Source organism: Ovis canadensis, chromosome 3 (genome assembly GCF_042477335.2).
Source record: "Ovis canadensis isolate MfBH-ARS-UI-01 breed Bighorn chromosome 3, ARS-UI_OviCan_v2, whole genome shotgun sequence".
NCBI classification, from domain to species: domain Eukaryota; kingdom Metazoa; phylum Chordata; class Mammalia; order Artiodactyla; family Bovidae; genus Ovis; species Ovis canadensis.
The window spans coordinates 91,800,969-92,089,326 of NC_091247.1; the positions used below are offsets into that span (position 1 = coordinate 91,800,969).

The 288,358-nt window shown below is 38.9% G+C and overlaps 5 protein-coding genes, 3 long non-coding RNA genes and 1 pseudogene across 17 annotated transcripts in view; 5 read left to right on the plus strand and 4 right to left on the minus strand.

Moving 5' to 3' along the window:
• Nucleotides 1–12,597: 12,597 nt before the first annotated feature.
• On the plus strand, nt 12,598–59,705 carry NLRC4 (NLR family CARD domain containing 4). The gene is made up of 9 exons (XM_069583617.1): nt 12,598–12,865; nt 23,795–23,920; nt 25,775–26,035; nt 26,934–28,928; nt 39,882–39,974; nt 40,123–40,293; nt 42,904–42,996; nt 43,636–43,803; nt 59,213–59,705. Coding segments are annotated over exons 2-9 (3,075 nt in total). The 5' UTR covers nt 12,598–12,865; nt 23,795–23,919; the 3' UTR covers nt 59,506–59,705.
• LOC138437063 (uncharacterized) lies at nt 22,178–46,383 on the minus strand. Of its 2 annotated transcripts, XR_011255750.1 has the most exons (5): nt 44,607–46,383; nt 42,859–42,959; nt 26,920–28,677; nt 26,334–26,433; nt 22,178–23,068 (listed from the first exon to the last, which is right to left on the minus strand). It is a non-coding gene; the product is annotated as an uncharacterized lncRNA (long non-coding RNA). The 2 variants fall into 2 exon arrangements; XR_011255749.1 differs by lacking the exon at nt 44,607–46,383 and having other exon boundaries at nt 42,859–43,763.
• A 3,239-nt stretch (nt 59,706–62,944) lies between the features above and the next one.
• On the minus strand, nt 62,945–108,687 carry SLC30A6 (solute carrier family 30 member 6). 3 transcript variants are annotated; one of them, XM_069583619.1, is made up of 14 exons: nt 108,607–108,687; nt 104,342–104,428; nt 99,159–99,243; nt 98,133–98,175; nt 96,614–96,679; nt 90,973–91,053; nt 90,472–90,507; nt 89,676–89,770; nt 87,423–87,471; nt 86,987–87,106; nt 84,520–84,622; nt 83,549–83,596; nt 82,327–82,395; nt 62,945–66,436 (listed from the first exon to the last, which is right to left on the minus strand). In XM_069583619.1, exons 1-14 carry the CDS (start codon nt 108,607–108,609, stop codon nt 65,936–65,938), a joined length of 1,386 nt encoding a protein of 461 aa, XP_069439720.1. In that variant the 5' UTR covers nt 108,610–108,687; the 3' UTR covers nt 62,945–65,935. The 3 variants fall into 3 exon arrangements, with proteins under 3 accessions (XP_069439720.1, XP_069439719.1, XP_069439721.1); XM_069583618.1 differs by having other exon boundaries at nt 90,472–90,502; nt 108,607–108,669; XM_069583620.1 differs by lacking the exons at nt 89,676–89,770; nt 90,472–90,507; nt 90,973–91,053; ... (3 more) ...; nt 104,342–104,428; nt 108,607–108,687 and adding an exon at nt 89,052–89,103.
• Nucleotides 108,688–123,177: 14,490 nt separating this feature from the next.
• On the minus strand, nt 123,178–173,405 carry SPAST (spastin). Of its 3 annotated transcripts, none has more exons than XR_011255751.1 (17): nt 172,488–173,283; nt 157,802–157,888; nt 156,020–156,103; nt 149,515–149,610; nt 146,467–146,654; nt 145,333–145,466; nt 144,958–145,051; nt 139,692–139,766; nt 138,662–138,733; nt 136,911–136,986; nt 136,533–136,624; nt 136,308–136,387; nt 133,937–134,340; nt 133,062–133,141; nt 130,428–130,498; nt 128,981–129,021; nt 123,178–123,464 (listed from the first exon to the last, which is right to left on the minus strand). XR_011255751.1 is itself a non-coding variant. In XM_069583622.1 (17 exons), exons 1-17 carry the CDS (start codon nt 172,894–172,896, stop codon nt 123,342–123,344), a joined length of 1,842 nt encoding a protein of 613 aa, XP_069439723.1. In that variant the 5' UTR covers nt 172,897–173,405; the 3' UTR covers nt 123,178–123,341. The 3 variants fall into 3 exon arrangements, 2 of the variants coding, with proteins under 2 accessions (XP_069439723.1, XP_069439722.1); XM_069583622.1 differs by having other exon boundaries at nt 134,298–134,340; nt 157,802–157,885; nt 172,488–173,405; XM_069583621.1 differs by having other exon boundaries at nt 134,298–134,340.
• Nucleotides 173,406–176,176: 2,771 nt separating this feature from the next.
• Nucleotides 176,177–177,824, plus strand: LOC138437066 (uncharacterized). Its single transcript, XR_011255752.1, has 2 exons — nt 176,177–176,725; nt 177,524–177,824. It is a non-coding gene; the product is annotated as an uncharacterized lncRNA (long non-coding RNA).
• An 11,244-nt stretch (nt 177,825–189,068) lies between these two features.
• DPY30 (dpy-30 histone methyltransferase complex regulatory subunit) lies at nt 189,069–204,835 on the plus strand. 2 transcript variants are annotated; one of them, XM_069583625.1, is made up of 5 exons: nt 189,069–191,010; nt 191,110–191,181; nt 191,267–191,314; nt 202,353–202,495; nt 204,490–204,835. In XM_069583625.1, the coding sequence occupies exons 2-5, from the start codon at nt 191,146–191,148 to the stop codon at nt 204,560–204,562; spliced, it is 300 nt and encodes a 99-aa protein (XP_069439726.1). In that variant the 5' UTR covers nt 189,069–191,010; nt 191,110–191,145; the 3' UTR covers nt 204,563–204,835. The 2 variants fall into 2 exon arrangements, with proteins under 2 accessions (XP_069439726.1, XP_069439724.1); XM_069583623.1 differs by having other exon boundaries at nt 190,769–190,871.
• LOC138435173 (transmembrane protein 33 pseudogene) lies at nt 198,375–199,103 on the minus strand (annotated as a pseudogene).
• A 289-nt stretch (nt 204,836–205,124) lies between the features above and the next one.
• Nucleotides 205,125–211,122, plus strand: LOC138437069 (uncharacterized). The gene is made up of 3 exons (XR_011255754.1): nt 205,125–205,316; nt 205,451–205,655; nt 210,025–211,122. It is a non-coding gene; the product is annotated as an uncharacterized lncRNA (long non-coding RNA).
• A 2,662-nt stretch (nt 211,123–213,784) lies between these two features.
• Nucleotides 213,785–288,358, plus strand: part of MEMO1 (mediator of cell motility 1) — a 111,328-nt gene continuing 36,754 nt past the window's right edge. The window contains exons 1-6 of one of the 4 annotated variants that reach the window (XM_069583627.1): nt 213,785–213,831; nt 214,602–214,679; nt 263,178–263,259; nt 274,996–275,064; nt 281,945–282,057; nt 284,314–284,425. In XM_069583627.1, coding sequence (XP_069439728.1) covers nt 214,619–214,679; nt 263,178–263,259; nt 274,996–275,064; nt 281,945–282,057; nt 284,314–284,425 — 437 coding nt within the window. In that variant the 5' untranslated portion in view covers nt 213,785–213,831; nt 214,602–214,618. Of the gene's footprint in view, nt 213,903–214,601; nt 214,680–263,177; nt 263,260–274,995; nt 275,065–281,944; nt 282,058–284,313; nt 284,426–288,358 lie in introns of all 4 variants that reach the window. The other 3 variants (XM_069583626.1, XR_011255753.1, XM_069583628.1) reach the window with 3 other exon arrangements.

The following is a 288,358-nucleotide window of genomic DNA, read 5'->3' on the forward strand; positions in this document are numbered from 1 at the left end:
CATAATGATAAAACAGCACCATGATAGACAAACTTATAGCTGTACTTCTGTATTAATACATATTTATGAATGTTTCCTTAGGCTATATTTTTAAAAAGAATAACTCAGATCAAAGAGTATGAATGTCTGAGGTTTTAAAATCCATATTTGTAAACTGTCTTCCAAGAGATAGTAACAAATTATACCTCCATTGACACAGTATAAGACTTTCCCTTCCCTCATCCTTGTTATTAATACTGGACATAATTATTTTTAAAAACATGCCAATTTGCTGGATATAGCATTTTTTGGTTTCAATTGTCTTTCTTTTTTTGACCACACCACACAGCATGAGGGATTTTAGGTCTAACCAAGGATTAAACCTATGCCCCCTGCAGTGTAAGTGTGGAGTCTTAAGCACTGGACCACCAAGGAAGTCCTGAAACTATCATCTTAATGATTTCAATTAAATTATGATACTTCAGGTTGATTGGAAATTAGAATCTAAAGAGTGGGTCGAAGAGACACTTTAGATGTGAATGGAAGGGAATGTTTTCTATTTGGAACTAATACCAGTGAGAAAAGAATGTAATACAACAGACTGTAGCATAAAGGCAAATAAATCCAAAGTGCAGTGAACTTGCTCGGTCATGTCTGACTCTTTGCGACCGCATGGACTATAGCCTACCAGGATCCTCTGTCCATTGGATTTTCCAGGCAAAAGTACTAGAGTGGGTTGAACCCAGGTTTCCTGCATTGTAGGCAGATGCTTTACCGTCTGAGCCACCAGACCTCAGTCAATTGTTATATTTATAACCTAGGAAGCATATGTTTATCCACTTGAATGGACAATAATCCAGAAAAAATGAATTGAAAGTTTTCAAGATTCATTTAAGCATGTTTGGAGCCAGTACGTACCACTGTTAACTCATTTTTATCTTGGTAAATGACACTTTCATTCACTGAAGCCAGAAACTTGAATGTCATTATTGACTCCTCCCTTTCACTCACCCCTCAGGTCCCATCCGGTCTTGCTTGTTCTACATCTCAAATAGAGCTTGGAAGAAATTCTGTTCATCTTCACTACTGCCACTCTTATTCAAGTTACTGTTATCTCTCACATGGAAATCTGTGAACACGTCTTAACTGGTTTTACAATGCAGCAGCTAAAGTGATCTTTTTAAACAAGAACACCATCATGCCTCTCTCAGTGTAGAACCTTTTCATGGATTCCCCATGTATTAAGGACACAATCCAAGCTCTTTTACCTTCTCCTGCATACCTCACTAGTCTCATCTCTGTACTCTCCCACTTGCAGTCAATCACCCTGGACTTTTTTCAATTCTCCGTGCTTGCTCTTCTCTCTCCGGAAAGTTCTTCCTTGGCATTTTCAGGGCTGCTTCCATCCATTCTTGAGAACTCAGCTTAAATATCACCTTCCTAGGTTCCTTGACTGCCATATTAGTCCCAATGATAGTACCCTGGCTATTTCTAGAACTTATCACAAATATGTCATTATGCTATTTATCTGCTCATTTAAATAATTTATTTATTTGTCTGGTCTTTGTTGTGGCATATGAACTCTTAGTTGTGGCTTGTGGGACCTTGTTCCCTGACCAGGGATTGAACTCAGGCCCCCTGCATTGGGAGATCAAATCTTAGCCACTGAACCACCACCAGGGAGGTCCTTGTTCATTTATTTTTTAAGAGGGCGAATAAATGAAAGTGTAAATGAATGAAAAAACCAATTTAGATACCACTGTTCATCCATAGGATGGCTATAACAAAAAAGACAATAGCAAGTGTTGACGAAGATGTAGAGGAATTAGAACCATCGTTAACACCACTCTCATTATTTAAAGAAAATAGTGCCACTACTTTGGAAAACAGTCCGTCAATTTCTCAAATGGTTAAACATAGATGTACTGTATGATTTAGCAGTTTTACTCCTAGGTATATACCCAAGAGAAATGGAAACTTATGTCCACACAAAAACTTGTTCACAAACATTTATAGCACCATTATGCATAATAGCCAAAAGTGGAAATAGTCTAACTGTTTATCAGTTGATGAATGGATGAACTGGTATATCCATACAATGGAATATTATTTGGTAATAAAAAGTAATGAGTTAATGCTACAACATAGATGAATCTTGAAAATACTAAGAGGAAGAAAGCAGTCACGAAAGAGTGCGTATTACGATTCCATTTATGCGAAATATCCAGAATAAGGAAGTCTTTAGAGACAGAAAGTAGGGCTAAGGCTAGAGGGTATAGGGGTTAGGGATGACAGCTAAAGAGCACAGGTTTTCCTTCTGGTGTAATGAAAATGTTCTAAAATTGACTGTATGTGTGTTGCATAAATGGGTATACAACATTAAGAGTTACTAAAAGCTACTGAATTGTACGCTTTAAATAAGCAAAGTGCAAAGTATTTGAATTATAGCTCAATAAAAGCAGTGTAAAAAGATAAGTGAGTGACCTTGTGCAGAAAATGACTAATATCCAATCTGTAGTTTATTTGTGTGTGGTGTTAGTTGCTCAATCATGTTCAACTCTTTTGCAACCCCACAGACTGTAGCCCGCCAGGCTCCTCTATCCATGAAATTCTCTGAGCAAGAATACTAGTAGAGTGGGTTGCCATTCCCTTCTCTAGGGTATCTTCCTGACAAGGGATCGAACCCAGGTCTCCTGCATTGTGGGTGGATTCTTTACCATCTGAGCCACCAGGGAAGCCCGGTTTATTTTTAGCAGTTACTAAAAGACTGAACTTCAGTTTTAATATATTTCTGTTTAAATCTTATTCTGCCACTTGTTGGTTATATGACACTGGGGAAGTTACTCCTCTGTAAATTGAGGATGATAACCATGTCATAGGTGAGGGGTAAATGACATAACCTGTATAAAACAATTAGTGGAGTGGTTGGCACTTAGTAAACACTCAATATGTGTCATGGTAAAAAATATTCAGCAAACTAGGAACAAAAGGGTAGCTCCTCATTCTGATAAAGGACATATGCGGTAGACAGAATAATGCCCCCTCAAAAAATCAGACATGACTTAGCGCCCAAACAACCACCAACAACAAAGATGTCCACATTCTAATACCCACAGCCTGTGAACACATTATGTCATGTGGCAAAGGAAAATTGAGATTGCAGATGGAATCTTTGCCATCTTGTAGTAACAAACTTAAATGTGACAGAAAAACACAAAACATGAAAGAAACAAATGGTGAATTGAACTTCATAAAAAGTTAAAAAGGTTGAAGATTTTGTTAAGTCAATGAAAAAACACACCACAAACTGGGAGAAAATATTCACAATCCATATATCTGACAAATGATTTGCCTCTAGAATAATTAAAAAATTGTTACAGCTCGTCATTGAAAACATGGACAAAAGATTTGAACAGATGTTTTACCAAAGAAGATATTCTTTTGATCAATAAGCATATTAAAAGTACCCAACATTGTTAATCACAATGGAAATGTAAACTATAACCACAATGAGATGCTACTGCAGGCTCATTAGACAGCTACATTGAAAAAGACTGATATGGGACTTCCCTGGTGGTCCAGCGGTTAAGAATTTGCCTTCCAATGCAGGAGACACAGGTTTAATCCCTGGCTGGGGAATTCTTAACAAGATCCTACACACTGCAAGGCAACAAAGCCCGCATGCCCTAGAGAGCGTGCGTCGAAATTAGAGAAGGCTGCACGCTGCTGTGAAATTAGAGAAGCCTGAGCGCTGCTGTGAAGATTCTGTATGCCACAACTAATAACCACACAGCCAAAGAAAAGTACATATTTTTTAGAAAGAAAAAGACTGATAATACTAAGCACTGGAGAGGATGTGTATGTGGAACTCTCATACACAAAACCAAACTTCAGCAGTTACTAACAAAGTTGAAAACATATAGTTAACATGGGATCCATGAATTCTAAGTACTTACCTAAAGAACACCTATGTCTATGCAAAGATTTCTAGGAAATGTTCATAGCAGATTTTCTAAATTAATTTATTTTTTGAAGGATAATTGCTTTATAGAATTTGTTGTTTTCTGTCAAACATCAACATGAATTAGCCATGGGTGAACCTCCCTCCCATCTCCCTCCCCATCCCACCCCTCTACGTTAATACAGAGCCCCTGTTTGAGCTTCCTGAGCCATACAGCAAATTCCCATTGGCATCTGTTTTACATATGGTAATATAAGTTCCCATGTTACTCTCTCCATACATCTCATCCTCTCCTCCCTCCTCTGCCTCCCGTGTCCATAAGTCTGTTCTCTATGTTTGTTTCTCCACTGCTGCCTTGCAAATGAATTCATTGGTACCACCTTTCTAGATTCTATATATATGTGTAAGTATATGATATTTTTCTTTCTTTTTCTGACTTACTTCACTGTATAATAGGCTGTAGGTTCATCCACCTCATTAGAACTGACTCAAATGCTTTCCTTTTTATGGCTCAGTAACATTTGATTGTATTCCATAGCAGATTTACTCATAACAACCTAAAACTGGAAGCAACCCAAATGTCCATCAATAGATTAGTAGATAAATGGATAAACTGTGATATAGCCATACAATGGGGTAGTACTCAGCATAAGAAGGAATGATCTACTGATACGCATAAGGATATGGATGAATACCAAAGCCTTATGCTCAGTGATTGAAAACAGGCACAAAAATGTATATGCTTTATGATTCCATTCATATGAAATTCTAAATAAGAGAAATTATGATCTATAGTGACAAAAAGCAGATTGGTGATTATCTAGGACCAAAGCTACAAAGAGGCTGGAGGTAAATTTTAGTGATAAAAAGGTTCTCTGTTGTGTTCATGGTGGTGTTTATCAAAACTCATCAGCTGAACAACTTTAAATGGGCACAATTTCATGTATGTAAACTGTAAATCAATACAGTTGATTTGTAAAAAAGAGGCTATATTGCACAGGGAACTCTATTCAACATCTCATAATAACCTATAGTGAAAAATAATCATATACATATATGTATAAATAAATCATCTTGCTGTACACCTAAAACCAATGCTGCTGCTGCTACTGCTGCTAAGTCGCTTCAGTTGTGTCCGACTCTGTGCAACCCCATAGACGGCAGCCCACCAGGCTCCCCTGTCCCTGGGATTCTCCAGGCAAGAACACTGGAGTGGGTTGCCACTTTCTTCTCCAATGCACGAAAGTGAAAAGTGAAAGTGAAGACACTCAGTCGTGTCCAACTCTTAGCGACCCCATGGACTGCAGCCTACCAGGCTCCTCTGTCCATGGGACCAATTCAATGCTGTAAATCAACTGTACTTCAATAAAAAAAAAAAACATAAAGAAAGAGGCAAAGGACTTGAACAGACAATTCATAAAATAAGGACTCAGAATTGTCAGCAAAAATGAAAAGAACTCGACTAATAATCTAAAGAAAAGCATAATCAAGTAATAGTGAGGTACCATTATATATATATATATATTTTTAAGAATGAAAAGGCCAGATTTATTATTCTGAAATATTGCTTTCTAATTAAAGACTAGAAGAATGCGTATTTTTAGGAATCCTAGATTTTCTGGAATCTTCACTTAGAAATATTCCCTGGATTTTTTGTACAATACACACAGCAAAGGTACCATTTTATATTAATCAGATTAGCAAAGATTAAGTGAATGATAATGCAATGCCCAATGTTATGGGTTTTGAATGGTTCATCTCTCAATAGTTACATAGATATATCTTTTCTAAAAAAAATTTGACAAATTGATATTTACATTCATATGTATGAATGTATAATGTATCATTCATATTCATTCATATGATATATCATATATATCATACATTCATATCATAAGTATGATTTTATTGCACCCAGACTCTTGAATCTCCCCATACATAGTGAAGTGCTAAAACTCATTAATTTGAGCTATCTGATTTTTCTCTTGACAAATTTTATTTTAAAATCTTTAAAAAGTGTATTTTCTTTGACACCAAATTTCTGTTTTTTAGAATTTGTTCTGGGAATTCCCTGGAGGATCAGTGATTAGAACTTGGCACTTTCATTGCTAGGGTCTGGGTTCAATCCCTGGTTGGGGAACTAAGATCCCACAAGCCATGCAGTGCATCCAAAAAAGAAAAAAGAATTTATTTTAAAAAATGTGCACATTGAGGACATTTATTAAAGATTAAAAACTGGACACAATTTAAATGTCCCGGAGAATGGGTAAGGAAATTGTGGGACATTCATTTAATAAAATGATACACTGAGTCATCTTGAGTTATTTCATGATATGGAGGAAAATCTCAAAATTCTTTATGAAGTGAAAAAAATTTGTTTGTAAAACAATCTACCATGATCCCAATTTGCATATGGTCCTAATATTATATAGACACAAAGATATAAGAAAATATAACTGAAAGGATAACATCTCAAAGTGTCAAGTGATTATTATTGTGAGTGAGGTCTGCATTTTTCTATATTAAGCTTTTCTATGTTTTCCAAATTTTCTGAAATTAATATGTATTATTTTTTAATTTAAAAATATTTTATAAGGATAAAAGTTTACTTTCAAACAGTAAAAAATATATCTCATTCAGTGCTTGCTGTATTTTCTTCATTGAACCAAAGGTAATAATCTCATTAATTACATACAAAAATGCTTTTGCAGAATCAGTTTTTTGAAAACAGAAAACAATATGTTCACTTTTCAAATATAAATAGCCTAATCTAGGACCACCCTCAATAAAGTCTGATGGATGAATTATTTTAGATACTAACCAGTTAACCCTGCTCATTTTTTCCTCTCAAGAACTTTCTCAGCGGTCCTGAGTCCATTGACCCAGAAATCTAGAGCATCTGTGGTTGGGAGGGGGAAAGCCCCTCCCATCCAGCTTCTGGAGGCTTTCCTATAGCATTCAGGAAGTCTGAAGTTCTCAGCCTTCCATGAGGAAATGAGAGAAGCAGCGAGAGAGCCAGTGTATCAGGCAGGGGTGGAAAACATGCATTCAAAGGCTGAGATGTAAACTGCTGACTTGGAGCAATAGGAGGAAAGAACCACACTTTAGCAGTCTCCTGGCATCAGGCAACCAGACAGAATGCACATCAGGAAATGCAATTTAAACACCCAAAAGCCAAGCACCATACTCAAGGTGAGCGCATCAGCAGCATGCTCCATCAGAGGAAATGAGTGGAGGAGAGGACTCTGATCCTCTTTACTGCTGTTGGAGGCAGAACTTAGAATAACGCCCAGGAAGGAGAGAGAGAGGAAAAAATACCAACAGGAGTTTTAAGTTGGAATATGACTAAATTATAGATCTGGATAGGTTGAGGGTTCATTGAACTGGAGAAACTTATCTCAAAATGAATAGATTAGAAGTCTACCACCAACTGAAATGGAGGCTGTATCAGAGCAGCAGCTTGATTTATACAGAAACAAAGTTTGCATATGTTCACACCTGAATTTGTTAACTGTGAGATTCATCACTAAATCAAACAAAGGAAGGTAGAGTCATCATAGACTCGTTTCAAAATATTTCCATTGTAAAAATGGACTGAGTGGTTAGGGCTGTGCTTTACCTAAAGGAATTATTCTATGACTAAGGGTGGGCTATCAATTAAGCCTTGGCCCAACTGTCTTCTGTACACTCTTGCTTCAATTTTTAAGTCACCTGTAGTGGAAAAGTAATTGCAAATTGTTTATGGGACACTGATCATGTGTATTTACCCAGATGTCCTGCTTCCCGTACCCTTACCACTCTAACTCACAGAATCATAAATTAGATAGAGATCAGAACTAACTCAACTTCCCACATAAAGCAGATGCTAACCTCCTAGAGAACTGATGCCAAGTAGTTGCCAAGACAGTACTTTACATGACAAATACAACAGAACCCACTGCAGCGAGTTTAAGCAGAAAAGGAATTTCTTGAAGATATCAGATGACTAACAGAATCTTTAGGAGGGTGCAGAGAACCAGGCCTGGGAGGCTGTGTAGGCAAGAACAGGTAATTTCAGTGCTGGGTCGCCTGGAAACCCTACTGTCTCTACCTCTGGACTCAGGCTCTACAGGACAGAGCTGGAGCAACTGCGCCACTGCTTTCACAAGAGGGATGTCTCTATGCTGTTTCACCAGGATGGCTTTGACACTGTAACCCCTTGGCGCTCCAACTGTAGTCTTATGCTGGCTTCCCATCAGCAGAACCCTGAGGGTAGGTATGTACTCGCTGACTTCAAGGAACGCTGTGAACAAGGATTTCTGCAGACATTTGGAGACAGTGTAGGAAGGTGAGGATGGGATGAGTTGAGAGGATAGCATTGAAACATATACATTACCATATGTAAAAGAGATAGCCAGTGGGAGTTTGATGTATGACTCAAGGAACCCAAAGCCGCTGCTCCATAACAGCCTAGAGGGGTGAGAAGGTGAGGGAGGTGGGAAGGGGGTCCAAGAGGGAGGGGACATATGTACACCTAATGTCAATTCTTATTGATCTATGGCAAAAACCATCACAATATTGTACAGTAATTATCCTCTAATTAAGATAAATAAATACATTTTTAAGGACTTCCTTGGTGGTCCAGGGTTTGGGAGTCTGCCTGCCAATGCAGGAGACATGAGTTCAATCCCCGGTCTGGGAAAATCCCACAGGCCACAGAGCAACTAAGCCCGTGTGCCGCAGCTACTGGGCTTGCGTTCTAGAGCCAGTGTTCATCAAGAGAAGCCGCTGCAGTGAGAAGCCCCGCTCACTGCAACTAGAGAAGACCTGCGTGCAGCAGCGAAGACCCAGCACAACCATAAATAAATACATACACAGAATAGGGAGAATATTCAAAGAAAGAAAAAACTATTTCATAAATATATATATGTATATATATATATATTTTTGTTTTTTTAAGAAAAAAGGGTTTCTGGCTTCTGCTTTGTGAAAGTGAATGTCACTCAGTCATGTCTGACTCTTTGTGGCCCCATATACAGTCCATGGAATTCTCCAGGTCAGAACACTGGAGTGGGTAAACTTTCCCTCCTCCATGGGATCTTCCCAACCCAGGGATCAAACCCAGGTCTCCAGCATTGCAGGCAGATTCTTTACCAGCTGAGCCACCAGGGAAGGATTTAGGAATATGGATTTCATAATTTGGGAAGGGTATTTTAAAATTCAAGGAGAGTAAAAGGTAATCACCAATTACCCTAAAGAAGTACATTACCCTAAAGAAGTATCTTTGGGCTTCTTGGCATTTTGAATGAGATTCTGATTCCTTGTTAACAGCACTTATTTGTTATAAACATCTGAGACCTGCTCCCTCTTCCCTAGGCCACGTCCTGATGCCATGCCTGCCTGCGGGCATCTGAACACAACTATCATACCTCCTTACGGTATTTTTTTCTTCTTGCCAAATATCTCCAGCTATTTCAAATGTTAATTTTAGGGGAGGATTTCAGCTGCCTTGAAAACCAACAATCTGTCCTCCCTCATTTAGTTTCTCTCACTAACTGCTAAGTCACTTCAGTTGTGTCCGACTCTGTGCGACCCCATAGACGACAGCCCACCAGGCTCCCCCGTCCCTGGGATTCTCCAGGCAAGAACACTGGAGTGGGTTGCCATTTCCTTCTCCATCTCCCACTAAAGCCTCTCTTATATTAGTGTATCTGAATTATTAGGCCAATTGTAAGGAGTAAGGATGGGGAATTATAGATTTTTAAAAAATATTTAATGTATATATATAAAACAGAGAATAATAGACACAATGTACCCCTACTTCCTAAAGGAGTTAGTCAAGAAGTTTTGATTCTCCTTTTTAAGGCATACAAGGAAGTTCCCAAACATGAATTGGCCCAGTAACTTCCCCTCACACTGACTTTCTGGGCAAGAAGACTAGCAAAATTCTAGAACAATTAGAATTATGAATTGCAGGCCCCCAGGGAGAAAAGTATTGTGACTTTTCTTTTCCTTTTCCATTATATTGAGAGTAAAAGGCATGAGTATCTATAAATGTTTAAAGTCACAGAATAGCACGCAGGTGGAATTTTCAGATACAGTAGCTCAGATGATGTTCAAAAAATCCTGAAGCAAGCTGGCTAGCCACCATTTTACTGCTAAGAAGCAAGATGAAACCCACACTTGAAATTAGGTCTTAGCTCCAGAACCCTGGGCATTTCCATTTTGCCACACTCCCCGGAAGAGTAAAGGTTGGGAAGAGACTGGGAAGAAAAGTAAAAGGGGAAGGGACATAGCTCTTGGAACTTATTCAGGATGTCAAAATTTCTAGTATATTATCCATTCTAAAACTGAGCTTCCCAGGTGGCACAATGGCAAATAATTTACCTGCCAGTGTAGGAGATGCAAGAGATGAGGGTTTGATCTCTGGGCTGGGAAGATCCCCTGGAATAGGAAATGGCAACCCACTCCAGTATCCTTGCCTGGAAAATTCCATGGACAGAGGAGGCTGGCATGCTACAGTCCCTGGAGTCACAAAGAGTCGAACACTACTGAGTGAGCACAACAGAGCAGCCATTCTAAATATATTGAAAACACCTGACTGCAAATCTGTTTGCAAAGGAAAGTGATGAGGCCATATAGAGGATGTGCTTGAATGAAGGTGGTTTTGCTCATTTTGCTCATTTTATCATGATACACTACAGCATCAGTCTCCTATAGCTGCTGTAACAAAATACCACATGCTAGGTGGCTCAAAACAACAGAAATTTACTCTCTCACACTCTGGAGGCCAGATGTCCCAAATTGGCATCACTGGGCTGATACAAAGTTGTCAGCAGGACCACACTCCCTCCAGAGGCTCTAGAGGAAAATTCATTTTTTTGCCTCCTCTAGCTTCAGGTCGGAGAAGGCGATGGCCCCCCACTCCAGTACTCTTGCCTGGAAAATCCCATGGATGGAGGAGCCTGGAAGGCAGCAGTCCATGGGGTCACTAAGAGTCAGACACGACTGAGCGACTTCACTTTCATTTTTCACTTTCATGCATTGGAGAAGGCAATGGCAACCCACTCCAGTGTTCTTGGCTGGAGAATCCCAGGGACGGGGGAGCCTGGTGGAGTGCCGTCTATGGGGTCGCATAGAGTCGGACACGACTGAAGCGACTTAGCAGCAGCAGCAGCAGCAGCAGCTTCAGGTGGCTGCCAGCATTCCTTGGCTCACAGCCGGTCCAATCGCTGTCTCCATAGTCACACTGTCTTTTCCTTTTCTGTCTGTTTTGAATCTCCTTCTGCCTCTCTTTTATGTGGACACTTTTTTATTGCGTTTAATGCTTACGCAGATAATCCAGGGTTATCCCCCCATCTCAGGAGCCTTAACCATACCTACAAAGATACAACATTTACAGATTCCAGGGATTAAGACTTGATACATTAATATTTGGATGGCCCACTACAATCACATTTCCACATTCCCTCTTTCTATTCTGTTTTACACCATTTGTTATTATAAAAGTAATAGGTGTCTGTTAAAGAAAATCAGAATATATGGATAAAAGAAGGAAATTTAAAATTATCCCCGAGAGATAAGTACTGTTAATATTGTTGGTGCTTATCTTTATAGTTTTTCTCTGTGAACATACATTTACATATGGATTTCATTAAAAGTTCAAAAATCCAGGCTGATAGCACAGCCCCTGGTCTCACTTCAGAGAAACCCTTCTCACAAGTTGGGAAACACTGTTGTTAATCCCATAGAAAATCAAGAATGTTGAATTTATTTAGGGTAAAACTTCAATATCCCTCTATATCAGATAAGTTAATGTCAGAAAGCTCTTTTTGAAATAAGTTTTGTAACATAAAAAGTTCCTGATTGCGCCAAGGTAGGGGAAACAGTATGCAAGAACGGCATTCTAAAGACAGCTGCTGGGGAAGTTTCCCTATTCCTGAAGCCTGGGGTAAACCTCCTCCCTGGAGCTTGTGGCTACAAGCTCTAAATGTGTATGTACAAGTGGGAGCCAGTGGCTCTTCAAAGTCAGGAGGATGCCCTGAATACCATCATGGGGTGGATCAACAGTGGTGGTCCATTTGCTCTGTGTTAATCTTGCTCAGGACTCTGGTGACAAAGAGTATGCATTTGCTAAAGTCCCCTGGAATCCGAGGGTTTCTCAGGTGGCGCTGGTGGTAAAGAAGCCACCTGCCAATGCAGGAGACATAAGAGACACGGGCTCGATCCCTGGGTCAGGAAGATCCCCTGGAGGTGGGCATAGAAACCCACTCCAGTATTCTTGCCTGGAGAATCCTATGGACAGAGGAGCCTGGCAGGCTGCAGTCCATGGGGGTCACACAGAGTTGGACACAACCGAAGCGACTTAGCACACATGCACTCTGGGACCCAAGATATAGATGATAAGGATGACTTTGGCTGTGGTAGCAATAAACTTTAATTAACTAAATCAGCTCATTTCATTTCTCTTGCTTTCTGTCCTGGTTAACAATAAAAACTAATGTACATTAAATGTTCAAAGCACATTGTTTTCATTTTAAGCTATAGAATAATAAACTAACAGCAACAGGACTCACATTTTGTGAATAAACAGGGAAAAAATGAGTAATCCTTTCCTGATGTGAATTTCCAGCTTTGCATCTTTTACACTCATTTCACTTGTACTTACGCTCATCTTCTCTTTTTGAACTGGAAGTTCATACTGTGTCCAAACCATCCTTATTATGCTTTGAAGAAAAAGAGGAACTTGTCGGTATTTGCCCTTCTCTTACAATCCCCTGCTGGAAATGGAGACACTTCAGACCTACAAGAATACTGGATTTTGTGATGAAACAGAAAGCAAACAAAAAGAAATTTTCTTTTCATTTTTAGCCACACGACGAGAAACTTTTATTTCATAAGTGTCTTTTGATCCATCAAGAAGAGGGCAACCGGATGCTCAGCCAGGTACTGTGGGGACAGAGAATGGGGTATTAAGTGGGTTTTGGAACCAAATATTGACATTTGGATTTACATTCATTTAAAATTTGGTTTTGGTGGGTATGAAGCCTTAACTCTAAAGAGGGCAATGTTGCATGACTGGTTGGATTTGCAAGCCGGGAGACTTTAGGAGTCATGAGTCTGGTCTGCTGGGATTTCATCCAGTTTTTCAAAACTGAGGTTTAAACTAACGTTAAGTCAGAGGGGTGCGTTTGTGTTTACTGTGAGACAAAGTGAGGGGAAGGACTTTGAAAATACTTTGGGTCATGAGATTTCTGTTAGAGTTGCAAAAGTTCAGAGCTGAAAAGCCGTGGGGGCACTGCTCAGTCCATGCACTCCCCTGAATTAGGAGAAGGCTGCAATCTAGACAGAGAAGTGAAGGATGCTTAGAGGACCCCTGTTATTGATAGGGTCTTTACAGACTTTATCTCAGTCAATCCTTATGACACTGGAGGAGAGAGGTGGAAAATGCAGAGAGACATCAAGTGACTTGCTGCAGATTATGCAATGATTGTCTAAAGATGGGATAGGACCCCATTTTCTGCCACTGTTCCCTTAACAGTTCAGTGACCTTCTATAATACTAATTGTGTTAGCCTGCTCTGGCTGCCATAACCAAATACCACAGACCGGGTGACTTAAACAGAAAGTTACTTTCTCACAATCCTGGAGGCCGGAAGTCCAAGGTAGACAGAATGCCAGCAGGTCTGGCTTCTAAGGCTGCTCTCTTAACTTGCGGATGGCTTCCTTCTCCCTGTGTCCTCCCATGATCTCTCCTTGGGGCATGCATCTCTCAGGTCTCTCTTTGTGTGTCCAAATCTACTCTTCTTATAAGGACACCAGGAAGATTAGAGCTTCAACATATGGATTTCAGGGAGTGGGGTGAACACAATTAAGCCTGTAGCATTAACAGTAACAATAATCTATGAGATTGCTGGAGTCTAATGGAGATCTAAGTACATTCTAGACTACAGCCTTTTTACTCGAAAGGGAGAAAGATAATACCCACTGATCATCTCTGTCCCCGCTGCTTTTCTGTTTAATCTTCTTGATTTGTTAATGACTATGCTGGGTCTTCGTGGCTGCCTGGGCTTTTCCCTGTTTGCGGTGCATGGGGGCTACTCTCCGGCTGTGCTCCGCTGGCTTCTCATTGCTAAGGCTGCTCTTGCTGCAGAGCGCAGGCTCTACGGCTCTCAGGCTTCAGCAGCTGAAGCACACGGGCTCCGGAGCTGCGGCTCCCAGGCTCTGGAGCACAGGCTCAGTAGTTGTGGCTTAGCTGCTCTACGGCATGTGGAATCTTCCTGGATCAGGGATCGAACCCATGTCTCCTGTATTAGCAGGCAGTTTTCAATTCACTGTACCACCAGGGAAGTCCTAACAGCTGTTTTCTAATTTTATCCATAGACTGTAGAATGCTCCATAGACATGAGTTTTATGGGTCCTGATGAAACTCAGTTCTCTAAGGAACTCATGTAACCATTCTGAAGAAAATATCTATTTTTAGAATTAGTCTAAATATTATTTTCCAAAGCACAAATATAGGAAAAAGGACTTCTTCTATGTAATTCACTTATTCTCTGGACATTTTGCTTCAGGTTGAGGGCTGGGGGTTCAGAGCCATAGTCAGGGCCCAAGGGAGCCAGCTGGTTGCAGTCTTGTTCTTTATGCCAGTAGGTAACAGAGTGGATGACCTGAGCTTTGGACTATAGGCAGCATTTATTCTTGAGAGAAATAAGTAACAGGTCAATAGTCTGACTAGGTTTTCTAATCTAGTCACAGACTTCTCTGTGGGTAGGAAGACTCTCCAGTACCCAAACTGAATATGAATTTTTAACATCTTTAAAATCAGCTGAGATTCCTGCCTGATGATCCACGTAAAGTTTTAATCACTTTTGCGGACAAGGTGACTAGATGGCTAACTTTGGGTCCAGTTTATTCTGTTTATATGTGAATATAAAGAACTTTTTGGCTCCTTCCTCTATCTTCTTCCTCTTTTTTCTGTTCTCACTTAAACTCTGACTCATTCAGCGGAAGTCTGACCTATCAAGGGCCGTGTAGGAAGGGAAGGAAGAAACTCTAGCAGCTGTTATCCTTTCTGTGTACCAGTCACTATCCCTTGATTGAGGATTCCCAGCCTGTTGGTGCTAGAGCTGGAATTTACCTCAATCCAGGCATCAAAATACAAAGTAGGCCCTTGCTCACACTCAGGAGTTGTCCCAATCCTTGTTTTCAGGCTCCTTTCCCCATAGTTCTTACCCTGTGCAGTTTCCTCTGCCTAGAAATAGCCTTTCCCCTTTATAGCCTGGTAACTTTGGTTTCATTTAAGAATATTCAAAACTTACCCCCTCCAGGCAGAATTAAATATTCCTCCATGAAAGCCCTGCTGCTGCTGCTGCTGCTGCTGCTGCTAAGTCGCTTCAGTCATGTCTGATTCTGTGCAACCCCATAGATGGCAGCCTACCAGGCTCCGCCATCCCTGGGATTCTCCAGGCAAGAACACTGGAATGGGTTGCCATTTCCTGCTCCAATGCGTGAAAGTGAAAAGTGAAAGCAAATTCGCTCAGTCTTGTCTGACTCTTTGCGACCCCATGGACTGCAGCCTACCAGGTTCCTCCATCCATGGGATTTTCCAGGCAAGAGTACTGAAGTGGGTTGCCATTGCCTTCTCTGATGGAAGCCCTACTGACCTTCAAACTCTTATTGACTTCAGTTCACAATAAGTAAGACATCACTACCCAGTGCCAGGATATATAAATAACTGAAATAAAACTTTGATGAAAAAATATAGAATAGTTACAGCATTCTGATAGTTTAAATTTTATTTCACTTTTTAAATTATATTAATCGTAATACACTTCAGTTGATATCAGTTCAGTACAGTCACTCAGTAGTGTCCGACTCTTTGCGACCCCATGAACCCCAGCATGCCAGGCCTCCCTATCCATCACCAACTCCCAGAGTCTGCCCAAACCCATGTCCATTGAGTCAGTGATGCCATCCAACCATCTCATCCTCTGTCTTCCCCTTATCCTCCCACCTTCAATCTTTCCCAGCATCAGGGTCTTTTCAAAAGAGTCAGCTCTTCACATTAGGTGGCCAAAGTGTTGGAGTTTCAGGTTCAACATCAGTCCTTCCAATGAATATTCAGGACTAATTTCCTTTAGGATGGACTGGTTGGATCTCCTTGCAGTCCAAGGGACTCTCAAGTCTTCTCCAACACCATAGTTCAAAAGCAGCAGTTCTTTGGCGCTCAGCCTTCTTCACAGTCCAACTCTCACAACCATACATGACTACTGGAAAAACCATAGCCTTGACTAGACGGACCTTTGTTGGCAAAGTAATGGCTCTGCTTTTTAATATGCTATCTAGGTTGGTCATAACTTTTCAAGGAGCAAGCATCTTTTAATTTCATGGCTGCAGTCACCATCTGTAGTGATTTTGGAGCCCAAGAATATAAAGTCTCCTACTGTATCCACTGTTTCCCCATCTATTTGCCATGAAGTGATGGGACCGGATGCCATGATCTTAGTTTTCTAACTTTCTTAGTTGAGCTTTAAGCCAACTTTTTCACTCTCCTCTTTCACTTTCATCAAGAGGCCTTTTTTAGTTCTTCTTCACTTTCTGCCATAAGGGTGGTGTCATCTGCACATCTGAGGTTATTGATATTTCTCCCGGCAATCTTGATTCCAGCTTGTGCTTCTTCCAGCCCAGCGTTTCTCATGATGTACTCTGCATATAAGTTAAATAAGCAGGGTGACAATATACAGCCTTGACGTACTCCTTTTCCTATTTGGAACCAGTCTGTTGTTCCATGTTCAGTTCTAATTGTTGCTTCCTGACCTGCATATAGGTTTCTCAATAGGCAGGTCAGGTGGTCTGATATTACCATCTCTTTAATAATTTTCCACAGTTTGTTGTGATCCATACGGTCAAAGGCTTAGACATAGTAAATAAAGCAGAAATAGATGTTTTTCTGGAACTCTCTTGCTTTTTCGATGATCCAATGGATGTGGCAGTTTGATCTCTGGTTCCTCTGCCTTTTCTAAAACCAGCTTGAACATCTGGAAGTTCACGGTTCACATATTGCTAAAGCCTGGCTTGGAGAATTTTGAGCATTTCTTTGCTAGCATGTGAGATGAGTGCAATTGTGCAGTAGTTTGAGCATTCTTTGGCATTGCCTTTCTTTGGGTTTGGAATGAAAACTGACCTTTTCCAGTCCTGTGGCCACTGCTGAGATTTCCAAATTTGCCGGCATACTGAGTGCAGCACTTTCATAGCATCATCTTTCAGGATTTGAAATAGTTCAACTGCAATTCCATCACCTCCACTAGCTTTTCTCCTAGTGATGCTTCCTAAGGCCCACTTGACTTCACATTCCAAGATGTCTGGCTCTAGGTGAGTGATCCCACCATCATGATTATCTGGGTCATGAAGACCTTTTTTGTATAGTTCTTCTGTGTATTCTTGCCACCGCTTCTTAATATCTTCTGCTTCTGTTAGGTTCATACCATTCCTGTCCTTTATTGAGCCCATCTTTTCATGAAATGTTCCCTTGGTATCTCTAATTTTCTTGAAGAGATCTCTAGTCTTTCCCATTCTGTTCTTTTCCTCTATCGCTTTGAATTGATCACTGAGGAAGGCTTTCTTATCTCTTTGCTATTCTTTGGAACTTTCCATTCAAATAGGTATATCTTTCCTTTTCTCCTTTGCTTTTTTTTCTCCTTTGCTTTTTTCCTTTTCTCCTTTGCTTTTTTTTCTCCTTTGCTTTTTGCTTTTCACAGCTATTTGTAAGGTCTCCTCAGACAACCATTTTGCCTTTTTGCATTCCTTTTTCTTGGTTATGGGTTGATCCCTGTCTCCTGAACAATGTCACAAACTTCCATCCATAGTTCATCAGGCACTCTATCAGATGTAGTCCCTTAAATCTATTTCTTACTTCCACCATATAATCATAAGCGATTTGGTTGAGGTCATACCTGAATGGTCTAGTGGTTTTCCCTACTTTCTTCAATTTAAGTCTGAATTTGGCAATAAGGAGTTCATGATCTGAGCCACAGTCAGCTCCCAGTCTCATTTCTGCTGACTGTATAGAGCTTCTCCATCTCTGGCTGCAAAGAATATAATCAATCTGATTTCAGTGTTGACCATCTGGTGATGTCCATGTGTAGAGTCTTCTCTTGTGCTGTTGGAAGAGGGTGTTTGCTCTGATCAGTGCAGTCTCTTGGCAGTATTCTATTTGCCTTTGCCCTGCTTCATTCTGTACGCCAAGGCCAAATTTGCCTGTTACTCCAGGTGTTTCTTAACTTCCTACTTTTGCATTCCAGTCCCCTATAATGAAAAGGACACCTTTTTGGGTGTTAGTTCTAGAAGGTCTTGTAGGTCTTCATAGAACCGTTCAACTTCAGCTTCTTCAGCATTACTGATCAGGGCATCAACTGGATTACCATGATATTGAATGGTTTGCCTTGGGAACGAACAGAGATCATTCTCTCATTTTTGAGACTGCATCCCAGTACTGCATTTCAGACTCTTTTGTTGACCATGATGGCTATTCCATTTCTTCTAAGGGATTCCTGCCCACAGTAGTAAATATAATGGCCATCTGAGTTAAATTCACCCATTCCTGTCCATTTAAGTTCACTGATTCCTAAAATGTCGATGTTCACTCTTACCATCTCCTGTTTGACCACTTCCAATTTGCCTTGATTCATGGACCTAACATTCCAGGTTCCTGTGCAATATTGCTCTTTACAGTTGGGACCTTGCTTCTATCACCAGTCATATCGACAACTGGGTGTTGTTTTTGCTTTGGCTCCATCTCTTCATTCTTTCTGGAGTTATTTCTCCACTGATCTCCAGTAGCATGTTGGGCACCTACCAACCTGGAGAATTCATCTTTCTGTGTCCTATCTTTTTGCCTTTTCATACTGTTCATGGGGTTCTTAAGGCAAGAATACTGAAGTGGTTGCCATTCCCTTCTCCAGTGGACCATGTTTTGTCAGAACTCTCCACCATGACCCATCCTTCTTGGGTGGTCCTACATGGCATGGCTCATAGTTTTATTGAGTTAGACAAGGCTGTGGTCCATGTGATTAGATTGGTTAGTTTTCTGTGATTGTGGTTTTCAATCTGTCTGCCTGCCCTCAGTTGATATCATGACCTGCTAATGAGTTCAGCAGTTTGAAAAGTTGTCTTCAAGGAGACTCTCTCATCCTTTGACAGCTTTTCTTGCTTCTCTTGTCTCTGAAAGCCTCAGATGCTTGGCAGCTCACACAGATGCTCTGGGGTCCAGGTCTTTGGTGTCCCATACATTAGCCATCTAAGAAGTTCCATTTTAATCTCATTTATTTGTCCAGTGATGAAAAGTTTGGCCCTACAAGCATGACAATTTGTATCTTAGCTGGGTGTTCTTCACATATTTGACATTTAAACTAATCATTTCAGACACCTCCTTCCTTTATATAATTTAATTTTTAATAATAGTCATATGACAGGATTAATGATAGTAATGGCAAAAAGGAAACTCAGTGACAATTTTTTTTTAATTTAATGTGGCAAAATACATGTAACATGATATCTACCATCTTAACCATTTTTAAAAAATAGACACTGGGTTTTATTTTATTTATTTTTTGGCCACGCCATATGGATTGCAGGGTCTTAGTTCCTGGAACCAATGCCTCTGCAGTGGAAGCAGAGTCTTGACCACTAGACCGTCAGGGAGCTGCCCTATCTTGGCCACTTTTAAGTGTACAGTTCAGTAGCAGTTATGTATATTCACACTGTGGTAGAATCTCCAGAACTTTTGCATATTGAAAAATTGAAATTGTCTCCATTAAGCAAGAATGCCCCATTTCCACCCTCCCAACATCTCCTAGTGACCACCATTCTACTTCCTGTTTCTATGAATGTTTTGGCTACTCTAGACATTTCATGTGAGTTAAAGCACATAGTATTCATTTTTTATGACTAATTTATTTCAGTTAACACCATGTCCTCAAATTTCAGCAATACTGTAGCTTATGACAGTAGCTTCCTTCCTTTCCTCGGGACAAGGTAATCTCTAAATCCATCCATGTTGCTGCAAATAGCATAATTTCATTCTTTTTTATGTCTGAGTAATATTCCATTGTATATATATACAACTTCTCCATCTATTCCTCTGCTGATGGACATTTAGTTTGCTTAAACCTAGAATATTATTCAGCCATAAAGAAGAATGAAATGATGTCATTGGAAGCAATATGAGTGGATCTAGAGATTATCAGAGTAAGTGAAATAAGTTAGACAGAGAAAGACAAATATCATAAGATACCACCCATATGTGGAATCTACTTTTTAAAAAGAGATACAAATGAACTTATTTACAAAACAGAAACAGACTTACAGATAATGACAACAAACATGGTTACCAAAAGGGAAATGTTGGGATAGCTACTGCTGCTGCTAAGTCGTCCAGTCATGTCCTACTCTGTGTGACCCCATAGACAGCAGCCCATCAGGCTCCCCCGTCCCTGGGATTCTCAAGGCAAGAACACTGGAGTGGGTTGCCATTTCCTTCTCCAATGCATGAAAGTGAAAAGTGAAAGTGAATTCGCTCAGTCGTGTCCGACTCTTTAGCGACCCCATGGACTGTAGCCCACCAGGCTCCTCTATCCACAGGATTTTCCAAGCAAGAGTACTAGAGTGGGGTGCCATTGCCTTAGCAGGGAGGGACAAATCAGGAGCTTGAGATGAACATACACACCAGTGATCTTCCCAACCCAGGAATCAAACCCAGGTCTCAGGCCGATTCTTTACTGTCCGAACCAGGGAAATCCCAAACATTCACGCACTACCATATGTAAGATAGATAACCTACCGCATAGCACAGGAGAGTCTACTCAATATTCTATGATAACGTGTATGAGAAAAGAATCTAAAAAAGAATGAATATGTGTATATGTATAACTGAATCACTTAGCTGTAGACCTGAAACTAACATTGAAAATGAACTATACTCCAATAAAATTACAATATTTAAAAATAAATGAAATATGATTCCAAGGTTTCAGGCATCAGTCCCAGTGTTCTGTGTCTTGCATAGCCCTTTCTGCCCTGAGAAATAGAAATTATATAACTTGTTTTCTACTATGCAGACTAGGGAGGATTCACAAGTCTGGTCTGGTGAACTTCCAGGAAATAAATTTTAAGTGTTTATATAAAGCTTATTCACACTTTCTTGATCTAGAAGTTACACAGGAAACAGCAGAGAACTGAAATAAACCAGGCTCTGAAGAGAGGGAACTCTAAGTGTAGGCAGAAGGGTTGAACTGTGACACCCTGTAGCATCTGCAACTTGGAAAACAGGAGGTTTGATTTTAGGACTTAGGTGATTTAGAAGGTGCATCACTATTATTGTTCACCATCATTTCCTGTTTCTCTGTTCTGATTGCTTTTGCTATGTAATAAACTGCCCTAACTTGTCACGGTAAAAATAAAACAAAATAAAATAAATATGGGAATGCAAACAATTCTCAAAAAGAAAAAAATTGAAGAATTTACACTACCTGATTTCAAGACTTACTGTAAGGATACAGTAATCAAGAAAGTGTGATATTGGCACAAGGACAGACATAAATAAGTGGAACAGAAGAGAGTTCAAAAATAGATTCACAAATTCAATGGGTAAAAGATATTCTTCTTAACCAATCATGATGGAAACATTGTATATCCCTATGGGAAAAAAGTGAAACTCAACTCCTTATCTCACATCATAACCAAGAAAATTATCTCACAATGGATCAATGGGGATTTCCCTGGTGGTCTAGCAGTTAAGAGTCTGTCTGCCAGTGTACGGGACACAGGTTCAATCCCTGGTCCAGGAAATAAAATCATACATGCTGTGGAGCAACGAAGCCCAGGCACCACAGCTGCTGAGCCCACAAGCTCTGGAGCCCATGTGCCACAGTAAGAGAGGCCACTGCTCCAAGAGGCCCATGGATCACAGCTAGAGAAAAGCCTCCACTTGCTAAAACAAGGCAAAGCCTAGGAGCAACAGTGAAGACCCAGTGCAGCCAAAAATAAGCAGACAAATAAATGAATGGGACCCAAATAAAATCTAAACTTACAAAACCTCTAGAAGAAAGTAGGTGAAAATCTTTGTAGCTCAGGATGAGAGTGGTTTTGTTGATAGGACACAAAAAGCATGAATCAGAAAAGAAATAATTAGTAAGTTGGGCTTCATAAAAATAAAAATGTTTTGCTCTTCAAAAGATGCAGAAGAATAAAAGGCAAACCATTGTACTAATCATATTTTTATTTTCCATATTTTATGGAAGTAGAAACATATGTTTATAAAAATACTTGTCCATGAATGTTCATAGAAGCTTCATTCATGACAGCCAAAAACTGGAAACAAACCAAATGTCTATCAACAGAACTAATAGGTAAATGGATCTTTTCCAACAGTGAAATACAGCTCAGCAATTTAAAAAGGACTGAACTATCAACACCTGCAAACAATAAGGCAAAATTTAACAGCACCATAGTAAGTGAAAGGAGCCAGACACAAGAGTAACACTACATTTGTCCATTTACATGAACTTCTAGAACGGGCAGGGGGTTCCCAGGTGGCTCAGTGGTAAAAGAATCTGCCTGCCCATGCAGGAGACTCAGGAGACATGGGTTCCAACCTTGGGTTGGGAAGATCCCCTGGAGGAGGAAATGGCCACCCATTCTAGTATTCTTGCCTGGAAAATCCTACAGACAGAGGATATCGGTGGGCTACAGTCCATAGGGTCGCAAAGAGTTGGACACAACTGAGCACACATGTTGCCCTAATGGTCCAGCAGCAAGCGATGAGAAGGAAGACAGACACAAAATCTGGTGCAACGGGTCAAGGGACCTGCAGCCTCTATTGGACTGAGGTGCAGAGTCCACTCTGAGTCCAGGTTTTATTCCTAATTGCAGACTACAAGACTTTCTTTGATCTTATCTTTCTCACGACACTACACTGACATAGTCCAGATCTCCTTGCTTCACCCCTTCTCAGCTAGTCTTGGGAACAATAAGCAAGTGTGTAGGCGGCGTTCATGCCTGACGCTGACCCAGTGTCCAAGGTCCATGCTTTCACGATCCCAGTCATACTCCCTTCTGAGTCTGGTCTTGGGGTTTGTAACAGGCGATTATTCTAAGAAAAACATGTAAGATAATCATTAACACAGTTTCTTAACATATGCTGTTTTTCCAGGTGCTATTTCTGTGAAATTTCTCAAGGCTGTGAAAGTACATTATTAGGAATTCCCACTACACACACACACACACACACACACACACACACACGTGCTAGAACAGGCAAAAGCAATTTATAGTTAAAGAAATCAGATCAGTGGTTGCTTTGATGGGGACTATAAAGAGGCACAAGGGAACTTTCTGCACTGATGGGAATTTTCTAAATCTTGATGGGTAAAATTAACTTCGGTGTGTACATTTGTGAAAGTTCCTTGTATTTTATTGCATGTGAAGTACACGTCAATGAGACTGATTTTTAAAATGAGGCAGTTTGGGGACGCCCCTGGTGATCCAGTGGTTAAGACTTTGCCTTCCAGTGCAGGGAGTGTGGGCTCAATCCCTGGTCAGGGAGCTAAGACCCCATATGCCTCCTGGCCAAAGAACCAAAACATAAAACAGGAACAATGTTGTAACAAACTCAGTGAAGACTACAAAAATGGTCCACATCAAAAATCTTTTAAAAAAAATGAAGCAGTTTAATATTTAACTGGTACAGAAAGGTCTCAAAAACTTCAGTAAATAAACAAAACAGATGTCAAACATTACGTAATCTGTGTTCTTCTTGGTGTGGAAAAAAAAAGGGAAAGTGACAATGGTTGCTTCCTGATAGCTTCTGTCTTGTTAGTTTTACAGAATGAGGAGCCATTTTACAGAAAGAAGAGGATAATATTGGAGTCACATTTGATTTCTCCATTTGGAAATAATATTGTCTTTTAGATACAAAAAGCTGGGAAGTTTTTATTCAGAAAAAGTAAGTATACTAGAAATCAAATCTGCCTGATTACATAGTATGCTTTCATATATGGGTGGTATTGAATAGAAAAATCAATTTATGCCTTCCTTCGATCAGTTATATATGGAATTCCCATCATATATTCTTTTGTGATTTGAAGAATTCAGTTATAAATACGGTGGCCTGGGATAAACGGCAGAACCACAGATAAGCCACAAAGAGTGATGGTTTTAAAATATTGGTCCCCTGCCATCACCTGCGCGATCATTGTGTAGATCTAAGTGGCAACCAAAACGTAACTCTTTCCACCTTGATGACCATGTCTAGAGTATGCTGTCCAATGCAGTTAGCAGCAAGTAGCCATGTGTGTCTATTTAAGATGTGAATTTAAATAAACAAAAATTAAATAAAATTTAAAATTCAGTCACACTGTCACACAAGCCATACTTCAACTGCTCAGTAGCCACATATGACTAATGGCTCCACTGCTAGACAGTACGAATATAGAACATGTGTACCATCTCAGAAAACATGGTGACATTCCAGCTGAGGTTAGCAGTAGGGATCAGCGACAGAGACAAGGGGGACCTTGGATGGGACTCTGGAGGTCTGAGCACCTGATGATGCAGTTCAGATCAAAGAGGCCGTGGGGTCTTTGGGAGCAGATATCCACTTGGATTTGTCAAGAAAGATTTGAAAAGCAGGAGCAGCCTAGCCCGGGAGAAAAGTAATGCAGACAAATGTCTAAGAGTACGACACCAGAGAGACATTTCTCAGAGCTGGCAGAGACTGCCTCGGAGAGTTAGATCTTGGCAAGTCAGACATGAGACAGCTTTTCCAGGGAACCTCACCATGGGAGATGAGAGTTTTGCAGTGATACTCTTCAGAAAACACCAAATTTCACCTCAGATAAAATGTGCTACTCCTTTGAGTGGTGGCAACAGAATAATGGCTAACAATAGTAGCTAACATTTATTGAGCTATTACTTTCTATGAAATACTACACATGAATTCTCACTACAACTTCATAAGTAACTTCTCAACTCCATTGTACAGATAAGGAACCAATGGTATACTGGAGCTGGTTCTTACTGTTTTATGAGACCTGATTGGTAAATGTTTATGCTTTATGCTAGCCAGCTGACATACATTGTTAGCTTGAAATTGGCCACAGTGGAAATATAATGTGCACATTGGTATGTGCTATGAATTTGGGCCTTTTCCCTCAGAGAGGCAATGTTTTCAATGGTTGGCAGTGCAGCACTGAAACAGGCTCAGAGAGGCTTAGCAACTTGGCAAGGCTTCCCTGTTGGCTCAGATGGTAAAGAATCTGTCTGCCAATGCAGGAAACCTGGGTTTGATCCCTGGGTTGGGAAGATTCCCTGGAGAAGGAAATGGCAACCCACTCCAGTATTCTTGCCTGGAGAATTCCATGAACAGAGGAGCCTGGAGGGCTACTGTCCATGAGGTCACAAAGAGTCAGACTTGACTGAGCAACTAACACTTTCACTTTTTCAAGGTTACACAGATGGTGGCAACTGGCAGATTGTATGCCAGTCTCCTTGTTTGAAAGCCCAACATCTCGCCCCTCTGACCTTACTCTTGTACAGTGAGGACAAGATTACTCACTTTACTTTGTTATCAGAGAATAAAACATCTTGTTCACCAAGGACTCTGATGTTAGGAATGAAGGGCTTTACAGAGCTCTGCTTGAAGGCCTGGAATTCAAGCATTCGGTATTCCCATAATTCAAGATAGGTCCAAAGGAGGTGGTGGTGGGGGACGAATGAACCTAATGCTCTGGCAACATGATGCTAGTATATATATTTTGTACAAATGAATAAATATGTATATTTCCCCTCACTTTCTCAGTGAACTTCATAAAGGAGAACAGTCAAGTTCTCATTCGAAGGATGGGAATGACTGTGATAAAGCAAATTTTGGATGAGCTATTTGTATGGAATGTCATGAATTACGAAGAAGTAAGTGTCATTCTTGGCGAGAGGTTTGAGCAGGACGCTGCAAGAGGGATCATTCACATGATTTTGAAGAAGGGTTCAGAAGCCTGTAACCTCTTTCTTAAATCCCTTGAAAAGTGGAACTATCCTCTGTTTCAGGAATTGCATGGACTAAGTAAGTATCAGTTTGCTTTTATATGTTCTACAAAGAGAATAAACCACGAAGAAGATCCATAATCCTCATGACAGAGCCTCTGCTCTCCTCCCTTTTCATATTCCTGGGCTGTGAGCTTTGGTCACATTCAGGAAAAGCTCAGACACTCTCAGGAAAGAGAAAAACACTCCCACTAGATTACTTGATGGTGAAGCCAAATAAGAAACTCCGAGGTCAGGGAATAAATGATTTAGCATAGTCTGACTTCAGAATCAAATTGGATAATGAAGGTACTTAAGTAGTCAAAGCAGGGACTCACCTGGCAGTTCAGTGGTTAAGACTCCACACTGCACTGCAGGGGGCACAGGTTCAGTCCCTGGTCAGGGAACTAAGATCCGTCATGCCAAGTGCCCACACCCCTAAAAAAGAGAAGTCAGTGCAGTTTTCAACATTCCTCAATCTGACGAGGACCATCTTTGGACAAGCGGCCCCGTGACTACCTACTCTGATCCAAGCTCCACTCTAAAGAGAGCCTGACTGACTAAAGAAGCATGATTCTGCTTTTCATGAAATATTAATCAAGGTTAACTCTTGATTTGCTGAGTGTCACCAGACCATCATTCTAAGCCATTTCCCCACTAGTCTCATGTACATTCCTTATACCAAACACTGGCTCCTCTCCTTTCCAATCAGCTGCTACAAAGTTTGGTGTTGGAAATGAAGAAACAGAAGGGGAATGGGGGTAAAGGCCAACACAGAAAAGCAGGAGTAAATATCTGGAACCCTTTCTGCCATTCCAGAACTGGGGAAGGAAATTAAAGTCAGATTCTCAGCACCACCCCTTCCTTCCTCCTCCTGAACGCTAAGTTCTGGGGACACACAGAACTGGGTCCTTTTTAACTCACCTCTTCTCTAACAGGTCTTTTTCATCAGATGTCAGAAGACGACTTAGATGATTTGGCTCAGGAATTAAAGTACTTCTATGAGAGCCTATCTTTTCTCAACTTCTATCCCCTGGGTGAAGATATTGACATCATGTTTAATTTGAAAAGCACCTTCACAGAACCAGTGCTATGGAAGAAGGACCAACACCATCACCGCCTGGAACAGCTGACCCTGAGTGGCCTGCTGGACACTCTTCAGAGCCCCTGCATCATTGAAGGGGAATCAGGCAAAGGGAAGTCCACTCTGCTGCAGCGAATCGCCATGCTCTGGGCCTCCGGAGAGTGCCAGGCTCTCGCCAAGTTCAAATTAGTCTTCTTTCTTCGTCTGAGCAGGGCCCAGGGTGGACTCTTCAAAACCCTGTCTGACCAACTCCTGGATATACCTGATGTGATCAGTAAGCAGACTTTCATGGCCACGCTGCTGAAGTTACGGCAGAGGGTTCTTTTTCTCCTTGATGGCTACAATGAATTCAAGGCCCAGAACTGCCCAGAAATTGAAGCCCTGATAAAGGAAAACCACCGCTTCAAGAATATGGTTATCGTCACCACCACCACGGAGAGCCTGAGGCACATCCGGCAGTTTGGGGCACTGATTGCCGAGGTGGGGGATATGACTGAGAGCAGTGCCCAGGCTCTCATTCAGGAGGTGCTGAGAAAGGAGTTCGCTGAAGGCTTGTTGCTCCAAATTCAGAAATCCAGGTGTCTGAGGAATCTAATGAAGACCCCTCTCTTTGTGGTCATCACTTGTGCAATTCAGATGGGGAAAAGTGAGTTCCACTCTCACACACAAACCACGCTGTTCTGTGCCTTCTATGATCTGCTAATAAATAAAAACAGGCACAAACGTAAAGGGCTGGCTCCTAGTGAAGTCACTCAGAGCTTGGACCACTGTGGAGACCTAGCTCTGGAGGGTGTGTTCTCCCGCAGGTTTGATTTCGAACCAGATGACTTGTCCAATGTGAACGAGGATGTCCTGCTGACAACAGGACTCCTCTGTAAATACACAGCGCAACGGTTCAAGCCAAAGTATAAGTTCTTTCATCAGTCATTCCAGGAGTACACAGCAGGACGCAGACTCAGCAGTTTACTGACATCTGGAGAACCAGCAGAGGTGACCAAGGGGAATGGTCACCTGCAGAAAATGGTTTCCATTTCAGACATTACATCCAAGTACAGCAACTTGCTTCTGTACACGTGCGGCTCATCTGCTGAAGCCACCCGGAGTGTTCTGAGACACTTGTCATCAGTGTATGAACATGGCAGTCTCTTGGGACTTTCTGTCACCAAGAGGCCTCTCTGGAGGCAGGAATCTATGCAAAATATGAAAAGCACCACTGTGCAAGAAATTCAGAAAGCCATAAACATCAATTCCTTTCCAGAGTGTGGAATCAACTTATTCCATGAGAGTATATCCACGTCTAGCCTGAGCAATGAATTTGAAGCTTTCTTTCGTGGTAAAAGCTTATATATCAACTCAGAGAATATCCCTGACTACTTATTTGACTTCTTTGAAGACTTGCCTAACTGTGCAAGTGCTCTGGACTTCGTTAAACTGGACTTCTATGGGGGGACTGTGGCTTCGTGGGACAAGACCACAGAAGACATAGGCAGGACCCAGGATCAAGAGTTCTCAGGAACCTACATTCCCAGCAGGGCTGTGTCTTTGTTCTTCAACGGGAAGCAGGAGTTTAAGACCTTGGAAGTCACACTCCGGGATTTCTGCAAGTTGAGTAAGAAAGATGTCAAATATCTGGAGAAAATATTCAGTTCAGCTACAAGCCTCAGGTTGCACATTAAGAGATGTGTCGGAATGGCTGGAAGCCTCAGTTCAGTCCTCAGCACCTGTACGAAAATTCATTCCCTCATAGTGGAAGCCAGTCCCCTCACCCTCGAAGACGAGCAGCATATCACATCTGTGACAAACCTGCAGACCTTGGGTGTTCATGACCTACAGATTCAACAGTTGCCAGGTATCGTGAACACCAGCAGTTTAAGCTATAATCCAACCTGGTTATTTACTGCAGAAATATTAGCTATCATTTGTTTTGCCTGAAATTTTCCAATAGTTTCTACCAGGAGTTAGGACCTAGAAGGGAAGTGGGAGGGCTTGGGAGAGAGTTCCTTGCTGGGGGAAGTCTGTCATGTTGGGAGGCCCTAGGGTGGATTCCCAGAACTGAAGCCCTATAGTCTGACTGCATAGCTATGTGGTAGTGTGTATGGTGGTGTGTGAGTGTGTGTGTATGTAGGTGTGTGTGTGCATGTGTATGTGTACAGTAGGTTAAGCTTGTTTTCTGTGAACCCTCCATCTTGTCAGCATCTCTGTCTCAACCCAACACTCACTGCTTTCCTACCAAGTAGCACCTGTCCTTCTTTGAAGTCTGGGAGGAAAACCACCCATTAATTGATCGCCTGCAGAAGCTGCTGGCCAGTCATGTCACTAGACTCTTAACTAGGACATTGCAGCACACACCCAGTCCCACCTCTACCTCAAGCATCATTCATTCTGAAAGAAAATTTGGGGAACAGGTTTTGTCTAACATGAAGAAATTAGAGACAACAGACACAATACATATGGGGTAAATCTTTCTGGGTAAAGGGGAGTTTTCACCAAATTCAAAATAACACTAAGGGTGAGGGTCACCTGTGTAGACCAGCCGCATCTGTCTAGATCCCTCCTGTTAACCAGAGCAGGGGCTGCTGAGTTCTGTGTAGTTATGGGTCGACAGGAGCCTTGCTTTATGAGACTGTAATCTGAGATTGGTTTTCATCCGCAAATGAGTTCCCTTTTGGTTCTGCCTCACTTGTCACCATGTAGGGGATAAGCTTTCCAACCTTCTACTCAATGCAAGAATCCCTTCTATCAGGTTCTGGATAGTTACTCAGACTATTAAACTACCTTCTGTGCTAGCAGGCTTACCGTCTCCTCTTGATGGCAATTCTTTTGTGCCAATTTGGCAAACTGGTCACTTACAGGCTGAATTTGATCTACATATTATTAAAAATTTCTTTTTTCCTGTTGGCCAATATTTTGTTCTTAATATCTTAAATTTATTTTTTGAGTAAGGTATTCACATGGTCCAAATTATAAAACAATCTATAATGAAAAGTCTCCTTCCTTTCCCTCTCCCCTCACAATGATTCTTTTCCTTGAAGGAGCTGTCACCATTTTGAAGTTGGGAGATGTCATATGAAAATACAGGTCTCATTGCTCTTGAAAATTACAGACTTGACAACTGCACTTGGTAACAGCTGGCTAGAGCTTCATGATCTGACCCTATGCTCTTTGGACAAGACACATAATCTTCAGTAAGACACAGAGGTCACCTGTTCTACTTCTTGTAATAACATCATCTCTCTCACCCTCTCTGACATTTGAGTTTATAATCAGCATTTATTTTTTCTTACAGCTAGGATCTAGTCACTACTGAAGGGCATGTAGGTTATTTTCAGCTTGGGCAATTATAAGTAAAGCTACTATAAACATTATTATGCAAACTTGTATGTAAAAATAAGTTTTCAATTCACTTGGGTAAATATTTAGTGCTGGAACTGCTGAACCATGTGACAAGTGCTTGTTTAACTTTTGAAGAAACTTCCCAGCTATCTTCTACTGTGTACCTTTTACATTCTCAGTAGCAATACATGAGAATTTCAGTTGTTCTGCATTCTCACTAGCACTTAGTAGTCTTCCTATTTGTCTCTTTTTTTCATTTTATAACAATAATAATAAAGGAAACAACAATACCAAGTGCTGGTGAGGATATGGAGAAACTAGAACTCTATGCATCATGTTATCTCATCAGAGTTGGCTGATAAAAGTTGAAAATTTTTCATGTACTTATTTGCCAACTTAGTGAAATGTCTGTTCAAGTTTTTCCCCATTCTTAATTGGGTTAATTTGTTTTCTTAGTGTTGAATTTTAAGTGTTTTTTTTAATACATTCTGGATACAAGTCTTTTGTCAGATAAGTGATTTGAAAATATTTTCTCCCAATCTGTAGTCTTTTCATTCTTTAACAGTGTCTTTCATAGGACAAAAGTTTTATTGCCGTCCACTTTTTCTCTTTGTGAATCACGCTTTCAGTGTCATGTCTAAGAACTCTTTGCAAAAAATCAACATGATTTTTTCCATATTTTCTTTTGAAATTTTACGTTTTATGTTTAGATCTGTGACGCACTCTGAGTTAATATTTGTGTAAAGTGTTAAGTTTAGATCAAAGTTCATTTTTCTTCCCTATGGATATCCAGTTATTCTGTTTATTGAAATGACAATTCTTTCATGTTTGAATAACCTTTTTATCCTTGCCCAAATTATTTGGCTATAGTTGTATGGGTGTAATTCTGAATACTATTTTCCATTGATCTTTCATTTGCCAATACCCATGCCTATTTCTTGTCAATACTCCACTGTCTTAATAACTTTTGCTTTATAGTAAGTCATAAAATTGTGTAGTATTATTTCTCCAAATTACTTTTCCTTTTTCTAAAAAATTACAAAATATTCCAGTTCCTTTGTTCTTCCATATAAATTTTAGAATCACTTTTTTTTTTGGCTAGGGCTCATAGCCTGTGGGATCTTAGTTCCTCAACCAGGGACTGAATCTGAGCCCTCGGTAGTGAAAACATAGAGTTCTAACTACTAGACTTGCAGTGAATTCCGAAGAATCACATTTATATTGCCAAAAATTCTCCCTGAGATCTTGGTTGGAATTACATTGATCTATAGACTAATTTTGGAGAAGGCAATGGCAACCCACTCCAGTACTCTTGCCTGGAAAACCCCATGGATGGAGGAGCCTGGTAGGCTGCAGTCCATGGGGTCACTAAGAGTCGGACATGACTGAGCGACTTCACTTTCACTTTTCACTTTCATGCGTTGGAGAAGGAAAGGGCAAGCCACTCCAGCCTAGAGAATCCTGGGGATGGCAGAGCCTGGTGGGCTGCCATCTCTGGGGTCACACAGAGTCTGACATGACTGAAGCATTTAGCAGCAGCAGCATAGACTAATTTGGGGTTCTCCCAAATTAGTGGGGCAAGTGGTAAAGAACATGCCTATCAATGCAGGAGACGTGAGACACTGGTTCGATCCTTGGGTCCAGAAGACCCCCTGGAGGAAGGCATGGAGCCCACTTTAGTCTTCTTACCTGGAGAATTCCATGGACAGAGGAGCTTGGAGGGCTACAGTCCATAGCTTCATGAAGAGTCAGATATGACTGAAGTCACTTGGCACATACACACATAGACTAATTTAGAGAGAAGGGTCTTCCCTGGTGGCTCAGAGGTTAAAGCGTCTGCCTCCAATGTGGGAGACCTGGGTTTGATCCTTGGGTCAGGAAGATCCCCTGGAGAAGGAAATGGTAACCCACTCTAGTATTCTTGCCTGGAGAATCCCATGGACGGAGAAGCCTGGTAGGCTACATACAGTCCATGGGGTCGCAAAAAGTCGGACAAGACTGAGCGACTTCACTCTTCACTATTAACATAATTTTTATGTTGAATATTTCAACCTATGACCATGGTTTCTCTTTCCATTTATTTAGATTTTTCTTAAATTTTTTTTCATTATTTTGAATTTTTCATCATGTTGATCCTGTATATGTTTTATTAGATTTATACTTTTACATTCTTTTGGAGCTATTGTACATGGTATTTAAAAAAATCTGGTTAATGGGATTTCCCTGGTGGTCCAGTGGCTAAGACTCCTTGCTCCCAATGCAGTTGGGCCTAGTTCCAGGTCTAGTTCCAGGTCATGGAACTAGATCCTAAGTGCCACAACTAGGAGTCTGCAGGCTGCAATGAAGATCAAGATCCCTTGTGCTGCAACTAAGACCAGGTGAAGCCAAATATAAATAAATATTTAATATTTTTTTAAAAATCTGGTTACCAATTATTTATTGCTACTACAGAAATTCAGTTCAGTTCAGTCACTCAGTCGTGTTCGACTATTTGTAACCCCATGGACTGTAGTACCCCAGGCTTCCCTGTCCAACACCAACTCCCAGAGCCTGCTCAAACTCATGTCCATTGAGTCAGTGATGCCATTCAACCATCTCATCCTCTATCATCCCCTTCTCCTCCTACTTTCAATCTTTTCCAGCATCAGCGTCTTTTCAAATGAGTCAGTTCTTCACATCAGGTGGCCAAGGTATGGAAGCTTCTGTTTCAGCATCAGTCCTTCCAATGAATATTCAGGACTAATTTCCTTTAGGACAGACTGGTTTGATCTCCTTGCAGTCCAAGGGACTTTCAAGAGGCTTATCCAACACCACAGTTCAAAAGCATCAATTCTTCAGTGCTCAGCTTTCTTTATAGTCCAGCTCTCAAATCCATACATGACTACTGGAAAAACCATAGCTTTGACTAGATGGACCCTTGTTGGCAAAGTAATGTCTCTGCTTTTTAATATGCTGTCTAGGTTGGTCATAGCTTTTCTTCCAAGGAGCAAGCACATTTTAATTTCATGGCTACAGTCACCATCGGCAGTGATTTTGGACCCCCCAAAAATAAAGTCTGTCACTGTTTCCACTGTTTCCCCATCCATTTGCCATGAAGTGATGGGACTGAATGCCATGATCTTAGTTTTCTGAATGTTGAATTTTAAGCCAACACTTTCACTCTCCTCTTTCACTTTCATTAAGAGGCTCTTTAGTTCTTCGCTTTCTGCCATAAGACTGGTATCATCTGCATATCTGAGGTTATTTCTCCTGGCACCTTGATTCCAGCTTGTGCTTCATCCGGCATTGTGCATGATGTACTCTGCATATAGGTTAAATAAACAGGGTGACAGTATACAGCCTTGACATACTCCTTTCCCAGTTTGGAACTAGTCTGTTGTTCCATGTCCAGTTCCAACTATTGCTTCTTGATCTGCATACAGATTTCTCAGGAGGCAGGTAAGGTGGCCTGGTGTTCCCATCTCTCTCAGAATTTTTCCGTTTGTTGTGATTCACACAGCTAAAGGCTTTGACATAGTTAATAAAACAGAAGTAGATGTTTTTCAGGAACTCTCTTGCTTTTTCGATGATCCAATGGATGTTGGTGGTTTGATCTCTGGTTCCTCTGCCTTTTCTAAATCTACTTGAACATCTGGAAGTTCACGGTTCACATTCTGCTGAAGCCTGGCTTGGAGAATTTTGAGCATTACTTTGCCAAGCGTGTGAGATGATGACAATTGTGTGGTAGTTTGAGCATTCTTTGGCATTGCCTTTAAACTGACCTTTTCCAGTCCTGTGGCCACTGCTGAGTTTTCCAAATTTGCTAGCATGTTGAGTGCAGCACTTTCACAGCATCATCTTTAAGGATTTGAAATAGCTCCACTGGAATTTCATCACCTCTACTAGCTTTGTTCCTAGTGATACTTCCTAAGGCCCACTTGACTTTGCATTCCAGGATGTCTGGCTCTAGGTGAGTGATTACACCATTGTGATTATCTGGGTCATGAAGATCTTTTTTTGTATAGTTCTTCTATGTAATGTTGCCACTGCTTCTTAATATCTTCTGCTTCTGTTAGGTCCATACCATTTCTGTCCTTTATCGTGCCCATCTTTGCATGAAATGGTCTCCTTGGTATCTCTAATTTTCTTAAAGAGATCTCTACTCTTTCCCATTCAGTTGTTTTCCTCTGTTTCTTTGCATTGATCGCTGAGGATGGCTGTCTTATCTCTCCTTACTATTCCTTGAAACTCTCCATTCAAATGGGTATCTCTTTCCTTTTCTACTTTGCCTTTAGCTTCTCTTCTTTTCTCAACTATTTGTAAGGCCTCCGCAGACAACCATTTTGCCTTTTTTCATTTCTTTTTCTTGGGGATGGTCTTGATCACTGCCTCCTGTACAATGCCATGAACCTCTATCCATAGTTCTTCAGGCACTCTATCAGGTATAATCCCTTGAATCTATTTGTTACTTCCATTGTATAATCATAAGGGATTTGATTGAGGTCATACCTGAATGGTCTAGCGGTTTTCCCTACTTTCTTCAATTTCAGTCTGAATTTGGCAATAAGGAGTTCATGATCTGAGCCACAGTCAGCTCCCAGTCTCATTTCTGCTGACTGTATAGAGCTTCTCCATCTTTGGCTGCAAAGAATATAATCAATCTGATTTTGGTATTGACCATCTGTTGATGTCCACGTGTAGAGTCTTCTCTTGTGTTGTTAGAAGAAGGTGATTGCTATGACCAGTGCATTCTCTTTGCAAAACTCTGTTAGCCTTTGCCTGGCTTCATTTTGTACTCCAAGGCCAAATTTGCCTGTTATTTCAGGTATCTCTTGACTTCCTACTTTTGCATTCCAGTTCCCTAAAATGAAAAGGACATCTTTTTGGGTGTTAGTTCTAGAAGGTCTTGCAGGTCTTCATAGAACCACAACTTCAGCTTCTTCAGCATTACTGGTTGAAACATAGACTTGGATCACTGTGATATTGAATGGCTTGCTTTGGAAACGAACAGAAATCATTCTGTCGTTTTTGAGACTGCACCCAAGAACTACATTTTAGACTCTTGTTGTCTATGAGGGCTACTCCATTTCTTCTAAGGGATTCTTGCCCACAGTTGTAGATATAATGGTCATCTGAGTTAAATTTGCCCATTCCAGTCCATTTCAGTTCACTGATTCGTAAAATATCGATGTTCACTCTTGCCATCTCCTGTTTGACACTTCCAATTTACCCTGATTCATGGACTTAACATTCTAGGTTCCTATGCAATATTGCTTTTTACAGTATCGGACTTTACTTCCATCACAGTCACATCCACTACTAGGCGTTGTTTTTGCTTTGGCTTTGTCTCTTCATTCTTCTGGAGTTATTTCTCCACTCCTCAAGTAGCATATTGGGTACCTACTGACCTGTGGAGTTCATCTTTCAGTGTCCTATCTTTTTGCCTTTTCATGCTGTTCATGGGGTTCTCAAGGTAAGAGTACTGAAGTGGCTTGCCATTCCCTTCTCCAGTGGACCATGTTTTGTCAGAACTCTCCACCATGACCCATCCATATTGGTTGGCCCTGTACAGCATGGCTCATAGTTTCATTGAGTTAGACAATCGGAAGGCAATGGCAATCCACTCCAGTACTCTTCCCTGGAAAATCCCATGGATGGAGGAGCCTGGAAGGCTGCAGTCCATAGGGTCGCTGAGGGTCGGACACGACTGAGCGACTTCACTTTCACTTTTCACTTTCATGCATTGGAGAAGAAAATGGCAACCCACTCCAGTGTTTTTGCCTGGAGAATCCCAGGGACGGGGGAGCCTGGTGGGCTGCCATCTGTGGGGTCACATAGAGTTGGACACGACTGCAGCAACTTAGCAGTAGCAGTAGTAGTGGTCCGTGGGATCAGTTTGATTAGTTTTCTGTGATTTTGGTTTTCATTCTGTCTGCTTTTTGACAGATGAGGATAAGAGGCTTATGGAAGTTTTCTGATGGGAGAGACTGACTGTGGGGGAAACTGGGTTTTGTTATGGTAGGCGGGACCATGCTCAGTAAATCTTTAATCCAATTTTCTGTTGATGGGCAGGGCTGTGTTTCCTCCCTGTTGTTTGACCTGAGACCAAACTATGCTGGAGGTAATGAAGATAATGAGGAGCTCCTTCAAAGTTCCCATGCTGGCACTGCCACAGTGCCTCCTACCCTGCAGCAGAAATACAATTGATTTTTGTGTGTGTTGATATTGTACTCTGTATCTATGATAAACTTATTTCATGCCCCCTCCAAAAAGAATATTTTTATTTCTTCCATTCCGATTTGTATACTTTTTATTTCATTGTCTTGCCTTATTGCATCGATATGACTTACAGTACACAGTGTTGAACAGAAGAGATGAGAGTGAACATCCTCCCTTGTTTCTAATCTTAGGGAGAAAGCATTCAGACTTTCACTATTAAGTATGACATTCATTAATTGCCATTTTTTGTTTTGTTTTGTTTTTTTTTAAGATGCCTTTTGTCAGGTTGAGGACATTTCCTTCTATTCCTAGGTGGCTGAAAGTTTTTCTCATTATATAGTTATTAAATCATAACAAATATTTTTGCTGTGTCAATTTATATGATCACTTCATTTTTCTTCTCTAGACTGTTGATATAGTGAATGGATTGATTTTCAAATATCAAAACAATCCTGCATTCCTGTATGAAGCTCACTTGGTGGTAGTATAATATTCTTTTTATGCATGACTGAACTCCTTGGTAATATTTTGTTGAGAATTTTGGCTTCTATGTTCATGAGTGATACTGCTTCAAAGTTTTCTTTTGTTTTATTTTCTTTGTCTGAGTTTCACATTGGTTAATGGTTCGGTTCAGTTCAGCTCAATTCATTCGCTCAGTCGTGTCCGACTCTTTGCGACCCCATGAATTGCAGCACGCCAGGCCTCCCTGTTCATCACCATCTCCCGGAGTTCACTCAGACTCACGTCCATCGAGTCAGTGATGCCATCCAGCCATCTCATCCTCTGTCGTCCCCTTCTCCTCCTGCCCCCAATCCCTCCCAGCATCAGAGTCTTTTCCAGTGAGTCAAGTTTTTGCATGAGGTGGCCAAAGTACTGGAGTTTCAGCTTTAGCATCATTCCTTCCAAAGAAATCCCAGGGCTGATATCCTTCAGAATGGACTGGTTGGATCTCCTTGCAGTCCAAGGGACTCTCAAGAGTCTTCTCCAGCACCACAGTTCAAAAGCATCAATTCTTCAGTGCTCAGCCTTCTTCACAGTCCAACTCTCACATCCATACATGACCACTGGAAAAACCATAGACTTGACTAGATGGACCTTAGTCGGCAAAGTAACGTCTCTGCTTTTGAATATGCTATCCAGGTTGGTCATGACTTTTCTTCCAAGGAGTAAGTGTCTTTTAATTTCATGGCTGCAATCACCATCGGCAGTGATTTTGGAGCCCCCCAAAATAAAGTCTGACACTGTTTCCACTGTTTCCCCATCTATTTCCCATGAAGTGATGGGACCGTATGCCATGATCTTCGTTTTCTGAATGTTGAGCTTTAAGCCAACTTTTTCACTCTCCTCTTTACTTTCATCAAGAGGCTTTTGAGTTCCTCTGCACTTTCTGCCATAAGGGTGGTGTCATCTGCGTATCTGAGGTGATTGATATTTCTCCTGGCAATCTTGATTCCAGCTTGTGTTTCTTCCAGTCCAGCGTTTCTCATGATGTACTCTGCATATAAGTTAAATAAGCAGGGTGACAATATACAGCCTTGACATACTCCTTTTCCTATTTGGAACCAGTCTGTTGTTCCATGTCCAGTTCTAACTGTTGCTTCCTGACCTGCATACAGATTTCTCAAGAGGCAGGTCAGGTGGTCTGGTATTCCCATCTCTTGAAGAATTTTCCACAGTTCATTGTGATCCACACAGTCAAAGGCTTTGGCATAGTCAAGAAAGCAGAAATAGATGATTTTCTGGAACTCTCTTGCTTTTTCCATGATCCAGTGGATGTTGACAATTTGATCTCTGGTTCCTCTGCCTTTTCTAAAACCAGCTTGAACATCAGGAAGTTCATGGTTCATGTATTGCTGAAGCCTGGCTTGGAGAATTTTGAGCATTACTTTACTAGCATGTGAGATGAGTGCAATTGTGTGGTAGTTTGAGCATTCTTTGGCATTGCCTTTCTTTGGGATTGGAATGAAAACTGACCTTTTCCAGTCCTGTGGCCACTGCTGAGTTTTCCATATTTTCTGCTTCATAAAATGAGTTGGGAAGTGTTGCCTGTGTTTCTGTTTCCTGATAGTTATTGTGTAGAATTGATGTTATTTCTTCTTTGAATGTTTGGTAGAATTTTCAAGTTAAATTATCTGTGCTTGAAGCTTTCTTTTTTGAGAAAATTTTAAACTATAAATTCAATGTCCTTAGTTACATAGGACTATTTAGGTTATTTATGTAATGTTGGATAAATTTTAGTAGCTTGGGGCTTTCAAGAAATTGTGTAGTTTTCAGTGCAAGTTTGATCTATGAAGCAGGGTACTCAAAGTCGGTGCTCTGGGATGAGGTGGGGAAGGAGGTAAGAGGCAGGTTCAGGACAGGAAGACACATGTGCACCCATGGGTGATTCATATTGATGTATGACAATAATCACCTCAATATTGTAAAGAAATTATCCTCCAATTAAAATAAATTAAGTAATTAAAAAAAGAAATTGTGTAGTTTTATCTGTAAAAATCCTATGGACGGAGGAGCCTGATGGGCTACAGTCCATGAGGTCACAAGAGTCAGACACAACTGAGTGACTAAAACACACACATCTGTGTTGTCAAATTTATGCATATTTTTCTCTATTCTTTTAACATCTGTGATTTCTGTATTGTTATCTTCCTTTTCATTTCTGATATTTGTAATTTGTTTTTCTTCATTTTTTATTTATCAGTCTTGCTAGAAATTTATCAAATTTATTGATCTTTTCATGGATACAGCTTTTAGTTTCCATTGATTTTCCCCTATTGTTTATCTGTTTGCAATTTTTTATCAATTTCTGCCCTTTATTATTGCATTGCTTCTTCTTCTATTGGGTTTATGTTGCTCTTCTCTGTCTAGTTTCTTAAGTAAGCTTAGGTTTCTGATTGGAAAGTTTTCCTTATTTCCAATATAAGTATTCAGTGCTCTAAACCTCCCTTTAAGCAACTGTTAACCTGTGATTTTGATATATTTTAGTTTTTAAAAATATTTTTTCAAAATATTATCCAATTTTCCTTGAGACTTATTTGATGCTTGTATAGAAGTGTGTTGTTTAATTTCCACCTGTTTGGAGATTTCCCAATTACCTTTCCAGTGTAATTCCATTATATTGGGAAGACATGCTTCCATCTCTGACCAAAAATTATATATTTGTGTTTCAATTTCATGAACATTTCTTGCCGATGGTAGAACAAAATTCTTTTGATTGGTCCTGGAAATCTAGTAAATGACAGCTGAACACCAATCCCTTTTCTTTTGGCAGGTGGTCTGACTGACAGTTTAGGTAATTTGAAGAATCTTACGAAGCTCATACTGGATAACATTAAGATGAATGAGGAAGATGCTTTAAAACTAGGTCAGATTTTTGTTTTCTCTAATATTTTTATTAATATAAGTTTAATAATAAGAACAGTTAAGACTCTGACACTGACTGTGTTTATACAATGCAAGAAGGCCTTTATGTCCTTGGTGTCCTAATGCATTTCTTTTCCATTGGTTTGCAGCTGAAGGTCTGACGAATCTGAAAAAGATGTGCTTACTTCATTTGACCCACTTGTCTGATATAGGGGAAGGAATGGATTACATAGTCAAGACTCTATCAGCTGAACCCTGTGACCTTAAAGAAATTCAATTAGTCTCCTGCTGCCTGTCAGGAAATGCTGTGAAAACCCTAGGTAACTGCTGCCTACATTAACTGAATGAAAACAGTAAAAAAACATGCGATATGTTTATAGTAGGGCATGCTACATCTCTCAAATGGAAATTTAGTCTTTAGAGAAATTGGAAAAGATAATAAAGACTTCTAGGTAATACCTAACCTATTTTTATGATCTTCTCTGTGATTGGAATGAAAATTTATTATGGATGAATAATAGTAGAGAATTTTGAGATAATTGAAGATGTCATTTTAAGATAGGGTAAGTGAAAGTGAAAGTCACTCAGTTGTGTCCTACTCTTCGAGACCCCATGAACTATATAGTCCATGGAATTCTCCAGGCCAGAATACTGGAGTGGGTAGCTGTTCCCTTCTCCAGGGGATCTTCCCAACCCAGGGATCGAACCCAGGTCTCCCATACTGCGGGTGAATTCTTTATCAGCTGAGCCATCAGGGAAGCCCAAGAGAGGGTAAAGAGGAAGAAAATAAGAAATGAGTGATTGAAACTTGGCACATTCTGTTATATAATAACTGCTTAATAAAATTTTGATTAAATTGATAAATAAGTGATTGAGAAGCAGAGAGAGAAGGATCTTCTTAAATGTTCTCTGTCCTAATTCTTACCTATTGCCTTGTTAAGATGGAGGTAATATGCATCAATATAAGAGCTGAGTCTTGAGTTCCTAAAGGGTATATATACCAAGTATGGAGAAACTTTTGCATATTTCTGGATAAGCTAGATATGGTCAATTTAGATTTTTTTTTCAATTTAGGATTTTGGGGGAAAGATGGTCTAGCCCTTTAAAAAACAGAATAAACAAGTGCTAAGAATCTGTAAACTTTCCTAAGAAAATTATGTATATGCCAGTGTAAACCAAAAGTTAGAGATACCTAGGGATTAAAAAAGGCCAGACAAACAATGAGAAGCATAAGAATGATGAGCACACTCCTTTACTTCTTCACTTGCCCTGGGGAGAGACAGGTTTAGAACTGAAAATACCAGCTGTACCCCTTTTAAGAGGAGCTCTGCAGGTTTAAAAAAATTATTTATAAGTGCTTCTCTTGTTGAGGAGCACAGGCTCCAGGGAACACAGGCTTCAGTAGTTGTAGCTCCAAGGCCCTAGCACAGGCTCAGTAGCTGTGGTGCACAGGCTTAGTAGTTCTGTGGCATGTGGACTCAACCTGGACCAGGGATGGAATCCATGTTTCTTGCATGGGCAGGCAGATTCTTTACCACTGAGCCACCAGGGAAGTCCCACGCTTTGTATTTGAAACCAAATCACAGAAGATGCTTTACTCTAAGAAAAGGGTTCATATGATTGATTAAAAACAATAATAGCTAATATTATAACAAGAGTATGTATTCATTAAAAAACTGACTAATTTCTAAAGGGGATATTTCCAATCAGTCTTGATAGGAAAAACTTCAACTAAACAACCATGACAAATATCTGAAAATGAAGAAAAGAATTAAGCAGTTCTTCACTAGAATGATAGTGTCAGGAGAGTGTAATTTCGTCTGTTCTGTCTTGCTGTAACAAAGATTTGAAACGGTGGACCAGTGTTACAGCTCAGAGTTTTATTCAGCAAACAAAGGATAGTACACCCTCGAGGTGTGAAGGCGGGCTGACCGCAATGGAGAGGCCCCACCTGGCTTGACTCCCTCTTTTTTACGGTTTTGTCTCCTACCCTCTGAGCCTGCCATATGCAAACTAGGGCTAGCCAGGAAGGCAGAGTGTTTGCTCCACCTGAGGTTCTCACTCCAGTCCTCCAAATTTTCCTTTGTTCCTTTTTCACAGGCTTTCCCCTTTCTTTGTCTTTTAGTCACTGCCATTTTGGACTCCTTTTATTGTAACTGCCTAACAATGGCATTTATGATTAATGTTTACATGTAATATGGTTTCCCAAAATTTTAACCTCAATATATTTGTATTTTTGTTATTAAAATACATCCCTTATAGATAGCATGGAGTTGGGTCTTGCTTTAAAAAAGAAAATCTAGTTTTATTCATCTTTGTCTTTAATTGGAATGTTTAATCCAGTTAATATAATTATTTATATGAATAGATTTCCAGCTGCCATTTTGCTATTTGTTTTCTGTTTTTTCATCTGTCTTTTTTTAATTTCTAAGTTTTTATTATTAGCATCACAACTATGACATTAACAAAATTATCTAAACTGAGTACACAAAGAACAGCTCATCTTATCTGGTTTTTATTCCTTTGTTTCTCCTGCACGATAGGGTATTTAGGATTATAAGCAACCTCAAGAGTTTATCCATTTCAACTTCCTCATTCTAAATATGAAGCTGGTGAAGCCTAGAAAAGCAGAGTGACTTTACTAAAATAACATAAAAACTATCTTCCAGGCTGCATTAGGCTTATGGTGAATTTAAGTTTTTAGTCAGAACTTAGGACCAGGAAATATATGTGCATCAATCATAGCTGTGGCAACTGGGGGTTAAATCTTTCCAGAGACTTTTTTGGAATAATTATATTAATCAAGTAAAATAATGTTTTATATGCTACCAACAAAGAAAACAAGGACTCAGAATTCTTCTAAGGATATTTTTAAATGCACTTACAGTTCCCTGAAAGTCTTGTTTTGGATTGAAATTTCTTTTTTCCAGCTCAGAATCTTCATAACTTGGCCAAACTGAGCATTCTTGATTTATCTGAAAATCATCTGGAAAAGGATGGAAAAGAAGCTCTTCAGCAACTAAGTAAGAATGACAATTTAGCCAAAACCAAATACTCAAAAGGTCAGAAAAGCAGTTTCTTTTATCCACATATGCCTTACTAGATGGACCTCAGTGAAATGAAGGTCATTACATAAGTCAATGTAGCCCTTATTTAAACTACTCTTGAAGAATATGGGCCAATGGTTTTTGAGTTATTAGTTTTCCCATATCATTGCACCTGAGATTCCCACTTGCTTGCCTCCTTCCAGGGAGCTAGTGTCTGAGAGTGACATTCAAGGCAAATTTGCTTAAGAAGTTAGTGATAAGATTTTTAAGCTGTGATAACAATTCTGTGATTATGTTAAAATAAAACAACCTGGTACCTACTGTCTGAGATTTGTTTCAAAATAATATAGAAGGGAAGGAATTTGATGACAATGAAGCAAGATTATCCATGATTTGGTTTTTTGTTGAAAGTTGGCATATTAGTACATATAGTTTTATATATTTTTGTATATTTTTGAACACTTCCCATAAAAATATTAACCAAAAAACAAGTAGATTCTTATTGCGCACTGAGCAGGCTTCAGAGATAATAATCATTCCTTTTCTCACATCCCTTCATCCTTTATCAATTCTGAGATGGATCCAATTTCTGAAACTGCTCCCTGGTTCTTCAAGTTGATAGGCTGCACATCTTAGAACAGCTAACCGTTCTGATGCTGCCCTGGTGTGGTGATGTACGAGTCAGTCTGGCCAGACTGTTGGAGCAACTGAAGAAGGTCCCACAGCTCGTCAAGCTTGGGCTGAAAAACTGGAGACTCACAGATGCAGAGATTAGAATTCTAGGTAGGTATACATACAGCGCTAAGAGAAAGGAAGTTAGCCCTCACAAAGGTCTTCAGTTGGCTTGTTCTATTTAGTTAGTTAGCTAGCATCTGATTTGCTTATTTATTTGACTCCTCTTTTTTATACAAACATATTGAAAGAGTGTTCACATATGTTAAAGAGTAAAATGATCGAAGACAACTGACCTGTCTTCAAGCATTTTACCTGAAGTGCTTAAAGGAAAAACATTCACATTATCTGATAAGGTGTATTATGTTAGGAATTGCTCTTCCTGGCCTTAACTATCTGAAATTCAGCAAGGCCCCTCCAATCTTGGGAAATATGTTTAAGCCACTTGTTGGGTATTCAAAACAAGTAAGGAAAAGAAAGAAAGAATGTGTTAGTCGTTCAGTCGTGTCCAATTCTTTGTGACCCCATGGACTGTAACCCCAGTCTTCTCTGTCCATGGAATTCTCTAGGTGAGAATACCAGAGTGAATAGCCATTGCCTTCTCCAGGGGATCTTTCCAACCCAAGGACTGAACCCGCATCTCTTATGTCTTCTGCATTGCAGGCAGATTCTTTACCATCTGAGCCATCAGGGAAGCCCAAGTGCAATTTTAATGTAAATGGGATCATGGAATACATTTAAGAAGTTGCAAAATAACCCAGGAACAAAAAAAGATAAATAGATGACTGAAGACACAACAGCCTCAGGCAGCTGAAGTGTCCCCACGCTCTCTGTATTAGTTATCATGTCTGTGTAAGATGACTCCAAAATTTGTGGCTTACACAAACTACAGAACCAACAACTATAAACATTACCTCGCATTCCTGTGGGTCAGGAATTTGGAAGCAGCTTAGCTGGGTGGTTCTGGCTTTGTGTCATGGGATTACAGTACAGATTTGCCTGGGGCTGCTGGAAACCTGCTTCCAAGGTGGCTCCTCACTGGGTTGGCAGGTTCGTGCTGGCTGTTGGATGGGGCACTAGTTTCTCATCCCTGGACCTCTCCATACACTGCTTGCATGTCCTCAGAACATGGCAGCTCACTCTCTCCAGAGCAAGAGATCCAAAAGAGAAATCAGTTAGATGTTGCAATATCCTTTATGACCTAGCCTGGGAAGATCATTCTGGGGTCATCTCTGCTGTGTCCTGTGGTTACTCATGTCAGCCCATCCCAGTGTGGGAGGGGACAACACAAAAGAGTGGACACTAGGAGGTGAGGATCATTGGAGCCAACTTGAAGGCTGACTACATTACCTAAGGCCAAGAATTGGTAAAAACAGCCTTGACTGCCTTCATCTCCCTCCCAGATTGTCTAGAAAGTATTTGTAGGATACACATCATAAAACTTACCATTTTAACCATTTTAAAATCTACAGTTTTGTGGAATTCACGTTCTTAAGCAACCACCATCACCATCCATCTCTAGAACTTTTTCATTTTTCCTGGCTGAAACTCTGTACTCATTAAAGACTAACTCCCTCTTTTAAAAATTTCTCCTAGAGATGTGTGTGTCTTTAATTCCTTAGGCTGCCCAAAGGGTCTGCAATTCTTAGTGGTGCTGAGATTCTGGGTCTTTCCTTCCCTTAATTCTTTTATTTATTTTTGCTTGCACTGGGTCTCTGCTGCTGTGCTTGGCCTTTGGGGCTGCTCTTGGGTGCAGTGCCTGGGTTTCTGATCGTGGTGGCTTCTCTTGTTGTGGGACACAGGGTCTAGGGCACAGACGCTTCAGTAGTTGCGGCTTGCAGGCTTAGTTGCTCTGCAGCATGTGGGATCTTCCTGGATCAGGGACGGAACTGTGTGCTCTGCGTTGGTAGGCAGATTCTTAACCCCTGGGCCACCAGGGAAGTCCTCTCCTTCCTTTCATTTCTAACTCCACTTCCATCTCCTCTACCTGCTCCCTTCACCATCAAATCATATCATCCTGGGTGTCATTCTTTCAGGACCTTCTGCTATTCTGGGTGATCTTGGAAGCAGGTGGGGTTTCTGTGACAGGCTAATTAGCTAATAAAATAATCCTTCTCAGGTAACCTCATACCTAAAGCAAGTTGGAAAGGATATGTCTTTTCAAGGAGGCTGTTGGGAAGTGTGTAGAATTAGAATTACAGGTGAGGGAAGGCATTTTTACATAGAGACTCTATCATCTTTCAAATCTGTAAGTAGGTAGTGGCTTAACTTGCCCACTTCCGAGGCTGACTACTGAGACCAGAGGAGGAGATGCTGTGGTGGGTTCATTAAGAACTAAGCTAAGGGAGTAATTTGCCATTTCACTTTAATAGCCTAGTGCCTAACAGCGTCCATATGTAAATGAGAAATATAAATATAACAGAAGACAGCTGACTCTTGGGAATTTACCTGTAATGATGTACCCCGATGCAAGTGAAAAAATGACAAAATGAAGAACTAATTTATTCTCAAAGTGTTTTTAAAAAGAATTTGTGGAATTACCATTATATACCTAATAAAACATAACTATTATCCCTGTTTTATAAACAGAGACATGGAACCTCCTTGGCAGTCCAGTGGTTAGGACTCTTCACTTCCTCTGCAGGGGCCGCCAGTTCCATTCCTGGTCAGGGAACTAAGACACCTCATGCCATGCAGCAAGGCCAAAAAAAATGTTTTTAAAAAGAAGCAGAGGCATAAGAAAGTTGTTAGACCAAAGCAGGGAGAGGGCTAGAGACAGAAGAGTTGATGAAAGGAGCGAGAGCGTGCAGGTGCTGGCGTGACTCCTCTCCAGCCATTTCCTCCACCCCCCAAAGGTATAAGGGCTTCCCAGGTGGCTCAGTGGCAAAGAATCCGCCTGCCAATAAAGGACACCCAGGTTTGATCCCTGGATCGGGAAGACCCCCCTGGAGTAGGAAATGGCAACCCACTCCAGATTCTTGCCTGGAAAATCCCATGACAGAGGAGCCTGGTGGGCTACAGTCCTTGAGATCGCAAAGAGTCAGACACAACTAAGTGTGCACACGCATGCAGCTAGAGGTATAAAAAGCAGTCTGCTTGGATGTGAGGCACTAGCTGAAGAGTGAGAGCCAAGCATTCTCTGCCTTTGGTCTCTAGCCAGGTGAAGAGACTGCTGTCTGTCAGTCCCCTCTAGAGGCTCCATCATTATGAAGTGGTTAAGTGAATTAGTTTTAGAGTCAGACAGACCTACCCATCCCTTCCACTTGATAGATGTATGGTCTGCAGCAACTTCAAGCTGCTGAACCTCAGTTTGCTCATCTGTCAAATGGGGATAATTACAATGCCTACCATATGAGAGGTTATTATACTAATCCATAATTGAGCTAATGAATAGTAAGAAGTTCAATACTGACTCGTTGTATATGCTCAATAAATGGTACTGTGATCATTATTTTCTGTCAGGTTCAAGGGGAACCAGATGCTAGGGTCATCTTCCTTCAAAAAAGAACTTCTTCAGGCTGCTCACTTTTGATGTATAAGATCCTTCACAATAGAGCCCCAATCCACATTCCTCTCCACCTTCATCTTCTGCATGCCTCCCCACCTGTGAGGCTTCATCCTCATGAACCTCTTGCTAGTCCTCCAAAATGCCTTTGTATATGCATTCCATCTAGGAAGTCCTTCACCTCCTCTACAGTCCTTTAAGACCTAGCTGATGTATCTCTTTTTTGGTGAAATAGTCTCCTTTTTTAAGAAAAATTATTTATTTTTAATTGGACAATAATTGCCTTATAATGTTGTGTTGGTTTCTGCCGTATATCAACATAAATCAGCCATAGGTATACATATGTCCCTTCCTTCTTGAGCCTCCTTCCTACTCCATCTCACCCGTCTAGGTTGTTAGAGAGCACTAGGATCAGTTTCCTGTGCTACTAGCAGCTTCCCACTAGCTACTCTTGGTGAAATAGTCTCCTTATGCTCTCTCTTCTGCACCCCTAAAAGTAACCTAGATGGTTGTTTTAAGCCTCTTGTCCAGAGTCTTTCAAATTTTTTTGCCTATGACCCACATTTTAAAAGTATATTTTATCTTGTTATCCAATGCACACATACACATACATTTTTATAGTATTTACATATACTTTAAAATCTTCTTAAAATCACTAAAAAAATGTGGTACATCTATGCAATGGAATATTAGCCATAAAAAAGCATGAAATGCCATTTGTAGAAACAGGGATGGACTTAGAGATGATCATGTGAAGTGAAGGAAGTCAGACAAGGAAATATTATATGACATCACTTATAAGTGGAATCTATAAAATGATGCAAATACTTATTTACAGACTCTTGGACATAAAAAAAATCTTATGATTACCAAAGAAAACAGCAGGATTGGGGGCAGGTGGAGAATTAAATTGAAGTTTTGGATTCACATATGCACACTACTATATATAAAATAGAGGGGCAACAGGACCTACTGCACAACACAGGGAACTTTCAATATCTTACAATAACCTATAATGGAAAAGAATCTGAACAGGAAAAATATATATACAGAACTAAATCACTTTGGTGTACACCTGAAACTAACATATTATAAATTAACTATCAGATCAGTTCAGTTCAGTCGCTCAGTCGTGTCCGACTCTTTGCGACCCCATGAATTGCAGTATGCCAGGCCTCCCTGTTCATCACCTGGAGTTCACCCAGACTCACGCCCTTCGAGTCCGTGATGCCATCCAGCCATCTCATCCTCGGTCGTCCCCTTCTCCTCCTGCCCCCAATCCCTCCCAGCATCAGAGTCTTTTCCAATGAGTCAAGTCTTCGCATGAAGTGGCCAAAGTACTGGAGCTTCAGCTTTAGCATCATTCCTTCCAAAGAAATCCCAGGGCTGATCTCCTTCAGAGTGGACTGGTTGGATCTCCTTGCAGTCCCAAGGGACTCTCAAGAGTCTTCTCCAACACCACAGTTCAAAAGCATCAATTCTTCAGTGCTCAGCCTTCTTCACAGTCCAACTCTCACATCCATACATGACCACAGGGAAAACCATAGCCTTGACTAGACAGACCTTAGTCGGCAAAGTAATGTCTCTGCTTTTGAATATGCTATCTAGGTTGATCATAACTTTTCTTCCAAGGAGTAAGCATCTTTTAATTTCATGGCTGCAGTCACCATCGGCAGTGATTTTGGAGCCCCCAAAAATAAAGTCTGACACTGTTTCCACTGTTTCCCCATCTATTTGCCATGAAGTGATGGGACCAGATGCCATGATCTTCGTTTTCTGAATGTTGAGCTTTAAGCCAACTTTTTCACTCTCCTCTTTCACTTTCATCAAGAGGCTTTTGAGTTCCTCTGCACTTTCTGCCATAAGGGTGGTGTCATCTGCATATCTGAGGTGATTGATATTTCTCCTGGCAATCTTGATTCCAGCTTGTGTTTCTTCCAGTCCAGCGTTTCTCATGATGTACTCTGCATATAAGTTAAATAAGCAGGGTGACAATATACAGCCTTGACGTACTCCTTTTCCTATTTGGAACCAGTCTGTTGTTCCATGTCCAGTTCTAACTGTTGCTTCCTGACCTGCATACAGATTTCTCAAGAGGCAGGTCAGGTGGTCTGGTATTCCCATCTCTTGAAGAATTTTCCACAGTTCATTGTGATCCACACAGTCAAAGGCTTTGGCATAGTCAATAAATGAAGTAGGGCAAAGACTAATAGAGTTTTGCCAAGAAAATGCACTGGTCATAGCAAACACCCTCTTCCAACAACACAAGAGAAAAATTAACTATACTTCAATTTAAAAAATGATTTAAAAAACTGCTCTAATCCATAAGCTAGTTCCAGGGCTTCTGTTCCCGTGGTCCCTTCTGGCTCTGCATTTCTGTCTTTGTGTGACTCTGGATCTGTGTCAACTTACCCCTTTCCCTATTCTCCAAGTTACTCAGATGGGGAGAATCCACTTATCCTTAACATCTACAAGAAGGTCCCAGTATAATTACAGATGTAGCAGATTCACTGAATGCTTCTAAGTATTTGTAAATGTGGGCTTACATGATAGCTCTGAATAGCACTGAAGTTTAATATTGGCTCTTCCCCTTTCTCAAATAGATGCAAGAACATTTCTGCCAATTCAGGCTCCAGTTGCCTGTCAACTGCCCTGTCCTATTTCACCACCATCTCTTACAATCCCTGAAAAAAAAATCCTTCTATGTTGTTATGAAGAGTAACTCAATTACATCTAGCCCCCAATACCAAACTCAGTTCAGGACCTTCCTTCACATTGTTCAGTCGCTAAGTCGCGTCCAGTCTTTTACCACACCATGGACTATAGCCTGCCAGGCTCCTCTGTCCCTGGGATTTCCCAGGCAAGAATACTGGAGAGGGTTGCTAGTTTCTTCTCCAGGGGATCTTCCTGACCCAGGGATTGAACCCGGGTCTCCTGCATTGACAGGAGGATTCCTTGCCACTGAGCCACCAGGGAAGCCCTTCCTTCACATAGCCACACTAATGTGCTCTATGAATAACAGGCTTCACATTCAGGCTTCTCCTCTTCCCCTCCACTGCTGGGCTCGATTAACAGCAGAGAGAAGAATAGATTTATTTCCTCCATAATATGAATCATGTTCAAAGGCAGAAGAAGCCAAAATCAGGGTTCATTTTAGTTTTGTTTTTTAATTGATGTGTAACATACCCACAGAAAAGTGTACAAATCCTAAGTAGATAGTACAATGAATTTTCATAAGGTTCATATACCCGTGTGACTAGTACCCAGATCAAGATGTGGAAGATTTAAAAAAAAAAGAAAGAAACAAAAGATTCTCAGTTTTGTAGCTCCCTTCTCCCAGCTTCCTGACTTCTATCTAACATCATAGATTAGTCTTGGCTGCTTTTTAATTTTACATAAATGGAATCATACACTGTATATTCTTTTGAGTTTTCTTTGGTTCAATATCATGTGTGTTAAATTCATCCATATTATTATGTGTAGGCAAGATTCATTCATCCTCATTGCTGTAAAATCTATTGTGTGAACATACTTCAACTGGTTTTTTTCCATTCTACTGTTAATATTTGAGTAATTTGATCTTTTGAATACTATAAATAGTGCTGCTCTGAACATCCTTGTGTACATCTTTTGGTGAACATATGGGCACATTTCTGCTGGGTGTCTACATAGGAGTGGGTTTGGTCTACAGGTAAAGCATATGTTAAGCTTTGGGCTTTGCTGGTGGCTCAAATGGTAGAGTCTGCTTGCAATGTAGGAGACCCGGGTTTGATCCCTGGGTTGGGAAGATCCCCTGGAGAAGAAAATGGCTACCTACTCCAGTATTCTTGCCTGGAGAGTACCATGGACAGAGGAACCTGGTGGGCTACAGTTCATGGGGTCACAAAGTGTTGGATGCAACTGACTTTCACTTTTCATATGTTCAGCTTTAATATGCATGTCAGTCTTCCAATGTACTTATATTCAATTCAGGTTTTAAAAACCTGTGGTTTTCATTATTACACACAGATAGCCATTTATTTTTGTTAGAGCACTTACCATTTGAACTTAGAGAATGTATTCATATATCTATCTGCCCCACTTAACTGTGAGATCTTAGAGAACAGGGCTCAGGCCATTAGACTTGGTGTTGAGTGTATATCCCACACTCAATAACTATGTTGTATAAAAGAACAAAAGAACTTATAGCACCTCCACTATTTGCCATGAGATATAGGCTAGCTTGGGTTCTTAGAAAACTCATTATAGTAAATGCTATTTTCTTATACATATAAAATCATACCCAAATTCTGAAATACATTTGTATGATTTCACAAACTCTTTATGATATCTGAACCAACCAGTTCTTCAAACCTCTAGCATAGGTTTCTTGACTCTGGTCCATAGTACTTCTCCTGGCTTAGAGCCGGCTTTGGGATTCCCATCCCTATTTAGCGATGGTATATGTGATGGATGAGACACAATATGTCTTGAGATGGGATAATAAAATTCAGGCTAGTAATAAGAGATGGGGAGTCTAATGAAATATAAGCTCCATAGGAAGAAGCAGGGAGGAAATATGCCATAGGAAGTGTTTAATGAAATAGGTGGTAGATAAGATGTGCTGGAGACATAAGGTGTATTTTCAGAAAAGTGCCTCTTTGCCAGCGGTTTTAGATACCTCCTGGTCCTAACTGAAACCTGGCTCTCCCCTACAGCTCTCTTAATCAATCACTTTTATTCTCTTGATCTTTATGCCTCTCAGGGTCCAAAAGGCAAGGTCAATTTCTCCTTGATTTTCACTATCCTTCCAGTCCACTCCTCCAACCTCATGAAGGATCCCTACTTCCATGTGGCTTAGGCCATTTAACTGAACTATGGCTTGTCCTTATTGCTATGAATTCTGAATTTACTGCCATCTTTTCTTATGCACTGAAGCCTTTGACAACTGTCTTACAGAATTCCTCACCCTCTAATTTTGGTCATCAACTGAGAAGACTTTACTTCTTATGTGAAACTACTCAGGCAACACTCAGGAACCTCCTCTTTGGTCCTTCCCTTCTATTATCCTTCACTCATCTGTGAGGATGGAATTATCAGATTATGATAACTCCACCTAAAACTGTTCTACAAGATATTAAATTTAGACGATTCATTCTCAAACAGCCTTCTAAGTTTCCATCTTAGTTACATAGTGACTCATCACCAGTTCATTTCATTTGGACATCCAGTCCATTGAGCCCACTACCACTTTCCTAATAAATAGCTCCTGTTTATTTTGACTTTTCTTCCCACCTAGTTTAAATTCCATCCTTCATCCTGCAAACGTTCTTGTCAAAATAGCTGAAACCCTTGTGGCCCACAGTATGACAAGTCAATTTAGGCAAAGACATTTAGTGATGGCCTGTGTGTATGATAGATGCAAAAGTGAAATGAAGAAAGTGTAATGAGAGATGGAATTTCTAAATAACGACTACTTAATGAGATGCAGGGAGAAAATGAGAGTGGAGGTGAGGTGTGAAATTAGATACAGTGGTTAGGGTGTATTTCCTGGCAAAACTGAAAGCCTGGATTGTCCTCAATTTCCACTTGTTCTGTACCTACACTCAGACCACTGGGAAAAATCACACAATTTGGCAGATAGGTACACTTCAGGTTTATAGTGACAAATTTCAATGAAAATACTTAGAGAAAATGGTAAGAAAGCATTATATATAGAAATATAGCATGCAGCAAGAGCAGGGCTTGATAAAATGCTTGTAGTCTTAAATACTTATATTAGAAGAGAAGAAAGCCTGAAAATTATTGTTTCTAATTTAAGAAGCCAGAAAAGAGTAAACTCAAGATAATAAACATAAGAATATAAATCAATGAAATAGAAGACAAAAATAAGTTTAAAGAAAGATTGGTAAAGCTTAAAACAGTTTTTTTAAAGAGTAACAAATGAATAGAGATTAAAAATTAAGCAAAATTGATCAAGAAAAAGCAGAGCAACATAAATAATTTCATTAACCAAAGTGGAGACCTAGGCACATGAATGTTTGTAGCGGCTTTATTCATATCACATATCTGATAAAGGACTACTATCTAGAATACATAAAGAACTCCTACAACTCATTGATCAAAAGACAACTTGATAGAGTTTAGAGAAGACAAAGAATCTAAATAGGCATTTCTCCAAAGAAGATATATAAATGGCTAATAAACATCAGAAAAAATGCTCAGTATCATTAGCCATCAGGGACATGAAAACCAAAGCCACAGTGAAATGCCTCTTACCATCCACTAGGATGGTTAAATAAAAAACGGACAGGTAATAAAAAGTGTTGACAAGGACATAGAAAAAGTGGAGCCCTCCTATGCTGGTGGTTGGACTGTTTCTTACTTAGGAAAACATTCTGGCACCTCTTCAAAAGGTTAAACATAGAGTTACCAATTCCACCCTGAGGAATCCAAGAGAAATGAAAATATGTGTCCATACGAAAGCATGCATAACAATGTTCATCGCGTATTTTATAATCCCAAAGTGGAAACAACCCAAGTGTCCATCACTGCTAAATGTATACACACAATGTGATGTATCTACAAAATAGAGTGTTATTCAGCTGTTAAAAGGAATGAAGTGTTAGAACACACTGTAACATGGATGAACCTTGAAAATACCACACTAAGTGAAAGAAGCCAGTCACAGAAGACCATATATAGTATGATTACATTTATATGAAATGTCCAAAATGGGCAAATCCATAGTGACGAAAAGTGGATTAATGGTTGCCAATGTTGGGGGGTGGGGTGAGAATGACTGCTAATGCTGTGGAGTTCAGTTTTGGGGGTGATGAAGATGTCCTGGAATTAGATAATGGTACCACTTTGTGGATATACTAAAACCCACTATGTTGTTGCTGTTTAGTTGCCCAGTCATGTCTCTTTTGAGACCCCAATCCCATAGATTGGGATTTTTCAAGCAATAAGACTGGAATGGCTTGCCATTTCCTTTTTCCAGGGGATCGTCACAACCCAGGAACTGAACCTGAGTCTCCTGCCCGCATCTCCTGCGTTGCAGGTGGATTCTTTACTGCTGAGCCCATGGGGAAGCCCAAAACCCATTATAGTTATACTTTAAAAGGTTGAATTTTATGGTATGTATATTATATATATAGAAGACCCTAAAGGTATATCCTAAGCAACTGTATTTACACAGTACTTGTCAAAACTGTATTTTAAAAAATACAAAAGAATGACAAACTCTAAATCAGAAGAGTAGTTTCCGTGGGTCAGCGGGGATAGATGTGTACAACAGGAGGATACCACATAATAGATCCAAGTTTTTATCCATGTTCTATTCTCAGATTAAGTGATAGATTCATGAGTGAGTAGGTGAAATTAGTGATCTATCCAATTCTGAATAAACAATAAACACAACCTGTCAACATTTCCTGACAATCTTGCTGTGCCTCTGTATGCAGCTTTCTCTATATAAACAAATGTAAACTTTATTCTCCGTAATCCATGTCTTTCTCTATTTCACAATGAATGTGATTTCCTCCCCCGTCCCCTCCTTTTCTTATTACATTATAGTGGGTCTATCCCCTTTTAAGGGCAGTCTCTTTGCTCTAGCCTTGATTGAGATCCCATCCCTGCCCTCATCCCTGTTCAAGATCATTTCACCAATTATACCCTTCTTTACTCTTTCCTGGTGGCTCAGAGTTTAAAGCGTCTGCCTGCAGTGCAGGAGACCTCGGTTCGATCCCTGGGTCGGGAAGATCCCCTGGAGAAGGAAATGGCAACCCACTCCAGTATTCTTGCCTGGAGAATACCATGGATGGAGGAGCCTGGTGGGCTACAGTCCATGGGGTTGCAAAGAGTTGGACACGACTGAGCAACTTCACTTTCACTTTACTCTTTCCTGTCAGTTCTTAAAGGTACTCAAATCTCTCTCATTTTATATAGAACTCTTCCTGACTCCTATCTTCCCCCTACGACTATCATCCTCTCCCTCCTTCCCTTCAAGGCAAAAATTTATGTACCCTCAACACATCTCCACTATCTGACCATCCTCTGCTTCCTTCTTATTCCAGCTGACGCTACACACTTGCATATGACTCAACGGATATTTCCCCAAAGTGTTTGACTTACCTATGTTAGAGCTGACACTGAGGACTCTCTCCTTTTCAAAGTGTTCTCTTGACTTCCATGCTGCCTCGGTTACTTCTCAGTCTCCTTTTCCATGGCAGTTCCTCCATACAGATGTTAAATGCTCCCAATCTTCCTTAGAACCTGGTCCTAGGTTCTCCGCTCTTCTTCCTTAGAGAGTACACTTCATCTTAAAGCTTTAATTGTCATGTTTAAATTTTGACCTCCGCGATTTTGTTTCTCCCTGATCAGCAGTCTGGGACTATTGAGTAGGAATCATTGTGAGCTCAGGGATCTACTGCACCTGTTCTCACTTACTTTTTTAGATGACATAGTTTGATTTATATGTTTGAGGCTAAACTCACAATCTAGCATGTTCTCAAAAAGACAGGCATCACATCTGAACTCCATTATCCAATTTTTTTCCTCAAAAAAAAAACCCACCACCACTGACTATACTTATGTTCTAGCTCAGTGGTAAGTTCTGGGCCAAATCATTCTGCCACATGGATCCTCAGAATTTTCCAAGTGCTCTGTTTTGCTTTCTACTTGTAATTTTTTTTAAATAGCATCTTATCTTTATTGTTAGACACAGTAGCTTTTGGGGGTCTCTGAAAAAAACTAAATTTATGAAGTCTGTTTTTCCTGTTCCCTATGTTGCCTCATTTCTTGGGAGCTTTTTGTTCGACTTTTTGTCTGTCTTTAGTTCCTTGTTGGAGGCTGTTCTCAACTGTCTGGTATTCCTGAACTCTTCTCTTCACATTTTAGAGTGAGGCACAAGTTGGTAGGAAGCTCCCTGCACCTGAGGGAGGGGCTTAGGTTCACCCTGGGTGGTCAGGAAAGAAAAATAGCTTTTCCTGTGTAGGGCCTTTCCTTGGAGGCAATTCAATTTTCCCTGAGAAGGATCCTTCTTTCTCCTGGAGTATATAAGCCCAGTTGCCACTCTTCTGCAAATGAAGTGGGGCTAGAAGATCTATTGCCTTTGTGTGTTCCCAAGGCACCTGGACCCACCACAGCACCTATATTCCATCTAGTTACTTCGTTATGTATGTTTTCACACTACAGGTAAGCCCAAGGAGACAGAGCCCATATGTCCTTTTATGTTATCCCCAGCACTGAGCAACTTCACTTTCATGCATTGGAGAAGGAAATGGCAACCCACCCCAGTGTTCTTGCCTGGAGAATCCCAGGGACAGAGGGAGCCTGGTGGGCTGCCTTCTATGGGGTAGCAGAGTCAGACATGACTGACGTGACTTAGCAGCAGCAGCACCCAGCACTATCCAGGGTACATGGTAGGCACTCAAAACTTTTTGTTGAATGAGTAAGTGGGAAGAGCTCTGGCTCAGGGGGACTACAGGGTGGTCTCTGCCACACTAGAGCTTTGTTTAAGTTGTAGGAACCCTTCAAGGATCAGAATCCTATCCAGAGAATCTGAGATTCTGCCTGGAATTAGGATCAAGCCACTTGCATTCTCCACAAGCCACATACAGCCTACAGAGCTAAATGTCACTGATTCCTCTTCTCTCAGTAGTCTGCTCCTCGTGACGACAAAAACACCAGATCGAATGAACAAAATGTGTACCCTTGTGGATTACACTGCTTGTTCTTGGTGCGTGTGCTTGTGCACATTCTGGTAATTATCCCCAAATCTCTCTAACTGATACCATTCTTTAAGCCTGGCAAGTAGCCTGTATAAATAGCTTACCCTTTGAGGGTGGGATGGGCTTGAAATTCTTCTTCCTTAAAGTTCCTTTCAGGTGCTGCAATCTGTTCTGGTAATTGAGGAGAAATGAAGTTGCTTTTTTGTGGGGGAAGGAGCTTTATATGCAGACATGGCAACCAGTATTTTGACTGAACACATACTTTGCTGGGAAGAACCTGGGAATGAGGCAGAAACAGAAAGGACTTGAGAAAGAGGTTTAAGAAGAGAAGGGAGAAACCTATGAGGAAGAAAGAAGGGCTCATTATGGGAAGGAGGAAAAAGGAGGAATGAGGCCCTATGTATGATTGAGGCTGGGCACAGGCTAAGCTGGTCTAAGGAGACCCAGCCACACCTTGGCTTACAGAGCAGAGCTATATTCCCCTCTCCTATAACACTCAGGACTGTGCAGTCCAGGCAGGTGGAGTGGCTTTGCTCTGTGCAGTCTTTCAGACAGAAACCTACGTGTTCTTTACTCCTCTGTTTCTTAGGGTGTTACCTTTGACTTCATGGTAATGGCTAGGATATTTACCTTTCCATTGTAGGAGTACTTTTTTAAAAATTTTTTAAACATTTATCTATTTATGGTTGTGCTAGGTCTTTGTTGCTACACAGGCTTTTCTCCAATTGTGAAGAGCAGGGTCTATTCTCTAGTTGCAGTAAGCATGCTTCTTCTTGCAGTGGCTTCTCTTGTTGCAGAGCAGACTATAGGGTGCATGGACTCAGTATTTGTAGCTGGCAGGCTCTTGAACACAGGCTTAACAATGGTGGCGTAAGGGCTTAGCTGCTGTGAGGCATGTGGGATCTGCCTGGACCAGGGATTGAAACCCTGTCTCCTGCATTGGCAGGTGGATTCTGATCCACTGAGCCACCAGGGTAGCCCTGTTCAGTTCAGTCACTCAGTTCTGTCCGACTCTTTGCAACCCCATGGAATGCAGCATGCCAGGTCTGCCTCTCCATTACCAACTCCTGGAGTTTACTCATGTCCATTGAGTCAGTGATGCCATCCAACCATCTCATCCTGTCATCTTCTCCTCCCACCTTCCATCTTTCCCAGCACCAGGGTCTTATCAAATGAGTCAGTTCTTCACATCAGGTGGCCAAAGTATTGGAGTTTCAGCTTCAGCATCAGTCCTTCCAATGAATATTCAGGACTGATTTCCTTTAAGATAGACTGGTTGGATCTCCTTGCAGTCCAAGGGACTCTCAAGACTCTTCTCCAACACCACAGTTCAAAAGCATCAATTCTTCGGCACTCAGCTTTCTTTATAGTCCTAACTCTCACATCCATGCATGACTACTGAAAAACCATGGCTTTGACTAGACGGACCTTTGTTGGCAAAATAGTATCTCTGCTTTTTAATATGCTGTCTAGGTTTGTCATAACTTTGCAAGGAGCAAGCGTCTTTTAATTTCATGGCTGCAATCACCATCTGTACTGATTTTGGGCCCCCCAAAATAGTCTCTCACTGTTTCCACTGTTTCCCCATCTATTTGCCGTGAAATGATGGGACCTGATGCCATGGTCTCAATTTTCTGAATGTGGAGTTTTCAGCCAACTTTTTCACTCTCCTCTTTCACTTTCATCAAGAGGCTCTTTAGTTCTTCTTTGCTTTCTGCCATAAGGATGGGGCCGTAAGGATGGTGCCGTAAGGGCAGTCCCTGGAGGAGGTACTTTAGAGTGCCCCATTCTATAAGGAAATTCCTGAAGAGTTTAAAGAGGGTTAAAAATAACAACCCCAAAACTCTTTATCTTGAGATACTGAAGGAGTTTACTTACTCAAGTTTAGTTTGGAACATTTCACACCCAAAGAAACAATCGTTAGGTAGTGTATGCTTCTCCAGAAGAGGAAATGACCTAATGTTGCCAAAGTCTGACTCCAGTTTTCAAAACAGGTACTGAATTGTATCTCCCACATCTCAATTTTTACACAATCTTCCATTACTTGGAAAAGTCAGGAAAAGAGAAAAAGTATGTAAGTCATTTATCTTGATTTGTTATAATTCCTATTTATCAGATTCCCTTACACTTTAGGAAAAATATAATTTGTAAATATAATGAACCAGGTTTATAATCACTTTTCTAACTACACGGAGAATTTCTTTCTTAAGCGAAGCACTGGTCCAAATATAGCCATTTCTCTTAAAACAAAACAAAACAAAACAAAACCATTTTTCCAGTTAATAGATTTGTTTTTATTCAGGTGTATTTTTTGAAGAGAATCCTCTGGAAAACTTCCAGCAGTTGGATTTGGCGGGAAATTGTGTAAGCAGTGATGGATGGCTTGCCTTCATGAGTGGATTTGAGAATCTTAAGCAACTGGTGTTTTTTGACTTCAGTACGAAAGCACTCTTACCTGATGCATCATTAGTCAGGAAACTTAGCCATGTGTTATCCAAACTAACTTTTCTGCAAGAGGTTCAGCTTGTTGGGTGGCAACTTGATGACGATGATGTCAGTGTTCTTAAAGGTGCTTTTCAACTAGTAATTGCTTAAATAAAGGGTACCCTAAGCCTCTGAATGCTCTGGGGACTCCATTACTTTCAGCCTGGTGATTTAAAAATCTCTGCTCAAAAGAACTGCCCCAGGTGCCCTGCATACTTATAAGAAATGTATGCTTACCGTTTTAAGTTACTGAGATGTTTGGATTGTTTCTTTAAATTGCATGATTGCAATAAAGGCCTGGCTAATAAAAATATGCTAACTTTGCTCATATACTTCAAGAGTCTGAAAGTAAACAGCAATCCACTATATATCTAAAAATTATCCTTCTCAACAGTGTCTGCCTAACGCACCCTTTCTAAACGTTTTCTTCTTTTACGAATGTAAGGATGATGTGGGGCATCATCACCTTCTTAGCTGGCCTCTTCCATGGAAATCAACTTTCTTAATTTCATCACTCAAATAAAAAGGAGACAGAAAAGAGGAGGATGCTAGGAAAATGAGGCCAAAGAGGAGGAAGTGGGAGGGAGTTTAACTTGATGACATGTATAAACAAGTGAATTTAACACAGATGACCATTTTATCTACTACTGTGGGCAAGAATCCCTTAGAAGAAATGGAGTAGCCATCACAGTCAAGAGTCTGAAATGTAGTACTTGGATGCAATCTCAAAAATGACAGAATGATCTCTGTTCATTCCCAAGGCAAACCATTCCATATCACAGTAATGCAAGTCTATGCTCCGACCAGTAATGCTGAAGAAGCTGAAGCTGAACGGTTCTATGGAGACCTACAAGACATTCTAGAACTAACACCCCAAAAGATGTCCGTTCCATTATAGGGGACTGGAATGCAACAGTAGGAAGTCAAAAAACGCCTAGAGTAACAGGCAAATTTGGCCTTGGAGTACGGAATGAAGCAGGGCAAAGGCTAATAGAGTTTTGTGAAAAGAACGCACTGCTCATAGCAAACACCCTCTTCCAACAACACAAGAGAAGACTCTACACATGGACATCACCAGATGGTCAACACAGAAATCAGACTGATTATATTCTTTGCAGCCAAAGATGGAGAAGCTCTATACAATCAGCAAAAACAAGACCGGGAGCTGACCGTGGCTCAATTCATGAACTCCTTATTGTCAAATTCAGACTTATATTGAAGAAAGTAGGGAAAACCACTAGACCATTCAGGTATGACCTAAATCAAATTCCTTACGATTATACAGTGGGAGTGACAACTAGATTCAAGGGATTATATCTGATAGACTGAGTGCCTGAAAAACTATGGATGGAGGTTGGTGACACAGTACAGGAGGCAGTGATTAAGACCAAGAAAAAGAAATGCAAAAAGGCAAAATGCTTATCTGAGGAGGTCTTACAAATAGCTGAGAAAAGAAGCTAAAGGCAAAGGGGAAAAGGAAAGATATACCTATTTGAATGGAGAGTCCCAAAGAATAATAGCAAGGAGAGATAAGAAAACCTTCCTCAGTGATCAATGCAAAGAAACAGAGGAAAACAACAGAATGGGAAAGACTAGATAACTCTTCAAGAAAACTAGAGATACCAAGGGAACACTTCATGCAAAGATGGGCACAATAAAGGACAGAAATGGTATGGACCTAACAGAAGCAGAAGATATTAAGAAGCCGTGGCAAAAATACACAGAACTGTACAAAAAGATCTTCACAACCCAGATAATCATGATGGGGTGATCACCTAGAGCCAGACATCTGGAACACAAAGTCAAGTGGGTCTTAGGAAACATCACAATGAACAAAGCTAGTGGAGGTAATGGAATTCCAGTTGAGCTATTTCAACTCCTAAAAGGTGATGCTGTGAAAGTGCTGCACTCAATATGCCAGCAAATTTGGAAATCTCAGCAGTGGCCACAGGACTGGAAAAGGTCAGTTTTCATTCCAATCCCAAAGAAAGGCAATGCCAAAGAATGCTCAAACTACAGCACAACTGCACTCATTTCACACACTAGCAAAGTAATGCTCAAATTTCTCAAAGCCAGGCTTCAACAGTATGTGAACCATGAACTTCCAGATGTTCAAGCTGTATTTAGAAAAGGCAGAGGAACCAGAGATCAAATTGCCAACATCCACTGGATCTTAAAAAAAGTAAGAGAGGTCCAGAAAAACATCTATTTCTGCATACTATGCCAAAGCTTTTGATTATGTGGCTCACAACCGTGGAAAATTCTTAAAGAGATGGGAATACCAGACCACCTTACCTGCTTCCTGAGAAATCTGTATGCAGGTCAAGAAGCAACAGTTAGAACAACTGGACATGGAACAACAGACTGGTTCAAAATCAGGAAACGTACTGCTTCCAGTACGTCAAGGCTGTATTTTGTCACCCTGCTTATTTAACTTATATGCAGAGTAAGAGGACATCATGAGAAATGTTGGACTGGATGAAGCACAAGCTGGAAGCAAGATTGCCAGGAGAAAGATCAATAACCTCAGATACGCAGATGACACCACACTTATGGCAGAAAGCAAAGAAGAACTAAAGAGCCTCTTGATGAAAGTGAAAGAGGAGAGTGAAAAAGTTGGCTGAAAACTCAACATTCAGAAAATTGAGACCATGGCATCAGGTCCCATCATTTCACGGCAAATAGATGGGGAAACAATGGAAACAGTGAGAGACTATTTTGGGGGGTCCAAAATCAGTACAGATGGTGATTGCAGCCATGAAATTAAAAGACGCTTGCTCCTTGCAAAGTTATGACAAACCTAGACAGCATATTAAAAAGCAGAGATACTATTTTGCCAACAGAAGTCCGTCTAGTCAAAGCCATGGTTTTTCCAGTGGTCATGTACGGATGTGAGAGTTGGACTATAAAGAAAGCTGAGCGCTGAAGAATTGATGCCTTTGAACTGTGGTGTTGGAGAAGAGTCTTGAGAGTCCCTTGGATGCAAGGAGATCCAACCAGTCCATCCTAAAGGAAATCAGTCCTGAATATTCATTGGAAGGACTGATGCTGAAGCTGAAACTCCAATATTTTGGCCACCTGATGTTAAGAGCTGACTCATTGGAAAAGACCCTGATGCTGGAAAAGATTGAAGGTGGGAGAAGACAGAGGATAAGATGGGTGGATGGCATCACTGACTCAATGGACACGAGTTTGAGTAAACTCTGGGAGTTGGTGATGGACAGGGAGACATGGCGTGCTGCAGTCCATGGGGTCACAAAGAGTCGGACTTGACTGAGCGACTGAACTGAACTGATAAATAGGTCTGGTGTCTGGTCACTTCTACCAGCTACTTGAAGGGGATTCCTGTTTATCCTTGTATTCTCTTCATTCTCATGAATAGCAGGTCACCAAAATTTATATACTATATGCACATTTAGTTAGTACAGTGCATGGCATATACTAAACTCCTGACAAGCATTTGCTGAATATGAGATAAAGTTACCAATAAATAGCTATTGAAACAAACAGGCCAAAATTATTTAAAAGCAGAAAGAAAAGTCCACGTATGTTCTTTATTCAAATAGTTTAATTCAAACAATTTGGAATGTAAAAGTATTTTCTTGTATAAAAAGCAGATCAGGCTCCCCTGCCCCATAATCAGCCATCTTTAGTTAAGCAAAAAATTGGCAGTTTATGAGTAGCTCAATCAGATGCTTGAATGAGTAGCTAAACCAGTTGCTGATACATGTATGCTATTCCATCTGTGACTTCAGAGATTAAAGAAGAAAAAATGGATCCCATTCTTTAGTACCCTGTGAAAGGTAAGAGTACCCTGTCCTAATCTTTTCCCCAACAGCTCCCAAAATAATCCTTCCTCACAAAGAAAGAAGTCTAAGAAAAATCTGTTTAAGCTAAACAGATTTAAGTCAAGGCAACTCTGAAATACACAAAAACCAAATGTCAGCCTGTAGTTTACTCTCTGTTCTCATGGCACCTCAAATTAATGGCTTGGGTGTTGGCGTAGGTAACATTTGGCCTGTATGTTGAGGTAGTCACTAAAAAGAAATTCTGGGTACAATATTCTACTTCACAAGTGGATATATTTTCTGCAAATTTAGTAATACAGTTTTAGAGGGGACAGTTTACAGATCAACTACTTCATTTCCCACCCTAACTTTACAGATGAGAAATCTCAGAGGAGTTAAATGACTTACCCATGGTTATAAAACTACTCAAACAGTGGCAGTATCAGGACTGGAATCCAAATCTCTTGTCTTACAGCCCAGTGTTTTCCTCCATTATAAAACAGTAATTTCTCAAACAAGATTAATCACACTCTGTGGAACTTGCTCTTAATCACAAACCATGGGTCAAGCTTTTAACTCAAACTTGCTTCTTGGTCTAGCTTCATGTAACTCCGTGGCAAGATTTACCAGTTAGGCTACTAAATCTAGGCTTATGTTGGCCAAGTTTCTTATTTTCATATCCAGAACCTATTCGAAGGTTGGCAAATAAGACTTCTTTATATAATAATGTCTGGAGCAATGCCACCTGCAGTAGTTGGCATTATCAAATTTCGGCAAGTAGAGCCAACCCTTCAAGAACCCATATGCAACTTCTCAAGTAGTGTAGTCGGGTATCAAAGCACCTTTGGAAGGACAACAGAACAGATGTAACTCTGAATGAGTGTTGAGGAAACAGGCATTTAACCTTGCACAGAACTGTGTTTAGTACCCGGGCACTTTAAAAATCCCCTGGAGACGGAGAAGACATGCATAGCGTGGCAGCACATACCTCTTAATCATCATTCAGTACAAGGCAGTTCTTCAGATTTCACACATGACCCAAATTCACATTTAGATGAGATCAATGGAGGAAAAATCACCCTGTAATAGTAGACCAATAATAGGTATAGAAATAGTTGGAGGACGAAAGACAAATGTCAAGGAACAGGTTGCCTTATCACATTTACGTTTCATTTTCCCCAGCAGTCAAGGTGGCTTGGGCTCTATTTCTTCAGCAGGTCAAATGGCTGAACAGGGCTGCAAACGTCAAAGACAATGACCAACTCCTCATCAAGCAAAAGTTACTTGGGACATGGTCACTTATTCTCACAGTGTAACTACAATTCTACTTGACAGAGATGGCTTCTTAGATGTTTATTACTCCACTGTAAAGAAACAGGAATTTGGGAGGGTTGCTTATATTTAAAAGAGGATGAGTTGACTGAAGAAAGTTGCAAATTTAAAAAACAAAAACAAACACTTCTCTAGATAGTTGCTGATGGCTGGAAATGTCACAAATCTCCAGGAGTACTGGATTCTAGAAAAGCTGAATCCATTCTCAAAACCCATTTTTAAAACCTAAGTATAAAATGCATGATAAAACAAGAAAAAAAAAGTCATAGGTAATTTGTGACTGTTGCTTGTTATACTTTTTATAAGTAATACTGGCCATGTTGGGAAGTCCTTAACATTTGTATTTTGGAAAATAATTTAAAAATAAAATAATCTACATGATTCTCATACTTATAAATGTTAACAATTCACTATTTTCAATAAAGCAGAACAAAATAAGTTAGAAACTGCCTACTACTGCAGATCTAACCAACACTACATTCTATAAACCTAAGGTGCACTAGGTTTTGGCAAAATTATATAATTTAAATTCAAATTGTTCATGCAACTTTGAAAAAAGGATAAAAAAGTACTACATTGTATGGAATTCCACATATTTTGGTAATATATGTTATATTTTGTTAATAAAATGAAAAATTAAAGTCAACCAATAAAAAGGTTACAAAAAGGATAAAAATCTATCATTATGTCAGTATTTAATTAAATGTAAGACTGAAAACTGGAATTCCTTCACTGCATATCACTTAAGGATAGGATGTTTATTTAACCAAAATAAGACATTGTGAGATTGATGGGTCACTTACAAATGTATTGAAGTTTTTTAATGAGAAAAACTATTAAAAAACTGATAATTAAAAATTTTTAACTGTGCCAGATAGTAAAATATGTTTCAAAATTTCTGATAAAAATGTTTGCCTTTACTTTGCATACCACAGGAGGACCTCAAAGAAAAATGTAGCAATTAAGTTTGGAAAATCTATAAAAGAGACTTTTACTTTTAGAATAGACGTTTTTCCCCTTTCCTAAAATGTGTACTCAAGAAGCATGTTTATAAATTTCACTGCAGAAAGCATTATATTTTTAATAATGTGACAAATCTACTCCATTAAGTGGTTCTCTTATAAAGGTAATGCTATATCACACTGCAATCAACTACAAAACCAAAGATGGCAAAATTCAAATTTAGAGAACACGCTTTCTAAAGGAAGCCTATTTAAAGTCTATAACATTTAAAAGGTTCTCACTGCCCCAAATATGTTTTACAAAAATATAGTTTCATTGGTTTCATGAAATGTGAACAAGCCTACTACTCTCTAACATTTAGAGTAAATGATTGAACAGTCAATGCAAAGTGGATTACTAAATCAACTGAAACTCAAGGAGTCAATATTCCTCATAAAAATAAATTAAATTATAGTACATCATGGTCTTGGTTGTCCAATTCTACTGTTAGTTCCATATCTACTTGGGATATTTGTAAAACCAGTCCTGAATCCTTGGGTTGCTCCAATGCCTGGAACTCCAAGTCCTTGATTAAGCACGCTGCTATAAGGTGCGTGTCCATGATTAAGACCCAAACCATAAGGTCTTGTTTGCGTATTTAGAAGAATAACTGGGCTCACATTTTTTCCAGGGGTGTTAAATGAAAATTCTGGAGGTGGACTACTAGGTTTAGTTGGAGTTGATGTGACAGGGTTTGAATCATCAGTACCCTTCAGAGGAGGCATTGGGATTACGTGATGATCTGTAAAGTTTAGGACATTGGCTGCAACAGGCCCAGAGAGTAAGGCAGGCCTGATCCAATCATCCTTGAAAATCTGAACAGTCAGAGTAGATACAAGTGTGTACAGCCTGTTGGTCACATGAGCAAGAACCATTTGTTCATTGGCATCTCGTCGAATTCTCACGTGAACTGATCCAGCCTAAAAGGGACAAAATCATAAGAAAAAGACTGCTTACAATTATACTACTGAAAATTCCATTAGAAAGAAACATTTTATTGATATTCCTTAAAAACTACCTTAGTAGTAATTGTTGATGTAAAGAGTTAATAAAATGATTAATGACTCTAAATAAAATAACATTAAAATATTAAAAAAAGAAAGAAATCCATGTAGAAGGATGGCAGGTATACAGCAACAGAAGGCAGAACACAAATGAAGTATATGGAAAAATGCACTGAAAAGGCAGAGAAGGTAGCTATTAATTCCAGTTGAGGAAGACGTTAAAAGAAGATGGCATCTGATCTAGGGCTGGGGATTAAATTAAATCTCAAAAGGCAGAGACAGGCATTCTAAGCTGGGGCAATAGTATGTGAAAACATGGCATGTTTGGGCAAGAATAAGCAACATTACTATATAAAAGAAGCACAGTATTTCAGGAGGCAGAAAAAGAATGAAACAGAAAAGACAGGAAGAAAAGGAGGAGGAAAAGAGGAAGCAAATCAGTAAAGGAAGAATGTAAAGAAGAAAGTAAGTTTAGGTAATAAAGTTAAACAGAAAGGCTAGCTGTGGGGTTCTAAAAATCATGAATAAGGAGTTTTAGTTGCAGCAATCCAACAGAAGTAAGATAATCAGAGTTCAGAAAAATTACAGTTATGGATAACTGCTAATTATTTAGGAACTGACTAGGTTAGGAATGGAGAGGCCAAGATAGGACAGATATAGTGGGACTACAGATTTCATGATATTCCAGGGGTTAGAAGTGGGAGACTTCGATTTTCAACTGGATATAATAATGAATGAGGGAGATGAACTTTTCAAAACACAATCTCCGGGTTTCTAGCCTAGGTTACCAGGAGGATAGAGAGCCCAGGCATTAGAATGATGGTCAGAAGTATGTATACTAACTTGATAAAATGGTCATTATACATCTTGTTTTCAAAAGATAATAAAATAGTAGATACAATAATGATATTTTGATTAAAACAAACAAAAATATCAAGAATGGTATCATATGATCATCTCAATAGATGCAGAAAAAGCACTTGACAAAATTAAACATCCATTCATGATAAAAACTCTTGACAGAGTTGGTACAGAGGGAACATACACCAACACAATAAAGGCCATTTATGACAAACATGAGGGCTTCCCAGGTGGTTCAACGGTAAAGAATCCACCTGCCACTGCAGGAGACACAGGAGATATGGTCCACAAGGTCCCCTGTAGAAGGAAACAGCCACTCACTCCAATATTTTTGCCTGGGAAATTCCATGAACAGGGGAGCCTGGTGAGCTATAGTTCTCAGGGCTGTAAAGAGTCTGACATGACTGAGTGACTGAGTATGCACACATGCATGACAAACACACAATTAACATCATACTCAATGATGAAAAGCTAAAAGCTTTTCCTTTAGGATCAGGAACAAGACGAGGATGTCCACTCTTGCCACTTGTATTTAACATAGTACTGTAAGTTCTAGCCACAGCAATCAGAGGAGAATAAGAATAAGAGGCATCCAAAATGGAAGAGAAGAAGTAAAATCATTACTGTTTGCAGAAGACATATATATTATATATATATAATAATATAAGACATATATATAATATATATATTATAATATAATATATATATATAAAATCCGAAAGAGTACACAAAAAACTATTAGAACTAATAAATGAATTCAAAGTTTCATGATATGAAGTACAGAGAAATCTGTTGCATTTCTATATACTAAAATGAACCATCAAAAAGAAAAATCAAGAAAATCGTATTTAGAATTGAATCAAAAAGAGTAAGATATCTAGGAATAAATTTAACCAAGAAGGTAAAAGACACATACTCTGAAACTACAAAACTGATGAAAGAAACTAAAGATGATACTAATAAATGGAAAGATAGCTTGTGTTCATGGACTGGATGAATTAATATTGCTAAAATGTCCACACTACCCAAAGCACATTCAGCTATGACATTTTTCACAGAACTAAAACAAATAATCCCATATTTCATGTGGAACCACAGAAGACCCCCAAATAGCCAAAGCAATCTTGAGAAAGAACAAAGGTATTATGCCCCCTAACTTCAAACTGTTAGGTAGCTAGAATAGGAAAAAGGAGTCCAAAATAGCAGTGGCCAAAAAACAAGAAAGGAAAAAGCCCCCAAAAATAGAACAAAGGAAGGTCCAGGGTCAGGAGTGAGAACCTCAGGTGAAACAAACAGCCCTCCTGGCTAGCCCAATTTAAATAGGGCAGGCTCAGGAGGAGGAGAAAAAAACATAAAAAGAGGAGCCAAAATTGAGCCCCTCTCTTCTTCTGGGTTAGCCCACCCTCACACCTCAAGGATGTGTTTTCCTTTGCTTGCCAAATAAAACTGAGCTGTAACCAAGCTGTAACACTGGTCTGCCATTTAAACTGAGCTGTAACTGAGCTGAAACACTGGTCCGCCACTTGAAATTTTTGCTGTGTTGAGACAGAATCGAGGACATTATATACTCCCCCAACATATCTGGCTCCGCGACTTGGATTTAACTTGGCTGAAACAATCTTGGCTCGGCCCCCGCAAGGCGGAGGCCAAGCACAGCAGAAGCCCAACTTGGTGAAAACTCACATGATGGAAGCTGAACATGAAGAAAACCCAGTGCAGTGGCAGTGACAAGAAGCCTAACGTGCTGGAAACCAGGACAGCAAAAACAAACTTGACAGAAAGCTCATGCAGCTCAGTCTGATTTCAGAGGACCTCCGATTAAGGGAGGAGGTCTTTGCTCCGATGGCTGGAAGGACATATGGCTAACAAAATCTAAATTCCTTTACAATCTCTAATTTCTTGTTTCCTAAAACGCCCTGAATGGCAGTGGGTGCAACTGAGGGACTCTGGTAGGGGCTAGTCCCCAGTGTGTCCCGAAGGCTCTACTATCTTTTGCACCTTAGTAGCTGTTGCCTAAGTGGGTGGGGAATTCTTCTGTCCTTAAACCTTTTTTGTGCCAAGGATCAGGCCAATGAAAACTGTGAACACAGGTCAGGTATTTAGCAGATTTTCCAGCAGGTTATGAAGGGGATTCCTCGGGATGTTTTTCCCACTGCTTTTTCCTCCTGTCCTTCAGCACCTCTCTCCATCTATGCCACTGCTTACGAAGTACTGGGCAGGTCATCATCTTTCCATTTCTGAAAGTTGTGTTTGAAACTGTTTACCTAAGATTGGGACTCAAAACCCACATGGCAGGGATTCTGTGCTATATTAGTCACTCAGTCATATACAACTGGGACTTAAGCACAGCCAAAACCCAGGGTGCCTGGTTTCAGGACCTAATGAAGCTCAGGGTCTTGATGTCTCATTGCAAAAAATTCAGTGAGAGACACAGCAATAGGTAAGAGACAGATTTGTTCAGATGCAGAGAGATGCACAGTCCAGAGTGTGTGATTTCTTATGGTGAAGAGGGAGGATCATTCTAACAACTGGAGAACCACCCACTCCTTGGCCTTTTGATAGTGCCTTGGAACTGTCCTGGTGCCTCTGGGTGTGTCATTAAGCTTGCAGATTGAGAATCAAGTTAAATTTGACTTGTCTTGGACCCATTTAATTTTAATCGGTTTATTTTATGCTCTTGGGCTACGTCATTCTCTCAAAAGTTGTACCTTGCCCCCTTCAATCCTGTTTCATGCTCTTTTCCTGAGCCCTGTCTGCGCCCACAATGTTGCCTCTACTATCTTCTGGAGAGACAACCAGAAAATAGCTGGCCTTTGGGAGTGAAATACTATATAATATCCAATCCCTCTAGATAGTCAGGCCTTCATCTTCCATATTTTCTACAAAATGTGCAACAACAGCAGCTCTCAGTGAACCTGCTAGGGCAGGTGACAGGCACACAGTGCCTGCTAGAAGTCCATCTGTTGGTGGTATCCCTTCAAGGGCAATTGGGCTTCCAGGGACAATGTTTGCCACTTTCGGAGTTAGCCCTGCAGGCCATTTGGCCCAAATCGTTATCACCCTTGTCCTAAGTTACAAACATAGCCCCAGACCAAATCTACACTCTACTTTTATGGAAAATCTAGTCTATTGCCTCATCAATTTGTTCTTAAACCACTTACTAACTCCTACAGCCAGGACTCTGCACCCTTTTAGGCAACGTAACTCGACCCCACTTATATTAAAATACTCTTGATGAACAATGGACGGAGGTTTGTGACACTGTATAGGAGATAGGAATCAAGACCATGCCCAAGAAAAAGAAATGCAAAAAAGGAAAATGGCTATCTGAGGAGGCCTTACAAATAACTGCGAAAAGAAGAGAAGCAAAAAGCAAAGGAGAAAAGGAAAGATATGAATTTGAATGCAGAGTTCCAAAGAATAGCAAGGAGAGATAAGGGAGCCTTCCTCAGCGATCAATGCAAAGAATTAGAGGAAAATAACAGAATGGGAAAGACTAGAGATCTCTTCAAGAAAATTAGAGATACCATGGGAACATTTCATATCAAGATGCTCTGATAAAGGACAGAAATGGTATGGACCATTTCTGGTCCAGACAGAAATGGTATGGACCATTAATATCTTCTGCTTCTAACAGAAGCAGAAGATATTAAGAAGAGGTGGCAAGAATACACAGAAGAACTGTACAAAAAGGATCTTCACGACCCAGATAATCAAGATGGTGTGATCACTCATCTAGAGCCAGATATCCTGGAATATGAAGTCAAGTGGGCCTTAGGAAGCATCACTATGAACAAAGCTAGTAGAGGTGATGGAATTCCAGTAGAGCTATTTCAAATCCTGAAAGATGATGCTGTGAAAGTGTTGCACTCAATATGTCAACAAATTTGGAAAACTCAGCAGTGGCCACAGGACTGGAAAAGGTCAGTCTTCATTCCAATCCCAGAAAAAGGCAATGCCAAAGAATGCGCAAACTACCGCACAACTGCACTTATCTCACACGCTAGGAAAGTAATGCTCAAAATTCTCCAAGCCAGGCTTCAGCAATACGTGAACTGTGAACGTCCAGATGTTCAAGCTGGATTTAGAAAAGGCAGAGGAACCAGAGATCAAATGGCCAACATCTGCTGGATCATCGAAAAAGCAAGAGAGTTCCAGAAAATCATCTATTTCTGCTTTATTGACTATGACAAAGCCTTTGTGTGGATCACAATAAACTGTGGAAAATTCTTAAAGAGATGGGAATACCAGATCACCTGATCTGCCTCTTGAGAAACCCGTATGCAGATCAGGAAGCAACAGTTAGAACTGGACATGGAACAACAGACTGGTTCCAAATAGGAAAAAGAGTACATCAAGGCTGTATATTGTCACCCTGCTTATTTAACTTATATGCAGAGTACATCATGAGAAAGGCTGGGCTGGAGGAAGCACAAGCTAGAATCAAGATTGCCAGGAGAAATATCAATAACCTCAGATATGCAGATGACACCACCCTTATGGCAGAAAGCAAAGAAGAACTAAAGAGCCTCCTGATGAAAGTGAAAGAGGAGAGTGAAAAAGTTGGCTTAAAGCTCAACATTCAGAAAACGAAGATCATGGCATCCGGTGCCATCACTTCATAGCAAATAAATGGGGAAACAGTGTGAGACTTTATTTTTGGAGGGCTCCCAAATCACTGCAGATGGTGACTGCAGCCATGAAATTAAAAGACGCTTACTCCTTGGAAGAAAAGTTATGACCAACCTAGATAGCATATTCAAAAGCAGAGACATTACTTTGTCAACAAAAGTCCGTCTAGTCAAGGCTATGGTTTTTCCAGTGTTCACGTATGGATGTGAGAGTTGGACTGTGAAGAAAGCTGAGCGCTGAAGAACTGATGCTTTTGAACTGTGGTGTTGGAGACGACTCTTTAGATTCCCTTGGACTGCAAGGAGATCCAACCAGTCCATTCTAAAGGAGATCAGTCCTGGGTGTTCATTGGTAAGACTGATGTTAAAGCTGAAACTCCAATACTTTGACCACCTGATGTGAAGAGCTGACTCATGTGAAAAGACCCTGATGCTGGGAAAGATTGAGGGCAGGAGGAGAAGGGGATGACAGAGAATGAAATGGTTGGATGGCATCACTGACTCAATGGACACGGCTTTGCGTGGACTCCAGGAGTTGGTGATTGTAGGGAGGCCTGGCGTGCTGCAGTTCATGGGGTTGCAAAAAGTTGGACACGACTGAACGACTGAACTAACCTCAGATATGAACTGAACTGAACGCCCTTAACAGACCAAGGTAACTCACTCCTTTGTCATTACTTCTGTTATTACCTAAAGTGGGTCTATGACAATGAAATGTTTACCATTGGAAGTACCCTAAACTGCTCTTATGGAGGACTAAGGGAAGAAATCAGTGACTTACATTCCCTCAGAGCAATAAGAGGATAAGGCTGATGGCTGTTTCACCAGGTTTCCAGTCTCAGGGCACAGGCTTGGATTGCTTTACATCATGATATCTATTCCCATCTGCAGTGGACAAACCAGCAATGAGTTAAGATTACAACCCCTTAATCCTACCCAGCACTGGTCACGCTGGAGACCTTGGGGATGCCCAACGGTTGACCTACCTTGACCTGCCTAGGGATTTGGTCCTCGGGAGGTTGTCATACCTCAACCTGCTTGGGGATCCACCAGTTCAGGGATCCCAGGAGGTTGACATGCCTTGACCAATGCCCAGGGACCCAATTCTCGGGAGGCCAATCTGCCTCAACCTGCCCAGGAATTTGATCTCCAGGAGGCTTTCATGACTCAGCCTGCAGGGGATCTGCACCCTGACCTTGAGACACCCAGCTCTCAGGTTGCAACAATACTGAGTAGGATAGGCTTCAGAGACTCACCCCTAAGGAAGTCCACCCATAAAAATAGAAGGAGGCATATTAGTTTTTTTTTTTCTTTTCCTCTCTGTCATCACTGTCTTTCAGATGGAAAAAAACCAATCCACTTCCTGACAGATGCCCTTGAGATGCATTCTTGATAACTGGAATCTATTCCAATCCTCAAACTCTAAGAAGTCGCTTAAAATTCTTTTGTGCCACTGAGGGCCATGGTATCCTCTGGGGGTAAGGAACATTGGCCTGAGGATGGCAGTTTAAATTACAACACCATCCTGCAGCTAGACTTATTCTGCAAAAGATAAGGGAAATGGACAGAGATTCCCTATGTCCAAATTTTCTTCCAAGAGATATGAAGGAACTCTGGGTTAAGTATGAGTTTGTTGTATGGCCTAAAAGTGAACCTACCAGGCAAATGGTGTTAGGCAGACAACCAAAAGAAGGAAGCCCCCAGTGAAGGCTCACCTTCCATGGCTCCCAAGTTGCCTGGTGATCCTTCCTTCTATCCAAACATGCCTCCATATCTGGGAGCACCCCCTCCACAAAAGCCAACTCGAGTATGTCCCTTAGTTGAAACTGGAGAATTCGGACCAGTGCAGGTCCATAAGCCCTTCTCCCTCTTAAAACTAAGACAGGTCAAACAAGACCTGGGAAGCTACACAGATGACCCAGCAAATAGATAGATATATTGGAATGTATCACATTACCTTGGCCTTTGACTTGACATGGAAGGACATCACGGTCATATTTAGTCAAACTTCATCTGACCCTGAGTACGCTAGGGTCTTTAGGAAGCCTGAAGGTATGCTATGGGGCTTCACATGTCAAGCGATAATACCCAGTGGGGGAAACTGTGGTTCCCTCTTCAGATCCTAATTGGAATTATAACGACCCTGAGCACATCTGGGAAAAGGATCATTTTCTGATCTGTGTAAAGGCAGGACTAAAAGCAGCCCAGAAAAAAGTAATCAGCTATGCCCGGGGGTCAGCAATAACTCAGGAGCCCAACAAGAACCCCACTTACCAATCTGGACTTACACTCTTAAGAGGGACAGGTGATTTTAAAGGACAAATTCCTGTCCCAGTGTGGATCAGACATCAGGATAAAGTTACAACAGCTACAGCAGCAGGACCCTGCTGCCTCTTTAGATGAAATGGTCCAGACTCCAGCCACCAGACTCTAGCCACCAATACCTTTTATAACAGAGAACAACAGGAAAGGGAGGCCAAGGCCCAGAGACAAGCCATGCCCAGATTCTGGCTGCCCTCCAGGGAAGCCCTATGGCAAACTCTGAGTCCTTAAAGGACAAGGCATGAGGCAAATGCCTAGTCTGTAGTCAGGCGGGACACTGGGCCAAAGAGTGTCCAAATCCTGACAAGTCTCCTAAAATGGCTTGCTACAAATGCCACCAATCCGGACACTGGGTGACACACTGCCCTTGGGACCCAAGAGCCTCAAGGTCAAGTGCCAAGCCTTCCCTCAACAGGACTGATAGTTCAACAGGACTGAAGCGGCGCCCTCCAGCCAGCCCGCCTGTCACAGATAACCATCACAGGGCTGGAGCCAAGGGTGCAACTGGATTGGCAGGTAGGTCCAAGAATTTCTTGGTTGACACAGGGGCTACCTACTCTGTCCTGACCTCCTACTCTGTAGCCTTTTACTCCCAAACCTGTACCATTTGGGGTGCTACAGGAAAAACAATTACAAAAAGATTCACCCAAGCACTTCTTTGTTGCTGGGGTGGACAAATATCTTCCCACCAGTTTCTGGTAGTCCCTGTGTCCTAACCCCTTATTGGGAAGAGATATACTCACTAAATGGGACCACCCTTGTGATGGGAAGCTTTTCAGCCCCTAGAGCCCTACAGCTCGTGGTTACTACTGAGGAACCCGTTACACCCTCTCCAACAGGGAGAGACCAAAAACTATGGGAGGACAAAATTAACCACCAGGTGTGGAACCAGGGGACTCCTGTATGAGCCCACCAAGCTGAACTGGTCATCACTGTCCTCCAAGATCCCACTCGGTTTCCAAACCAGAAACAACACCCTCTCAGAAGAAAAGCTCGAGAAGAACTACAGCCTCTAAAATAAATAAATTCCTTGCCTGTGGGCTATTGGTCCCCACCAATTTGCCATGTAACACCCCAGCCCTCCCTATAAAGAAAAAAGATGGGACCTGGCAAATGGTTTAAGATCTCCAGATCATAAATGAAGCTATAGTCCCCCTCCATCCCACAGTACCCAATCCCAATGTAATCTGGGGAGAAATCCCACCCAGTGCCAAGTGGTTTCCAGTCTTGGATCTCAAGGATGAATTCTTTTGCAGACCACTGCCTAAAGAATCCTAGTATCTTTTTACCTTTGAGTGGAAATCTCCAGGAGAAAAACACCAACAGATGACTTGGACAGTATTACCTCAGGGGTTCAAAGACAGCCCCTACCTGTCTGGGCAGGCTCTTAGCTGGGATGCCCTAGATCTGGACCTGGGACCTAATGGGAAAATATTACAATAGGTAGATGACCTACTAATCTGCTTTCCAGATGAGAAAAATGCCCAACATGCAATTCAGGATCTAAACTTTTTGGTAGACAGGGGATATAAAGTCTCCTGTGCTAAGGCACAGATGACTGAGACAAAGGTCACTTACCTGGGAGTTCAGATTACATAAAAAGGAAGGAAGAGCCTTGGGAGGGTTAACTGAAAGGCTGGGACCTGAGCCCCAGCCTATAGCTTGGTTATCCAAGAGGCTTGAACAAACTGCCCAAGGCTGGCCTTCCTGCCTTCGAAATCTTGCAGCTATTGCAGTCCTGATAGAAGATGCTTTAAAACTCTCTTCTGGGGGAAAACTATTTTTACCAGCCACCAAATGAAATAACTCCTGAATGGGAGAGGCCATTTATGGATGTCTGATCAAAGGATCCTCAGAAATCAAGTAGTGCTGATGGAAAATCCAGGTCTGACTACATCCCCTTGTGGGATTCTTAACCCAGCTACCCTCCTGCCTACCCCTAAGGACTCTCTCCCCTTTCACTTCTGCCTGGAAACCTTGGACCACTGGATAAAACCCTGAGAGGGATTGTCAGAAGATCCTCTGACCAATCCTGAGGAAATCTGGTACACTGATGGAAGCAGCTTTGTCTTGGATGGAAAAAGAAGAGCTGGATACGCAGTAGTCTCCAATTTTGAGACCACAGAGGAAAAACCTTTGCTACCAGGTACTGCAGTCCAATTAGCTGAGCTCATATACCTGACTTGAGCTTAGAGCTGGGAAAAGGAAAAAGAGTAGCCATTTACAGATTCCAAGTATGCCTTCCTGGTGTTACATGCACATGCTGCTGTCTGGAAAGAAAGAGGCCACTTGATCATCCTAGGGTTCCCAATCAAATATGGTGATCAAATCCTTAGGCTCTTGGAGGCAGTCCATCTGCCCACTGAGGTTTCAGTCTCCCACTGTAAAGGACACCAAAAAGGGAGCACAGAAGTGGCACGAGGGAACCAAGCAGCTGGTCAGGCAGCTAAGAGAGCAGCATTACAGAACAATGACCTAATAGGGGTTGCCACCCTAGTTCCATCGATTAATTTGCCAGAAACTCCTTCATATACTGAAGGTAAGACTATTAAAGCTAAGAATGAGGGCTTTCAAGAAGATCATATGGGATGGTTCCAAAAGGAGGGACTTCTTTTTTTGCCAGGGAACCTCCAATGGAAGCTGGTTAACTCCTTACATGCCACCACTCATTTAGGGGAGAAGGCCCTCCAAAGATTACTAGAAAGGTCCTTCAGAGGAATAGGCCTCCAAACAACTATAAGGCAAATGGTCTCTTCTTGTCCCACTTGCCAATTAAATAACCCCCAAGGAGCTTGAAGACTCCAACTGGCCAAGCCTGTCCAACAGCATGGGACCTACCCAGGAAAGGGCTGGCAGATGGACTTCACCCAGATGCCAGTTTCTCAAGGGTATAAATATCTACTAGTCATGATAAGATACAGTAACAGGTTGGACTGAAGGTTGAGCAGGTGGCAAAAAAAACTGCTCCATGCAATCATTCTGAGATTTGGCCCGCCCAGGTCATTACAAAGTGACGATGGGACATCATTTATTTCTAAGGTCACCCAAAGGGTCTCTAAAACATTAGGCATTTCTTATTATCTCTATTGTGCCTGGAGGCCTCGGTCTTAAAGAAAAGTAGAAAGAGCCAACCAATTCTTAAAATCAGCGATAAAAAAGATAACCCAGAAGACCTCCCTGGGATGGAAGGAGGCTTTACCGATAGCTCTCCTCCGCACCCGCATGGCCCCTAAGGAAGAGGCTGGTCTTAGTCCTTATGAGATGCTATATGGGAGACCTTTTGTTTATGTCAGTGACCTCTTCCTAGATGCAGAGACTCAAACCCTCTCATCTTATACCACGGCCATTAGGCAATTCCAACAAGATATACACTTTGTGAGGTGTCAACCAGGACCCAAAAGATTCTAAAGAGTTACCGCTAAATGTTCCAGGGACTCAAGTTGTAATTAAAGTCTAGAAAGATGGGTCCCCAAAGGCATAACTCCAGCCCACATGGAAAGGTCCCTACCCTGTAATAGTTTCTATGCCCACAGCAGTCAAGGTATCAGGACACAACTCCTGGATTCACTACTCATGAGTCAAGCCATGGAAGAAAACAGAAGAGGACACTCAATACACCTGTGAGCCCCTGGGAGCTCAGATACCTATTCAGAACCGCAAATGAGTGTCATTCTAATGAACACCCCCAAAATCTAGTTTCTGGGGATAAGATTTCTCAAGATAGCTCTAAAGAGCCAACATAGCTTGGCAGCGGTTGTACTCCAAAACAGGCAGGAGATCCTCCTGATCCCTGAACAAGGAGGGACTTGAGCCACCTTGAATGAGACATATCATTTCTGGGTAAATACCTCCAGCTAAGTTAAAGAAAGTCTCACAGTCCTCAAGAAAAACACAGTCCTCAAAAAAACATCTCCTACAGGATCTCAAAGAATGAACTAGAGAGTTCTTGGGGTGGCTCCAATCTCTCTTTGGGGGATCCTTCTCCTGGCGAGGGGGAACTTGGAGTTGGCTAATGCTCCAACTAATCCCTGTTATCACCATATTGATGCTGCTTATGATTGCTCCATGTATTATCAATTGTCTAACCCATTTTATCTCTGCCCAGGTCAACAAGCTACAACATGCGGTGCCAGTTCAACAAGGATATATAAAACTACACTCGACCATGGAAAATATCACTCACCCTTAGATGGATACTGCTATAAGGACTCTGAGGCTTGAGATTAGCAAGAGGGGGAGGCCCAGTGCCCCTCACTGTCCCAGCTCAGCAGGAAGTGTAACAGAGACCTTGACGCCTCTATTTCCAAAGAATTGGGCCTCTCATCTCTTGAGGGGGGAATGTTAGGTAGCTAGAATAGGAAAAAGGAGTCCAAAATAGTGGTGCCTAAAAGACAAAGAAAGGAAAAAGCCCACAAAAATAGAACAAAGGAAGGTCCAAGGACCAGAGTGAGGACCTCAGGTGAAACAAACAGCTCTCCTGGCTAGCCCAGTTTACATAGGGTAGGTTCAGGGGGAGGAGAAAGAAGATAAAAAAGGAGCCAAAACTGAGCCCCTCTCTTTTTTTGGGTTGGCCCATCCTCCCTCCTCGAGGATGTATTTTCCTTTGTTTACCAAATAAAACTGAGCTATAACCGAGCTGTAACACTGGTCCACTGCTTCAAATTTTTGCTGCAGCAAGACAGAACTGAGGAAATGACACATCCCCCCAACATATTTGTAGTATAATATACTATTATAATAATCAAAATAGCACCGTACTGGCACAAACCAGACCCACAGATCAATGCAACAGAACAGAGAACCCAAAAATAAATCCACACACATATGGTCAATTAGTCTATAATGAAGGAGGCAGAAAATACAAAGGGGAAGAGATAGTTCCTTCAACAAGTGGTGCTGGGAAAACTGGATAGCTACATGCAAAAGAACAAAACTAGAACATTTTCTCATACCATGTACACGAGTAAACTTAAGAAAACACAAGCAGTAATAAGCTCCTTGACATCAGCCTTTGCAATATTTTTTTGATCTGTCTCCTCAGGCAAGGGACATAGAAGCAAAAATAAGCAAACGGGACCTCATCAAACTAAAAAGCTTTTGCAGTGAAGGAAACCATCAAAGGCAACTTACTGTATGGGAGAAGATATTTGCAAATAGTATGTCTGATGAAGACATAAAAGAACTCATTCAACTCAACATCAAAACCTCCTATCCCCAATTAAAAAATGGCCTTGATCTTGCATGCTGCATAGCACAGCTAAGAAAAAAAAATTTATATATTAGAGGATTGATTAAATAAAATATGGTATATTCATATATTGTAAAATTCTGCAGTCATTATAAATTATGCTGGGATTCTTGAAAGAAACATTGGTAGCATTTTTTGAAATCCCCAAATATCCCCATAAAAACAAACTAAGATAGCAAATTCAAAAACCTATGGACAACACCTACCAAAAAAAAAAAAAAGATAACATAACACCCTAAAAAACCCAAATACAAACTGTAAGACCTATAAGGTATCAGCATCTGTAGAGGATACAATAGGGCATCTGATTAACCTAAAAACCTCACAGTAAGTAACTAGCTCTTCATGGAAATCTAGGACAGTGAATTTGAGAAAGGCAGCTGGAAACTGGAAGGTGTTTCGCACATTTCAATGCCGGGTGAATGCACTGTGTCTGCAATAAGATATGAAGAACTGGAGCAGTACGACCCTGTGAGCTCTCAAAAGCTCCTTTCCAGCACAAAGCCCCACATTAAGAAGAAACAGCTGGGAAGAGAATCTAAATTGAGCAGTAGAGTAGAAACAGAGGATAAAGAAGGTTCAGATACAATTGGGAGAGGAACAGAACCAAGAGGGAAAAAACTTTCACTTCACAGACTCATCAGAAGAGGGAACTCTAGAACCATGAATTTAGACACACTACCTTAAACCATTTTTTATTTTAAAATTCAGGAAAACGAACTTCACATAAAAAGGAGCAAAAGAAAAGAACTGAATCCAAATCCCACACATAGTTATTATAAGAAAAAAGGAGAATACAGAATAGATTATAAAAGATTGGAAAGATTTACCTACAAAACTGATGAGAACTGACTTTCTTTTTCAAATCAATTTTTGAATTGATTAAGTAGAATATAAATCAAAATAGAAAACCTAGAAATGGAGTGGCAATTAGAAATACATGGAAAAAAATTTTTTTTCATGGAATTCCCTAGCTATCCAGTGGTTAGGACTTGGTCCTCTGACTGCTGTGGGCCTGGGTTCAATCTCTGGTCAGGGAACTAAGATAGGGCAAGTCGCGAAGCATGCCCACTCCCCAAATTTCTGAAACAAATATTAAGCTAGAAAAGCAATAAACATACAGGTATATTATGAAAAAAAAAAAAGATAAAAAGAGAAGTTTTAAAAATCAAAGGAAATTGAGACACTAAGTAACTGAAAGAAAATAACAAATATGAAAGAAAGGTAAAGCTCCACCATGCTTATAATAGGCATTTCCAAAGAAGAAAATCAAAGCAAGAGAAGAGACTAATAAGAACTTTAATTAAAGAAAACTTTCCTGAAAATTTTAAAGAACTGTTTTTGAAATAACATTATAGAAAGGTATACTGCATCCCTGAATAACTGACCATCAACACCAGGACAGATTCTAGTAAAATTACTGGACTGAAAAAATATTTTAGGCATAGAAGTAAAAAGATCAAATCACATATCAACAGGAAAAAATAAGACTATGAGTCATCAGGGTTTATTACAATAATGTCTTATGCCAGAGGTAAGAAACTCAAGAAAATAAAATATCTGCTCAGGATGTTATATCCAGCCAAATGATTTTCAATAATGTTCACAACTGTTTTCAACATGCAAATATTTAGGGAATATTATTTGCAAGGGCCTTTTTCTGAAGAATTTACTAGAGAATGAGTTTTAGATATCCAAAATAATGAGTGAGAGAGGAAGAGAAGAGGAAGGGAGAGATGAAGTAGCCATTTTTCCATTCAAAGAGTGTAAGTCTGAATTAAAGACTGCAAAGCAGTGATATCACTGAGCTGTTGGACCAACCCTAATCTGCCTCTAAAATCTACGTTACAAAAGTCAAATCCTATTTTTTTTTAAAAACTGGTACTGTAGAAGAGTAATATTTAATAACATGGAGAACTGTTTATGATATATTAAGTGAAAACAATAAATTATAAAACAGCATGACCTCATTTTCTAAAGAGTTTAAGTATGTAAGTATTAAACCAAAAAATCAATAGCAGTTTTCTTCACATGATAGGATTATGGTTGTTTCAATTTTTTTTTCTGGGTACTTTCCTGTATTTTCTTCATCATTCCTGACATAGGAATAAAATCATGCCATAACAAAATCTCTTTGGTAATAAGGTCAAAACTGGATTAGAAAAGATAGAATTTTATGCTGAAACAGCTATTATTATAACTCTTTAACATATTCAGCAAAAATCTCCAAAATCAGAACTGTAATAAAAAGAAAATAAAAGCACATTTTACTTTTGCAACATTTTCATATTTAGGAATGTCTGACTATGGATTTTTCTCTTTTGAACAGGCCAGTATTAAGATCATTTAGTTTGAAAGGAAAAAATAGAAGAAAAACATCCCTTAATTAATCTCAATTAGGTTACTGAATCCATCTACATATTTTACTTTATTGAACAGAAATGGGAATCAAAGGATCCATAAAAATTTTAAAGAAACACTTTTCTCAGTTTTAAAAATTATAAACTATGTTTTAAATTATAACTAAAGTAATATATATAGTCCATGGAATTCTCCAGGCCAGAATACCAGAGTGGGTAGCCTTTCCCTTCTCCAGGGGATTTTCCCAACCCAGGGATCAAACCCAGGTCTCCCACACTGCAGGCAGATTCTTTACCAGCTGAGCCATGAGGGAACTGGTAAAGAGCCTAAAAATTATAAACTATGTTTTAAAATATAACTAAAGTAATACATAGAAAGCATACCAATGAGCCAAAACCTAGGGTCCAAAAATGCTCATTTCGGACTTCCAAAACTCCATCCAAGGTAGATACCTAATCAAAAACACAGAAATAGAGTTTGTGTATTTGATATCTCCAACACAACTCAGTCAAATTATGGACTTGCTCCACACCTAGGAATGACATGATCAGACCCTGCCTGAAGACACTCATTAGCCAAGTGCCAGACCATTCACTCAAGATATCATTTCTTCTTGTTCCATACTGAGCCAGGGTCTGGTTTTTTTTTTCCCCCCAGTTTCTTATCTGCACCAGTCTCTTTAGAATTAGGTCTTTACTTCCCTCACCCACACCTTGTTCCAACAGTGTGTAGTTCTTTTTATCTTATTAGTATAGTATATGTTTATATCCAGTACTTGAGGTATCAGAATTTTTGTCTTCTCAATGATTTCTTCCTCTGGATTCTTTCAACACATTTCTGTACAACACAGGATATCATCTGGATTTGAGCCAAAAGGAAATTCCAAGGACAGTGTATAGCCCATTGGTACAGTGGCATAGACCTAGTAGCTGAGACAAGTGGTCAGCTACACTGATCAAAGTGGCCTCTGTGATAGTGACAATCAATAGTCTTAATTACTCTCAACATTCAAATAATTTGATTATCTTATTCCTTAATTAGTTAACAGGTGGAATTTTAAAACAATACAAAATCAAAACCTACTATGTGGTGAAGCAATCACCATGTCAAAGTGCCTCTGACTTAATTAAAATCCTAAGTTTGAATATGCTTGTGTGTGTGTGTGCTCAGTCTTGTTCAACTCTTTGTAACCCCATGGACTATAGCCTCCTCTGTCAATGGAATTTCCCCAGCAAGAATGGAGTGGGTTGCCATTTCCTCCTCCAGAGGAACTTCCCGACCCAGGGATCAAACCTGCATCTCCTGTGTCTCCTGCATTGGCAGTTGGATTCTTTACCACTGGGTCACCTGGGAAGCCCAGGTTTGAGTACAGAATCATATAATTCACAGCTCTTTATAACAAATAGTGTGGTCTTTAGACAATTACCGTCTACATTTATTTCAAGTGAATTTGGCTTCCAGACTGAGCAAGTGGTCAAATTTTTCTATTTTTGCCACTATGTTACAAAAACTTCCCTAAAATTCTAGAAAGAGCCTGAAATTATTTGTACCCACTCTTTGTATTCTCTAATCATAAATTAAAATGATTTTATTATTCCATCTTACCTCTCTGATAAGTTTGTCCAACTGACCGATAACATGGGGTGGTGTTGTCTAGGGGAAAAAAAAATAAAATAGAACATGAATCTAGAGAGATAAAAAATTCTGCAACAGTGGTCCTGACAGTAAAAAAAAACAAAAACAAACATGCATTTTATACCAGCCTTGGCTTTGTTTCACATGTGCCTTCACATGGTTTAGGAAAGAGAGGTTTCAACTGACTCACTCATAAAGCAACATCAGGAATCCACCCACGCTTATTTCTTATCTTGCAAAGAAGCTGCTATTTCCGTAACCAAATAAGCCTTAAAGAACCAACAAATCAACAAAAAAATCTTTAAGAAAGTAAAATTTTGTATAAGACACAGCACTAGTAAACTAATACCTTATTGTTATTGTTGCTTCTGGAGAGGGAGATACAACCCATATGTTTTAGAAAAGAAGTGTGGGAGAGACATAATGAGAAGCAGTGCTTATATACTCATCTAATCCTGGGAAACCATCTTTCTAGCCAGGTGCTGTCTACAGGTGTTCCTATTGTTTCAATAAGGAGTAATTTCTCGTTTTTAAGTTTGAAATTTAGAAGTCTCACTAATTCAAGGATAGGAAATAAGAAAACAATCATAACTGGATTATATTAATAGCCAAAATACATTTCTTAGGGGAAAATAAGTATCTAAAGAGATTTTAACTAATATTGTTTTTACTTGAAATATTATTAGAGGCAAAGTTTCTCATTTATGTTTTTGTCTTATATGTAAATATATGAAGACTCATTTGTGCCTATTTTGTACACCAACATAATTTCATCTGGTTCTTACTATACAAATTTCAGAGGTTATTGTTTGGCTTCATTTCCAACAGGACCCTCCAGTAGCTAAAAATTTCATAATCTGGCAGAAGAACATGTTTATTTTTATAACCTGGTAAAAGAACATAGCTAATTTTAAGCATGCATACTGAAAGATGACCATTACCTGGAGTAATACTTTCCCACTGTACACGCTCATGGGATACATAGTGCCAAACGTCATCAGAGCAATGGCAATGGCTGATGCAGTGTCTACAGCAAAATAATTACTAAAAAGAAAAAACAATTCTAAATCTTAAATGTTAAATTAAGATTAAATGTTTAAATGTTAAATTTAAATCCGTCACTAGGCTTCTTACAATTTAATCCACCAAACTTTAATTACCTCAAGCAACAGGACTATTTTACCACAGCTGGCTACTACTGCCATGAGAGCATCTCAAAGGGAAAAAGAAAGTTTTTAGAATCCTTTCTTGCCAAAGTTTAAGGGAAAATAACTAATAATTATGTTAATTTGTGTGAAGAGAGATGGTGAAGAAAAAATGTTTCCCCACAATGTACTTTTAATCTACTTGTCAACTGTAATTATGTCATATATACATATTTGCTGCAACAAATAAAAACCTTTAGTAATTTCTGATAAAGACCAATGGAATTCATCTGTGATTCTATCAACTTGCTGTAAACATAAACTTTCCAATAATTAGTATTAAAAAATTTCAAATTCCCCAGGAATTTCATAAGATGAGATTTTTAAGAATTTGTTACAGTAAACACTGTGACTGAAGTACAATAGCTCATCAATAGTTCACAGCTCTATTAACAACAGAGACCAAAAACGCCAAAGGTTACAAACTAATCATGTACTCTTTTTCACTTTTTCCTATAAGCTGGGAATAGAAACACAAGTAAAGACACAGTTCCTGCCTTTGAAATGACAGGAAACACCCATGTGAAAAATACAAGAAATGACTATGAGTACAAAGGAGAAGTCCTACAGAGTATCATGGCTGCACAAAGGCGTGAGTAGTGAGCCTACAGGGGTAGGATAATCCAGAAAGGCTAAATGAAAAAGGTGACTTCTGAGCTGAGCCTTCAAAGATGGCCAAGATGATGGGGGCAAGATACTGTAAACAGTGAAAGTAGCATGTGCAAGGGCATGAAAATCCTAATGCAGTGAAGAAGCTATGAACAGGTACGTATAGGCAGATGGATGGCTAGTAAGGTTGATACAGGCTTCACCATACTAACAACTTTTAATTTTGTTAAGTATAGAAAGGAGAGGATTTTGAAACAGGAAAATATTATGTCTAGATTTGCAACTTTTAATAATCACTTCAGTAGCAAAATAGCAGGTAACTAAAGATGTGTGACGGAGAAGGCAATGGCATCCCACTCCAGTACTCTTGCTGGAGTACTGGAAAATCCCATGGATGGAGGAGCCTGGTGGGCTGCTGTCTATGGTGTCGCACGGAGTCGGACACGACTGAAGTGACTTAGCAGCAGCAGCAGTAAAAGTGGAAAGCAGGGCTTCCCTGGTGGCTCAGGGGTAAAAAATCTGCCTGCTAACGCAGGAGACACGGGTTTGATCCCTGATTCAGGAAGATCCCACATGCCACAGAACTAAGACCATGCACCACAACTACTGAGCCTATGTGCCACAACTACTGAAGCCTGTGCACCCTAGAGCCCGTGCTCCACAACAAGAGATGCAAATGCAGTGAGCAGCCTGAGCACCACAACTAGCCCCCACTCACCACAACCAGAAAAAAGCCTATGAAGCAATAAAGACCCAGTGCAGCCACACATAAATAAAATTAAAACGAACAACAAAAAAAGTAGAATGCAATGGAATAGATGGTAGTAGCATTCACTCTCACAGGAAATACAAAAAAAAAGCAGTTTAGCGGATGGGGAAAACAGGTTCAGTCAAGGTGGACACGAACAGAAGATAGGCTCTGAGATATAGAGATGTGGGCTAGAAATAAAGTGAAGGAATCACACAAAGGTAGAAAATACAAACAATGGTATGTGATGTCCTAGGAGAGCAGGCAAAAGGGTAGGGAGTCAAAGAATAATGTCATAACCTTAAACTTAAGCTTGCTAAAGACTATTTCTTAATAGGCTTGCTTTAAAAAAAAAATTGGTTCACATCTACTCCTCTTTCCTCATTCAGCAACAGCAGCTGTGGCTTCACTTTCACTTTTCACTTTCATGCACTGGAGAAGGAAATGGCAACCCACTCCAGTGTTCTTGGCTGGAGAATCCCAGGGACGGCGGAGCCTGGTGGGCTGCCGTCTATGGGGTCGCACAGAGTCGGACACGACTGAAGCAACTTAGCAGCAGCAGCAGCTGTGATTTATGTGTCTCTTACTCTCCTCTTCTGTTTCACTCATCTGGCCAGCAGAAGGGAATTTAAATAGTTTTTCCATCTGCATTATAGATTGTAGTCAAGATTTCTTATTGAATCCAACCCCCTTAATTTTTTCAGATGAAGACACTTGAGGACAAGACTTGACCAAAGTTGCATAGGTCATAAACATGCTATAAACTTAATCTGCATGCATCCTAATGCCCTTAAAAATCAGGCCCCAGGAATGGAAATCCACTTGAGAGCAATAAAAAATACTTACTTAATTTCAATTAGCATATACGTAATACAAAGAGCAAATGCTCCAGCAAGATCAATCAAAACAAATGGATTCATTCGGGGAAGGAAGATACTGCTAAGTCCTGGAATAATTCCACACAAGCTATGAAGAAAACAAACAAAAAGAGTACTCATTAGCAAAACTTATGTAATAATAATGAAAACTATATAAAAGATGACTTGTATTTTAGTATCATAAATTGTTTAACAAGGAGGATTTGAGAACAAATCTCTCACTTGTAAAGTTCTTTTTTGTATCATCAATTAAAAAATAAGAAAAAGTGAAGGGAAAAGAAGAATCTGATCTGTGAGATTCATATAGTAACCTCAGCAATGAATAATGTTAAGTTCCCATAATAGATATGCTTCCTGTGCATTCCTTTAACAATATGTATTTTATGAAACCCCAAACATCGTACCTTCTGCTAAGATCTGCAACATGCTCTTGAAGCCAACTTGTACTAGCAGCTTTAAAAAGAAAATACTTAAATTATTAAAATTACCAGAAATAATTATTAGATTACCAGAAATACTTGATTCTTAAATTAAAAAAATAAATTTCATGATTACTATGTAACACTACAAAGGGATACATTATACCTAGAACTTTTTTCTTTTTTTATGCCTTTAGGATACTAAATGAAAAGTAGTTTCAACTACAGTACATAGCTGACCTGATGGAATCAATGAACTTACATATGTCATCGTTACTATTAATTTGACGTTTTAAAGGCTTATTATACTGCAAAGCAAAGCTTCCTAACCAGTGTGTTGAGAATGAGTTGCAGGTCCACCAATTACTAATTCTCTTAGCTTTCAGAGAGGCCAGGTATCTGGCTACATGCAGGTGGCAGTCAGTGACTGACCCTGGACATGTAGCCTCCAGGTGCAAGCATACTCTTACGCTTACCCCAGGGTGCTACAGAAATTCTCATTTATGTGCACCATGATGTAGAAAAGATTGGCAAGCCATACAAAAAGTGGCCTAGAACAGCAGTTAAAGCAGACTCTGGTGCCAGAATATTTGGCTTCAACCTCAACCCTCCCCTTGACTGAGCCCTGAGGCAAGTGACTTAATCTCTCAGTGCCTCACTGTAAAGTGGGGAGAATAAAATGATCTACCTTATACGGTTATAGGAAGAATTAAATGGGTTCTGTGTAGAGTATTGAGCACAGTGCCTGGCAGAAAGTGCTTTAATATTATTTTTCACTCAAATTTCAACTCATGTTGTAAATCTTGATATTTCTGCGAACTTTCATTTCCAGCTAATATAAATACAAACTAGATGATTTTTCTGGAAATAAACTTGGCAATATATATCAAACACTTAAAAAATATACTGTATCTTTAACCCATTTATAATTTTTTCTCTGAGAAGATTAGAAATGCATATAAGAAATCTGATAGAAAAAAGGTGGTTACAGTTAAAAGGAAAAGTTGACTATGTACAATAGACTAATTTTTTTAAATATTCATGACAAAATGTTATCCAAGCATTCAAAAATTATTTTTCAAAGATTATTTAATAACAGGCAATATTCAAGACGTAAAGTGAAAAAAGCCAAACTTAAAATTTTTAACTGATACAATTCTAAGTATGTAAAAAAATATACATATTTGCACAGAAAAAAAAAGGAACAAAACAGAAATGTTAACAGATGTTATCTCTGGCTCATGAGATTACCAGTACTATTTCCTTCTTGTATTTTTTGCTCTTCAAGGAAACACAGTTTGTAAATCTTTGTACCTTCTTAAAATTTCAAGAATGAGCATAACAGTATTTTAATAAAGTTTTTTCAAAATAATTGATGATCATAAATATCATTATTTAATTTTCTAGTTTATGCAGTAATTCTTAAACTCTAATTCATACAAATACAACTCATACTTCATGACACTTGGGAAGTTGTTTAAGCTTGAATGGGTATTTCAGAAAGCTTTCTTCCCCTGGTTATCTTGGTATTCAAGTCAGTGAGACTTAAAAAGACCTTCCCCTAGTTTTTCTTCAAAGTGTAGGTGTGTGTACACAGCCCGCTTTTGTTTTTACCTCAGTGTAAAGTGAGGTAAAACTCCTCCAGCCATCCAACAGTGGTTAACCTGGTTTTGGGGAGTAGGATTCCAAAACACTGAAATTAGTGAAAAATGTCAATAATTTAGACCACTAAAATGAAAAATTCTATCTGAATTTTTAAAGACTTGAAAGTAAAAGAATGTATCAAAAAGACCAAAATCTGGCTACTTTCAAATATATGCCCACCCATCATTGCCCCGGAGAGTTCCTGGGAATGAAGTTAATTAACAAAATATAATTATTTGCAATGAGCACATCAACTAATCTATGTACGCTAAGGCTTCTAAAACACGTTCTTAGGTAGTTTATACATTTAAAATTTCATTCATGTTATCTGGTAAATGTCATTTTTTATCTCATGTAATTTAATATGTCAGTTCTGCTTGTTTTTAAGGAATATGTTATTTTAAAGCTTAAAAAGTTAGATTCTTTATTTTCTGCTTCATAATTTTCTGAAGATTTTAGAACTTTAGGGGGAAGCAGTCCTTTCTTTTCCTCAGGATACACTTTCTCGTTGATTTATGAATCCATGAAACAAACAAAAGACTTGTTGCTTTGAAAAATTAATTGGATTTTTATTAATGGTAAACAAAAACATACCTTCAGAAACATAAGCAAAAGGTTTATTCCGAATTGAAAGCATTGTGAACAGGTTGAAGGAAAGAGCCACAAAAGTACCAACTAATAATCTTCCCCTAAAAAGAATAACACTGTTATTTTTTTCTTGGTAATATTAATATGTAATTTCAGCATGTAGCGAGACTAGGAGATGAAGGAGCAGAGTGGTCTGCTTCAATATTTACAGTCAGAATTTGAACTCGGTTTCTAGCTCCATGACCCATGTTCTGCATGTGGTTGCTCTATCTTACATGGGATCCCCACCCCTCCAAAAAAGACCCTTAGCATTAACAGTGTCTTCTTACAGGTAATTGCTGTTATAAATCTTCAGAAATGCTACAGGTATTTGGTTTACAGTCTGCTGGCTAAGTCAACCTGTCCTGAATGAAACTGATCAGAATAGATCCACACAGTTAACAACTATGTTACAGCTAATAACATTTCCATCTCTTCTAGAGATGCTACTAAAAAATTTGGGGATCCAAATTATAGAAGACAAGACAAGGCTGGTTTAGCATGTTCACCTGGGTTTGGAAATACTGAGGGACCTGACATCACAGTAGAGAGGCCGTTCTGTTCAGTATAAAAACGTGGGGGCTTGGGAACAGTTAAGGGTGAAAAGAAGGCATCTTGGGATTTGGGGATTTTGCTTGTGAAATATATATTACCACACTCTGAACTCTAGTATGGGCCAAAGTAATCACTATTTCATAATATACCAATTAATCACTGAGAATCAAACTTAATAGTATATTATATGGCAAAAATAGAATCTTACGTGTGTATCTCGGGCTGCTCCAAAAAGCGTTCTGCGCTAAAAGAAAGAAATAATGTTAATGCATTAAAGAATTAAGTTAAAAAACTTTATTAAATACATAATTAATCTAATAAATTCACAAAACTTTAAAATATGACCTGTTGATTACTAGTAGTGATGAGACAAATAGACCCACAAATTATCCTCAAGGTGCAATGTCCAATCTTTGTCTAACAAACCTGCTTTTGGGTTTATACTAGGCATTAAAACATGTCTGACTGAATCCCTTCCTTTTATTCCCATCACTTATGACTGGATTTAGTAGTATCAAAGGTAATAAAAGAAGGGTATAAAGAGGGAGAAAAGTCTGAAACATGAAGAAATTATACTATCAAATCTCCAGCATTGCTCATATTAATTTGTATACCCTTTTAAACCAGAATGTCTCACTGGATTCTTTCATATTTCCAAAGGTAGCATAGGTAGAATCTGCAGTGACAGAAACATCATATACAAATGTACCTTTCTTTTAAAATAAAGAGAGCTCCCAACTGTGCCAAGACTGTGGAGGCAAACACAGCCAGGACTTCTAATCTTTCAAATCTGAAATTGGAAAATCAATTAAATTAGCATAATTTTTTCAATTCACAAACTAGCATCTCTATAACACATTCACTCACTCACTACAAGTGTAACTACTATAAGCCAAACACTGTTTAAAAAAGTCTAGTTTCTAGAATGATAATAAACAGTGAATATCTAAGATTTTAGAAAGAGTACCTATTTATACAACATATATTCTCTATGGCTTTTATTCTCTAGAAATGTTCATTATCATCATAACAGCTAACACTTAATTGACCCATTTTATGTTAGACACCAGTCAAAGTACTTAACACATTACCTCATCTAAATCCTTATGAGGGTTATTCTATCCCTTTTTAAAAAAATAAATAAGTAAGAGATAAGGAACCTGAAGCCCAAGAGGAAGAGTAACTGTTTAGAGTCCTATAGCTGGCAAGTGGAGGGGTCAGATTGACAAACTCAGACACCCTGGCTCTAGTGTCCATGACTTTAACCACTACTATAGAGAAGAGAGCGAAAAAGTTGGCTCAACATTCAGAAAACTAAGGTCATGATGGCATCCGGTCCCATCACTTCATGGCAAATAGATGGGGAAACAAGGGAAACAGTGGCTGACTTTATTTTGGGGGGCTCCAAAATCACTGCAGATGGTGATTGCAGCCATGAAATTAAAAGATGCTTACTCCGTGGAAGGAAAATTATGACCAACCTAGATAACATATTCAAATATTTTGTCAACAAAGGTCCGTCTAGTCAAGGCTATGGTTTTTCCAGTGGTCATGTATGGATGTGAGAGTTGGACTATAAAGAAAGCTGAGCGCCAAAGAACTGATGCTTTTGAACTGTGATGCTGAAGACTCTTGAGAGTCCCTTGGACTGCAAGGAGATCCAACCAGTCCATTCTGAAGGAGATCAGTCCTGGGTATTCACTGGAAGGACTGATGTTGAAGCTGAAACTCCAATACTTTGGCCACCTGATGTGAAAAGCTGACTCATTTGAAAAGACCCTGATGCTGGGAAAGATTGAAGGCAGGAGGAGAACGGGATGACAGAGAATGAGATGGTTGGATGGCATCACCGACTCGATGGACATGGGTTTGGGTGGACTCCGGGAGTTGGTGATGGACAGGGAGGCCTGGTGTGCTGCGGTTCATGGGGTCGCAAAGAGTCAGACATGACTGAGTGACTGAACTGAACTGATACTGCCTGTCATATTTACATATAATTGCAGTTGATTGAATATGTCTTATTATCCCTGGAGATCTTATTTATCTTGGTTTTTGCCACTATACAGAGTTTAATGGCATTCAACACTTGTAGTATGTACATATACTAAAATTTCTCAAGGAAATAATTATGTTCAGAAAAGATAATAAATAATTAAGGATGTTCATCACATTACTTTTTTCTCCTCAAATCAGCTGGTTTAATTCCAGGAGGTACAAAATTCAGGAAATAATAAAATAATTAAGGACATACATCACATTGCTATTGGTAACGGAAAAATGTTGGAATCAACAAAAGACCATTATGTATTACTAAAAATATAACAAATGTATTTACTGACATGAAAGGAAGTAAATGAAGAAAAGTGGGTTATAGAAGGGTATGAAGAAAACAGTATGTAAATGCAGCAACATTATCTGTAGATACTGGTAAGTTGATACTAAAGTGCATATGGGAATGCAAAAGGTGAAGGAAAGCAAAGGGCTAAAGAACAAAGTAGGAAGATTTCCACTACAGTGTTCCACAAGATTTTAAACTACAGTAATTAACACAGTACAGAACTGATGCAAAGACAGACAAATACACCTTGAAGAGAAAGGAGAATCCAGAAACAGACCAACACATACACAGTTACTTGACTAATGAAAAAGTAGCACATAAAAGCAATAAAAAAGAAGAAACTTGATTCAATTAATGTTTTAACAAATTGAATAGCTATATAGTAACCAATGTGCCTTGACCTCTACTTCAAACCATATACAAAAACCAAATTCTAGTTTGATTGTTAAGCCTATATGTAAAAGGTCAAATTGTAAAACTTCTAATGACAGGGCAGAGTATCTTATGATCTTGGGCCAAGATTTCTTGACAAGTACACAGAAAGTACTAACTGTAAAGGAAAAGACTGATAAACTGAATTTTATCATTGAAATTAAAAACTTTCCATGCATCAGAAGATAGCTTTAAGAGAATGAAAGAACTCCTATGGATCAATCAGAAAAAATAAGCAACCCAATATAAAAGTGGATAAAACACTTTAACAAGGATTTCAGAAAAGAGGTAATCTGAATGGCTAATAAACATAAGAAAAAGTGTTCAAATACTCATAAAGAAAATAACTTAAACCTACAATGAGATACCACTGCACTTCCTAGAATGGCTTCTGAAAAAAAGGCAATGCCAACAGTTGGTAAGGACATGAAGCAACTAGAACTCAGATATACTGCCAGTGGAAATGTGTACTGCCAGTAGAAATGCAAAACCACCCTGGAAAACTGCTTGGTATTATCCTATCTTCTAATGACAAATATATGCAAGTTCTATGACAGTAATTTCACTCAAAGACATATGCCCAACATAAATGAGCATACATGTATACCAAAGAAAAGTACAAAATGACCATATGTAGTTTTATTCATAATAACAAAAAGCTAAAAATTACCTAAATTTCTTTCAATAGTTGAACATATAAACGTATGTTGGCATATTGGAATATTAGAGCAAAGAACAAGAATGAATTACTGCTATATGATATACATATTACAATCCCATTTTTATGATTTGAAAACTGGCAACAATAATCTGCAATGACAGCAATCGGAATACTGGTTACTTTTGTCGGCGTTTGACTCTGACTCAACCTTAAGTCATTAATGGAGGCTTTGGGGGAACTCATAATGGTTTATATAATGATCCAGATAGTAGTTATACAAGTATATTTATCTGTTAAAATTCATCAAACTGTACAAGGATATAAGAAAGGAATAAGATAACAGTCCATGCTACCAAGAAATCTATATTTTAAAGGGGGAGACAAAAAAATAACTGATAAGTTCTATACAGAGAATTACAGTAGTCTGATGCGTAATGTTAGTCGCTCAGTTGTGTCCAACTGTTTGCAGCCCCATGGACTGAGTTGCAGCCTGCCAGGCTCCTCTGTCCATGGAATTCTCCAGGCAAGAAGACTGGGAGTGGGTTGCCATTCCCTTTGCTAGGGGATCTTCCCAATCTAGGGACTGAACCTGGGTGTCCTGCAGTGCAGGCAGAATCTTTACTGTCTGAGCCACCAGGGAAGTCCAGGCTGATGTGACAAGAGACTAACTGGGTGATCTATTTTAGAATTCATTTTAGATTGGGCCCAGTCACTTAATGATACTAGCACTTGGTAATGTTAAGACTGGAATAACACAACTGGGCTTATCTTGCAAGAATCAGGTGAAGAGCATCTCAAGGAGAGAGAACAGTCTGTATAAAGATCCTAAAGCAAGAATAAGTTATATTCAAATTATAGACACAAAGACAGAGTGCATGACAGTGGTGACTTGAAAACAAGTAGGCTGGGTGTAAGTCATACAAAGCCTTTATAAACAAGGGAAAGGAGTCAGGATTTTATTCTCAGTGTGATAGGAAACAACTGGATGGTTTTAAGGAGTAGAATGATAGCATGACTTAGGCTTAAAAAAACAAACACTGGTTGCTACACAGAGAATGGACTACAAGCGACAGTAAAAGCAAACTATGCAGACTAGTTAGGACTAGGACGCAGGATGTTGATGAAGGCAAGAAACGAAGGTAGCTTGGTTAGGACGGTAGTACCAGAGATAGAAATGGGGGTGGAGGCAGATTCTGGATGTGTTTGTAAGTTATCCTGACATAACCTCCTGATGGATAAATGTGGGTGATGAGAGAATAATCGAGGATTTTGCCTGAGCAACTATGTGGCTGTGTATTTACTAAGATGGGAAAAACTACAGAGGAACAGATTTTGGGGAAAGAAAACAAAACAGGAAATTTAGCTTGAATTTAAGACATCAATTATGCATCCATGTGAAGCTGGCATGAAGGGAACACTGACATGAGATAAATCTCAGTGCTGCAGAACTGAATTTTGGAATTATCAGATACAGATGATACTTCAAGCCATGTGACTGACTGTAATTATATTTAATTGCTTTCTCATTTTCTATTCTCTAAGCAATGAGACCAAAATGGGAGCTGTCATGTCTTTATTTAACCTTGTATCCTGGCCACAGGAGCTGAACTAAGAAGACTAACATCTATACCAAGACGGAAAAACCAACAGCTCCTTCTCATGATTTTCGGAACTAGAGCTGGGGAAGAGTCCTTTCCTCTCTAGGAGGAAGGTGAGAAGGTTCCAAGTTTTGCTAGAAGTTATCATTCCAGAAGAGTGGAGAAAAATGGTCTGAGAAACCGAACCTGACATGCAGAGAAAAGCAGGCCACTGAGGTAAGAGAAAGACAATGTCCTGAGTGTCCCTGTGCCAGCTTACCTCAGTCTTCCCGCACTTTGAAAAAGTACATTATCATTTTCCCGCCAAATTAGTTTGAGTTGGATTTCTGTCACCACCAAAAGCCTGACTCAAGAGTTGAGATTTCCATATACAGATATCTATTCTCTACAAATGGTTATCATAGTAACAGTCCAACTCTATCAAATTTCAGTGACACATAAATATTTTCATTTTGCATAAAATTTCATGTTCACTCTGTCCTATTACTTAAGTAAATAAAACCAGATTTTGTTCGAAAGAATATAATCCTGATGAATAGTATGGAAAAGAAAGTTTAGTTTGGTTCAAGAAGTTTCTCCACCAAGGTTAAATTTTTCTTTCTAGTTCTTTCCTTGAATCTGAAAGGAATTCATTTCTTTTCCTAATATAATAAAAGAATCGGGGACTTCCCTGGTGGTTCAATGGGTGAGACTCCACACCCCCAATGGAGGTGCCCTGAGTTCGATCCCTGATCAGGAAAGTAGATCCCACATACTGCAACTAAGACTTGGCACAGCTAAATAAATGAATAAATATAAAAAAAAATCCTCTGATGTAAAAGATTATTTTCCAGCTTTCAGCAATTTCTAAACTATAGACACAGAAATCTCAAAATCTTTGTCAGTGTGTTGCTGTCACAAATCTAGTCTCATGATAAAAATACACCTCTACCACTGCATCAATGTTAAAACGTATCCCACTTACTTTAACATCTAGAAGATACATACACGAAAATCCTTTGTACCTTCTCTAACTGAAATAAGAAATTACCAAAGTATCAAAGACCTTAAAATGAACATTTTATGTTAAGATTTGCTTTGTAAAATAGCAAAGAACCTAATGTGAACATTTTACTTTAATATGATTTAAATTTAATCATCTATGTTTCCTATCTAGAATCCTCTTAGAAGATGCTTTTTAAAATCTACTTTTACTATTTATCACTATCACACTAAACAGGCAATACTTATTTTCTAGAAATATTCAAGCTAGCTCATTAGTAGTTTAACTACTAATTTTAACAGCAATAAGTTAGCAGAAAATAAAGCAAATTGAACTTACCCAAATGAATAGGCAGGGCTAGGTTTCCTCATCATCACCCAATAACTTATTAAACAAGTTATCAAACTAAGTAAAAAGGCAAATAAATTCAGCATTAGAACAAGAGCTAGAGGACATACAGAAAGAAATTTAGCTTTCAAAATACCTAAGTTGCTAAAGGTTAACAGTGTTCACAGGCTAATAACAAATTATTCTAATAATTTATAATCTAATCACAATAAACACCCTAAGATGTGAGTTTTAACATGGGGAGAAACAGAAGTTATGATAATACCATTAAGACAGTTAAACAGAATACTTTAAACTCATATTTTCTCTACTCAGTAAGTTATCCACCCTAAATAGTTTCCATAACTGAGTCTGCAAAAAATAACACAGTAATAATCAGAATATTAACTTGATTTAGGCATAAACATTTCAACTTTGATAAACTTTATTTAATCTATGTTAAAAGCTAAACTAAATATTAATGACACCTTGACAATATCCTAGATGAGGTAAAGTTATGGTTGCCTTCCAAGTATAGCGGAGACTCACTCTAAAACAATTTACTACAGTGTGAAACCCAGTAACAACTATTTGTTTTAGATCCATCAAGAAGATTTAGTTGTGACTGATGAAAAGACATCCTTATAACACACCTATAGCACAGATATTGGAGACATCATTGTCCAAGCACTTTGCAATCTATTGGAAACATGGGGCTTCCCTGGTGGCTCAGATGGTAAAGAATCCGCCTACAATGCGGGAGACCTGGGTTTTATCTCTGGGTTGGGAAGATCCTCTGGAGGAGGGCATGGTAACCCACTCCAGTCTTCTTGCCTGGAGACTCCCCATGGACAGAGGAGCCTGGCGGGCTACAGTCTATGGGGTCTCAAACAGTCGGACACCACTGAGTGACTAAGCACACACACACTGGAAATAAGAAAGGTCCCCAAAAGCAGGAGCCGAAGGTTATCTCTCAATCTCACAATCACATACATGCTTTGCAGTTATTAATGCCCATCGTTTCTTTTCCCATCTACACAGTTCCAGCGGGAACTGGTATGCTCTTACATGTTCCTGCTCCCTAGCAGGAACCTTCAGCTGACTCATCTCTAGGTAGGCAACTGACCTAATGTCTGGGTATTTTTCTGTTGCTATGTAAATGGGATATCTTTTTCCAGCATATCTTCTAATTGTTTTTATTTGTATACATGATCCATGCTGATAATTTTACTTATTTCACAGATTACTTTCCTTTAATTAAAGAAAATTTCATACATTCAGTGCAATAAATTCTTCTTTTATTTTTACTGTTTTATTCAAAATAGGACATTTATACAGAAATGTGCATAAAGCACCTAGGTACATTTTAACAAATAGAAAAAAAACCCACCCATGTAACCACAAATTAAGGCCAGGAGTAAAACAACAGGGAAGTCTTCTGGACGTCTCTTTCTTTTTTTTAAATGAAGTATAGTTGATTGAAAAACTCTATATAAGCTTCAAAACATTAAGGAGAGTTTTTAAAACTTACCTAAAAAGATCAAAAATGGTCAGGTAAGTATAGGCAGTTAAAGCTGCAAAACAACAGAAAGACTCATTAAAATGTTACTGAATCCATGGTTAGTAAATACAACAACTAATGGCACATAAAAATAAAAGAGGTTTTTAAAAACACAAGAAAGATATTAAGAGGTTTTACTTTTTAAGGAAAACTCAATAAACCTCAAAATCTTATTTATAAACTACATAAATTGAAGAACTAATCTATCACACTAAAAATACCTCACAAAAAGATACATGCACCCCATGTTCACAGCAGCACTATTTACAGTAGCCAAGACATGGAAGCAACCCAAGTGTCCCTCAACAGACACACATGTAGGAAGGAATATTACTCATCCATAAAAAAGAATGAATTCTGCCGTTTGCAGCAACATGGATAAACCCTAGAGTATATTCTGGTTGGGGAAATAAGTCAGAGAAAGACAAATACTATATGGTATCACTTATATATGAAATCTAAAAAAATAAAACAAACAAATGTATTAATATATAGCTTCCTCACCAAGGGAAGTCCCTATAGTAATTCTGAGTGGAGTATAATCTATAAAAATACTGACTCACTATGCTGTACACCTGAAACTAATAACATAAATCAACTATATCTCAATTAAAAAATAAAAAGAAACCTTCGTTTTTCAAATAGATTTAAATTTTTGGAAAAAGCTCATTTTAAATAATGCCTAGCAATTGAACCAAATTGTACAGTTTACAAGGTACTTGTGAGGGACTTCCCGGGCAGTGGTTAAGACTCCGCACTGCCACTGCAGGGAGCAGGGGATCAATCCCTGGTTGGGGAATTAATATCCCACATGCCAAGTGACACGGCCAAAACAGAATATAACAAGGTCCTTTTGGAATAGATTCTCCCATTTAAATCTTCCAGTTATATTTCAGAATAATATATTCCATGTTAAGGAAGACATACCTTTATTTAAAGTGAGAACAATAAAAGTGAAATTAATAATTAAATATAAAAATAAGAACAGTGACATACCTATACTGTTAGTGGAACTGCACCACATTAGCAGGAAGCCAGTACATGTTAGGTTTATTGCACCAAAGAGCAGTATCTTCCAGGACTGTGAAAAGGAAAATCATTCTTATTTGTACAACACCGATAAACTTCTTTGGGTCCACTCAAGTTTTATGATTCATACTCTAATATTCAAAGGAAAAAGGACAACCTGTTTTAAAAAACTGAAGGGTTACAGTTTCTAAAACTTCCCCCAAAATTCATCAACTAAGTTATTATAATATATAAACCTAAAAAAATTCGAGAAGGGGAATTATTCAAGAGAAAATAAATTCTGATATATAAATTCTCAAATAGTTGAGAAAATATGATGACATTTGAATATAATTTTGACTCTATAAACATGTATATGGAGACAGTGATAAAACAAATGGGGCAAAATATAAAGCAACTGATGAATCTGAATAAAGGGTATAAGGGAATTCCTTATACCAATCTTAAAACTTCTGTAAGCTTGCAATTACATCAAAAAAGTTACCCCGCCCATCCACCCACCAAAAACAGAACAATGCTTGGTTATTTACCAAATAAGTCATAAGAAACAGGACTGCTAAAAAAAGGAGATTACCACAGTTCAGAAGTTCACAGACAAGGGAGGATTTGAGATACACCTTGAAACAGCTAGGATCTAGCCAGAGGAAGGAAGAATAGCATTCTAAAAATAAAGGGAGACGAGATCAAGTGAAGGGTTTTTTACTTTGTTCTGCTCCAATCCCTACACAGGGAGACCAACACTTGTTTCAAAGTATAGATGAAATAGTGGAAAGGTTGTTATTTGGAAATGTTAAGTTTAAATATATAATTGCTAAGGTCAATTAAGGTATGGGAAAGGTATGGGATAGGATGGTTTTAGAATACAGATGAAAGCTGTAGGTCTAGAAAGGAAGAACACCACCAGAAGTGAGAAGGATAAGAAGGTAACTCAAGAGACAGAAATCCTAAGGAAGAAAGAAGTGACAGTGATGGAGCACAGAGGTAACAGGCTGTAAATCTAAGGAAGAAACAAGGCCATTTCCTAAAACTAAGGCATATGGTAAAGTAGAACTGGAAACGTAAATACAGAAAAAATCTTCAGAATAGCTGTTATGGTGAATACGTTACTGAATCATCAAAAAGAAGAACAACAATTACCAGCATGAATTTATGGGAGACACCATTCTTGAACTTCCTCCTCAAGGAGGAGCAAAACCAGAAGGGCAGGTGACATGGGGATGTTAGAAAGTTGAGAACTGATATGACAGGTTAACAGGACGAGGGACTGTATGCTTAATGAGGACATGACAGGACACAGGGCCTAGTCAGGACAGGGATTCAGTAACAGTCAGAAGAGGCAGATAAAGCATGTAATACATGCCGTTCTACTGCCGAATCAAGCCGTTAATCAAAATTTGAGTATCTATTTTGTAACAGATACTATTTGAGGCACTGGAGATACAGCAGTGAATGAAACATGGACCTTATAATCCAGGTGGGGTGACAGACAAGAAGCAAATATATAAAGTCAGGTGGTGATAAGTGCTAGGAAGAAAAAAAAAGGCATAGTTAAGAACACAGTAATGGAAGATATTAAAGAGCTGCTAATCTAGATGGGGTTGTCAGAAAAGAACTCTGATAAGGTGACATGTGACCAGAAATCTGAAAGAGGCGAAGATGCTAAGCATCCAGACATCTCGGAGAGAAAATGGGAACCACAGTGCAAATACTTTGAGATAAAAGAGGGGCTGAGGACAGCTAGACAGGAGAGGTGAGAGGAAGTCTGGGGCTACATTAAGTAGTGTCATGTATGCTAGGAAAAGATGAGATGGAACAGTGACTTAGCTTTCATTTTAAAAAGCTCATTCAGCTTCTCAACCTAGAATATACTGCACAGGGGCAAGGATGAAAGTAGGAAGACCATTTAGAATGTGCTTGCAATAAACCATGTGGGGAATGATGGTAGCTTGGAAGGTGGGTGTTAGAAGAGTCAGATTCTGGGTATCACGGGGACAGAGCTGGCATTTACTTATAAAACAGCTGTGAGGAGTGAAGGAAGGAGAGGGGTAAAGGTGACTCCAAGGTTTCTGGCCTGAGCCATGTAGTGAAGAAGTGACAGAAAATCAAAGTTCAGGTTTGATCTGACTAAATTTGAGATGGCTATTAGATATTTGGGTGAAAATGCTGAGAAGGCCGTTATATATAGGAATTGGAGGCAGGGAAGAAGGTAGAGGGTGAGATATAAATACGGGGTCACCGGCATACGGTAGTGAAAGTGTCACCAAGATGGAATGAGGCAAACAAGTTCTCTAAGTCCTGGGCACCCCAAACTCGGAAGTCAGAAAGATGGGAGGGGAGTAACAAAGGAGGCTGAAAAATAAAGACTAAGCAGTAAGTGGGCCCCCACAGGGGGCGCTGGTGGTAAAGAACCCGCCTGCCAATGCAGCAGACATAAGAGATGTGGGTTCGAACCCTGGGTCAGGAAGATCCCCTGGAGGAGAGCACAGCAACCCACTCCAGTATTCTTGCTTAGAGAATCCCATGGATAGAGGAGCCTGGCAGGCTACCGTCCATGGGGTCACGAAGAGTCGGACATGACTGAGTGACTAATACTTTCACACTTTCAAGAAGTAACTAGGAAGAAAATCAAGGGTGGCAGTTCAGAGTCCAAGTGAATAAAATGCTTTAAGGAGGAAGACTAATTCAAATGCCACTGAAGGCCAAATAAGATGGGAAATGAGGATGACCATTGCTTTGGCAACACAGAGGTTATTAGGTACTTGTAAAAGCAGTTTCTGGGGATAAGTGGGGACTAGAGTTACACTGGTTTTACTTAACAGAAACAGGGAGAAGAGAAACTGAACAAAGAGAGTAAAGACAATTGTAAACAGTTTTGCTTCAAAAGCAAGCAGAGAAAGGAAGCAGCAGCTGAGAGTGGTATTTATGGCACGTAATTATGATGTGAGAAGGAGAAAGATTAAAGAAGGAATAACAATGCAAGAGAAGACGGAATGGTTCTAGGAACACTGGCTCTGAGTAAGGCAACAACGGAGGGACTGGCCTTATGCAGCAGATCAGACAGTTCATTCAAAGAAACGGGCGGGAAGGCAGAGTGTTGGCAGATGTGCTAATGACAGGAAGCAGAAGTTTTCTCCTGATTGCTTCTTTTCCTTCAGAGAAACAGGAAGCAAGACGCAACAGGTTAGAGTGAGGACGAACACGGTTTGGGGAGTTTGAGGATAGAAGTGAAAGAAAATGGGATCAAACTGTCACTTAAGAACGTGGGAAGTTGAATAAACTAGGAAGATACAGTGAGGGCAGCGCTAATGGCATACCTGATCATGAATTTAAAGTGAGACCAGGGGCTTCCCTCGTGGACCAGTGGTTAAGACTGTGCTTCCACTGAAGGGGGCACAGGTTCAATCTCTGGTTGGGGAACTAAGATCCCACCTGTGGCATGGTGTGGCCAAAAAAATTTAAAAACAACAACAAAAAAACAAGGTAAGACCAGTCAGTACAGTTTTGTGTTTAAGGCTACACTCAGTTGCTTGCATGAGGTAGAGTAGAGTAAGACTTAATAAAGTTGAGGATTTGCCAATAAAGTATGATAGACAGAAGATGGGAACAGAGGGGTTGAAGGCATGTGCAAGAAAATGAAAATGATGGACCAGAGAATCTAAATTGATAGGCAAGCAACTGACAATAAGAGACGTAAAAAACAGTGAAAACACAGCAGAGTCAATGAACTGGAGGTCCCGGTAAGAGAAGGGAACTGGAAAGACAAGAGACGGCGACTGATGAGTAAAATGCTTATAAGTGAGACAATGGGAGGACAGTTATTGTGAATGATAAAGCATATGCATGAGCGGGCTTTCTTGGTGGCTCAGTGGTAAAGAATCTGCCTGCCAAGAAGGACTTGCGGGTTCGATCCCTGAGTCAGGAAGATTCCCTGGAGAAGGAAATGGCAATCCACTCCAATATTTTTGCCTGGGAAATCTCTTGGACATAGACATATAGTGGGCTTCACAGGGTCACAAAAGTGTCAGACATGACTTGGCAGCTGAGCAGCAGCAGCAGCATGGTATGATCATAGGAGTGGGCAGTTGAGACGGACACAGGACAAGATCTGTGGTGAGGAACTGAGGGGTAAGGATCTTTCACATGAAATATGAAATCACTGAGAACTAAGACAGGAGAAGTAATGAACAGCAATGAGCCAGGTGGATCTCTTCCGATTTAAATTACGATAGAGGTTACCTGTACAATCCAGGTGCTCCTGTATCAGTTTTGCTCCTACTACCTATTCTGAGGGATACTGTGCTGCACTGAAGTATGCTTAAAGAACTTCCTGCTTACTTCTGCAATAGAGTTGTTTTCCATCAACATCATAACTATCTGTTCTCAAGACAGCATACTAAATGGACTAGATACATAAGTAGGTGAGTTAGTTCTCTACCCTTGGCTCTTGAAGTTTAACATCTAGAGGTGAGAATATTTCCAAATACTAGGATTACTGGCTTCTGATTATATCCCAAGGTTTTATAAACAGGAGATAAAAGGGTAAAAAGAAAAGAAGTCTTTAGTATCACAAGACATGGTCAATATTATTGCTTCTGCTTATTATGTTACATAAAGCTAGCATTATTCAAAACTTTATTTTATACTTTTATTAAAAATGTGAGCAAGAGACACTACCCTCAAGGAACTTACAGTATAAATGAGACAGTAATGAGAACAATGAAAACAGAATAATAACTAGAAAGTCTGCATTGGTGACCAAAATGGGTACCGATTGTTTATTTATAGTCTCAAAGTTTACCTTAATGAGAAAACTTGTTTTCTACCTTACATTCAAAATGAGAAAACATGGGTTCAAACCACATCCACTTAATTTGTTAAAAAACTAACAACATAAGGCAATCACCAAACAATTTTTCTTCAAAACTCTTTAAAATCAGAAAAAAAACTAATCAAAGTCGAGTTTCCTCCCAGGCATAACAACTGTATACTAAAGTGCTGTGATTTCACATTAACAAATTACTTATCCAACAAAAAAAATGAAAACACTGTGATGAATTGAGTGATTTATATTTGTCTTAAAAATTACCGTTTTCAACTTTATAATATTGTTGATACAATAAAATTAGGATTAAGAAATAAAAATAGCTTACCCTTCGATCAGCTGCTACAAGTCTAAATTCCTGTAATAACTTGCCAAAAAGAGATCTCTGTGGTTTTCTAAAGAGATGAATTGTCCCCTTTAAAGTAAACAAAAAATATACAAATCAGCATTTAAGTACCTAAGCTTCTGCACTCCTGTGATATAGTAAATCACAACTAACATTTCTTGAATGCTTGATACATGCCAAGCAATTATTCTAGACACCTTACATGTATTTATCTATATAAGATTACAATAACCTATGTGGTAGAAATAATTTTTAGTAAACTAAGTACACAATGCTAGTAACATCTGAGCAGGAATTCAAACCTAGGAGTTTTAGCTCAGGACCAAAACCTCTGCTTTAAAATAGATTGCCTAAGCAATTTTGAACTGGAAAAGCAGTTTCCAAGTAGCTCTAATTTCCAAGAAATTATACCATTTACCTAATTAAAGCTTTATATATGAAAAGTTTGGCAACGATTATTACAGTCAGACCTCTGAGTTTCTCTCTTAGGCATTCAAAGTATGTGACATCTAGCTAGCTTCCAGGGTCCCTGCTAGTATGCAGTACGGTACTAGCAGAGAAGGAACATGTCAGTGCTGACCACAGAGGGACTTGCCACTCAAGTTCAGGAAACAGTGTAAGAAAGCCTTCACATAAAGGAGAAGTCAACCACATATAGGAAATTAGCCTGAAATTAAGACAGTATCCAACATCAGTAGGAGAAAGTATGGCTTATTCAATAAATGGTATTTGGAAAAAGGCAAAGATGGGTCCTTACTATACTTCTCCATCTAAGTTTTCAAATATAAAACAATAGAACATTTGAAGAAACTCATGTATAAGAAAGAAAACCCAAGAAAAATAAACTGAAGATCTTTGTTGTTACAAAGGTAAAGTAATTGTTTCTGTAGAAAAAATATCCTTCACAATTTTCAATGGGTCATACACAATAACTTGACTACTAAGTGCCATGCACTTAAATATTTGGATTTCAACTTTAACAAAATATTTTCCTAGATGGTAAAGGCCACAATCACTATACCACACGGCATTTCTATCTCATTAAAGTTGGCCAATTTGACTCAAAGACTGACTTTTCACAGACAGCAGAGGAAATGGGAGTTAACAGATAAAAAATGTGAAGTTTCAGATCCATTCCAAGCAGAAGTATGATTTGCCTACAGGTAGCATTTAGAAACATCTCAGTAGCTATAAAATGGTATATTCCATTTCTTTAAGTTTGACATGTCATTAGTCGTGTTGAGACTCAGTGAAGGCAGAAAATAGGCTGAGTGCTAGAAATGTGGTATAACAAAAACAGCAAAATGTTGCTAACTCTGGAGGCCAAGTTACGGCTATATGGGGACTTTATGATATTCTCTCTTCTTTTCTGCATGTTTGAAAGTTTACACAATAAAAAGTTAAAGATATACTCTAAAATGTAAAAATAAAGCATCAAGAAAAAGGTATTACCAATTTTGATACCCAAATAAAGATCAGTGTATGTGAATAACCTAAGGCTCTGCTAAATCAATTCAGTTGAAAAGGAACAATATGCTGTTTTTATCCGAGATGTTAATAAATGTTAATGTTAACAAACATACTTTATTCTTAAAGAATTATGAGTGGGATATTTTGGTCCTATAGATAAATTCTGCTTACTACTGGTATCCTTGAATACCTTCTAACTTCTAGCTCATTTAAATTTCAGTTACTTTAAGTTTCAGGTTAAGACAATCAAGCTTCCCTGGTGGCTCAGAGGTTAAAGCGTCTGCCTGGAATGCAGGAGACCTGGGTTCGATCCCTGAGTTGGAAGATCCCCTGGAGAAGGAAATGGCAACCCACTCCAGTACTCTTGCCTGGAGAATCCCATGAAGGGAGGAGCCTGGTCGGCTACAGTCCACTGAGTCACAAAGAGTCGGACACGACTGAGCGACTTCACTTTCACTTTTCAAAAGGCAGATGTCCATTTCTGATGCCATTCTGATAGTGAAGGAACAACTACAAATACCCTAATCTTAATGTCACTCTTTCTAAAATTATATTGGCTCTCCACTGTTATCAAAATAAACACCAAATTTTACAACCTGGAACTCAATGTGTTGAGTTAGCCTGTTTCTTTCCATTTTCTCTCTTGCTCAGTTTCCACTATTGAGGAAATTGCTCTCCTCAATTTCCACTGTACTGGTGTACTCGTCTCATGATCATATTGATAATTCTAGAGTGACAGGGTCAGACTGGTCTAACCCAGGCACTAACAGCCCTGTAGCACTTAGCAAGTTATCTGACCTCTCTGTTTCCTCACCCAGGCTAGAGTAATGAATAGTAGACTAAGAGACTAGAATAAAGGGACAAAGTACTCAGTTCACTGGTTCACTTCCTACAGGAAGCCATATAAGGTTATTTAAATGACAGGTTTTTTTTTTTTTTTAATGCCATTTGCTTTGTAATTCACCACAGGCTAGCCTTCATACTGTCATCTTGCATGGTAAGTTCATTTTCAGTAACTTCACCAATGACAAGGGCTATATTTTCCCAACATTCTCTAAGACAGCACTATGCTTTGCACATAGTATATGTTATTAAAATAAATAATGGGCAATTTTAAAAATAAAACTTAAATGCTAGTATTTCCCTTATTACTAATGTTTCAAATATAAAAGTTTACTGCCAAGGTTACTTATTCATCATTCTCTGAAACAATATTTATTGAAAACTTCCTCTGGGCCAGGCACTGTACAAAAGACTCTGGGAATATGACAGTGAATACATAGGTTCTGCTCTTAAAGAGCTTATAGCCTAGGAAGTGAGAAAGACAAGCAAGTAAATACACAATCGTAACACAGTCTGGTAAGGGCTACAGATGTTACTGGTAAAAAGCAGCCTCATAGGAGCCTAAAGGAGGCACTTAATAGGACCTTGAACATGACAGAAAGGCTCAGGAAAGAGACTAAAAGACACGTCAGGGATGGAGAACAATTCTGGCAGACAGAACAGCACATATTAATTCAGTGCAAAGGTCTAATTCTTAGAGCACAAAGGGATGGAGAACAATTCTGGCAGATAGAACAGCACATATTAATTCAGTGCAAAGGTCTAATTCTTAGAGCACAATCTGCAAGCTGTTCCTGGTAGCTGGAATATGGATATATGTATGTATGGGTGAAAAAACCCTGTAAAGGTAAGAAGATAGACTACAGATGTCTTTGCTTGCCATACTAAACAGGTCTTTAGCTTGTGGGCTAAAGAAAAAAAAAAGGAAGAATTTTAAGCAAGGGACTGTTATGGTCAAGTTTTAGAAACAACTCTGCTACACAGTGGTGAATGTTCTGATGTTGAACACAGAGGCTATTTGGTCATGCAAGAGTAAACTTTTACCTACTTTCTACATGTTTAAAGGAAAGATTACAAGAAATTTAGAAAATATTTCAGTAGATAAATAAGACATTTTTCCCACCATATCCACTCCAGGAAAAAACGGAATGACAATGCTTAGACACAGAAACATGATACAGGCTATCAATAAGAAATCCATAAATTTTTCTGATAAAATGGTAACTCTTTTGACATTGAAATCACAATCCACTGCTTACCCTTAGATAAAATTCAGAGAGCTATATAGTTGATTTATGAAAGAATAAAACAACTAACTTGTCTAACAAAATTTAAACACCACATTCCTAAAGCCCTAAGGTATACTGGGATCTACAAACGCACCAAAAAAACTGCAATAAGAGGAACGACCGACACCTTGACTTTAGCCAATCTTTGGCCTTCTGAAAGTTGTGCTGTATCCGGCTATCTGCACTCAGTAAAACCAATTTGGAGAGTGGGGCGTCAGATTCAATAGCCTATTAATCATGCTGTTCATTAATGCAACGTTATCATCACTGCTGTAAGCATCACTAATACGGTCGTTGCTGCTGTGGACTTGTTTTCAGATCTTTTGTCGGTGTTGTGGTTCCTGACACCAGCAAAGACTTCTATTTCTATATCAAGGGTATTACGGCAGGGAGGAGTCCTCATCAGAGCCAAAAAAGTCGGTCTGGAGCGATGCCGGGGTCCCGAGAGGCAGAGGAACCGGGTGAGGGAGAGAGGGGGCATCAGAGCTCTGAGGGCACTCTCTCCGACGCTAGAGGCTCCTTCCGGGGACCTCGAGCATAATTCTGACGACCCCTCCTCTGGGCAGCTGAAGCATTTTTAGGCCGCTTCGGAACCAGAGAGAATAAGAATCACAAAAGAAACCCTCATTCCCCTGGCCAACTCACCATGATAAGGAGCGGCACAGCTCCCACCGGAAGACGCTCTGGGAGCTGGTAGTTCCCTGGAGCGGAAGGGGCGTGGACATCAGAGGCCGATTGGTTGCGAGCGACGCGGGGGGCGGAAGTGCGTGCACTGGCCTCCTGGTCTGGCGCCCCACTTCCCGGCTGCCCCTGCGTTCCATAGAGGCGAAGGCGGCGGCTAGAGCGACTCTTCCAAGCTGGCGGAGGCCTGGTTGCAGATTTGCCAGCTGAGGTCTTTAGCTTTAGGAGCAATTTGTTTGTTTGTAACTAGAAGAATTTCTTTGAGTCCTGAAGCGGTTTGAGCTACGTTGTGCTTTTTAATTTTTTCAATACCTTATGAAATAGGTAACATTCCCATTTTTCAACGGAGAGAAACTTACCCAGAGACATACCTAGTTTGCCATAGTAGCTGCTGCTCAGGCCGACTGACAGTATTATGTGGTAATTCCTAAAATAATACTTAAATTTTATAGGATTGATTTTACTGTAAAAAGGAAAATGAAACACATTGAAGTATAATTCATTCAGCAAAAATTGAATATGGAACACGTGTATATCAGGTACCGCTCTCATGAAAAGGCTACTCTTGTGGTCGTGGTTCAGTAGCTAAATGGTGTCTAATTTTTGCGACCCCCATGGACTGTATGTCCATCTAATTTTCCAGGCAAGAATTACTGGAGTGAGTTGCCATTTCCTTCTCCAGATACTCTAGTAAGAAGAGGCAAAACAGAGAGGAAGAGGTTCTTTAACTATATTGGTAAGTAGTGCCGTATAGAAAATGGGTAATAGTAGAGAGTAACGGCGGAGAAGGCAATGGCAACCCACTCCAGTACTGTTGCCTGGAAAATCCCATGGACGGAGGAGCCTGGTAGGCTTCAGTCCATGGAGTCGCTAAGAGTCAAACACGACTGAACGACTTCACTTTTACTTTTCACTTTCATGCATTGGAGAAGGAAATGGCAACCCACTCCAGTGTTCTTGCCTGGAGAATCCCAGGGACGGGGGAGCCTGGTGGGCTGCCGTCTATGGGGTCGCACAGAGTCGGACACGACTAAGCGACTTAGCAGCAGCAGCAGCAGCAGCAACAGGGAGTAACAGTCGCTGATTTAAAGAGGTAGTCACAGAAAGCTCTAAGAAGGTTTAATTTGACTGTCAAATGACAAGTCTTTTTGTGAAGATTTTTGTAGGCAGAATAAGTAGTGCAAAACTCAAGTAAGTGTGTTTTAAGATCTGAAAGAAGGTAGTGTGTCTAGAGCGTTGTCCTTGAGGGAAAGAAATGAAGAGAATATCGAAGTGGTAAATAGGGGTCAGATCAAGCAGAAATTTCTAATCAGGGTTAAAGAGCTTGCTTCCCCTACTCCCGCCTCTCCTCCCCACCAGCCTCTCCCCGAGGGAGACAGGAAGCCAGGGGACAGTTTTCACAACGGAGTGACCTGCTACATTTTGGCTCTAGTATGCAGAATGGATTGTAGTTGGAAGATAATGGCTAACATTTATTAAAGCACTTATGTAGTAGGCACCAAGGACTTAAAGTGTATTAGCTCATTTAATCCTTATATTATGCTTTCTGGCTTCCCATGCTAAAGCTGAAACTCCAGTACTTTGGCCACCTCATGCAGAGTTGACTCATTGGAAAAGACCCTGATGCTGGGAGGGATTGGGGGCAGGAGGAAAAGGGGACGGCAGAGGATGAGGTGGCTGGATGGCATCACTGACTCGATGGACGGTGAGTTTGAGTGAACTCCGGGAGTTGGTGATGGAAGGGGAGGCCTGGCGTGCTGCAATTCATGGGGTCCCAAAGAGTCGGACAGAACTTAGTGACTGAACTGAACCGAACTGAGTAGCTCAGTTGGTAAACAAACCGTCTGCAAATACTGGAGAGCCCTGTTCGATTCCTGGGTCAGCAAGTTTCGCTGGAAAAGGGGCTCCCCTGGTGGCTCAGATGGTAAAGAATCTGCCGCAATGCGGGAGACCTGGGTTCGATTCCGGGTTTGGGAAGATTCCCCTGGAGGAGGACATGGCAACCCACTCAGTATTCTTTCCTGGAGAATCCCCATAGATGGAGGAGTCTGGCAGGCTACAGTCCATGGGGTCACAAAGAGTCCAACAAGACTGAACGCTAAGCACAGCCCAGAATCCCTTTGATACAGGTACTGTTGTTAGCTCCTGCTTGGAAAATTGTGTGTCAGGGTCAAACAACTAGTCAGGGGTGGAGCTGGAATTCTGTACAACCTAGTTTTAAAGCCTTACCAGCTATCCTGTACTTGCTACTCTTGGATAAGATTAGCACGGAGAAGGCAAATTAGAATATTATTGCTTCACTTACACTGAGCAAATAGTTTCTGATTCTTGAAGTTTCTTTCCAGTCTTTTGAATTTTAACAAAACTGGAATCAGACAGTACGTATTTTTCATAGTTTGCCTACTTCATGTAAGGACGTACTGTGACTTTTTCTCATGTCTTAATTTTTCTAGATTATAGTTTTAGTGCCTTGGAGAATTCAGTCATAGGCATGCGCCTAAACATCAATTGTGTGTATGTGTTGTGCAAGTCTGTGGATTTGCACAGTCACTGTCGAGTTTGACTCTGCAAACCCATGACTGTAGCCCACCAGGCTCCTCTCTCCATGGAATTTTCCCAGCAAGAATACTGGAGCAGGTTTGCCATTTCCACCTCCAGGGGATATTCGCGACCCAGAGACCAAACCCGTGTCTCCTGCATTGGCAGGTGGACTCTGTCACTGTGCTACCTGGGTATCAGTATAGTTAACTAATTCCTTATTGATGAGTGTAACATGGCTTAGAGGTAGTAAAAAGAAATTTGTCAAGCTATTTTAAGAAGGAGAAAAGAAGACTCTAATACAGGGAATTGAGTAATTGGTATAAAATCCTAGGAAACAACTACACAAAAGATCACAGTGAAACTGAAGACTTGAACAACTCTATATACCTAGTAGACCTAACACGTCTAAAATACACCATCCAATTTCCATCTGGTGGAAATTAAAAGAAGCATATTCTTAGTCAATGGGACAAAGAAGAAATCACAAGAGAACTTAGAAAATACATTGAGATGAATGAAAATTAAAACAATATACTGAGACTTACTGGATGCAGCAGAGGCAGTCCTTGGAAGGAAATTTATAGCTGTAAATGCCTATATTGAAAAAATAAGAAAAACCTCAACAACCTAACCTTCCCCTTTAAGAAACTAGAAAAGGAAGAGCAAACTAAACTAAAAGCAAGCACAAAGAAGGAAATAAAGGGACTTTCCTGGCAGTCTAGTTGTTAAGACTCCATGCTCTCTCTGAAGGGGGTGCAGGTTTGATCCCTGCTCAGGGGCACTAAGATCCCACATGCCATGTACCAAGGAAAACACAAAAAAGGCAGCCACCTAAAAATATGGCAGGCTGAACAGACTAAGACAGTGAAGAATTTAGAAGACAGGGGTGATATGTGTGCTCATCGCTTTTGGGGTGTAATTACTCCAAGGCTTTCTCAGTGCAAAGAACTAGAGAATATGTGTACACACACAGACACATATTTACATCTACATTTCTTCATCTACTTTTATGTCTTATATTATGAATTCATATTCTTAAATCCAATTCCAACCCAACCATACAAGTTTCATTCTTTTGTATTCGTAACTTCTCTCTGAAACAGTGAGAAACAGGCTTGCAATAGGGGTAATGTGCATTGACTTGTTTGATCAAGTCTCCTGTATGGAAGCAGTTTGTCATCTGTGCTGACACCGTTCCTCAATATATACACCTCTCTATTCTTGAGAATTTATTCCTCATTCCAGATTGCTCCCACCCATAAAATAACTTCCTCAGACTAAGTGTCCATTATTGTAGACACCCTCCTCATCCCACTTGGTCTATGACATCCCACATATGTTGCTTTTCCTCATTGCAAAGCCTGCCCTGAACCACGGTGCAGAAAAGAACTAAAATAGCAGGGCTGGGATTGTTATCCTTTGAAAGGCCTTGCCAGTTTGGCCCTTAGTTGGCATCTGGGAACTTGGATTTGGGGGAGGGTTCCCACTATTCCCTAACTGATAATGGTTCACTGTGCTTAATGGTTCAGTTCAGTTCAGTTCAGTTCAGTCGCTCAGTCATGTCCGACTCTTTGCGATCCCATGAATCGCAGCTCGCCGGGCCTCCCTGTCCATCACTAACTCCCGGAGTTCACTCAGACTCACGTCCATCGAGTCAGTGATGCCATCCAGCCATCTCATCCTCTGCCGTCCCCTTCTTCTCCTGCCCCCAATCCCTCCCAGCATCAGAGTCTTTTCCAATGAGTCAACTCTTTGCATGAGGTGGCCAAAGTACTGGAGTTTCAGCTTTAGCATCATTCCTTCCAAAGAAATCCCAGGGTTGATCTCCTTGCAGTCCAAGGGACTCTCAAGAGTCTTCTCCAACACCACAGTTCAAAAGCATCAATTCTTTGGCGCTCAGCTTTCTTCAAAGTCCAACTCTCACATCCATACATGACCACTGGAAAAACCATAGCCTTGACTAGATGGACCTTAGTCGGCAAAGTAACGTCTCTGCTTTTTAATATGCTGTCTAGGTTGGTCATTGCTTTCCTTCCAAGGAGTAAGTGTCTTTTAATTTCATGGCTGCAGTCACCATCTGCAGTGATTTAGGAGCCCCCCAAAAATAAAGTCTCACACTGTTTCCACTGTTTCCCCATCTATTTCCCATGGAGTGATGGGACCGGATGCCATGATCTTCGTTTTCTGAATGTTGAGCTTTAAGCCAACTTTTTCACTCTCCTCTTTTACTGTCATCAAGAGGCTTTTGAGTTCCTCTTCACTTTCTGCCATAAGGGTGGTGTCATCTGCGTATCTGAGGTTATTGATTTTTCTCCCGGCAATCTTGATTCCAGCTTGTGTTTCTTCCAGTCCAGCGTTTCTCATGATGTACTCTGAATAGAAGTTAAATAAGCAGGGTTACAATATACAGCCTTGACGTACTCCTTTTCCTATTTGGAACCAGTCTGTTGTTCCATGTCCAGTTCTAACTGTTGATTCCTGCATACAGATTTCTCGAGGCAGGTCAAGTGGTCTGGTATTCCCATCTCTTGAAGAATTTTCCACAGTTTATTGTGATCCACACAGTCAAAGGCTTTGGCATAGTCAATAAAGCAGAAATAGATGTTTTTCTGGAACTCTCTTGCTTTTTCCATGATCCGGTGGATGTTGGCAATTTGATCTCTGGTTCCTCTGCTTTTTCTAAAACCAGCTTGAACATCAGGAAGTTCACGGTTCACATATTGCTGAAGCCTGGCTTGGAGAATTTTGAGTATTACTTTACTAGCGTGTGAGATGAGTGCAATTGTGCGGTAGTTTGAGCATTCTTTGGCATTGCCTTTCTTTGGGATTGGAATGAAAACTGACCTTTTCCAGTCTTGTGGCCACTGCTGAGTTTTCCAAATATGCTGGCATATTGAGTGCAGCACTTTCACAGCATCATCTTTCAGGATTTGAAATAGCTCAACTGGAATTCCATCACCTCCACTAGCTTTGTTCGTAGTGATGCTTTCTAAGGCCCACTTGACTTCACATTCCAAGATGTCTGGTTCTAGATGAGTGATGACACCATTGTTATTATCCGGGTCGTAAAGATCCTTTTTGTACAGTTCTTCTGTGTATTCTTGCCATCTCTTCTTAATATCTTCTGCTTCTGTTAGGTCCATACCATTTCTGTCCTTTATCGAGCCCATCCTTGCATGAAATGTTCCCTTGATATCTCTAATTTTCTTGAAGAGATCTCTAGTCTTTCCCATTCTGTTGTTTTCCTCGATTTCTTTGCACTGATCGCTGAAGAAGGCTTTCTTATCTCTTCTTGCTATTCTTTGGAACTCTGCATTCAGATGCTTATATCTTTCCTTTTCTCCTTTGCTTTTCGCTTCTCTTCTTTTCACAGCTATTTGTAAGGCTTCCCCAGACAGCCATTTTGCTTTTTTGCATTTCTTTTCCATGGGGATGGTCTTGAGCCCTGTCTTCTGTACAATGTCATGAACCTCATTCCATAGTTCATCAGGCACTCTATCTATCAGATCTAGGCCCTTAAATCTATTTCTCACTTCCACTGCATAATCATAAGGGATTTAATTTAGGTCATACCTAAATGGTCTAGTGGTTTTCCCTGCTTTCTTCAATTTAAATCTGAATTTGGCAATAAGGAGTTCATGATCTGAGCCACAGTCAGCTCCTGGTCTTGTTTTTGCTTACTGTATAGAGCTTCTCCATCTTTGGCTGGAAAGAATATAATCAGTCTGATTTCGGTGTTGACCATCTTGGTGATGTCTATGTGTAGAGTCTTCTCTTGTGTTGTTGGAAGAGGGTGTTTGCTATGACAAGTGCATTACCTTGGCAAAACTCTGTCTTTGCCCTGCTTCATTCCGCATTCCAAGGCCAAATTTGCCTGTTACTCCAGGTATTTCTTGACTTCCTACTTTTGCATTCCAGTCCCCTATAATGAAAAGGACATCTTTTTTGGGTGTTAGTTCTAAAAGGTCTTGTAGGTCTTAATAGAACTGTTCAACTTCAGCTTCTTCAGCGTTACTGGTTGGGGCATAGACTTGGATTACTGTGATACTGAATGGTTTGACTTGGAAACGAACAGAGATCATTCTGTCATTTTTGAGATTGCATCCAAGTACTGCATTTCGGACTTGTTTGTTGACCATGATGGCTACTCCATTTCTTCTGAGGGATTCCTGCCCGCAGTAGTAGATATAATGGTCATCTGAGTTAAATTCACCCATTCCAGTCCATTTTAGTTCGCTGATTCCTAGAATGTCGACGTTCACTCTTGCCATCTCCTGTCTGGCCACTTCCAATTTGCCCTGATTCATAGACCTGACATTCCAGGTTCCTATGCAATATTGCTCTTTACAGCATCGGACCTTGCTTCTATCACCAGTCACATCCACAGCTGAGTACTGTTTTTGCTTTAGCTCCATCCCTTCACTCTTTCCGGATTTATTTCTCCACTGACCTCCAGTAGCATATTGGGCACCTACTGACCTGGGGAGTACCTCTTTCAGTATCCTATCATTTTGCCTTTTCATACTGTTCATGCGGTTCTCAAGGCAAGAATACTGAAGTGGTTTGCCATTCCCTTCTCCAGTGGACCACATTCTTTTCACAGATGTCATAACAATGCTGGAGGAATTAAGCACATCCTGTGTAACTCCACTGGGAGAGGACTCTTCACAGCCAGTCTTTGGTTTCCTCTAGACTTTGTGCCATACCCTTGTTCCCTTTGCTGGGAAGAGATGCACCATCATCAGTCTGCCTTAATACTACAACTGTACAACTTTATCTACAATAAACTTATTTCAACATAATTCCGTTTACTGTCCTCTCCCATCGTTTGTGCTATTACTGTTATCTACTTTACTTCTACATATATTATAAATACTATACTGTAAACTTAAAAAAAAACTGATAGGTATTTAGACACATATAAGAAAAATTATCTTTTGTATTTACTGACAATTATATCATTTCCAGGTATGACCTAAATCAAACCCATTAAGATTATTCAGTGGAAGTGACAAACAGATTCAAGGGATTAGAGCTGATAGACTGCGTGAACTATAGATGGAGGATCATCTTATTCCACGGGAGTGAAAGTGAAAGAAGCTTAATCGGGTCCAACTCTTTGTGACCACATGATAGAGTCCATGAAATTTTCCAGGCCAGAATACTGGAGTGGGTAGCCTTTCCCTTCTTCAGAGGATCTTTCCAACCCAGGGATCAAACCCAGGTCTCCTGCATAGAAGGCAGACTCTTTACCAGCTGAGCCACAAGGGAAAGGAGGCGGTGATCAAAACCATCCCCAAGAAAAAGAAATGCAAAAACACAAAATGGTTGTCTGAGGAGGCCTTACAAATAGCTGAGAAAAGAAGAGAAGCAAAAGGCAAAGGAGAAAAGGAGATATATCCATCTCAATGCAGAGTTCCAAAGAATAGCACAGAGAGATGAGAAAGCCTTCCTAAGTGATCAATGTGAAGAAATAGAGAAAAACAATAGAATGGGAAAGAAGATCTCTTCAAGAATACTAGACATAGCAAGGGAACATTTCATGCAAAGATGGGCACAATAAAGGACAGAAATGGTATGAACCTACCAGAAGCAGAAGATATTAAGAGGTGGCAACAATACACAGAACTATACAAGAGATAATGACCCAGATAACCACAGTGGTATGATCACTCACCTAGAACCAAACATCCTGAAGTGCAAAGTCAAGTGGGCCTTAGGAAGCATCACTATGAACAAGCTAGTGGAGGTGATAGAATTCTAGCTGAGCTATTTCAAATCCTAAAAGATGATGCTGTGAAAGTGCTGCACTCAATATGCCAGCAAATTTGGAAAACTCAGCAGTGGCCACAAGACTGGAAAAGGTCAGTTTTCATTTCAATCCCAAAGAAAGGCAATGCCAAAGAATGTTCAAACTACCACACAATTTCACTCATTCCACATGCTAGAAAAGTAATGCTCAAAATTCTCTAAGTGAGGCTTCAATGTACAGGAACCAAGAACTTCTGGATGTTCAAACTGGATTTAGAAAAGGCAGAGGAGCCAGAAATTAAATTGCTAACAGCCATTGGATCATAGAAAGAGCATGCAAATTCCAGAAAAACATCCACTTGTTTCAATGACCATGCTAAAGCCTTTGACTGTGTGGATCACAACAAACTGTGGAAAATTCTTAGAGATGGGAATACCAGACCACCTTACCTGCCTCCTGAGAAACCTGTATACAGGTGAAGCAACAGTTAGAATTGGACATGGAACAAAGGGCTGGTTCCAAACTGGGAAAGGAGTACATCAAGGCTGTATATTGTCACCCTGCCTATTTAACTTATATACAGAGTACATCATAAGAAATGCCAGGCTGGATGAAGCACAGGCTGGAATCAAGATTTCCAGGAGAAATATCAATAACCTCAGCTATGCAGATGACTTCACCCTTATGGCAGAAAGTGAAGAACTAAAGAGCCTCTTGATGAAGGTGAGAGAGTAAAAAAGCTGGCTTAAAACAACATTCAAAAAAACTCAGATCATGGCATCTGGTCCCATCACTTCATGGCAAATAGATGGGGAAACAATGGAAACAGTGACAGACTATTTTCTGGGGTCCCTAGATCACTGCAGATGGTGACTGCAGCCATGAAATTAAAAGACGCTTGCTCCTTGGAAGAAAAGCTATGACATCATATTAAAAAGCATATTAAAAAGCAGAGACATCACTTTGCCAACAAAGGTCTGTATAGTCAAAAATAGGTTTTTCCAGTAGCAACATATGGATGAGAGTTGGACCATAAAGAAGGCTAAGCACCGAAGCATTGATGCTTTTGAACTGTGGTGTTGGAGAAGACTCTTGAGTCCCTTAGACTGCGAGGAGATCCAACCAGTCCATCCTAAAGGAAATCAACTGTGAATATTCATGGGCAGGACTGACGCTGAAGCTGAAGCTCTAATACTTCGGCCACTTTGGGAAGAAATGACTCATTGGAAAAGACCCTGATGCTGGGAAAGACTGAAGGCAGGAGGAAGGGGATGACAGAGGTCGAGATGGGTGGATGGCATCACTGACTCAATGGACATGAGTTTGAGCAAGTTCTGGGAGATGGTGATGGACAGGGAAGCCTGGCATGCTGCAGTCCATGGGGTGACAAACAGTGGGACAAGACTGCATGACTGAACAACAATATCATTTCCAAAGTCCTTAAATCCTTCCTGGAGATGTGGATTCCTTTGGAGGATTCCTTTTCATCAGCCCAAAGAATTTTTTAGATACTTCCCCTGGTGGTCCAGTGGTTAAAACGCTGAGCTCCCAATTCACGGGGCCCAGGTTTGACCCCTGGTCAGGGAACTAGATCGCATGCCACAATGAAGATCAAAGATCCCAAGTGCCACAACCAAGACCTGGAGCAGCCAAATAAATAAAATAACTATTTTTAAAAACAGGCCAAAGAATTTCCTATGTCAGCCTGTTAAGAACAAATTCTCTTACTTTTTGTACAACTGGAATGAGTTTTATGTATTTTGAACATTCTAAGTAAACAAAATTTTAGGTTAACTTTTATTCTTGCACTTATTTTTTAAATTGATGTAGAGTTGAGTTCCAGTGTTGTTGATAAGATGGTTGGATGGCACCATCCAATGGACATGAGTTTGAGCAAACTCTGGGAGATGGTGAAGTACAGGGAAGCCTATTGTGCTGCAGTCCATGGGGTTGCAATGAATCAGACACCGTTAATCGACTGAACATCTGTTTCAGGTGTATAGTTAAGTGATTTCAGTTATATATTCTCTTTCAGATTTTTTTTTTGATGATGTTATTGTAAGATATTGAATATAGTTTCCTATGCTACACAGTAGGTCCATTGTTCACCTTTTTTTTTTTTACATAGTATTGTATAATTTTTACACTTTAAAAATGTCACTCCATTTCCTGGATTCCACTGTTGCAAATAAAGTTACCCACCATTTTTGCTTTATTCAAGTGTAGTGTCATTTCCCTTTGCTGGCTGCTTTTGATATTTAATTGATTTCATTTTGTGCATGTGTGTGTGTTTTGCAAAGGAGGTACTCAGATGTGATCTTTGTCGCATTTATTCTGCTTGGAGTTCACTGAACTTCTTGGACCTGTAAGTTGATGTCCTCCAACAATTTTGGGAAATTCTAGGCATTACTGCTTCAAATATTTCTGTTGCCCCATTCTCTCCCTGTCCTCTCCTTTTGGACCTCAAAGTACATGTACATTAGACTGATTCTGTCCCACAGGTCTGAAATCTGTTTATTTCTCTGTGCCTCACTTTGATAATTATATTAACTGCCTTCCTGTTTTATCTCTGATGCACCCAGTTTACTGTTAAGCCCACCCAGTGATTTTTCAAATTTCAGACAATGTCATTCATTCCATAATTTATAATCACAGACTTTCTATTTGGTTTTCAGTTTCTATTTTTCTGCTAAGAATCCTAATCCATTAATCCATCATTTTCCCTTGTAAAATTTTTAATGTATTTTAAAGCTGTTAAATAATTTTCTGTTAATTCCAAAATAGTCATCTGTGTTTCTGCTTCTATAGATTTTCTGTTGATTATGGATCATATAATTTTTCTTTATATGCTTATTATTTTTGCTGGGCTTTGTGAATTAATATGTTGTAAAGGCTCTGGATTCTGTTTTAACAATGTTTTATTCTGGCTAGCTGTTAAAAGTACTAATGGATAACCCTGATGTTGTGAAAGCCTGATTTTAAGCTTTGTTTCAGCGAGTTTCTTCCAGCTGTGCCCAGAGTTCTAAAGTACAGCCCTCATTCTAGGATGCTGTCCTTCCTCCTAAGCCATGGCCCTTTTCGGGTGTCAATGGAAAACCAGAGTGTTTACTAGACCCCTTACTGCAGTTTGAATTTCAAACTTTATTCGCCCAGCGACTGCTACAACTACTCTGGATTTCAATGATTGCTTCTTCCTGGATTCTTTTGACTGTCACACTGCACAGGTATAATTTCAGAAACCAACAAGCATTTGAAAAGAATCTGCAGGCAGATTTTGGGACTTAGATCTCTCCTTTTCAAAATTTCCCTCCCAACTTCACACTGTTCTAGGAGCACTAAATGACTCCTCAGCTCATTAAGACTGCCACATTCTCCTTGAATTTATTTCCAAGCACAGTGCAGATGCTGCATGTTGCTCTCATGGTGAAACCTAGTTAATGCGGATCTCTTCTAGTATGATTTTGTGCTGTTTTTGCCCATTTTTGACCGCTCTCTAGTCTTCTAATCACAGCTTTTTATATTTTATTCAGAGTTTGTAATTGTTATTGGCAAGAGTCAGTTCAATACAAGCTACTCCTTCAATACCAGACTACAACCTCTGAAATCTCAAAAAGTTTCAAATAAATTAAAGGCAAAATGAAGTTTATAATTTATTTCCAATCCATTAGGATAAAAACCCACTTATGCAGCTGAATCTTTTAATTCATTTCTTCTGAAGAAAAGTACAAAAGACCAGAGTAAAACTGAGACAAGTATTTGAAGGTAAATCCTTTGACTCAAAGTCCAAAAACAAACTGTAAATGGTTCATTCTACCAAAAGAATTAGTTTTTGTACAAAATATAGTGAAGTGTACACTATAAACAAAGACGGCTGTATATTAAATTAGAGTTCTAGCTTTTCTTCCAATTCTTTCCAAGCACGAAGCATATTTGCAAGTCAGAAACCTAATAACCTCATTTGGCAGACTGTCTTAGAATAAGCTTTTACCCTTAAGATATCTGGAAAGATAGTACTGATTCTTTCCATTGGCTCAAAGTCCAGTACATCAGTAAGTTTTAATTTAGTTTACAAAACTCTGCCATAGTAACATGAAGAGCACACTAAGGTTTAAACATTACCTTTTACTGAATACTGTGACACAGAGCTCAATGCAAAATCTACAAGGTCACAATCTAATATTATTTCGGAAATCCTCAGCAACTTCTATCTTTATTGAAAAAGATCAAACCAAAACCTTACACGTCCTACCATATAATTACTCTACTTTTATGGCCACTCTATGAGAGAAACACAGCTTAAAATAAAACTTAGGTCATGTAAGTCAAAGAAAATTGTCCTCTAGCACTAAGTTCAATTTCAGACTTGTTCAGGAAATCAACTTCCATACATGGATGTGCATACAGTAGTATAATTCTGACTCAATGTTTACGATAATATTAATTTGTAATGTAACATGTGAAGTCTGTTATCTAAAACTTTTCCCAATAAATGAGCTACAATTAATGTATATAGTATTATGACAGTTTTAGAGGAGTTTGTAGTTTAAAAGTTGTAAGTTTAAAGCCCATGGACTTTTAATACAACTTACCAGTTATCAATAATCTTTTTCCAAATGAAAATTTAAAAATGAAATTTTATAAGCTTTATTGAAAATGTTTTAATTTGGGATGTTCATCATCCTTATCGTGTATATTTTCATCATCTTTCATTATCAGTATTTTATAATGGATGCTATAATGTTTGAGACCTTAAAAAGATACTACTCATGACCTAAAATATCATGGTTTTGGCTTAAAATTTTTTTTTTTCTATTTATCTCAACCCTCATTTTTATTATCCAGGGAGTTCTATGATTAGAGGAGACATGATTTAAGTTATAACTACAAACAGCATATAATCATATATCTGCTACATTTAGATATATCTTAAAGATAAGAAAGAGTAAAGTTAAGAAGAATGTAAAGTTAAGAAGAATGTATGTCTTCATTATAAAATTCTTATGTAGTGGGGGCAAGTTAACTTTAATATATTTTCTCAAAACCAGAGATATTTTCCTAAAAAAAAAAAATTTGTTACTACTATAAAATTATTCTTTCCACCCATGACATTTTACATAAAAGCACCAAAGACGATTTCTGTAAACAAACTTTTAACCAGTAAACTAATGGCAAATATCCATTTGCCTTTATTACAATATTTAGAAGGCCTTGATATGAGTCTCTACTTCCTACAAGGACATTTTTGTAACAAAAACCCACACATACAAACAAGTAATGAAATTACTGTACATTTTTGGGGAACAAAAGGCAGATTAACAGACTAAAACTTTTTAGTTAACAAAGTGAGCACAAGAAACCTATAAAATGTATGCAATATAAAAATTCAGTAATTTTTTAAAGTTTCATTGGAGGGATTAATAAAACATGGTAGATCCACTGGCTTGTAATTATCCTGTAAACAGTAAGAAAGTAATAAGCAATAAATTAGAAATGCCTTCGCTCCCAGTATTTCCCTTCTCTTGCACAGGAACCACTTTCATAGTGGTTAAAATTGGCTTTCTTAAATATTAGACTAATTCTAGCAGAAAATAAATCCCATTAGGAATAAGTTAACAGTCTACAATAGATTTCTGACAAACATATTAGAAAAAAAATACTACAGATCACAGGAGGACTGGTCTACATGTTGTATGACAGAGTATCTGAAAACTTCAAAATTTCTCCTTCTCCTTTCACTAGATTTGTTTTGCTGCTATCGTATTGCTCTCCAAATTGTTTGGTAGAAAGGTAATAGAAAAAATAAAAAGTGAAAAGAAAACATTTTTAATGTCTGTAGATGTATGAAGAAGAAAAAAACCTTCAAAATTCTTTTTCCTACTACTGTTACATAGGAAAAAGTTTCATTTGGCACACAATTTGTAAAAAGAAAAAGAAACAGAGTGTTTGGCATTCCAATCACTCATAGTAATGACAACAGCAGGAAATGAAAACAGGAAAAATGACTATTTTAAGAAAAGATGTCAGAAGACAAACCACCAAAGGCTCTGTGTCTTCTACCATTCACCGTCTCTGGAATACTTTCATCTGCAACATAATATACAAATTACTATTTACATTACGATTATGTTGGTAAAGAAGACCAGATTCAGTTTTTGTTGTGTTCTGTTCTGACTTACAGTGCCCATTGGGATATCCGTGACCATTAAGCCAAGAAGGCCTTAAACAAAAATATTCCATTTGCATTGTATACTTTATTCAAATTTATTTTATGGTTCATCTTCTGGGGTGCACAAGTAATTGTAAGACTCTGAAAAGTCCTGTAAACTTAGGCTGACTTTCCGTAGCTGATAAAACTATTCATCGAAGATGGTATGTTTTTCTCTTGAAAAGTAAATATTCTGCAGGCTTAAACAGTGGTATCTCCAAAGTCCTTGTTCCAACGTATGTATGCTTCTAACGTTTGAGGGCTCACACTGCGTTTTATCTTTTTTAAGGATTCGGTGAAGTCAGATAATCGAATATTTCTCATCTAGATTTAAAAAAAAGCACACAATACAAATGATTATCACATACAATAGCTGACCCAATGGTGGCTAAAAATGCTTTATTAATGTTAAAATATATATAGACGTATTCTTAGAAAATCATGCCAATCATCTTATTTTACATATTAGTATATATTAGGTACGTTTCCTATCTAAGAAATCCTACCAAATAATATACTTTCATTTCATGTGTTTGGTTTCTTAGGTATTAACATTTTAAATCCCAGTATTTTCCCACTATAAAAACAAAACACAATCATTGCAGAAAGCTAGACAAAATATTTGCAATCAGAAAAAATAAACACAATCCCACTACTCAGATATACAACCACTGTTTGGGTTATCTCCTTCCAATTTTTTTTCTGCACAGTTTCATGAAATTTTACATTCTCAAGTCTCACTCACCACAAGCATACTCTGGCTAAATTCATGTTTCTCAGAAAGGGAAAAGGAGTTTACAAGATGCACATGGGACTCTGAAGGAAATATTACTCTTAATACAACATGGAGGATGCTTATGTCTAAAATTTTATTATTATTGTTTGTAATATATTTAATTTGGTCTTATTTTCTCAGATTTTTAATTGGTTTTGAGAATATAGAATAAAACAAAAATGAGTTAATAAATACCTAATTTTTACCTAAGCATTTTTAAAAGACAAAATGGAATCTGGCACAAAGTGGTCAATTAAAAATTATCACAGATTTACATATATATTTTGCTTCCAAATAAGAAGAACTGGAGACAAAATTTCAACTGATACTTATCTGCATTTTTTTAAATTTACATTTTAAATTTGATTTATTTATGGCTGTGCTGGGTCTTCATTGGTGCGTGAGAGCTTTCTCTACTTACGGAGAGTGGGGGCTACTCTTGCAGGCTCTAGAGCATGCAGATTTCAGTAGTTGTGACACATGGGCTTAGCTGCTCCTCAGCATGTGGAATCTTCCTGGGCCAGGGATCAAACCCATGTCCTCTGCACTGGCAGGTGGATTCTTATCCACTGCGCCACCTGGGAAGTCCTAAAATTTATTTTTAATTGGAGGATGACTGCTTTGCAATGTTGTTAGTTTCTGCCATACATCAACATGAATCAGCCATAGATATACATATGTCCCCTCCTCTTGAACCTCCTTCCCACCTCCCAGCCCTCTAGCACCAAGTCGAGCTCCTTGCATCATACAGCACATTCCCACTGGCTACTATTTACATATGGTAATGAATATGTCTCAACGCAACTCTCTCAATTTGTCCCATCCTCTCCTTCCCCTGCTGTGGTACACAAGTCTGTTCTCTATGTCTATGTCTCTATTACTGCCCTACAAATAGGTTCATCAGTACCATTTTTCTAGATTTCATATGTATGCATTTATACATGGTATTTGTTACTCTCTTTCTGACTTACTTAACTCTGTAAAACAGGCTCTAGGTTCATCTACCTCACTAGAACTGACTCAAATTCGTTTTTTTTATGGCTGAGTAATATTCCATTGTATATATGTATACAACTTCTTTATCCATTCATCTGTTGATAGACATCTAGATTGAGTATATTCTTTTTATTACTCTTATAAAACCCAATCTAACTACTTCATATCCTCGCTAATATCAACATTGCACAGATTAAGAAAATTAGTAAGAAAATAAAATTGATTTCCTTGATCTCTATAAAAGGTTGCCATTATTATTTATGTATTTTTAAATTAGGGCTTCCCTGGTGGCTCAGATGGTAAAGAATCTGCCTGCATTGCAGGAGACTCAGGTCAGTTATTTAATGGACACTTATACAGTAGAAGTTCATGGACAGAGGAGCCTGATGAGCTACAGTCCATGGGGTTGCAAAGAGTCGACCATGACTAAGTGACTAACACTTTCACTTTTTTAATGCAGTATTCACTATTGCCAGACTTTCAGTGCTTTATAAACATCAACTCACAAACCAGGACTAATAGCTAAAAGCTGTTACCAAATTATTAATATTAAGACCATTAGGTTAAAAATATATTGCATAAAAGTATACAGTAGGAGCAAAAACTTTAATAATGTAACCGGACACACATTATTACTGGAATGATCACAAAAAGGTACCATCATGTTATTTTTTATAATTCAGTAGTTTTAAGTTTTAGTACTATCTAAAATTTAGGGACTTCTCTGGTGGTCCAGAGGTTAAGAACCTGCCTTTAATGCAGGGGACACAGATTTGATCCCTGGTTAGAAAACTAAGATCCCATATGCTGCAGAGCAACTACTAAAGCCTGTGTAGTCTGGAGCCCATGTGCCACAACTATTGAGCCCACACACCACAACTAGAGAGTCTGTGCACCACGATGGAAGATCCCACAGGTTGCAAGGAAGACCCACGTGCCACAATGAAGACCCAACACAGCCAAATAAATAGATAAAATTTAGTTTAAAATAATGAAATGGCTTACATATTTTTAAAATACAAGATATAATTCAAGTAGATATGTTACACTGTAATACTGAAATAAATGTACTGTTAGAATGAATTCATGATATTTAAAAAAATCTGCATTTTTAAGCTGTCATTGGAGTAGGCTAACTTAACACCCAAACTAATAAAAACAAAGTAGTATGCATTTTGACACACAGTCTTTAAATTATTCTCCATTAAAATGAACCCAGGTTCTTAAACTTGCTGATTCTAGTCTTGGGATATGCAATTTCAAGGTGTGCCTTGCTCCCAGAAAGCAACAATGTTTTTCAGAATTCTAAAGCAGAGTTGAGAGGGCTCATCTTAATATAAAAGCAGATTTTGCTGGCCAAGTGTGACCCATTAAACATAAAGTTAAATTGATTTACAGATGTGGCAGGTATCTCCTGCTGTGTCTCCTAATGATTCCATCTCTTGTTATATATGCCCTTGTGTAATCCCTTCCCCTGAGTATAGACTGGACCTAAGCACAGACTACAGCAAAAGTGATAAGATGTGACTTCCATGATTAGGTTATCAAGACTATGACTTCCATCCTGCTGGCACTCTCTGTTCTCTTCCTGGCTCACTGGCTTTGATGAAGCAAACTACTATGTTGGAGAGGCCTATGTGACAAGGAACAGAAGGTGGCTTCCAGCCAATAAACAGAGAAAACTGAGGCTTTCAGGCCAACAACACAAGAGGAAATTAATCTGGCAAAAAACAAAACACAAAAAAACACATGAGCCTGGAAGCAGATCTTTCTAGTTTGAGCCTTATAATGACTATAGCCCCAGACAACATCCTGATTATAGCTTTGTAAGAAACCCTAGACCAATGCCTTGACTGCAGCCCTCAGAGACTTTGAAGTGGAGGATTGAGCTAAACTGTGCCCATATTCCTTTCTCTGTGAAAATGTGAGATAATAAACACATGCCATTTAAGCTGCTAAATTTTGTGGCAAGTTTTGTTACATGGCAATAGACACCTATTGCCACAGAACTGCCTTGTTTTAAAATCATGACTCTAAAAGAGTTACTAAAAAAAGAAAATAGACTCAATTTACTCTTCAAGTAAAACAGGAACTATGTTTAAGTTGAGTTTGTTCAATGAAGAAGAAAAATGTTAAAGTTTAGTTGTATGTATAATTCTCAGGATGGATAAAACATAAAGGTTAATAAATCCACTATCAACAGAAAACAGGTTTCTCTTCTCATGAAATAATTATGAACAGATTCCTAAGAATTTTTCCTATTCCCTAAGCAGCCACCCACTTGCTTTCATAAAATCAGTATAAGGTACTAATGAAGGTGTATCCAAGCAACCATTTATAGGTTTTTTAGTGGCCTTCCGAATGGTTGAAAGTGAAAAAGTACAAGTGTTAGTTGCTCAGTCATGTCTGACTCTTTGCGACCCTATGGACTGGGGCCTGCCAGGCTCCTCTGTCTATGGAATTCTCCAGGCAAGATTACTGGAGTGGGTACCCATTCCTTATTCACAGAAAATGCCAGGGCCGAGGCACTTGAGACAGAGTGAGGAATACTTGCAGACATGGGGTTCAGTGGATTTTGTAGAAGTTGATTAGGAATTAGTAGACAACTTCTTACTAAAAATTATTTGTCAGCTGATGGTTTTAGTTCATTACTTATGGGCTTGATTAGCGCCTTCATTCTGTATGGTCTGTTCACGGGACAAAGACAGAGGCCTAAAGTGTCACAGAACAGACCTTTCTTCAATTTTAATCTAGGGGGGACAGGGTATATACATGAAATACCAAGTTCACCTGTCCTGAGTCCAAGGTAGGGAGAGTGGTGTGTGGGAAAGAAAGAATTCATGCACAGTGCTTACTTTTTGGATAGAAAAGCACATATTAGGTTTACGTTAAAAGAACATTTAAAAAATAATATATAGATGGGATATTGTTAATAATTTATACATAAGTATAAAAGCCCTCAAGACACTTAGTACTAATACATATTTTTTAAATTAGAAATATATGGAATCAAAATAATGAGTCAGATAAGAGGAACATGAAACTATACTTTAAACATGAATTTTAAAGGTAATCATAGCTAAACACAAGTATATGATATGTGGAATTCTTTATTCCTAAAAAGTTTCATGCATACTCCAGGTAAACTAGACTGTTGAAATGGAAAAGTGTTGTGGCTGCAAGAAGTGTGAAGGCTTTCTTAGTAACGTAGCTGGTTAACCACTATGCACAAGATGCCTGAAGATAATAACCTCAAATTTACTTGGAAGCATGAAGAAAGAGGACTGCCAAAATGTACTCAAATTCAAGTACACTCATTCTCTACATTAAGATTTCACTATTAATACTTGGACAGGACTCTCTGCAATGTGCAAACCCCTTGCCATCCTCCAGCCCATGTTTCTGGGGGTTTTTGTTGGTTTTTTTCTTTTTTGGCGTTCACACTCGAACTCCAGTGGAGTTCTGTTCTCTATTCTATGCCAAGAATGAAGTCTCTTTGGTTAGTAATGTCTCAGGTGCTATCTGAGCTCTGAGAGATAAGTTACATAATTTAAATCTGATTTAAAATGTCTGAATACACAGTTATGATCATTCTGCATATCCAATTCTATATTTTGCAGGCAATTTTTTTCAAAAGTAATGCTTCAGCATTTCTTAAAGGGACCTACCATATTTTTAAGATGTAACAAATTATGTTACAATGGAAACTGTATTGCTTTTATAAGAAAGAAAACAAACATTACTGAAAAACTAACAGAATAGAACATCAAGGGGTTAACCTGTTACAAGTCATCTTTACAATGTATAAAATTCTCAAGTTGCCTATAAGTTTGTTTTGTTTAGTATTTATATAATGATTCGACAGAAAATGATTTAATGATTATGTATAATATATTTTGTGCATTACCAAACGACACCAAAGGAGATCGTCATTTGAGTCTTCCATATTTTGAAATGAAGCAAAAGTAATTTTTTCTGGTTTCTAATCAAACTGGAAAAATCCAGACAAAATATATGTTTTACAATCTACAGGACCAGACAAAAGAAAGGTAATTATAAAACAGTTTACCTCACTGGCAGACATATTCTTCACTTGTTCTGGTTTCAGTTCTGTAAAATATAAAAATGAAGCACTTAGGGAAGAAAAAGACTTCCAAGTTTAAATAAACAAAGTTCACAATCTAAAAGCATATGTTCAATATAAATCATTATATGAAGAGAAAAACAGATTAATAATGAGAGCACATACAGTTTATAAATGCTTACACTAATATTCTTTCTTAGGAAGGCATCGGTTTCTTCGTATATTGCTCAAGAACAATAGGATCTATAAACGTGAAACTAAACTTAGAATAATGCAACTTCTTTACAAAAGTCATTAGTTGTTTTAAGCCAACAACTTTTTTTTTCAGAATAATAGCTAACATATCCCCCAAAATACAAATGATTTATACATTAGCTAATGTTTCTGAGTTCAGTATCTGAACAAGATGTTATGCTTCCAGCATAATGAAAGCTTGACTAAAATGCTTTACCCAGAGTTTCAAAATATATTCTCAAGGTTATATTTATTACTCTCTAAAGCAGCAGTTCTTAACCAGTAGTCTGACTGTGAGAGATATATTCTGAAGTTGCATGTTCCATGTTCTACTTTGCCATCATAGCCAGTAATCTGAGTGCAAACCTGGGAGCATCACCCATCTACTTCCCATGCTGCCTGTGGAAAAGTAGCTGGCAACACCTACTCTAAAGTGATTACCACCCGGAGGTTAACATAACCTAAAAATGACAGATGTGGTATTTCAGAATCAACAAATTACCTTGAATCAAAACAAAGCAATGAATGATATACTTTGCTGCAATTTTTCAAAAGATAACATATAATGATAAAAGTAAAAACATCTATTTATATAAGTTTCCTTACACACATCAATTTCAAGCGATATTAGAATACAGAAAAGAACCATAAAATAAATAAGAACATTTTCCCTTTATTATTCTTTTTCACTTGCTTAAAAAAGCTCTGTTATTCCTGAGGGTTTTTTTTTTTGCTGCTAACCTACTATCAAGTTGCAAAATCTGCTGTCTAGAACAAGGTTCATGGTACAATGATCCATGGACTGTCTTTATATGGTCTGTGAGCTAAGAATGGTTTCACATTTCCTGTGTTGTGGGGAAAAAAAGTGGGGAGGGGGAGGAAGGAGGAAGATGAGAAGGAAGAAGAGGAGGAAGGAGGAGAATGGAAAAGCAGGGAGAGGAAGAAGAAACAGCAGAAGCAGTAGCAACAGCAGCAGCAGCTATGCTACAGAGCATATGTGGCCAATGAACCTAAAGCTTTTCTCAGAAAGGTTACTCAACTTTAAGTCTAAAAACTCTGTATCAACTTTTAATCAAGTTTTCCACTGATTCAGCTTCACTGCTTTCCAACAATAAAAAAGACCTCTCAATAAGGACTTCTTAAACTTCTGAATGGTGTAATAAACAGTTCTGAATGTTTCAAGCTCTGGAATTCCTACCTCGGATAGGACCCAGTGCTGCATCCTTAGCCAAAGCTGTGAGATCACTGCCTGAGTATCCATCCGTCATTCTGAGAATTAGAAGGAAGAAAGAACAAGTTATTTTTACCTTTCCAGATTGAAAATCGCCACATAATAAGAGGGTAAAACCCTAGTTTGCCTTTGTCATCAAGCAGACAGCTCTGTGATTTGATTTTTAAGGGCACAGGAAGGCCCACTCGCTAAAAACAAAGCAACTTACTGGTTCCTTATAATGCCTCGAGTCTTCACCATTAGAAACATTCCCTTTTTATTTTTTAATTAATTTAACTGAAGGATAATTGCTTTACAGAATTTTATTCTCTGCCAAATGTCAACATGAATCGGCCATAGGTATACATATGTCCCCTCCCTCTTGAACCTCCCTCCCACCTCCCTCCCCATCCCACCCCTCTAGATTGTCACAGAGCCCCTGTTTGACTTCCCTGAGTCATACAGCAAATTCCAATTGGCTATCTATTTCCACATATAGTACTGTAAGCTTCCATGTTACTCTTTCCATACATCTCACCCTCTTCTTCCTCCCCGACCCCATGTCCGTAAGTCTGTTCTCTATGTCTCTTTCTCCACTGCTGCCTTATAAATAAACTCATCAGTACCATCTTTCTAGATTCCATATATATGTGTTAGTATGTGATATTTATATTTCTCTGACTTACTTCACTCTGTATAGTAGGCTCTAGGTTCATCCACTTCATTAGAACTGACCTAAATGCATCCCTTTTCGTGGCTGAGTAATATTCCATTGTACATATGTACCACAGATTCTTTATCCATTCATCTGTTGATGGACATCTAGGTTGCTTCCATGTTCTAGCTACTGTAAATAGTGCTGAAATGAACATTGGAGTATATGTGTCTTTCTCAATTTCGGTTTCCTCAGGGTATATGCCTAGGAGTGGGATTGCTGGGTCATATGGTGCTTTTATGCCTAGCTTTTTAAGGAATCGCCATTCCATCTTCCACAGTGGCTGTATCAATTTACATTCCCACCAACAGTGCAAGAGGGTTCCCTTTTCTCCACACCCTCTCCAGCATTTACTGCTTATAGGCTTTTTGATGAGGGCCATTTGGACCGGTGTCAGCTGGTGTCTCATCATGGTTTTGATTTGCATTTCTCTAATAATGAGCAATGTTGAGCATTTTTTCATGGGTTTGTTAGCCATCTGTATGTCTTCTTTGGAGAAATATCTGTTAAGGGTCTTTTTCCCACTTTTTGATTGGGTTGTTTGTTTTTCTGGTATTGAGTTATATGAGCTTCTTATATATTTTGGAAACTAATCCTTTTTCAGTTGTTTCATTTGCTATTATTTTCTCCCATTTTGAGGCTTTTCTTTTCACCATGTTTATAGTTTCCTTTGCAGTGCAAAAGCTTTTAAATTTAATTAGGTCCCACTTGTTTATTTTTGCTTTTATTTCCATTACTCTAGGAGTTGGGTCATAGAGGATCTTGTTTTAATTTATTATGTCACCAAGTGTTCTGCCTATGTTTCCTCTCAGAGTTTTATAGTTTCTGGTCTTACATTTAGGTCTTTAATCCATTTTGAGTTTATCTTTGTGTATGGCAATAGGAAGTAGAACCATTCCTTTAGATTAAGGTATACTGCATCTCCAGGAGACTCCATTAAGTTGTAAATATGTGCCCTGGAAAGGTTACATCTATAAACCATTGCTGGCCAACTGACACATAACTGCAATTACTTCTCTATAGATTAATGAGTCTCTATCTAGACCAAGAACTGCCTTGATGGAATGAGGGGCAATCAAGGAAGATTTCTTCATCTGTAGGACACCCTATAGGACAGACAGGGTGAAGGAAGGGTCTGGGGTAGAAGACATGGGCAAAAAGAGGTACACCTGAATGGGACGCCACAGTGGGAACTCCTGGGCAGCCAAAAGATTATTAAAGGGAACTAAGAACTAGGGAAGTCAAGAGGAAGAGGAAAACAGAACAGGAAAAAAATATTTACTTTTCATGTACTCTGTTAAATAACTGCAGAAACATTATTAGCAGATTTTTTACTGGAATAACAAAGAATGAATTTGTTCTTTTTTCATAGGTATCTGGCAACTCAAGAGTTTTTACTAACAATACTAGCTATTCACATCCTTGTCGAATATTTTAAATTACTTTTTGAGTTTTTTCCAATGACTAAAAACGCATGAGTGCATCTCCTATATTCAGTTTCTACTTAATACACCACTTATTGAAAAAAAATTGAAGATGTCAAAGTTTAAAAAAAATTATGTGTAATACAAAAGAACAAGTTTAAGTGAAAATACCTGTTGGTGTGGGCAAATATGCAATGTTTTACATCTGAAAAATTATTTTAATAGAACTTAAGTTTATTAAAAAAATATAGTACCATCATTAGCAAATAGCTAATAGGTCATGTCTTCCAGAGGATTTAGAAACTGAAATTTAGGTATCATGCATAAGAAAATGAGGTAAGTGAAAAGATAAAGGAAGTAGAGAATAAAACAAGTATTCAGATAAATTACTTGTTTCAGACATGTGCTTACTTTAAACAAAACAGAAAAAGACTTCTTAAAAATAAAGAAAAGCTGCAGGATAGATGAAATCAAATCACTCACCTAGCAAGTTGAGCTAGTTCTTTTTGGGTCAATGGGCTTCCTTGTTTACATAATAGATTTTTTAATAAAAGTAGTCGTGTCTGAAAAGAAATATTAAAGAATTATCAGTCCAAAGAGTTAGCTTAATAAAATATCCAGGAGTTAGGTTCAAATCCTAACTCTCATTTAGGAGCTCTATGATTTTACACAAAACACTCTACCTCTTACCGCCTCACTCTTATCTATTAAAATGACAATTTTTTGAAAGTTTCTAAAAGAGTTAAAACTAATCCAAATAAAGCATTAAGTAAATAGCTGCTGCTACCACCAAAGATGTTAAGGGTCTGAGGTAGACAACCACAATTTAAAGGTATGGGTTCATATAACATGGACTCTCACCCACTTTAAGTGTATAATTCAGTGACTTTTAATAAGATTAGAGTTGGGCAACCATCACCATAATCCGATTTTAGAACATTTCTATCACTCCAAAAAGCTCACCTGTGTCTGTTTGCAATTAATTCTGACTTCCACCCAAAGCCTTAGCTAACCACTATCTACTTTATGTTTCTAGAAATAGCCTTTTTTTAGACACTTCATATAAATGGAATCATATAATAGGTAATCTTTTGCATCTGGCATCCCTCACTTAAAAAAATGTTTTTGAGGTCCATCCATATTACGGTATGTAAAAGTACCATATATGGAATGGTATGGTACCATTTAGCAATAAAAGGAATGAGCACATTTATCTATTCACCAATTGATGACTAGATTTTTTTGCAGTTCTTGGTTATTATTTATAACGCTGTTGTAAAAATTCTTGTACGTGTCTTTATAGATACATGTTTTCATTTCTCTAGTGGAATCTTATGAATAAAATTTTGGAGTCTTACATGCATGCTCAGTTGCTAAGTCGTGTCCGACTCTTTGCAACCCTATGGACTGTAGCCTGCCAGGCTCCTCTGTCCATGGGATTCTCCAGGCAAGAATACTGGAGTGGGTTGCCATTTCCTCCTCCAGGGGATCTTCCTGACCCAGAGATTGAACCGCGTCTTCTGCGTCTCTTGCACTGGCAGGCAGATTCTTTAGCACTGCGCCACCTGGGAAGCCCGTGGAGTCTTACAGTAAGTTCATCTTTTTAAGAAACTGCCAAACTTTCCAATGCAGCTGTACCATATACTAGAAGACTTAGTAATGTTAAATGGTAGGTCTTGTTTCTGCCTAAAATTAAAAAGTTCAAACATGGATACATACCTCCTCATTTGGCAAAGACACATAAACCCGTTTGGTAAAACGCCTAAAAAAAGGATTCAAGCAATCTCAGAAATACAGTTTTGAATTTAAACAGCAAATAAAAAAACCAAAGCTTTAAGTATAGTGCTCAAGGCATTTGAATACATTTTAGTAGTCATCAATGTAAAAAGTCACTCTTTTAAAACATTCTAGTTAAATATATAGACTAGATAACTAATAAGGATCTACTGTATATACCACAGGGAAGACTACCCAATACTCTGTAATGACCTATATGGGAAAAGAATCTAAAAAAGAGTGGATATATGTATGTGTATAACTGGCTCACTCTGCTGTACACCTGAACCTAACAGAACACTGTAAATCAACTGTACTCCAAAACAATTTAAGAAAATTCCAGTTAATGTTTAAAAATCCTTAGTATTGTCAGAACTAAATTAACCATTTATGTATCTGTATTTTTTTAACAGTAGTTAACACTTTAAAACAAAATATCTGATATAAGGAGTTGAAGAAACAGATCCCTGCTATCGCCTTGAAACTGAAAACAACTAAAACCAACACGAACAACAGAAACAGAAATGTAAACTTCATCGTTAACAAACCAGGTAATGCTTATAGAACTAAGATGTATGAAGAAGGCCTGCTAGGGCAGTGAGAATTATACCGACAAAGGTGAATACAGACAGGACCTGCCAATGCAAATTCCAGACACAGCTGTCAGAGAAGTTTTCCAGAGAAAACAGAGAACACTCTGAGGGGCAATAAAACTAACCTCCCCACATTTAAACAAGCATGTGAGGACTGGCTCTGCAGATCATGTGACCCTAGTCAGTAGCAAAGGAATGACAAGGAAGATGAGACTGAACAAAGAAACTCAAAGACACAACATCTTTGTAAGGAGATATCAGTCTGGCAAGAGGACAAGCTGTCTTGCAATGGCCAATCTTTTTCAGTTGAAGAAGACTAAATCGACCCAATCTCTTATTTACATACACGTACACTTCTTTACCAGGTGGGGTTTTGCTGTGAGTCAGTGAGACTGCCCACCAGTCCAGGGTATATAGGACAATTCAAGATATTTGCCTTGCTATCTTACTTTTCTAGCTCTTCTACAACATCCTTTCAAAATTAGGTTCTCCAAGAAAACTCCCCTTATTCAAATAAAATAGGCAAAACAGACAAAAGCATAGGACTGATTTTAAAGAACAGTACCAAAAAAAGATGGGAAAGAATACAATAAACATAAAATAGATAAAATGAAGAACATGCGCAAGAGGATTTTGCCATAAAGCAAGTTAAAACTGTGACCAATATCTTTCCAAGAAAATAATTTAATGGAAAAAAAAAAGGCTCCTATGAAATAAGAGCTCAATGAGATAGAAAGGTTCAAAGAAGTAAGACAACAGAAGATGAAAAATGGGACTGCAAAGAACAGGAAAGCAATTAAAAAGAAAACAAAACCACCACAAAAACAAAGGTCACAAAAGTAATAGTAGTAGTAGAAAGGAGATTAGACACTAACCCTACTGGGTTAACCAATAAATGTGAATAAAAGCAGGCTGGCTTCAGACTTTCACACTGCAACATCCAGTCCTAGAAACAATAGGCAATGTTACAAATTCCTCAGGAAAAGAATGGGAGGTCCAAGAATTTTATAATTTGGACAGTTGAGTCAAACTGTCCTCCCAGTAGAAAGGGAACAAATTTGCTCAAACATGAACTGTGTTAGCAGGATAAAAATCAGTTTTGGAGTTTTCAGACTTTAATTCCACCCAGAAGAAATAAGCAATTTGCCTAAAACCATAAAGTTATAAATAGTTTTCCTGATATCATGCTGGTCCTGTCCTCAAAAGTTTTGTTTACTAACAAGAGGCCAGAGGATGGATATAGACAGGAACACAATGAATTCAGTCTTTACACTGAGAATGAAAGAGACAAGTAATACGTGAGATGAATAAAGGAGCAAATACATCTGTAATGTGTGCATTTCCACATAAATTTCCCTACCTGAGAACAGCTTCATCAAGCTCTTGTGGCCTGTTAGTTGCACCCATTACAAGCACTCGGTCATCTCCAGCAGACTGTACCTATAAGTCAAAATTATTTTCAATATTTTTGAAGTAATAACAAAGAAAAACACAATAAAGATATCTATTTCTAATTTGGGCCATTCAATTGGAAAATACATACACTAAAATGCTACCACAAAAAAATATCATAATCAATACGTACACCATCAAATTCTATTAGAAATTCAGTTTTTAGACGTCTGCTAGCATCATGTTCTCCTTCTCTTCTTTCACACAAAAGACTATCAACTTCATCTAGAGGAAATACAAGGATGAAACTTTAATTAAAAGCCAAGCTACGTGAGTTATCTGAGATTAACCTAGTTTATTATTTAGGTTATTAATATAATGTATCCTACTCAATTTGTTGGACAGTCTTTAATCTTGTGCTTTTTAAAAACTTTTTACTTCTGCAACTATACTTCAATAAAAATTTTAAAAAACTTTTTACTTCTGAATAATCTTTCCTATCATTCCCTCACATTTGGAAGAAGGGAACTTTACAAATGTTCAACTAAGCTATTGGAAGACATGTTCTTACCTATAAAAATTATGGAAGGTTGAAGTTCTCGAGCCACAGCAAAAAGAGCTCTCACCAATTTCTCTCCTTCTCCCACCTAAAACAAGGCATTGGACACTGTTAAACCCACAAAACGCAAGATTGTTCCTTCCAGCTTTTTTAATGTCACTACTGAAAATCTAGTACCTAGGAATTTAACTTCCCTTCTTTGCAGCAACCAAAGATTTGGTTTAAAGAACAGGGGTGAGGGGGTTTGGGGGTTATTGATTGTTCCTTATAACACCGGTAAATAGACTGCTTATTTATTAAGAGAATCTGGTGAGTACTTTAAAAAACAAAACAAAATATCTCTCTGTCTTGTTTCACTATGCATTTCTAAGACTTGAGATTGGGATGTAACTACTGAGAAGAGGGAATACCAGAGGACAGAGGGATGCAGCAATATTCTGTAAGCCGTAGGCTCCAGGGTGTGTTTACAGAAGCACAGACGTTGGAACGTGCTCTCCTAAACAAAACTTGCTCTACTAAAAACATCTTGAAAATCCATTCTCACAATATCACTGTCAATAAATGTCAAAGCATTTCTAGGTGGTCCAGGTGGTCTATGAACACTCCTTAAGACATTATCAGGGGCTTGAACACTATACTAAAGCCATTCTATGCACCAAAGCATCTATGCTTTGAAAGGGTCATGAGGTTTGCGGTGAAGTGAAGTTGCTCAGTCGTGTCGGACTTTTGCGACCCCATGGACTGTAGCCTACTGGGCTCCTCCGTCCATGGGATCTTCCAGGCAAGAATACTGGAGTGGGTTGCCATTTCTACTTTGTACTCTAGGTGGCATCTATTCTTTTTATTGAAAATTAAATTAAAAAGGAAAAGCCTCAGATTTAGAATCTGCAAAACAAGTATTCTCAGAGCCAGAAGGAACCGCGAGAGATGACCTCTTATGACATCAACCCTGTAAGATTTCCCTGGTGATCCAGTGGTTGAGTCCACCTGTGAATGCAGGGAACCGGGGTTCAAACCCTGATCTGGGAAGATTCCACATGCTGCGGGAACAACTAAGCCTGAGGGACACAAATCCTGAGCCTGTGCTCCGCAACAAGAGAAGCCACCACAATAAGAAGCCTGTGCATCCCAACAGGAGAGTAGTCCCTGCTCGCCACAACTAGAGAAAGCCTGCATGCGGAAATGAAGACCCAGCCTAGCCAAAAATAAGCAGATACGTTAAAAAAACAAAACACTTTATAAAGGAAGTAGAACCTCAAGTGATACTTTCTTAAGGCCAGTTCTGTATGTAAGTTAGGTTGGCATCCCTACCTGACAGTGTTCTCTGTTGTAGGCTAATACAGGTAGCCTTCTGTAACAACAGTTTTACTTGTAAAATTTCACACAGGAAGCAAAACTTAACCAGGAAAAGTATCACTGTATAGTTACTTTTAATTACTTTACAAAACTAAGACATCTGCCAGTAACTGATCTTGTACTTCTAGCCTCCAAATTTCTATTGTTCAAGCCAGCTAGTCTGTGCTACTTTAATATACAACCCTAACAAATCTCACAGAAAAATTTCACTTTTAAATGAGCCTAACAAATGTATATAACTTTCTAGTTTGAAGAGTAAAAAAATAAGATATTTAAAGAATATGTAAGTAATAGATATAAAACTCATAGAAAAACATCTCTGTGTAATGTTATTGCCATTTATTCTTAACACAGTAACATTTAGACAATAACTTAAAGCATGACAATACTGGAAAAAGAACACTCACATATTTTGAAGTTAAACTTGCAGCACTTATATTAAAGAAGGTTGCATTAGATTCTGCAGCTACTGCTTTAGCCTTCAAAAATCAGAAGGGTAAATATATTAGTTCAATTGCTTTAAAAAGATAACTACATGTGATCAACTTAATTTCTCTAAAACATTTCCTAAAAACATAAGGTATGACACAATTTCCAACAAATAGCAATCAATGTACTTCCTTCTCAACAATGAGAAAAAGGTGCAGGAGGAGCTGTGCTTCTTCTCACTCTCTTTCTCTCTAAGAGAGATGTCAAAGGGACAGGTTGGAAAAAAAAAAAAAAGGGTGTGTTATTCTCTTCCCAGCTATAGAAGATAACTGGTTAGAGAAAGAGAAACAGCTGAAGGAAAAAGTTACTCTTTCTCTATTTAGTTTTCCCTGTAGCAGAGTCAAAAGAGGTATTCAGATCCTAGCAAAAACTTCTGGCAAAATGATACAGAAAAAAACAATCTGCTGTATGCCAGTTATGCCTCAATTAGAAAAAAAGAAAGGGAGAAATCTGTTATCAGGCTGATTATTTTATTTAAATAAACTTGCTAAAATAGTAAAAAAAAACAAAAACAAAAACAGAGATTAGGAAGATACTCAATATAGTAAGGTAAGCTCTTCTAGGGCAAAATTTTAATATTTAACTTGGGAAAACAATGAAAATTATACTATTCCCAGCATCAAACTAATACTGGAGATAACATACATGGTTTTTCACCTATCTTCATCATTAAAAACTAGCTTAAAACCTGGGAGTTCCCCGGTGGTCCAGTGGTTAGTACTCAGTGCTTTCACTGCCATGACCCTGGATTCAATCCCTGATCTGAAAACTAAGATCCCACAAGGTGTGCAGTGTGGGGGGAGGGGAGGGGAGGGAGGGGGAGGGAGAAAGTATATAACAACAAAAGGCAAATCATAAACGACAGATTCTGACAATGAAATGTTTCTTTTATTCACATTATACCCTTAATATCTCAATAGAACTTGCCAATTTAAAAGGAATTCTTACCAGCATTGTTTTCCCATTTCCAGGTGGACCAAAGAGTAACAATCCTCTGGCAGGAGCCCTAAGCCCTGTGAACAACTTAAAAATACATACTTTAGTTCACAACTGTGATTCTGGAGACACTTTTTCCAGACATTTTGAGTATTATTTGTTATCAGTAGCATCCTCCAAAAGAGAGCTGCCCAGAGCTCTAAACAGAACATATAATCAATAAGTTACTATAATTACCCCAAACAGAAGAAAACAAAGTGAAATAAACCCAAATTCTTATTGATCAAATTGAAAGCAACTGAGCTTCCCTGGTGGTCCGGTGGTTAAGAATCACCTGTCAATGCAGGGGACGCAGGTTCAGACCCAGGCCTGGGAAGACACCACAGGCTATGAGCCAACTGCCTGTGAACCACAACTACAGAGCCTGCAAGCTGCAACCGCTGAACCCTGTGTGCCCTAGGGCCCGTGCTCCACAATAAGAGAAGCCACCACACTGCGATGCCCGTGCACAGCTAGAAAGTAGCCCCCGCTCACTACAACTACAGAAAGCCCCCTTGTGCAGCAGTGAAGACCCAGTACAGCCAAAATAAAAATTAAAAACATTTTAAAAGTACATTGAAAAAACTGAAAGCAGGCTGATTAAACAAGACATCTTGAACAAAGAATGTTTCTCCACTTTTAGAAATCTCACCAAAATAACACTAAATGAATAAAAAAATCTTCAAAACGAAACAAAAAAAATACAAAAGGAAACAACAGAGGACACAAATTTTTGTAGATGGTGTATTGATAAAGTGTGGTAAATTATTTAATGGAGTTGAGGGAGCTAAAACCAAGCGCCTGCTTGTGAAGGGAAACCTAGATACTAGGAGCAAGCTGACATGAACAAAACACCCTGGAAAAGCTCTGGAATTGGAGGAATCAGGTATGGGAGAAAGCACTAGTGAGGCAGTTGGCCAAAAACAGTGGGACTGATTGAAAGTCTGTGTGAGGAACAACAGAAACCACGCTCCTGCCCTGACCAAGAGCATGCAGCGTGTACTGCTCTTCCACAACAAAAGGAGGCAGTTTCCTTCTCTAGAGACATCAAACCACAGCTGCCAAACTCAAGGACACCAGGCACGGCACTCAACTGATAACATTTTACTCAACAGTGAAAGTGTATGTATTTTAAGTTGAACCATATGAAGTAACCGATATTCAACTTAGACACAAAATTTTATTTGAGTGGGTTCAGGTTTAGAGAAAATTTAATGGAAAGAACAGAGTTTCCATGTAACTCCTCACCTCCCCCATCTCCCCTATTATTAACATCTTGCATTGGTATGGTACATTTAATACAGCTGATGAATACTGATACATTATTATTAACATAAGTTCATAGTTTACATGAAGGTCCACTATTTGTGTCAAATATTTACCATTAGTTTCATGTAGAACAGGTTCACTACCCTAAAAACTGCCTTCTCCACCATCTATTTAACCTTCCTGTCCTACCCATGAATGCTTGGCAACCACTGATCTTTTTACTGTTTCCATAGTTATTCTAGTTGAAATCATACAGTATAAGATTTTTAAGACTGTCTTCTTTGACTTAGCAATATGTACTTAATGTTCCTCTATGTATTTTCATGGCTTGATAGCTCATTTCTTTTTAGTGCTGAATAATATTTCATTATTATGGATATACCATAGTTTGCTTATACATTTAACTACTGAAAACCATCTTGAATGAACAAAGGTTAAAGTATTTGCTTTAAGTAATTCTGAGAATAAATTAACTCAAGAATGTTTTTAATATTATTTATCTCATTCAAGCCACTTTTAGTGTTCAGTAACTGAATTATTGTTGTTGAGAAGGTCTTACAACTAGCTGAGAAAAGAAGTGAAAGGAAAAGAAGAAAAGGAAAGATATATCTATCTGAATGTAGTTACATCGTGAGTCAAGTGGACCTTAGTAAGCATCACTAAGAACAAAGTTAGTTGAGGTGATAGAATTCCAGTTGAGTTATCTCAAATCCTAAAAGATGATGCTGTTAAAGTGCTGCATTCAATAGGCCAGCAAATATGGAAAATTCAGCAGTGGCCACAGGACTGGAAAAGGTCAGTGTTCATTCCAATTCCAAAGGGCAATGCCAAAGAATGTTCAAAGTACTGCACTATTGCACTCACTTCATATGATAGCAAGGTAACACTCAAAAATCCTTCAAGCTAGGTTTCAACAGTACGTGAACTGAGATCTTCCAGATATATAGGCTGGATTTAGAAAATGCAGAGGAACCAGAGATCTAATGGCCAGCGTCCATTAGATCATAGAAAAAGCTAGGCTATTCCAGAAAAACATCTACTTCTGCTTCACTGACTATGCTAAAACCTTTGACTGTGTGGATCACAAAAAATTATGGAAGATTCTTAATGAGATGGGAATACCAAACCACCTTAACCTACCTCCTGAGAAATCTGTATGCAGGTCAAGAAGCAACAGTTAGAACTGGAATGAACAATGGACTGGTTCAAAATTGGGGAAGGAGTACGTCAAGGCTATATACTGTCACCCTGCTTATTTAACTTACATGCAGAGTACATCATACAAAATGCCGGGCTAGGTGAAGCACAAGTCAAAATCAAGACTGCTGGGAGAAATATCAATAACCTCAGATACGCAAAAGACACCACCCTAACAGCAGAAAGAGAAGAGGAACTGGAGAGCCTCTTGATGAAGGTGGAAGAGGACTGTGAAAAAGCTGGCTTCAAACTCAACATTCAAAAACTAAGATCATGGCATCGGGTCCCATCACTTCATGGCAAATAGATGGGGAAACAATGAAAACAGTAACAGACTTTATTTTCTTGGGCCCCCAAATCACTGTAGATGGTGACTACAGCCATGAAATTAAAAGACACTTGCTCCTTGGAAGAAATGCTATGACAAACCTAGACAGTATATTAAAAAGCAGAGACACTACTTTGCCAACAATAGTCTGTACAGTCAAAGCTATGGTTTTTCCAGTATACGGATGTGAGAGCTGGACCATAAATAAGGCTGAGCACCAAAAAATTGATGTTTTTGAACTGTTTTGTTGGAGAAGACTCTTGAGGGTCCCTTGGACTGCAAGCAGATCAAACCAGTTCATCCTAAAGGAAATCAATCCTAAATATTCATGGGAAGGACTGATGCTGAAGCTCCAGCACTTTGGCCACCAGATGTGAAGAACTGACTCATTGGAAAAGACCCTGATGCTGGGAAAGATTGAAGGCAGGGAGAGTAGGGGATGACAGAGGATGAGATGGTTGGACAGCATCACCAACTCAACGGATATAAGTTTGAACAAACTCTGGAAGGTGGTAAAGGACAGGGAAGCCTGGCGTGCTGTAGTCCACGGCATCGAAAAGAGTCAGACATGACTGAGTGACTGAACAAAAGCAAAATTAGGATTCCGTGTTTTTAAGATGAAATAAAAATTCTAGCACTGTAAAAAAAATGAATGAATTCATCCTGATGCCTGTCATACCTAGCTTTCCAATCTAGCCTAACAATGTCCCCATTGTGATCCATGTAAGCTCCCCACTGTGGAGAATTTAGAATAAAGCTGACCTGTTGCACAATAAAGGTGCTTTATGAAATAAGCTCGGACCCATGACCCATTTTACAGTCTACTGTGAAAAGATGAGCTAGGGTAATCATATTCTCTTTCTTGGGAATCTTAACAGGAATTATAAAAATGTTCAAATTGGCAGATGCAGAGATAGACAAATGGTCCAAATCCTGAGATCTGGCTCTACCTCAGATGCCATTCCTCCTTAAGCTCCAATTTAGTACATTTACTAAGGCTTCTGACCCGCCCAAGCCTAGGTTATTCAACTTTGAAATTCCAGTTTTTTCAAATAGTATGGCCTTACCATGGAAATATTCCTAAATGTAAATTCATATGCTGTTTGACCTTACTCTCCATTTTAGATGTGCTCCTTAAAGTTATGCATAGAGCAGAAGCTGAATGACTTCTAACACAGTCCAGATATTTCCTTACTACCTTTACAATTTTAGATATATTTTTGTACCCTAAGAAGCACATCATTTATAATAAAGGCCATACTTGAGACTGATCTACCACTTAACTAAAATGTAGAGAAAGAAATTTAGGTCTTAGGACTAGTTTCTTTGGCAACAAATGGACTAAATGACTGCTAAGATCCTGTTCAGGTCTATGGTTGCATGAATCCTTTCAACAGGCATTTTTTTGGTCAATACTCAGTCTGGTGCATTACTACGCTTATCTATAGCCCCAGGGGGAAATGTTAGCCCAAAATACAAACCATCACAGGTTTCCTCAAAGTGTGGCCTGAGGTGGTACAAGGGACAAATCTGGCTACTATAAAGACAAATGCTTTCCACCTTTATTATTTTATTATTAAGAATACTCAATTAGTATATTAAACCAGTGATTTCCTGTATACTGCTTCTTAGAATGAGCAAGAGGTAAAAGAAAATACAATCAACAAATAATAAATGTCAGTATAGTTGGTACTCACGAGTTACAAACAGTATGAAAATGACAAAGACTACAGAAAAATAGGGCCACACAACCTTTACACGTTCAAGAGTGTATTCACAATAATGTGCCATATAACATCTATGTTCACTAGATTTTGTAAACGAGTCCACAAAGACTTGAAAGCTCAGAAGGAAGAGAAACAGCTGACCCAGACTGGATCCTCAGGTTTATTTTTTGTAATTTTTTCAGAATAGCATCAAATATGAAATCTGTGAATTGTGAAAACCGAAAACAATACCAAATATGGAAAATTAAATATTTATTATCAATTGCAAGATTACCTAACTTCTTCAGTGAGTTAAAAAATTATGGGATGGAAGGTTAGGCTCCTACTCATCACTTATCAGCTCTTCATTTACTTTGATCACTTAGTATCTTCAAAATAATTCTTCTAAATACTTTATCTTAATTTCTCTTTTCTCCAGTATGATTTCTGTCTTTTAATTTTAAATCTCTCTTACCTTAATATAAAATTATTGCCTGTTACCTATTTTTCCTATAAACTTAATTACAAATGGATTGGGAATTAGTTCCCATTATAGTCAATCTCCTCTCCAATACAGTCAACATCAACTGCTAATGATTTTTCCTTAAAAAAAAAAAAAACAAAAAACCAAACCTACTGTTAAATGAATTAATCATTCTAGTGTAGCTCATTTATTTACTGATACTATGGGTTCAGTAATGGATGATACTATAAGAAAATGACAATATAAAGTCCTTACCTCAGGTCTCAGAGAAGGAAGAATAACAATTTCTTGCAATGCTTGTTTTGCCAGCTCTTGACCAGCTATATCATCAAATTTAACAGCTGTTCCGCTAAGAAACAGAATTTCAGTTAACTACACACATAAATATTCTTCAGTTATTATAATATTAAGTCTAAGCTCTATGTAATGTAGCCATTTTTACATTAACTAAGAGTGAAACTATAGTTAAATTAGTAAAGCAATGGCTTTCTCATTTACAGGAATTGAAAACCATCATAAAAATTAAATATGTAAATTAGACAAGGTATTTATTATCCATTTTACTAATGATATATTTTGCCAATAAAAAATGTTTAAACTCCGTAAAATGCTTTAGATGACAATACTTACTTGTCCACAATTTCATTCATTATAAGGTTAGCAAGGTTGCTGTCCACATTCCTAAAATTCTTCAGGTCTTTCTTTTTACGAGCAGCAGTTGTAGGGGTAGAAGGTTTATTTGTTCTATTTGTTTTTGGTGTACTCTTGGAAGGACACAAAATTTTGATGTGAAAACACAACATAATGTTTGCAATTTTCACATGTGAGTTAACTTTAATGTTCACAGAATTAAAAGAATAAAAGTAGCAAAAAATAGATATAAAAATCCCCAAACTGTATACTTACTCTAAGATAAAATGGCATTCTCTATAGAACTACATTTGGCATGAAGTGGGTTTATAGAAGATTTTATCCAGAGAGATTTACTTACTATGAAATAAAAAGGCTCTATGACAACACATTCACATAATTTTGATCCTTGTTAGAATTGTAACAAAACTGTATGTATGTTTAATGTTACAAAACATTTATGTACATTTACACAATTATACAAAGAACGAATTTAAAATGACCTATAGGGAATTTCCTGGCGGCCTAGTGCTTGAAACTCCCTGCTTTCACTGCTGAAGGCCTGGGTTCAGTTTCTGGTTTGGGAACTGATAATGGTAAGCCACACTTCGTGACATAGCCAAATAAAGAAATAAAATAAAATTAGAAACAGACTGGATAAAGAATACATGAAACACACTGGATAAAGAAACTTACTGTTAAAAACACCTAGTTAGCAAGATTTCCTTCAAAGATAATAGAGAAAAAAAAAAAGATTTGCTTTTTAGTAGCAAGTTGCCTCTGCTACTTAAAAAAAATTGTATTTATTTACTATTTGGCAATCCTGGGTTTTCACTGCAGCATGTAGTTTCTTTTAGCTGCAGCATGCAGGATCTAGATCCCTAACCAGGGATTGAACCTAAGTCCCCAGGCTTGGCAGTGCAGAGTTTTAGCCACTGGACCACCAGGGAAGTCCCTACTTAGATTTTTATAAATCTAAATTCAAAAAAAGGAAAAGAAATCATTCAACTTTGTGGAAACTTATCAATTCTCTTAAGGTATTACAAAGTACTTATAATAAATTTAAGTAAGCACTGTCATGTTCAAAATTTTGTTTGCAACAGCATAGCAACTGAAGTTACTGTCTCAAAATACCTTATGAGTGGCAGCTGCAGAACCAGGTCCTTGTCTCACGCCAGAAACCATGGATAAACCACTGCAACTAGGTGCTCTATGGTGGCCTGAAAGACCTGTGGGTCCAGTTTTCATAACTGTTTTTGAACGAGGCAGTGAATTACTAGCATGTGTTAACGGATCTTTTCTTTTTGGAACAGCTCCACTTTCTATCAAGGAAAAAATAAAGTCATCATGGTCAGAAAACTGTGGCTAAACATTATAAAAGTTAATATAAGGACCAGTACAAATTTGAAAGCTAATAATATTATTTTTATTTCAGCAGTATCTCAAAATAAGACTTCAGTCAGAATATATACTAAAGTATTCATAACGATTGTTACTGGGTGTGGACAAGATTGTGAGTGTTTAGCCTTTCCCTTTTCCTGGTGTGTAATTTTCTTTTAAGAAACATGTATTTGTCATAAAAAGAAATAACTATTTGTGGGGGCAGGAGGAGGATACAAAAAAGGTACCAAGAAAATAGAGCTGCCAAAATTTTGTTCTTTTTTGTTTTGTTTTATTTAAAAGCTGCCAAAAATTAAAGAAACAAAATGTAGTAAAGGCACTAGGGGTAGGCTGTATGGGGGTGGGGGTGGGGGGACAAATAGCACATCATTCTAAACTTTTCAGACTATAAAACAGTGTGAAAATCCAATCCGTGCCACCAGAAGAGTTTTAAAAGGCAATTTTAATTTAAAGAGTATAAAGATGTGGTTAATATGCCAAGTATTTCGTGCTATATCTATGTTACCAGGTGGCTCAGTGGTAAAGAATCCACCTGCCAATGCAAGGAGACACAGGAGATGTGGGTTCGATCCCTGGGTCAGGAAGACTACTCATTCAGTATTCCTGCCTAGAGAATCCTATGGTCAAAGGACCCTAGCAAGCTACAGTCCAAGGGTGGCAAAGGGTCAGACATGACTGGGCACACATGCCTGCACATATAAATGAACAAGTATAAGATATTTTCTAATAAGTCTAAAAGGTCACATGACCTACCTACTCTGCTCTTCTACATAAATTATACACTTTAAATGTTTAAATTTCACTGCTTCTAAATATTTTCATATACTATATAACAAACATCAAAGTTTATTAATAGCAATGTTCACTGTTAAATCAGTCAGCAAATCAGAGAGGCCTAGAAAAAAGACTAGCTTAAAGACAAAAGCCTCACTGTTGCTCTGTCATAATATCCCTTAATGTAGCTTAAGGAAACTCCAAAGAAGGGAACTTGCTTCCAGTGTAAGGGGCATGGGTTTAATCCTTGATTGGGAAACTGAGATCCCATATGCCACATGGTGTGGTGAAAAAAATAAAAAAAAATTTTAAGTACAGTAAAATAAACAAGGGTTCTTTTCCAATAAATAAATGCAATGTTCTGCACCATTTGTTTAAGGAGCTAAAGGATAAAGACCCTATAGGAAAAACCAGGAAATCAATCCAGAAAAAGAGAATGACAACAATTAAAAGTCAAAGTGTGAATAAAAGCAAGATCCGTCTAGGGTAGTAAGTATTTATCACTCACTTCAAACGGGAAAAAAGAGACTGGAGAAGAATTTCTACAAACAGAAAATATACAGTCCTAAGATTATAAATGGATAAAAATTTTTATAAGGAACTGTGAGGATGATAGCAGACTTCTCATAAAAATAACAAAGGTCAGCAGGCAACTGAGTGGGCTCAAAATGCTGAAGGAAAAAACAATGTTAATTCTCATCTATTCTATATTCCGGTGACCAGCCAAGTAAGGACGAGGGTGTTTTCAGACACTATGCTGAGAGTTTACAATCTACAAAACTTCATTGAAAGAAATATTAAAGCAGGTCTTTTAGTTAAAAAGCACAGAGAAGAGCAAGAACCTGTAATGTGAAGCTAGAGAGCAAGAAAAAAAATCAGACAACTTGAGGGGAGGAAAAATGGAAATTGAGTTACAGATGTAGAAAACAAACTTATCATCACCAGGGGGTAAGGGCGGGGAGGGACAAATAGAGATTGGGACTGACATATACATGCTGCTATGTATAAAGTAGATAACTAATAAGAACTTAATGTACAGCATCGCGAACTCTATTCAATATTCTGTAATGGCCTATATGGAAAAAGGATCTAAAAAAGAGAGGATATATGTATAATTGAATCACTATGCTGTACACCTGGACCTAATATAACAATGTAAATCAGTTATATATAATTGATTTAAATAAAAATTTAAAATACAAGAAATCTTTAAACTTTTTTTTTATTACATATGAGTAAAGAGAGCAGTTTTTTTATGGTCTATACTACGAGTTTTCTGTTACAATTTGAACAAAGTAATATTTACTTCAATAAAATTTAAGCACTGGACACAAAACTAATTCTGAAAAAGTTACCAATAAAACTAGACATGATGTCAGGGAACCTACGAAATGAAGATTCCTTCCACCCAAACAAAACAAGACAAAAAAACATCTAATTTTCTGTAGGAGCTTATGTGATGTTCAAAGCTTATGGGAAACAAATTTAACCCATAGTGAATAACAGTATTCTAATGTTTCTCCTCACTGTGTGAACTCAGCTTCAAACTTTTGCAACAGGGGTTATGACTAAATACTCATTGTATAAGTGAAATGTGTATGCACTGAAAACTGATACATGATCAAAAAATTAAAATTACTGTCTCAAAAAACACTGCTTTATAAAAACCTGGTACAGGTACCGATAGGAAAAAACACCAAAGCTCAAAGTAAAATAGAAACAAAAGAACATCTTAATAATTTAGGAAAATGAACCTTCACATTTTATCATCTCAAAACTTGGAGGTTGTAAAATATGAAAATATAACATGCTGAGAAGGGCTACACCTATTTGTTACATGTTTACATATCATGAACAACAAGGATGCTGTATTTTCTACACAGCCCTGTGTGAACAAAAACCAATCAAATCTATCACTGTAAAATCAAACCAACGTTATCAGGTTAAGCAGGACTCTACTTTGCATGCAAGCTTTACTATTTGACATGTTAGTTAACCTAAACCCACCTGACTGGAGATGTCCATTACGGCATGTCAAGTTAGTACTGTCATTATAGACGTCCGTTTGTGACTTGGAAAATTGCAAACTTGGTTGCAGCTTCTCTATGCAACAGAGGGGGATGTAAAAAAGAAAAAAATAAACAAACAGAAAACAACATAATAAAAAATGTTTATGTGAAAATTAAAAATGATTCAAGGTGTTAAAAAGTTATATAGTGAAGGATTTTGCATTTATATAAAATTATCTTTAACAACATAACTAATTAGCAAAAACTCAGACATTAAAATAGCAACAAAAATAAACAAGTGAATGACTATATTCAAAATATGCATTATTCAGGTTTGGTAACCTGAGGCAATTCTATAACACTACTATCACCAGTAAACATTTGCTGGATATCCAATACATCCAAATCACTGTACAGGGAGAACAGGATAGAGTTAGAAAGAGAACATTAAGAAGACTTTACAGAGAATGTGGGCTCTGAGTTGGCTAGGATCTGGAAAGATTAAAAAAAAAAAACAAAAGGACATCTCATCAGCAAAAAAGAAATGCAACAAAGCAGAAAGGAATAAGCAAGCTGCAGAACTGTGTGTACAGTACCCAACCACTTATTTAAACACACGTATATTTGTATATATAAAAATTCTCTCTAAAAAAGACCCAGAGAAACTGGTAAATACTAGCTGCCTCTGGGGAGCGGAAATGAGTGGCTGCGACACAGTATGGGGTGGATGCTTTTCCAGCTTCTCAAAATTTTTGGCATGTGCATATAGTATCTATTTTTAAATTAATCAAAGATTTTAAAGGATTATATCAACCCTACCCTTCCCCTCCAGTTCAAATTACAATGGGATCCTCTCAAGATCTGGGTCTTTTATGTCTAGGACCTGAAGCCCCAAAGTGTAGCAGTTTGAACTTTCTTGCCACCCTGCATCATTGCTGCAGTCTTTCCCTAGTCAAGTCACCCCCTATTGCTAACTGATGAACACCGTGCTCCACCACTCACTCATTCACTAGTATGAACTTGCTTCAGCATTAGTTTCACAAGGGTTTCAAGGATTAAATAAAGTAATACATAACGGACCTACCTGGGCTTCATTTATATGAGGGCTAAATTTTGACCATGTCTATTTTATTGAAATACTCCAAGTTATCATTACTGATTCTTTTTTAAATGATTTATTTTTATTTATTTATTTGTCTCTGCATGATCTTAGCTGCAGCATGTGAACTCTTAGTTGAGGCATGTGGGATCCAGTTCCCTGACCAGGGATTGAACCCAGGCCCTCCTCATTGGGAGCACAGAGTCTTAGCCACTGGACTGCCAGGGAAGTCTCTCATTACTGATTCTTATCTCCAGTACTAAGAAGTCAATGAAATGTAACACATATATACTGACTCTCTTAAACTTTCATTTCTAAGGTCAGACAAGCAGGCGCCCTGCTTGGTTTATGGTACAAACACACATGCCTTTGGGACAGGTTAAATAGCAGCTACCCTCTCTGCACAAAGCACAAAGCTTTTGTATCCTAGAACTGGCTGATACAATATACCTTGGAGCCCTTTTATTATTGTTAGTTAACAGATAGGTCATCTGATTTTTCTCAAAGATAATACTCATCAAATCACCATACTGAGAAAGAAACCATTTGTGTTGGTAAAAGACATAAATTAGAAAAAACTGATTTGTAAATATCTTATTTATCAATTAACACTCTCTTCAACATTCTCTTCAATGTTAACAAAAAGGTCACGTAAACATTCATTATATAGCCAAAAGAAACAGAAACAAATCCTTAGTTCTGATAACTAAGAATGAAAAACCACAGAACTTGTTTGTAGGGTTTACATTTATATGTGTGAAAACATACACATATACAATAGCAGGACACAGCTAATGCGAATCTGCTCTAGTTCATTTTTTTTTTTTAAGAAAGTAAACTTAGTTTAATGCTTCCTTTTAGAATGACTAAAGGTCATAGATTAACCAATGATTTAACATAAAACAAGTCACCTTGCTTGTTGATCCCCTCATGGGCAACCCCCACACAATCATCTCAGTGATCTACTTAGAAGGGAAATCTTACCACATAACTCATGGATTTAAAACCCTTTAGCAGCTTCCTGCTGCCCACAGATCAGCACTGAAGCTCCTTGATATGACCAGGGAGGTCTGCCACAATCTGCCTACACTTCTCATGCCTGAGCAATCCCAAATTCACATCTCCATCAGCACCATGGTTTTCCTTGTCCCTCAGTCTAGGTTCATGCTGTTAGCTCCTCCTGGAATATCCTTACTCCCAAATATTAATAACTTTTATCTATCTTTTTAAATCCCCACTTCTGGTTTTACTTCTTCCAGGAAGACTTCTCAGACATGTGTTTTCCCATCTCCACAAAATACATACATATCTCCACCCTGCAGTGATGATTTATCTATTTATGCCTCCTCCATTATATCAAGAGCCTTAAACAGAATATTTTATCCAATCTATCAGTAAATCTGTTTGCTCAACCTTCAAACATAATATTAATTCACCTGATGGTTACTCCTGGTATCACCCTAGTCCAAGACTCCATTTTCCCCCTAGCTTACCATAACAGTTGTCTCACTCATACTCTTGCAACATCACAACCAGGGATCCTTTTTATACAGAGGTCAGATGATGTTATTCCTTTCCTAAAAATCCTTCTAACTGCACCCCACTTCACACGTGGTAAAAGCTCAGATCTTCAGAGTGCCCTCTAAAACCCTGCCTGTTGTCAAGACCCTCCCCTCCCCACATCCCCCATCGGCTCTCCAATCTCTACCATATTCTCCTTGCTCTGGCGCACTGGTCTCTTTGCTGTGTGCTCAGTCGTGTCCAACTCTTTGCCACCCCATGGACTGTAGCCAGCTAGGCTCCTCTGTCCATGAGGATTCTCCAGGCAATAATACTGGCGTGGGTTGCCATTTCCTTCTCAAGGGGGTCTTCCCTACCCAGAGATTGAACCCAGGTCTCCTGCATTGCAGGTGGGTTCTTTACCGTCTGCGTCACCAGGGAAACTCAAATATGTCAGATGTGTTTTCTTAAGGCTTTGCATCAGCTCTTACTTCTCCGCAGACATTCTTCTCCCAGATACTTGCAAGACTAACTGATGTCAGCTTCTCAAAGAGGCATACCCTGACCATCCTATTTAAAGCTAAAAATTCAGACCACCTCTCATCTACTCCTAAACCCTTGTGCTGTATTTTATGCTTTTTTTTCTCCATGTATTTATCACCATCAATGGCACCCCACTCCTGTACTGTTGCCTGGAAAATCCCATGGACAGAGGAGCCTGGTTGGCTGCAGTCCATGGGGTCACTATGAGTTGGACACAACTGAGCGACTTCACTTTCACTTTTCACTTTCATGGATTGGAGGAGGAAATGGCAACCCGCTCTAGTGTTCTTGCCTGGAGAATCCCAGGGACGGCAGAGCCTGGTGGGCTGCCGTCTATGGGGTCGCACAGAGCCGGACATGACTAAAATGACTTAGCAGCAGCAGCAGCAACACATGGTGTAATTTGTTTATTCTATATGTCTATTGCCTACTGTCATTATTCCTCCTGCTAGAATATAAATTCTATGACACAGGGATCCTTGTCTATATCCTAAGTGCTTACAATATGGTAACCACTCAATAAATATTTCCCAAGTTAGGAAATAAATTCAGTTTATATCCCTTGGTACTGTATCTGGTACAGAGTAAGGATTTAAACTGGACACTGAATAAAGCTAAATTTTTTTAAAAGAGCAACTGCCAAGTATACCAAGAAGTCAGTGCCAGAATTACCTTTCTATTTATAGCAGATTTTACACTTAACCTTTGCTTTAAGGTTCACTTTGACTAAATTAAAGATATATTATACACAGGAACTCTTCCCCACCTCTATCAGAGAAGATATATCCTCTCAAACCCTGTGTGGGGAACTCCCAATATCATTCTTCATCCTAATTGGATGCCTGTCAGCCATCCCACCTCTGAAAGGCTCCATTTTTTAAATAGCACATGATACTCAAATACACTCTACTGTGCACTTTTGCACACTTCTTCTTTACTGTCTTTTGTATATAACTCCCAGAAATTCTGCATTCTCAGAAGACAGGAATATGTTGATGATGTCTTTTATTCCATCCTCTCTTTTTTAAACTAACGTCTTTCATGAATGGACAAATCGTATTTTTGATAATACACAACAACAGCATCCAAATATTAATTCTATTAATACCTAGCTTCATGTTATATTACTATCATATATCCTTTTTATCCATTTTTCTAATAACAAAAATAAGAAATTACAAAGCTGCATTTAAAGACAAGTCTATGAACTGATGAGCTGCTTCTAATGTTTTACCATATCACAGCTTACAATAAAAGATTAAAAACCAGCTATTGTTCAATTTGAAACAAGCTATAAAATGTTCCATAATCAAACAATCTCCATCACATATATTGATACTCTGTATATATACTACAAGGTGTTACAGCTAAAACACATAGAAAGGACCAATTAGAACAACTAGGTAATTATTTTACTACAACAACCCTTGATGTACTATAACACAGTAACCCTCACTTAAGAAGGTGAACCCTGTCAGCCAGAGGAGCCAGGGGAACACTGTCTTATTAGCTATCTGAAAACAGTAAGGGCTTCTTTTTCAACAATGTGGGGGGGGGGGGGGGCGGGGATTTATAAACTCAACAGACCATGTAAGAATGAATGGATGAATGACTGAATGAATAAAATACAAATGCATATATATTACTCAAAAGCAGGGGTGGTGATTACACACAGGCAAGGAGATGAACAAAAATCAGCATTTCTGAGTACTTGCTTACTCAACAATATATTGGTCACAAATATGCTGAGATAATAATTATCTATCAGCCTCATGTTACAAATGAAATAAAAAAGACTGAGACATGCTAAGTAACTTATCAAAGTTGCAGAGCAACAAATAAAGTCTGCCTGTTTGCCAAGTTTCTATACTACCTGTATCACTTCAAGCTATGGTCGAACCAACCACCCAAGAAGGGTGGGTTTTAGTTCCACTTTGTTTGAAGGGTAGATTTACCATGACATATTTTTAAAGCCTATACCATCAAACAGAAAAAGAGAAGTTTCTCATTATAGTCCTTTTTCAACTGATAAACATAGAAAGAATGACAATTACAATGTCACTGGGCACAAGTCATCAACTGCTACTAACATCATTAAAGAACTACTGATGGATAAACACAAAACCACCTATCAAGCAGTCTTATCGTTAAGAAATAAAAATCTACTTTCAATCCAATTAAGGCTCTATATTCAAATATCAATTTACAGGGAGGACAAGAATATATGAAAAGATAACATGGATATACATGCAACAAAATAGAGACTATAGGAAAAACTATGTGGCAAAGATCTGGTTCATAAACAAATAAATCACAAGAAAAAGAAAAAAACAGATATGTATATTAAAAAAAGACATATAACATAGATCTTCTTGAGATCCGGATTCACACAATTATAAAAAAATAGTAGCAGTTATTAAATTATGAGATACTGACTGCACATTATATATTAAATCTAGAAACTGACCTTTTTTGGCTATTAGTTTTATGTTTGTATTAAAAGAACTATTTATTTTTTTAGGTGTGATATGGTATTTTGGCAATTTTTCCCTCTGGTGGTCATGTTCATGACCCCATTTAACACAGCTTCCTCAGAAGGAGGAATCATTACCCTCATTACCTATAAGGAAATGAGTTTTCTTTTTGAAGGTTCCAAGTACAAAGCAAAGTGAAAAATCAAAATGATATACAGGAAATAAGGGAAGAAGGGAAAGAAGGGAAACATAAGGTATATTCTTCTCACTTTGGGAATTTTATTTTTAAAGCATCTTTATCTTTTGAGATACAATATAAATTATTTGTAAATGAAACAAAAAGATATCAAGAAATAGTTTCAAAATAGTAATATGAAGCTGGGGAAAGTGGGCAGGGATATAAACTGGGGTTTGCAAACATTTTTTGTAAAGAGCAAGAGAGTAAATATTAAAATATGTTCAAAAGTTATATATTACGAGGCTTTGCAGGCTACATGATCTCTGTATCAACACCTCAATTCTGTCACTGAAGCACAAAAGCAATCAGATAATATACAAAGAAATGAGAGCAGCTTTGTGTCAACTTATAAAAACAGGCAGTGTACTGAACTGAGTCCATAGGCTATAGTTTGCCAATCTTGAATCAAGGCCAATGATAAACTGATAATTACCAAAGTTGAATGATAGATAATTAGTTCAATATGCTCTTTTCTGTATTTTAAAATTTTCATGAGTTAAAAAAAAGACTAGAACATATTTTCAAGTGTGTTCTTGTGTGACCATTGATCCAGTGTGATCACTGATTTATTTCTAACTACATTTAGAATTTCACTAAACACAGATTTCAAATGTATCTCATTGCAGTTATACAATTCATTAATTGATACCTAATAGTTGTAAACGGTCCTTGGCCATCACTAAATTAGTCATCATTTTAGCCTGAAGGCGTCTAGCTCTTTCACACTGTTCACCTGAAAGAAAAAGCAGAAAAAAATAATTGAAATATCTACATTTACCTACTAACACTGCTTCAAGATAAGTTATCACAACAACTAATCTCAAGAGAAGTCATGGTCTTTATAAAGAAATTAAGAAAATATCATTTTCAAATAATATCTTTAAAAAAATCAGTTATAGTTCCTTATGATAGTATCAGACCTAGGGTGGTATTTCATGGATTTCATGGCTTATGAGACATATTTTTTCCCCTACATTTAAAAATCTCTGAAGTCGGGAAGTGTTTTAACACCAGTGCCAACCTACTAATGCTATTAGCCAGACTGCAGTCACAACATAGCTTGTCATGCCTCTGCATACAAAAATTTGGTCATAAATATTAATATTTCTATTACAGCTATATCTAAATAAGATTAAGAAAGCAAACTGAATAAGGTTAAAATTCAAATTCTATGTGTTAAGAAGAGGATGTGTTAATAGTTTAATTGACATTTTTTTCTTTTAGTGGTACAATCGAAGGCATCTTGAATGCAATGAAATATTTTTCTCATAACTAACTCATTTTCTTTGATCTCTTCTTCTATACATTTGACAAAAATTAGCAAATATATTTTGTACATAATTTATAAAGTGATGCTCATAAACTCATGGAAGTCTCCAAGACCCAACCTCCCTGCTCTCTTTTATATAGGAGACCAACTAGAGAAATAGTCAAAATAAAAAGGAGACAGAAAAAATCATGGTAAATATTGGACACATTGTAGTTATTGGAGATTAGCTGATATAAATTATAGAATCAGTCAGCCAGATAAAATATCTACTGGGTGGATTGATCCCTAAGGCTAAGATTCTTAGCCCATGTATTATAATTTCTGCTTTTGAATTTATCAGAGCTGGGACAGCCGAAGTACGTTAACTCATTTAATAGTGTCACATATCACACATATTCACATACAGTATTTAAGAATTCAGGTTTTGAAGCCAGACTGCCTGAGTTCAAATCCTGACTCTACCTCTTCATGCCTATGAGACCTCAGGCAAGTTACTTAACTTCTTCCCACTTAAGGTTTTTAATCTGAATAATAAGGATAACAGTAGCAGCTTCAGAGTGTAGGGCTGTGGTGAAATTAAAAGAGATGGTAAGTATGAAGCACATAAAATGATGCTTCAGTACACAGTATGTGCAGAAATTGTCTATATATTTAATGATAATATTAGACTCTGGTTTTTAATCTGATATGACAAAAAAGATGAAAAATAACTACTTTGATTTTAAAAGGTCATGTGTAAATCAAAAACAAAAACAAAAACATTACAGCTCATATTCTAACACGCAGTCAAGCACTACCCACAGTGCAGAAGGGGGATCTGTGGATTAACTACTCCTTCCCTGCCTTGACAGCGAGGAAAGGATGAGGTTTCAAAGCCAGGGCTACAAATAGGGTTAAAATATCATGAATCGTGGTTCCAAGGAGGACACAGGTAATATACCATTTTTTATCTTACTGCTATAGGTAATCAAGTTTAAGCATATTTGGTCATAACTTCATTTTTAGCACAGGTAATAAAGCATCAACTGTAAGTCTAGAAAGAGTAACAGTAACATTTGAAAATCTATTAAATACTTTTATTTAGAAAAACATATCTGAAATCAGGGCAATCATGTGAATATAATTTGGGATGCCACTAAATAAATGTAAACACAACCTTACCTTGTCCTGTAACGACGACGGCTATTCCTTTTTCTAGTTCTTCAATACCCTTCTTATACCATTCCACAGCTTGGTCCTTTTGTCCTACTTTAAAATAAAAATAATAATTTGTGTAAATCGTGTGTGTGTGTGTGCATGTGCTAAGTTGCTTTAGTCGGATCTGACTCTATGTGACCCTATGGACTATGTAGCCCACCAGCCTCCTCTGTCCACGGGATTCTCCAGGCAAGAATACTGAAGTGATTTGCCATTTCCTTCTCCAGGGGATCTTCCTGACCCATGGAAGATCTTGGTCTCCTGGACTGCAGACAGATTCTTTACTGTCTGAGCCACCAGCGAAGCCTAACCTAAGAATACACTAAACATTTTCCAAAGCATGCTGTTTTTAGGAGATACACAGTTGAAAAAAGGGGGGTGGGTTGTGATCAAGTAAGCTTGAAAACTGTTACTCTGTGACTTCTTAGTACTTTAGCATTCTAATGAATAAGTGGCTCTGCAAGAGAGGAATACATACCTCAATGTTTCTCAATTTCAGAGCAGAGAGTCTTTTGTTGTTTATCATCTCATGGTATCAATGCTTAAAACCACTGTAACAGTGTGTTAGAGAAATAAACTTGACTCCTCAAGATTTTACTTTAGATAAATAGTTTTAAACATGATTTCAATAATAATGAGAAAAAATAAGCACTGTTTAACCTAATCGTATTCAAATATGATGTAACATGTTCATTGCTGGGTGATCCTTTCAAGAGTTAGTTTTTATTTAACAAATGACAGTACCATGAGAACTGGCATAAAAGGTCGCACATGTGGCCATTTAGTAACACATTTCTATTTTCTCTGAAACATAACATTTATTCTTGATTCAAAAGCAAGCTCTAAAAGGACCTAAAAATTCAGCATGATCAAAATATGTGTAGAATATTTCTTTAAAGTGGCAATAAGTATATTCAAATTTCATTGGTTTTGAAAATTAATTTCTTGGTCCTTAGAATCTGCAACGCCTCATAAGTGGCTAATACAGAGATACAGTAAAGCAAAGGTGGAAATCATCCATAAGAACTGCTTTTCGTTTTTCTCAACTCATGTCCCTATTTAATTAAAAATTCCCATGCTATTCTTCAATATGATTTGAAATGTCAAAATCAATAAAATATCATGACTCTCTTGATAACAAAGAATAGATGAAGTCTTATTATAAACATCACACACAATAACTAAGAAATGCTGTTGGGCTTCTCTGCTGGCTCAGTGGTGGGGAATCCACCTGCCAGTTCAGGAGACACGGGTTTGATCCCTGACCTAGGAAAATCCCACATGCTGTGGAGCCACTAAGCCTGTGCACCACATCTACTGACCCTTTGTTCCAGAGCTCAGCAGCCCCAACAACTGAGCCGAAGTGCTGCAACTACTGAACTCCAGGCGCCTAAAGCCCGTGCTTCACAGCAAGAGAAGCCTCCGCAATGAGAAGTCTGCACACCACAACGAGCAGGTGGCCCCCACTCACCGCAACTAGAGGAAAGCCTGCTCAAGAATGAAGACCCAGTACAGCCATAAATAAATTAAAATTTTTTCAAAATAAGAAATGCTGTCCCCTTATCAGTGTGTACCTCTGACCACCTTCCTCCGCGCCCTCTCAAATAAATCACTAACCAGATTTGGCCCCTTAGGGTACTCTCTTTCTTACTATGGTACCATTAATATTTTGCAGTGTCTGATCCAGAATAAGTGCTCGGTAAGTACTTGATAATGACACACGAAGAAATTATTAAGCATTTCAGTCAATTCAAGCTATGTAGATGCTTATTTTCCAGTTTCTTGTTAAAAGAAACCTGTTTACATTTTTGGTTTTATAATTTAAAAAAGAAGCAAATTACAAAAATCAGTAAAATAGCGTTTGCATTCTGAGTGGTGGGAATATTGATAATAATGTCACATTTGCCTTAGAATTTTAAAAATAAAGTACAATTTAACAGATACATCAGAAATTGCCTTTGTTGCTCCTCTTCCCATTTCCATGCTCCTTTCCTTCCCAGAAATCAGTAGTAAGAACTGAGTGCCTATCCTATTTGTACATTTTTTTCTATTGTTCCTATTTGTATCACTTTATTTTAAACATATACATTGTTTCTGAGACCTAAGTAGCTATACAGAGATCCAGTTCATTCATTTTGACTTCTGTATAGTATCCTACCCTATAGTTTAACTATTTATGTGGGTTTCCAGTTTTCCAATATTTCAAATAATGTTACAGTCTGGCTCAGAGGTTAAAGCTTCCGCCTGCAATGTGGGAGACCTGGGTTCGATCCCTGGGTTGGGCAGATCCCCTGGAGAAGGAAGTGGCAACCCACTCCAGTATTCTTGCCTGGAGAATCCCATGGATGGAGAAGCTTGGTGGGCTACAGTCCATGGGATCGCAGAGTCAGACACGACTGAGCAATTTCACTCAGTCTTGTACCTGTCCCTTTATATATATATATGTCCGTTTCTCTGGAGTATATATATATGCTTAAGAAGTAGAATTGATGAGTCATAGGTTCATCACATATTCTCTATTAACCGGAACTCAACAAAACAGTTTTTGAAAGTGCTTGTGCCAATTTATACTCCTATTAACAGTGTATGACTGTCTCACTGGCAACATCTGAACAAAATCTTTTAAGAAATTTTACCACATTACATGGAGACAAGTGAAATGATTGATTCTGTACAAATAAACTCACATGCTCAATAATTACTCAATTATCTAATATTCTTTGGTAATAGGAAGTTGATTTACTGTCTTATTTGAATCTCGGATGTCAGTATGATAGTAGAAAATGAAAATGCATAGATTATCTCTTATCTAAAAGTACCAGACCACTGAAGAAAGGAGAGATGTATAACTCAATGGAACAGAAATACAGAAATAGACCCATACAGACATTACTGATCTGACTTTGACAAAGATGACAAGGTAATTCAAAGGAGAAAGAAGAGCTTTTTAAAAACACAACACTGGAACAACAGGTATCTATAAGCAAAATAACTTCACATGACATACAAAAATTAACTTAAAATGGGTTATAAACCTAAATGTAAAACCTAAAAATACAAAATTTATAAAAAGAAAACAGACAAAATTCTTTGTGATCTTGGCTTTAGGCCAATCACAAACCTTAACAAGAAAAACTGATAAACCAGACTTCATAAAAATTAAAAGCTCCTGCCCTTCAAAAGACGGAGTTGACAATATAAAGACAAGCCACAAACTGACAGGGAGAAAATATCTGCAAACAATACGTTTAATAAAGGTCTTGTAACCAGAATATATACAGAGCTTTTACAACGATATTTTAAAAAGTCATTAAAAAATAGTGTGCAAAAGATCAAAGCATACACTTTACCAAAGAAGAGAGCACAAGAAATAATGTTCAAAATCATTAGCTATTAGGGAACTACAAATTAAAACTACATGATTTAAATTTTGAATGGAAAAAATTACAAGACAAAATATAATGAATTTCTCATATATTTGCAGGGGTGACTATAAAATCATACGGCCATTTTGGAAGAGTCTAGTCGTTCCTCACAACATTAACATATTCTTACCACATGATCTAGCTCTTCTTTTACATATTTGCCCTAACAAATTAAAACATCAAAGACCTGTGCATGAATGTTCACCAACTTTATTCATAAAAGCTAAAAACTGGAAACCACCCAGATGTCCACCATTTCGTGAACAGGTTAACAAATTAGGGTACATCCATACACAGAATACTACTCAGCAATAAAAAGGAACAAAATACTGATGCATGTAGGAACAGAGATGCATCTCAAAAACACGCTAAGTGAAAAGAGCCTGACACGAGAAGCTACACACTGTATGATGCCGTTTACGTGACAAAACTATAGGGAGAGACCAGACTGTTGACTGCCAGTGGCAAAGGGGGTGCATAGGGGTCAACTAGAAAGAGACCCAAGGGGGCTTCTGGGGTGACAAAACATTCCATATACTGACTGTAGCGATAGTTTACACAACTGTTTGTCAAAACTCACTGAACTATACAGATCCCTAAAAAAAGGTAAACTTTACAGTAGGTAAATTATACCTCAATAATTAAAAGTGCAATACTCTAACATTTAGATATAAGAACATTTATTTCGAGTTGGATAATAATACCAGAGCTAAAATTTTGCTTACAAGAATAAGATAAGAAGAGAAAAACTAGAAAAATATTTTTAAAACATCTGTTTGAAGGGATCAGAGAGTTTTCAAAAGAGTCAAAATTACCAAAATTTGGAAGGAGAGATCATTTCAGACCCATTAGGATGGTTATTTTGAAAATTACCAAAATATGAAAAAGAGAAAGGCCAAAGAGGTGAGTCTACCATCTGGGGCACTTCTCTGCTTTAAGTGAAGTGAAACTCACTCAGTCGTATCCAACTCTTTAAGACCCCACGGACTGTAGCCTGCCGGGCTCCTCTGTCCAGGGAATTCTCCAGGCAAGACTACTGGAGTGAGTAGCTTTTTCCTTCTCCAGGGGATTGTCCCAACCCAGGGACCGAACTCAAGTCTCCTGCATTGCAGGCAGATTCTTTACCATCTAAGTCACCAGAAAAGCCCAAGAAGGCAGATTTGTTACTAGCTGAGCTACCAGGGAAGCCCATCATCAATTCTGAAGGCGAATGTGACCAGACTCATGGAACTAAGTTGACAAAAAATGAATTCTAGGGCATGCCCAGGAGAATTAGTGGCAAAGATTCCTAAATTTTGATTGGGCCCTTGCATCACTGAAAAAGGCCAGCTTGCATATGGACTGATACCAACATTCAAATCACTTAAATCTCTTAAGTTAGGGGAATCTATAGCCTATAACCTTCGATGACCACCCTATTGACTAAATTTTTTATATATGTTTTTCATTTTGGATATGTCACACAGCTTGTAGGATTTTAGTTCCCCAGCCAGTGACTGAACTTGGGTCCCAGCAGTGAAAGCACCAAGTCCTATCCAAGGGACCGCCAGGGAATTCCCCCTTTTGACTAAATCATGGCAGAAAAATCAAAACTTACAATGATCTCCAGCACGCAAAAGGCCTTCAGGATGCTTCAGCAGTTCTTGGTTTCCCTTATACATTTACCTCTCTCCTATATGGGCCCCAATAACATTCAAACTCAACCAACAAGACTACATCAAATCAAGAGAAGAAAGGGATGGCAGAAGCTTCCAATCAATGGTTGCAGTTGTAGCTGAAACTATTAGCCAGTAATCTGAACTACATACACAGTATGGCTCATAATCTAGGAACTACATAATCTACGGACAGCAGTGGCCCAAGGGTCAAATACAGTCAGCTTCCTGTTTTTCTATATAAAGCTTTACTGGATCACACCCCCTATATATGAGTGTTGAATAGTTGTGAAAGATCACTTTAACAATGGTTCAATAACAACAAAAAAACAAATGAGGGCTTCCCTGGTGGTTCGGTGGTCAAGAATCCTCCTCCCAAGGCAGGGGACACAGGTTCAATCCCTGCTCTGGAAAGATCCTACACACTGAGGGACAGCTAAGCCCATGCACCACAACCATGCCTGTGTTCCAGAGACCGGAGTCACAAGAACTGAGCCACAGACTGCAACTACTGAGGTCCGAGCACTTGGAGCCCATGCTCAGCAACAAGAGAAACCACTGCAGGGAGAAGCCAACCCGCCCACAACTAGAGCGTAGCTCCTGACTTGCTGCAACTATAAAACGCCCCTGTGCAGCAACAAAGACCCAGTGAAGTCATAAATAAATCCTTATAAATGAATGCAAAAATGGGCAAAGAACTTTAATAGACATTTTTTTCCAAGAAGATATGCAAACGGACAATAAGCACATGAAAAGATGCTCAACATCCTAAGTCATTATGGAAATGCAAATCAAAACTATGATGTGATACCACTTCTCATTAATTAGCATGGCCATTATTTTACAAAGTAAACAAACCTTGAAACTAACCAATGTAGAGAAATTAGAAACCCTTGTGCACTGGTGTCAGGAATGTAAAAATGCAAGGCTGCTGTGGAAAGCAATCTGGCAGTCCCTCAAAAAATTAAACATAACAATTAACATATGATCCCACAAGTCTACTCCTACGTGGCTACTCAAACGCACTGAAAGAGGGGCTCAGAAACTTGTATGCCAATATTTATAATATTATTATTATTTTTTTTAGCTATGCCTTACAGCATGCAAGATCTTAATGCCCAGACCAGTGATCAAACCCACACCGCCTGCACTGGAAGCACGGAATTTCAGCCACTAGACCACCAGGGAAGTCCCTAGAGCAGCATTATCAACAATAGATAGAAACAACCCAAATAGCCAGTAGCAGATGAAAGGATAAACAAAACATGGCATACACAAAGAATGGAATATTATTCAGACTAAAAAAGGAATGAAATCTGTTACATGCCTCAGCACTGCTTATAGACGCTGAAATGCCAAGTGAAGTGTCAGACACAAAAGGACAGATACTCCGTGATTCCACTTATATGAGGCACCCAGAACTGGCGAAATCAGACAGAATGCAGAACAGAGGCTATCAGAGACTGGGACGAGGGAAGAGTACAGAAGGGGAAAGGAGGAGTTCTTGTTCAGTGGGTACTGAGTTCTGGTTTGGGAGGATGTAAAGCTCTAGAAATGGATAGTAGGAATGGTTGCACAATATTGCTAATGTATTTTTCTTTTTTTTTTGGCCATGTGCCATGCAGGATCTTAGTTCCTTGACCAGGGATCGAACCATGCGTCCTGTAGTGGAGGCATGGGGTCTTAACCACTGGACTGCCAGAGAGTCCCCTGTGAATGTATTTAATGCCACTGATTCCCACACTTTAAATCACTAAAATGGCAAGTTTTGTTATCTATGTTTTACCACACACACACAAAAATTACTAAATGACCCATTACAGGCAGTTTGCTGACCCCTTGTATACAGCAATGAAAACGAACAATTACTGCCAAAAGTAACCTCAAAGATTAATCTGACAAGCATGAAGTGAAGTGAAAGTCACTTAGTAGTGTCTGACTCTTTGCAACCCCATGGACTGTAGCTCACCAGGCTCTTCTGTCCACGGAATTCTCCAGGCAAGAATATCGGAGTGGGTTGACATGCCCTTCTCCAGGGTATCTTCCCGACCCAGGGATCAGACCCAGGTCTCCTGCACTGCAGGTAGATTCTTAACTATCTGAGCCACCAGGGAAGCGCCCTGACAAGCATAATGTTGAGCAAAAGCAGCCATACACAAAAAGAACGCCAACTGTATGATCTCATTTATAAAGCTGATTTATGGTGTAAGAAGACAGGAACTGAAGATACCTTTGTGCAGGGTGTGGAAAGGTGGTAAGCAGAAGAGAGGATGAGAAAGGCAGGCTTCCAGAGCAATATTCTATTTTTTGACCTGGTGAGGTTTCAAACTGCTATGTTCACCTTAATAATTCATTAAGCAATATACAAAGTGTGTACTTCGCATATACTTATTAGAAGTGTACTTAAAACTGAAAAAAATGCAAGAGGAAGGCTAAGTATTTTGAAATGGACAGTTCCTACACATTAAGTGAAAAAGGTTACAGATGAGTTTCTATGCAACATGATTCATTTTTTTCTAATGAATAAATATTTATGTTTATGTAACTAGACAAAGTCAGGAAACTTATCAGTAATCATCTAAGGATAAGATTACAGAAGGTTTTCACTTTCTATATTTGTGCATTATTTTAATTTTTGATGTGTGTTACTGTACAAGCAACAAAAATACTGATGATATCCATCTTTAAATAAAGATAAGAATACTGGACTAATTTGTGTATTATCTATTGCATCTTTTTCTTCACATGTTAGTAGTACCCAGACTGCCACTGAGAAGATCAAAACAAGAGCAGCTTGGGTAGACAGGATGTCAGTTTGCAACTATATGAGTTAGAAGATAAGAGATTTAAGTCCTTGCTCCATCATTTAAGAGCTCTCTGACTTTGGCAAAGTCAGGCAATCTCTCTGAGCTTTAGTTTCCTTACCTAAAAACAAGATAACACTTCTTTTACTTAACTTCAAGTTGTGGCAAAGATCAAATGAAACAGGGCATGGGATAATACTGTAATAAAAGAGATATGTAAAAATTACTTTTGGCATATTTAATAAATCTGTTGATAAATATAAACCCTACTGCAGAGCTGTATGCACAGTTGTATTTTTGCTCTTAAAGCCCATTGTTTTCACTCGTCTATTTAGTCCTTCTTAAGCAACATTCCACAAACAACTCCAGGAAATAAGTATATCCATTTTCCTACACAATTTTCTGCTAGCAACCTGCAAGTGTCACATTTGAAAGTAACAGGAATCTTTAAAGACCTTACAGTAGATTTTAATGTGTGCTAATCCACAGTGAACTACAGAGGCCATGAAGCATCAGACTGACAGCTCCCAGGTTCATTCTCTCATAGTTCACTATCACAGAAAGGATCCTTTCTATTGTTTTAATTCAGCAAAAAGGCCGTATCTGCTTTCATGTTCAAACATCAAGGTTTATTTCTGAAATGATTTATTTTTTTCCCCATTTAACTGGAAAGGTTTTCGACCCCATGTAAAGAAATCATTATAGTTTTGGACATTTTCTTTAACCTTAAGAATTTCAACTTATTTTCTTTAAAAATCTTTTGTATTTACTATGGATGGATGGTGGATAATTTTAACTTTTGTGCATTATCAGTATTTCCCAAATTCTCTATCAAGAGCTTGCATTCTGGGCTTCCCAGGTGGTTCAGCGGTGGGAAAAAAAAAAAAAATTCTATCTGTCAGTGCAAGAGACACATGTTCGATCCTTGATCCGGTAAGATCCCACATGCCTTGGGGCAACTAAACCTCTGTACCACAACTATTGAGCCTGTGCTTTAGAGCCTGGGAGACACAAATACGGAGCCCACGTGCTCCAACTACTGAAGCCCGAGCTCCCTAGAGCCTGTGCTCTGCAACAAGAGAAGTCACCACGATGAGAAAAGCCCACGCAGCCCCCCGGACCACACTTAGAGAAAAGCCCACGCAGCGTGAAGATCCAGCATCACCAAAAATGCCTAAAGAGGCCGGTATTCATCTAAGAGTGTGTACATGAGAACAAAAAATTCATTTCATCTCTTCTGTAATAAAAAGCTAGGATACTAAGTGAGGCCAAGAAGAGACTTCCATTTGTTTTTTCTGAACTAAGAGTCACAATTAACAAATATATTTTTATATCACTCTTTAGATAATTCTTCTTCCCCAAATCACATTTAGACTGCTGTTTCCTAAAAGGAAGATAATAAAAACTAGATATCAAGGTTTAACAATGTTCAAGCATAACCTCTAGAGGCTGTAACCTTAAAAGAACTGTAAAATTAATAACAGTAGTTCCTATTTTCTGAGGATCTACTATGCACAAGTACGGAGTGGAGTATTTCACAAACATTATCTCAGTGTAGTAGGAAGTAACTTGCCCAGGATCCTGTACAGTCAGAATTCAAATGTCAATTTGGGTAAGAGGCACTGCAGTTTAAAAAGGATGAAATTAGACCCTCAAAACTGAGACAATGAAAAGCAGCCCCTGACATCCAGGAGCTAGTACCATCAACTAAGCCTTAGTGTAACAAGGAAATTATTTGACATCACAACTGTGCCTTAGTGTTATACTGAATATAAACAATTTCATAGAACATCAGACAGGTCCACTCTGTAATCATGATGAATGAAGATAAAAACAAGACTACGCTTCAATCATGTCTATAAACACACACAAAACATGAACACTGCCCAAGCCATGAAACACCAAACATCCTTCTCTTTGGGCTAATGAGTGCCTCTCAACCAACCATAGCTTCATCCTCACTCTAGTCTCCCCTTCTGTATCAGATTTAAGACACTTAATTACAGAATTATCCACAATTCCTGAAAGCATCCAATCCAGAGCAAAACCTTGCTTCCATAACTCCTCCTCAAAAAATCACTGAGTACAAGCCCAAATTCTATACATTCTTTCTAGTTGCCTTTTCCTGAGATAAGGGATGGTTCCCCATGGTGTGTGTTCTCTTGGCTACAGTAAGTAATACATCCCACTTTTTAAGCCACAGGTGTGTGTTCGAGTGATAGTTCACTGAAAGGCACTGGCAAAACTCACTTAAGAACAACAACAGTTAAGCACAAAATATCTCCACTTCAGCGTAAAATATCTGCAAAAGAGCAGAAAGATGTGAATAAGCATAATCTGTCTATGCTATACCCATATAGCTGTAAAACATTTATTAGTCCCAAGAAAACCTCGCTTTTGACATTTTTCTTTCCTTATTTACTAGAACAAACTGCTGAGTTTGAGTGTGCTCAAAGATGTTTTATTCTACAGGGTATCGAGCGTGAGCAGTTGTTAATTCACAAAGCCAAGAGCAAAAAAAAAAAAAAAGCTAGGTCAGCTTATTAATACCTTCACTACTATTATATAGGTCAAGAGAGAGGAAAATTAGTAGACAAACAGAGAATCTATACTTTGCCAGAGAGAAAAATCCAACTATTATTGGGTAGAGCACAGAGAATAAGCTAGCATAAAAACGGCAGGAAGGGTTAGGAAAGATCCTTCTTTGATAATTTAATACTTGTTTACTGACAACTGTCATCAGGATGAGTACAATAATCTTAGGAATCTAGTTACCAGGTGAGTTTTACAGGGTTAACTGTATTTTACATTAGGAAGGTTATAAACTATTAAAAAACCCCACAAAAACCCTAAAAACAGAACAAGGGAGGAAGTTCCTAAGAATGGCTGCCTTTTGGGCTTTAGTGCAAATGTCACTCCATATTCTTGCAGAGAAATATGAAATGTTTATTGTATATTTAATAAAAAGTAATGTTATTCTCTGGGAAAAGTATATTATCAGAATGTCAAGCCATCAGAATAATTCTTTCCTTGTTCTAATCATTTAAAGCAGAAATGAGGCTCAAAAAAATTGCCTGACATCAATCCTTTCAAACTGATGTCTCATAGTTTTTAGGAGTAAAAGAAAATATACCAGATCTCCAGATCTGATACTTCTGATTTCTACTCTCTAGCTTCAGCTTCTGAAAATAAATGTGGATAAGCAAGTATTTAGTGTGTGTTGGGTTACATGAAATTATAAAATTATACAGTAGTTTAAAAAAAAACACCTCTTTTAAATATAAACTGACTAGAAATTTTAAACAGAAAAGGATTTTATTTAGATAATTTCTATCCTTGATGACAGATGCTGCATGCAGCCCTATCTTATCTTGAGAAACTGACTCTCTCTCTCTCATACAACACACTGGGCCCTTGTTATCTGTCAAGTCCTACGTATTTGAGGTAACTGAACCACACCTAGAGAATCTGTACCACTGTATTACTCAGGAGATTCCAGGCTTGTCTACCTGTCTACCTGTAGGAGCCATGCAAAGCATGTTAGTTCATGTTCTGGTTAATCCGAAGAACCACTATTACAACCTCCTTTTCTCCCCCAAGTATTCCAAGGGGCCCTTGGAATTACACAATAGAGAACCTGCTTAGTATAAAATAAAAGTATGAAATTATGAATCTGTTCACCTAAACTCTGTTCCTAATTCTGCTACTGTGCGTTCAGTCTTTAAATTCCAATTTCTCCAGATATACAGGTGATATCATAGGTTATCAGTTTTCCAAAGATGTTCAACAATAAATAAAACATCCACAAATCATTTAACTCCTTAGGAAAAAAATGAAGGATACATATGAAAGAATACACACATTTTTTTAAGAATACACACATTTATTAATCACATAAGAAACATCTTAACACATCTCAAAGTAATTTTCTCTCAAGTTAACATCTAGAATGCAGAGCTGAGCAAATTAACTGGTATTCAATAAATGCCCTAATGAACAAACTTCACATAATCTTTTATTAGGTGAAGAGAATTTGCTGTGCTATTCTTTTCTATTCAAAAATAGCATGGTTTTAGATAATCTAGGCCTTTATGAAAGTTCAGCATCACAGTTAAGTACGCCATAAAAAAATAAAACTCAAAACAGTCACCACATAAACAACATTTACATATTACTTTGTTAAAATAAGATTTAATTTGGCCTTTATTATTTGAAGGCACCAAATGTGTCAATTACCTAACATCATGACAGTCTGAAATAGCCCACTTCACCTGCTGGAATAAAGTGGCTTTCAGTATATTTAGAAATTAAGTCAACTTATCAAGGGAAAGGAAATGCAGGACATTACTAGCTCCTTAATGATCCTAACCACAGAGTTAGGAAACTTGTGAAGACTATCTATTCAATTCATTTCTATTTGTTCATATGTATTTTGATGCAGGAGGAAAGAGAGAGAATGAAATTCTCCTGGAATTAAGTTCTGTATTCTCAAGAATGCTGGAAAGGCAAACAGACCTCAAACATGAACTCCTGCATCTACTGAATTAAGGTTAAAATATAAAAACTTTCAATACACTCAAGGGAAAATCTGAGATAAAAGAGAACCACAACAATGTAAACTCAGTTTTACTTCATTTTTAAAGGAAAATGAATATAACTAATTTACTTCAGTTTGAACCAATTTCCTTTGGAATATAATGCAGCAGTTGTAGAACTCAAACTAGAGAGATATCATTGCCTATTCTGATGTCCACTTTAGAAACTAAAGTATAAATAAAGCAAAACCATTGAACAGAAACATTATCTGCTGAAAAAGAGTGAAATATGTGATACACAGATTGCTGAAAATATTTGTGCGTAAATATTTTAAGATGACTTTAATAAAATAGAGGCCTATATGTGATACCCAAAGATAAATCACCAGCATGAAATCCAAGGTCTGAATTCCACGTCCATCACTTACCCCTCACATGGAACTGATTTCTCTTTAATTTTAAGAATCTAGGACCTTTTTTTTAAGCCTAAGTTTTTGTTGATGTCTCTTGCTACCACCCAACTCCCATCACCCAGTGTTAACAAAATTTCCTTGTGTGTACTGGCATTCCCTTTTCAAATACAACAAATGATCTACCCTCAAATATATTCCTCTTTTCAACTTTTGACCTAGATTAGTAAACTTCAGAAGACTCTATTATAATAAAATAGTACAATAAAACAGTCCTTCTCTAGAAAGGGATAATAGTATATGCTTCTTCATCCTCCTCAGGTGATCTTGGATCTTCCTTAAAGGTGGTAAATAAAGTAATTAATAAAAAATTTCCCTCCAAAACCACACAGTATTCTTTTCTTAAATGTGCCTCCTCTCTTCAACTTTTTGAAGCCTCCTCTCTGTCCTTTTACTCCAAGCCCATGAATACCTGCCTCCTTCCTTATATCCTACTCCCCATCCAAGGCCCCACAAAGGAAACAGATTTCAACCAAACTGAAAACCTAGAACAGTTTGTGGAGTTAGTAGTGGAGACACTACCAGTGAACTGCAGATTGCTTTTTTTTATACTAATGAACAATGCAAATGAGTAGTTAGAGGGAAAAGATCTCTGCAAACTGGAGTTAGAGATCAAAGGAGGGATTTTCAAAATGTTATAATTTCATTTATCATCTTCCATAAAAATTTTTCATCGAGTGAGTGAAAGTCGCTCAGTCGTGTCCGACTCTCTGCGACCCTGTAGACTATACAGTCCATGGAATTCTCCAGGCCAGAATACTGGAGTGGGTAGCCTTTCCCTCCTCCAGGGGATCTTCCCAACCCAGGGATCGAACCCACGTCTCCCACATTGCAGGCGGATTCTTTACCAGCTGAGCTATCAAGGAAGCCCAACAGTATCTTCACCTCAGGGGGTAATTGTGATGATTAAACAGATTACACATGCAAAGCCAAGAAAATAGTGCCTGGCATATAAAAAGACTAAAAAAAAAAAAAAAATTAGTTTAAAAGAAATCTGAAGAACGTGGTACCCTTGCTTTCATCCAGAAACAGAAATCTTTACATTTTACTGTAAAACAGTATGTATAAACTAACCCTATTCACTCAATATTTCAATTTAGAAACTTTGAATGGACTACTTGGAATATCCATTTAGATGAGATCAAATCAACCATGGGCAAAAGTTTTATACTAAGACAGAATTTTATCGAAAATACTTAGAAGTCATTATACTGATAAAAATAACTGTCATGAAACTTAAAAAATAGTGCAAATTCAGCTGTAATCTATATGCAGCTGTTCCTTTCAAAATTAAGTCACCATCTGTTCTCTTTTTCTGACACTACAGTACTCTGCTTTCACTAAAACCCTGTAACAAGGAACAGCTTCTTCGATATCAAAACCTTTTGGAAACCTGGCTCAGAGCAAGCCACTCACTGTCCACAGCGCTCGAAAGGATGTGTGTGGTCACTCTAGGACAACTGTCAGTGTCAGCAAGCACGCCTAGGAGTCTCACAGGGACTCGGGTCATACAGACATGCAGGTGTCGGCTAGCATCCGAAACAAAGTCAGCGGCTAGCGCGCCTGAAAGGGGAGAGCGTTTTCAGCTGAGACTCATGAAGGATGAGGGTCTAACCCCGAGGAAGCGGTCTCGCAGGGCAGATCAGTTTCGGGGGTGCCCGCTGGCTCCGTCAGCAAAGGGACGCAGGTGTTGCCCTCCCTCGGCGACCGCACCGCTTTCTTCCCGGCGCCGCCGCCCCCTCCCCCCAGCTCCCCATTTACCTTTCTCGTCCTCATCGATGCGCAGGGCGACGGAGATGTACTCGAAGGCCTGTTTGTGGAACGCTCGGACGCGCTCGGCCTCCCCGCCTGGCACCGGTGCCGGGGGCGACGCCGAGGCCGGCGCGGCCCCGGAGCTCCTCTTGGCGGCCATGAGGGCGCGGGAGAAGCGCTGGCAGAGCCACACGAAGAGGAGCCCCAGGTGGAAGGCGACCAGGCGCAGCAGCGCGAAGCCTACGAACAGCGGGTAGGAGAAGTAGTACAGGTTCCGCTTATGCGGCGATTGGGGCGGAGGGGCCGGCTTGGGGGCGGGACGGGAGCGGGCCAGGCAGGGGGGCGGAGGCCTGGGAGGCACCGGGCTGCTGGGGCCGCCGGAGCCTTTCTTCTTCCCTCGTCCACCCGGAGAATTCATTCACAGCTCCCACTGCCGCCGCCGCCATAACCCGCCTCCCGCAGACCGACGGCGGCCAAGCGACGGCGGCGGCCACTGGGACGGCAAGGGCCACAGACCTCCGCGCGCCCCCGGTCCCTGGAGCTGTGCACCTCCGCGCGCTGCTCGCCGGCCCCGCCCCTTTCTCCTCGCCCGTCCAGGAGCACAACCCCTTCTCCTCCTGCGGTCCGGGGCTCCTGCCCCTCCCTCTCTCTGTCCTCTTGGCCGCTCGGTAGCTCAGAGCGGCGGCCTGGAGCGCAAGCGCAGCCCTCCCGACTCTTTCTCCGGCGCGTGCGCGCACGTCGCCGTCTTTGTTGCCCTGAGCTCCTTGTGCGCGTGTGCGCGGCTCGCCATTCCGTCTCTTCGCTTGCGGAACTACGTTTTCCAGTATGCAGTTCGGCCTACTTGGCCCTTAGGGACCCGTAGCTCAATCGATTTCGCTGACCCTAGTAGCCCGTTATCAGGGCACCTAGACCGTCAATTCAAGAAAGGGACCGCTGCAGCTTGGGGTCCCTCGGCTAGTTTGCAGGACTTGCGGTGTCATCGTTTTCTTATATTTCTTCCAGCATTTTCTGCCAGTCTTCCACAAGGAATGGTTGATCTCAGTTTCACCGCAAAAGTAATGGGTCCAATTTAATAAATATTATCTAAGAAGATGGAGGTTGTAGGACGCTCAAAAACGTCAGGTCACTGAAAACGAAAATGTTAGTTCATTGGGATGAAATAATCGATTCGAGAGGTTTAATTAAATTGGTGCTTATTTATGACCAACATAGCATATTGGGCTTCCCTGGTGGCTCAGACGGTAAAAAACGTCTGCCTACAATGCGGGAGACCCGGGTTCGACCCCTGGGTCGGGAAGATCCCCTGGAGACGAAAATGGCAACCCATTCCAGTACTCTTGCCTGGAAAATCCTATGGACGGAGGAGCCTAGTAGGCTACAGTCCGTGGGGTCGCAAAGAGTCGGACACAACTGAGCGATTTCACTTTCACTTTCAGACAGCATATTAAAAAGAGAGACATTACTTTGCCAATAAAGGTCCCTCTAGTCAGAGCTATGGTTTTCCAGTAATCACGTATGGATATGAGAGTTGGACTTATAAAGAAGGCTGAACGCCGAAGAATTGATGCTTTTGAGCTGTGGTATTGAAGACTCTTGAGAGTCTTTTGGACAGTAAGGAGAACCAACCAGTTCATCCTAAAGGAAATCAGTCCTGAATGTTAATTGGAATGACTGATGCTGAAGCTGAAACTCCAATACTTTGGCCACCTGATGCAAAAACTAACTCATTTGAAAAGACCCTGGTGCTGGGAAAGATGGAAGGCGGGAGAAGAAGGGAACGACAGAGGATGAGATGGTTGGATGGCATCACAGACTCAATGGACATGATTCTGAGTGAGCTCCAGGAGTTGGTGATGGACAGGGAGGCCCGGCTGCAGTCCATGGGGTGTTCAAAAAATAAGACACGACTGAGCGACTGAACTGAATTTAACTAGATGTCTAATCTGAAGAATTAATTTCAATAAGGGAATTTTTAGGTTTTGCATGGTAGTCATTCCATACTTCCTCAGGAATCCAGACTGGACTTTTTTTTTTTTTTTTTCTGTTTTTCAAAATCTGCTCGACGTCCTTTCCTTTGGAGAACTACCTCTGCTGCCAGTATTATCCTGAGCTGCAAGCACAGAACCTCGCCTCCCAGGTCACAGAGGGAAAACACTAGGGAAGCCCCAGGTTACCCATACTGTCCTAGAAACTGGAATCTTGCATGAAGACACACTGAGATAGGAGGTAAGTTAAGAACCGAGTGCTCTAAAGAGCTGCTCTATCAGTTCATATCATTGAGATACTCAGAACTACCAGGTTCCTGGGCTGGTCACTTACGTGATAACCTATCTCAAAACTATTGAATCTGTTTCTCTGTTTTTCTCTTCTCTTTCTCACACTCCCTCTCTTCTTCCCCCATCTCTTTTTAGCTCTCTCCATCTATCATGCCTTTTTTTTTTTTTTTTTGGTCTCATCTCTTTCTCTTTTACTTGGGTTAGCCCCAATTGTTTCTTGTTGCCCCAAACTAAGGAATCCTAATTGATATAAAGACTTCATCTTTTACAGTGTAAGGTTTACAAATGCTTCCAAGAAACTCCACATTCTGGCCACATCTTTACCTAACTTTTGTGCACCACTGCTGCTGCTGCTGCTAAGTCACTTCAGTCGTGTCCGACTCTGTGTGACCCCATAGACGGCAGCCCACCAGGCTCCCCCGTCCCTGGGATTCTCCAGGCAAGAACGCTGGAGTGGGTTGCCATTTCCTTCTCCAATGCGTGAAAGTGAAAAGTGAAAGTGAAGTCGCTTAGTCGTGTAGGACCCTCAGCGACCCCATAGACAGCAGCCCACCAGGCTCCTCTGTCCATGGGATTTTCCAGGCAGGAGTACTGGAGTGGGGTTGTGTACCGCTACACTCTTACAAATATAGTCTATTACAAAAATGACCTACTCCCCGTTTCCCTCTTACTACTCTCCACCCCTTTTCCTGCCTCTGTGCCTCTGCCAGTTCCTCATTTTGAAATGCCCTCTCTCTTTCACATGTGATTAATTCAATTCGTGAAGTCTCTCTTTTGAACCTGTGGTATGATTCTGTTGTGTGAAAATTGATTTATACATTTATCATGTAATATATGATATATCCATTGTTCTGCATCCAAATTCAACCAATAGCAGGTAGAAAATATTTGAAAACCCAGAAAGCAAAATTTGAATTTGCCACGTGGCCTGCCACTATTTGCATAGTAATTAAATTGTATTAGGTGTTGTAAGTGACCTAGAGATTATTTCAAGTATATGGTAGAATGTGAGTTGTTGTTCTGTAGTTCAGTTGTGTCTGACTCTTTGCAACCCCATGGACTGCAGATCGCCAGGCTTCCCTGTCCTCCACCATCTCCTGGAGTTTGCTCAAACTCATGTCCATTGAATTGGTGATGCCATCCAACCATCTCATCCTCTGTCCTCCCCTTCTCCTCCTTCCTTCAGTCTTTTCTAGCATCAGGGTCTTTTCCAATGAGTCAACTCTTCACATCAGGTGGCCAAAGTATTGGAGCTTCACCTTCAACATCAGTCATTGCAGTGAATATTCAGGGTTGATTTCCTTTAGGATTGACTGGTTTGATCTCCATGCTATCCAAGGGACTTTTGAGAGTCTTCTCCAGCACCACAGTTCAAAAGCATCAATTCCTGCATAGGAACCTGGAATGTTAGGTCCATGAATCAAGGTAAATTGGAAGTGGTCAAACAGGAGATGGCAAGAGTGAACACTGACATTTTAGGAATCAGTGAACCAAAATGGACAGGATTGGGCAAATTTAATTCAAATGACCATTATATCTACTATTGTGGGCAAGAATCCCTTAGAAGAAATGGAGTAGCAATCATAGTCAACAAAAAAGTCCAAAATGCAACACTTCGTTGCAATCTGAAAAATGACAGAATGATCTTGGTTCATTTCCAAGACAAACCATTCAATATCACAGTAATCCAAGTCTATGCCCCCAACCACTAATGCTGAAGAAGCTAAAGTTGAATGGTTCTGTGAAGACCTACAAGAGCTTCTAGCACTAACACCAAAAAAAAAAAAAAAAAAAAAAGATGTCCTTTTCATCATATGGGGCTGGCATGCAAGAGTAGGAAGTCAAGAGATACCTGGAGTAACAGGCAAGTTTGGCCTTGGAGTACAACACGAAGCAAGACAAAGTCTAACAGAGTTTTGCCAAGAGAACGCACTGGTCATAGCAAACACCCTCTTTCAACAACACGAGAATGTGAGTATATTATATTAATATACAAATACTATGTCATTTTATGTAATAGACTTGAGCATCCCTGGCTTTTGGTATTGGGGAACAGAGAAATGACTGTATAACATATGTATTATTTAAAGAAAAAATAAACAGCTTCTATTTTAAGGAAAACTAATGTAACCTGTTCTTTGAAGCACTCTGTGATTCCCCTCCCTAATCTCAATCTCTTTTCTTCCCTCCAGAGGAAGACAGTATTCTGAATTTTGGGTTTTGTGGTTTTTTCATTCCATATGACCTTCGGGATCTTAGTTCCTTGGTCAGAAATCAAACCTGTGCCGCTTGCAGTGGAAGCATGGAGTCTTAACCACTGAAAAGTCAGAGAATTTATTTGAATTTTGTTTATTTTCTTTCTTTTTTAAAAATTTTGTTAAAAAAATGTTTCTTAGAAAATAATTCTTTTCCTCTTAAAAAAAAGTGAAAAAAAAAAAAAAGATCTCTTCCTTTTTTACAAACCCTTACGTCAAGGGCTGACTTTCAATAGATTGAAGCGAGGGAGCTATTCTGCTATGTACGAAACCCTGACCCAGAGGCAGGTTGTCTATGAATGGTTTAGCATCCGGTTCCCCAGGAACGTGCAGTGCGTGATCAGCAAGGGGGTATCCTGAATTTTGTACTCATCATTTTTCTCCTTTTCATTTTAGTTTCATGTGTACATTAACATGTATAAACATGTTATGTAGTTGCCTGGTTTTTACCTTATACAAATATAATCATATTGCACATATTCTTCTTAATTTGATTTTTCTGTTCAATATTAAGTGTTTGAGGACTTCCCTGGTGGTACAGTGGCTGAGAATTCGCCTGCCAATGCAGGGGACACAGGTTCAATCCCGGGTCCTGGAAAACCCCATATCTACTGAGTCTGCGTTCTATAGCCCTTGGACCGCAACTACTGAAGCCTGCGTGCCTAGAGCCTGTGCTTGCAACAAGAGAAGCCACCACAAGGAGAAGAATGTGCACCGCAGGAAGACTTGTTCCTACTTGCCGCAACTAGATAATGCCCATAAACACCAATAAAGACCCAGCATAGCCAAAAATATAAATAAACAAGTATTTGAGATCCCTTCTTGTTGGTTTGTATAGCTATAGTGTATTTGTTTTCACTGCAACTGTTGAAGGGTATTTAGTTTGGTGCCAGTTTTGTTTTTTCCCCCTAATTAATTCCTTAACTTAGCCAAGACACAGCACAATTGTAGAGTGGTTCTGGAGTCAGACTACTTGCATTCAAGTCCCTGTTCCACCACCGTCTTGTACTAGTGACTCGGCTGGCCTCCACATCTGTAGTTCAACTTCCACACCTATCACATAACAGAGTAGTAGCCAGTGCCTGGAATGAAGTTGCAGCTGGATATTTGTTAAATGAGTTCTCCTACATCTATACATATATTATAATCCAAGTGAAATAAAATACTGACAAGTTTCTGAGCACTCTGCTCTTTTCCAGGACCACAGTTATCCTCAGGTCATTTTTCTTTCTCTTAGAATTGATTTTCCTCCTACTTCCACCATCAAAATCCTTCAAGGCTCTAATATTATCTTCTTGATAAATCCTCCCCTTACCACTTCCAGCAGAAATTATATTTTTTTAATTCTTATAACAATATGGTTATGTTACTCTGTGGTTCTTCTAATATATAGTTTGTGTTATTTAAATACTTTATTACCTCCTGATATAGTTTATAAATTCTTTTCAAGGCAATGGCCAAACTTTACACATTTTGGTTCACTTTCTGCACCTAGCCTGATGCCTTGCTTATGGTACTCATTTAATAAATGTTAATATTTTGAAAAACAATTCAAATATGGTAATTGTTGTAGGTATCTGTTGCTATGGGCTTCTCTAGTAGCTCAGCTGGTAAAGAATCCACCTGCAATGTGGGAGACCTGGGTTCAATCCCTGGATTGGGAGGATCCCATGGAGAAGGAAACGATTACCCACTCCAGTATTCTTGCCTGGAGAATTCCATGGACTGTATAGTCTATGGGGTCTCAAAGAGTCGGACATGACTGAGCAACTTTCACTTTCTGTTGCTATGTAATTAACCACTCCCAAACTTACTGACTTAAGATAACCATTTATTTACTCACAGTTCTGTAAGTCAGCAACTTGGACTGCTTGTGGCAGGGTGGTTCTTCTGCTGGCCTTGCCTGGGTTCATTTATATGAATGCAGTAATCTACTATAGGCTTGACTGGGGATGGATGGTGTAGCTATCTTCATTCACATGTCCAGAGGCTGCTGGTGGCTATTGGCTGGGGCATGTATCTCCAGCAGAATATTCCATATCTTTTTTTTTCTTTGTAACTTTTTATTTATTTATTTTATTTTTGGCTACACTGGATTTTCCTTGCTTTGCATGGTCTTTCTCTAGTTGCAGTGAGAGGGGGCTACTTTTCGTTTCAAAATGCGCCTCATTGTAGTGGCTTCTTTTGTTGCCGACAACAGTCTCTAGGCACACAGGCTTAGTAGTTGCGGCTCACAGGCCCTAGAGTGTGGGGTCAGTAGTTCTGTGGGCTTCCACAACATGCAGAATCTTCCCAGACCAGGGACTGAACCCATGTCCCCTGCATTAGCAGGCAGATTCTTATTCACTACACCACCTGGGAAGTCCCACCATACCTCTTTATATAGCGTCTGGCTTCCAACAGAGCATGAAAGGAAGATGTAAATCCTCTTTAAACCTAAACTTCAAAGTTGCATAATGTAATTTCTGCTGCATTCTATTATCAAACCAAGTCATATGGCCAACCTCAATGGAAAAGATGGGAAAATAAATTCCATATCTCAATGGAGTAGTAGCAAAGTCACATTGCAAAGAAGTGTATAAGTATGGATGAAAGGAATTATTGTGGCCATCTTTGCAAGTAATCTACCACAGTGATTGTAGGTAGAATTTCCTTTTACCTCGATTTCAGATTAGAATCTAAGCATTTCCCAGCCATTTTGCCGAGTCATCAAAACATTTCTAGTTTCAATCATGAGGTACAGTAACTTACTTGTTTAAGGAGACAACAGCAACAGTAATAATGATGATGACTACTACTACTAGCTAACATGTATTGAACCCATATTCTAGGCTAAGCAGTTAACTTGACTGTTGTAGTCAATCACCACTATTTTAAGCCTTATTGCCTCCATTCTTCAAAATAAGGAATTTGAGGCTCCTAACAGCCTGTTAGTTGCCCAACATCATGTATTAATTAATGACACATGCTACTTTAGGGTTTTAAGTTTAAAATCTAGGCCTCCAAAGAAAAACACTTGTATATAGACTGTTTATATTTTATTAATCTTGAAATATATATATCACTGGCCCCTGAATCGAGAGTAATCTTTCATTCCTGAGCCTCCAGGTATTGGGTTTTTGGCCCCTTGACTCCCACTTGCTAGATCTCTGCTATCCAGTTGTTCTTAACATTGACTGCTTTTCTACAACTCCCCCCACCCTTTTTTTTGGTTTGGTAAAAATATGGGCTTGAGAGAAAGACAGGTTGGTGTTTTGGTTCTGTCACTTATTGGTTGTGTGATATGGATCAAGTCCTTTAACTCATCTGTAAAATGGGTAGAATAAGAATTAAATTACAAAATAAAAGAATACATCTAAAACCTCATGCATAATGCCTGGAATGTAAGAAGGCTCAGTAAATTTTATTCATTTCTGTCTCTTACATGTACAGTGCCATTCCAGAATTTATACTCCACTGGGATCTGAATTTTCAATAATCTCAGTCCACATCTTCTGCCTCTTGGAATTCTATGCCAGTCAAATCCATTTTCTCAACATCTTTTAAAACTTGTCTCAAGAAAAATAATGCCTGGATATTGTTGACACTGTTTATTTGCTAAATCATGTCTGACTCTTTGTGACCCCGTGGGCTGTAGTCCACCAGGCTCCTCTGTCCATGGGATTTCCCAGGTAAGAATAATGGAATGGATTGTCATTTGCTTCTCCAGGGGATGTTCCTAACTCAGGGACTGAACCCAGGTCTCCTGCATTGGGTGGATTCTTCACCACTGACCACCTGGGAAGCCACCTAGCTATTACCCTGGCTTTATAATCTCCCTGCACTGAAGATGCTAACCTTCTCAGCCATTTACTCTGTAGCATGACAACTTCTCCATTTTCAGATGGCAAGAACTTGCAGGACACTTAATCTTGAAGGGAATCTGGGCCAATTTCACCAGGACAAAAAGAAGACCTGAGTACTGTGCTAACTAATCCAGGACATTGGTCACTTTATCACTTTAACCCATTAATTTATTTAGAAAGAGATTACCACTTAATAGTTGTTATATATATATATATAAATCTCCTTCTCTTCTAAGAAATTCCCCAACCTTCAGTTTGAAAGATGCTGAATTATTTAAAGTAGGGACCTCTGACACTTATTAAGGATTTCTTTTCAATTAATAATAATAATTAAAAGTAAAATGAAGTGGTGCACCTAGAACCAAGAGAAGAATAACTGATTTTGAAAAAGGCAGAAAATGTAAGAGAGAAACATTAAACATGGTTGGAGATTAGAAATGGCAAGAGTAGAGTAACAATTAGGGGATTTTTATCCTGTAGCTATGTTTATAAGCAAAAACATGAAAGAAAGTAAAATCACTCAGTCATGTATGACTCTTTGTGACCCCCGTGGAGGTCACAAAGAGCAGCCTACCAGGCTCCTCCATCCATGGGATTCTCCAGGCAAGAGTACTGGAGTGGGTTGCCAAAACACAGTTGTGGACAATTAATCATTTCCCCACATTGTGACATATATTTAGTCATTCATTTGTTCAACAAACGTATTAAGCACAGACAACCTGCCAGGTGATGAGTAAGGTGCCAGGACACAGTAGGGAATAAGAGCAAGTGTACAGCCCAATACATGGCTAAAAAACTTACATAGCAAGTAGCAACAGTGGTCAGACATATATACATAAATTCTATGTGTGGATGTGAAATTCAAAAATGTATATATGATGTGAATAACAAAGACTTTGAAAAATAAATAAATTCTTAAAAAATATTTTGAGAAATTAAAGAGTAGCATTCTCTTATTAAATGTGACAGCTGTTACTAGGCTCCAGCTCTTTGCCTTTCAGAAATGTGTGCCTCTGTTGCCAAAGTTTTAAAACATTTAAAGAGAAACGAGAATTCTGATTTTTTATGCGAAATTTATTGCTCAGGAGATGTTGGCTCAAAATTTGAAAACAAACAAACCAAAACAAAACTGAAGCACCAGTTTGAGATTCTCTAGTTTGCAGAGGATTTGTTACTATGGAAAGTGTGGATGAGCTCATGGTTTTGAAATAGTAGTAGGTGTAACAGTATAAGTTGTTACCTAATTTGCTCAGCTCAGTTTTTAAAGCTGTGAGGCTATGGAGGCAGAGCAGAGTCAGTTAACACAGGATATTAAATGAATGTGGTAGAATGGCAGTCTAAATTACCGGAAGGTATATTCAGTCATCACTCTAAAGAAAATACTTGGGTATGTAAATATGTTACATTTCTATGTTTATGGTGGGCAAGGCATTTACTCTGACATACATTAAAAGGAGAGTAATGGGAATTGTTAGCACTGGATGAATGTTGGGACACAAAAAAGAAGTCATCTGTTTCCCAGAATGGTTTCCATTGTAGTTTCAGAAACTGTTCATTAACCTTGAGATCCTTCTTATCAGATAAGCTTGATTCCTATACTGTTTGTAAAAGTATTTACTTATTTATTTTTGGCTGCAATGGCTCTTTAGTGCTGTGCACAGCCTTTCTCTAGTCACAGCAAGCAGGGGCTACTCTCTAGCTGTGGTGCGAGGGTTTCAGTAGTTGTGGCACAGAGGCTTAGCTGCCCAAGGCATGTGGAATCTTCCCAGAACAGGGCCTGAACCCATGTTCCCCGCATTGGCAGGCAGACTGTTTAACTGCTGGACCACAAGGGAAGTCCTCAATTTCTATATTCTAGCATTTGTTGTTGTTCAGTCACTTAGCTGTGTCCCACTCTTTGCCACCCCATGGACTGTAGCACATCCAACTACCTCGTCCTCTGTCATCCCCTTCTCCTCCTGCCTTCAATCTTTCCAGGCATCAGGATCTTTTCCAATGAGTCAGCTCTTCGCATCACGTGGCCAAAGTTTTGGAGCTTCGCCTGTAGCATCAGTCCTTCCAAAGAATATTCAGGATTGATTTCCTTTAGGATTAACTGGTTTGATCTCCTTGCAGTCCTAAGGTCTCTCAAGAGTCTTCTCCAACACATATTTTTACAACATGTTTTTGCAAAGATACCTGAGTTTCTTCATTTAATTTCTTCATCAGTGAAATTATGTTAATTGGAATTATGTCCCCTTGGCCCCATTCCTCCCTGCTTTGCCGAAATAATTATTCTTTGGTCCAACTTGCTCCAACGATACCTGCTTGCATTTATCTCAACTTCATGTGAACTCCTTCAGAATTAATCTGAAGTATTCAGATAGCTAGCATTCATCTGTAATCAGTTATCTTATATTGACATTTAAATGTCTGATCTAGCTGAACTAGAATACAAATTTATGAGGGCAGGCACTGTAATTTATATTTATCTTAAACTCTCCAAGAGTGGAAGATCTCTGTGTTTACCCCCTGGTTTGGTCATTTACTAGAAGTACTCACACAATTCAATTTCGCTGATGGCTCAGATGGTAAACAGTCTGCCTGCAGCGCAAGAGACCTACATTCAATCCCTGGGTTGGGCAGATCCCTTGGAGAAGGGAATGGCTATCCACTCCAGTATTCTTGCCTGGAGAACTCTGTGGACAGAGGAGCTTGTTGGGCTACAGTCCATGGGGTTGCAAAGGGTCGGACATGACTGAGAGACTTTCACTCACTCACTCATACAACTCAGAATAGAGTCTTATTTGCAGCTCTGATTTATTACAGCAGAAGGACACAAAGGAAAATCAGCAAGGGAAAAGGCACATGAACAAAGTCTGGAGGAAACCCAAGATCAACTTCCAAGAGCCTTCTCTCAGTTGAGTCACACAGGACGCCATTCCACCAGCAGTGAGATCTGACAGTATGTGTGAAATGCTATCTATCAGGGACACTCATCAGAAATTCAGTCCTGCTGATCATGTGGTCATTCTCTGCCTAACACATACCAAAAGTCCCAACTCCTAGAAGGAAAGCAGGTGCTTAACATAAACCATGTTGTCTGATCAAACATTTTAGACTCAGTAAGCCACTCTCATCATATAGGGAAAGTTTTATATCAGAGTTGTTTAATCGCTAAGTTGTCTGACTGTTTTGCAAACTCATGGACTGTAGCCCACCAGGCTGCTTTGTCCATGGGATTTCCCAAGCAAGAATACTGGAGTGGGTTGCCATTTCCTACTCTAGAGGATCTTCTTGACATGGGGATCAAACCCACATCTCCTGCATTGGCAGGTGGATTCTTTACCACTGAGCCATTGTGACCCCATATATCAGTGTAGGGAACAGTTTACTATTCAAATGCCTAGACACCAGCCAGTCTTTTAAGCAGGCCTTTCTAAAGCTAGAAGTCTCAGGCCTGCTATGTTAACTCTTCTCTGCAGATGCCCCATAAATAGGAGGGTAAAGGGAAGAATGAACTGGAAGGCTTTTTTTTTTAATGCTATCATATAACCAATGAGACTCATTACTCATGTAAATATTCTTCCTCATTATTGCCAGTGTTACATACATTAAAGTGACGTATTTTCCAATTAAGACATTTTTCTAAATATTTTTGGCCTCTATTTTTTTGTTTTCCACTTTTTCCTTGGGGCATGTGGGATCTTACTTCCTATACCAGGGACTGAATCCGTGCTGCCTATACTGGAAGTGCAGAGTCTTAACCACTGGACCACCAGGGAAATTCCTGGTCTTTTAAATTTTGTGTTTTTTTTTTTTGCAGGTGCATTTGTGTATTTCCCTGTTGCCACTCCTTGGAAGGAAAGTTATGACCAACCTAGGTGTTGGAGAAGACTCTTGAGAGTCCCTTGGACTGCAAGGAGATTCAACCAGTCCATTCTAAAGGAGATCAGTCCTGGGTGTTCATTGGAAGGACTGATGCTAAAGCTGCAACTCCGATACTTTGGCCACCTCATGCGAAGAGTTGACTCATTGGAAAAGACCCTGATGCTGGGAGGGATTGGGGGCTGGAGGAGAAGGGGATGACAGAGGATGAGATGGCTGGATGGCATCACCGACTTGATGGACATGCCTTTGAGTAAACTCTGGGAGTTGGTGATGGACAGGGAGGACTTGGGTGTTGCAATTCATGGGGTTGCAAAGAGTCGGACACGACTAAGCGACTGAACTGAACTGAAATGTGACGGCATATTAAAAAGCAGAGACATTGTCAATAAAGGTCCATCTAGTCAAGGCTATGGTTTTTCCAGTGGTCATGTATGGATGTGAGAGTTGTACTATAAAGAAAGCTGAGTGCTGAAGCATTGATGCTTTTGAACTGTGTTGTTGGAGGAGACTCTTGAGAGTCCCTGGGACTGCAAGGAGATCCAACCAGTCCATCCTAAAGGAGATCAGTGCTGGGTGTTCATTGGAAGGACTGATGTTGAAGCTGAAACTCCAATACTTTGGCCACCTGATGCAAAGAGCTGACTCATTTGAAAAGACCCTGATGCTGGGAAAGATTGAGGGCAGGAGGAGAACGGGATGACAGAGGATAAGATGGCTGGATGGCATCAACGACTCAGTGGACATGGGATTGGGTGAACTCTGGGACTTGGTGATGGACAGGGAGGCCTGGCATGCTGCAGTTCATGGGGTCACAAAGAGTCGGATATGACTGAGCGACTGAACTGACAGTTGCTATTATTAGTGGTGTTTCACCTGTTTGCTATTGATAGGCATGATGGGGCTTTTTCTTTCTCTTCTGCATCAGGTGGTCCTCAGTGTGACTGGAGATGGCAGGGATGAGCATGTTCCTGGCCTTTTAATTTCAAAACAAATTCATGCCTTTGGTTAAAAAAAAAAGTCAAACACTATAAAAGTTTGTAGAAAGCAACAACTTATTTACCTTCCACATTTTCACTCTCCACAGGTAACCACTATTAATAGTTTGTTGTATATCTCTCCAGGCTTTTTTCTATGCATATACAAGTATGTACATGCAAAAAAAAAATGATCTCACTACACAGATTTCCTACAACATGTGTTTTCAGATAAAATTATGTTGTGAATATGTTTAACATGCCAGTAGCTATAGATGTAGATTTATATAGCTATGACAAAACTAGACATTAAAAAGCAGACATCACTTTGCCAAACAAGGTGCATATAGTCAAAGCTATGGTTTTTCCAATAGTCATGTACAGATGTGAGAGTTGGACCATAAAGAAGGCTGTGTGCTGAAGAATTGATGCTTTTAAATTGTGGTCCTGGAGAAGACTCTTGGCAGTCCCTTGGACTGCAAGGAGATCAAACTAGTCAATCCTAAAGGAAATAAACCCTGAATCTTTATTGGAAGGACTGATACTCCATTGCTTTGGCTACCTGAGGTGAACAGTTGACTCACTGGAAAAGCCCCCGATGCTGGGAAAGACTGAGGGCAGGAGGAGAAGGGGATGACAAGGATGAGACAGTTAGAGAGCACTGACTCAATGGATATGAAACTGAGCAAACCCCAGGAAACAGTGGAGGCCAGAGGAGCCTGGCAGGCTATCGTCCAAGAAGTCACAAAGAGTTGGACATGGCTTAGCAATTTAACAACAACAGCACCGTAGATCTATGTCATTCTTTTCAATGGCTGCACAGTAGTCCACTGTATTGAGATATCATAATTTAATCTATTCCCAATCTTCTCCTACTAAAGACTGTGCTATAGTAAGTATCTTTGTATCCTTGTGTTCCATGGGATAAAATCCCAGAAGTATAACTGTCGTATCATTCTCTTGTCATTCCATTTCTTTTGTCGTAAGCTTGTAATGAGTATGAACTCCTTTCAGAATACACGATAGTGAATATTTTTTGGCTAACTCTTCAAATTCATTCCCTTTCTTCCCTCTTCCTAGTCATTCTAAGGTTTTCCCTTGGGAAAACCTCTCCTGTCCCACTGCATAGCCATCATGCAATTCAGGTGGGATTAACTACCACCAGCTCTTATCTGATGCAACCAGGTCATGTCAGGTCCAACTCAAGATGGATGGGTCATGGTGGAGAGTTCTGACAAAATGTGGCCCACTGGAGAAGGGAATGGGAAACCACTTCAGTTTTCCTGCCTTAAGAACCCCATAAATAGTATGAAAAGGCAAAAAGATAGGACACTGAAAGATGAACTCTCCAAGTCATAGGTGTCCAATATGCTACTGGATATCAGTGGAGAACTAACTCCAGAAAGAATGAAGAGAAGGAGCCAAAGCAAAAACAACACCCAGTTATTCTCCTCCTGCCCCCAATCCCTCCCAGCATCAGAGTCTTTTCCAATGAGTCAGCTCTTCACATGAGGTGGCCAAAGTACTGGAGTTTCAGCTTTAGCATCATTCCTTCCAAAGAACACCCAGGACTGATCTCCTTCAGAATGGACTGGTTGGATCTCTTTGCAGTCCAAGGGACTCTCAAGAGTCTTCTCCAGCACCACAGTTCAAAAGCATCAATTCTTTGGCGCTCAGCTTTCTTCACAGTCCAACTCTCACATCCATACATGACCGCTGGAAAAACCATAGCCTTGACTAGACAGACCTTTGTTGGCAAAGTAACGTCTCTGCTTTTGAATATGCTATCTAGGTTGGTCATAACTTTCCTTCCAAGGAGTAAGCATCTTTTAATTTCATGGCTGCAGTCACCATCTGCAGTGATTTTGGAGGCCCCCAAAATAAAGTCTGACACTGTTTCCCCATCTATTTCCCATGAAGTGATGGGACCAGATGTCATGATCTCAGGTTTCTGAATGTTGAGCTTTAAGCCAACTTTTTCACTCTCCTCTTTATAGCAGTGGTTAAAGTCATGAACGCTAGAGCCAGAGTGTCTGGGTGTGAAACTGCGACCCCGCCACTTGCAGCTATAGGTCTGTAAACAGTTACCTTCCCATTATAGCTACTACTGTGGGCAGGAATCCCTCAGAAGAAATGGAGTAGCCATCATAGCCAACAAAGGAGTCTGAGACGCAGTACTTGGATGGAATCTCAAAAATGACAGAATGATCTCTGTTCATTTCCAAGATAAACCATTCCATATCACAGTAATCCAAGTCTATGCCCTGACCAGTAATGCTGAAGAAGCTGAAGTTGAACAGTTCTATGAAGACCTACAAGACCTTCTAGAACTAACACCCAAAAAAGATGTCCTTTTCATTATAGGGGACTAAAATGCAGAAGTCAGAAGTCAAGAAATACCTGGAGTAACAGGCAAATTTGGCCTTGGAGTACAGAATGAACAGGGCAAAGGCTAATGGAGTTTTGTGAAGAGAATGCCCTAGTCATAGCAAACACCTTCTTCCAACAACACACGAGAAGACTCTACACATGGACATCACCAGATGGTCAATACCAAAATCAGATTGATTATCTTCTTTGCGGCCAAAGATGGAGAAGCTCTAAACAGTAAGCAAAAACAAGACTGGGAGCTGACTGTGGCTCAGATCAGGAACTCCTTATTGCCAGATTCAGACTTAAATTGAAAAAAGTGGGGAAAACCACTAGACCATTCAGGTATGACCTAAATCAAATCCCTTACAATTATACAGTGGGAGTGACAACTAGATTCAAGGGATTAGATCTGATAGACTGAGTGCCTGAAGAACTATGGATGGACATTCGTGACATTGTACAGGAGGCAGGGATCAAGACCAAGAAAAGAAAAGCAAAAAGGCAAAATGGTTGTTTGAGGAGGCCTTACAAATAGCTGAGAAAAGAAGAGAAGCTAAAGGCAAAGGAGAAAAGGAAAGATATCCTTATTTGAATGGAGAGTTCCAAAGAATAGCAGGGAGAGATTAGAAAGCCTTCCTCGGTGATCAATGCAAAGAAACAGAGGAAAACAATAGAATGGGAAAGACTAGAGATCTCTTCAAGAAAATTAGAGATACCAAGGGAACATTTCATGCAAAGATAGGCTCGAGAAAGGACAGAAATGGTATGGACCTAACAGAAGCAGAAGATATTAAGAAGAGGTGGCAAGAATACACAGAAGAACTGTACAAAAAGATCTTCACAACCCAGATAATCACGATGGTGTGATCATTCACCTAGAGCCAGACATCCTGGAATGCTAAGTCAAGTGGGCCTTAGGAAGCATCACTACGAACAAAGCTAGTGTTGGTGATGGAATTCCAGTTGAGCTATTTCAAGTCCTAAAAGAGGATGCTGTGAAAGTGCTGCACTCAGTATGCCAGCAAATTTGGAAAACTCAGCAGTGGCCACAGGACTGGAAAAGGTCAGTTTTCATTCCAATCCCAAAGAAAGGCAATGCCAACAAATGCTCAAACTATCACACAGTTGCACTCATCTCACATGCTAGTAATGCTCAAAATTTTCCAAGCCAGGCTTCAATAGTATGTGAACTGTGAACTTCCAGATGTTTAAGCTAGACTTAGAAAAGGCAGAGGAACCAGAGATCAAATTGCCAACATCTGCTGGATCATCAAAAAAGCAAGAGAGTTCCATAAAAACATCTACTTCTGCATTATTGACTATGCCAAAGCCTTTGACTGTGTGGACCACCACAAACTGTGGAAAATTCTGAAAGAGATGGGAATACCAAACCACCTGACCTGTCTCCTGACAAATCTGTATGCAGGTCAGGAATAAACAGTTAGAACTGGGCATGGAACAACAGACTGGTTCCAAACTGGGAGAGGAGTACGTCAAGGCTATATATTGTCACCCTGATTATTTAACTTATATGCAGAGTACATCATGAGAAACACTGGGCTGGATGAAGCACAAACTGGAATCAAAATTGCCAGGAAAAATATCAACAACCTCAGATATGCAGATGACACCACCCTTATAGCAGAAAGTGAAGAACTAAAGAGCCTCTTGATGAAAGTGAGAGTGAAAAAGTTGGCTTGAAACTCAGCATTCAGAAAACAAAGTTCATGGCATCGGGTCTCATCACTTCGTGGCAAATAGATGGGGAAACAGTGACAGACTTTATTTTTTGGGGCTCCCGAATCATTGCAGATGGTGACTGCAGCCATGAAATTAAAGACACTTGCTCCTTGGAAGAAAAGTTACGACCAACCTAGACATCATATTAAAAAGCAGAGATATTATTTTGCCAACAAAGTTTCATCTAGTCAAAGCTTTAGTTTTTCCAGTAATCACGCATGGATATGAGAAATGGATTATAAAGAAAGCTGAGCGCCGAAGAACTGATGCTTTTGAACTGTGGTATTGGAGAAGACTCTTGAGAGTCCCTTGGACAGCAAAGAGATCCAAACAGTTCATCCTAAAGGAAATCAGTCCTGAATATTCATTGGAAGGGCTGATGTTGAAGCTGAAACTCCAATACTTTCGCCACCTGATACGAAGAACTGACTCATTTGAAAAGACCCTGGTGCTAGGAAAGATTGAAGGCAGTAGAAGGGGTGACAGAGGATGAGATGGTTGGACGCCATCACCCACTCAGTGGACATGAGTTTGAGTAAACTCTGGGATTTGGTGATGGACAGGGAGGCGTGGCGTGCTGCAGTCCATGGGGTCGCAAAGAGTCGAACACGACTGAGCGACTGAACTGACTGAACTGATATTCTTTTCCGGCTTGTTGAATTTCGGTCTGATATTTTTTCCGTAAGAATTATTCAGCAATTTTTTTTCGGTTCCCCGAAGAAGAGCTTCGGCAGATTTCAGGCAGCACCGAGGGATGGCCGGGCCGAACCCCGATAGCTGGTCTATTCACTGGGTCTGCAGGTGGGGTGGCGGCTGCTCAGCGTAGGCAGGTCAAGGAACGATTGTTTCGCAAACTGCGGGCCACACCTGGGTCAGGACGCTGCTTACCGCAGACAGCACGTTATACTTGCAACCCTCCGGGTCCTTCCTAGCTCGGGCCCGGCTGTACAGTTCTGCGCAGGCGCGGCAGTCGTGCGACATCCGCCACTTACGGCGGAAGCGGTTTGTGCTGGGAGTTGGAGCGGTGCAGGGCTCTTGAGAACGAACGGCTTGGGCGCGGGTAATCAGCTCCCTTTCCCCTTTTCCCCACCTCTTGTAGGTTCTTGGGAGTACCGCGGAGCTACCGGACCTGATGCGGGCGCCCAGTCGTGGACAGTCCCATCCTGCTCCTCTACAGCTCGGGGTGCTCCCGCGCCCAGGTGGGGGTGAGGGGCGGGGTCGGGACTGGGTTGGGCTCCATCCTGGCGTCTTCATCTTAAAATCTCCCGGGTAACTCACGGTTTTTCTTGTTTTCCAAGACTGGTATCCGGGGAGTGTGACTTGCAGGGTCAGCCATGGAGCCAGAGCAGATGCTGGAGGGACAGACGCAGGTACTAGGAGGCCCTGGATTTAGGGTGGCGGTGTGCAGCAAGGAAGAGTGGCTGATGCCTCTGTGACTTGTGTTTTGTTTTCTAGGTTGCAGAAAATCCGCACTCTGAATATGGTCTCACAGACAACGTCGAGGTAACTTGCCCAGTTCCTATGCCATATCTTTGCGTCTCTTAAGAGCTGCAGAAAACTTGGGATCCATTTTTGCTAGGTTGCTTTGCACAAGGGAAAACTTTATCATCATGAACCAAATAATGTCAAATTATGGGCAGCTTATTTTATTAGCAGCACTAATGCTTCGTGGTATGTAGACGTACATACTAGCTGAGTCCAGAGGTTGAACTTTGATATAGAGAAAGAAACATATTACTAATGGAGATTGTCAGAATCGTTTTGGTTGGTGGCTGTTTCTGTTCTGTTGGAATATTGCAGTGGAAAAACTGCACATTACAATTAGGAAACCCATTGTTTTTGTAGCAGATAGTGTGCTGGTGAAGTCAGCATTTAGTCAAGGTTGATATCTTTACAGAGTTCATTGGCAGGAGACATTGGAAGCTATAACACAGGTATTAGACACTGTTTTTGCCTTACATGGTTAAACCTGAATTTACAGAGTAAGTGTGCAAAACCGTATACAAAAGGAGTATACTTCTATAGAGCTTTTTCATGCAGGTATTAAGAGGTTACTTTCTAAAAGAAGAGGTTACTTTGTAAATGAGTGCTAGAACAGTTCAATTAACCAGAGCTACCCACTCCTGTGTTCTTGCCTGGAGAATCCCAGGGACGGGGAAGCCTGGTGGGCCGCCATCTATGGGGTCGTACAGAGTCGGACACAACTGAAGCGACTTAGCAGCAGCAGCAGCAGGTGGAATTGGTGAGGAATATAGAGAAAATGTATGTGTTTTATGGGGGAAAGAAAGACATCAGTAATTAAGTATGGATAAATGAGGGCAGGAGCATTTCCAAGTACAGTAATAATAGTAATAGCTACTAGTGTTAGCGCTAAGTAACTTTTGTGTATTTTCCATCTTGCAAGGCTCAGAGAAGTTGACTAACTTGTCTAAGTTCACCAGGAAGAAAGTGAACTGTGTTTTAAACCTAGGCAGGCTGACATTTTTGAGGTGGGATTAAATCATATTGCTCATCTTGATCAACTCCAGAATTCCCTGTCATGTGGAGTGACTTCTCTGTGCCTGTAAATTGATTATTTATTGGTTTGATATCAGGGTTAAGAGAATTTGAATCTTCATGATGTAGTTTTTAATTGAGCTGCTATGCTGAATCAGATGAAGATACTCTATGCTGCTTAGTGTTTTAGTCATTTAAGAGGATTGTTTTTAGGCATCAGTACAGTCTTTTGTTGTTGGTGCTTGTATACGGAGGCAGAGCCATGATACAGTGATAACAAATATATTTTTTCAAACCTTCAGACCAGTTTCCATAGTACAGTGAGAAAAAAGGAAAGTGGAGTGATTGAATGATGGTGCTACATTATTTGGCGATTGGTTTTCTTTTTTTTTTTTTTTTGATTGGTTTTCTTGCTTGCATAATTTTGAAATGCCTGTTCTTTTATGAGTTCATGGTGATAGTAAAATAATAATTATGCTTGTTTGTAAGGTTTTACTTGGTTAAATAAAGTTAACAATCTTGTTAGTCCCTTCTTTCAATATGTTACTGTTAATTTACTTGTTCGTGATATCTCAAAGTCTGGAAGTCACTGTTCTACAGCTGTTGCTTTTCTCTTTAGAATTTGATTTTATTTTGACTATTGACTTATAATTTCTTTGGTGGTTGCTTTAGGACTTGTACAGAAGTTTAACTTCCCACAATTTACCTCCAAGTGATATCATATCTTTTCACGTATGGTATAAAGACCTTACAACAGTGTCCTTCCATTTTCTCTCTCCAGGCCTTTATATTGTTGTTATCACATATTATATTTCTGCTTATGTTATAAACCCTGCAATTGATTGTTTTTATTTTTTCTTTAAAAAGTCAATTATCCTTTTTATTTAAAAATTTTAAATTGTTTACTTAATATTATAGTTACTTTATTGCTCTAGAAAATTTAATTTTTGAAACCATCAGATTACATAATAATAATGAGACTCTATCCCCTCCACAATCAACTGAAATTAATGGGCTTCTCTAACTTCAGTCAGTTCAGTTAAGTCACTCAGTCATGTCCGACTCTTCGACCCCATGAATCGCAGCATGCCAGGCCTCCCTGTCCACCACCAACTTCTAGAGTTCACTCAAACTCATGTCCATTGAGTCAGTGATGCAACCATCTCATCCTCTGTTGTCCCTTCTCCTCCTGCCCCCAATCCCTCACAGGATCAGGGTCTTTTCCAGTGAGTCAACTCTTCGCATGAGGTGGCCAAAGGATCGGAGTTTCAGCTTTAGCATCAGTCCTTCCAAAGAACACCCAGGGCTGATTTCCTTTAGAATGGACTGGTTGGATCTCTTTGCAGTCCAAGGGACTCTCAAGAGTCTTCTCCAGCACCACAGTTCAAAAGCATCAATTCTTTGGCACTCAGCCTTCTTCACAGTCCAACTCTCACATCCATACATGACCACTGGGAAAACCATAGCCTTGACTAGACAGACCTTTATTGGCAAAGTAATGTCTCTGCTTTTGAATATGCTATCTAGGTTGGTCATAATTGTCCTTCCAAGGAGTAAGCGTCTTTTAATTTCATGGCTGCAGTCACCATCTGCAGTGATTTTGGAGCCCCCCAAAATAAAGTCTGACACTGTTTCCACTGTTTCCCCATCTATTTCCCATGAAGTGATGGGACCAGATGCCTTGATCTTCATTTTCTGAATGTTGAGCTTTAAGCCAACTTTTTCATTCTCCTCTTTCACTTTCAACAAGAGGCTCTTTAGTTCTTCTTCACTTTCTGCCATAAGGGTGCTGTCATCTGCATATCTGAGGTTATTGATATTTTTCCTGGCAATCTTGATTCCAGCTTGTGCTTCTTCCAGCCCAGTGTTTCTCATGATGTACTCTGAATAGAAGTTAAATAAGCAGGGTGACAATATACAGCCTTGACGTACTCCTTTTCCGGTTTGGAACCAGTCTGTTGTTCCATGTCTGGTTGGAACAGTTCTTACTGTTGCTTCCTGGCCTGCATATAGGTTTCTCAAGAGGCAGGTCAGGCGATCTGGTATTCCCATCTCTCTGAGAATCTTCCACAGTTTATTGTGATCCACATAGTCAAAGGCTTTGGCATAGTCCGTAAAGCAGAAATAGATGTTTTTCAGCAACTCTCTTGCTTTTTCCATGATCCAGTGGATGTTGGCAATTTGATCTCTGGTTCCTCTGCCTTTTCTAAAACCAGCTTGAACATCAGGAAGTTCATGGTTCACGTGTTGGTGAAGCCTGGCCTGGAGAATTTTGAGCATCACTTTACTAGCATCACTCATCACTAGATGAGTGCAGTTATACAGTAGTTTGAGCATTCTCTAACTTAGTAGATAAATATTTCAAAATTACAAAAATAGCTGGCTACAGTTGAGCCATCAAGTAAGTATCACATTTCTGTGGATCAAAAAGTTAAATAAAAAGAAAACTGATGTTACTGATAAGTCACTGAGTGTATTTGAGAAATCCAGGTTACATACACAGAAGAATATTGGTTACAAAAACCATTACATTACTCAGTATTAACATTTTGCAATGTTTTGAACAGCAGTAATAAAGATCGGAATGAATTTTATAAAGAAATTGATGGAAGCTTAACAAATGTATTAAACATACAACTCAATCACAGTTGGATTGTACATCCAATTCCCCCAAACTTATCTCTGAATTGCAAAATAGAAATGTACACTGTTTACCTCTTAATTCCTCCTCTGGCCCCATTCCCAATCAATAACCTTACCTATAAACCTTCCTATTAATGGCAACCCACCCCAGTATTCTTGCCTGGAGAATCCCATGGACGGAGGAACCTGGTGGGCTACAGTCCATGGGGTCGCAAAGAGTCGGACACGACTGAGTGACTTCACTAATTAAATCTTTTAAATCAGATTTGATGGGCAAGTATACATAATCTTCTTATCTCTTCTTGCTATTCTTTGGAACTCTGCATTCAGATGCTTATATCTTTCCTTTCCTCCTTTGCTTTTCACTTCTCTTCTTTTCACAGCTATTTGTAAGGCCTCCCCAGACAGCCATTTTGCTTTTTGCATTTCTTTTCCATGGGGATGGTCTTGATCCCTGTCTCCTGTACAGTGTCACGAACCTCCATCCATAGTTCATCAGGCACTCTTATCAGATCTAGTCCCTTAAATCTATTTCTCGCTTGCACTGTATAATCATAAGGGATTTGATTTAGGTCATACCTGAATGGTCTAGTGGTTTTCCCTACTTTCTTCAATTTCAGTCTGAATTTGGCAATAAGGAGTTCATGATCTGAGCCACAGTCAGCTCCTGGTCTTGTTTTTGCTTACTGTATAGAGCTTCTCCATCTTTGACTGGAAAGAGTATAATCAGTCTGATTTTGGTGTTGACCATCTGGTGATGTCCATGTGTAGAGTCTTCTCTTGTGTTGTTGGAAGAGGGTATTTGCTAACACTAGTGCGTTCTCTTGGCAAAACTCTATTAGCCTTTGCCCTGCTTCATTCCGCAATCCAAGGCCAAATTTGCCTGTTACCCCAGGTGTTTCTTGACTTCCTACTTTTGCATTCCAGTCCCCTATAATGAAAAGGACATCTTTTTTGGGTGTTAATTCTAAAAGGTCTTATAGGTCTTCATAGAACCGTTCAACTTCAGCTTCTTCAGCATTACTGGTTGGGGCATAGACTTGGGTAACTGTGATATTGAATGGTTTGTCTTGGAAACGAACAGAGATCATTCTGTCGTTTTTGAGGTTGCATCCAAGTACTGCATTTCAGACTCTCTTGTTGACCATGTTGGCTGCTCCATTTCTTCTGAGGGATTCCTGCCTGCAGTAGTAGATATAATGGTCATCTGAGTTAAATTCACCCATTCGAGTCCATTTTAGTTCGCTGATTCCTAGAATAACAATGTTCACTCTTGCCACCTGTTTGACCACTTCCAATTTGCCTTGATTCATGGACCTGACATTCCAGGTTCTTATGCAATATTGCTCTTTACAGCGTCGGATCTTGCTTCTATCACCAGTCACATCCACAACTGGGTATTGTTTTTGCTTTGGCTCCATCCCTTCATTCTTTCTGGATTTATTTCTCCACTGACCTCCAGTAGCATATTGGGCACCTACCGACCTGGGGAGTTCCTCTTTCAGTATCCTATCATTTTGCCTTTTTATGGAGTTTTCAAGGCAAGAGTACTGAAGTGGATTGCCATTCCCTTCTCCAGTGGACCACATTCTGTCAGACCTCTTCATCATGACCCACGTGTCTTGGGTGGCTCCACATTGCAGCCATGAAATTAAAAGACGCTTACTCCTTGGAAGGAAAGTTATGACCAACCTAGATAGCATATTCAAAAGCAGAGACATTACTTTGCCAACAAAGGTCTGTCTAGTCAAGGCTATGGTTTTTCCAGTAGTCATGTATGGATGTGAGAGTTGGACTGTGAAGAAAGCTGAGCACTGAAGAATTGATGCTTTTGAACTGTGTGTTGGAGAAGACTCTTGAGAGTCCCTTGGACTGCAAGGAGATCCAACCAGTCCATTCTAAAGGAGATCAGCCCTGGGATTTCTTTGAAAGGAATGATGCTAAAGCTGAAATTCCAGTACTTTGGCCACCTCATGTGAAGAGTTGACTCATTGGAAAAGACTCTGATGCTGGGATGGATTGAGGGCAGGAGGAGAAGGGGACAACAGAGGATGTGATGGCTGGATGGCATCACCGACTCAATGGATGTGAGTTTGAGTGAACTCCAGGAGTTGGTGATGGACAGAGGCCTGGTGTGCTGCAATTCATGGGGTCACAAAGAGTCGGACACGACTGAGTGACTGAACTGAACTGATACATAATCTTCATTATTATTTTAGAACAGATACCAAGTTCAGTCATATGCTAAATCTTCAGTTAACATGCCTTTCAAAAGGCATCTGCACTGCTGCAATTGTGAAAATTTAGGCCTAGGAAACTGAGAAAACTCTTAGTCAAGAATCTGATCTGAGTAATTGTGTAAACTACTGAAACCTGTGTGTGCACATTTCTTAAAAAGAAGGATTTTGTATTTGAGAAATGTTACTCAATGGGTCTCTGAAAGGAAAACTGTCTGGACTACTGCTCTGGAATGTAAAATGCTAGGTGACCACTGATATTTACCCAGTTGGCTAACAAACAAGCTTATCCTGGGACCTTTAAAAAAAAATGTTCAAAGCCACAGAAGTAATTATGAAAATAAAAATTTGGAGGATCATAGCATAAGATACATATAGAATTCCTATTATAGTGATACATCCAAAATAAATCTGTCCTAACCAAGCAGCACTTGGTTGGTTCAGAAAAAATTTGAAATTAAACATAGTGGGAAATGTTTTTGTTAAAATCACTCAAAAGTACTGAATGGCAAAGAATACTGTCTCAAAATATGCTGAATTTACATGTTAATATAACCATAATCAACTCATGCCAGATACAAATTAAGGTTACCAATTAGATGAAAATAATTTTTAGAGCTATTTTTACAAGAGAAATAGATGTACTTCATGATTGAGGCACACTAGTCTAAAGAATTTTTGATACATTGGTCACAAGATTTAAACTTACTTACATGTTACAATAAAGTTCCTCAGTGTTTAAAAGTTTGATTTTGCATGCTGGGAAAAGGATTATTATTCTTTTGAGATGCATTTATGTAAATTGCATTGAGGGCAGTTTTACACCTGGAATTAACCATCTCTAACAGAAGTACCAGGAGAAAGCAATGGCAACCCACTCCAGTACTCTTGCCTGGAAAATCCCATGGATGGAGGAGCCTGGTAGGCTGCTGTCCTTGGGTTGCTAAGAGTCAGGCACGACTGAGCGACTTCACTTTGACTTTTCACTTTCATGCATTGGAGAAGGAAATGGCAACCCACTCTATTGTTCTTGCTTGGAGAATCCCAGGGACAGAGGTGCCTAGTGGGTTGCTGTCTATGGGGTCACACAGAGTCGGACACGACGGAAGCCACTTAGCAGCAGCAACAGAAGTACCAGCTGCTAATAATACTCATTTATATTACATATAACTTAGCTGGATGGTAAACTATGCAAGTGTTAGTGCAATGCTCTGAAGACAGTCTCTTCTCACAAACAGTGGGCAAGCAGGTTTCATTATTAGATACTCAACAACAGCCCTCAATTTGTTGACGTCCTCTACGATATGGATTTCTTTGAGAGCGGTATTGAGGAATCTATAGTATATAAAAAGCTGGAGCAGACTTTCTTGGCCACTAAAAAAGCATAAAAACTGTAGCAGACATCAAGATTATTTAATGACAATCAATGAATTTCAGAATATTCTGTTGATTAGTGCTTAATTTATGGATGAGAGGTCTCAGTGGAGATAAACTATTTGAACCCTTTGCATTGCCTTTTTCCAGTATGTGGCAGCATGAAGCCAAGAAAATAACAAGACTGGGAGAATATTAATTGTAACTGGAGGAGTTGACAAAGATGAGTGAATACAACAGGTAGCGCCAGCGGTCCCCTAACAAAGCTCAGGCCAGGAATGCTCTGCTTAACTGGAAGCAAGTCATCTTTTGTGCAGCCCTAGAGCACTGGTCAGAGCACTTGCCAGCAAAGCACGTTGGTAACAGCGTGCCGCTTCATGCAGCCCATCAAGAGGCAGCGCAAAGAAACAGAACAGTAAAGTGAACAAGCCAGAAAGCCACATTGTTGTCTTCGGTTCACTGGCCGTCAAGACTTGCACTGTGCCCTTGCCCTGGGGGGCCGTTCGTGGAATGTAGGCACTATGGGGGTCCCTCACACGCATCTGGGAGGCTGTCCAGCACCAGCAAGATTTCCAGAAAGACCAGAGCAAAGGTGGAGCTACAGAAAGAGGCCCAGCAGGGTCAACCTAATGCCGCCTGCTCCAGGTGATTGCGGAGCCCGGAAGTGTTCCCTTCACTTCTGTCTAATTATCTCTTGAAAAGAGATTTAAACATTAAGAGGAAGGAGTCACGTTTATCCATATAGATATTATTTCTGGGTTCTCCAACCTTTTGTGTAGATCCAGCTTCCCATCTGGCATCATTTCCCACCCTCCTGGAGGGCTTTCTTTAGTGTTTCTTGTAGTGGAGGTCTGCTGGTAAGGAATTCTTTAAGGTTCTGAATGTCTAAAAAGTATAATTATTTTCCCCTTGTTTTGAGGTATATTTGCTGAGTGTAGATATGCTTTACTGTCTTCTGGATGATGTTGTTTCTGATGAAAAGTGTTCTATCACTACTCTCTTTGCTCCTCCATATTTAAATGCCTTCTCTTTGTGCTTTTAAGATTTTATTACTAGTTTTAGATAACTTGATTTTGATGTGTCTTGGCATAATTTTTTGTTTGTTTTAATGTTTCTTGTGCGTAGAATTGAGTTTCTTGGATCTTTGCATTTAGAGTTTTAATGATATTTGAAAATTCAGACATTTTTTCAAATATTTTCAAGTATTTTGTTAGCTTAATCTATTCATTCTTTCCTCTGTCTTCTTTAACATATGGAATATATTATAATAACTAGCCTAATGGCATTGCCAATGCTCTCTGTATTATTTCTGAGTCTGTTTCGGTGAATTGGTTTTTCTCTTCATCATGGGTGGTTTTTTCCTGCTTCTTGGTCTGTCTGGTAATTTCTACTGAAGGCTTTGCTCTGTGCACTTTGTTGGGTGCTGGTGCATTTGTTTTTGCATTTCTTCAAACCTTGAGCTTTGTTCTGGGACATGGTCAAGTTATTTGGGAACATTTTGATCCTTTTGAAGTTTGCCTTTAAGCTTTTTTAGATGGGACCAGATTAGCCTTTGGCAACCCACTCCAGTTTTCTTGCCTGGAGAATTCCACGGACAGAGGAGCCTACACTCCATGGGATCACAAGGAGTCGGACAGGACTGAGTGAATAACCCACTGGCCTTTAGTTCATGCTTCATTTCTTCCTTGTGTATTCTGCCCCATGCTTTATGTATTACGAGGTTTTCGTCTAGGTCATAGGACCATGAACTCCTCCTGGCCTGTGAAGCTCTGGGGATTGTGCCATGTGCTTCTTCCAAGTGGCTTTTTCTTCTGGCCTTGGGTAGTTCCCTCACACTCATGCTCCGACTAGTACACAGCTGAAAAGTGGGGGACGATCTGTTTGTCTCTTTCTGATCAACTCCCTTCTGTGAAACTGTCCTCTTAGCACTCTGCGATTTCTAGTTCCCTTGATGTCTCTGACTTTTCAACTCTTGTCTTCTCAATTTAGGGAGACTGCAGGGCTCTGCTTGGTTCCTTCTTCCTGGGTATCATTGTAAGTTCTCTAGGCAGGATGCAATAAGCGTGGCAATCGTAGGATTCACCTTACTTTTCCCCATTTTTGTGGTCACTGTTCCATACTCTACAAAGCTTAATCTATTATGAGTATGTGTGTTAGTTTGGATATACATTTGACCCTTGAACAGCACAGGTTTGAACTGTGTGGGTCCACTTAAATGTGGATTTTTTTTCCAGTAGTAAATACTGTAGTATACTGCGTGATTTCCAGTTGGTTGAACCCAAGGATGTAGAACTGTAGATACAGAACCACAGATACGGAGGAGCCAACTGTAAGTTATAGGTGGGTTTTTGGCTGGGCAGAATGTGTTGGTGCCCCAAACCTTCATGTTGTTCAGGGGTCAACTGTAAATTTTTTTAGATTAATTTAGGATTTTGACTTTACTAAAATTAAACATTACAGTACATAGTAAGTATTTAGTGAATGTTTAAATGATATAAATGAGAGAACTTGTCAAGGACCTTATTTTAGGATCTTATTAGAGTTGCTTACGTATTGCTGTTTTTTGTTGAGATATTGGGATGTCATGTAAATGACTAGTTTTTATCATATATTTGTTGAAATTTACTGATGAACAAGAAGTTTCTTAATTCATGGGCAAATAGCTATTCCATTCATTAGCGTATATAATTATTTTTATTAAGTCCAAAAATTAGACTGAAAAATCATAAACAAAACTAGACAAGTTATCTGATAGTTCTGGCAAATGTTTTGAAAAGCATGGTATGTATGTTATATGCTTAAAGTTTTTTCCCAGTTTTTACAAAATAAAAAATTTTCTTAAAAAAAACTAAGTATAGAAAAATTGTTTTTATAATTATTGACTCATTTATATCCGTTCTGATATGATTGGAACAACAGTTTTCTAAATAAAAGTGCTCTTAATAGTGTTTTGACTTTTGAGATAGCCACTTATTTCTAAACTTCTGAAATGGTAGATTTTCAGAAGGCACAGCTTTTTAGTAAAGCAGTTTTTGATACTCTGGATATCAGGTGAATCTATATGAAAGGCCTGAATTTTCTCATGGAGATTCTTAGGTGAAGGAAGTATAAGTCATCATTTTCTAAACATTATTTAGTATCACAGTAATGATCTTTCCCATATTAGTCATTTCTTCTGTTTTTTGGCTATTTTTACTTAATATTTTTTCTTAAATTTACTTTTAAAAATCAGATGCTTGTATTTTAAGAAGAAACATAAATGGAAAAGCATTCTCATTGTGGTAGAGGTAACTATAAAAATGAAAACAGGGAATACAAAAGAGACTACAAAACAGAGGTAATATATTTTAGCTAGACTCTGTTGCCTGTTGAAGCCTCTGAGCCTGAAACCTGTTCCCTGTCTTAAGAAGGGAGGTTAGCAAGTGTTACAGAAGTGTTAAAGACATCTTAGGATCAAACTGAGACTTTGTCTTTGATATTACCTGTGATGAAGAAATTGAAACAGAACTAGTTTTCTCACTGTGATTCAGTGCTACTTAGTGTCATGTCCAGATTTTTTTGAAGCACACTGTAAAAAGGTATTCTCAAAGAAAAAGTACTTATTTTTGCTCCTAAAATAGGCAAAGAGAGAAAGTAAGTGTAGCATCTGGAGATAGGACATTAAAAGGATGAGATATTATGGTGCCTTCAGAAAAATTCTTGAATGACATTTAGAAATGAGTCTGATTTTATTTTGGCAGAGAGATTTGCAGTTTTAATATTTATGCCTTTTTTTTTTTTGAATTCTCTAGAGGATAGTAGAAAATGAGAAAATTAACGCAGAAAAGTCATCAAAACAGAAAGTGGATCTCCAGTCTTTGCCAACTCGTGCCTATCTGGATCAGACAGTTGTGCCTATCTTATTACAAGGACTTGCTGTACTTGCAAAGGAAAGGTAAGATAATAGTGTCTGTCTGCAAATGGGCTTACGAGAGAAAGCAAAATAAAAACTTCCCTGGTTGAAATATCATTAATTATGTGTAGCTATTTTTTACTGTATAAGGAACTTATAGATACTAAAGATTTTTTAAAAAGATGTCAGACATAACCTCAGTTCAGACATTTTCTTTTTCTACTAGTCTTAGATCCTATGTGCATATTTGTAATCATGGTATACATGTAATTTTATGTCTCGTTTTTGCACATTTAGGTCCAATTTCCATTATTGTTATTGGTCACCCGGTAGTTTATCTGCTTTCATTTCCTTTTGTTTTTGTTTAATTACTTCCTTATGATAAACACCCAAGAGTCGGTTTACTATTTCAAATGACATGACTATTTTTATGGTGTTTGACCCATAATAATATATTTCCATTGAAAAGTTTATACTTAAGATTCTTCCAGTGTCATCATAGCCTTAGCTACGTGTGTGTTACACACATTTTTTTTAACCAAGTTGTTTTAATTTACATTTTTTTGTTAGCAGGATTACAATTTTTTCTCTGTTCTGTACATGTTTTTTTTTCCCCTGGTAAGTCTACCTAAATTATTTTTGTATAAGTAAATCAATAAGAAATTTTTTTTGTAAGTTAATATTAGTCAATATTTACTGGGTGTAACTGGCTTCCAGGTGGCACAGTGGTAAAGAACCTTCCCTCCAATGTAGGAGAAATGGGATTGTGGGTTTAATCCCTGGGTGGGGAAGATCCCCTGGAGAAGGAAATGGCAACCCACTCCAGTATTCTTGCTTGGATATTTTTCTCAAAAGACTAATAATGAACACTGTAAAAGAAGGCCAGTATATTGGAAATTCTAAATATTACTTTAAATTCTAGAAGAATAAAATTTGAAAAAGTTTTATTAAAGTAATATTCTATTAATAAATGCAAGTTTTTGCATTTATTGTAAGGCATTTTAGCAAAATAATCCATCAGATTATTATGTAACAAGTATTGTCTCTGTCTGCTGCTGCTGCTAAGTCGCTTCAGTCGTGTCTGACTCTGTGTGACTCCATAGACAGCAGCCCACCAGGCTATGCCATCCCTGGAATTCTCCAGGCAAGAACGCTGGAGTGGGTTGCCATTTCCTTCACCAATGCATGAAAGTGAAAAGTGAAAGTGAAGTCGCTCAGTCGTGTCAGACTCCTAGCGACCCCATAGACTGCAGGCTATCAGGCTCCTCCATCCATGGGATTTTCCAGGCAAGAGTACTGGAGTGGGTTGCCGTTGCCTTCTCCGTGTCTCTGTCTAGTTAGTTCAAAAGGCTATTTAAAGTGCTAAGAGAATGTTTAGAGATTATTGTAAATCAGTTCTAAATATGCTTTTTTATAGTAGAGTTTAAAATAGATGTTCCCCCAACTTTTCATTTTTGGACCTGTTTTATCAGCAAAAAGAACATATGTAAAGGTGATAAATGTGAAATAACATTTTATTAAAATTTTTTTCCAGTTTTATTGAGAAAAATATAGACATACATCACTGTTTAAAGTATATAGCATGGTGGTTTACCACATAGGTTTAGTTAACATCCATTATCTCATATAGATACCGTGGAAAAAAAAAGAAAACATCTTTTTGTTAGGAGAACTCTTAGGATCTACTCTTTTAGCAACTTTCTTGTATATCATATAGCAGTGTCAGCTATGGTCATGTTGCACATTACATCCCTTGTACTTATAATTGGAGTATTGTACCTTTTGACCGCCTTCTTCCAGCTCCCCCTCTTACCCGCTGCTTAATTTTAAAATATGTTTAAGGGACTTCCTGGCAATCCAGTGGGTTAAGACTCTGTGCTTCCACTGCAGGGGCACAGGTTCAGTGCCTAGTCCAGGAACTAAGATCTTGTATCCCATATGGTGCAGCCAAAAAAAAAGAAAAGATTTTATGGAACAATACATTTAACACATCTAGAATGTAAATTTCTAAAATGTGGATTTCTTTTCCCTTACAGACCACCAAATCCCATTGAATTTCTAGCATCATATCTTTTAAAAAACAAGGCACAGTTTGAAGATCGAAACTGACTTATTGGGAAGAACAGAAAAATTTGGTTTCTACTGTAGATTTACATGATTAAGAGGCAGCTTTAATTGCCATGATTCCCCCCTCCCCCCCTTTTTGGAAGAATAAGAACCTTCAGGACAACAGAACTTATTTCGGAGTTGCAGAAGAAGACATCATTTCCCTTATTGATTTAATCACAACTTATTTAATAAATGTGTTCCGTGCAATTATTTTTCAGATTGTCTTTAACTTTGTTTTTAAAGTGACCTTCAAAATAAACTGTTGAAACATCATTATTTTACAGTAGTTTTTGTTCTATGTGCAAATATTTTATGCGGTTCAATTGTTTTCATGTATTACTTACTCCCATGAGTCTTAGCATGTTGCCTAGTTTTACAACAGTGTGAAAATACACCATAGTCAATTAGAATATAAAAAACTCTCAGCCAGTTTTTCTAGTGTTGTTTCTGATCTCTGAGAGACTAGGATTTGGGCATCTTCAGTTTTTAACAAATGTCATTGGTGATTCTAACGCACGGTAAATTTGGAGTGCTGTTATAAGTACTGCAGAGAGTGTACAATATCCTTCGGTGCTGTCAACCTTTATGGTATTAATAGTAGATATCATTTATTATAGTTCTACTATGTGTTAGGTGCAGAATTATTTAAATTATCTCTCATATAGCAACTCTGCAAAGTAGATCTTGTTATTCCGATTTTGCAGATGAAACTGACTGGGAGAGGTTAAGTGACTTGCTCAAGGCCACACAGCTGGTAAGTGTTTGGGCATTGAGACCCAGTTCTACCAATGTGTTGCTGATAGCTAAGTTAGAAGTTCTTGGGCTAGTTAACATACTGCTGCTTTTTGCAATTAAAAAGCACCAGCTAGTCCTTTTTTTGTCTTTCAGGTCTGCTCACTTTGTCCTATATGAAGAAATTGAGGTAATGCACTAGCTCAGAAAAGAGAAAATTGTCTGCAGAGAGCCAGGCAGGAAAAACATTCACTAGAACAGTGGTTTCTCAACTGGGAGTGATTTCGCATCCGTCTCTCCTCCTTTCCCAAGGGACATTAGGGGATGTCCAGAAACATTTTGGTGTCGTAACTGGAGTAAGGTGAGATTCTGCTGGCATCTAGTGGATAATTGCCAGGAACACTGCTAAATAATCTTAATGCACAGACAGCCTGGGTGTCCCACGCATTCCCCCAAATCATCCAGCTCAAAATGTCAGTAGTGCTAAGGTTGGGAAACCCTGCTTTGGAAGCATGTTAGAGACATGTCTCCAAGCTAACTAAACATGTGAAGGCAGAGTTAGAAATGTAATGCTGACATGGTATGTCTTACAGTTCTCTTTAGTACAGCAAAAACTTGAAAGTTCACTTTAATATAGCAAAAAAGGTGTGACACTTGGGGAGGTGATATAGTTTTGATGTATCTATGCGGGTTGATAGGTTTAATGGGAAAAACCTGGAAATACTGAACTCATACCCTGCTTATAGGTTTTGCAAGTATTAATTTAACTAAATTTATTTGGTGATTTGATTAATATGTTAATCTGCCTTATTAAATTTGAGTAAGTACTAATTCAGACTTCCCTGGTGGCACAGACAGTAAAGTGTCTGTCTACAATGCGGGAGACCCGGGTTCCATCCCTGGGTTGGGAAGATCCCCTGGAGAAGGAAATGGCAATCCACTCCAGGACTGTTGCCTGGAAAATCCCAGGGACAGAGGAGCCTGGTAGGCTGCAGTCCATGGGGTCGCAAAGAGTCGGACACGACTGAGTGACTTCACTATATTCCCTATAAGTACTAATTGGTTAGTCTTTTATTAAAGCATAAATAGTTTCAACAGTCCATCAGCGATTCACATCAGAGCCACTTGTGAAATTTTTCATATATAAATATATAAAAATATATTAAAAGTATAAATAGAAATTATATCTGTTATCTCTCTGGATGCCTGGACCCTGGAGAGCCTGATGCAACTGGGATAGAGCCTGGGCCTCTCAATTTGAGAGAAACTCTAAGGCATTCTCATACCACCTTCGGTTAGCGACTACTTAGAAGTAATTCAGTCCTCTGCCTAGCGCTGCCTTACTTTTAGTGTTCTACTGAGTTATCTTCAAGATAGGGCTTAAATTATTCAGTCTTAAAGTTGATACCTTTTTCAGTAAGGGCTGAGAATAGGCGTGTCTTGCCGGCAGTGCACATCCTACTTAGCGCTTTCCACATGCCAAGCACCGTTCTCAATACATGAATTGTCATTTAATCCTCAAAACCCTGTGATGCAGGTTTAGGTGAAAAAAGTGAGATTTAATTAACTTGCTTAAAGTTACAGGGGAAGTAAGTTCGGGGCAGAGATTCAAACCCAGCTTAAATGCTGTATTGGCTCCCTCCCCTTAAAGCTGTATTGCCCTCAGGTGTGCTTGTCTGTCTGTATGTGTGTACAATAGAAACCCTCTCATCTGGTTGGTAGATTAAAAGAAGGAGTCATAATAAGGAATCATAAAAGACACTGGATAGTTTTTTTTTAGTCTTTTTAACTTGGTAATATTTTTTATTTCAGCCATTGCTCTGGGTATGGATTCTTTGATTGGAATTCTGTATTTCTTCCACAAACCACTCCTATAATGTAGGCAGTTTCAGATTTTTTGAAAGTAGAGTAAGCTCTTAGACATAAGATCTTCATGCCTTAAGGTGTTAAGTGTATAATGACCCTTTTTTCATGAGTTTTTTCCTCCTGCCTTTGGTCACCTTATCTGCTTCTCATTTGACAATTGTTTTTATTGAGTCCAAAGCATTTCACCTAATTTTTGTACTAATACTTTCTGCATTATGTATTTCTATTTCATTGGCTTGTGTAATATTTTATTATGTAATGGCAGTACCTTGTACATCTGGTATAAATAGGTTGGAGAATGTGATTAAGCCTTGTTAGTGATGCACACACACCTGGGAGAAGAGTTGCAACAGTGTGACTTTCCTAAGTGTAATCTACCAGCTTTAAGAATTCAGCTTGTGGTGGACATGGTTCAGTGTATTTACTGTGGAGGTGGAGAACATCACTTTACTCCAGTAAGCTGGTTAAATAGGAATCACTTAAGCAAGCTTCTGCTATACTTTGAGGAGGTATTTCATGTGTAGCTGACAATTATACTGTGGAAACAATTCCTATCCTTTGATTAGGAAGATAATGTTTAGTAAGCAAATTTTACAATAATAGAGTACAATAATAGAGTAATATCCTATGGAGTGAATTTCTTGAAAAAGGTGGATAAGTGAGAGGACCAGTACAGTAAATCAGGAATAGATTCCCAAAGGATATAGAGACCTTAAATTGGAAAAACTGGGACTTCCCTGGTGGTCTAGTGTTTAGGACTCTGCTCTTTCACTGCCAAATTCAGTTCAGTTCAGTCGCTCAGTCGTGTCCGACTCTTTGCGACCGCATGAATTGCAGCACGCCAGGCCTCCCTGTCCATCACCAACTTCTGGAGTTCACTCAAACTCAAGTCCATCAAGTCAGTGATGCCATCCAGCCATCTCATCCTTTGTCATCCCCTTCTCCTCCTGCCCCCAATCCTTCCCAGCATCAGAGTCTTTCCAATGAGTCAACTCTTCCCATGAGGTGGCCAGAGTACTGGAGTTTCAGCTTTAGCATCATTCCTTCCAAAGAACACCCAGGGCTGATCTTCAGAATGGACTGGTTGGATCTCCTTGCAGTCCAAGGGACTCTCAGTCTTTCCCAACACCACAGTTCAAAAGCATCAATTCTTCGGTGCTCAGCTTTCTTCACAGTCCGACTCACATCCATACATGACCACTGGAAAAACCATAGCTTGACTAGACGGACCTTAGTCGGCAAAGTAATGTCTCTGCTTTTGAATATGCTATCTAGGTTGGTCATAACTTTCCTTCCAAGGAGTAAGTGTCTTTTAATTTCATGGCTGCAATCACCATCTGCAGTGATTTTGGAGCCCAGAAAAATAAAGTCTGACACTGTTTCTACTGTTTCCCCATCAATTTGTCATGAAGTGATGGGACCAGATGCCCTGATCTTCGTTTTCTGAATGTTGAGCTTTAAGCCAACTTTTTCACTCTCTTCTTTTACTTTCATGAAGAGGCTTTTTAGTTCCTCTTCACTTTCTCACTGCCAAGGGCACAGGTTTAATCCCGGTTAGGGAACTGAGATTCCCACATGCTGGGGCCAAAAAAATATAAGTTTTAGTAGAAGGAAACTAAACTGTCTTCCTAATTCTGATGAGCCTATTGGGAGAATACTGAACCTTTGTTTAAATTTCATTTAGGAAAAGGTATAGGAGATTTTGGGCCTTCCAGGTGGCTCAGTGGGTCAAGAAGCCAACTGTAATGCAGGAGACCCAGGTGACGCAGATTCAGTCCCTGGGTCAGGAAGATCCCCTGGAGGAGGAAATGGCAACCCACTCCAGTAATCTTGCCTGGGAAATCCCATGGACAGAGGAGCCTGGTGGGCTACAGTCCAAGGGGTCACAAAGACTCAGACACAAATGAGCGTACACACACACATAGGAGATTTTAAGACTGATAACCTCCCATTAGCAACATGATAGAATGGTTGTAGGGACTGCATTAAATATTGTAGCCAGGTATGTTCCTGGACTGGATTCCGAAAAGGTATTAACAAATAGGCCTGATACATAAAGGGGAAAAAGATGGATGGTGTAAATGACTACTTCTGAGAATCCACTTGCTTAAAATCTCTGGAGTTAAAGTAAGTGATGTAGGGAAATAGATCACCGGAGCTAGACGGGGCAGTCGAATAAGAATTTTCTTTATAAGAAAACTTGTCAGCCTTTAAACACTTTAAATCTTTTGACTCAGTTTAATTTATCTCTTTGTTAATCCTAAATAATTAACAAATTTGCAGAAAGCTCTATGTACAAAATTTACTCCAAAAAATTGGAAATGAACAAGTTTTCATCTTGTGGGAATCATTAAATATGTAAAGACTTAGCCTAGTGTCAGATACATAGTAAGGGTTTAGTAAATATTCCTTATGGAGAATGATTTCTAAAGAAGAAAAGGGGCTAAGTCAACTGATACTAGGTTATACTGTTAACTGAAATCAAAAGAGCATCCTTATGCTAAACTGTTCTCTCAAGCTTCATTTTTTCAAAACCCTGTGGTATTCTAGAATATTTTTCTGGTAAAGAGCCTTAGTAATTAGAGGGCTCCTCAATCTAGCAGTTGTGTATAAAGTGAAGGTGAAAGTCGCTCAGTGGTGTCCGACTCTTTGCAACCCCATGGGCTACACAGTTCATGGAATTCTCTAGGTCAGAATACTGGAATGGGTAGCCTTTCCCTCCAGGGGATCCTCTCCAGGGGATCTTCCCAACTCAGGGATCAAACTCAGGCCTCCTGCATTGCAGGCAGATTCTTTACCAGCTGAGCCACAAGGGAAGCCCAGTTGCTGTATATCGTCACCCTGCTTATTTAACTTCTATGCAGAGTACATCATGAGAAATGCTGGACTGGAAGAAACACAAGCTGGAATCAAGATTGCTGGGAGAAATATCAATAACCTCAGATATGCAGATGACACCACCCTTATGGCAGAAAGTGAAGAGGAACTCAAAAGCCTCTTGATGAAAGTGAAAGAGGAGAGTGAAAAAGTTGGCTTAAAGCTCAACATTCAGAAAACGAAGATCATGGCATCCGGTCCCATCACTTCATGGGAAATAGATGGGGAAACAGTGGAAACAGCGTCAGACTTTATTTTTTTGGGCTCCAAAATCACTGCAGATGGTGACTGCAGCCATGAAATGAAAAGATGCTTACTCCTTGGAAGAAAAGTTATGACCAACGTAGACAGCATATTCAAAAGCAGAGACATTACTTTGCCGACTAAGGTCCGTCTAGTCAAGGCTATGGATTCCCAGTGGTCATGTATGGATGTGAGAGTTGGACTGTGAAGAAGGCTGAGCACTGAAGAATTGATGCTTTTGAACTGTGGTGTTGGAGAAGACTCTTGAGAGTCCCTTGGACTGCAAGGAGATCCAACCAGTCCATTCTGAAGGAGCTCAGCCCTGGGATTTCTTTGGAAGGAATGATGCTAAAGCTGAAACTCCAGTACTCTGGCCACCTCATGGGAAGAGTTGACTCATTGGAAAAGCCTCTGATGCTGGGAGGGATTGGGGGCAGGAGGAGAAGGGGACAACAGAGGATGAGATGGCTGGATGGCATCACTGACTCGATGGACACGAGTCTGAGTGAACTCCGGGAGTTGGTGATGGACAGGGAGCCCTGGCGTGCTGCGATTCATGGGATCGCAAAGAGTCGAACATGACTGAGGGACTGAACTGGACTGAACTGAACTGAAGATTTAAAAATGGTCAGTTTAATACTGCCATATAAGCTCCAAAAATCAAGCCTAATAAATTACTTAATTATTTTGGGGTATAGGTAGTATATGTATATGGCACAAAGTTCAAAAGATACACAAAGATGTACACTGTTAGCGGTTTGTTATATTCTTCTAGAAGTATTCCATGTATATTCAAGTGTGTGAGAAGTATCTGGTTTTACACAAATGCTATCGTAACCGTATACATTGTTGTGCAATTTGCTTTTTGCATTTTTTTTGGAGTTCTTTCCATACCAGTATATTCTACCTTATTGTTTTTAAAGGGTGCATACATATGGATATATCCTAAATTAACAAGTATCATCGACAGATACTGTGTTTGTTTCTAGTTGTTAGTACAGCCAGATACAGTGATTCTCTGACATGCTATTTCAGAAGATAGTTATTAATGTTGGGCTGTGGGTATCTTATTTGTTGAAGTCTGTGCTTCATGAAGACTATTATGAAGATTTCCTCCTTGCCCTTTACTTTGGATGATGTTTGTGGAGTGTCAAACCCAAATCCTTGGTAGATATAATGGAATTGTTAATATGAAGTGTACAGTAATGCCAAACAGGCTTCTTCCAGGATATCAAGTATTTTCCATGGATCACATATTTATATGGATCTTCCTAAATTTAGGGGTTGTGGGTGAGTAGTTTCAGCATCTCTTTAAAGAGTTTATCTTTGAATAAAGTAGCCAGAATAAGATGGACAAGAGGAGTATGATGGGATATATTAAGAGCATTCGTGAGGTAATAGAAGATCCTCTAGTCTTTGACTTCACTTGGCATTGTGGTCTTTGCTGAGTTTGATCAGTAAGAAAAATCCTTTGAGGAAAGAAGCCTCCAACTGAACATTTTAATAGGGAGGATGCTTAATTTTAGATTAGATTACTAGTTTGGAATGAGACCTAGGCTTGTTGCTAGGAGCGGAGAATAATGAGAAAACAAACATTTACAAAGAACAGTTTATAAGTTGTTTTCAGGTGCCTTACTTGGTGATTCTCACAGCAAGCCTGTGAGTTAAATATGACTGCTGTTTGCATTTCACAGATGCGATAACTGAGGGTTGAAAAGGTTAAATTACTAGATATCCATAATCACATAGCTGATGAGTGACAGGGCAATCAATGTTCTTACACCATATAAACCATATCAACTATTTCCTTTTCTTGAAATTTACAATGAAGTGTTTACAATTTCATCAGTTATCACTGAGTTTTGTCACTTCAGAAAGAGTAACAGGGAATCAGCTTCAGCCCTCCTTTTTCTGTTATCCCTAGACTGACAACTTGGTACGTGTACCCCCACCCTCCAATATTTGGGCAGGTTAGTGGTGAAGTGAGAAGGTTAAAAATTGAATACAGAGCTACATAGAATGGAGGGTGTTTTTTTTTTTTTTTTTCCCCCCCGCATCGTAAAAAGAGTGTATAAAAAGGTGTGAAAGTCAGAAATGTTCCAGTAATTGACCAGGACTGGGATCTCAAGCAAGATCCATGGACCTTAAAGTTGAAAAGATGAGAATAGAAAGTGTAGTACCTGAAAAAAAAAAAAATCTATTACTATGACACTAGGAAAACTTGAAAATTAAGCACAGTCGTTTGCTTTGGCCTCTACCACGGATCTGTTTAGAGGCCAAAGCAAACGACTGTGCTTAATTTTCAAATTTTCCTAGTGTCATAGTAATAGATTTTTTTTTTTTTTCAGGTACTACACTTTCTATTCTCACCTTTTCCACGGCCTCTACCACAGAACTGTTTAGACTTCCCTGGTGGCGCAGACGGTAAAGCGTCTGTCTACAATGCGGGAGACCCGGGTTCCATCCCTGGGTTGGGAAGATCCCCTGGAGAAGGAAATGGCAATCCACTCCAGGACTATTGCCTGGGAAATCTCATGGACAGAGGAGCCTGGTAAGCTACAGTCCACCGGGTGAAAGAGTCGGACACGGCTGAGTAACTTCACTATATTCACTATACGGGTCTGTTTAGTGTGAATTTCAGATATAACAATGTTTTAGTTTTAATTCCAAGTCTTTCATCGAGGGCATGCCATTTGCTCTTACCCTCTTTCTAGTTTTGGAATGGTCTACTCCATAACATTTTCTTGGAGGTCCAAGATATTCTACTTTACTGGGATTATTATATAATTTTAATATAATTCTTTGTTTCTGACACTTGCGGTGGGATTTAAAAGATAATTGAGGGTTGGAAATAATGTTTGGGGGGTTAGTCGCTAAGTCGTGTCTGGCTCTTGCAACCCCACGGACTGCAGCCAGCCAGGCTCCTCTGTTCATGGGATTCTCCAGGCAAGATTACTGGAGTGGGTTACCATTTCCTTATCCTTTCCCAACCCAGGAATCGAACCCTGGTCTTTTGCACTGCAGGCAGTCTTTACCAACTGAGCTATGAGGGAAGCCAACGTACCAGGCTCTCCTAACACCTCGAGTATTGTTACGACCATTTTATAGATGAGAATAACTGAGGCTAGCTATGTCACACTGTCGCCCAGGTACAGAGTTAAGATATGCACTTACATAAACATAAATCGAAACAAGACAACTTTACAGTATCGAAGCCACGATTAGGTGGTAAGGGTGGCCCTGTGAAGCAAAAACAGCATTTGCTGCACCACAGGCACACCTGCTTCTGCAAATGAACTTTCCAACGTGGCGACAGACTTGCGTGCCTAGGAGTGAAGCCTTGGGGGTAAGCACCCACTAAGGGTTCCTGCGTGTGGTGGGGAAGACAGGGGACTTTCCACGTGGAAAGCTGCACCGAAGAGCCCTCGGTGTTCTCGGTTTAAGGAAGTTGGTTGGGGGAGGGGGCTTGCCCTGCGGCTGCGTCCTGCGCCCCGCGCCCTCCCCCTCCCCGCCTCTGCTGCCGCTAAACCCCGGAGAGCGGAGCGTGCACGGTGAGACTCCTCGGCGGGCCTGGCAGCGGCTGCTGGGCATGCTCAGTGGGCAGGACCCGTTAGAGTGGCGAGTAAGGAAGCGTTGGCTCTTCTCTAGGCTGCCTTCCCCGGTTCAGGCCCCGGCCCTGGGCTTTTGTGTGCGCAGAGCCGCAGCCGCCGCTGCTTCCTCGCGGGGCCGCCCGACCCCAGATGCCGTCCGGCCTGTCCGGTGTCCGCCGTTAACCTCGCCGCGCAGCCGGAGGAGGAGCGGGGCGGGGCGGGGCCGGAGGGCCGGCAGCCGGGCGGGCGGGAGGGCCCGGCCGGGCGTGGGGGTGGGGGTGGGTGCGGGGAGTCCCGCCGGGGGTGGGGGGAGGGGGCGGGCGTGGAGTCACGGGGGTGGGGTCACCGGCGGTGGCTCGGGGAGGCCGACCGGGAAGGGAGGGGGCCGTGGGGGCGGCTCGGAGGAACCAGCCCCGGCTGGGGAGCGGCGGCGACTCCGGGGGCCGGGGCCACGGCTCTCCGAGCTCCGGCGTGAGGCCGCCGCGGGCCCCGTCTTCCGGCGGCCGCCCGAGTTTGTGGTGGTTGCCGCCGCCGCCACCGCCCCGGCTGCCATCTCCTCCTCCTCCTCCCGGGCCGCCGCCTCCTCCTCTTCCTCCTCCTCCTGGGCCGGGTCGATCCCCTCCCCGCTGCCGCCTCCTCCTGGGCTGGGCCCGCGGTGTCTCGTCCCCTCGCGGAGCCGCTCCTGCCGCCGCCGCCGCCGCCGCCTCCTCATTCATCCTCGTGCACCATAGGCGGCACAGGCACCAAGATGTCCAACCGAGTGGTCTGCCGGGAAGCCAGCCACGCCGGGAGCTGGTACACAGCCTCAGGTAGGGCCCCAGGCCGGCCGGCCCGCCCGCCGCCGCCGCCGCCTGGCCCGGCGCCCGGCCGCCCGAGGTCGGCGGCCCGGCCGCGCGCGGCGGCGGGAGGGACGAGGGCGCGGACGGCCGCCGGCCGCGGACCGCGTGGGGAGGGAGCGGGCCGGAGGCCGGCCTCGCCGCCTGCCCGGCCCGGGCGGCATCCTGCCGGGCAGCCCGGGGCCGGCCGCGCTCACGCTCTGCCCGGAGTTGGGCGAGAGGGAGAGTTGCCTCCTCGGCAGCCTGCGCCCTCCCTCGGGACCCGGCTGGGGCAAAGAGTGTGCTCCCCGACCAAGCCTCCTCGTCGCCTCCTCCAGCTCCCGGGAAGCGGGTGGCCGGCCGCAGCCACCCTGGGGAGGACCGTTCACCAGGCGCCCGAGTCCCGCTTCCTCCGCGCGACCCTCCGGCCGCGGGAGGGACGCGCCTTCCTCCTCTCCCCTTCCCTCCCCTCGCGTCTCCTCTCCTCTCCTCTCCTGCCCGAACGGCGCCCGCGGGACCCGGGGAGTTCTCAGCCTCCCGGGTGCACCCGGGCTCTGCTCGCCCGCCTCCTGCCAGGCACCCTTCGCCCTCTCCACCCCCCACCCCACCCCGACAGCTGAGAACGGGAGGCCGCATTCTCCCTCACCTCTTCAGGTGCTCTGCCGTCTAGAGAGGAGTGAAGGGTAGTACTTTTTCGCTTGTCAGACTGGAGGCAAGGTCTGGGCTTGGGAGATCTGGGAGAGGAGGCCCTTTCCTGGGATTTGCAGCTCAGCCCGTTGGGGGTAGGGTAGGAGTACTGTTAAGCAGGGGCTTGGGGTGGCCTCCCAGCTCTTTTGTCGGTGTTTTCATTGTTACTGTCATTCACGAAAGGGGCAGCTGGAGATGGCATCAGCACTTTTCCTGAGCGGCCTCTCAAGCCTCAACACCGAGCAGGTGCTGGAAATAACGAACGCGGTGGTCAGGTTTTGAGTGAATTTAATCTTCTGTAGACACTGTCTAAAAACATTTTAGAGCTCTTTATGTAAAAGAGTGTAGGGATTTTCCCTTTAATAAAGCTCTGGTTGGAACGACTGTTTGGGGGGATTACTTTCTGGAGTCACATTTCTGTTAAGTGACAAAGTTCCACTGTGATTCCTGAATTTTCCGTCATTTGGTACTGGCTTATCAATAACTAGACCCAACTCTTTAATGTGAGTCAAATCATGTTTTCCTTTGCAAATGGTTGGGTTGGACAGTGACATGGTTTGTGAGAAGACAAAGATTTGCAAGATAATTAATTTCTCTGAGGTTGCTAAGCTCTCATTAAATGCATGCACTTTACTGACTCACTGAAGATTTCCTGTGTTAAGAAGACACAAAGGATTTGTAGGCCTAACAGGTAGCTATAGTTTTGCATTAAGCAGATGACTTTTCATGGTTACAGTGGCTTCCCTCATGGTCCCAAAGTACTTCATAAATATTTCATCAGGTCTCACAACCTAGAATGTTAGCTAAGCTTTTCTTCAGTTTATGCATATGTGCCCAAGATTCTGTACAGACCAGTGGCAGAACAGGAATGGGAGTCACTGGTTCCTGGGTTTCTCTTCCAGTCAGTGCACTATTACTATTAAATTTATCAATGAATAATAGTCTTTTCAAGGTTGTAAGTCACTAAACGTTTTTTCTTCAGTGTGTTCTGAAGCGTTACAGAGTCTCAGTTTTCACTTTCATGACCATCTTTTGGTTAATTTGTCTTCTATACCTTTCAAAAGTGTTTTAAACTTCTTTTGTAGTTTGCATTGAACTGTGGGCAAATGATTCTGGAGCAATTTTTATAGGTTCTTGAACATTCTTTTCATAGTAAAATAAGGCGTAGTTCACACTTCAGACTTGAAAAGACTTCTTCAGTAATCTTCTCAATGTTAAGAATTCTTTAATCTAGCTCAAGACATTGTGTTTTTAAAACTATCAATAGTGAACTAAAATGGACAACTTAAAAATTTTTTTAAACTATATTCTCATTTCTCTAAATTCTGAATGAAGTCAATGTCATTTTGGTAATGTGAGTTGTCATGGAGAAGTTTATTGTTAAAAAAAATTCAGACCATGTATGGCTTGTGTGTGTGTGTGACTTAAGTAATAATTAAGGGTTAATTTAAAGCAATTTAGTTTTAAAAGCTGATTTCATGTTTTAAAAATGAGTAAAAAGATATGTAAGTAAATTTTGATTTAATCTAGTGACCCCTAGACCCCAGTGTACCTAGATTGGTACCATTGACCATTGGAAAAATTTTACTTGTGTTGTTGTTCCCTTAAACTAACCCTAAAAACATATAATAGGAGACATGCTTTTGGATTGTCATTCTGTAGTTCCTACAGCATTTAAATGATTATGTCTGTAGAATTGAAGTGTTCAATTACTGATAAAAGAGAGAAATAAAATATGCTTCATTTATATAGCTAGTTCAGAAAAAAAAGTGTATGCACACATATATGTGTTTTATAACACACATCTTCATCTAGCTATATGCTAGATCCATCGATAGACGTATCAACTATTCCCTGCCCTCCAGGAAGATAATTTGAAGTAAGTAGTAACTCAGGACAGCAAGTAAATATCAGATAAATTGAAGCAGTGCTTCTAGGAGCTAGGAGGAGGGTGGAATCACTTCAAAAGATTAGAATTATGTTTCGAAGGAAGGGTATTTGGGTAGCTTTGGAAAGGGGAAAGTATATTGGGGAACACCACAAAGATACAGAAGCAGGTGAGTATAAGTAGGTCAGTTTAACAAGAGTGGAAGGTTCTCACAGGGGTGTGGTTCAAGGACCTGGTTGAAGCTAGGGTGTAGATCCCTATGCATTCATAGGGATTTGACTTATGCTGTGGGCAGTCACGACCAGTGCAGAAGCTTCTGAGTGGGGCACTGATACACAAGAAACATTTTAGGAAAATTAATCTCATAGGACGGTTAATCCTCACTTCTTTATGGGTGTACAGCAGGGATCAGCAAACTCACATTGCCTGCAGTCCAAATCCAGCCTGTGACTTTTTTTTTTGTAAAGTCCACTAGTGAAGTATGGTTTTTCATTTTTAAAGGGTTTAAAAAAACCAAGAAGTGCAGTAGAGACTGTATGTGGCTTGTAAAGCCTAAAGTTTTTACTATTTATTGGCCTACAGAAAAAAATCGTTGACACATAGTGTACGTTAGTGGTTCTCAATGTGACTTCTAGATCAGCAGTATAATGACTGTATTCTGTATTTGTTTCTGGGTGTGTTGTATCTTTCATTTCATTGTTTCAGGCCCTTATCTTCTATCTGGACAGTTATAACTCTCTCCTAACTGCTGTTCTTTCTGCCAGCTTGATTCCTCTTAAGTCTGTGCTCTGCATTGCTCCCTGGATAATCTCTCTGACCACATAATTTCTTTGTATAATCCTCACTGGCCCATCTTGCCTATTGGATAAGGTCTAAGTCCTTTCATGACTTGGCATCTTTCTATCTCTTGCCACTTCCCCCAGTCCCATCCTAGTTCTCCCTTTTACTACTCTTAAGCAATGTCTAACAGCTGTTCATTGTTTCTTTAAATACACTATGCTGTTTCTTATCACTGTGTTTTCATTCGAGCTATTTCCTCTGTTGGAATGCACTTCACCAGGATAACTTCTAATGTTTAAAGGACTCAGGTGTTAACACCTCCTAGAAGCCTACCCTGATGCCTTTCCTCCCACTGTCTGTCGTTGATGTTCCTTTGTGTTCCCATAATATCCGGTGTGTATCTCTATACATTTACCTTGTTATCCATGTGTGTGGTCTTTTGTAAGATTATGAACTAGAAGCCAGGGATCATTTGCTACTAATTTTTTTTTATACCTTAAGTTCTCAGCGCTGGTTTTGTACAACTTAGTAGATATTCAATAGGTATCTGAACAAGTGAACATTAAAGTACTTGGCATATAGGAGGTTCGGACAAAGATATTGATGTCTGAATCCCTAAGAGCATTGGGCGTCATATAGGACCATTGCTAGTTAAGTCTCTGAGCATGATTTAGGTGAAGAATCTTGGTAGAAAAGGATTAGAAATCTTGATTCACTAGTTAGGGGGACTGTATTTCATATAAGATTTTTAAAGAAATATGACATACATAGAGAAAAGTGTACAGCCAGTTGAAGTTTCACAAAATAGGGATATCATTGTAAGTAGCAGCCAGCTCAGCAAATGTCAGTACTGGAATTCTCAACTTGCACTGTATTCCTTGTATTCTAACACCATAGGGAAGTTTTGTCTGTTTTTGAACTCTGTATAAAAGGAATCATGTAGTATATCTTGTTTGAGCTTATTTTGCTCAACATTATGTTTGAGATTAATTCATGTTTTACTGTGGTTTGTTTATTATTATTGTATTCTATTCTAATGTTTGGGGGGTTTGTCGCTAAGTTGTGTCCGACTCTTGCATCCCCATGGACTGTAGCCTGCCAGGCTCCTCTGTCCATGGGATTCTCCAGGCAAGATTACTGGAGTGGGTTGCCATTTCCTTTTCCAGGGGATCTTCCCAACCCAGGAATTGAACCCGGGTCTCCTGCTCTGCAGGCAAAGTCTTTACAAACTAAGCTATAAGCTGAGCGCTGAAGAATTGATGCTTTTGAACTGCAGTGTTGGAGAAGACTCTTGAGAGTCCCTTGGACTGCAAGGAGATCCAGCCAGTTCATCCTGAAGGAGATCAGTCCTGGGTGTTCTTTGGAAGGACTGATGCTGAAGCTGAAACTCCAATACTTTGGCCACCTCATGGGAAGAGTTGACTCATTTGAAAAGACTGTGATGCTGGGAGGGATTGGGGGCAGGAGGAGAAGGGGACGACAGAGAATGAGTTGGCTGGATGGCATCATTGACTCGATGGACGTGAGTTTGGGTAGACTCCGGGAGTTGGTGATGGACAGGGAGGCCTGGTGTGCTGCGATTCATGGGGTCACAAAGAGTCGGACACGACTGAGCAACTGAACTGAACTGAACTCTATTCTATGAGTAAACCACAGTTTTTCCATTCTACTGTTGATGGACATTTACATTATTTACAGTTTTGCCGCTTTGGAAATTTTTGTACTCTTATTTCCTGATGAACACATACATGCATTTTTATTGGGTATGTACCTTAAGTGGAATTATTAGGTCATAGTTATGGCTACGATATATTCATTTTTAGTAGATTTTGCAAGTTCTGCCAAGTGGTTTCATAAACTTATACTCCCTCCGGCAGTGTGTGAGAGCGTTCCAGTTGTTCCACATCTTTGCCAACACTTGGTATTGTCAGTCTTTTTATTTTTGGTTATTGCTGGGAGGGTGTGTAGTGACATTGATTGTAGTTTTTATTTTCCCAATGACTGTTGAAATTGAGCATCTTTTTTTATTAGCCATTTGAACTTCTGCTTTTGTGAAATGTCTTTTAAGTCTTTTGCCCTTTTTCTACTAGAGTATTTACTTTTTCCGTATTGATGTAGTTCTTTATGTATTTTGGATATAGTCTTTTTAGATAGGAGTATTGCAGATACCTTCTGCTCTGTAGCTTTTTCAGGATCTTGGTGTCTTGGTGACTCAAAAGTTCTTCATTTTAAAGAAGTCTGGTTAACAATTGGTTAGTGTTCTTTTGTTTCCATTTATGAAATCTCTACCCATGAAATTTAACTTTCCTATGTTTTCTTTTAAAGGCTTTCTTTTCACCTTTCATAGTAAGATCAGTAATTCATTTGCTTGATAGCTGTATCTGTATGGTTTTGGTGGGTTACATAGATTTATTTTGAAATGTACACATAGAAAAATTGTAAATAAGTGTGTAAAATGGGTGGTACACTTTGATGAATATCCAGAAATATAACATACTCTGCAACTGTCTCCAGCTCAAGAAACAGAACATTTTCAACATCTCTGAGGGATGTATTACATTTTAATGTTTTCTGAAATTGGTATATTTTATATCTTAAGTGTGTATATAATGTTGGAGTATTCCCCCCCCGGAAATTGGTTGTTATAGCTTATAATCACTAGTGCCATAGAAGTAAGGAAATATATCAGAGTCTAATGATTTCATAAAGCATTCTTGAAATGTTTGTTTGATATATCTTAATAGCAGTTTGCTTTTTTAAGTTGTTTTAATTCTTTCTGTTGTATTTCATGAATATATTTAATAGAATTATATCAGGGTTCTATCGTTGGAAAACCACAACCTTTTTTTATTGCTTGTATCTTGAGTTCTAGAGTGTCAAAATATATCTTGGTGTTTGAGAAACAAACACATTCTTTGAAGAGAAAATACTGTATAGTATTTAGTTTTGAAATGAACTTTCTTCTTTGTGCTTCATTTTGTTATTTTATGTTGGAGAAAGACAAGAAAGAAAGAACGAATTTCTTAGGTCAACTGTTGAGATTATTGCTTAATTACCTCTCTCACTTTCTCTCTTGTCCTTTCATGTGCAGTTTCCAATTCAAAAATCTTCCCTACCTTCGTGGTGTAGTTTATATTATCTACTTTTGGGTTTTTGTCCATTTTGAAGAAAGTCAAGACACCAAATAAAGATGTCATTTGTTAAATGTATTCTGTAGTTGTATTTACATATATGTGTATGTAACTTCTAATCTTCAAAAGGCTGCTACAAGTTTGGTATTATCTGCATTTATGGATGTGGAAACCATGACTCAGAGAGTTTGAGAAACTTGTTTAAGTTGTTTAAGGTATAGTAAGTAAGTGGAAGAGCCAGTCTGACTCTGAAACTAGGGGCGAGGAAGTATGCTTTCCCAAACACTGAGATTTTCTGTTCCAGTCAGGTTTTTCCCTTACTACAATATTTGCATTTAACTGGCACTTATATTTCATTTATGGTTTGTAAAGCATTGTCTCACACATTTTTTATTTTCAGAATAATCTTATGATTAGGTGTAGGACAGGTAGGGTGGGCAGGTTTTTGATCCACCCCCACTTTGCTATTTTATTCATGAGAAACTAAGACTTGAAGGAGACTAAATTGCCTGAGTCATCTGCTGTTAAGTGGTAGAGCTAGAATTTGAACCTAGGACTTGTAGCTGAAGCCTAGTGTTCTTTCTAATTATAGTAATGCCAGAGTAAGTAAGAAGTTGAGCTATTTGGAATCAGTAAGCACCTCTATAATTGTCAGGTAAATATATTATAAAATAATAAAAGTGTGATTAAAAAAACATTTATGAAATATTGAGTATTATTGATATGGTATAAAAACTGACAAAAGAATTGGTAGAATGTAATTAATCAAGGATTAATCAAATCTAAGATTTGAATTTGGGCCTAACAAAACTTGACACTTCTGTAGAGGCTTTATTTAACATATTTATCAGTATTGGACAGACTCAGTTCTGTCTGAAAGGTACTACTCTAGGGACAGGTGCATAGAAGAAGATGAAACAGACAGAATCACTATAGAGTTTATATTCTAGTTGGAGACAGGCTATAAATAAGGTAAGTAAAACGTAAAGTACGTTAGATAGAGGAAAGTGCTTTGGAGAACTACAAAGCAAAGAGCTGATGCAAGAGGAATGTTAAAGAATGGGAGGAATTTTAAATGGCAAGGAAAGGGTTGACTTCACTGGACCTACATTTGAGTGAAGAAGTAGGTGAAGGAACAAGCCTTGCATTCTATATAATTTCAGGTCAGGGGTACAGCAGGTTCAAAGGTACTGTGGCTAGAGCAGGCCTGGAGTATTTGAGGAATGCAAGAAGGTCATTGCAACTAGAATGAAGTGACATGAGGTGGTTTGATATGAGCTTAAGAGGAAAATAAAATAGCTGGGGCAGAGGCACAAAGGTGTTGTGGTCAGACGATATTAGGTCTGGAAGACCAGTGTGAGGACTTGAGTGAGATAGCCATTGGAAGATTTTGAGCAGTTCGTGACAGGATCTAATTTAGACTTAACTCTAACAGCTTGACTGCTATGTTAAGAGTAGACTAGAGTTGGGGCATGGTGAAAGCAGTGGCAAGGCCTGCACCAACAGTTAAGAGGAAAGTAGCACTCCATCTTACAGATGGGGATGGATTGAGTAATAGCTGTGAGGGAGAATAAGAAGTGGTTGATTATTGGATATATTTCGATGGTAGAGTCAAAAGGATTTTCTGACATACTCAAAGTGAGATATGAGAGGCAGAGAAGAGTCATGGATAGCTCTAAGGTTTATCCCTGAGATTGCAATAATGGAATTGCTGTTATCTGAGATAAGGAAGAGAAACAGGTTTGGAAGGGGAAGGTTAGAAGCTTGATTTTGGTCTGTTAAGTTTGAGATGTGTGCTTTATAGTTAAGTGAATATGTGAGTCTGGAGTTTAGGGGAGATGCCTAGGGTGGAGATATAAGATTGGGAATTATCATCATGTTGGATGGCTCAGCAGTAAAGAATTCGCCTACTAATGCAGGAGGTGGCGGGAACATGGGTTCAGTCCCTGGGTTGAGAAGATCCCGTGGAGGAGGAAATGGCAACCCACTCTAGTATTCTTGCCTGGAAAGTTCCATGGACAGAGGAGTCTGGCTGGCTACAGTACATGGGGTTGCAAAGAGTTGAGCACGACTGAGCATGTGAGCATGCACGCAGATAATATATTTGAAGCCAAGTGTCTGGATGAGATCACTGTAGGAATCAAAGTGGCCGGAAAAAAAGAGGTTTGTGAGTGAGCCTTAGAACACTTCGCACTTGAGGAGGTGAGGGTTATCATGTAAGGAAGATAGATGAAGCTTCTGGTGAGGAGAAGGTGTCCTGGGAGCCAAGTAGGGAAAATGCTTTAAGGCATCTCAACACAATTTATACAGTTTTTTTTTTTCTTAGAAAAGCACATTTAATCTGGTTTAAGCGACTCTGGTCTTAGCCGTCTCTTACCCTGCTCCCAGAGCTTCCTAACTGGTTGCCTAGTTCCCATTCTGTTCTTTACACAACAGCCTGAGAGATCTTTTCAAAATGTAAATCAGATAATATTAGTTTCTAAAAACCCTATCATATTAATATTTAAAATCATACTTAAAAATCCTTGCCAAGGCTTAGAAGGTTTTACATGCTTTCACCTCTGCTCAGCGTTCTTATTTTATCTCATATTGCTTGTTGTTTACCTTATGCTGTTCCAGCCATTCAGGCCCCCTTCTTGTTCCACAAATACATCAAGCTTATACCTGCCTTAGGACTTTTGTGTATACTTCATGATGTCTTCATGTATGGATGTGAAAGCTGGACAGTAAAAAAGCTGAGCGCCGAAGAATTGATGCCTTCAAACTGTGGTGCTGGAGAAGATTCTTGAGAGTCCCTTGGACTGCAAGGAGATCAAATCAGTCAGCCCTAAAGGAGATCATCCCTGAATATTCATTAGAAGGACTGATGCTGAAGCTGAAGCTCCAATACTTTGGCCACCTGATGCGAAGAGCCGACTCTCTGGAAAAGACCCTGATGCTGGGAAAGATTGAGGGCGGGAAGAGAAGGGGACGACAGAGGATGAGATGGTTGGATGGCATCACCGACTCCATGGACATGAGTTTGCTTGAGCAAACTCCGGGAAATAGTGAGGGACAGGGAAACCTGGCAAGCGGCAGTCCATGGGTTGCAGAGTCGGACATGACTGAGCTACTGAACAGCAAAGTTGTTAACTAACAAAGTAGTTAATAACAAAGTGTTAACTAATCCTGGCTTGGTAGTCAAGGAAAGGGTGTTATTTATTGACTCTTATTAGTCACAGTTAGGAGGAGACTTAGGGGGAGACATTGAAAATGAATGGAATAGGTTTTCCCAAAGTGTTCTGAGAAACAGTAGTCCTTGGAGATGCCTTTGCAGAAAGGGTTTATGGTCAGATAAGTTTAGGAAATGATGCATCTGTTTTTCTCCCTTGGGCTCAGACATCTAACAATGGACTTGTTTTATGGCTCATTACATGGTCTGTCTTGGTGAGTGAGCTGTGTTTGTTTGAAAATAATGTATGTTTTCTGTAGTTGTGAGGTAGAATGCCCTCTAAATATTAATTAGGTTAAGTTGGGTTGTTGTATTTAAATCTTCTAACATTCCTATTGATTTTCCTTTTTTGTCTGTCCATTCCTGAGAGGAGTATTAAAATTCCAACTGTAACCCTGGATTTGTCTATTTTTCTCTTTTAGTTTTGTTGATTTGTTGCTTCAAGTTTTGTGAATCTCTGTTTTCTGATATACCTGTTAGGAGTTACACTTTCTTGGTGAACTGAGCATCACAGTATATGTTCCTCTTTCTGTTTGGTAGTATTTCTTACTTTGAGTTGTTTCTTGTTTTGTATTAATGAAGCCAGTCCAGCTTCCTTGTGGTTAATATTTACATATGGTATATGCTTTTCCTTGTGTGTCAAGGGTCACCAAGACCACCTTCAGGTTTGATGATTTGTTAGAAGGATCAAAGCAGTTATACTTACAGATGGGGTTTATTACAGAGAAAGAATACAGATTAAAAAGGAAAAGTACGTATAGTGGAGTCCAGGAGGAACCAGGTGTGAGTGTCCAGTTGTCCTCTCAGTGATGCGTGACAGCAAGCGTGAAATACCGCCAACCAGGGAAGCTCAGCCGGGCCTTGGTACCCAGGTTTTTATTGAGGGTCAGTCTGTAGGCATGGGCACTTTTGTGACTAGCTACTCAGTCTCTAGCCCTCCTGTCTCCTGCAGAGGTCATACTGATACAATGTGGCCCAGGTTAGCAGGAGAACAAAAATAGGAGTTCACAGTAAGTCACATTGTTGGCATACACTATCTGGCAAGAAGCCCCAGGTATACAAAGACACCTAAAAAAATTGTGGTGGAATATATGTAACAAAATTTACTCTTTTACCAATTTCTATGTGTCTACTTTTCTGACATCAGCACATTTGTGTTATTTACAACCATCTCCAGCACCCATTTCTAGAATGTTTTCATCTTTCCCACTGGAGGTTTGTACGCTTTAAGCAGTTAACTCTCTGTTGACCCCTTTCTTCAGCCGTGGCAACCCGTCTTTTTTATCTATGATTTTGCCTGTCCTTGGTACATTTAAATGAATTCATACAATATTTGTCCTTTTATGTCTGATTTATTTAACTTGGCATGTTTTCAGAGTTCATTTAGGTTGTAGCATGTTAGCAGAATTCTTTTTTAAAAATGAGTACTACCCATTGTATGATATACCACAGTTTACTTATTCATTTGTTGATAGACGTTTCCGTTATTTCTACCGGTTGACTTTTGTGAGTGACATTGCTGTGAATGTTGGTGTACAAGTGTCTGCGTGAATCTTGCTTTTAGTTATTTTTTATATCTATCTAGAAGTAGAATTGCTGGGTCATATAGTTCAGTACCTGGGTTGGGAAGATCCCCTGGAGAAGGAAATGGCAACCCACTCCAGGACCCATGGAAAATCCCATGGACAGAGGAGTCTGGTAGGCTACAGTCCATAGGGTCGCAAAGAGTCAGACATGACTGAGTGACTTCACTTTATAGTAATGTTGTGTTTTAAGTTTTTGACAAAACACCAAGCTGATTTCCACAGCAGTTGCACCATTTTACATTTCTACCAGCAGTGTGTGGGGTTTCTGTTTTTTTTTTTTTTTCACAACGTTGGCAAGACTTGTTATTTTCCTTTTTTTTTTTGATAATAGTCATCCTAAAGACTGAGTTTGTATCATTATGGTTTTGATTTGTATTTTTCTAATTACTGAAGAGGAACTAAAAAACCTCTTGATGAAAGTGAAAGAGGAGAGTGAAAAAGTTGGCTTAAAGCTCAACATTCAGAAAACGAAGATCATGGCATCCGGTCCCATCACTTCATGGGAAATAGATGGGGAAACAGTGGAAACAGTGTCAGACTTTATTTTGGGGGGCTCCAAAATCACTGCAGATGGTGATTGCAGCCATGAAATTAAAAGACGCTCACTCCTTGGAAAAAAAGTTATGACCAACCTAGATAGTGTATTCAAAAGCAGAGACATTACTTTGCCGACTAAGGTCCGTCTAGTCAAGGCTATGGTTTTTCCTGTGGTCATGTATGGATGTGAGAGTTGGACTGTGAAGAAGGCTGAGTGCCGAAGAATTGATGCTTTTAAACTGTGGTGTTGGAGAAGACTTGACGGTCCCTTGGACTGCAAGGAGATCCAACCAGTCCATTCTGAAGGAAACCAGCCCTGGGATTTCTTTGGAAGGAATGATGCTAAAGCTGAAACTCCAATACTTTGGCCACCTCATGCGAAGAGTTGATTCATTGGAAAAGACTGTGATGCTGGGAGGGATTGGGGGCAGGAGGAGAAGGGGACGACAGAGGATGAGATGGCTGGATGGCATCACTGACTCGAAGGGCGTGAGTCTGAGTGAACTCCGGGAGATGGTGATGGACAGGGAGGCCTGGCATGCTGAGATTCATGGGGTCGCAAAGAGTCGGAGACGACTGAGCAACTGAACTGAACTGAACTGAATGACTAATTATGTTAAATACCTTTTCATGTGCTTATTGGCCATCTGTAATCATCTTTGGAGAAGTATCTTCAGGTCCTTTGCCCATTTTTGAATTGGGTTGTTTGCTTTTTTGTTGTTGTTGACCTGTAAGAGTTTGTAATATCTGTAATATTCTGGAAAGAAATCCTTTATCAGATATATGATTTGCTAGGATTTTCTCCCATCCTACAGATTGCCTTTTTACTTTCTTGATAATATTCTTTCACGTGCAGTTTTTAATTTTGCAAAATTTAGTATTGTCTTTTTTTTGTTACTCATGCTTTGATATTATTTCTAGAAAACCATTGGCAAATCCAAGGTTATGAAGATTTGCCTTTGTATTCTGAGTTTTAGTTTCAACATTTAGGTTATTGATCCATTTTGATATAAGTTTTGTAAATGGAGTGGGTTAAGATCAACTTCATTCTTTTGCTCATGGATAGTCTAGCTGTCTCAGTACTGTTTGTTGAAGAGATTATTCTTTATCCATTGAAAATTCAAACCAATAGTTCATAGGTTTTTGGGTTTATTTCTGGATTCTTAGTTCTATTCCATTGGTCTTTCTGTCTGTCCTGTGTCATTACCATAATCTTCTATTTTATTTATTTGTGTTTTTTTTTTTTTTGACTGCCTCACGACTTGCAGGATCTTAGTTTTCCAACCAGGGATTGAACCTGCACCGTTGGCAATGAAAGTGTGGATTTCTAACCAGTGGACCACCAGGGAATATGCACAACCACACTGTTTTGATTTCTGTAGCTTTTTTTTTTTTGTAATATTTATTTGGCTGCGGAGGGTTTTAGTTCTGGCATGTGTAATCTAATTTTCTGACCAGGGATTGAACCTGGGCCCCCTACACTGGGAGCACAGAATCTTAGCCACTGGACCACCAGGGAAGTCCCTGATTTCTATAGCTTTTTTTTTGCTCTGTTTTTGAAAGGTAGTTTGGTAGGTATTGAATTCAGTAGATATGTTGACATTACTTCTTTTAGCATTTTATAAATGTTCTGTTGTATTTTGGCTTGCACAGATTCTGAGAATTCTGTGATTTTAAAATATTTGTTCCTGTGAATTCAGGGTGTCTTTTTTTCATCTGGTTACTTTAAGATTTTAAAAAGTTATTACCATTTTCCTGCTAGTCTATTATCATGTGCCTTTGAATAATTTTCTTTGAATTTAGTCCTGTTTCGGATTTGTCAGGTTTCTCAAGATGTGTGGGCTGTAGTTTGCAGCAAATTTGGAAAAACAGTCATCATTATCATCTCATATGTTTTTCTTTTTCACTTCCTTTGTTTCCTAGACTCCAAGCAAAAGTATGTTAGATAGCTTAATATTGAACCACAGTTCACTGAGAATTCTTTTTTTTCTCTCTGCTTACTTTTGGATAATTTCTTTTGTTTTATCTTCCCAGTTCACTGATTCTTTTTTTTTTTTTTCTTGTGCAGTATCTAATTTTGCTTTTAATTCTATCAGTGACATCTTTGAAGTATAAAAGAATTAAAATAACTGCTGATTTCATGGTTTCACCTGAATATTTCTTTCTTTCTTCCTTTCCTTTCTACACTGTGCGACTTGTGGAATCTCAGTTCCCTGACCAGGGGTTGAAGTGGAACCATGGCAGTGAAAAGTCCTGAATCCTAACCACTAGATCACCAGGGAACTCCCAGTATTTTCTTAATAATTAATTTATTCATTACTATTTCTTTTAGGTGATGGATTAATTTAGATACTTATTCTTCTGGCATAAGTATTTATTGATAGTTGCTAGTGATACTGTTTTGCTTCAGAGAGGGGAAAAAAAGGTTAAATATTTTTGTTTTCTGAGCGCCTAAAAATTGAAAAGGCATTTGAATTATGGCTTAATACTGGCTCTAGGATTATGTCCTTTAAATTAGACTATAAATTAAAAGTTTAAAAATATATTTTGTGTGTTTTAAGATTAAAGGTAATTCATTGAGAAGTCTCATTCTGGTACCTTTTTGTGTATCCCATATTCCGCTTCGCTTTATCAGATTCTTGAGTTCCCAGTGTTCATGCATATATAAGCACGTATGGACATGCCATCATTTTCTCCCCCTTTTCAGCAAATGGAAGCTAAAGTGTAAAATGCCAGTCTCTCATGTTTTGTCTTTGCCTTTTTGTATTTACACTTTTAATAATTGGAGATCTTTTTAGTGGCCCAGACAGTAAAGAATCTGCCTGCAATGCTGGCTATCCGGGTTCTATCCTTGGGTTGGGAAGATTCCCCTGGAGAAGGAAATGGCACCCCACTCCAGTATCCAGTGCCTGCAAAATTTTTCCAGTGCCTGAAAAATTCCCTGGACAGGGACTTCCCTATTGGTTCAGTGGCTAATATTCTGTGCTGCCAATGCAGGGGCTCCAGGTTTGACCCCTGGTCAGGGAACTAGATCCCACATGCCACAACTAAGACCCAGTGCAGCCAAATAAATAAATAAAAATATTTAAAAGAAAATCCCATGGACTGAGGAGCCTGGTGAGCTACAGTCCATGAGGTCGCAAAGAGTTGGACATAACTCAGCGGCTAACACTTTGAACACTTTCATGTTACAGCAGATATTTTTTCAAAATTATTGATAACCTCACAAAACTTGTTTTTTGTGGATTATGTCTATTAATACCTATCAAATTAGAGATTGAAACTGAGGAACTTTAGAAATATTTACATTTAATTCATTTAAAATAACAACAATAAGCTCATTCCATGTTAACATAAGTAGCATTTTTAAGAAAATTTTATTGGAGCAGAGTTGATTTACAGTGTTGTGTTAGTTTCAGGTATAAGGTGATTGACATTTATTAACATTTTTGCAAATATATTTAATGTCTAGCTTAATAGAAAACAGCTGGATTTTCATATCTGTTACTGCATTTTCTAATGTTATTTTACTTGAAGCATATGAGAAAATTCTGGTCTCATACAGATATGTAGTTAGAAAAGAACAGAGTATTTTAATAGACTGTTCAGATAATTGTGGCTATTCTTTGATGCTATACAAGAACTCAAGTGGTAGTTTATTATTTTTTAAACTTTTACAGACATATAGTTGACATCCAATAAGTTACACTTTTTTAACATACCTGTGAAACTGTCAACAAAATCAAAACAATGTGCTCCTTGATGGTGAACTCCAGTTTCAGAAAGATTTTATTGCAGTGTGAAATTTGAAATCATGGCAGTGAAATGAAGTTTTCAAGATCAGTTGGTCTGTCCTCCACTTTGAATGTTTCCATCCACGCAGGATTTTTTAACCCCTTGCATTAATCATTTGGAAAATATTTGTTCCTTGGGTTATGCAGATCTGATGAGTGTTTACATGTTTTATTATTCAGTGTTAAAGAATCACATTTGTTAATTTCACATACTCATCAGAAAAGTGATAAAGTAGGAAGCTTTTAAATCTACATTGGGAGAAACAAGTTTGCAAAATTCTGCTTTTCTCAGAGCTTGAATTTTGTAGTTAGCAATAGATATTGACAGTTGTTTTCCTTGATGTTGTTTCAAGGAAATATCTGCTAAATACCCAGGATAAAGTAACCATTTGTCTATGAATTGTTCTTTCAAGAAAAATAATTTTCTATAAAAACATGGCTTGCAGTGCAGTTGTGTAAGTGCCCTGGGACAACCATTCAACACAGAATATTAAGAAAGTGTGTAGTCAAGGCTAGATATTTTATAAAATGTGTATATTTATAGGTACAGTTTGGTCAAAGGTATTTTTTAATGAAACTTTTTGAATGGTGGTTAGTGTGGGGTGGTGAAGAATGTAATGACTACTAGTATGCTGCTGCTGCTGCTAAGTCGCTTCAGTCGTGTCCAGCTCTGTGCGACCCCATATACAGCAGTCCACCAGGCTCCCCTGTCCCTGGGATTCTCCAGGCAAGAACACTGGAGTGGGTTGCCATTTCCTTCTCCAATGCAAGAAAGTGAAAAGTGAAAGTGAAGTTGCTCAATCGTGCCCGACTCTTAGCGACCCCATGGACTGCAGCCTACCAGGCTCCTGCATCCGTGGGATTTTCCAGGCAAGAGTGCTGGAGTGGGGTGCCATTGCCTTCTCCTGACTACTGGTATAGTGTGGTACTAATGCTAAGATGTCTACTATTACTTTTGAACCATCAAGTCAATGCCAGTGAGTGAATCTCAATGAGTGCCAATACAGTGAAACAAGCAAATAATGTTTTTAGTATTTTGAAAATGGTTTTGACTTGATGGACCTTTTGAAAGGGTCTTGGACTTTGCGAACCTGCAGTTTGCAGAAATTCTTACTTCTTTCTTGGCAATTATGATTAAACCTCACACACACACACACACACATGGATTATGATTAAACCACACACACACACACACACGCACATGCACGCACACACGCACACACACGGACTTTGAAAACCTCCGGTTTGTAGAAACTCTTACTTCTTCCTTGGCAATTATGATTACACCTCACACACACACGCACACACACACACACACACACACACACACACACGCAGTTGGACTTTGAAATCCTCCGGTTTGCAGAAATTCTTACTTCTTCCTTGGCAATTATGATTAAACCTCACAACACACACACACACCCTATGCCATATTGTACACACACACACACACACACACCCTATGCCACATTGTATACTCCTTCTACTAGTCAAAAGGGTCTTGGATTTTGAGAACCTCACACACACCCCTCACACACACCCTATGCCACACACACACACCCCCCATGCCATATTGTATACTCCTTCTACTAGTCACACACATACACACCCCAGCACACCCTATGCCATATTACATGCTCCCTCTAATTATAATGGCTCGAGGAAAATGGGGAGATGTAATTTATAAATTACATGTGATTTTGATAAACTTCCTCACTTATGTTTTTCAAAGTGTGGTGAGGGATTACCATAAAACTTTTGAGTTAGACTTGCTGATATGTGCGACCCAGAGGTTTGCTTTTTTCCCTTCCTTGATGTCTGCATTTTTACCACACACCAGAGTTGGTTCTAATACAATAAAACTGGGTTGCTCAAAGTAGAGAATGACATCACCATTATTAGTTTTGTATTCACTGCTCAGAGTGGAAGATGACATCACCACTACCATGTTCGTATTTCTAGCACCCAGAGAAGTGTCTGGCACAGAGCAGGAACTCACTAAATGCTTTATGGGTGAGTGAGTGACTAATCTGACTAGATTATTATGCTGTTTGTCTGACACCAACTTGCTAAATATTAATATATGATGACAGAGTTAGCCTTAAATTATGTCTTTCATTATATTTTGTAGTGTGCTTAGTTTACAGATATTTAGAACTTAAAAATATTTAAGTCAGATGAAATGGCTGTACTGCTTAGTGATTGCTGCTTTGGTGACCTCCTGTTTTTGAGCTTCTGGTTTTGGGTAGCCTACATGGTTTGGCTTATGCCTGCCTGTCCTCCCTCGTCTGTTGTCATTCTCTCCTTTGGTCGCTATATTTTAGGATTCACGAAACCGATCCTTTTTCTTCCTGGTTCCTGACCTCAGGGCCATTGTGCTTGTTGTTCGTTCTTCCTGGAAGTCTCTTCCTCCAGCTCTTTTCTTGCTGCTTTCTTCTTCTTCTTCAGGTTGCAATTCAGTAATCATATGCTTGGGGTGCCTTTCCTGTCATTCTTACTTATTCTTCCTTTATTGCTCATAAAGTAGCAATGAAATAGTCTATTTCTTTCACAGCATTCATCACAGTTTGAAGCTACTTTGTTTACTCTTGGCTTCCCTTCTCTAGAATGTATACCCCATGAGAACATGGACCCACCTGTCTTGTTTATTGTCTTCACAGTACTAGTGCCAGAAATAGTATTGGCAAATAATAGACATTTTATAAGATTCATCAAACAGATGAGTGAATGAAAAGAATATATGGAAGAAAAGTATCTGATCATATAAGAAATGACTTTGACTTAGTTTTTTATTAATAAATTGAGGCCTTTATGTGAATAACTTTGTTCTACTAGTTTTTAAGTTAAATATCACAGATTACAGTTGCTGGTTTGTAAAATTGCCTGTGGATTAGACATTTCTCTTTATAAATAAATGTAATTTAAACAGTTGTTAAAACTAATAGAAGAGGGAACAACAGTGTTTTGTGATTTAAAATAAGTAGGTAAATAAAATAAAGCCTTTGCTCTTTATAACCATCCAATAAGTCATTTTAGATAATGTGATGACCCAAGGACGAAAGAGCAGATAAAACCAAGGAGGGTCTTGGAATGCAGGAACGAAAAACCAGACCCTTATCATCCTTCCCTCCCCCATGTTGTAACTATTAATGGAACAGTATAACCCATCTCCCCTCCTACCCCGTAGGGAGAAGGTATTTGCCCTCCTCTTCCTCCTACCCGGTATACATGCTTCATCCAATCAGCAAATGACCCGTAAGACCGCTATCCCACTCCTTACACCCAGGGTATAAAAATGAATCAAGAACCCCTGTTCACTGCCTTTCACCGTCGGCTCTCCCTGACTACCAGGAAGCTGGCCTGCTGTGCTGGCAATGACTCTCCCCTGCCCACTCTAATAAACTTTATTCTTCTTTCATTCTGCCTTGTGTCTGGAAATTCTTTTCCAACCCATACTCAGACCACGACAGATGAATTATGACTTTCAGCATTGTAGCTTTTTTTTTTAGGGATTTGGAAATAGAAAAGTATATGACATAGCTCCTTTTCTTCCTCCATCTTTATTGAATCATAATTGACATATAACATTGTGTAAGTTTAAGATGTACAACATGATGGTTTGATGCTCTTATATGTTGTGAAATAATTTCCACAGAAGGGTAACACTCTGTCATCTCACATAATTACCATATCCTTTTTTGGTAAGAACATTTAACATCTACTCTTTCAGCAATTTTCAAGTATACAATATAGTATTGTTAGCTATAGTTGTACATTAGATCCCCAGAACTTATTTATAACTGATGGTCATTTTGACAGATGTGAAGTGATAACCTCATTGTGGTTTTGATTTGCATTTCTCTGAGAATTAGCAGAGTTGAGCATCTTTTCATGTGCCTCTTGGCAATCTGTGTATCTTCATTAGAGAAATGTCTGTTTAGGTTATCTGCCCATTTCTTGATTTTTTTTTTTTTGATATTGAGTTATATGAGCTATTTGAATATTTTGGAAATTAAGCTCTTGTTGGACTCTTCATTTCCAAATACTTTTTCTCATTTCATAGGTTGTCTTGATGTTTTCTTGGTGTTTCGTTTGCTGTGCAAAAGCTTTTAAGTTTGATGAAGTTTCATTTGTTTATTTTTGCTTTTATTTCTTTTGCCTTGAGAGACTGATCTAATAAAGTATTGCTGTGATTTATGTCCAAGAACGTTTTGCCTATGATGTCCTCTAAGAGTTTTATGGTGTTAACTATAATTCAGAAAGGTACATGCACCCCAGGGTTTATAGTAGTGCTAGTTGTGGTGATTAAGATACGGAAACAATCCAAATGTCTGTGTGCAAAATGGAATATTACTCAGCCATAAAAAAGAATGAAATATTACTATTTGAAGCAACATTGTTGAACCTAGAAAATGTTATTCTAAGTGAAGTAAGTCATACAGAAAAAGACAAATTTATATGACATCACTTATATGTGAAATCTAAAACAGATACAGATGAATCTATATACAAAGCAAGCAGGCTCACACATAGAAAACAAACTTACTGTTACCAAAGGAGAAGGGAGAGGGGAGTAATAAATTAGAAGTATGGGATTAACAGATACAAATGACTATACGTAAAATAGAGAAGCAACAAGAATTTATTGTAAAACAATATTCAATATCTTGTAGTAATCTATAATGGAAAATAATCTGAAAAAAAAATCAGAATCACTTTGCTGTATACCTGAAACTAACATAGTATTGTAAATCATTTGTACTTCAATTCTAAATAAATAAACTGTAAGAGGTAGAAGGCAAGGAGCTGACTGTTCAGTGATCTCCATCTCTGCTTTGTGTAGAATTCTTTGTCTCCTGAGGCTACTTTACCAGCTGTTGGCCAGCCTATAAATGCACTCTTCTTGGCTGTAGACCCCCATTCCTGTTCTAGTCAGCTGTAGCCAGATTGGAAAGGTTACTTGGCATTATGCCATTTGTAACCATAATTACTGTTTGTCTCTGCATTTGACTATCAGTTCAGTTCAGTTCAGTCACTCAGTTATGTCCGACTCTCTGCGACGCCATGAATCGCAGCATGCCAGGCCTCCCTGTCCATCACCAACTCCCAGAGTTCGTTCACTCAGATTCACGTCCATCGAGTCCGTGATGCCATCCAGCCATCTCATCCTCTGTCGTCCCCTTCTCCTCCTGCCCCCAATCCCTCCCAGCATCACAGTCTTTTCCAATGAATCAACTCTTCGCATGAGGTGGCCAAAGTACTGGAGTTTCAGCTTTAGCATCATTCCTTCCAAAGTAATCCCAGGGTTGATCTCCTTCAGAATGGACTGGTTGGATCTCCTTGCAGTCCAAGGGACCGTCAAGAGTCTTCTCCAACACCACAGTTCAAAACCATCAATTCTTCGGCACTCAGCCTTCTTCACAGTCCAACTCTCACATCCATACATGACCACTGGAAAAACCGTAGCCTTGACTAGACAGACCTTAGTCAGCAAAGTAATGTCTCTGCTTTTGAATATACTATCTAGGTTGGTCATAACTTTTCTTCCAAGGAGTAAGCGTCTTTTAATTTCATGGCTGCAATCACCATCTGCAGTGATTTTGGAGCCCCCCAAAATAAAGTCTGACACTGTTTCCCCTGTTTGTACATCTATTTCCTGTGAAGTGATGGGACCAGATGCCATTCCTTTTCTGAATGTTGAGTTTAAGCCAACTTTTTTGCTCTCCTCTTTCACTTTCATCAAGAGGCTTTTTAGCTCCTCTTCACTTTCTACCATAAGGGTGGTGTCATCTGCATATCTGAGGTTATTGATATTTCTCCCGGCAATCTTGATTCCAGCTTGTGTTTCTTCCAGTCCAGCGTTTCTCATGATGTACTCTGTATATAAGTTAAATAAAGAAGTGAGTAGAGGTGAAATAGTTAGAGGTGAAATGCAGGGTGATTAGAAGAGGCCTTTCTGTAGAGGTAGAAGTAAGTTGAAGTGTTGAATGCTGTGAAGTTCCTGAGGAGAGAGATTTCTAGTTAGACTATATATGGCTGAAATACAGTAAAGAGGGTTGGAGAGGGAGACTAGGACTATGACATGTAGAGTCTTAGAGGGCTGCTAAAATGGTTTGGGTTTTATCCTAATTATAATGGGAATCCATGTGAAGGCAGATAGAACTAAAAAAATTTTGATCAAGCATTAAAATGTTTATACTAAAACAAATATTGAATGAAGAGCCATGATTTAAAAATTAAAGTCCTTAAAATATTTCAAAATTTCACTGGTAATTTACATTAGCATTGGAATTTTAATCTCAATATAGTTTAATCACCAGCTTTCAATTTTCTTTAAATTTTAAATTGCTGTTTTTAAGTAATTGGAGCTTCTCTGTTGTCTCTGGTGGTAAAGAATCTGCCTGTAATGCATTAGACCTGGGTTTGATCCCTGGGTTGGGAAGACCCCCTGGAGAAGGGAATGGCTGCCCACTCCAGGGCTCTTGCCTGGAGAATTCCATGGACAAAGGAACCTGGCAGGCTTCAGTCTATGGGGTCATAAAGTCAGATACAACTGAGTAACTAACACTTTAAGTAACCGAGCTAAGGTATTTTGGGTTATGGACTTAGATACAGTCTGTCTACCGGTTTGCCCATCATCTGGTATAGTAATCAATAGTTGGGTTCTATATACCAGTTAATAAGGAAGTGTTTACGAAATACATGGTAGCTTTACACTAAGAATTTTGGGGAATAGAAAATAAGTGGAAATGAACCCTCACCGAAGTTCAAATGAGCCAGCCTCTAATAATAGTAGGGCTTCTGGCTTAATGACTATTAATCAGCACTTACTGAGTCCTTACTATATGTCAGGCATTTGCACTTGCACTTCTCTTTTAATAAGACAAGCACATGAGGAAGCTGAGTGTTAGGTTGTTTGAGATTATGAAGTTTGTGATTGTGTTCTGACCCATTGCCTCCCCAGTTGGAGCTCTTACCCACGTTCCATATTACTTCCCATGCAAGTTTTTTTTATAAATATTCTATATTCTAGATTATTAAACATATATTCATTTGAAAATAAAATATTAGGAAGTAATTAACTTTTAAAACAAGTTTAATTTTGTGGAGTTTCAGAGTGTAATATCAGTAAAGGCAGAAGTAAGCCTTAAAAACCTCCGGGTGTATAAAGTGTTAGCCAGGCACGGTGCATAAATGGTACAGGGACCGAGGGTGATCAGTGGTGAAGAATCTGCTTGCCAGTACAGAAGATGCAGGAGACACGTGTTTGACCCTTGGGTAGAGAAGGTCCCCTGGAAAAGGAAAGGGCTGCCCGCTCCAGTATTCTTGCCTGGAAAATTCCATGGACAGAGGAGCCTGGCAGGCTGCAGTTCATGGGGTCACAGACTTGGACACAACTGGGCACCCACACAGGTACACGTTTCGATATGTAGCTCTTATAATTAAAACATATCTTTAAGCAGGAGAACTTTCAGTAGCTACCCATTTTCTGTCTATCTGGATATCAAGCTAGCTCTTTAACGTAGGCCTTAAGGGGTCACCCATTCTAGCTCTCCCCATGTCAACTGTGCAGGCTTTTGTGTGAAGCAGCTGGAATTGTCATTTCCACTTCTGTGATTTTGTTCATAGCTTCCTTCTGTTTGGAAATACCCTGCTGTCTTCTCCTGTGGTTCTAGTTAACACTTGAGTCCATTTTCTTCCCAGCATTTTTTCTTCTTCAGAACTTTTTAATGCCTCCCTAGGCATTGTGTATATCCTACCTTGTTTGGTTTAGCTTTTTCCCCAACTAGATAAGCTGATGGAAGTGGCTGTGACTGATACCATTATGTAGTTAGTGTTTTATACACATAAGAAGCTCAATAATAAGAAGTTATACATGGGAGTATTAGTAATGCTTTTTAATAAACATTTTCATTTTGTTTATCTTATTATATAGCTTAAGTTTATAATCTGAAAATTTATATTCTTTTGGAGGATTTTGATGTTTAATTTCATCAAGAAATGAAAGGTTGACACTCTAAACGAAAAACCAAATATATTTTGTGTTGGTGTGTATAAATAGCAAGAATATGATTATAGTAATTAATATTGTGAGTAGTTAGAATTGCGTATTCCCTTGACATTTGATATATTTAGTTATTGATATTTCAAAGCAGTTTTCTTGAATAACTTATTGGTTTTAAAAATATAGTCTTTATAGCTTTGACTTACACGTTCTAAATTTGGAATTTAGAACATGAGGGAAGCTTTTGACTTCATTAGTGTTTTTCTGTGTTGAACTATTTAAAATTTTTGAACTGTCTGAAAATTTGCTTCCTCAGTTGCCACTTTATCTTTCTCCTATAAAGCGTTCAGTTGAGGAGCACTAATTTTAGGAGAAATATTTGTTAAACATAGTTGAAATTAGCTATAGTATAGTCTAGATGAAGGGAGTTCCCTGACGATCCAGTGGTTGGAACTCTGCACTTTTCACTGCCGTGGCCTCGGATTCAATCCTTGGTCAAGGAACTAAGATTAAGATGTATGGTGCAGCCAAAAAAAAAAGTCCAGATGGAAGTTAAACTTAACCCTCTTTTCATTTTATGGGCCATTTAAAGAGAAAGTGGTTTGCATGTATAATCCAACTTTGTGGACACTGGGTTCTTTTCTTCAGTTGTGTTTTCATAATCTTAGTATGTGAATATATATGTTTAGTAAGTTTTAGAAATGTGACCACTAATGCTAGGTTGTTAACGGTGTATATGTTTTACATTATTTTCAGCATTTTTTATTTCTACCATATTTAAACATGTTTTGGAGTCTAGACTCCTTTCTCAGCTCATCATTGCAGTGTACTTGCATTGCAGTTTGTTTCTAGGCAAAACCACTTTGTTTTTTTAGCATGCAGCCCACATAGGGGGTGGGGAAGAAATGGAACTAGGACACTACTGCCCTTTTCTGGATAACCACTAAAGGATGTGTAAGCTAAGTGTTCTTTAAATATGGGTGGCATCTCCTCCATGGGTTTAGGTGTTTAGGCTTTCGGTTACTGGCCTCAGTAAGACCCTATCGTATATACATTGCCTGCTGACTCTTTTCTCTGTCACACAGATCTGGAGTTGAGGATTTTCCTCAAATCCCAACTTTATCTGGTTAAAAGAGTGTTGTCCCAGGAGAATGCATAATTTAGGAATCATAAAACTCACCAAATGTGCTGGTGTTTATTTTTATTTTTTACATTAGTTTTACTTTCCTACTGCTGACTGTCTAAATGGGCAAAACTTTATTTAAAAAAAATTTTTTTTCATGGTGTTCCTGTTCTGTTTTAAGAAAAGTCAGTGTACCTCTTAGCACTTTTAAGATTTCACTACCCATTTCCATTACTCATGATCATTGTTTTGTTTTTCTTGGTGACATGTGGTTATGAATACAAGATTGAGTTAACTTAGATTTTGGTATTCTACATTTGTCCATAAATTTTTTATCAGTTTATTGGTATTTTGTACTTTGAAATGGCGAATTTATAGAGATCTTGAAGCCATGAGAAAACAAATGTATTCATATGTTTTAATTTTTACTTAGAAGCCAATTTGAGTCATTAAAAAGGTGCATAACGGATATGTAAGTATCCGTTACATAAATCATCTTGTTAGGTATATGTAATTTTTTAAAACAGTTATGTCTTGAATATGAAAACAAAGTATAGTTTTCCAACCAATATCATGTTAATTGAAACTAATTTTCACATATTTAAATTGTTAACTGTAAATGATGAGATATACTGACCTTGCTTCTTTGCTGAGTATCAGGCAAAAACGTAGTGAGTCGGAACTTCCTGGTGGTCTAGTGGTTAAGATTCCGCACTTCCACTACAAGGGGCACAGATCCATCCTTGGTTAGGTAACAAAGATCCTGCATGCTGTGCGGTGCGGCAAAAAAACCCCCACAAAAACCCAAAAAACCACCCAAATGTAGTGGATAAAGTGCCCTTATTTAGTATTGCAAAGCGAGGTGTATATTTTATGGATGTCTGTGACATTGAAAGTGAAAGTCGCTCAGTCATGTCTGACTCTTTGCGACCCCAGTCCATGGAATTCTCCAGGCCAGAATGCTGGAGTGGGTAGCCTTTCCCTTCTCCAGGGGATCTTCCCAACCCAGGGATTGAACCCAGGTCTCCCTCATTGCAGGCAGATTCTTTACTAGCTGAGCCACCAGGGAATAATCCCAAGAATAATGGAGTGGGTAGCCTATGCCTTCCCCAGGCAGATCTTCCCAGCCCAGGAATTGAACCGGGGTCTTCTGCATTGCAGGAGGATTCTTCACCAGCTGAGCTAGGAGGGAAGCCCTCTGTGACATTAGGCAGGTACAAAAAATTAGAGTTAGAGGAGGAGAGAGAATAATTAGCACTTTCTGATTTACTGACTTCATTTTTACCATACTATGAGTGAAGATTTGTCTAAATTATCTTTGTTTTATTGAGGTAAATTTTAGATAATATAAAATTAGCTGTTTTAAACTGTCACAAATTTTACAGTTTCATGTACATGAAATATCCCCATGAGGTGAACCCCCAGAGACAGAAAGCAGATTGGTGGCTGACAGTAGGTGGGGATGAGGAGTCATTGCTTAGTAGGTATGGGGTTTTCTTTGGGGATTCTGAGGATGTTCAGGAACTTGGTACAGGTGGTGGTTTCACATAACTTTCTGTTGAAATATTGGGTATTGGGAATCCTCCCAGAAAGTTTCCTATGTAATTAATACAGTCTTAAATGGCTAACTGGATCTAATAACTAGCTTTTCTATATAAAAGGTAGATGGTATTGAATTATTTATAACATTTATCTAAAATAAACATTATTAATAAATATTAGTGAAAATATGCATATAAGATCAAGTCAGATTGGTATTTTACATTTTTTAGTAGTTTACAAACTCATATTTTTCCAATTTTTTTTTAGTTTAAAATTTTGTTATTATGAGTATACTGTAAGTTGAACCAGGACTCTAATTTTTCTAGAGGATGAAAAAATGTTAAAAACGTGGAATAGAAATATCCTGTTTAGAGAGAGAATGTATTTACTATCTAAAATTCTATCTATTAGGGACATTGACAGTAAAATTAGGATGAAAACAAAAAACACAAATAGAGATTAAATTGTGAAACAAAACAGTTTGTATGTCAAGAATTCTGGGGGAAGCATAGAGTTTGGAATGTAAGAATATGAAGTTGAAGGTAGTTTTGTAATCAAGGAGATAAAAAGTGAAAGAGGAGGAGGAGGCCTCCTTTGTAATTAATCTGAGGCACTTGGAGGATTTATCACGCTGCAGTTTAGTCTAAGTGAAGTCACTCAGTCGTGTCCGACCCTTAGCGACCCCATGGGATTTTCCAGGCAAGAGTACTGGAGTGGGTTGCCATTGCCTTCTCCGTCTTAAGAAAGCAGAGCCAAATAAATGGAAGGTTTTCTACCAGGAGAAGAAAGTGGCAACCCACTCCAGTATTCTTGCCTGGAGAATCCATGGACGGAGGAGCCTGGCAGGTTACAGTCTATGGGGTCGCAAAGAGTCAGACACGATGGAGCGACTTTGCTTTCACTTTCTTTGCTACCAGGAGATGGAAATCTGCTAATACCAATAGGGTAGCAGGCAGTGCAATATTCAGACTTCCAGGTCAGGAGATCAGCAAGGGAGAGTTCTGAGCAGAATCAGTGAAACCAGGGTAGAAGCTGTTTGCAGTCTGCCCTGCTGGGGTGTTGGTAGCTCTGGGTCCCTTGGTGTTAATTGAAGCCAGGCAGAGTTTAGGTCTGCAGATGCATCCTGTTGCCAAGTGAGACAAAATCAGATACTTCAAAGGTGAGATACCTGGAACTGTTTGAATGAGGTAAGATCATTTCAAGGGCTGGCCAGGGGGAAGATATTTAAGGATAGATAATAGGAAGAAATAGAATAATCTTCAATGAAGTGCTTTTATCTGCTAGGTTTAGGCTTGATATTTTCCTGTATATTCTGATTTAGTCTTTTTGAGTTAGGCTTTGGTGGGGGTGGGTGGTGTCTGAATTATTATTAATTACATGAGCAGTTCTCTTGAATATGGCTCTTGGACCAGGGATTGAGACACAGAGGCAGGACTCTTGACACTTGGTTAGCATTTGTGAATTTGATTCCTATTAGCTAGTTCTCCTGGGCAGCCCCTCATTGTTCTGAGGCCTCAAGTGGCTCTCCAAGATAATATTTGAGAACAGAGGTCAGAGGGTAATTTGATAATAACTGTTTTCAGAACATATATAAACAACAAATCAAAAATTTTAAAACCTCTGCTAAACACCAACACATTAAAAAAACCATAGTTTTACTTAGGAATTATGTTTTTATTAGAAGTAGTTACTATTGATTACCAAATGATTGGGAACTATTAACATTTCTACATGGCAGTTTCATTTAATGAAATTAGGCTGATAACTACAAAACAATTTAGTATTCATTATTTTTTGCCTTCCTTTATAGAATGAAGTCCTGCATTATCCTATATTTATACAAAGCTTATTGCCCATGAAGAGATGGTATTGTTAGGAAGGAGCTAATTGCATGTGGAATTTGGAGATTTTTTTTTTCTCACTTTTTAAATGAGATTGAACCAGTTGAGCTAATGTTTGTTTAATACTTTAGGAAAGAAAGGGTTAAGAGAGTTGGCTTTAAGGAAACACATGTTTTCGTAAGTGTTATTCCATCTAATGTTAAACCACCCCACGAAGGCAAGTGTTTTATCCTCACCTCTATAGAAAAGGAAACAAAGACAGAAAGTTCAGGTCACATACTCAGGTCTTTTTGGCTTTGTCTCCTTTTCTTTCCCTCGTGTTTATGGTGCTCTGATTTCTAAAGTTCTTTACACCTCTAAAAATCTGTGATTTTAATGAAGTGAACAAGATGATGAATTTTCATTTACCTACGGCTCAGACAGTAAAGAATCTGCCCACAATGCAGGAGACGTGGGTTCGATCCCTGGGTCTGGAAGATTCCCTGGAGGAGGAAATGGCAACCCACTCCAGTATTCTTACCTAGAGAATTCCATGGACAGAGGACTGGCGAGCTACAGTCCATGGGGTCACAAAGAGTCAGACTTAATGACTAACACACACAACATGGAACTACAAAATTATTAGCCCATTGCCTGTGTGTTTCCTCTGTACCACTTAAAGTTGCCCTGCACATCATATTGCCCCTACATTTCTTTAACACACATCCCAGTATATCATTTCATCTGTAGACATTTCAGTATACATCTCTAAAAAACGTACCCATACTAATACTATCACTGTTAAACAACCATTAATTCCCTCATGTCCAGTTACTGCTCACATTTTCCTGTCATAATTTCTTCGTAGTTATCTGTTTTCTTTTGGGGAGGCTGGGTTGGTTTTTGCTGCTGTGCAGGCTTTTGTCTAGTTGCAGCGAGGGGGCTACTCTCCATCTGTGGTGCATGTGCTTGTTGCAGTGGCCTCTCTTGTGGAGCACAGGCTCTCGTGTAAGAAGACTCCAGCAGCTGCAAACTCCCGGGCTCTGTGCACAGTCTCAATAGTTGTGATGCTTGGGCTTAGTTGCTTTGTGGCGTGTGGGATTTTCCCTGGATCAGGGATCCACTACATGTCTCCTGCATTGGTAGATGAATTCTTTACCACTGAGCCACCAGGGAAGCCCCCATAATTTCTTTTAAAACTGTTTTTAAGTTTGGATTTAAATAAGAGCCATACATTTTAATTGGCTGATATAGCTCTTATGTATTAAACATTTATTTTATTGTTTTTTTAAAAATAGAGTTTGTTTTCAACACTTTTAGGTATATAGCAAAATTGAGCGGAAGGCGCAGAGATTTACCATATAACCCCTGGTTGTCCAATTGTTCCATCACCGTTTGCTGAAAATTCAGATGATCTTTTCTCTGTTGTATTGCCTCTGTTCCATTGTCAAAGATCAGGTGACTGTATGCATGAGGGTCCTTTTCTGGGTTCTCCATTCTATTCCATTACTCAGTTTGCTCTTTAATCAACACTACACTGTTTTGATTGTTGTATCTGTATATTAAGTCTTGGAATTGGGTAGTGTCAATCCTTAGCCCTCCAACTTTGTTCTTCTCCTTCAGTATTATGTTCCCTGAGTTTTTGTTTTGTCAGGAAGTAACAAATGTCTGGTTGTCTTCTTTTTGGTGATGTTGGTAGTCCTCTGTGATCATCGTTTAGATTTATTAATGTGTTAGGGCTTGTAAAGTGGTGATATTTTTTATCATTCTACCTTCATTTATTATCTGTAACACTTCTTTAAAGGAATACTTTCTATCCTTGATTTTTTTGGCTATCCAGAGGAACAGTTCATATAGAAGTAGGATGAATAATGCTTGATTATTTTTATTTATTTACCAGTTACCAAAATAATGAATCGGCTCCCTAGCAGTATCCAAAGGTAACTGGCAAATGTCTTCAACGGTCATTGGAAACGCAGACTTAAAAGATGCTCGGATTGCCTCATCTCTAGCCAGTGGGAGCCTCTGGTTCTTGAAGCCTTTCAACATGGCCTTGATAGGCTTTGATGACTCTTGCTTTCTGGTGTGTTAGTCTGTGTTCTTCAGAGAAACACAGCCAATAGAATATACCAGGATATATCTCTGTCTTTATCTCCATCTCTGTATCTGTAGAAAGAGACTGCTTATAATGAACTTGTTCACGCAGCTTTGGAGACTGACAAATCCCGAGGCCTGCAATAGGCAAGCTGGAGACCTAGGAAGGGGGGTGGGTGTAGTTCCAGTGGAGGGTCCAGTGAGCTCAAGACCTGGGGAGCCAGACCTGCAGGCTCGATGTAGAATTCCCTCTTCCGGCGGAAGGGCCAGCCTTTCTGTTCTGTTAAGGCCTTCAACTGACTGGATGGGGCTCGCCCATATTAGGGAAGGTCATCTGCTTCACTCAGTCTGCAGATTCAGATGTTAATCTCTTCTAGAAACACCATCACAGACACACTCAGAATAATGTTTGACCAAAGGTCTGGCACCCCATAATTCAGTCTAGGTGATGTACTAAATTAACCACTACATCTGGTGTAAGATGTTCCAGGCTTAATTTTACATTTCCTGTTTTCCCAAGGAACCCAGATCTTCTCCTAAACAAAATTGAAGTAAAGTAGCAAAGTCTTCTAAATAATGTTATCAATTAATAAGTGCCATCTGATGATTCTTTTAATGATGAAAATACATTGAGATTCATACTTCACAAAACTTTACTTTAAGAGGCTTTGTAGGGAATTCCTTGGCAGTTGAGTGGTTAGGCGTTTTCACTGTAGTGGCTTGGGTTCAGTCCCTGGTTGGGGAACTAAAGCAGTTATCCTCCAATTAAAAATAAATGAAAAAAGAAAGGTATAATTTCTTAAGAGTAATTAAGTTGTCTTCAGTGTTACTTAATTTTCTTCATTTTCTCACTTTTGGGAAAGAGTTTCTCGATGTCTGTTCTGTCATTCCTACCTTGATCTTTCTTAGTTTCTGATATAACATTTGAGGAAAGTATGGAATGAAAGGTGATGGTGTGGATTTATACCTAGTAAAGTGAAAGTGAAGTTGCTCAATCGTGTCCGACTTTTTGCGACCCCATGGATTGTAGCCCACCAGGCTTCTCCATCCATGGAATTTTCCAGGCATGAGTACTGGAGTGGGTTGCCATTTCCTTCTCCAGAGGATTTTCCTGACCCAGGGGTTGAACCTGGGTCTCCCGCATTGCAGGCAGACGTTTTACCATCTGAGCCATTGATAATTATCTTCTGTAAGCATCAGCCTAAATATCTACCTCTTAGTATGTTACAGTAATGTGGAACTACAGACATAATTGAGTTTACCCTTTTCATTTTACAGAAGAGGAAATTGAGGCTTAGCTCTGTAGGAAAGCTAGGGCTCACTTGGATCACTTGCATTCAGATTTGGCAGTGTGCAGCGGCGTTCAGAGACAGACCAGTGTGACTGAAAGATCTTGACATTGCCATTTATTAGCTGTATGAACTTGAGGAAACATATTTTTTTGATCGTGCCATGTGGCACGTTGGATCTTAGTTCTCCAACCAGGGATTGAACCCGTGCCCCTTGCAGTGGAAGCGCAGAGTCTTAACCACTGGACTACCAAGAAGGTCCCAGGGAAACTTTGTTTTTAAAATTTATTTGTAAGCTAGAGATAATAACTATGTGATATGATTACTATGACAGTTAACCAAGAATAACATTCTAAGGAACGCAGTACTGTGCCTGTCACATTGTGCTGTTGTTCAGTAGCTAAGTCATGTTTGACTCTCTGGGACCGCATGGACTGCAGCATGCCAGGCTTCCCTGTCCTTCACTGTCTTCCTGGAGTTTGCTCAAACTCATGTCCACTGAGTGGATGGTGCTGTCCAGCCATCTCTTCCTCTGTCGCTCCCTTCTTCTGCCCTCAGTCTTTTCCAGCATCAGAGTCTTTTTCCACTGAGTCTGCTCTTCGCATCGTGTGGCCAAATTATTGGAATTTCAGCTTCAGCATCAGTCCTTCCAATGAATATTCAGAGTTGATTTCCTTTAAAATTGATTTGATCTCCTTGTAGTCCAAGGGATTCTCAAGAGTCTTCTCCAGCACCACGGTTTAAAAACATCAGTTCTTCAGTGCTCAGCCTTCTTTATGGTCCAACTCTCACATCTGTACATGACTTCTGGAAAAACCATAGCTTTGACTATACAGACCTTTGTTGACAAAGTGATGCCTTTTCCTTTTAATACACTGTCTAGGTTTGTCATAGCTTTTCTTCGAAGGAGCAAGTGTCTTTTAACTTTATGGCTGCAGTCACCATCTGCAGTGATTTTGGAACCCAAGAACATGAAATCTGTCACTGTTTCTACTTTTCCCCCTTCTGTTTGCCATGAGGTGATGGGCCCAGATACCGTAATCTTAGTTTTTTGAATGTTGAGTTTTAAGCCAGCTTTTTCACTCTTCTCTTTCACCTTCATCAAGGGGCTTTTTATTAGAGTGGTATCATCTGCATATCTGAGGTTGTTGATATTTCTCCCAGCAATCTTGATTCCAGCTTGTAATTCATCCAGGCTGGCCTTTGACATGATGTACTCTCCATAGAAGTTAAATAAACAGGGTGACAATATACAGCCTTGTCATACTCCTTTCTCAATTTGGAACCAGTCTGTTGTTCCATGTCCAGTTCCAACTACTGCTTCCTGACTCACATACAGGCTTCTCAGGAGATAGGTTAAGATGGTCTGGTATTTCCATCTCTTTAAGAATGTTCCATAGTGTGTTGTGATTCGCACAGTCAAAGGCTTTAGTGTAGTCAGTGAAGCAGAAGTAGATGTTTTCCTGAAATTTCCTTGCCTTTTGTATCATCCAACAGATGTTGGCAGTTTGATCTTTGGTTCCTCTGCCTTTTCTAAACCCAGCTTGTACATCTAGAAGTTCTTGGTTCACATACTGCTGAAGCCTAGCTTGAAGGATTTTAAGTATAATCTTACCCTCATATGAAATGAGTACAGTTGTATGGTAGCTTGAATATTCTTTGGCATTGGAATGAAAACTGACCTTTTCCAGTCCTGTGGACACTGCTGAATTTTCCAAATTTTCTGACCTATTGAACGCAGCACTTTAACAGCACCATCTTTTAGGCTTTTAAATAGCTCAGCTGGAATGCCATCACCTCCACTAGCTTTGTTTGTAGTCATGCTTCCTAAAGCCCACTTGACTTCACACTCTAGGATTCTGGCTGTAGATGAGTGACCATACCATTGTGGTTATCCGGGTCATTAAGATGGTAACAATGACCATATATGTGAGACAGAAGAGACACAGATGTAAAGAACAGACTTTTGGGCTTGGTGGGAGAAGGTGAGGGTGGGGTGATTTGAGATAATAGCATTGAAACATGTATATTACCATATGTGAAATATATCACCAGTCCAGGTTTGATGCATGAGACAGGATGCTCAGGGCTGGTGCACTGGGATGACCCTGAGGGATGCGGTGGGGAGGGAGGTAGGAGGAGGGTTCAGGATGGGGAACACATGTACACCCATGGCTGATTCATGTCAGTGTATGGCAGAAACCATTACAATATCGTAAAGTAATTAGTCTCCAATTAAAAAAAAAAAGACCTTTTTTGTATAGTTCTTCTGTGTATTCTGGCCACCTCTTCTTAATCTCTTATGCTTCTGTTAGGTCCTTACTGTTCCTGTCCTTTATCATGCCTGTTTTGTATGAAATGTCCCCTTGATATCTCCAGTTGTAAGTACACTATAAGCTCTGGTTTTTCCTGTCCTCCTCCTTTTTTAATCTTTAAAAAATATTCCTTTATTTATTTGGCTCTTCCAGGTCTTAGTTGGGGCATGTGGGGGATCAGCTCCTGGACTAAGGATGGAACCCAGGCCCCCTGCTTTGGGAGTGCAGAGTCTCAGTCACTGGACCACCAGGGAACTCCCTGGTTTTTCCTGTTCTTCTTGTTTGCAGTTCTTTTCTTGCCTCTTTTTGAAGTGAACATCAAGTGTATCTAAAGTAAATGAAAACAGTATACTTTTGTTGCATTTGTTACCTTGTTCATGGAGTCTACTTAGCAAATGTTTTCTCTTTTTTTTTTAAAGCCTGTATTATTTATTTCTTTTGACTGCATGGGATCTTTGTTGCTTTGCTTGGGCTTTCTCCAGTTGCAGGAAGCAGGGGCTCCTTTTCGTTGCGGTGTGTGGGCTTCTGGTTGTGGTGGCTTCTTGTCGCAGAGCACAGCTCTAGGCACGCCTGGGCTTCAGTAGTTGCGGCACACAGGCTCAGTAGTTGTGGCTTGCAGGCATGATTTAAATGGGCTTCAGTACTTGGGGCGCAAGGGCTTAGTTGCTCTGCGGCATGTTAAATCCTCCTGGACCAAGGATCAAACCCATGTCTCCTGCATTGGCAGGCAGATTTTGGTCTCGTCCTTTTCTTAACTTTCTGAATGACAGTTACTAAAGTTCACATTCAGAAGATTTACTTTTAGTCTGAAGTATTTTATCCAAAATAACTTTTGTTGTTATATTCCCATTTATTGTCATTATTTAAATATTAATCACAAATGTTTTAAACTATTTTATGTGTCATTAGGGTAGATTTTAAACATGTTGATGCTTGTATGCTCCTGGAGCAAGCAGGACTGTTTGGTCAGCATTAATGGATGATTAAACGTTGCTTTTATGTCCTTAGATGAAAGCTATGTTACCAATATTAAATGTTAGTAATTTTAATTATCACTTTCCTTTTTAACATGAAATGTTGGCTTGAATTTCTGTAGAACTAGCTACAGGATTGTAAACCTGTAATACATGTTTAAATGTGAATATGTAGAAAAAAATCTTAAAACTGTTTATCTTCCAAAAATTTTTGCTATCTATTTTGGATAATATTCCAAAAGCATACTCAAATGTTGACTTTCCCATGACATTAATAGATGGCTTGGTTTATTGAGAGGTATAAAAATATGATTACTAATGCCGATAGGTTAAGGTTATATTTCATAAAGTGAGTGAATGGATGTATTTGAAGTGTTGGAGACTTCAAATTAGGAGAACTAGAGGTGATGAAAAAGAAGGCAATGATAGTTGCTTTCAGTTCTTGGAGTGTTTTCATTTGATGACTCCATCTTTTTGTAATTTATCTTGTCTGTAACTACTTGTATATGCAGGTTTTACTCCCAAGCACTGGAAAGTAATTGTTCTAAGATTACTAATTTCTCAGAGTCACCGAATATATTTCTTGGCATTTTTTGGTTCTCATCATGCTTGTTTATTACAGACTATTGGATTAGAGTCTGCTAATCTTCCTGAAGATCTTACCTCTTTGCTTTCTGTGTACTTTATTTCCCCCTAGTCTTGTGCTGATCTCCTTGCCCACTTTTGCTGGGTCAGCTTCATACTCATACCTCTGTTCTAAGACTCAGTTTTTTAACGTTTGTGTTGTCAGCATTGATATGTACACGTTCATACTTAGCCATCGTAATTAGATGACTGCAAAATCTGTTTCTGTCCTTTTTTTCTGCAGTTAAGACTCTTATTCTTTACCAATTGGATATCTTTATCTGGTTGCCTTATTGTCTCCAAAAACTTTCAGTGTGTCTGAAGTCAAAGTCTTCATCTCGGAACAAAATTCCTGGTCTTAGTTGTGTCACTGGCAGTGTACTGTCATTCCTCTACCTCCCAAGTTTAGTCGTGATCCGTTCTTTCACTCACCCCTTTCCAATTTATTTAGGCACAAAGGTCTGTATTCTGACTTTGCTGACAAAATTTGGGTAATGTTGGTTTATAGAATTGATTGGTTGAGTAGTTATCTGTATGTCTTTCAAATTGGCTTAGTGTAGAGGGGTTTGAAAGAGCATTTTTTATTTCTTTAATAGAGTTTTTGTGGCAGCTATAATTTAAAAGAAAGTGCTAGTGACATTATCTAAGGCCTCTTAAAGGAGCTAATGCCTGAGCATGGCTGTGAGGCTCTCAGAACTTTTCTGGTTTGATCTTCTGGGAATGGGAGAGATTCCACTTGGGTTTAAACCAGGTGTTCTTCAATCTGGGCAGGTTTTAGATTAACACATTTATTTCAGTATTAGGCAGTTTGATGAAAACAGTTCAAATGATATGGAAAGTGTTTGGTAGAGTGGATGCACACATGTACCTTAACTTTCGTGCTTAATCATGTCCATTAGTTTCCAAACTTCGTTTGACCCCTAAATCATCAGTCTCAGAACTCCTTAGAAGGCCTTTTATTTTGATGGCTTTTCTGACCAATTATCTTTGTCTTTTCTTATCTGATACCTGGCATGCCCATTTCTGTTCACATTAGGCATGTTTTCTTGGCTAGTTATCAAGGAAAAACTTGCTGAAATTCTTTTTGTTTGCATCTTATGGTTGCAAAATCAGAAACAGTCTTTAAATCAATGAGCTGGCACACGCAGTACCAACAATTGTGAAAAAAAGGAAAGAGGCCTCAAACATGTCACAGCAAAAGTACAAAAACAAAAATTGTGGTAGATTATCATTAATTACTTCAAAAAGTAATAATGACTTATCTAGATTGTCTGGTACGTGATTGCTGTGGACAATAACTCAAGTACCTGATAGACAAATTAAAAAAAAAAGGAAAAAACAAACTGTTGAAGGTGTTGCATTTTCAGGGAAAAAATTATAAAAAGAAAGATATTAATAATCAACTATACTTCAGTAAAAATAAACTGAAAAAATACTACTAAAGTGTTTAATGTTCTCTTTTCTGGACCATTCTTTTCTAGATTGTTTCTCTATTCTTTGATTCTATCTACCAGAAATCTGGTAATGGATATCAAACCTAGGAAGGCTTCCCTGGTGGCTCACTGGTAAAGAATCCACCTGCCAATGCAGGAGACACAGGTTCCCTGAGTTGGAAGATCCCCTGGAGAAGAAAATGGCCACCCACTCTAATCTTCTTGCCTGGGAAATTCCACAGACAGAGGCACCTGGCAGACTACAGTCCATGGGGTCACAAAAGATTCAAATATGATCCAGCGACTAAACAACAACTATCAAACCTAGGGAAGTAAAGTAAAAGGGGGAAGGCCCTTCTTGGTAACAGGGAAGTATTGTCAGATTGGTCCATATATATGTATCCCAACCCTCTGATACATATTTTATTGGTCCAATAGCAATTCTCAACAATTTGGGTTTATTTATTTTAACCTAGATTAGTAATGTAGATGTTATTTTAGGTTTAACAGTGATTTGTTGTTTGGTTTAGTGTTTAAGTGTTTTTCCATGTCATTTTCATTTGCAATATGAAAATAGATCCAAGAATGTGGTATATCTCACTGTCTGTGTCATCTTTGATCTCTTTTGTCAGTGTCTTCTATTAATAGTTTTCTGAGGACCGGTGTTTTGGCTCCTTAGGAACATTTATTCCGAGGTATTTTATTCTCTTCATTGGAGTGGTAAATAAAGGGGATTATTTCCTTAATTTTTCTTTCTGATCTTTCATTGCTAGTCTGTAGGAATGGAAAAGATTTCTGTGCATTAGTGTTGTATCCTGCAACTCTACCAAATTCATCGGTTAGCACCAGTAGTCTTCTAGTGGCATCTGTAAGATTTTCTTAGTACGAATGTCATGCCATCTGCAGACAGTGGCAGTCTTAGTCTCTCTTTTCCATTTTGGATTCCCTTTTTTTCTTTTTTCCCCTTGATTGGCATGGCTAGGACTTCCAGACTGGGTTGAATAATAGTGATGAGAGTGGGCATCCTTGTCTCATTCCTGACCTTAGAGCAAATGCTTTTAGTTTTTCACCATTTCACTCAAAATTTTGTGATTCATCAGTTTTGAAAATTTTATGGTAATAAACTTGCGGTTATAATGTACAAAAGGTTGGAACCAAAACCTAAGGGAACAAACAAAATGTGAATGATAATAACAATCATAAGTTGTATAATGAACTTTTGGTCAGTTTTAAGCTCTGATAGCTTGGCATGGTGATGTTAAATGTATCAGTCTCTAAAAATGTATTGATACATCTCTGGTCAATAACATTTGGGTAACAAAAGATGTATTAATGTGTCTCTGGTCAAGAATTGTTAATATGGAGTATCATATTGATTGATTTGTGTATATTGAAGAATCCTTGTGTTCCTGCGATAAATTCCACTTGATCATGTAATCCTTTGTAACATGTTTTGGAATTCAATTTGTTAATATTTTGTTGAGAATTTTACTGTGTTCATCAGTGATATTGGTCTGTAATTTTCTTTTTCTTGTGATTATCTTTTCCTGCTTTTGGTATTAAGGTGATGATGGCCTTGTAGAATGAGTTTGGGAATGTTTTTCCTCTGCTGTTTGTTTCAGAAGAGTTTGAGATGGATGGTGTTATTAGTTTTTCCCTAAGTGTTTGATAAAATTGACCTGTGAAGCCATCTGGTCCTGGACTTTCATTTATTGGAAGATTAAAAAAGTTATTTTGTTTATTTGTTTTCTTGCTGACTGTGCTGGGTCTTTGTTGCTGCGAATGGTCTTTGCATAGTTTTGGCGAGCAGGGGCCACTCTTCATTGCGGTGCACAGGCCTCTCGTTGAGGAGGCTTCCCTTGTTGTGGAGCACAGGCTCTAGGCATGTGTTAGAGCCCACGTAGCAGCTGCAGCACGCAGGCCCTGGGGCTCACAGGCTCCAGGAGAGGCAGTGTCTGGGCTCAGTGGTTGTGGTGTATGGGCTTCATTTCTCTGAGGCAGGTGTCCCTTGCATTGGCAGATGGATTCTTACCCACTGAGCCACCAGGGAGGTCCCTCTAGGTAGTTTTTGATTTCCTCTTTGATTTCCTCAGTGATCTCTTGGGTAGTTAGTAACATATTGTTTAGCCTGCCCGTGTTTGTGTTCTTCCAATTTTTGTTTTCCCTATAATTTCCAATCTCATAGAATTGTGATTGGAAGAGATGTTTAAAACTGTTTCAGTTTTCTCAAATTTACCAAGGCTTGATTTGTGACTGAAGATGTGATCTCCTGAAGAATGTTCCATGTGCACTGGAGAAGAAACAATATTCTGCAGCTTTCAAATGGAATGTCCTGTAAATATCAATTATGTTTATCTGGTCTGATGTGTCATTTAAAGCTTGTATTTTCTGTCTGGACGATCTGTCCTTTGGTATGAATAAGGGTGTTAAAGTTCCCCACTATTACTGTGTTACTGTTGATTTCCTTTTTTATGACTGTTAGTGTTTGCCTTATGTATTGAAGTGCTCCTATGCTGGGTGCATAAATGTTTATAATTGTTACACCTTCTCCCTAGATTGATCCCTTGATCATTATGTCGTGTCCTTCCTTGTCTCTTGTATTACTAATGGTCTTTATTTTAAAGTCTGTTTTGCCTGATTTGACTGTTGCTACTCCAGCTTTCTTTTGAGTTCCATTTGCATGGAATATCTTTTTCCACCCCCTCACGGTTAGTCTGTATATGTCCCTAAATCTGAAGTGGGTGTCTTGTAGACATCATATAATGGGTCTTGCTTTTGTATCCATTCAGCCAGTCTATGTTTTTTGTTTGAAGTATTTAATCTATTCACATTGAAGATAATTATATGTATGTTCTTATTACCATTTTCTTAATTGTTTCGGGCTTGTTATTATAGGTCTTTTTTCTTGTGTTTCCCACCTAGAGAAGTTCCTTTAGCGTTTGCTGTAAAGCTGGTTTGGTGGTGCTGAATTATTTTAACTTTTGCATATCTGTAAAGCTTTTAGTTTCTCCATTGAATTTGAATGATATCCTTGCTGGGTAGAGTAATCTTGATGGTAGGTTTTTCACTTTCATCACTTTAAATATATCTTGCCAGTTCTTTCTGGCCTGATATCCTTTCCCATATTAAGGAAGTTTTCCACCTATAATCTCTTCAAATATTTCCTCAGACTCTCTTTTTCTTCTGAAACCCCTATAATTCAAAGATTGGTGCATTTAATGTTGTCCCAGAGGTCTCTGAGACCGTCCTCATTTCTTTTCATTGTTTTTTCATTACTCTGCTCATTGACAGTTATTTCCACCATTCTGTTTTCCAGCTCACTTATTTGTTCTTCGCCTCAGTTATTCTGTTGTTGATTCCTTCTAGTGTATTTTTCAGTTCAGTTAATGTGTTTTTCATCACCATTTGTTTGTTCTTTACTTCTTCTAGGTCCTTGTAAACATTTCTTATATTTTCTCAATCTGTGCCTCCATTCTATTTCTGAGTTAATGGATCATCTTTCTTAATATTACTCTGAATTCTTTTTCAGGTAGGTTGCCTCTTTCCTCTTCTTTTATTTGTTCTTATAGGTTTTTAGCTTGCTCCTTCATTTGTAACATATTTCTCTGTCATCTCATTTTGGTTGATGGGTTGGGCTGTGTTCCTGTCTTAATGATTGCTTGGCCTGAGGTGTCCAGCACTGGAGTTTGGAGGCAGTCGGTGGAACTGGGTCTTGGTGCTGAGATGCGGACCTTTGGAAGAGCTCACATGGATTCATATTTCTTAGGGTTGAAGTACTCTGTAAGTTCAGCAGCTTGGACTTGGTGCTCCTACCACAGGGCCTTGGACCAGAAAGAAGGCTGAGTGCCAAAAAAATAGATGCTTTTGAACTGTGGTGTTGGAGAAGACTCTTGAGAGTCCCTTGGACTGCAAGGAGATCCAACCAGTCCATCCTAAAGAAGATCAGTCCTGGGTGTTCTTTGGAAGGACTGATGCTGAAGCTAAAGCTCAGATACTTTGACCACCTGATGCAAACAGCCAACTCATTAGAAAGACCCTGATGCTTGGAAAGATTGAAGGGAGGAGGAGAAGGGGGCAACAGAGGATGAGATGGTTGGATGGCATCACTGACTCAATGGACATGAGTTTGAGCAAGCCCAGGGAGATGGTGAAGGACAGGGAAGCCTGGCCTGCTGCAGTCCATGGGATCGCAAAGAGTCGAACATGACCGAGTGACTGAACAACCACCACCACCACCACAGGTGCTTAGGCCCAAGCCCTGACCTTTTAGGAGATGAGAACTTCACGTCCTCCTATTCTGCCATCTTGACCGTTGGTATCAGAAACTTATTTTGAGCAGTTACCTGAAAATTGTTTCCTTGTGTGGAAAGTTATCCTATTTCTGATTCTTTCCATTCAGGCAGATTCGTTTTATTTTCCCATAAATTGTGTGTTTGCATTTGGTATCAAATTATCCAGATTGGGTAGTAGTAACTGGTTGGTTGTAACCCAAAGAAACATTAAAAAAAAAAAAATTTAGTTGCAGTTGGGAGAAAATAACAAGTCCTGGTTATTTATGCATTAAAGAAGTATTGTGGACTCAATGTTAAGCATTTGTGCCACTTTAGCTTCTTGCCTTTTATGATTCTGGTTCATGTTTCCTAATTAGAGCACTTGACCCTGGTGTTAGAGGGTAAATGTGGTGTATCTCCTTAGGGCCTCCATTTAAATCACAGGTAGGAGCATGGGAGTTTTGAAATTACTATGGCTATTGTATTGTCATTTAGTTTATTACATTCACATAAATTTTTGGACTAAGAAGATGTTAGAGTTTGTTTATCATCCAGTTTTTATGAATCTTGAATTTATTTTCCTTTGTCATCAGGGTTGTTTGAGTGGAAAAGCTGGTGAGGCATTGATTGAAGTGAGAGGTTAGAAACACTATTAAAAATAAACATGTATATTTTAAGGAATAGTGGATCACTTATGGATTCAGTGAGCTACAAGGGAAACCCTCAAGTAGTTTAGAGACAAACATTCATGCATTTTTATATTGCTAATTTATAGATTATGTGACTTATTTATGCAGTGGAGACAGTTCGTCACCAAGGGTCTGTTATGTTAGCTGTGTTCGTTCATATACTCCTTCATGCAGCGTGTTCTTGCACGCATTAATGCTTTATGGCAGTGGTCCCGCATAGTGTGTATCACAGTCACTGCAGAGCTGGCTAAAAGCTTGTTAAAAGCTGTAGGTACCATCCCCAGAGACTGTGGTGACATAGTGATCTCTCTTTAAAATAAACACATTGGATGATTCTGGTCTGTAGACCACTTTTTGACTATTATAGGAGAAAGAATTATTGTTACTAAAAGGTTAAAAAAAATACCTCATTACTTAAAAAGATTTAATGGCAGGAGAATGTGAAAGTATTTATGACTGTGAGTGATTTAAAACTTAAGCATTAAAAAAAAAAAAAAAAAACTTAAGCATAATACAACATAATAGGCTTGGTTTTGAATTTGACCTGTCTCCTGTAAAGGCCAGTAGATGGTAGTTGTTTCATAAACTTCAGTAATGGATAACTTGTGACTGGGTGTAATGGGTAGCTTGGGCACAATAAAGGGTAAAAATGGTGGAGACCTAGTATATGCTGAAGAGATCAAGAAGAGATAGAGTGAATACATGGAAGAATTGTGTAGAAAAGATCTTAATGAGCTGGATTACTACGATGGTGTGGTTAGTCACTCAGAGCCGGACATTCTGGAGTGCGAAGTCAAGTGGGCCTTAAGAAGCACTGCTGTTAATAAAGCTAGTGGTGTGATGAAATTCCAGCAGAACCATTCAAAGCCCCAAAGATGATGCCATCGAGGTTTTGCATTCACTATGTCAGCAAATCTGGAAGACTCAGGAGTGGCTGCAGAATGGGAAAAGGTCAGTCCTCATCCCAGTTCCCAAGAAGGGTAGTAACAAAGAATGGCTCACCATCGAACAATTGTGCTCATCTCCCATGCTAATAAATCTTGCATGCTAGGCTATTCATCATTACGCGAACCAATGGCTTCCAGATGTCCAAACTGGGTTTAGAGACGGAAGAACTAGAGATCAAATTGCTAACATTCACTGGGTTAAAGAGAAGGCAAGGGAATTTCAGAAAAACATCTATCTCTGTTTCATTGACTGCACTAAAGCCTTGTGTGGATCATGACAAACTGTGGAAAGCTCTTAAGAGAGTTGGGAATACCAGACCATCTTACCTGTCTCCTGAGAAGCCTGTATGTGGATCAAGAAGCAACAGTTAGTTTGGGAACGCATGTAAGAATTAAAGATTTTAAAATTTTAAAAATAAAAAACTAAAAAAAAAAAAAAAAAAGAAGCAACAGTTAGAATTCTGTATGGAACAACTAATTGGTTCAAGATCAAGAAAGGAGTATGACAGGGCTGTCTGTTGTCACCCTGTTTGTTTAACCTGTACACCGAGCACATAATGAGAAATGCTGAACTGAGTGAGTTACAAGCCGAATCAAGATAAGCAGGAGAAACATCAACAATCTAAGATATGTGGATGATACCACTCTTAATTGCAGAAAGCAAAGAGGAACTGAAGAGCCTCTTGATGAGGGTGAAGGAGGAGAGTGAAAGAGCTGGCTTAAGACTAAGTATTAAAAAACTAAGATCATGTCATCTAGCCCCATTACTGCATGGCAAATGGAAGGGGAAAAGGTAGAAGTAGTGAGATTTCCTTTTCTTGGGCTCTAAAATCTCTGTGGATGGTGACTACAGCCTTGAAAACAGAAAACGATTGCTTCTTGGCAGGAAAGCAATGACAAAGCTAGACAGTATTTTGAAAAGCAAGAGACATTACTTTGCTGACCAAGGTCCGTATAGTGAAGGGTATGGTCTTCCCACTGGTCATGTACGGTTGTGAGAGCTGGACCATAAAGAAGGCAGAGCACTGAAGAATTGATACCTTTGAGCCGTGGTGCTAGAGAAGATTCCTGAAAGTCCCTTGGACAGCAAGGAGATCAAACCAGTCAATCTTATGGGAGATCAACCCTGATTATTTACTGGAACGACTGATGCTGAAGCTGAAGCTCCAGTGTTTAGGTCATCTGATGTGCACAGACAAATAATTGGAAAAGCCCCTGATGCTGGGAAAGATCAAGGGCAGAAGGAGAAGAGGGCATCAGAGGATGAGATGGCTGGACGGCATCACCGATGCAATGAACATGAACTTGGGCAAACTTTGGGAGATGGTGAGGGACAGGGAGGCCTGCCTTGCTGCAGTCCATGGGGTTGCAAAGAGTTGGACTCAACTGGGTGACTGAACAGCAGCAACAACTGTAAAGGCCAATAGATAGTAATTGTTTGCTAAACCTTCAGTATTCCTGCCAGTCACAAGTTACCCATTATTAACACCATGTTGCTATTCCATGGTCTAAGTAGAAAATACGTATCTTAAGAGTCAATATATATATATTTTAGTCATTTTAATTGCTTTGAAGAAATACAATGATTTATTTTGAAATGCCAAATATAATTGAGGTCAGGCATTAAATTTTGATTTTTATCAAATGAGAGAAATGAGGTGAGGGTATGGTAAAACAGGTGTTGTTCATGCATGGTGCGTAATTATGAAGGGATGCAATTTTGGATAACAATTTTAATACATGTTTTGAAATCTTAAAAAGATTCACATTGATTTACATGGTAATTCCATTCTGAGAGTCTCCAAAGGAGATTATTTAAAATATGAAAATAGAGATATGTGTTATAGAATTATTTATAATTGCACAAAAACTTGGAAAAAATCTAAACATATTAGAGTAATATTTAAGGAAACCAGTGATCCATTTACACAAAGAAATCTTATTTAACTATAAAATGTTAAAGTGTCCATAATATAGGAAAATACTTATGTATTGTTATGTAAATAAAAGCAGTTTACAGAATTGTCTGTCATTTTAAAGATTAGCAGGAAAGTTGGAAAATATTAATTTTGGTGTCTTTTATAATTATAAGATTATTGTTTTACCCTTGTCTTTATATGTGTTCCCCCATATTTTTTTTTATAATGAAGAAATAGCAGATATAAATCAATATGTTGATGTTTAAAGAGAGTTGAGGTCAGACACTATAACCAGGTACTCTCAAGGAGTTCAGTGGCAGCATTTGATAAGGATAGGGAATTTGTTTATAAATAGATTCAGAATAGTGATTCCAAGTTAATAGACTGTTAAAGGAATCAGTGCTGAACCCATTTTTCAGATTATGGTTTTGTAAATCACCTCAAGGGAGGAGTACACGGTGATGCTTCAAATTTTAAATCCCTTTTAGGTATGAAATCCAGTGGAATTGGTATTAACCATATGAAAATTTTTGAAAGACTAGATGAGTGGGCAGGAATGTGGTTAAGTGATAGCCACTTAGCCAGATATGAGTTGGATGGTATGCACTGAAGATTGTTCACTGGATAGTTATTTGCCCTGATGAATTGTATTCTGAACTACAGAGTTTAGCAAAAATTACAAACAAATTCTTATGTTTGTAATTTTAGTGGGTAATAAGGAATCCAAGATATTTGGATTTAGTCTGACCCTTTGAGGTTTATATCAAGGAGAACAATAATTTTCTTTACAACAAGATTGTTTCTGTGTTTTTGGTTTGCTATGTACTGCTCTGGATGGGCTTGGGGTCAGATTCAGTCAGACAGTTCTTGTGTTCCCAAGGGCATGTTACTTTCTGTGTGAGGAGTCTTGTCATAGATACATAAAAACAAATAGCATCCCTTGAGATGTATCTAAAAATAAGATACTTAGTTTTGTAAAAAGCATAGCAATAAATTCTAAGTATATGATCAAGGTAAGACAACAGTAAGGAGGGAAAGGATTTGCGGAGAACTGCTGAAATGTTCCTTTTTAAATTAAATGAGATGATTATGTTCAGGAAGCCTTTTGAGAAACAGTTTTGGTTACAGCTAGTCTTTGATGATTTTTTTTACTGTTATCCATTGAAATAAAAATACCAGAATATTGTGGAGAGTGTGGTTTTCATAGTGCTACTATATTTCATTGATTTAAAGATATAGATTTCCCCATATTTTAATATTTCTGAAATTGAAATGTGTTTTGCAGTCAGTGGCATCTTTAAATCATTGTCAGTTGTGAAATGGTTATCACTGCCTACATATACCCAAACTCAATAATTAATCCTGTTGGTATGACTAGATAATGCAACCCATTGGTGTTTCAGGTAACATATCATTTAAGGAAGAGATGAACAGGTCTGTGTTGTCTTCTGAAACCTGTTAGTTGCACTTTCTGGTGATACCTTTTGGTTTGGTAACATCAGGAAAGGTGTAGCATCACAACTTGAACAATGTGTGTCCGTTGCTTGAACGAGAATTCTGAGGCAGTAGAGGAGCATTTTAAAAAGAAATATCACATCACTACTTCCTTAAATGGTACAGAGGATGATATTATGGAAAAGCAGGGTCATTGATGACTGAGTTAAAAAGAAATTTAGAAATCAGATTGTGAATATGAAGAAAATTTTAAGAATATTTTGAATTCATTTTGCTTTTGTTTTACATAAATAAACATGAGTGCTATGAACATTCATATCTAAATTAAGAACTTTTTCAATAAACGTAACAATTCTGAGAAAGGAAACAATTTTATTTTTGACAAGTAATAAGCTTGAATACAATGCACATCACCAGCTGTCTAAGAGATTGCAAAGACCTAAAGAACACTTATCCTTTTATACAGCTAAGCGGATAAAATCCATTACATGCATATTCTTAGGATAAATAATAAGTAGTGCTCAAGAAAGAAGACTTGACAGCAACATTTGTCACACATAGTTCATTCTAAATTCGCTTGGTAATCAGGGTGACCGTAATGTATTAGCTAATTGCTTTATCCCAGGACAAATAAACTTATGTATTTTTATGACAGGAGGTAATTTAGCAACTTGGGGCTAGGTGACCCTCTGAAGTTAGACTCCTATCCTTGATGATCACATTTCAAAGAGATGGCTACTGGGTCCTTGAGAAAGATGGTCCGGAGTTGCTGGTTAGAGGCTTGTTTAGCTTGTCTTTTTTCTTAATTAAAAAAATTTAAATTTGCATGCCGATGATAATTATCTCATACAAAGGGACAAGTTAGGGCCAGAGAAAAGGATAGTTGGAAGAGCAGAGTCTTTGAGAAAGGAAGACAAATTGGGACCCAGTGCAGAAGTAGTTTGTTTTTCTTTTGATAGGAGCAGGAAAAGAGGAGGAGGAGGTAGTTCTCTTCTGAGTTTAGGGTGACTAACATTCAGGTTTGCCTGGGACTGAGAGAGTTCCCAGGACACCAGACTTCCAGTGCTAAAACTGGTGAAGTCCTGAGCAAACCAGGGTGGTTGGGTATTCTGCTGCTGCTTGTTTTTCCTTAACAAATTGAAAAGGTTGATCATCTGCTGGGAATGGGAAAGGGATGACGGTTTAAGATAAAAGGAGAAGCTATGTGAAGTAATTCTTTATCTTAAAGATGAAGGAGCAAATTCCCTAGTCGTTGTGGTATGATTTCTGGGCTTTGTCTCCTAAGGGTCTACTGAAATTTATGAACATAATTTCAAAGTTCTTATGGTTGTGTTTCTTTACAGTCTTATTCAGCTGTTCAGGTGGAGGTGCTGTGTTAGGTGGAATGCTGGTTTTTAACTATGATTTGACTATGATGGAGGAAGAGAGGAGCAAAGGAGGAGGCCACAGGCAAGGAAATGATTATAGTGATGGATCATCAAATCTCAGGATAGATATAGAAGTGGAGAAGAGAGGATGAAGAATAGTTGGCAAAATGACTCCAACAGACTTTTAGAAGTGAACTGGAATAATAGGAAGTGAAGAGAGTGGGATGCCTGAACCTGAGATTTTTGAGGTGGTATAGTTCCTGGTTTGGATAAGGCAATGGCACCCGACTCTGGTACTCTTGCCTGGAAAACCCCATGGATGGAGGAGCCTGGTAGGCTACAGTCCATGGGGTCGCTAAGAGTTGGACACAACTGAGCGACTTCCCTTTCACTTTTCACTTTCATGCGTTGGAGAAGGAAATGGCAACCCACTCCAGTGTTCTTGCCTGGAAAATCCCAGGGATGGGGGAGCCTGGTGGGCTGCCGTCTCTGGGGTAGCACAGAGTTGGACACGACTGAAGCAACTTAGCAGCAGCAGTTCCTGATTATTGATATAATATGGGAATAGGGGCTGGAGTGGATGGCAGAAACAATCATTGAGTATTGTAATGATCACACTATAGATGTGATTTTAGTGATTAAGGCAGGTTTTGGTGCTCCAGAAATATTCAGTTATTTTCTTTTCATATACTGTTGTTTTCTGTTTGCTGTTTTATTTTGTTTGATCAGTACCTTGGTTTGAGGAGGTGGTGGTGGTCTTGAACGAAGGTGATTGTAAATAAATAAGTAGATGGATTAAAGCAAATATTGTTTAATCAGTACTTGTCTTTATCATACGGCTTGCTCCTGGAAACTTTATAATTGGTTAAGTTTCACACATTAACATCTAAAACGATGATCCACTGCCCATTAAGCTATTTTAGTCCCAAATAAGCTCAGGGAGAACTTTGTGTCATGTATGGTTACTGTATTGCTTTGCTCACTCCAGTTTACCTCTTTCTCTTTTTATAGGACCGCAGCTGAATGCCCAGCTAGAAGGTTGGCTTTCACAAGTACAGTCTACAAAAAGACCTGCTAGAGCCATTATTGCACCGTAAGTTTAAGGGGTCTTTACCCAGAATCTTTCATGTGTTGATTTTTAGTAAAGGATGAATGTCTATGGATTGAATTAAAAATTAAAAATCAAATGCTGTGTTGAAACGAAGAAGTTATATTCACTAAATTTCATGATTGCTGTGGCTTTCACTTTAACTCAAGGGTAAAGTAATTGGCTATTTTCTCAGATGCAGAAGTTTCAAATTTTATTTTTGGTAATAAAACTGACTTTTAAAACAGTTAAACATTAGTTGAAGCAGTTTAAACATTAGGTAAGCTTGGTGATTGCAGTAGTATTTGGTACAAATGAGTAAGTTCTATTTTAAACATTAAAAAGATTGACTTTAATCACATAATTTTAGACTTACAAATAAAAGTGTATTAAACACAATGTGGTGCAATATGGACTAGCAGCCAGGATTTTAGAGGATGGGTAGATTTTTTTAAAATGAAGGCAGCCTATTGCCTATTAGAAGGCAAGCTGTTGTCTGTGTTAGAGGATTTTTTCAGAATTACAAGCTAACAAACACAGTTAACTGTTTGTATGGTATGAATTCAGTTAATTTTGATTTGGTAAATGTTGGCGTTTCTGCTATTTTTCTCTCACAGCAGCATCTTTTATGTGACTTCTCGAGTTCAGGTTGGTAACTTGATAAATAATTAATAGTGAAAATAATAATAGTAACCACTTATTAAACACTATGAGAATTAAACAAGTAAATACACATAAAGAACTTACATTAATGTTGGGCACATAATAAGTATTATATAAATGTTACCTATTTTATGTGCCAAACATTTAGTTAATGAGATCTAAGTTGATCTCATTTAAAAGATTCAGGAAGTTGACTACACTGCTTACCAACTGTGTGACATACAAGTTATTTAATCTCTTGTGCCTTTGTCTTATTGGTAAAATTAGAATCATGATATTACCTTCATATAGTTTTTCTAACGATTAAATGAGCTAATCTTTATAAAACTTTTAGCATAATGACTTGCTATTACTTATTTTGTCACTCAGCAGATGTCTATCAGGCTAAATACTGGATGCTCTTCTTTGTGCTGCTCTTTGAATAAATTGAAATCACCACTCATAGTGCTTGCCTTTTAGTATTTGGGGAATGCAGACAGTAAATAATGATGCTGTGTCGAGTGCTGTTGGGCACTAAGAAAAATAAAGCAGATAAAAGGATTGAGAGTGACAGCATGGGTTGGGAGTTGCTAGTTTATATAGAATAATAAGAAAAACTCTCCCTGTTAAGTAGCAATTGAGCCTAAGTGATGTGAGAGAGGAGTTGTGCAGATACCCAGGAAAGAGCGTTCAGGTTGAGAAGCAGCAAGGACAGAGGCTCTGGGGCAGAATACGCTTAGTGTGTTTGAGGAAAGGCAAGGCCCGCGTAGCTGGAGAGGCATGTGTGTGTGGAAGAGCAGTGGCTGAGATTGGCAGTGGGGGCTTGAGTATGGGGAGGCTTCGTAGGAGACCATGAAAGCTGTGGTTTTCATTCCAAGTTATATGGCAAGTAAGGAGAAGCTTTAAGCAGAAAAGTAATACCATCTGACTTAGGTTTGCAGGGGATTATTCTTGCTGTGGTCTAGACTTTTTGTTTTGTGGAGGCGAGGAGTCTGTTTAGGAGGCTTATTACTCTAGTACTGAAAAGAGATGACGTAACGGCTTTGATTGGGAGTTCTAGTGGCAGAGGTGATGAGAAACAGTATATTCTGGGTATTTTTGAGGCTAATAAAATAGAAGAAAAAGTAATGGATGACATAAGTTCTGGCTTGCGAAATTGAAAGGATGGAATTGTGTTTATATTAATTAAAGGAAAAAGAAGGGTAGAGGTGGGGAGTGAAATTTTAAGTGTGTGTAAAGAATCTAACATTTTATTCTCCCTGTGGTAATGTTGAGATGCCTACTAGATATCCAAGTGGGGATTTCAAATGGGCAGCTAAATATGTGAATCTGCAGTACAGGGAACAAGGGCTAGGCTATGTTGGGATATCACACTTAACACAGTTAAGTGTGTAACTTATCATTTAAAGTCTTTAGTTGCCTAGGGAGTAAAACAGGAGAAATTCAAAGACTAAGCCCTTAGGCAAGCTAGCTTTATTTAGAGGTCAGGATGAAGATGAATATCTGCAAAGGAGATTTTGAAGGAGGACGAGGGAGGAAGGAGGAAAACCAAGAGTGAGTGATGTTTCTGGGAAGTAAAAGGATGGAAATGTGTCAGGGAGGAGAAGATCAGGTGTGTCAAATTCTGCCAGTAGGTCAAATAAGATGCAGACTGATAATTGATAATTGGATACTGTGGAGATTGCTGGTTATTTCAGTAAGAACAGTTTCTGTGGAGTGGTAGGGATGAAAGCACAGTTGGAGTGGGTTCAAGAAAGAATCAAGGAGGGAAATGAAGACAGTGAATATAGACAGTTTTTTTTTGGAGAAATTTTGCTATAAATCAAGGAAATAGGGCAATGGGAATATGGTGTCAATGTAAAGTGAGAGTTATTAAAGTGTTTATAATGTTGACACAATCCAGGAGAGAAAAATTGATGCAAGGATAAGCTGGGAAGTTTGTATAAGTGAGATCCTTGGTTGGGTGAGAAACGATAGATTAATAATCATCTTTTTATAGTATCTCATAATATATGTTCTATTGTCATTCCCATTTCTATGCTGATACTTGACTATTATGGTATACTAACTTCCTAGATAAAACCTGTTCTAAATGTGGGAACTGAACTGAAGCAACATAAAATTAAAATGAGGTTAGTTATTCATGAAAAACTAGCTATGCTTGTTGCCTTCTTGTAGTTAGTTTTAAATTGAAATCTTTGGAAGTAGCCTGGGAAATGAGATATTTGGGCCTGAGTTACAAATACTTTGATTTGTAAAAAAGTTCTAAGTTACCTGAGGTTTCAAAATGAATATTGAAAATAGTTTTGGCTTTGGTGTGCATGTTTCTGCCATATAGTGACTTTGTAGTTTATATATAAATAATTTCTACTTTGTTAATATATGAAAACTTTAAATATAGTTAAGTTCATCTTACTATATGGTTTCCAGAGGCAACTTTTCCAGAGTTACCTTTCTTTTTTTTAAGGTAGAAAAGCAGTAACAAATATTTTATTGTTGAATAGGCACAAGAACTTTCCAGGTGGCTCAGTTGCAAAGAATCCTCCTGCCAGTGCAGGAGACACGGGAGACTTGGGTTTGATCCCTGGGTTGGGAAGATCCCCTGGAGGAGTAAATGGCAACTTGCTTCAGTATTCTTGCTGGAAAAATCTAACAGACAGAAGAGCCTGGGTATGGCTAAAGTCTGTGGGGTCACAGAGTTGGACATGACACAGGCACAGAAAGGTCTTTGTAAGAACATACTTATATAGTAATTAGACAACTTAAAATTTTAACATTTCTGTATTTATTTAAAATAAGAAACGTATTTTTAAAATGTTATAAATTCTAGCTCTCTGGGACCACCTTTTCTTAGATTGTGCCTTCATAAGAATAAATCATACAAGGGGAACCTTAAAAAAACAAACCCAGAACCTAAGTAGCACACTTTCAAAAATGCTTAAACAGTAGGTCCTTTTTATCTTGATGTAGATTAAATAGAATAATGTCATTTATTATTGACATTATTAGAAGAATAAATATTGACCCATAAACGAACTGTTGATCAGTCATAAAGAATTCTAATCTGTATGACATATAAGCAGGCGCATTTGGGAGAAGGATTAAAAACATTTGAGTAAAAAATATCCTTATCCTTTGATTGAAACAGAACTACAGGTTCCTTAAGGCAGAGGAGACAGTATGTGGCCCAGGGATATATATTGAAATGATCTCATGAACTAGGAGTTCCAAAAGCCTTCCTGCCATGACTGCCAGATACTTTGATGCCAGAATTGTTTATCTTGCAATATTTTTGAATAATTCAGCAACCGTTAAAATGGAGCTGTATTGGTATACATCACTTAAGAAACCTCTTACTGAATATAAAAATATAAGCCAGTGATTGTAGAAGGGGCTTAATTTGTATGATGAAACCATATTTTGCTGTAAAGCATAGAACCTGCCTCCAATACAGGAGACATAAGAGACTCAGGTTCGATCCCTGAGTCAGAAAGATCCCCTGGAGGAGGGCATGGCAACCCACTCCAGTATTCTTGCCTGGAGAATCCCATGGACAGAGGAGCCTGGTGGGCTACAGTCCATAGTTGCAAAGAGTCTGGCACTATTGAAGTGACTTAGCATGCATGCACACACAATGACTATTGAAGGCTCCCACCATACATTTACAATAGAGTTTGATTTTTTTTAAAAAAAGTGTTTGGCTACACACATGGCATATTCTACATTGACAGCATAGAGTCTTACCCACTAGACCACCAGAAAAGTCTGTTAGTTTGATTTCTTAGTGGCTAATCTAGTAGGAATAGTATGGAATAAAGGATACTTTTACTTTTCATTCTGTACCTTTTTTCATTGTTTGACTTTTTTTTTTTTTTTTTACTGTGGACATGTATTACCTTTAGTATAAAAACCAGTTTGAAAGCCAAGAAACATTTACATAGAAGACCAAGTTGTATATAGTGAAGCATACTTATAGAGCTCCTACCAGTGTATATCATGAGATAGTGAATCTTCATAAATTATCTAGTTAATTTAATTTCCTAAAGATATGCAGTCCTTGTTAATATTAAGTGGCAGGTTATTCATGGCAGTATGTCAAATCATATATACTCCAGCAGTAAAAGAAACTCAGTATGCAACATTGTGGTTAGCTTATTCTTACTTGACTTTTTAGCTCATAACACTGTTTACTTAATATTTGTGAGGTTCCAATTATAAAAATAAAATATCCTGAATAATGGCTGTTTTACCTGGACATTTTTGGGGTATAACAATCTACTGATATTTTTTATTGAAGCAGGAATCTTTAGGGCCATTGAGCCATGCCTATGAAAGAAAAGAATACAAAGTTAGGTGCAGCAGAATAAAATTGAGAGGGCAGTATGGAGATTGCTGCTTCTGTGAACTGTTTGGGGCCAGTTGTCCCCCAGCTTGATCCTGTATGCTCACAGGTGTTATTTTTTTATTGTTTTTTCAAATTTTTGTTGGTGTATAGTTAATTTACAATGTTGTGTTAGTTTCAGGTGTATAGTAAAGTGAATCAGTCATATATATATATATATATTCACTTTTTTTTTTCAAAGATTCTTTTCCCATGAAGGTCATTACAGAGAATTGTGTAGAGTTCCCTGTGCTCTGCAACAGGTTGTTATTAGCTGTCTATTTTATATGTAGTAATGTGTGTGTTCACAGAGGTTTTTAACTTTAGATTCTAGGTTTGTAGATCATAACTTAAGGTTGCAAACTTTTCTTAAATCTCTTAGAAAGGAGATCTCATTTCATCTGGTCCAGTCTTCTCATTTCATCTAGTGCGGTCTTTATTTTGCATTTTTTGCTGCTGTTCAGTAGAACTAGGACTACTAGATTCTGACTTTGTTGAAGTCAAATAAGTGTTCTTTTATGATTCCCTATATCCTCTTTGATGAAAAGCCTTTCAGAATATTTGTAGACTCTTGGCATTCACGGTTGATACAAGTGAAAGTTCATGTAGCGATTGGTAATGTTCCTGATGTAGGAATTTAAATTATATCACACAGCAAGGTCGCTGTATGGAAAACTGTCACTTAACCAGTGAATGATCATGGACAGTGGCATTGCATCCTCATTTAATAGCAGCTCTGTAAAGGGCACGAATTCTGGTAGGTTAGGAACTGGACTTGCTGATATAAAGGGTCTGCTGTGTAGATGTAAAGGGAGAAACGAAAGTACTCTGCATTAGAAGAAGGATCAGTTTTTAGAGGCATAGCTCTAGCCTAATGACAAATTATAGATATTAGAGTATAATTCTGTATTTGTTTTCATGAGAAGTTACATTAAGAATCAGAGTGACCTGTAACTGCTAGCAAGGATGTCTTTGTATTAAGGATTTTACAAACTTTAAAAAGACTGGCTTGGACACACTTTTATGGCGCATCGTTAAGTATCTGTAGAGCGCAAGTGTTCATTGCTCTTCTGGCGGTCATGCACAAAAGAAAATAACGTAGTCATTCCCTTAGCAAAGCTTTTTACATGCCTGTAGAATTAGATTCTGTCAGCAAGAGAAAGGTATAGGGACAGAGGATCACCGGTGAGAATTGATGATGATTACTACAACTTTATTCTTTACCATGTATCTGGGCCAGGATAAAGGAAGGTAATAGAAATTCTTTTCTTTTACTGTGATCTTAGTCCTTGCATACAAGTAGAGTTCCTCACTATGGGGGATAAGAGGGATGGTATACTCAATGATTTTTAAAAAAAAGATACACTTCAATGTATTCTTTATCCAGGTTAAGACTCCTCTCTCTTTGCCACTATTTTATCTTTCATTCAAGCATACTTTTAAGCCTTCAGCTTCAGAAAGGACTAAAACCATGATATCTGAGTTCTTATTATGAAACAAGTTTACCTTAGTTAATCATGTTATTAAAGCTATCACCCTTCCCTGTAGTCTTACAGGATATATGATTCTGGAATTAGTCTTCAGTAGTTAGGACATTTACTTTTCCAACTCCACGGACTCTTCCCCCTTTTCCTTCAAATACGTACAGGTCTCTCTCGGTGGTTAAGAATGGGTTCTGGAGCTCTACTGCCTGGCTTTGAATCCTGGAGTACCACTTACTATCTGTATGACCTTGAGCAAGTTTCTTAACCTTTCTTTAGTTTCTTCACCTATAGAAAGAGAAAAATAGTAACTCCTATCTCAGAGAGTTGTTAGGATTAAAAGAAATGCTTTGAGTTAACATAGAAGATTGCCTGACATGTGGTAAGCGCTTAGTAGATGTTAGTTACCACTGTTAATCATAACTGTCTTCTTTTTCTTCTTCCTACTTGGTCACTAAGATATGTCAGTTTTTCTTTTTAGACTCGAGTGCATTGATTTCTCATTTCCCTGTGACACTGACACCATTCTAGACCATGACATTACTACCTCAAATTGCAGTTTCCAAGAGAGCTTCATGTAACACTTCTGTCCCTAATGTCCTTTGTGCTTGTTTTTCAGTACACGATAACAGTTTCACATGGTCACTTCCCTGCTCAAAAGCATACATCAGTTTTTCAGAAACTTGTTTTATCAAGTCCAGACTTGATAATGAGTCAGTCTCATTCTGTCTTAGTACTACTCTCTTATTGCATTCAGGCCAATTTCATATTTTCTCATTTACATCATACATTCGGACATTTGCTCATGTTTTTCCTTCAACCTTTATTCCCTTCCCTTCCCTTGCTATTTCTGTCCTACCTGTTCTTCAAGAATCTAGTGTTTCTAAGAAGTCCGGCACTTAAGAACCCATACACTTATGGTGAATTAACGTATGACAAAGGAGGCATGATTATACAATGGAGAAAAGAAAGCCTTTTCAATAAATGGTGCTGGGAAAACTGGACAGCTACATGTAAAAAAGTGAAACCATTCTTTAACTCTGTATATAAAAATAAGCTCAAAATGGATTAAAGGCCTAAATGTGAGACCAGACACTATAAAACTCCTAGAGGAAAACAGGCAGAATACTCTCTGACATAAATTGCAGCAATATCTCTTTCAGTGTATCTCCCAGAGTAATGGAAATAAAAGAAATAAATAAACGAACACGGGACCTATTTAAATTCAAAAGCTTTTGCACAGCAAAGGAGACCATAAACAATATGAAAAGACAGCCCACAGAATGGGAGAAAATATTTGCAAATGATTTGATTGACAAGGGATTAGTCTCCAAAATCTACAAATAGCTTATGTGCCTCAGTATCAACAAAACACACAGCCCAATCAAAAAAAAGGGCAGAAGACCTAAATAGATATTTCTCCAAAGAAGACATACGGATGGCCAAGAGGTATATGAAAAGATGTTCAGCTGGGAGAAGGGATAGTTAGGGAGTTTGGGATTAATATGTACACACTGCTATATTAAAAATGGTTAGCCAACACGGATCTACTATACAGCACATGCAACTTTGCTCAGTGTTCTGTGGCAGCTTGGATAGGAGGGAAGTTTGGGGAAGAACCGATACATGTATGTGTATGGCTGAGTCATTTTGCTGTGCATCTGAAACATCACAACATTGTCAATCAGCTATGTTGTTGTTTAATCGCTGAGTTGTGATAAAAAGTTAAAATATGTATAAGCTTTAGAAGTAACAGCATTGGTAAAATCGGGAGAGACTCAGAAAGACAGGTTGATTTAGAGATTGGAGCATAGATTGGGGTTCAGGGCCTTTAAATTCACGAAGAGCAAGTAGTAACTAAGGTCTGAAAAGCAGATCTAAGAAGAAAGGACCAGTTTAAGATATAAGAATTGAGAAGTGGAGGAATGTGAAGTGAGTGACAACTAAGAGCAAAGCAGTGTTGAAAATCTGAATGTCATTCAAGTTTGAGACAGACCGGGACAGGTCTGGATGGATCAGATGAATTTTAAGGTCCACATGGCAGGGCAAGATAGTGTATTTCTGAATTGATTGGAAGGAGCCAGTAATGTTAAGATGAGGAACAGGTGTTAAGAATCTGAAGCAGTTGGTATTGGTGTCTTGGGCATGGAAAGATGGGGGTTATAATTGGATCAAATAGAGCCTCTGGTTAGTCTAGAGTATCAAGATTAATACAGGATGACAGCAAAACTGAATTTGCTAAACCATAGGACAACTTACATTACCTTCTGGCTAAGGTTAGAACTGGGTTGTGAGAATATTGCTATACTGAGGCAGCTTGATAGGCTTCCTTGACAGAGATGTGAGAATGGAGTGACCACCATTACTCTGATTAGTAAAGTCTTCAGTGATTACAGTGTGCTTAGCATATGTCCCATGTTACTTTAGTCCTAATTAAGCAAGCACATTGCTATCTTGTATGACTGTGACTGACTTATGTGACTCTCTTTTTCTGTGTTTAGTTAAGATGAGTACCATTTTTAAAACAGCTCTATTGGGGTATGATTAACATTCAGCTGCATCTAAAGTGTACAGTTTTATATGTAAGTTTGAAATATGTATATGCCTGTGAAATCATTACCACAATTAAGACAGTGAACATACTCCTCATTTTCAGAAGTTTCCTTGTGCCTTCTTTACCGCTCTGCCCTTCTCCCCACCCTCTTACATCCACTGATTTCCTTTCTGTCACTATAGTTTTTATTTTTTAGAATTATTTATTTTTTTAATGTAAGTGTAGCTGATTTACAGTATTGGGTTAGTCTCTGCTCTACAGCTTAAGTGACTCGGTTTTACACACAGATATGTATATATTCTTTTTCAAAATTAAACATTTTTAATTATGGAATTATTTAAATGGAATCATAATATGAAACTTTTGTCTGTATTCTCTCATTCAGCATATTTATTTTTCTTTATTTTGCCATTCCTTTTTTTTAAGCATAATTATTTTGAGTGTGTCAATAGTTTGTTCCTTTTTTATTGCTGGGAAGTTACTTTGTTGTATGGATATATTTTAATTTGTTTATCAGTTCATCTTTTGAGGGATAGTTGACTGTTTCTGTTTTTGGCTATTGCAAATAAAAATGGGATGAATATTGGAGTATAAATCTTTGTGTGCACATAATGCTTTTTTTTTTTAAGGAGTGGAATAGCTGGCAGGAGTTATATAGCAGAAGTATGCTTAGCTTTTTTTTTTTTTAAGACATTGCCAAACCATTTTTTCCAGAGTAGTTGTACCGCTTTGCATTTCCACAAGTACAGACTGAGTTTCGCTTCTGCATCCTTGCCACACTTGGTATGGCCACTCATTTTATTTTAGCTTATTCTAGTGGGTGTTTAGTGGTAGCTCATTGTTTTCATTTGCCTCTCCTTAATGACTAACCGATGTAGAGCCTTCTCTTGTATGCTTTTTGCCATCCCATGTGTTCTTTTTGAAAGTATCTGTTCACATCTTTTTCTATTTAAAAATTCTAAAAAATCTTAATAAAATATACATAACATAAAATTTACCATTTTAAGGATTTTTTAGCCATTTGTATAGTAGTGTTAAGTGCATTCACATTGTTGTACAACCAGTCTTCAGAATTCTTTTTGTCTTGTAAAATAGTTACCTGTGTCTTTTTAAAGCATTAGGTTGTTTTGAAATTTCTTTGTATATCAGATATAAATCTTATATCAGATATTTGCTTTTTCTTTATATATTTAGAGATAAATCCTTTATCAGGTATATGCTTTACAAATATTTGCTCCCAGCCTGTGTTTTTTCTTTTCAGTTTACTGTGCGTCTTGAAATTAGCCACGATAGGAATGATTTACTCCACATTAATAGGCAGACTGCTACAAATCAGGACTTTGTTTTATGTTGATTATATGTCTATACTCAAAGAAAGAAATGGGGAAAGGTTAATAATGCAGATTAAACTTTGTGTTATGTCTGTAGCTTTACAGTTGTGACTAGCACAAAGAAACGAGGAAGAAAATATGTTTTTCATTATTTGAAAAACTACTGTCTAATAAACAAAAGGCATTTTTCAAGTTGTTGAATGAGTGAAATTCAGACATATGTCTTCACTGTTTCACTCTTGCACTTGCAGTCATTATTTGGCTAATGATTAAAGAGGTCAGCTAAAATCAGGGAAAGCATTCTGGGACAATCAATTGCCTGTGTGGAATTTGCAGTAAAGGATGTTACATATTTTTTCATTGTTTGGAAATTGTGTGATATATATCTTTTTATTTCAGTAAAATTTATAATAAGCTTCTGTACATGTGTATACATTTTTCCCCCCCTGCAGAGCCATTTGTTAAACATTTACTGCCCACACACTAGAAGCATTAAAGAAAATATTTCTAGACTCACATAACTTGAGTCAAGAAAGAAAATTGATGTTCTGAAACGTAGTCATTGTATGGGTGATCAGAGAACTAATGTAAAGCTAAGACCAGAGGGTGAGAAGGATAGAATGCGTAATAGTGAGAGAAAATGAAAGGGCATGATACATAAAAGGCCAGGTCAGTTCTCTTACCTCTACGTATGCAGAGGGACATGAGCTGTTTCTTATAGGGTATTTGTTTTGCTCTGATTTGACTTGCTTTTAATCTTATCATTTTGTGTATGTAATGGTCTGTTGATGATATTGAACAGGAATGTTAAAAACTCGTATATTATTATTAGTGTTACATTGCGTGTTAAGTCGCTTCAGTTGTGTCCAACTCTTTGTGACCTTATGGACTATAGCCTGCCAGGCTCCTCTGTCCCTGGAATTCTCCAGGCAAGAATACTGGAGTGGGTTGCAGTGCCCTTCTCCAGGGGATCCCAACCCATGGACTGAACCTGAGTCTCTTTCATCTCCTGCGTTAGCAGTCGGATTCTTTACCACTGACTCCACCTGGGAAGCCCCTTAGTGTTACATTAGCAACTTCAAATAAGCCTAGAAAATTTTAAATCTAATTTTCCTTCAGATAAAAAAAAAAATTACAAAATACTTTTTAACATTTAAAATTGGAACACAGCACAATCATGTGTTCCTTGTGCTATTCTATAAGTTGCATCATTCCCTACATTGCTTTTTAATCTATACACATAATTCTGTTATGTTTACCATAATTACTATATTTCTTTCAGAAGTTATTTTTCTCCCAGAATGATTTGCTTTTGAATCTGATCATTAAGTTAAACATTTTTTTGTTTTGTAGCCATGCAGGGTATACGTACTGTGGGTCTTGTGCTGCTCATGCTTACAAACAAGTGGATCCATCTATTACGTAAGTAATATAGCTAGATTCCATTTTGATTAGGTGGTTGGAGATTATATCATACTTGCTTTGTCACTGAAGTAATTTGTTTTACATATTTATTATATATTTGATTTCATTAAGAATTTGACTTTTTATCAATTTGGTTATAACATGTAGGTTACAAAAAGCTTTAATACTGTTTTTCATTATCTGAGCATTTGGTTATTACCTTCCCTTTGATGGTAAAATATTTAGTTCTGGAAATGTTAGACGGTTAATACACTATTGTGATTTTGTAAGAAATATATATTTGGTCATTCAGAGGATCAAAATATATTTCACATATATATTTAGTCTTCTTCCATAGTTCCCCAAACTGTTGGACTTGCCTAAGTGGTAACATTGACAAAAAAGCTGTTTCTTGTATGTTAATAAAGTGACTTTTGGACCCCCACCTAAGACCGGGGACTGGTTGCCAGAATATTCAACCTGTGTTTAGAAGGTTGGAATTTTCATTCCCACTTCCTGACCTCCTCTGGGGAGGGGAGAGGGCCTGGAGGTTGAATCAGTCATTATCTTGATTAAAAGCCCCAAAGGGCAGGCTTTGGTTTGGAGAGCTTCTGGGTTGGTGAACATTTGGAGATTTAGGGAGAGTGACCTGCCTGGAGAGGGCATGGAAATTCCTGGCTCTTTCCCCTTACCTTGCCCTTTGCATCTCTTCCATCTGGCTGTTACTGAGTTACATCTTTCTATAATAAACCAATGATCTAGTAAGTGAAATGTTTTTCTGAGTTTTGTGAGCCGCTTTAGCAAATAAATTGAACCCAAGGAGGGGGTCCTGGGAAGTAATCAGCCTGTCATAAGTACAGGTAATAACCTGGACTTAATTGGCATCTGAATTGAAATTCAAGGAGGTGGTTGTTGGAATCTCTAATCTGTAAAGCCTAAGTGACAACCTGGGCTTGCAACTGGCATCTGAGGTGGGAGATGGCTGTGGGGACATTCTTGTAGGACTGAACCCTTAACCTGTAGAATCTGATGTTGTCTCAAGGTAGATATTGTCAGAGCTGAGTGTGCCCCTCCTGCCTCCATGAATGCACTCAGTGATAAGTGGGTCCAGGAACATTACCAGTTAAATAGTTTGCTTTTTAAAATTTTCTTTGAAAACCTGGAGTCAAACACTTTTTTAAAGAAAAATCCAAAGCCGTTTTTCTATTTTAATCACTTTATAATTGAGAATTTTTTATTGTACTTGTTAAATTCTGGTTAATGAATGAAGAATAATTTCTCATTGACAGGAAAAGGTATCTGAATTGTTTTAGAATCTGACAGTGAATTTAATATGGTGTTTGAAGTGTATTATCTCATAATAATTTAATGACAGCTCTGAAATTAGCTTAAAAAAATCTTCCTGGCAAATTGAGACTGAGTCATATAGTACTCTATAAAATGAGAAAGTTGTGAACTTTAAAAGCTTAGTATACCACTCTCTAAAATAAGAAATTTGTGAAAGTTCGAAAATTTCTGCTGGAAAATTTTAATTCTGTCAGATGTTGATTGATTGGTTAGACCTGTACTAGCATAGATGAAGTATAATCATTCGTGGTGAGATGTAGAAGTAACTTACAGTAGCCATGAGTTTAAAAAGAGAATCTCACCCTCAGCCTGCTTCCTTGCCTTTGAGCAGTTTGTTCAAATTGTTAAAAAAGCTGCTCTCTTTGGTTTTTATGTAGTATGTTTGTCCTGCACACTTTATCAGGCCTTTATTGAAAGTTATTTTTAGTAAATTTTTAATAATAAATTATTAAAGACTATAATATTGCCAGATGATTTGAGGCGCATCTTTAACAGATATTTCATAATACATATTTAATGTATACTTTTAACTTGTTTCATGAATAAGGGTGAAGTAGAAATTAGATTGTAAAGCTTTTTAGAAACGTCCTTTATTTGACCCTGGTCTATAAACCATCTGTAATCAAGTCTAGTTCATATGACAACCTTTTCCAAACGTTTTCCGGTTTGGCAGAATTTTTTTGATGATGATACGTACTGAAAGGGTACCCCAGAATTAATTTGGCCTAGGAGTACATAGAGAGTCTATATTGATATAAGTGGAAATTGTGTGTATAAGCTGATGGACAGTAAGAATGGAAGGGAAAAAATGGTAAAAAGGAAAGAGAATAAAAGGTAAAAAGGAAGGACTGAGGAGGCAATGATAAAGGCAATCAGTAAAAAGAAAGACAAATGATGGGTAATGTAAGTGATCACCTTACTCTTGTAATTAGTATATTGGAATTGAATTCTGAATAAATAAATTTGAAGGTCTGAGTGTTGAAAATGATCATTGACAGTCATAGTTTTATTCTCTTGAAAGTGGCTCTCCCTGAGATTTGCAATGTCTTCAGAGTCCTTTGAGAAGATAGAGAACACATGCTTTTGGGAATAATAAGTATAGAGAAAAAATAACAGCCCAAGAGAGAAGCTTGAACTTGATACACTGGCTTCCATTCTTTCTTTCCCGTTTTCTACATGTCCACCAGGATCATCTTTTGTGCGTGGGCTTTGAATAGATCTTTTACCTTGGCATGATTTTTTGATATCTTACATGAACATTTAGAAAATACTTGTTCACTGAGTTAAGCAGGTCTTTCAAATGTTGACATTTCATCATACAATGTAAAAAAAATTTGTTAATATCACCATCAATTTCATTAGAAATATTTTTAATTATTGGGAAGCTGTCAATCTCACAGTGATACAAGTTTTACATAAGTCCTAACTTTCACTTAAAAGTTTCAGTTTTATCATTGGCAACAAATATGTCAAATGTTTTCTATGAAGTCAGGCTCATTTTGTTTGTTTTCTAGAAAATTTCTGCCAGTTAGCCAAGTTGGAATAACCACAATTTCTCTGCAGTCATTTTTTGAACTGAAAATTGTGTTCCATGGGGAAAATGTCTGCTTTAGCTCATAACTCAAAAGCACACAAATGCTTTTTCCTTGAGACATGCTTCTGTATGTTGCAGAGGTGCTTTGTGCATTTATTACCTCAAATTGAATACATTTTGTCATACAGCATATTTTAATAAAACTGTATTCAGAGTTCAGCATTTAATGAAATGAAACTGGCTTTAAAAAAACAGCTTAAGTGAAGATGAAGAATACATAACTACTAGTACATTTTTATTCCATTATCTTTATTGTAGCCAGCAGTTTACACAGTCCCACTTTTGTACCACAAGTGCAAATTTAACACATTGCAAAGGCAGATAACTTCTTTGTATTATTATGAAAATAGTTTTGATTTTGTGAACTCTTTGAAAGGGTATTGAGGAATCCACAGTTCGCACTTTGAGAACTGCTATAATTCAAGGTGATTGGATTTATATTGTGGATAGGGTATTGGAGACATCTCTGGGGAGATGATCTTTAAGCCAGCAAAAGAAGCAATTAATGTGAAAAAGCTTTGAAATAGGCAGAGGTATCCTTGTCATCAGGGCACTGCAAAGACCAGTGTGCATAAAGTACTGTGATCTAAGTGGGAGAGAATCACACTGGAGGGACTGGTTCATTTGAGACTTTAGAACCTGTTTTAAGGATTTTGGATTTTATCCTCTGACCATGAAAATGAAAAACCTTTGAAAGACATTTTAAGTGGGAGAGTGATATGATCTGATTCATATTTTAGAAAGAGTACTCTGGGCCTTTAAGGAATTTTAAAAATGATACATTAAGTTCTTTCCCATATTTATAGTTGCAAAGTCTTTTCCTATTACTGAAACTTTAAAAACTGAAACTCAGGATGTTACTTAAATAGTAACTTGATTTTAATTTGGATCATTCAGAAAACCTTGCAGGGCAGAAAGAGAGCCAAAAGGAACCTTCTTTGGGGCCACATGACATTTTATTTTTCAGTTAAAATATCTCCGCTTACTATGAAACATTAAAAAAATTACTTGTGTTCCATTATTTAGTATAAATAGTTGACTATTTATGAGAACATGCACTTAATTAACTCGTGTGTTGAGTGCACAGACTGCTGTTAGTAACTCCACAAATGTGGATTCTGGAGGTATAATTATATGTAAACTACATTATTTCCTGAAAGAATGCTTACTGATTTTTTTTTCCTATTTTTTCATATTAAAGGTTTCTTTCATATGTATGGTAACAGTGATTATATGCAGATATTTTAAAAGTAACCCCTTTATGACAAAGCACTTTGTAATTAATTAAAGGGAGAGAAAGTGGCATTACTTCCAAAGCTTATATTATCCATTTCTCTCCAAAATATGTGTATGGCTTAGGTGTTTATGGGCCTAGTGGTCTAGGGGGGAAGAAAGAGAAAAAATGCTATTTTTCATTTATGCTGTTAATTGTCTTTTAGCATATAGCTGACACAGAGATTCAGTCTGAGATTAGTACCCATTCAGTGTGCATTTTGTTTTTCCTTCTTTTCAACAATACCTAGCCTTTTTTGGGTTTGTTTTTGGGTATATCACTTTTAAGGATTTTGTAATGGTGGGACTTAAATCTTTTTTTCCCTGGTCTCTCTCTTAACTAAATGCAGAACTTCACTATGTTGCTTTCGGGTGAGTTTCAACCTTTGGGGTACCCAGCTGGATAATTCAGACTGATGGGAGCTCTTTTCCGCACTAGGCTTTATCTTTTCATCTCGGTTGAGTCTGACGAAAACGCAAGCAAGATGAATAGCCACGTATTAAATTAGAGGAAGCAGTTAGGCTTTCTGACCTCGGGTCTTTATTTCTGAAGTAATACTCATCTTTTAGTCACTGTCAGAAGAACCTTGTTACACTTACCTATGAAATATATCTGTGCCTCAATTGATATTATAAAAGTCATTTCATGTTTTAATTATCCTGAATTTCCAGGAGTGCTCTGATTTTAAGTATTCTAGTCTTCTTTTCTTAAAAATACATTCCTCAATCATAAAAATGCTTTTCTTTTCTTACTTAGCTCTTAATTCATACTGGGTTGGCCAAAAAGTTTGTTAGAGTTTTCTGCTTGTGTCCTGTGGAAAAATCTGAAGGAATTTTTTTGCCAACCCAATATAGTACCTTGTCCTTAAGCAAGTTTCCTAAACACTCAGATATACCATTATTTATGTCTCACATTAGACTTTAATTTTAAAAAGTGTGGTGTTATTTACATGCCATTAAGGTATGAAAACATAGTGGTATCTTTTTGTTCATTTAGGAATCTGTGGATTTGAATTTTTTTTTCCTTAAACGTTATTGATTTGCTCATAGAGATGATGACAGGAAGTGAGTATTAGCAGGGGAGGTGAGAAAAGGGATTATGTTTCTGACTAGAAATGCTTTGTGGTCTTACATGTCTGCTCTGAGTGACATCTTGAGGATTGCAGTTTCTTCAGGAGATTTTGGGCCTAAACTGAGAATCACCTTTTCCTTACCAACATCTTTCCTAGCTCCCCCAATCCTCCTAACACCTCAGATAGCAAGTAAGATACACCCCACCATAGGTTAATTTTCTTACCTGTAATAGAATTTTATCAAAATAAATATTTTGCAATATGGCACACATTCCTTGGCCTGCGAGTTTTTGATGGGAAACAGGTAGAGCTCTGGTGTCTCAGTCTTTGAGTGTTTGACCCTTAATCGAGCAATGAGTAGCTCTTAATTTTCTAGGTGTGTAGGTTACATATATGTATTCTTTTTACTTAGAGTTTCCTGTCTGTGAGTATGTGTGTGGTGGGAAAAGTTTTGTTCTGATAAATCTGGGAGAATAGAGAAAATGGAGAGTTTTGGAATTAAGATCATAGAGATGTTTGAGATAAAATGAGAATTCGTCAATTTTAATCTTGATGTTTAAGATAAAGGGATTGTAAAGATTTAAGCTACAAGTTAGCCCCATTCTTTTCTTTAGCCTATAGTGCAAAGAACACATAATTACGTTTCTTTGTTTTTGGGAATGACTTCTACTTGAATAGGAACAGAGAAAGCTTATTATTACACTGAGTTCTTCTCAACAAGATGCCTTTCTTCTCTGCCATGGGTGAAATCTGGCAATAGCTTTATCTGAATAATTCTTTGTAGTGATATGTTGGATTTTCAGACTTTATACTGTTATGTAGTTTTATTAAAGTTGTAGGCAAGTTGAGGATGTGTTTGAGATTTTATTTAATAGCTGGAATGTTTAAAATGCAATTAATGTAGCTGTTGAAAACCTGTGTTCTAGCCATTGTGAATACAGAGGTGATTTTAAGCGTAGTCAGTTCGTTTATTGCAGATAATTAGTAACTGGTATTTCCAGGTATTGAACATAGTTCTTTTAAAGCCATTTCAACAGAAAGACAGAGATAAGGAACTGAACTTAATTGAGAAGCAAGTCATTAGGTACACTAGTTTGCTAGTGCTGCCATAACAAAATATCATAAACTAGGTGATTGGAACAACAGAAATTTATTTTCTCCTCATCCTGGATGCTGGAGAAGTCCAAGATGAAGGTGTTGACAGGGTTGGTTTCTTATGAGGCCCCTTCCTTGGCTTGCATATGGCTGTCTTCCTGATGTCTCTTCACGTGGTCAGTTACCATTTTGTATGTGTGCACCTTTGGTGTCTCCTCCTCTTCTTGTCAAGACACCAGTCATATTGAATTCAGGCCTCACTATAATGACTTCACTTTAACTTAACCACCTCTTCAAAGACCTTATCTCCAAATAGATTCCATTTTAAGGTACGGGGCGGGGCGGACTTTACGTATGATACTAAGGGAACACAGTTTAGCATGTAACAGTAGGTGATGAAATCAAGGAAAACAGTATTACACATAATTTTAAAAAATTACTTTTTTTTTTTCTTTTTATTTAATAAAGTTTGTGTAGAAGTGCAATTGTCCTGTGTTTTTTGTTGTATATCTCCTAGCCGGAGAATTTTCATCCTTGGGCCTTCTCATCATGTGCCCCTTTCTCGATGTGCACTTTCCAGTGTGGATATATATAGAACACCTCTGTATGACCTTCGTATTGACCAAAAGAGTAAGTATATAGAACTCTTACAGCTTGTAAACAAAGTTTTTAAAAATAGGAATTATGAGTTTATTTTAAATTAAAAGTATTACTTTTGTAATATTTCAATTTTAAAAATAAAATTTGTGTAAACTAAGAAAATCTTCCATATGCCTAAAAGACAACTGCAGTTTTTCTGCCAAGCCACAAAAATCTGTAGATTCACTAGTCTCTGAACTGTAGTGGTTATATTTATAATCAGGGAAGTACCATGTACTCATCGTACCATCAGAAAAGAAATTGGTACCCACAACAACTTTCTGAAAGATTTTGAGCAGGTTAGTCTTCCTCTGTGTATAACAAATCCCTCACTGTAAATGGATAATGAGGATAATGATTTTATTTCCTTGTTTATGGTTTTTATGGGAAAAAATGAGCCTGTAGTTGTGAAGCTCAGCAAGAAGAGTGCTACATAAATCTTAAGTGTATTTTATTTATAAAACATACCTGTTATTTTCATTTTTAAAATAAGATTCCAGGCATCACATTTTTTATTTAGTTGTGTCCCATTTTGTACACTGAATGTGTAAAGTAAAATTTTTCTGATTTTTAATGGCATTTTTGGAGGAATGGGTAAACATAATTTTAAAAATGCCAAACAGTACGGAAACTACTATAACAAACCCTCATGTACTTATCATTCACACTTGACTCAGACTTTCCCCTCATCTGAACTCACTTTACATTCCCACATTGCCAAAAGTAGCCACATTCATGAACTTAGCGTATATCCTTCCAGTTCATGAAATTATATTTTAATTATGTTGAGTGTTTATTGTTTTAAGAAATTTTGCAGCAAATTCTTTTGTAGAATAAAAGAAGCTGTTTGCAAAGGAAATGGTCACCTCTTTCTAAACTTTAGGCTTAAATTTTCATAATTTCGGGGTCTATAGAGTATTAGCATTTTGTTGTTAGGATATAGCTTATTAACAAAACTGGAATATTTCTAACCTTACTCCCTGGAATGGCTTTAGGGTATGTAATTTTTAAATTTTTAAAATGCTTTTAAAATTTTTATTTTTTCTTCCAGTTTTATTGAGATATAATTGACATATGACATTATAAGTTTTAAAGTGACACAGTAATTTGACTTTTCATATATCATGAAATGATAAGTTTAGTGAATGTAATCTCATATAGATATAAAATTAAAGAATCAAAATAATATTTTTCCCTTGTGATGAGAACTCTTAGGATTTACTCTCAACAGCTTTAATGTATAACATGCAGCAGTGTTCATTATATTTATCATGTTGTACATAACATCCCCAGTACTTACTGATTTTACTACTGAAGGTTTGTACCTTTTTACTACCTTCATCCACCCTCTGGGTCACACTTGATTTGTAAAACCTTGTTAGAGCATTCAGAAAATTTTGGTTTTGGATAGCCTAACAATGAGAATTTTTAATCAGATACAGTTTCATAGAAGAAAAGTCATATAGTTATTTGTTTCTTTCTTTGATATTGGTAAACCCATTTAAGGATGTAGTTATAAAAATGCTGGTTCTGTTCAATGATAAAATAAAAATATTCTTGTGTCTTTTTTGTATTAAATTCCATTATTTTCTTGCTATATAATGTTTTAAGTATAATTCATCTGAAGGGTCTGAATTGCTAAATCATTTTAAAAATTTAAGATTAAGGCATAGTCCTGTGGTAAATTTATATTCCAGTCTACCTGACAAGTTTAATTCTTAATGCTGAGGAAAATAACATTTTCAGTAGGAATTTTCTGTTCTTGGTATAACAAAACCTAAGGTGTAAAACAATAATCCTATACATTTTATTTAAAAATAAAACAAAACTCAAAAACTGTATTATTAAACCTCATGAGGAAGTAGACGGGGGGATTTTTCCATATTTCAGTAGGAGTTTTGATCAACCGTTCTTGTTAGTATCTACTGGTTGATTAAGGTCAAGGAAAACCTTAAACTTAGAGGTGATTTTAGATATAATGAAAGGACCTGATGATAATTTTAAATTATTATTTTTTATGTAACTATATAACATATGAAAATGCTGAGTAAATCATTACGTGTCTGACTGTTTTGTCTTATATAAGAAGCTAGTTGTTTTTTCCTTTTTTTAAAACTAAAGCCAAAGGAGAATATTACGTGATACTTTTGTCTCTTGCCAAAGCATGTAGTTTTGTGTTACTGGGTAGTCTCACAGGATAAGGATATACATTAATACATTTGTTTTACTATATTTTGAAACCTCTAGTTTACGGAGAACTATGGAAGACAGGAATGTTTGAACGCATGTCTCTGCAGACAGATGAAGATGAACACAGTATTGAAATGCATTTGCCTTATACAGCTAAAGCCATGGAAAGGTATACTAATTAATATAAGAAATCCCAGAGAAATCATGGATATTAATTTCTTTGGAATTATTTTAACTAGGGTAAGATGATCACTAGGATAAAGAGACTTAAAAATTCTTGTTACAGTGGAATAAAGAATTTGAGATTAGATTTTTCTGAATGTGGATTGAAGTTGGTTTTGAGTAGTTTGGCTATGAAGGTTAAATGTATGAAGTGGCATGGTTGTTTCATTAGGTAGAAATATTAACAAGAAAACCCATGTGTCTGTGTGTTTGTATGTTATTGGTTTGCCTGTTATCTTATTCATTATATATTTATTTATCTCAGAATAACAATTATATTCTTTCATGGTATAGTGCTCCAAGTAAGTAGTCATAAAATTTTAGATTTGGGAGTAACTTTGGAGGTAATTTATTTCAGCCCTTATCAAAGTATGTGAATCTCTATTATAAAAGCAATTATTATGTAGTAATATACAATAAGTGAGATAATCTATATATAACATAGATCTCTTATAAAAGAGATCTCTGTTATAAAAAATGCTGACTTGGTACCTGCTAAGAGGTCTTTGAGGATAGCATGCTCACTAGACTATAAGTAGAGTGAAGACAGGGACATTTTGTTTTCCACTTTTACCCCAGTGCCTAGCACAGTGCCTGTCACATAGTAGTCATTATTTTGGTAAAATGAAAGAATTGTTTTAAGACCTTTCTTTCTTCTTTAGGGCAATATTCAAATTAGAACATTTTTCTTTTGAAGGTCACGTTTCTGTAATTTTTTCAACCATTTCCTTTATATGGACTTAACATTCCATATGTTTTTAGTTTGATTAGTTCTAAATAGGGTGAGATTATTCCTTCTCTGGTCCTCATTACTGTATTCTCTTAGGAAAATAAGTGGTATGTCTTAGGTTTACAGTAAATATTTGTTAATTAAATGTGTTAATGAAGTATGAGATTAACAATTTTTATGCTGATATGGCTTACTTACTATTGTCTGATATATTTGTGGTCAGCTGAAACCCCAAGGGTTTTTTATACTGTTAAACTAGATTATTTTCTCCTTTTGTGCTTCAGTGGTTGATTTCTTTTTAACCCTAAAAGTGAATGTCTCTTCAATTAATTTTGTTTAATTTTTTCATGTTGGTTTTATTCTATTATTGCAGTTTTGGGAGTTATTTCCAGTCTTAATTCTGTTATCAAAGTATTATTTATTTCTCTCAGTCTTACGTTGTCCACATCTTTTCACAAAAATAACTATAAGGGATTACATAGCTGAAGAAGTTTGCAAAAATAGAGTGATATTAAATTGTAAGCAGTATAATTTTAGGTTGTGAAAGTTGCTCAGTCGTGTCCGATTCTTTGCGACCCCATAGAATTCTCCAGGAATTCTCCAGGCCAGAACACTGAAGTGGGTAGCCTTTCTCTTCTCCAAGGGATCTTCCCAACCCAGGGATCGAACCCAGGTCTCTCGCATTGCAGGCAGATTCTTTACCAGCTGAGCCACAAGGGAAGCCCAAGAATACTGGAGTAGGTAGCCTTTTCCTTCTCCAGCGGATCTTCCTGACCCAGGAATGGAACCAGGATCTCCTGCGTTGCAGGTGGATTCTTTACCAATTTTAGGTTATTTGTGTTTTAATACATTCTAATTCTTCAGAAAATTTTAAAGCAGTATAGCCTGTTTACTTTTTGAAATGCTAGTGTCATCAGAGCATCCCATTCTTCAACTGCAACAGGACAGTAAAAAACTTTTGTTCCTGGCTAAAATGTTATTTCAAAAGTAAAACAGGTGTAAATGTGGAAATGTAGGAAAATAGAAATTTGAAACCAGTGAACAAAATTTATGTTTTTAATTTCCTCCCTATTAAAAAACATTGAATTACCACTTTTAAGTATATCACTTCTCAGGAAAACCTTCCTTATCTCTCAGATTATGTTGCTGCTGCTGCTAAGTCGCTTCAGTCGTGTCTGACTCTGTGCAACCCCATAGACAGCAGCCCACCAGGCTCCCTGGTCCCTGGGATTCTCCAGGCAAGAACAGTGGAGAGGGTTGCCATTTCCTTCTCCAGTGCATGGAAGTGAAAAGTGAAAGTGAAGTCGCTCAGACGTGTCCGACTCTTAGGGACCTCATGGACTGCAGCCTACCAGGCTCCTTCGTCCGTGTGATTTTCCAGGCAAGAGTACTGGAGTGGGGTGCTGTTAGGATCCCTAATACTGACTCTTTCAAAAGCATCTAGTACTTTTCCTTTGTAACCTTTGCTGCAAGCACTGCTTGTGTCACCTAGCTTACCATTACCTGTATCAGTTTCCTTTACTGAATAACAAATTGCCTCAAAACTTATGACTTAAAATCATAACTGTTTTTATTGCTCACAATTTTGGGGTCAGGAGTTTGAGTAGGGAACACCTTGCTCTGGTCCACAAGACACTGACTGAGATGACTGGAGTAGGCCTTGAGGATCCAAGATGACTTTAGTGCTCACTTTTACTTGAGATACCTCATTTGTTCTCTATGGCCTGTTTTTTTTTTAATCAGCCAGGGCTTTTGTATCTTTTTGGCCTGTCTCTAGAAGGATGGTCTGGATTTCTTTACATGGTGATTCTGGGTAACAGAACAAAACCAGATATTTCTTGGCTTATTAAGGACTAGGCCTAAAACTGCATATCATGATTTCCACTGCATTTTGTTTGCCAAAGGAGAAATAGATGCTACCTCTTGATGGGAGGAGTAGCATATGTGTACAGAAGTAGGAGGGATTGTTGGCAGGCATCTTTGTTGATGGATTACCACAGTTCTTCCTGTGGTAGACAATTCATGTTTCTCCAACATGGAGGACATCTCCTAAGATGCCCAGAAATCTCATCCAGTTATGACATCAGGTTCAAAGTTCATTATTTTATCATCTGAATTTGGTTGGGATGTGGATGAGGCTCCTTGAATGCAGCTCTTTTTGATTTGGATACCTGTGAACTAGGAAGGCAAGTTTCCCCATTGTCCGCCCCACCCCTCCCCACCCCCTGCAATATACTTAGTATGTGGTTTTGAGACAAAGACAGTTAATCACATTGGAGGGTGGAAAAATGAAAAGCATGTAGTAGTCTCTGTTCTAAAGCAGTTCTGAAATCTAACCAGGAAACAGAAAATGTCCTTGATTATGGCTTGGTTCTATCTTTTGATAGTGGTTTCATAATTCATTACAGATGGTTCCTGATTTATGCTGGCTCCACTTAGGATTTTTTGGCTTTTTGATGGTGTGAAAGTGATACATAATTAAGTAGAAACTGTACTTTGAATTTTGATCTTTTCCCAGGCTAGCAATATGTATGATACTCTCTCATGTTTCTAGGCAGTGGCAGGGATTCGCAGCTCCCAGTCAGCCATGTGATCAAGAAGGTGAACACCCAATACACTTAAAAAGCCTTTTGTACTCAGACAACAATTCTGTTTTTCATTTTCAGTACAGTATTCAATAAGTTGGGCTTCCCGGGTAGCTCAGCTGGTAAAGAATCCTCCTGCAGTGCAGGAGACCTGAGTTTGATCCTTGGGTTGGGAAGATCCCCTGGAGGAGGGCATGGCAACCCACTCCAGTATTCTTGCCTGGAGAATCCCCGTGGACAGAGAAGCCTGGTGGGCTATAGTCCATGGGGTCGCAAAGAGTCAGACATGACTGAGCGACTAAGCATAGCACATTCAATAAATTACATGAGAGATTCAGAACTTTATTATAAAATAACACTTTGTTTTAGATAATTTTGCCCATCTGCAAGCTATTGAAAATGTTGTAAGCACACTTAAGGTAGGCTAGGCTAAGCTATGATATTTAGTAGGTTAGGTGTAGTAAATGTATTTTCAACTTATAATGGATTTATTTAGACTTAACCCCATTGTAAGCTGAGGAAGATCTGTATTATTCTTAGCTCTTGGCTGGGTCCTTTTGGCTCT

What these genes read in the sequence shown, in the direction of transcription:
- NLRC4 (XM_069583617.1), top strand. An exon ending in TCAGGAATTGCATGGACTAA is followed by an intron (nt 26,036 to 26,933) that starts GTAAGTATCAGT and finishes CTTCTCTAACAG; the next exon opens with GTCTTTTTCATCAGATGTCA. An exon ending in TGCAGAGATTAGAATTCTAG is followed by an intron (nt 43,804 to 59,212) that starts GTAGGTATACAT and finishes GTTTTTATTCAG; the next exon opens with GTGTATTTTTTGAAGAGAAT.
- SLC30A6 (XM_069583619.1), bottom strand. An exon ending in CAGTTCCACTAACAGTATAG is followed by an intron (nt 98,176 to 99,158) that starts GTATGTCACTGT and finishes GTTGTTTTGCAG; the next exon opens with CTTTAACTGCCTATACTTAC. An exon ending in GTTGCAGATCTTAGCAGAAG is followed by an intron (nt 87,107 to 87,422) that starts GTACGATGTTTG and finishes TTTTCTTCATAG; the next exon opens with CTTGTGTGGAATTATTCCAG.
- SPAST (XM_069583621.1), bottom strand. Translation starts at nt 172,896, where the DNA reads ATGAATTCTCCGGGTGGACGAGGGAAGAAGAAAGGCTCCGGCGGCCCC. An exon ending in TTCCTTCTCTGAGACCTGAG is followed by an intron (nt 139,767 to 144,957) that starts GTAAGGACTTTA and finishes TGTATTTTTAAG; the next exon opens with TTGTTCACAGGGCTTAGGGC. An exon ending in AGCACTGGGTCCTATCCGAG is followed by an intron (nt 129,022 to 130,427) that starts GTAGGAATTCCA and finishes TATATTTTACAG; the next exon opens with AACTGAAACCAGAACAAGTG.
- DPY30 (XM_069583625.1), top strand. Translation starts at nt 191,146, where the DNA reads ATGGAGCCAGAGCAGATGCTGGAGGGACAGACGCAG. An exon ending in TGCTGGAGGGACAGACGCAG is followed by an intron (nt 191,182 to 191,266) that starts GTACTAGGAGGC and finishes TTTGTTTTCTAG; the next exon opens with GTTGCAGAAAATCCGCACTC. An exon ending in GCTGTACTTGCAAAGGAAAG is followed by an intron (nt 202,496 to 204,489) that starts GTAAGATAATAG and finishes TTTCCCTTACAG; the next exon opens with ACCACCAAATCCCATTGAAT.